Below are 288,358 nucleotides of genomic sequence, written 5' to 3' on the forward strand. Positions count from 1 at the left end.
GGCGAGGCGTGATGCCAGCCTCATACCCCAGGGAACTTTTCCCCTGGGGCAGGTCCTGGCAACAGGTCCTAGGGGAGCAGGGAGGGGCCGGGTGGAGCCGAGCTCCGCGACGGCCGGTGAATCAGCGCCGTCGGGCGCCGGGTCGCCCTCCCCGGCGATGCCAGCGCCGGGGCGGAGAAGCGGGGGCCGCTGACTACCAGCCACTCAGGGATCGCCCGGCGGGGGAAGGGTGACGTCATTGTAGCTGGGAGGTTTCGGGCGCCCGCCAATGGGAGGCAGGCGAAGTGGCTTGCTTTCTGTAGCTCTTGGCCAATACTAACAAAGCGACGGGGGGCCCGGTTGTCGGTGTAGAACCAATGGAGAGCTGGGAAGGAGCACGAGGCGGAGTTGCGAATCCCGTCACCAATTGGAAAGAGGGGGTGGAGCCTGGGCCTTGTCAAGCATGACCAACCAGCGAAAGGAGCGGAGCCTAGGGGGCGTGGTGTTAATACTCTCCCCCAATCGAGCAAAGCCAAAGGCGGGGCAGTCCTTGGGGTGCCCAATGAGGGACGCAGGCGAAGCGGGCCTGTCAAGAGAGGGGACTGGGGGCGGGGGGATGGTGAGTCGGGGATAAACACTCCGCGGCGGGGGCGGCTGCTGCTCTTCTTCGGGTTCTGTCACGGTGTCGGCGGTGCCCAGCTCACCGGCCCCCTCCCCCTTCCGGCCAGCGTGGTCGCCGAAGAGGCTCTCTGAGCCCTGCTCTGCCGGGTCCACAGCGGGTCGCGGGTGTTCGGCGGCGAGCCCGCGGCAGTGGGGGTTGGTCCCGTGGCTCCGGCCCCCGGTGCAGAATGGCGACGGCGGTTCGGATGAACATCCAGATGCTGCTGGAGGCGGCTGACTACCTGGAGCGGCGGGAGAGAGGTGCACGGGGACGGGAAGGGTCGGACCCCAACAGGGGCCGGGGGCTCTGAAGGTCCCCGCTGCGGGTCCGGGCGCCCGGCCGCTCCGGGGGTAGTTGGAGGCGCGGAGAGCGCGGCCGCGAGCGCTCCTAACCCCTCCGGCTCTCCCTACGCGCGGTCGGGAGGGAGGACGCCCGCTGCCCCCCCAGGCAATGAGTGGGGGTAGGAAGGGGGCCGCTGCACCCCGGGGTCCCGAGTGTCGCACCCTCCCCACCCCGTCGCGGGTGGGGTGCCGGGGGGGGCCCCCTCGCCCAGGCCCTTGGTCTACCTCATCGGGTTCTTCCCAGCTGGCCCGTCTCGGCTGGAGGAGCAGCGCCTCCCCTGTCCTCCCACCCCCCGCGCCCGGCGTTTGCCCCGCACCTTCGCCTGCGGCCGGTCCCACTTAACACACCTGCTGGACGTTGCCGGTGGGGAGCCCGGGCTCCATGCGCTTAGCGACTTGATGGGTCTTTCTCAACAATGAGCAGCTGGAATGCTCCGAACTGAGGGCATTCACACAATTTTAAAAACAATCATTGTTCTAAGAATTCCACCTGGCTGCGTTTAATTATTTCCACTATATTCTTTCAGTGAAATATAGGTAACATTTTAAAAGGAAATACTGTGGAGAAGAGAGAGTATTGAATGTTCCAGGCTCATTCATTAACTGGATCCTCCGGTTTTCTAGAAGCTGAACATGGTTATGCCTCCATGTTACCGTACAATAACAAGGACAGAGATGCCTTAAAACGGAGGAACAAATCTAAGAAGAACAACAGCAGTAGCAGGTAATTTGGTAAATATTTCTCTTTCCCTTTTAGGTTATACAGCAGATAACACAACCTGCAGAAGGGAAGTTACCTGTTGTGCTTATAACCCAGTAAATTAAGTGGCGATCATGATTCTGTGATGCACACATGGTCTTAAGCCATTGGAGGAAGCAGCCCTCTGTTTGGGGGGAGGGAACTGAAAAGAGAAATGGACATCATCCACTTCTTTCACTTTTCATGATGAAAAATTTATAAACATGTTAAAGTATCTGACTTGGCATGGGTGGTAGGATTTCATATTTGACATGTAAATTAAATACAGTGGCTTGTCTGATAATCTAGTTTGTCATATCTATTTATAATGGCAAAGAGGAATGAGTGAGGTTAAAATCTGCCTTTTAGTGACGAGGAACATATAACATCAAAATATTAATATGCCACAACCCATTTATATTAATTAGCCTTATTACAGTTCTTAAAATATGTGACTCTCACTAGGAAGCATTTGATTAGTGGTCAGTGAAATCCCATGTTAAAGCCCTGAACATAGTTCCTGGCACATAGGAATACTCTGTTAATGCTGTTGTCCTTTTTCCCCTCCTTGCTCTTAAAATATTTTAGCTAGGAAATCTCTTTTATTAGATCCATTCAACTATACCTTTCATTCCAGTAAATTAAAACCATTGACATTTTCATGGCTGATTTAGAATCCTTATCCCTTTCCCATCCTCATGAATAACTCCCTGAAAGTAGCTGTATTTGGTTAGCCTCTGTGGTATAATACAGACCCCTGAAAACCAGAGGTTCCTACTTAAACCTAACTCATTTGTTCTTGCCGTCTCCTCTGTCCTTGATTCAGCCCATTGTCCTTAGTGTTGGTAGAACCACAGGATGTGAGCAGACACAGGTGCTGAGCTCTCGACTAGGAAGGCACTCTGTGAAGCACAAGCCTGGTAATTGATGACCTGGTGGTCTTTTGTTTTCCCTCCTCCTTTAGCATTACCTGGAAGTGGTAGCTAATAGATCTGTGCATGGGTACTACCTGGGTCTTTAATAAGGATGCTAATACTTACTTGGATTATACAAGGCTATAGAACAATTTAGCTATGTTGCATTTTGTCACAGTGTTCATTTTTAAAGTTTTGTTTGTAAGAACGTGGAAGCCTTTTGGGTTATATTTCTGGAAAAGTGTAGTTCATTTATTCTTGTCTACTCATGAGGTGAGAGGAATTGTCCATATTTATAGTCAAGGCTAGTCCTTAGCAATTAATTTTTTCCCAAGTTTCACAGGAAAGTTGTCAGGGGATGCTCAGGGATGGGGAGAGGAAAAGAAGAGGAAGTTGACGAAGAGACGTGGCTTGGTCCCGGAAGGTGATTAGGAAAGAAAAATAATGATAGTTGAGAATTTCAAGCCAAGAAACAGCCTTTCTCTTCTCTTTAATATGAAGCATTATTCCTGGGCGGGGAAATGGCTGAAGCTCCTGATTTTTTGAAAAGCTCTATTCTCTTCAAGGATGTGGTTTGCTTTCCAAGGTTAGAAATAGGCTCTCACGGTTGTCCATATTCTTGACTAGTCGTGAATTAGTGCAATACCTTCAGTGATGCAAGGATCTCTTGAGAGACCATGATTAAACCTGGAGAAGACGCCAAGCAATCTTATGAAGCAGGAGCAAGTTGTTGTATTTAAATGTAATCATTTCCTTCCTGACCTGAGCAGAGAGCCATCCCCCCCCACCCCCCCAGAGAATGCAGTTTGATCCCTTGATTTGAATTAGACTTATAGCCAAAGCTCTGTATCGTTGGGGTTTTGAACTGAAGGGCTGTGGAGAGATTGCTGCTGGTTTACATAACCATTGGGTAACAGTTTATTCTTGTTAATTCGGGCTGAAACGCTGTGCTCTTTGTTTGTAGAGCTGGGGTGGGGGGAGTACTTCTCCTTGGACAATAAAAAATGAGATTTAGCCACATATCAAATTTCTTGGGAACTGAAAATGCAGATCTGAAGTGTTTCTAATTGCTTGTTTTTTAAAAACAACAAAAAAAAAACAAATAAAATTGTGAATATTGATTGTTTTGGAATCATCCAGAGAACTACTGGAATACAGGGAGATGGAATCTTTTTTAATTTTTTTTCCCTTTCCTTCTGGTTTTTGAAATAAGTTACTAAAAATGTAGAATTGAAATCCAGACTTTTTAAAAGTATGTTAAATTGGTAAAGCAGACTTTGGCACTCATTTGAAAGAGGAAGTCCAGGACTTGCCACCCAGTTCTTTTATGAGGCGGTGGCTATGTAGCTGACCTGACATGGGGAGTCTTTGAACCAAGGACTTTTCTCATTCTCAAATACTATGTAGTTTGGCTTAGTTATCTTTCTATTAGAATATATTTTTAAATGGTGACATTGGGCCTTCAATGATTACAGATTTATCAAATCTTCAGTAATCACATGGAAAATCATTGTGATACAAAGTATCTGTCTCTTATAATGCTGTAATTAAAAATATTAATGTTGACCCATCAACAGAGTTGGAGGCAATCTCTGAACTGATTATTTCTTAAAAGGTCTGCTTTTTATTAAAAACAAACTCAGTTTCAGTAAACCAAATGCACTTCAATAATGCCCGAGCCATTAGGTATAAGTCCCCTTGTAAACATCACTATGTGTCCAACACCCCTAAGAATCAAATAAGATCTTTAGTTTCCAAAATTCTGTTCAAAGTTTGGAAGGAGTTGTGCTTCCTATGGAATCTATTAAAAAGTCTGTCCTGAGGATTCAGAATTTTTAAATATGTATCTTCAAAGAATCCAGAAATGGTTGGTGAGAGTGCCCCGTGTGCTGCTATTTTCTCTGATAGGAGACCATGTTCTTTTCAAATATCCCCCCTCCTCCTCCACCACCTTCCAAGAATGGCACTTGAGGATGGTGCTTGTCTGCGGTTAAACAGGGAAATCTTTGCCAGTTGTGGTCATATACTTCCATCCATTTAAAAAATCTGTCAGACTTTGAACTTGTTATTCCCTGTTAAAACTAAAATGTCACGTGATTTTAAGCCAAAGGTTTGCACTGTAAGCCAGATTCTTGTTAACTGTGATGTCCTGCTGGCCATTGCAGAAATAAACCTTCAGAAAAATGTAACTGAAGAATACAGAGGGATAACCAAGGGACTCAACCTAAAGCTTTTAAGTTAACCAGTCTTAAAGTTCACACATCCTTTATCGAGAAAACAAATTTTCTAAAACTGAACGTGCTATCATTATTTTCTAGTTTTTTCCTCGTGGAAGAGAAGTTTAAGTGCCAGATTAGAAATGTCCCATTTCAAGACTATACACGCACACACACACACACACACACACATACACACACACACACACACACACATACACACCACACGCGCGCACCACACACACATATACACACGCCTCCCCACACCATACACACCACATACACACACATACCACATACACACCACACACACACCTCCCCACACCACACACACCACATACACACACACACACGCCTCCCCACACCACACACACACCCACACACACACCCACACACACACACACACACACACCTCCCCACACCACACACACATACACACCACACGCGCGCACCACACACATACACACACGCCTCCCCACACCATACACACCACATGCACACACATACCACATACACACCACACACACACCTCCCCACACCACACACACCACATACACACACACACGCCTCCCCACACCACACACACACACCACATACACACCACACGTGCGTGCCACACACACCACACACACATACACACGCCTCCCCACACCACACACACACCACATACACATACCTACCACATACACACCACACACACCTCCCCACAACACACACACATACCACACACACACACACATACCACACGCACGCACACACCTCCCCACACCACACACATACCACATACACACCACACACACACACCACCCCTAGTCTCTGGTGTGAACAAATTTGATGCTCACCCCATGTAAATGGGGGGCTGAAAATTCATGGAAGTAGTGGTCCTCCATGATTACTCTGAGAATTTATCTCCTAAGCACAGTAAGGTTCTAATTATGGCCCCACAGAATTTCATGACTTGAACCAGGGCATAATCTCCTGAAGTGGTTAGATTCTAGAGAGCTTCCATAAGAAAGGTCAGGATCCAGTGCCTTTGTAACCCTGGGGAGTTCCTCGGGTTTATTTATAACCAATCAGGGAGGAACTGTGTGAGCAGGACACTGAAGTGACCACTTGACTGACTGCTTGTGACTCTTGTGAAACCTGTCCATAAATTTTTAGACCAGACCTTACGTTCAAGGTCAGCTATAAATACACTAATAATATGATTTCACATCCACCACAGCTTTCACCCAGGGCTCTCTAATCACTTTTACAGTTGCTACCTCATTGATCCATGCTCGTTCAGTAGATAATTAGCAATACTTTTTATTCCCATTTTACGGAGGGGTTAACAAGGACAGAATGGTAAAAAGTCTTATTTCTCCCACAGTGCCAGTCAATGGCAAAGCTTTAACCAGTCTATCGTCTTTATGTTGAGATGAGTTTTGGAAGCCCCTTCCTAAAATCATTTCATAGCTATTCAATACTAGCTCCTTCCAGGAGGTTGTATATGATAAAATAGTTACTTCAGGGATTACAAAGATTGAGGGAAGAGGGGTGATTTTTACCCATTTAAAACTGAATCCTGTAGTCAAACAGCTTAGCATAAAATTTTGGTGAATACTACCTCTAGAAAAACTCCAGGGCCGGAGTGGGGGTGCCACCTCCACTGTTGTGCCCTCAGCCTAAAGTGAGCTTGTGGAAGGATATAAGCCAAATTCACATCACACTGTGCAGCTGTTTTTGTCTTTGTATAAATAGACTTCTTTTCTTTCCTTTCTTAAAATGGATTACCTTCCCACTAGAACAGTGGTCGGCAAACTCATTAGTCAAAAGAGCCAAATATCAACAGTACAACGATTGAAATTTCTTTTGAGAGCCAAATTTTTTAAACTTAAACTTCTTCTAATGCCACTTCTTCAAAATAGACTCTCCCAGGCCATGGTATTTTGTGGAAGAGCCACATTCAAGGGGCCAAAGAGCCACATGTGGCTCACGAGCCGAAGTTTGCCGACCACAGCTCTAGGGAATGCATGCCTCCTGGTTTTTCACTTCTTGAACTCTGCTTTAGATATTTACATTTATCTGACCCCCAAAGGGACTGATTACTTTAGTAGAACCCACTGAGTTATTCTCCCTTTTTCTGTCTTCTATCTACTTTGGAGAGAAATTAAAATATTTGTTGGTGTTGAAGTAGTCCTTTAAGAAAAAAATAATAATCTTACCCTTTTCTTATTGTTCCCTCTTTCAGATCAACTCACAATGAAATGGAGAAGAATCGGTGAGTTGGGGATGTGGGGGGTGGAATGGGGGGAGTTGTGATGCATTTTCTATTCATTAAATTAGGAATTGTTTGCTCTTCTTAACTCCTCCTACAAGTAGGACCTGATTTAAGAGTTCACTCTGGGCCCTCTAAGCAGCACTGCCCAGAAATCACTTAGGTAGATGAAGGGCTTGCTAGTTCTAAAGACCACACCCCACCCTCACCCTGCAGCCTCCTGAGGAATGCTTTTCCGTGTGACTATTCCACAGGCTAGAGCATTTTAGGTCCTGGGCCAGGGGTCCTCAAACTTTTTAAAAGGGGGGCCAGTTCACTGTCCCTCAGACCTTTGGAGGGCTGGACTATAGTTTAAAAAAAAACTATGAACAAATTCCTATGCACACTGCACATATCTTATTTTGAAGTAAAAAAACAAGACGGCAGAAACACCCGCATGTGGCCCGCAGGCTGTAGTTTGAGGACGCCTGTCCTAGGCAGTGTTTCCCAAATGGTGTTTTTTTTAAATTACATGCTACTGAATATAACTGACAGAGCTGTTTTAAATCATGCACACACAGAGAGATATATATAATACTAGTGTATATATATATATACATACACACATGAATGTGTGTCGTTATAATATACTTGTGAACAGAGATTCTCAGAATTCGGGCAGATAGATGCAGAGCAGAAATTGGATTAGTGACGCGTAGAGGAGCTGCCGCCTTCCCTGGGCTCCATCTTGCCACAGGCCTCAGGTCCTCTCACCTGGATTGCCTTGTGCTGCGCATTTACATCTTTATTTTCCACCGCAAGTGTGCCCATCCTTCAAGGACACAGCCTGGTGGCTCTCAACTCTGGTTGCACATTAGAATCACTTGCAGAGCTTTTATATTTTAATGTTTTAGTAATTATTTTTAATGTTAAATACATTATACTTATACATTTGGGAGGAAGAGAACAAATTGTTATCTCTGCTAATTTTATAAAGTAACTTTTTATTACAGAATTTTTCAAATTTACAAAAATAGAGCAAATAATGTAATCAACTCATATGTACCCATCACCCAGCTTCAAGAGTTATCAACATTTTGCCAATCTTGTATAACTAAAACCACCCTCTTCATGGGATATTTTAAAGCAAATCTTCTATCTCTAGTAGACTTTTTACAAAAAAAACACACACACATAACCACTTGCTTTTACTATGCAGAAAAATCATAATTCTTTGTGGAACTTAAAAAAAACAAACCCAGGCCTCACCCCTAGCAATTCTGATTTAATCGGTTTGGGTTGAGACTACACTAGCTGTTGTTTTTAAAGCTCCCAGGTGATTTTCATGTCCATTCGGGGCTAAGATCACCGAACCAGCCTCATTCTAGTTGCAGAGCTCCCTTCAGTTTGAAATACAGGCTCCGATCCAAACTGACTGGCTTTCTGTGCCCTGCATGAACAAGAAGATGACGTACCATGTCATGCATACCCTCTTTGATGAGGGAGCCTGACTGTGAAAGTCAGGAACTGGGTGACATGTTTCGTCAATGAAAGGGCAGACCAGACCCTTACTAGGAAGGCAAATCTTGGAACAGGGCCAACACTTAGTATTATCCCATTATGTAATTGTGTGTGTGTGTGAGAGGGGGGGGGGCGGGGGGTGGAGATGGATAGCGAGTGTGTTGCTGGACACATGTTTCTCCCCATCTCTTCTTCCCTTTTCATTTCTCTCTTGTGACTGGCCATGCTTTAAGTCAGAGCTTTTTGAAGTCTGAGCTTCCTTTATGCTTTAGGGGTTTATATATCATGAACTGGAAACTCAAAAGTGTCTCTTCTGAAGGTGGAAAGGGAGCCTAGCTTTTGTTTTCCATCTTTAGATTCTCTCCCATCTTCCTGCCTTTGGAGTGAACTGGGTAAATTGGGAGTTTTTCTTCTGAAAATTTTTCTAGTGTTCCTTCTCCCCTCTAACATCTTACTTAGACATTTATTTTAATTATTGAAATTTCATCCCTCCACATAAGGGCTCTTAGGCTTACTTACTACAGCTTTGTGCCTTGCACCTCTGCAGGAATGCCACCAGAATGTCACTGTCACCATTTATTATAGTAGTTCAAAGATGTTTGTTTTCTACCTACAGTGGCCTAAGAACTTGTGCTCGGCACTGGTGTTAAATGAGTTCATACTGGGGTATTAAATCAGCATGGTCCCCACCTTAGAGACATGTAGATTGTCCGTGAGAAAGACGCAGAGAGTTCCAGGTAATATGCTGAGTGCTGAAATCAAGGTATGCACAAGTGGCTGTGGAGGCAAAAGTTCTAGAAAACTGGAGTTGAAGTCACCGCTGGGCAGGCTGCTTCTGTATGACTAGTCAACTTCTGTTCGTTGAAGGGTTACTTATCTAGTTTCCTTATTGTCCTTTCATTTTTGGAATTTGGTCTTTTAAGGTCTTGATAATTCTTCCTGTAGCCTAGAGCCTGTGAACAGAAGAGAAGGAAGTAAGGACTCAAATTTACGTAATTTAGCCAGGCATTGGTTGCTGCAGTCCAGGGAGGAGATTAAAGCTGTCGGGCACTTCTCCCTTATTGGTGTGGTTGCTTAAGATTTTAGGGTTTTGAGGTCAGTTGAACAACTGCTCTCATAGCCTCCCTGGTTTTAGTAACTGGATGCCATAAAAGAGCACTGCTTTGCTAAATGCTACTACACGTGAGCCATTTTTTACCTTAACATCACCATTACAAAGACTGGCATAGCTCTCAAAAAAAAAAAAAAAAAAAAAAAAGAGGTAGCAATTTAGAAAAAAACAACTTCTATCTGGGATTTTTCCCCTCTTTGACTCTTTCCTGTGGCACTTTAGAGATTCTGAATAATTGGTGTTCATCAGGACTCCACTCTGAGGAGACTATTCAGTGTACTACTTAAATAACCCTGGCATTGGTGTGGAGAGAAAAGAAAAGACCTAGGATGGTGGAGGCAGTTGGTATTCTCCCTTCAGTGGACTCGGTGCCGTGACCACCAAAGACGCTGTGTGTTAGGTGCTGGGACCCGGAGCCCAGTGCAGACCCACCTGCTCGCGGGGCGGAGGCTCAGTTAGCGTCACTGTGATGCGCGGCCCAGGCTTCTCTGCACTTTAACTAACTTTGTGGGTCTGCCTCCAGGGAAACACCCTGGGTGAGTACATGGTGTGTTTCTTTTTTCAAAAACTAATCCTGTAGAAGTTTCTGAGAAATATGGAAAAATCATACTGAAAATTAAATCATCCATGAATCAAGCAGCCAGAGGAAACCAAGGGACCTTTGAAATGTATCTTTCCAAATGGTTTTGGAAAATAACTTTAAAAATCTAGTTTAGTGTAGCAAATTTGAAAATTCAGAAAAGCACAGAGAATAGTAAAAAAAAAATCGCCTGTAATAGACCTTGCAGCAGTAACAACTGCTAACATTCCTGCTAAGTTATATATTTATCTAGACTTTTGTGCATACTTTTAAAAATTAACATCAGATCATATAGTAAATAATTTGAATCTTCTTTTTAAGTTACAGTATGAACATTTTCCAGTGTTGTTAAATCTCCTTTCCTAACATTACGTTTAGTGAATGCCCAGTATAGCATCATATGAATGTGCCATAATTCATATAACCAATCACCTATTTTAGGTTCTTCCCAGTATTTTGCTAATGTAAGCAATGCTTCCTTAATTTACCTTGTAGATAAATCTCTGTCCAACATCATAATTATTTCCTTAGGGTAAAGTTATAATTGTGGAATTAATGGTATACAAGTTGATATGGGTTTTGATGTTGACTGCTGGATTGCCCACCAACCAGGTTATGGCTAAGTCTTCCCATGCCAGTCTACATTGTTTTAATCACTGAGGTTTTATCGTGCACTTCAGGATCTGGTAAAGCAAATCTCTATTCTCCTCCCCTTCTTTTTTTATTTAACCATGTTCTTAGCTATTTTCATCAGTTTGTTTTTCCTGATGATTTTATAATCAGTCCATCAATTCCTCATCCCCTAAATTCTTCTGGGATTTTCAAAATAAAAACTAAATAATTCCAATATGAATTAACCTTAAAATGTTCTTATTTATATATTAGATGTTTCCATGTAGATCTTGCACATTTTTTGTAAAAGGTATTCCTGGTTTACATATTTTTTTTTATTGCTGTTGGTTTCCCATTGTAATTACTCATTGATTTTTATTGGAAAAAGAAAATATTTTAATCTTTCGTTATTATATTCTCTTTACTGATGGTAATTCTGCTGTTTCCTTCTCTTCACTGGAAATTCTTCTGGTTTGAATACCTTTCAGTAAGCCCTTAGCAAATGGAGACTGAGGGAATGCATAGAAGCTGCAGCCAGTGTCAGGAGTCAGGTGCTAGAATGGACTCTTTTTTTATTTTCAAAAAGAAGGCTCTAGCATCTCCTTTAGTAGCAGACACTGGTTTTTCTGGAATGGTGCATGTGCAGGCCTTGCTGGAATTAGGCAGCTGGTCTAGAGAGATTACCTCTGCCAGAGTTCTGAACCCCATGACGAAGATTTTTGTGTGTGCTCCGCGGGGAGGACTCTGCAGCCTGATGTAAGCTGTTATTTTCGTTTTGTCAAACAGTATTTCAGGGGCATCTGGTCTGGCATGTGAAACATTTCAGTCAGGTCTTTTCTAGCAGGATATTCTAATTCATTGCAGGTCCCTGTAGTTGTTACTTTCCAGTTTTGGCTTTTCAAATAGCTAAGCTCCTTCAATCAAAGGGAGAGAGGACTGACTTTTGCTTGGGGTCTGAGTTGTGGTATGCATTGCACCACTCTTACTGCTCCTGAACTCCCTCAAGTACATTCAGATCTCACTGTAGGGTGTTGTAACACATCCACATTGCTTTGTTGCCACATGAGGCTAAGGGCACGACCTGGTTATTACACAGGAAGTATATAGGTATCAGTGTGCAGTATTGGATGGTGTGGAGGAGCACTCCGATTTGTATCACTAGAATCCATCTTTCCTCTTGGGTCAGTGGTATCTGCCCTTGGAAGAACTTGGAGAAGAGATATATGCTGGTTATTCAATCAACTTCCAATCCCCTACCTGGAACATTGGGGCATTCCCTGACTTTTTGTCATAGGCATTAATAGTCAAAAGTGTGATATAGAGCAAGCAGGTACTAGTTATTTTATATATATATATTAATTGGGCTCTAGAAAGGAAATATTAATGAGGCATACTTATGTATTTCATACTTTTTAAAAAATTTATTGATTTTTTACAGAGAGGAAGGGAGAGGGACAGAGAGCTAGAAACATCGATGAGAAACATTGATCCTGCACACCTCCTACTGGGGATGTGCCCGCAACCAAGGTACATGCCCTTGACCGGAATCAAACCTGGGACCCTTCAGTCCGAAGGCCGACGCTGTATCCACTGAGCCAAACCGGTTAGGGCTGTATTTCATACTTTTAATAGAGAAGTGATTTTATAACTTAAATGTAGCCACCAATTCATTTATGCATTCACTGTTCACTGAGTGCCATGTTCCTGTACAGCTAAGCATATATAACTACCTTTGTAATTTTTTACAAAGATTACTATCACAATTCTGAAAAATCTCCAAGACCTTCCAAAGTTTTAATTAAGATGGTAATAATGAAGCGTTTGGCAATATTTTTATAAAGGGATCATTTTAGAAAAAGGAAGAAAGTCCTTTTTTTCCCTCAAAGCATGACTGGTAGCCTTCATCGGGATTTTTGTTTAACCCAGTAACGTTTTGTTCTAAAACCAAACTCTGGAGAAGGTTAGGCCCTATCATCACTTTTAGGGAGTAATTTTTGACCCCTTAAGATTTGTTTCTTCTTACTTCATACTAAATAACCTCTTTTTCTTACTATATACCTATATCTGAAATTATTTTTATTCCTCTCCAATTATCCTTTATGATTTATAAGGCTATTTAATTGGCTAACTCTGTGTCCACACAAAGGTAGGAGATAAAATGGTGAAACCTTGGCGTTAAGTAGACTTGTTTATATAACTCTTCTTCTTCTTCTTTGGTTAATAATCTTAGGCCCAACTTGAATGAAAACTAGTACTCAGTGTATCATGTTTGTTAAGTAAGGCTTTCTTCAAAGAGAAGGGATATGAATTACCGAAGATATCAGATTCTACTCTTAGGTCAATATCTGCAGACACATTGTCATTTCTATTTAATATAAATTAGAAGACTTGGTCTCTTCCATTATTTGGTAACAAAAGAAACAGAACAGTTGGATACATAGGAGGTCTGTAGCATGTGAATAAAGGAATGTGATCTATTTGGGAAAAAAAAAGCTTACAATAAGCTATAAAAGCTTAAAAACCTTTATGGAGAAGTTAAGTCAAACAAGATATGATTGAGAAAAATGAAGAAATATGTTTGGTAGAGGGCAAGGCGGTCCATTCTGGAACTTTCGGTGGGAGCTGATATTGGTCATGGTCTGAAGGTCGCTCAGATAAATGATCCTGCAATAATGTGTTTACATGTTTGACCACTCCAACTAGATTTTAAGTACCTCCAAGGCAGGGACTTGGTCTTACTCAACATTACACCCTGCGCCTAGGAAGGTAGCAGTGCACAGACTACTGTCCTTTGAGAAATACGAGTGGAATAAATGCATGAAAGAGCTCAGTGTGTGTTTCAAGGTTCCCACCTATAAACCTACTTACTATCTACCCTCTTCACTCACTGGCTTCCATGTTGTTTGCTCTGCCCTGATCTTATAATTCTTGTTTGTATCATTTTCACTGTACTGTGAAAACCTGAGGGAGAGAGCTCAGTCACACCTTCAATAAAGAAGACTAATCCCTGATGACAATGCCTCCCTCACAACAGAGAAGCACGCACATACACACGGAACTGACCTGATACCATTCCCAGTCTCTAGATCCACGTGAAGAGCTTTAGGGTTGACATAGCAAATTCAGGAGCACTCTCTGCAGATTGCACCATCTACCTAGATTCTTACTCCTTTTGTTGAATCTGTCCCCCAGCTTACCAAACCTGCTGGCCTGAGGTACACATGGACAGAGTCAAGGAAGCTAGAGTGTGGAGGCAGAAATAAAAAGAGCAGCATTGCCCTGGCCGGTTTGGCTCAGTGGATAGAGCGTCGGCCTGCGGACTGGGAGGTCCTGGGTTCGATTCCTGTCAAGGGCATGTACCTTGGTTGCGGGCAAATCCCCAGTGGGGGGTGTGCAGGAGGCAGCTGATTGATGTTTCTCTCTCATCGATGTTTCTAGCTCTCCCTTCCTCTCTGTAAAAAATCAATAAAATATATTATTTTTTTAAAAAAAAGCAGCGTTGAGGGTCGTCTAAGAGCACGCTGGTCAGCCTGGTGCCTTCTGCCTGTGCCAGAGCTCTGGGATGACTGCCTCGGCAGCCCAGCCTCCTCATTAGTGACTTTCCACTTGCTTGTTTATTTTCTCAGATTCATGGCTGACAATAGTTAAGGAAAACTAGCAACAGAACTGCATGACATCCAGATGCATTTTATATTTAAATCTTTAATATATTTGAAATCTATTTTTATGTTAATCTCCCCACTTCCCTGCCATTTTCTGACTAATCCATTTCCCCCTCCCCCAAGGATTTGCAGTGCTATTCCCACTAAACGCTAAATTCATATCTATCCTTGGGTCTGTTCCTGGGAATTTTTTGTTCTGTTCACTTGATTTGTCTGTCTAGTCCTGTATTAGTATATACTGTTTTTAATTATTGAAGCTTTATAATACAATTCAGTATCTAGTACAGCACATTTCCTCCTCATTCTTCTTTTTCAAAAGATTTGGCAGTCTCTCACACATTTATTCTTCTAGATGAAGTTTAAACTAATTTCCCAGTTTTATAAAGAATACTGTTGGAATTTTTTTCTTGGAATTATGTTAAATTTGTAGATAAACTTGGTAAGACTGACATTTTTACTTTGAGGATTCATATCTGGGAATTTGATGTGTTTTTTTTTCATTTATTTAAATTTTCTTACGTCTCTCAGCAAAGTTTGGTCGTTTTCTTCCCAGAGATCCTTCCCAGACTGTTTTAAGTTTGTTCTGGAACATGCTTTTGTGCATAGGTGTTTTAGGGTCTCTGGATTTGGAAACACATGTAGAGATGTGCTTGAAGTTCCAGGATCGGCACTTTGCCCGTCTTTACTCTCCTGGGGCCCTCGCAGTGGAGGTGTAAGAGGGAGGCCAGGCATTTGGGAAGGGCCCTCTGCCTGAGTCCCTCTTTCCCCTCCTCTACATGATGTGGGTGGCCTGAAGGAATCTTTTCCTTTTGCATGCGATAGCTTTATAAACTCCTTGCTAATTTTATGATGTAAAACAAAGGTGCTTTTAGCATAAGCAAGATCTGTGTTTCCACAGAAAATGGGTAAGATTTTCCGTCTTTTAATGGCAAAAGAGATCTATTTTCTTTAAGGATGAGTATAGTGGTTGGATTTTATCAGATAGCCTCTATCTACCTAGTGAGACACGGAGTTCCCTACTGATTTTAAAGGAATATTACAGAGTTATAGTTATGTGTTTGCTCCCATAATTACTCTTCTACAGAGGAAGCGAGGATTGAAGGAATAACTGCTACTGTATATGGAGCATATGTCAGACCTGGCCCGGGGACTTCCTACCTTGTCTCAGTTAATACTCACATGGCCCTCAGGTGGGCATTGTCACCCTTCTGCGGAGGAAATGAAGGGTCTATGGAGTAAAGAAACTCGCTCAAGGTCACACAGAGAGGAAGGGGCAAAGTCAGGGTCCCAAAACTTTACTCTTAATCACTATACTAATATTTGGTTGTATAGAGATTGACAGATTCAGTTTTTAAAGTAATTAAAAACAAAATAAATAAAATTTGAGATATTAAAAACTTACTGACAAGAAGCTATAGTTTATATCTAATTTAGTTATAGGCCACACTTTATTCCGAGTGTTACTGATTATAGCTCAGATCAAAGATTGGTGTCTTTATGCTACTATAGACCAAAGGTGTATCCGCCCATTCAGAATAACTAAAGCAGTATTTCTGAAGAGTCGGCAGGTGAAGTTGTCAAAGTTCACGACCTAGGCACAGAGCAGTTGGCTCATCGCAAAAAGAAGAGGCAGTCTGGGGCCGACGGGAGCCCGGGTTTGGCAAAACCCTCTTCTCCTGGGGGTGGGGAGTGGGGAGGCAGCGCTTGGCAGCAGAAGGCGGGACTGTCTGAAGATGTGAGGGGAGGAGATACACGGAGGAGTCACGGCGAGGTGTCTAGTGGCTTCCTGTTGAGGATATGTGGCAAAACCCCTGCCAGTTCCCCAAAGGGGAGTTGGACCTGGTTCAGAATTGGTCACCGGGCCCCTCCTACAAAACCAGAGCCCTGGGCAGGAGGCTAGTCAGGACTGGGGAGAGCGGAGACAAGTGCTTGTTCTGCTGGCTTTGGATCTGGGAGCTCCGTGGGTGCTGCAGTCCAGGTCCCAGGGTGGAGGGTGTCTGTGTGTCTGTCTGTGGCTCAGAGTGGAGGACCCTCAGGGGGAGTTGTTACAGAGATGTCTGTATTTTTTTATCTGGTTGAGGAATTGAATTTCACTGCTCTGTGATGGAACTGAGCCTGCCAGGCACCAACCAGGGGTGTGTCTGCAGGCAGGTGGCAGGTGGGCAGGGCGGCCCTCAGGCTGGAGCAGTGAGGCGCTGGGAAAGTGCCAGAAAGCACTTCTGTCCTGTTTTCATAGAACGAGACCAGAAGACACCCAGTGAACACGTACTACCCTCAGCTCAAATTAGTTAAGTTGCGTATTTCTAGTTTCACAACTGGGAGTGTTCTTTGGAAACCCACATTTGAGTAGTGAAAATAGTTTCTGGGCTAGACTCGCTGTGTAACTGGAATGACGGTGCATGGAAAGATGACTTTATTATATTTTTATCAGTAGACAAACTTCCTAAAAATTTACATACTCATCTGTAGATAAACCTACATCATAAAGACTAATGTGACTCTGTTCTGAATCATGCAGTCTTTGCAAATAACAAGCCAACTGAAAAATGTCCAACTCTTTTTAATTTCTGAGCTCTTTTTCCTTTTCGACAATTAGTCTATAAACTTTGTAGTAAGAAATAAGTTGGGTAACTGTAAGTATACTTTCTTATGGTGTTTCTAGTAACATGATCGATTTTCCCTGCTCTTTTTGAAGATTATTATTATCCACAGTGAACAAGTACATTTTACACACCCCAGTTCCAAGAAGGAACAGACCTCTAATGTGAGTCTTTGCTTGTGACCATCACCAATGGACAAGTTTTCAGAGCAAGTGGAAGTCTTATAATATAGTTAGGCATTTGTCCCATTAAATCTTCCTGGCTCAGGAATGAGAGCTGTTCTCCTCAGGCTTATTAAGGCTCAGCGGGCCCTCGGAGAATGTAGGACAGCTCCTTTAAGATCCGGACGAGGAAGGAGGCTCAGAAGGCTGTCGAGTGCACCCCTGGTTAGATCTGCCTTGGGGTATCACCTGAAGTCTTGGTATGAAGGGTGTGAACTGACTTCCTTGCACATTGACCAATCATAGAGCTTTCTGATGCAGTTTTCTTCTTTTGGTCTGCATTCCCAAGTTTCATTAATACAGTAACATTTTTAAGAAGGAGAAAAAGGGCAAACTAAGCTTTGTTTTCTTCAAGTTCAGCTGAGAGGAGGCTCCCAGGCTCCTAGGAGCTCTGCTCAGATCACTGTGTGTAGGTAACGGCCCTGTGTCTAAAACCCCAGATCCTGAGCACTGCTGAAGGGCAAAGATATAGGAGAAATGGACTCCACTCGAGGAGCTTCAAGTCAAGTTGACTAGATGGCATGATCCATTCAGCAAACCTTTATTGAGCCTGTGGGAGGGGGAGGCACTGTGGCAACACAGCAGTGATGAAGCTGCAGCCCCCACTTCCTACGGAGTTTGCAGTGAATGGTTAAGGAACAAAGCCAGACAGTAAACCCAGTGAACAGAATGAACAAATAAGTACTCAGAAGACGGCATCTCCATGGGCCGGAAGGCCTGTGCAGGCTTTAGGAGGTGGGAGGCTGAAACAAAAACCCTGAATCTTGGCCGTGTTCGTAGACTCTGCCATGTTCTAGAACAGGGCTGGGGAACCTTTTTCCTGCCCAGGGTCATTTGTTTATAACATCATTAAGAATTAGCCTGCTGTATTTGGTCAAACGTTTAATTAACTCACCCCTACTGCCTTGGCAGGGCCAGACCCAATGATTTTGCGAGCTGGCCGTTCCTCACCTCTGTTCTAGAATAACACCCAATCCAAGATTTCAATGAAGTATTAATTTCCAAAAATTCAGGAACTTTTGTGCTTCTGGCCAGTCTCTGACGAAAGGCCCTCTCTTCAGTGTGTTGATGTGGCTTCTGCCTCATCCAGCCTCTCTCCTCTTCCGCTCTGTCCCATGGCTCCATTCCGCCACTCTCCCAGGGGTACCCGTGGTTCTCTCCAGCTGTTCAACATGCTTGTTCATGTAGTAGTCCTAGTGGTACTTTTTCATTGTTTAAAAAAAATATATTTAACTTTTGAATAGCAGTAGTTTACATGGTTGAAAAACCAAAAACTATAACACATTCAGTGAAAATTTATCCCCTTTCCTCGTCCCAGTCTGACTATTCCGACTTCTCTCTGCCCAACTACTGTTACTAGTTTTTTATGTATCATTCTAGATTTTATGTCCATACAAGAAAGCACAAATAGCCAAAACCGGTTTGGCTCAGTGGATAGAGCGTCGGCCTGCGGACTGAAAGGTCCCAGGTTCGATTCCGGTCAAGGGCATGTACCTTGGTTGCGGGCACATCCCCAGTAGGGGGTGTGCAAGAGGCAGCTGATTGATGATTCTCTCTCATTGATGTTTCTAACTCTCTATCCCTCTCTCTTCCTCTGTAAAAAAATCAATAAAATATATTTTTTTAAAAATTTAAAAAAAGCACAAATAGTTTTTCCATTTTTACCAAAGATAGCATGTTATATGCAGTTTACTTTTCTTCACTTAATATACCTGAGAGTTCTTTCCTAATAGCACATACTCTCTTTTCATAGCTGCATAGTACTCCACTACATGGGTGTACCCTAATTAATTTATTCCCTATGGTAATTTGGGTTGTTTCTATCTTTGCTATTTCAGATAAAACTAATGAATAATATGTTGTTCACATGTAGGAATAATGTCTACAGCAGTGCTATAATTATAGTGATTTACTGGTCCTGAATGGGTAAAGATAAGTATGGTTTAAAAGGATTATCTCTTGGCATGTCATTATTTTCTGAATTTGGATATTCTCTATTCAGAAACCTGGAGATAACCTGATAAATAAGCCTGATGAACATTAGATATTAGTCTCTATTTCAACACAGGTATCTTAAATAGATTTAACTGTAGAAAACCCTGGATTTTGTTTCTCCTCGGTGTTTTCACCAGCGTTGTCTGGTTTCAAAAGATGTAAATTGGGCAAGAGGTCATTGGTGGTCTTCGCCATCACTGGGCAACTTCAGACTCTTCCGGAATCTGTCCTTGAGGCGCACCATGGGCCTGCCATGAAATTCTGAAATGCTGCTGTGATCTTGTTTTATAGACGGGCCCATCTTCGCTTGTGCCTAGAGAAGTTGAAGGGGCTGGTGCCACTCGGGCCTGAATCAAATCGACACACTACGTTGAGTTTATTAACAAAAGCCAAATTGCACATAAAGGTAAGTGTATCCTTGAGATGCCTGTTTCTTTGCCTGAGCAGTAAGGGTTTGTTACGAGGACAGCAAATGTACCTCTGCAGGACCTCTGAGCTCTTCCTTCCCGCCTTTTGGATGAATCACAGGCACCCCACACAGGTCCAGACCCATCTGAGTGTTTCTCACCCCTAGGCACCAGAACTTAAGTGGTCCATCCAACTGCCCATCGAATTATACAAGCCAGAAACTCAGGGCCATCCTTGTTAGCTCTTGCTTTTTAGCCATATATCTAAGTTGTCTCCAAGACCTGAATATTTCACAGCCTGTCTCCTTCCCTTTTCACCCATCATCTACTGTAATAAATCCCGCAGAGCCTTCCTCTGAGCTGATCTCTCTGCTTCCCAAGAACAATCCTTCCTGAGCTCATGTTCTGTCACCCTGTTTAGAATTCTTCTGTGGTTCAGGACAACTCTGCCACCAGGCCTGCCCCTCACCTGTGTGCAGCATCACCCTTTGTGCCCCAGCCCTCTTTCAGTCCCTAGCACTTGTCATGTTCTCAGACCACAGGGCCTTTGTACATGCTGTTCCCTCTTTCTTTACCTACTTAACTTCTTGTCATTCTTCCTATCTCAGCACAGATACCACTAGCTCAGGGAAACCTTCCCTGACCTGGTTACCTTCTTCTGTGACAGGTGGTCCTATTACTGGGTGATTCTCTCTCAGCACTTGGTCATAGTTGGCATCCTGCAGTGGTTTGTGTGACTATTTGGTTGTCTCCATCCTTAGAATATAGACTTCTCAGGGAGGGGACCAGGTCTCTGTAGTCACCTTGTGTCCCCAAGACTTCTGAGAGGGCTGGCACAGAGGTAGCCTTAGTACGGGGCTGGGATAGCAAAGGGGGAGTGAGTTCTCTTCAGGCTCTTGAGACCCACAGCCCAAATCACCGTGCAGCATGTTTTTATAGTCCTGACTAGAGGCTCAGTGCATGAATTCGTGCATGGGTGGGGTGTGGCTGGCTCCGCCCCCTGGTTGAACTCCGGTCAAACTACCGGTTGAGGGGACAATTTGCATATTACCCTTTTATTATATAGGATTGGAAAATGTCGCTTTAATTATTGTCAGTAGCCTACATTAATGACAATTTGGGGGGGGTGAGGGGAGAAGAATCTCTGTTTAGAGCAAAACAATCACAATTAAACAATCTTCTTAATTATCTGAAGAATATGAGAAGCTAGAGGACAGATTTGTAAAAACAAGTGGTCTACGGAAATGTGTTTTCAAAGCTCTTATGTTGGACAATTTGAAATCAGGACTTCAAAAGGGACTATTATTTCCTGCCAACAAACAGAAGTTAATTGAGATCTGGCATGATGCAAAAAGCGCTTATGTAATTGGGCCATGCACTTGAATAAACACACATCTAAACAGAAGTCTGTTTGCTAAGCTCCCACCACATGCCCTGCTCTAGTTCGCAGATTAGGTGTTCAGGGTGTCGCCGCAGGCACGGGAGACCAGGTTGGGGGTTCCTGCCTGCAGTCTTTTCAGTATCAAAATTGAGGGGCACCAGGAGGCTAGTCTCAGAGCTCCCCCCGAGAGTCCCCGTGACAGCACTGATACAGCAGTCAGTGCCAAAGGTGTCGGGCAAAGACAGGAGCCCCAAGCCAGTCAACTCCCTGTCTCTGTGCGAAGCTACTCACGCATAAATGAATGAAATCTGCCAATTTTTTCAGAAGCCACTGCTAGAGAGGAAGATGCAGGGTCATTGTCAATTTTGAAATCTGCCTGTGGGCTCTAACTACCCCTTTGACTTGCAGAAACTTGAAGATTGTGACAGGAAAGCCATTCACCAAATAGACCAGCTTCAGCGAGAGCAGCGGCACCTGAAGAGGCAGCTGGAGAAGCTGGGCATCGAGAGGATACGAATGGACAGCATCGGCTCCACGGTCTCCTCCGAGCGCTCCGACTCAGACAGGGGTGAGCCCCGATCCCTGCATCCTCGCCACCCTCCCCCTCTCCCACTGGCCAGAGGCAGGACAGAGAGGGAACTAAGGATCTGCTTGTGATGTCGGGAAGTTGAGCTGACCTTCAGTAACGAGTCCCTCTCTCCTTTTAGCAGTGAGGCCCCAGTGTCCAAAGAAGGGCTTGCCTGGAGTCGCGTGGGTTTTCAGCCCGAGTTCTCTGAAGGGTGCCTTCACCACTGTCTCTCTTGTCCTCCCACAGAAGAAATCGATGTGGATGTTGAAAGCACAGACTATCTCACGGGCGAGTTGGACTGGAGCAGCAGCAGCGTGAGTGATTCTGACGAGCGGGGAAGCATGCAGAGCCTCGGCAGTGACGAGGGCTACTCCAGCGCCAGCATCAAGAGAAGAAAGCTCCAGGACAATCGCAAGACGTGTCTCGGTCTATAAGAGAGGTCGCTGCGGCCGCCCGAGGGTCTCCTGTCGGATCTGATTAGGTAGTGTACCGGGCCTGCCCACGGTTCCCTTGCACGTCAACTTCCGTGTACCACCTTCACCAAATCAGCTCTGTAGACGTTTGCAAGGAGTGCTTGGGATTGTGGGCTTCTGATTTCATCCACTAGCTTCTTTCTCTCCACAAAAATTCGTCTCTGAGAGACTGTACATTCCAATCAGTTTGAAGCACCCAAGAATTCTTAGACCGAATAAGCGATTTTCACATCTCAGCACTTCCCCCCTCATTTACTGTCCCCACGCAGCCTACCAGACCTTGCTTAACGTTTTCTGGCTTACTGTGTTACTTGCCTAGCAGAAATGTCTGACTGTGTCTTGTGCTTAGGAAATTGAAGGAAATAAGCTTCAAAGTTGAGAGCCTGATCTCAGAACTCCAAAGTCAGCTTTGACAGTGGCATTTAAGAGCACTTCCCCACAGACCTCCCCAGGGAGGAGTCGGGAATACCTCCAGGAAACACCCGCACCCCATGCTCAGTCCCAGAACCCCGTGCGGATGGGCGTCTTTCTCTCTGAAATGGACACCTGGAGAGTATGGCTTTGGGGTTGCACAGCTCATCAAAGTTCCAATATTGTTTGTCCTCACAAACAAGATAGTACAGTCTATTTGTGTGATGTTTTTGGGGCTGCGCTGTGTACTGCTATCCCCAATGCGCACTCTTCTCCAAGTTTGTTATGCTACTTGTCTCTGGAACATTTTTTTTTCCTACCTCAGAGATAAATTAGATCTCCATTTCCCACGTAACACAAAGTGATTATGCCTCTTTCCCCCCCGAATAAGTGACATTTGGTCCAATTCTAATCTATTTTCCTATTTAACTTTCAGCAATAACTGAGCTTTGGCACTAGCTGAGCTAGTGCCCACCATCAGTGAAAAGAAAAGTCCACGTGTCTGCTCTGTGTTGCAGGGGAACAGGAGGGGCTGGTACATGTTACTAGAATCCCTCGTTATTTTTGGACTTACCCGGAACTTCTTCATGAAGGCTTTTGGGTTGATAGTTTAAAAGGCTGATTTTTTCTTCTTGGTTATGATTTCTCCCTTACGTGGTCTCCCACTTTGTAGCATTTTTATTTAAGCTAAAACAGAGCACATGTATATGTACATAAGACACATTAAATCTATAAAGACTATTTATTCATTTTATATAAACTAATGTAATGGAAAATAAATTCTTATGACTTTGTGCTTTTATAGATGTTCTAGAAACTTTGTATGTAGGTATCTACAAATTGGTTCATTCCCCTTAATATTTTTGCATTCATATTTTTGAGGTCTTGATATTTTCAGCCTCTGGCGAATCTTTTCCATTGACTTTAAACCATTTGTAAAATCTGTGACGCTGAAACAGAGTGTATGTCACAAAGTGATGAGAACATTCCTAAAATCCACAGACGCACTGCAACCTAAGGGCTCAACGGCTGAACCAGTATGGGTGCCGCCCGCGCCCCGCTGGCCTGCGCTCTCTAGCACGCCACAGCCTCCCCACTCCACCTCCCCACAACCAAACGTCCACACACACTCTGCACAGCAGCTCATTCTAGACACGAGAGCAGTGTAAACAAAGCAAGATTACTTTTGTGTTTTCTCAATTAATGATTAAAAAAAATTTTAATTGGAAGCTGTGGATTGCTAAATGATCCCAAAGTCATGTATAACTCTCCTGTGTTTATTTTGTTCTGGTTTTTCCTTCATTTCAGCTTTGGGTGGGGGTGGGACAGGTGACACACAGGATTTTTTTATCGTTGGAATCTTTTCCAATTACCAGCTGAAGATTTGCACTGAAATACAACTTGTATGCCTTCTGCATTTTTAAAGCCTGCTTCCTGAGTTTAAGCAGAGTGATAGTGTTCAAAGAGCCAGCTCAGCCTGTAACGTGTTTGAAAAGATATGTCTGCACTTTGAGGTCCCTTTCGAATGCCATTCGCTAGACCTCACAAGCATTTTGTTTAATAGCTATGTTCAAGCGCCTCACAAGTCCACGATGCTGGATGGCATCAAAAACTCAAGACTTTGGGAAAAGCTTGTGGGCTTGCATTGGGGGAGGGAAGGGAACAAAATTTGTGTATTTGTTAATTTAGAAATAAGGCATCTCAGAGATGCCATTATTTTCTGTGTTTTAATTGTTGTGCCTTTGAGTTAAACTGCATTTTTTGTCTTTTGGTTGAAATATGAAATGTACTGTCCCGATATAAAACAGTAATTATTTTACCTTTGCACTGTTTGTCTGGTCCTTTTCAATTTGACTGCCTAGAAATGTGGAACTTGCTAGATTGATAAACTGACACCAGGGTTAGATGTTACTTTCTAAACTCGAGGTAGACAGAATCAGCAAGCTAGAGGGGCCTCTCTGACCAAAACTGTAACCTTCAGGACCAGCAAACTCAGCCCATGGCAGCTAATCCCCTCCCCACACGGCTGATGGGCAGCACGATTTGCCAATCTGTCCTCATTCACTGACCCACCAGCCTGACTGTTAAGAGCTACAGTCCTCTTGGTTGTTTTGAGTTTTTTTTAAGCAAAATGAAAAACCTTTCTGTTAGGGTTGTTGGGGGGAGGGGATGAGCAAAGACATAAACCCCAGCCTTTAAGATTTTGACAATTGTACGTAAATAGATATGTGTATAAATATAGGCACATGCATATTTTTATGTGAAAATTGATTTAAAAAAAAAACTAAAAGGAAATCTCAACTACATTCTTATGGAAACCATTGCAATGCAAATGGGAAAATAGGAGTGTGTCGTCCCGTTTCATTTTGTGCAGTGAGGAAACAGGTGTGTGTGTTTCTAACATCCAGGAAACGTAACTGCCCGTGCCTCTTGGCTAAGGAGGCGGCAGAGCACCCAGGCATTCTGTGTGAGTTTCTGTTGCTGAGCAGGGATGCGAAGCCTTCAAGGTGCTCACAGCGGCTGCTGGCACCTTCCTCTAGTTACTGCTTCAAAGAGCATCACGTTTTTTAACAGGACCTTGATTCTTCTCCCTGTCAACCCAAGACTAAAATAATTTCAGTTTCCATTCAGAATTGAGCACTTAAGTCTAAGCAGGCCCTGACCCTGCAATTGGCCGCGTGTTTTTTGTTTTTTGTGGGGTTTTTTTAAGGTGGGCATTTCCTTTAACCTCTGCTTTTTTAAAAAGAAACAAAGGAACCTTACCTGGGTTCCCAATGGGCCTCTCTTCTTCATCCCTCAGGTGGCCAAGAGCAAATCCTAGGGTTTGGGGAGAAAAAACAAGTGCAAACTAGGTAGGATTGTGATGTTCAAAATGACTAGCAATATTTGGGGGCTTGCTAAGGGATTTTTGTGTGTGTTTTTTCTTGCCTCTCCCCATCCTTTAGAGAGAAAATTTATTTTTGCAAAGAATATACATACACATTATCATTTAGGTTTCTATACCATAAGGTATTGGCAAGAATACCGCTTTCATTGTGCTTTATCATCTATTTCCCCAAGTCTCCGTCCTTGCTTGTTTTCCCAAGTGTTTTTTTGTCTTCCCCTTTTACCTGCCCTGTGTGTTGAGCACCAGGAAGCCAAAGGCTGCAAGGTAATTTCCTGCATGGCAATCTATTATTTTTTCTATGTCTAACTCCTGGATGCAGTATGTTTAGGTAGCTGGCTACTCATGATTTTAAAATTTCTTCTGGGAGAAGATGACCCAAAGGCCCTGTTAGATGAGTTGGTATTTCTCATTCTACTTGATCAGATCTCTTTGTTTTTGAAGATACCTGGGGGTTGTGGGGAGGGCTGCAATATGTGATTGATCATGATTTTTCGTTAATATTACATGGGCGATTTTCTTACATTCTTCTGAAAGAAGAGATAATTGCCTGGCACTGCTACTTAGCTATTTGAATGGCTGAAGAAATCAAGTATCTTTGTCTTCTCGCAAAAACCATAAAATGAGAATTAGTAAGACACCCAATTCTAATGTTGATCCAGGGTTTTTTTTTGATTTCTTATTCTCTCTAGAGGGCTGGGGGGAGGAGGGGGCATTCTTGATTTCACCGAACTTGCCTTCCCCCTTGCCCCTAGACGTGGTGCTCTGAAATGTTGCTGTGAACCATCCGTGTTGGGGGCCACCTTCCTCACGATAAACACAGTCTGAACAGGGAGCAGAGGACAGTATGCAATTCTGTTTCCAGATGTTTCTTTATGTAAATACGACGCCAATGTAAATCCTGTGTCAAGACATAGAGAATGGTGCTTTTTACTACAGTTAGCACATGCGTTTTTAGAAGGACTACATGTTTTAGAGAATCTTTGCTGTGTATATGTAAACGTCTGTATTGTTCAACCATTAACAAATAATAAATTATTTCATTATTAAAGAAATCTGGGTCTTCTTGATGTTTTGTACCCCAATTTAACCTCTCATGCCTTTTACTTACAAAACCGAGTTAATCAGATTTCTTTTTTCTCTTCATTTCATGGAAAATCCACTGGAACCTTGGATCCTGTGCTGAGAGTTTCAATTGTGTGGCTTCAGTTGAGCCTGTTTGTTGATCAGAATTAGTAACAGCACCGGCTGCTCCACTTACCCGTGTCCCCTGCTCTTGCACTCCTCCTGGCTCCCTCAGCACTGTGACACCTCCAACACAGGCAGCCGCGGTCTGACGGGAAAGATAACACCAGTATAGTTCCTTGTGGAATAAACTTGTAAGGGACATGCTGTGAGAAATCAGGTGGTGGCGTTCGAGTTGGGCCCCGGGGAAAGAGCGGGCGTTCCCTAGGAAAGGAGACTTGCCGAGAAAGAAGAGGCAGGTGTTCGGGGGTGGCCTGGAGGCTGAGAGCGTGTGGTGAGCGATGGGACACGTGCAGGGAGGACACCACATTGTGAAAGACCTCGTGTGTGGCACACTCATTGGGAGGAGGAGAGGAACCCAGTGGAGCAGGTTGGTTCTTTTACCTATTAACCCCTTCGGTTCATTCATTCATTTAGCACGTAGGGACTGAACACCTGCTCTGTGCTGGGCTCCGTCACAGCTGAAGACACACTGACACCCACACCATGAAACCCTGCTCTCTGGAGCTGGCCTCCAGTGGGACTGCCTGGCACGGAGCTCCTTCCTCGGCCTGGCAAGTCTGCTGACCCGACTCCTCTGGCTCCCCCAGGAGAGCACAAACTTAGAGTCAAGAGGAAGGAAAAGGGTGTCTTTCTCCTCCTTGACCAGTGACTTATTCTAAAAACCACTTAAATACATTTTTATTGATTTCAAGAGAGGAAGGGAGAGGGGAGAGAGAGAGAGAGAAAGAAACATCAAGTGAGAGAGAATCATTGATCGGCTGCCTCCTGCACATACCACACTGGGATCGAGCCCAAAACCCAGGCATGTGTCCTGACCAGGAATCGAACCGTGACTTCCTGATTCATAGGTCGATGCTCAACCACTGAGCCACACCAGCCGGGCCCGCTTAAAACTTGTGGAAGGTTTGTATGGTGCCCTCGGAGTTAACCATGTGGCATGCAGCCTGCGGGTCTTAGGAGAAAGGATCTTTCTGCGACTTCCGCTTGGGGAAAGCGGCCTGGCTCTCCTGCTTTCTCCAAAGATTAGCAGCCACGTGCTGGGCCTGTCTAGGATGCAATTCTAGGATCCCCTCTGGACAGGCTCCAAACTGAACCCACCAAAGAGTGAACTACAAGAGTGAGCATGGAAGAAAACTATCCTCTACCACGGGGCTCAGGGTCCCTGCTCACTGCGGCTGAGGAGAGGAAGCTCCGAACCACAGATAGTTCAGGAGACAGCTCTCACGTACAGAGAGCCGCCCCACAAGATGACAAATCTTACTCCAAGGTTTCCTGGCTTTGTCCACAGTCGCCTGATGAAGAGTGTCCTTCGTTAGACTACACGGCCCATGTCACAATGTTGTCTAACCCACACGTCCCGAGTGCTCGTTGCCTCCATGACCTCTCACACAGCCCTCGGGTGGGGGTGGGGGAGTGCCATCGTGACCCCATTTCACAGACGGCAAAGCCGGGAGAGAGGTGAGGCATTTGCTCAGTCCACAGAGCCAGCGAGCTCTGACTCCAGAGCCCCATTCCTTTGCCTCCATCCCTGCAAGAGCGATGTCCAGCTGTAATCAACTTTCCAAGTAAAGCAACTTGCCTTTTTTCAGCCTCTGGATGCAGCTACTCACGTACCGTAGAGCGGCCTTAGGTTTCAGTTACTGGGGCAGAAATTGTGAATGCACAAGACAATGGTGGATCCTCATTGCTAAGTCATCACGCTTCCCTCTATCCCAACTCCCCTCCCTGCCTATCGTGAGGAATAACCGGGGCTGCTGAACCTCCCGGGGCGTCTTATGCAATCACCCAGCATGCTCCCGGGCGAAGACATCCTGTTCGGGATTGAAGACATTCTTTCTACCCCGCATCTTTTTGGCTGTGGACCCCATGACACCACTTTACTTGTCCAACCCGACTTTACTCAACACAACTTCCCCTGAGGCCCCGGAGTCCCTCTTCGGCCTACCTCTCCGACGTCACTGTGACCTAGAGGAGGAGGGACATCACGGCTCTCTGCCAAGAGTCTCTGGAATAGCAGCTCCTCATTATTGCTTTCTTGGGCCTTCCCACCAACCAGGGACACTCGGCTCCCAATGACCGGGGGGCGGGGAGGGGGGGTGTTCCTGATTAAAATTCCCCCCTGCAGGGGCTGCACAGGAAGCACTGCTCAGGGCTTGGCACTAACTGGGTGGTAAGACACCTGCCCACTCTGTCCTTGTGGAGACCAGTCAAGGTGGGGCTGCCGACTGCTGCCTCGGGGTGAACGTATCGTCCAGAGGGGAATAAAGCTGCATGGTGGGAGAGGACTGGCCTCAGCAGACAGGAGGGCGGGCTCTGCCAGGCTGGAGCTTCCCTCAAGGTGCAGGAAGGCAGGCTCAGGATTTAGTGGGGCAACAGAGGCAAGGGCCAGCACAGAAGCAAAGGGTATGGCCCCAAGGACAAGACAGAGCTGGGGGACCAGGGGCCGAAGAGGTTCGCCGAGGCCCTGGAAGAAGAGGGGGGAGCCTTTTATAGGGTCCTCCTGGCCGCACCTGGGGCAGAGGTGCACAATGTGACTCAAGGTAGAAAGCTCTGGGTCAGAACGTGTCTACCTTTAAGGAATCCCTGGGCCTGGGAGAGAAAACACCCGGGAGGGCCAATGGGCCAGAGGAAAGGGAGAAACATACCAGCTCACCAACCCTATTGGCCACCCGGATGGCCAGGCTGGGTAACACCTAGGGGCCGCCCCCAGCCCCACAGAGTGGCCAGTGGGGATGGAAGACCCAATATCCATCCGTTAAAATGGGTCATTTGGTTAAAATCAGAGTGTTTGACAAACTCTTGCCTTTCAATATGCCCAACCCCAGAAGGTAGAAGAGGCTGTTACCATAAAGCCCTGGAGCTCATTATGATCAAACGTGAGCAAGCTGGCCAAGTAGAATGAGAGACTCCGGGGGGAGGGGTGCCATGGCTGCCACGCCCTGAGGTTACCTGGAAAGGGGTCCTGGGTACTGGTCAAGCACACAGACTAGTCCGATGGATCTAAGGACCAGTGGCAACTCCACCCTTTACACTCGGTGACCTGGGCAGCTGTCCTGGGCTCTGCTTTGCCAGTCTGTAAAGTGAGGATGGTACAGTCGTCCCTTAGTTTCCAAGGGGATTGGTTCCAGGACACCCTCCCCCTCGGATACCAAAATCCAAGAATGCTCCGGCCCCTCGTATAACACGGCGTAGTTGGTATTTGCATAGAACCTGTATTGGCAGGTAGGCTGAGCAGGTGTGCCTACACCTCACTCCATCCATGTGGGCTCAGGGCAGTGCTCAGCACGTGGCAAATTCAAGGGTTGCTTTTTCAGAACTTTCTGGGATTTCTTTTTAAGAGTATTTTCATGTGGGTTGTTAAATTCACGGATGTAAAACCTGTGCGTCCAGAAGCCTAACTGTATTTACTCCCCAGGGCTTTGGGGGAGGGGGTTCGAGAGGGAAGGGATGGAGGAGAGCCTAGCCCCGGGCCTGGCGATCAGGAAGCACCCAGTATATCAGCGCAATCGCAGTGACGATACCGACAAGAAGAGTCGGAGCACAGGAGGACTACGGGTCTCCAGAGGACAAAATTCTGACACTCGAACAAGTAATCAGCCTTAAGGGAAAATGACACCAGATGGTAGGGGAGTGTTCAAATATGTCATTCTGACTGTGCTATTCAGACAACTAATCGTGGGCAGGAAGTGGTTAAACTGAAAGGGGGAGCGAGAAGAGGGTGACTCAGGGACAGACTGAGCCAACGGCGGGTAAGGGGCATTCTTCAGGTGGTACCTCATCTAGGAGCTGTTCAGAAAGTCACAAGCCCTAAAACCCCTCCAGCCCTGCGGGGCAGCTCAGACTCTCAAAGAGGAAGCGCAGGAGTGGCTCAGCGAGAGAGACCCTGGCTAAAATGCCGACATTTTGCAAGCGTTTCATCTGCAATGTGGCAGATGCCTGAAGTCCCAGCATTTGCATGTACCTTTCCAACAGAAGGGAAACTCAGAACAATAGCAGCTAGAGCTCTAGCCAGACAGTCAAGGAAGACACCACACTTCAAGTGTCAACTCCAAGTTACTGCAGAAGTTGTGACAAGTCTCTGCAGCTCTGCAGTCAAAAGCTTTGGTCAAAGCGGCTGCCAGCCAAGCGGAGCCCAGAAGGGCATCCGTGGAAAAGGATGATCAGTAGGATCTGGTGAGGCACTGCTTTCTCTCCATCACCCTGAGGTCCTTTAATGTTGGGCAAAACCACCTTTCAGAACTCAGTCCCGGAATCCCATCGCTTTCCCTTCCTCAGGGAAACAGTGAATCATTAAAGGCACCAGTTTCCTCTTCTTGCTTTGGCTGCCAGGAAGCTCAGAGCCAAATTCACACCTCACCTTCAGTAATGATGTGAGACCCCGTGATTTGTATATTTTTGTCTGAAATTCTCTGACCTTGATTTTTATTTCGTTTTTTTTCCTATGTGAATGCATGGAATTTTGGAAGACATCTCAAATCCACCTTTGTAGAGAACAGGAAGACGTGGTTGTGTAAGAGCTCTGCTGTGTCTGATTAAAAAAAAAATGCTCTGGTCTTTTCTTTTGCAAGCAGAGGGAAGTGAGCTTGACTAAGCAGGAGTGAGGTTATTGGAGTTGAGAGGATGGAGAGGAAAGGAGAGTGTGGGGATTTTTAGTTTAGTTTTGTTCTTTTGTTTTTTAAGTACTGGAAGCAAACTTGCCAGGCTAGACGGGCGCTGCCTCAGGCTGGAGGTATTCCCCACTCCCTGTGGAGGGACCGGGGCTCTAGGAGTCCCACAGAGGCCGGAGGGGAGACAGCGGCAGAGCTGCCCTGGGTCTGAGTCACCTGCCAGAGCGGAAGGAGCACCGCCCTTTCTCCCAGTTCAGGAAAGTGCACGGGACGGCCAATAAACGAGAACAACATTTTCACAGGACTAGCCTGGACTCTGCTCTGTTGCACATTTTAAAAAAGAAAGTGACTTGCAAATTTCAGCATTTTATTAACAAATTACTCATGGCCCCACCAAAATTAAATTAGTGGGCGCTGGCTGACCTGCCACTGTCCCCAGCCCCACCCCGTCCTATGTGACATGAATACAGTAATTTGGAGTCCGATATGGATGGCACATTCCCCACAGCTGGGGTGACCCCAAGGTAGCAAGGTGGCACCCTAGTTGCCTGATTGATGGGAGGGTGCCCCTTGGACAGAGATTAAGTGAGGCCCTTGCACTTGGCCATGAATGGACAAAGGGAAGCTGTTTACAGCCAGAGGGTCAAAGAGAAAAGGGCTCAACGCTGAGTCTCAGAGTGAAGGGACCATCGCAGAGGGAAGACCCTCTGTGACACATGCAGAGGCTGGAGAGCAAATCAGAGTGGAAGAGGGGCCACCGGCCCAGATCGGGGCAGCCCTGGGCCTCAGCATAGCCTGAGCTGGTCTCCCTGCTTCCTCCCAGGTTCTGCCCCGCCCCCCACCCCACCCCCAGGCTCTCCCCAAGGCCTAGATCCTTTGAAAACAGACATCAGGTCCCAGCCCTCCTTGACACAAAACCCTCCTGTGGAGCTCCATCGCTCAGCAGAACATCTGAGTCTCTCTAGTGGCAAGTCCCCTCCTGACCCCCCTCCCCCACACACTCCGCCCCACCAGCCCTGGCCTGTGCGCTGTTCCCAGACACCCAGGGCCTTTGCACGTGTTACTCCTTCCACCTGGAATGCCTTCCCCATGACACCTGGCTGTTCCCTCACTACACTCAGGTCTCTGCGTGATGTCCCCCTTATCCACGAGGCCCTCTAAGTCCCTTTACATATTGTACATCCCTCACCACTTCTACCTGCTATCCCCCTGGCCCCGATTCCATTCTCATTACCACATGACACATTAATGTTTGTGTCTGTTTGATGTAAAAATGGGGCTGAGCCAGAGCAGAGACTGAACTTGCCACTGTGGCTGTCCCAGCACCTAGAACAGTGCCCACACGCGGGGGCGTGGGGCTGGGGGGCGGGCGCGGGTTGTGCTGAGACACACCTGTGGGTGGGTGAGAGACGGAGACAAACTTCAGGCTCAGAGCTAGCAGACCAGTGGTTGCCATTGTCACAGGCCCCAAGGGAAGGTGGTAAAACAGAGTGAGTGAGGTTTTACTGCAAATTAAGGACTTGATCAGCATCAGGGCTGTAGGAAAGCACCACAGTGAGGGCCCAGGAAACCCTAGGCCCGTGGTCGGCAAACTGCGGCTTGCGAGCCACATGCGGCTCTTTGGCCCCTTGAGTGTGGCTCTTCCACAAAATACCACGGCCTGGGCGCGTCTATTTTGAAGAAGTGGCGTTAGAAGAAGTTTAAAAAATTTGGCTCTCAAAAGAAATTTCAATCGTTGTACTGTTGATATTTGGCTCTGTTGAGTAATGAGTTTGCCGACCACTGCCCTAGGCTTTCGCATAATCCAGGTGACTGGTCAAAAGCAAAAGCTACCTGATAGAAAACAATCTGGTTGAGAACAAGAGGCAGGGGTGGGGGTGCGGAGGGGGAGGGAGAGACAATTCACCCCAAAGGACAATTTGGTCTAAAACTATACTCCACGTTATTTTTTTTTATTGGGATTTTTATGTAGCACGGAGGTGGAGTGCATCCTTTTGTGCGTGTTCAAGTGGTTGGCTTAAATCCGTTTTACCCTCTGCTTTAAGTTTCCAGTTAATATGTCAGCCAACGATTTAATCCTGTTCATTTCTTAGAATGTACTGTGCAATGTCATAAAGGTGCCGAGAACGCAAATGTGCCACGTGGTGCGTTATCACACGGAGAACACAGCCCAGGCCAGAAGGAAGACACTGCTGGCCCGGGGCCCCTGCGGGCCCTTCCCACACAGCCTGGCCCCCAGCTTCTGCCGTCATCACGCCCCCTCTTGCCTTTATCGTTTTGCCTCCTGAGCCTGCATTTCTATGCACCGTGGTTCAGTTTGGCCTATTTGTTTTAGAATAGCATACAAACGGACTCCTACTGTGCGTGCCTGTGTCCGGCTGTGAGATGTGTGTTGTACGTGATTGCAGTCCTTTCCTTTCACTACTGTTCTGTGAGGTTTCTAACAGCGAAATGTCCAAAACACGGGGGATAGATTTAATCATATCTGGGTATTTATAAAACAGAGAGTACTACATAATCCTACTTTTGCTAAGAAGGAAAAACAATCAGAGAATGAAAGCAAACGAAAGAAGGAAGAAAAATATATCCGTATGAATGTCTAAAGAGAAAGGTCTGGAAAAATATGCCACGTCTGACCTACGGAGGGAGAGAGGGTGCCACGTTCTCCATGTTTATTTATGTGTGTAATTGGAGTGACCTCATTTTCCGGTTTTCCTATACGTGGGCACTCATTGCTTTTTGTAGAAAGAACAACAAAACAAAACAAAAAAAAAACAAAAAAGAATTTAAATGATGAAAAAATTAACCACACAACAGTAAGTAACAACCCAAGAGAAGGGTCTGAATTTTGTGGAGGTTTCAGGAGTCTTTCCTCCCAGCTTATCTTCACCCAACCATGTCTGCGCTGCTTGGCTGATGATTTTGATGAACTTTTTATTTTCATAAATTGATCAAATAACAATGAATGTGTCCATGTTTGTGAGTTTTATAAATACCTTATACACGGTTTAGTTAAACAAGATCTATTTGTTAGACACTTAAGCCTTTCAAACTCATGTCCCCGACTCTGTCTTGCCCTGCTCTATTTGTGACAGATGAAAACCACCTAACTCCGTTTTGACCGAACCTCTGTCCAGGCTGCTCCAGCAGATGAGCTGAACACTGTAAGTCAGGTCGGGTTCAACTCCAGCCTCGGTTCAGCATTGACCATCTGAGCAATTGGCTGTTGGGCAGACTAACCTCCCCTGGTTTCAGTTTCCCCAGCTGTTCGATGGGGACAGCACCGACATTGCAGGAGTTTTGTGAGACTCAGAAATTGCCAAATCGGCAACCTGCATGTCACGGCAGGCCGGTTTCTCGGCCTCTGCACCATGGACGTTTGGGGCTGGAGAACTCCGTGTTGCCAGCGGGGGAGCTACGGGAGCACCCTGTGCATTGTGGGAGGGTCAGCAGCATCCCTGACCTCTACCCCCTAGATGCCAACAGCATGGCCTCCCAAGTTGTGACAACCAAAACGGTCTCCAGATGTTGCTAAATGTGTCCTGGGGGCAAAGCTGTCCCCAGTGAGGACTGTTGCCTTAGGCTGTCGCTCTCTCACCTCCCATAACGGATGCCCCGGGTCCTGCTGGTTCCTCCTCCTTTTACCTCCAGAATCCCTGCCCTTCCTCACGGAGCCTCCTCAGCCTGCCCCGGGGCCAGGTCAGAATCCTCAACAACCCACTCCCTCCGTCCAGTCTCACTGCGGTCCCCTCCCCCGGCTGGGGGACAGGACAAAACTAATTGTGCTTTTGCTCCCGATTCTTCCATCTCAGTCAGCAGCCTGGCCTTTTGGGGCTCTCTGTGTCACTGAGCCAACCAGTGTTGCCTGTAAGATATGACACTTTTCTTCCCCATCCTTTCTCTCTGCCTAAACCCATGGATGAGAATATGTTCAAGGGCCCTGGTCGGGGCGCTGGGGGGTGGCCTTGGGGTGCGTAAGCGGAGATGAGGAAGACAGTCCGGCTGGACCAAATGGATGGTGGTCAGTCCTAGAGAGAACGGGCCCCCACACATCACCCAGCGGCTCAGCCTACGGAAGTGGCAGGACATCCCAGGGAGGGGCTGCTGGTATCCTGGGAAGGCAGGACCTGGGATGGCGGCTTCTACTCTCCCCCCACCAGAAGCAGCACAGCCGCAAGGCCTGAAGGGATCTCGTGGACAGGAGCTCGGGCGTCTCCGTGGTGAGAGGGCATCTGGGCATCATGACTTGTAGCCCCCCGCCCCCTTCAATGCTGCATAAGACTCTGGGACCTTCCCCAATCCCGAGCAGGGAGGGAGTGCCCCAGGAAGACAGAGTGGCTGTCTCTGCAGGCTGGCTGAGAGTTGGACATAATTAGCTTTAATCCTGGAAAATCATTTAAAAATGACATTTTCTCACACCTCACTGAGTTTGTGAACTGAGGCTCGGAGGAGTTACAAACACAGATGTCAGCATGTCACATCCCTGTCTACAACTCTCCCCGGCTCGCCCTGAGGCTGAAGGCCCTGACCACACAGCAGAGGAACAGGACTCACTCTCCACGCTTGTTCCCAGGGCAGACATCACTAATCAATCATGGCATCTTTCTGGCTGCATCTGAACACAGTCCCAGAATCCTTTTCAGCACCATCCACCAGGTCGCTGCATGGAGCAGACTTGGTACCTGAAGTCAATCATTTTCTGGACGTTAGGACCCACTTCCACCATCACCACTCCCACACACATTTCACTGCTTCTTAACCGAGGGTGCACCTTGGTACATACATTTATGTTACAGGGTTTATTTTTTCTTTCTCCAAAAAATATTAAATTTATAGCCGAAACCGGTTTGGCTCAGTGGATAGAGCGTCAGCCTGCGGACTGAAGGGTCCCGGGTTCGATTCCAGTCAAGGGCATGTACCTTGGTTGCGGGCACGTCCCCAGTGGGGGTTGTGCGGGAGGCAGCTGATCGATGTCTCTCTATCATCAATGTTTCTAACTCTCTATCCCTCTCTCTTCCTCTCTGTAAAAAATCAATAAAATATATTTTTTAAAAAATTTATAATGTACGTTTTAATTGAGTGCATCTTAGAGCTGAAGAAATGCAGCACCTGCTATCCCTGGCCTTCTGCGGTTTCCTTAAAGTCATTCATGATCCTCCACACTGGCCTGTGCCCCTCCCCAGGCCCCCGTTAGCCTGCACCTGCACCAGCCCCGCTCTTCCTTGCTCCCTTTCCTAACTTTCCTCCCTCTCTCCCACCTCCTCTTGGGAAATGTCCACTTGTCTTTCCAGACTCAGCTTCAAGACCTCCCCTGTGGAGCCCTTTCCAACCCCGCCATGTGCCTGTCCCGGAATCCTGCACAGATGGCAGGGGACACAGGGCAGGTCTGGCTGCTCCCTCTTTGGACTGTAAATCCCTAGAGGCCAGGGCCCATCTCACGCACTCCCCAGGCATCGAGAGACTCTAATGGGAACCCAGAGAGGTGGAGCAGGACGAGGTTGGCCCCACGTGCCTTGGAGAACTGGCCCGTCCAGGCTTGGGGAAGGCCTGCCCACTGTATCTGAGCGGTCAGAACTTGAGGACCAATGCACGAACCCACAATGAGGCACGGAACCAGCTGGGCGGAGTCGATGGTCAGAGTGGCCTGACCAGAGTTTGCCCTCCTTGCAGCCCAGCCAGGGAAGCCTCATTTATTACCCTGGGTTGCTTGGCAACAGGGGACTCTGGAGAGGCCGGTGACTGATAGGACTGGAATGTGTGGTGGCGTCAGCTGGCAGCTGCCTCAGTGTGCCCTCAGTGGCTGAGGACCAGGTGGGCAGGCCAGGTCACCTCTCTGGGGCATGGAGACTGGCCACTCCCTCGTCATCGCCACGAGACGAGACGACTTGTGGCCTTTGGTCTCTGACTCCAGCTGGCCTCCTGATGGGCACATTGTGTCCTCAAGATAAAGTAGTCCTTTTAGACTGACACCTAAAGCCATGCACAGCTGTGAGCCTCAGCATTTCTTAAGGTGACCACAGTCTGATTGCATAATTTGTCTTATTTGCTGCCAAGGACCACCCACACCTGGCACTGAGGCGGTGTTTAACAACTGGTTGCTTCTAGGTGTGTTTTTCATTGACATATGGGTTAGTATTCTGAAACTACTTTCCGGAGCCACGTTTCTCATTGTTGGGAAAAGAAGTTACAAACAAGGAAAGGGGGAAGGTTAGAATAGGCCCTATGGTGCTGGGCTGGAATTGTAGGTGTCAGTATGACCTCAGATTTTTAATATAGAGAGTGATAGATATAGAAGCAGATACAGATGTACTACATGTTTTTGTAGCTCTGAGAGACTTAAGAGGTCATGACACTCAGTAGCAATGAGCACACCTAACACGCAGACCCTGTGACCTGCATACCAGGCTCACCCTAGACGGTTTGGCTCAGTGAATAGAGCATCGGCCTGTGGTCCCAGGTTCAATTCCAGTCAAGGGCACATGACCCAGTTGCGGGCTCGATCCTCAATGTGGGGCATGCAGGAGGCAGCCAATCAATGATTCTCTCTCATTTGATGTTTCTATCTCTACCTCTCCTTTCCTCTCTGAAATCAATTAAAAAAAAAAAAAAAAAAGAACCAGGGCTCTTCAGAGAAACAGCTGATTCCAGGGCTGGTGCAAGGAAGGTACAAGATGAACCTGGAACATCTTGTGACAGAAAATAAGGGCTCAGATGATGATGAGGACTCGTCCCAAGAAGACACGAGCCAGTGTGAAAAGGCTCCTGAGGCCAAATCTGAAGCAATTTGAGCATCAAAAATAAACAACGATAGTAACCGAGTACAACTGATGGAATAAAGTAAGTCTGTGAGTCCACAATGGTACACACAGAGAGTAAAGAAATAAACAGGAAGGGAAAGCTTTTCTTCAGAGCTGAGTGCCAGCTAACAAATGCAGAGGGGCAGAACTGAAAGGTCACATTGCAGGCAAGGACCATCAATGGATCCAGTGGGCGACAGTCCGACGAGAAACAGGCTATTTATATATTTTATATATAACACATATTTCAGACTATCAACCCAGAAGAAACTCATTAACTACACAGGAAAAATTACTTTACAATGGAGAAACCAGATAGACACCACTTTGACCAACTGATGAAAGTTAAATCACCAGTAATGAAATGAATAAGCATTTATTCCGTTATTAAATCCCGTGCCTCGTGACATGATGCGCTTCTGGGTATTCCTGCCAAAAATGTACCACCTGAATCTGATCATGAGAAAATGTAGGTTCATATTCTACAAAGTAAGTGACCAAGTCTCTTCATAAATGTCAAGGTCACGAAAGACAAGACAGATTGAGGATCTGTTCAGATTAAAGGAGACTAAAGCGGTGTGATGACTAAATGCATTGTGTGGCTGGATTGGTTCCTTTTGCTATAAAGATCATTAATGGGATAATTGGGGAAATGTGATACGCTTTGCAGATGATAACAGGATTATACCAAGTTAATGTCCTGATTTTGATCATTGTATTGTGGTTACATAAGAGCATTCCTTCCTTCTATAGAAAATAAACACTAACGTGCTGAGGCGTAAATATGTATCATATTTGCAATTTTCAAACAGTTCATATACTTATAGATACAGAGAGAGATAATGATAATGTTAATTGGTAAAATGTTAATATTGGGGGAAATTAGGTTAAACGTATATGAAAATTCTTTGTACTACTCTTGCAAATTTTCTGTAAGTCTGAAATCAAACAAAAGCTTAAAAATAAATGTTTGCTGGATAAAGCATGAAAAATCACCTAGCACTGTTGGGAATTGGGAGGCATTCAGCGTGTGGTGGTCATTGTTAGAAGAGAGGGGTCTTGTGGGGACCGTGAGATGCCCTTTCACTAGTGGGATCAGAATGTTCTAGGCCAGGGCCTTTCAGACATTCGTGTGCATGCGAATCACCTGGAGGTCTGGTGCGATGCAGGTGCCGGCCTGGGTGAGGATGAGATGCTGTGTTTCTCACCAGCTCCCAGCTGGTGCTCAGGCACCTTCCTGCTGTCCCAGGACCAGAGATGGGTACACCTGAGTTTAAGCCGGGCTTCTTGAGCCGGCTGCTCATTGGGCCCATCCGGAGAACCAGCTTTACTAGGAATTGCTCTTCCCAGGCGATTCCAATGCAGCCAGGGTTAGAGCTTCACAGTGATGCCTGCCTGTCTCCTTTCCATCATCTCAAACGCAGGCCCTACGTCTGAATACTGCCAGGGCTTTCAAGCTAGATTCTTTGCTGCTCTTTTACTCCAACCTACACCTAGAAGCCAGATAGATCTTTCTTGTCCTCCACCTTTCAAACACTCCTTGCAAGCTACCTCAAACTCCTCGTCCAGGCATCAGTCCTCGGCGATGTGGCCGACCCACTCCCTGGCTGCTCTCCAGGGCTCTCCCTGATACTCTGCTCCTAGGAGAGCGGCATTCACCACCCACAGCCCAGGTTTCACCTTCACACACGGGGTGGGGAGGGGGGACGCTGGCACTGGTAACCCCCTCACACACACACACACACACTGTACCTGTCTTAAGTCTCACTCCGGGTGAGACATACGGCGCCCTAGTAAGAACCACCACCTAGTTCCTTCCTCCATGGGGCCTCCTCACGCGGGCCCCAGCCGGGCACTCATGCTCCCCCAGGAGAGAACCGGTGGCTCAGAACAGGGAGGAGAGGTCCCTGCAGTTGGGACACAGGTCACCCGCTCTTGTTCACCAGCCTGCTGTGCATGGGGAAGGGCAGGGAGAGGGCGACTCGGGTGCTGCCCTGGAATTCTGGCCTGGCACCCACTCCCTGTGTCCGCACCCCTGCCCGCTTCCCCGCCCACCACTCCACCACCTCCCCGCCTCAGCCCAGCCTGTGGCTAGGAGCTGAGGACCTGGAGGAAATAGGTTACAGGGAGGTGCCACCCGGGTTGTCCCCTCAGGGGAGGGTTTGGCCTAGTAGACAAGCAGCTTCTGTAACAAGCTGAAAACCAAACTGAAGAAGGGAGACCCGGGAGGTGGGGGAGAGGAGAGGACCTCCTTCCCCATTCTCCTACCGCCTTCTCTGGTTCCGTCTCCACTTCAAGGCTTCTCGCTGGGCCCACCCTCCTCCAGGCCTCACTTTCCTGGGAAAAGACTTCCCCGTGAAGCAGACCCGCCCATCACCCGAAGTTCCCTGGGGCTGACGCTGTTTGGCTGCCCAGGGCTGGGCTTCAGTAATCACGAGGCTCCGGGCTGAGCAGGTGCCTCGGTTTACAGAGAATCAGCTGGAATTCAGGGGGAGCAGCGGCTCTCAGCTCAGACTAGCTTCAGCCCAGAGGTCCAGGGGCAAGTCATACTCACCCTCCGGGCAGGCTGCTTGTCTCGGGGTGTCCCAGTGGAAACCTCAGGACAGGCTCATCGAACCCTCAGGAGGGAGGGGAAGAGGCCCTTCCCGCCTCCCAATGAAAGCTCTCAAGGCTTTGTACCGCAGTCCCCCTTTTGGTTGGGATTTTCAGATTCCTGGCCCTGCTCATTCCAGAGAGGGGGGCAGGCATTTGGAAGCAGATTATGAGGTAGACCCTCAAAGAGATGGACACCCCATTCCCAGATCTGGGAGCCCCTCCCCCCACTCCATCCCGACTCTCCAGTTTCAGACTCATTCCAAGTCCTTCCAGGAAGAAGCTGCCCTCCCACCACCCGGGCCACCCTGGTGTCGCCACATCCCCTTCTCCCAGAACTCCCCTGGGTGGCCCATGCAGGCCAACACCTGTCCCTGGCCTTGTGTTCTGCCCCCCATCCTGGCTCCTCGGCGGCTACGGGAACCTACTTGCCAGGCAGATCCTTTCCCATCTGTTAACAAACACTGTAATTTTCCATTCCCCAATCAAGACACCTCACAAATAACTTTAGAGTAACTTTTGGGTATAAGAGGCAATTCTGATGCTATAATATTGTAGTTTGAAATGATTAGAGGATTTATGACTCCATTAGAAATGATGGTAGGAATTATGGAGAAAATAAGTCAAAATATTTGAAATTGAGGCTGTCATAAAAATCCAAGATACATAGTCACCGTCTATGTATTCTCCTATATCCAGGGTAGGCATTCAGTAAATACTGGAATCTTCCTTCTCTTTGACATTTACACCCTGTTTTCCTCACCCTCTCACATCCATCCCATTCATCCCCAATCAACACATGATGTGGTTTTGCCATGAGTCAATCTTTATTGGGTTTGGAAGTAATGAGTTATTGGCACAAGGCTCCATGGGTTTCAAAGTAAATGACAGAAGGAAATATACATCACGCAGGTGGGAAGGCCCGACAGGGAGCTGAGAGGACCCTGCAGCCAGCCCAGCCGACTGAGGCCGCACAGCCCTGAGGAGAAGCAGCCATGTCTCAGGGGTCTAAGAGGTCCTCTAGTCCTCTCTCAAAGACAGTCATTTCTAGCCTTCATGGAACCCTCTTCCAGCCTTTGAGTCTTTGCCACCAACAGCAGCTTGGCAACCGTGAGGACCCTCTCCCCCTCTAAGAAGGCCAGCCTGCTCCCCTCACCCGTGCGGCTCCCAACGAAGCCTCCCCGACCAGGGCAGATTCAGGTCCCTGCAGAGGGAGGAGGGGATGAGGAGAGGAGGGAAGGAGTTGGTTTTAGAGGGTTGGCCGCGCCCAGGGATCCCCTGAGGACCTGCCCTTCCCCTCCACTGTGGTGGGTCTTCCACCAGTATTTGGGGGGTAAGGAAATGGGGGCTTTTCAATAGGAGGGCTGCTGCCCCTCCTCTGAGGGTTCCTCCTCTATGAGCTCCAGGTCAAACTCATCTTCCAGGGACCCTCCGACAGGCAGGAGGCGGAACTTCTTCCCTTTCAGGGTGCAGGTGCGATGCTCGAAGTCCAGGACGGCGTTGTGGTCCTGGAGCACGTCGGTGCCGATGATGGCTTCTTCAGCACTGGCGTTGGCCACCAGGAACTCTGCCTTGAGCTTCAGTTTGCCCAGCGACACCACCGTATCCCAGATGCCCAGGATCTTCATTTCTGCCCCATTGGCCACTTTTACCACATTCTCAAAGGGCCGAAGGGTGTCCAGGTCCCCATCCGTGACCTCCTCCCACAGGTTCGGGTGGACCACAGACACCTGGGCCCCGGAGTCCACCAGGAACCTCACGGGCACTTTGCCGATTTTCCCCTTGAGGTAGTAGCCCTTACCCATGCTGTTGGCGAAGACGATCTCCTTGGGCAGGTGGCTGCGGGTGGCTCCGGGCGCCCCGAAGGTCGTCAGCAGGGCGTCTTTCACAGCCATGTAGTCCCCCTGGTCCTTCGGACTGAGTCCATCGTAGACCTTCAGGGCGTCTCCCCTGAGGGACTCTTTCAGGAACCGTAGCTGGGTGGCATGGTCCCAATTGTTGAGGTCGTTGATGACCTCAAAGCGGTGCAGCCAGAGGTGGGGGGCTATATTGGCTCCATTGAAAGGCTCCGGGATGAAGGCATGCTCCCGGCGGCCTCCCTGGCTCCTGGCTCCGCTCTCGGCCATCCCTCTGCTCTTGTCTGGAACGGCAGCAGCAACCCACGCCAAGCAGAGAAAGCCACAGAGCAGTGTCGGCGCAATCACGGTGGAGAACAAGGCCTCTTTGAACAGTGTTGCTGAGGTGCCCGGCCTGGGGCAGGCAGAAGGGACCAGGTGAGGGTTGTCTGACGAACTGCTGGGTGCAGAGGTGGCTACTGTGGCATGCTCACTCTGCAGAGCCTTTTTGATGCCTAGCCTGGCCCCCAGGGCAGCCCTTCTCCTTTGTTCTAGAAGCTCCGCCCCTACTTGTCCTGCCCTCCTGCCAGCATCCTGCCCAACGAGCAGGATCAGTGCCTCGCCCTTCTACATCCATCCATGAGACTGGCACAGGCCAGCCCACGTTGCCAGCTTCAGTCAGAGGGGGACTACTCAGGTACCCTCCCCAGACTGTGTCCCAGAATAACACATGAGGACGCAGAAGACGTTATGACATCCAGGTGTTTGTCATCAGCTGGAGAAGGAAGGGGGAGGCAGGGATCAGAGGCCCATCAACCTTTAGACCGAGGGAACCCTTTGCCCTCAGCCCCAAGTGACTACTTTGAGTGGTTAAAGGAAGGGAGCTTACATTAACTGCACTCCTACTATGTGTGAGCATGGGGTAGGTGTTTTCTCATACCTTCTGAACCAAATGTGGAATCCCATAAGATTCCCCAGAGAGGGAGATAGAAGAGGGTCCCAGAATCAAGAATGCACAGATACAGTTTTTAAGTGATGGGACACACACACAGCATTTTCCATGAACTCAATTGCTGCAGTAATTTTCCCTCGTTGATCACATCTAATTCAGAGTCAGAACTCTTCCAGGCTGGCCTTAGCCCTTGTGCCCTCACTAAGTCCCTGAAGTGGGCTGGTGCAGACCTTGAACTCTGGGAGTGAACGCCGGAAGCCAGAGCCGGGATCCAGCTCCAGCTCTGGGCGTGACACCTGTGTTGTCTCCTCCCGATGGTCCCTCTCACCCTCCAGGAACCTCAAAAGAGCCCCTTCCCCTACCCACCTTCCCACCCCCCACCCCCCACCCCGGATCATTCACAAAAAGAGCAGCCAGGGAATTTTACTCCCATCTGTTCCCAGAAGGGGGAAGTCTGCCATGTTGGTGGAGCTTTGGCTGGAAGAGGTTGGGCTGCGTAATCTCCTGCTGGGAGGTGGGGGGTGCAGGGTCACCCCATGGATGCCCAGAAGGTAGATCTGTGGGCTCCACAGCTGGAGCCTGACTTGGGCCTGTGCAGGGAGATTGGGGCTACTGGGGGGGACCCACTCTTATGACCCCTTCAAATGACACCTCCTCTATGGAGCCTTCTACCCTGCCCCTTGCACGGGTGCCCACTCCCATTCAGTAGAGTGTGTGTTGCAGTGTGCTGTGCTGGGTTATTCACCAGCCTGTCTCCTTCTATGAACCGGGATGTGAGGCTCACACATGTCAGGCAGGTATGACTGTCTCCAGCCCCCACAGAAACTTATTCTGGGGTCAGCAGGTGCTCTCTGCTGGGCTCCAGGCCTGGCCGAGTACTCTCACCAAACAGGGGAGATTAAGACAAGAGAGGAGCAAGAACCAGTGGCATGCCTGTGGCTCTGGGCTGTTTTCCTATCCCGTGGCCTATTCCTCACTGGCTTCCTGTACCACTCATCACCGAGGAGCTGGCTGAATCCCAGGGGACCCTGGCCCCAATCCTGCCTGGAGACAGTTCCAGGTTCCTGACTGTGAGGAAAGACCCTCAACCCTGCTACTGTCTTCACCCCTTCCACCTGACACAGTGAGCCAGCAGATAGGCAGCTGGGTCAACACCTCTCATCACAGCTGCCAAGCTAAGGTGGGGCCATTCCAGGAGCCCAGAGGAGGGGGAAATGAAGTCACTGGGAAGGTGTCAAGGGCAGGTGGGTCTCTGGAAAGATTGCATAATAAAAAATCCTGCACCAGAGAAATGTCCCAGCCACCCGCAAGACCAGGAAGCCCCTTCCGCAGGTGGACTTCTGTGGACAGACTCCCAGCCCCTGGAATGGGCGTTGTTCTGTGGCCCAGGGACCTGACCTAGTGGCTTCCTGGCTCCCTGGTATTTGTCACCCACACACACCTGGTCCCTTGGCAGTGAGATGAGTGAGGAGGCTGACATGTGACCAAGGGAGGTGAGAGGCAGGGTGGCTAATCAGCTGGCGAATTAGAACTGCTACATGCCCCAAACTGTGGCTCTTCAAACCACACTGAAGCCAGATCTCCCCGGGTGCTCTGGACTAGAAGGAGGCGGCCATGGAACTTGGGTCGTGGCACTTCACTGGATTTGGTGTACATTTTGGCAAAGTCATTTCCTATCCATCGCCTCATTGAGCTTCATAACAACCTGTGAGGCAGACCAGCCCACCCTCCTCTAGGGTCTGAAGCACAGGGAGCTTGAACATCTGGATGGCTCGCTTCAGGCCCCAAGATGCCCAATGCATGGAGAAGGGCTTTCTGTAAATAAAATCTGGGAAGTGGGCATGCTGGGCTCAGGGAGGTGTGCAGCTAGGGCCTGGGGGCTTGTGCTGTTGATGGCCTCTGATGGGGACAAAGATCTAATGAGCAGTAAGTAAGCAAGAGCTGATTGTTGAATCAAGAATTTCATGAGCCAGTTGTTAAATCAACTGGTAGCTTTGTGGAAGTATTTACACTACAGAAATTGGTAAATTCTAAATTAAGACATGTTCCTCCCTCTGGAAATCCAATTTATTATCACACCCCTGCATGGGGAAGAACTTGTTTTTCCTCTCCCACCTGCCCCACCGCCCCCTACTCTCCCTGGCAGGCAAAGCCCCATGGCCAGTGCCTAACAAGTTTGTAGCCATCCCCACTCATGCCCGGCCACTTATTGAAATCCCCTCTCTAGCCTAGCTTGCCCCACGTCACTCACAAACTTTACACTTCTGGGTCCCTTGGCTTGAGAAGGGGGCCTTCCGCAGGGAGGTCCCCAGGCTGGGGGTTCACACAGTCCCATCTGGGATCCCTAAAAGAGAAGCACATGGAGCTGGTGGTTACCAGGGAGCTGGGATGGGCTGAGTTTAGGGACTAGTCTCTGGCTAGGGTCAGAAACAGGATGAAGGAAGTTCTCAAGTTCCCTTAACCCTTGGGAGATGCCCACACGTGGAACACCCCAAAACCACTCAGGGACCTCAAAATTGTCATGCTATTGCTACACTGATGAGCAAAACCAGCTGGGGCAAACCAGGTGTCTCCTCCCAGAACCTCAGAAATCGTGGCTAATTATTGACAAGTATAGGTATTGGGGCAGGAACAGCCTCATTATTACCCATTAGCATCTCCTGAGTATGTTCTGAAGCAGGCACTTAACCCGAGAGGAGGCAAATCAGGACAGTAAACAGGAAGGACTGAGGGAGTCCCCACCTCCACACTCCCTCACTGAGATCTCAAGGCTGCGAACTCTGCCTGCACCATGAGGCCCCAGCTTCCCAGCGCCCCTTTGCCGCTTCTCCCCCTACTCCCACCCCACCCAGGACAGGGCCCCTGAGAACTGAAGCACTTGGTGGGCAGTGAGGACGAAACTGGAAACCATAGGCCGCCATCTCTGTGCTGTCTCTGCTGCCTGACGATTTCTGAGAGCACCGAGGGCACTGGTGCCGGCAGAAGCCCGAGCCTCCAAGTCCTGAGGGTGGAGGCAGGGCCCGGCGGTGCAGGGTGGGCTGGGAGGGGACCTGGACATTCTCAGGACATCTTTTTTAGCAAAGAGCTGAGAGACCTTATGGATTTGGGTGCCCCGGTGAGGCCCAGGCTGGAACAGAGGGAGGGTCGGGAAAGGTGCAGCAAGCCCCTCAGGGCACAGGCGCTGCTGCGGCTCCTCTCCAGGCTCACGAGGAGGATGGGAAGAGAGGGAAGGGGGGTTCAAAGACTTTAAGACAGACAGCAAAGCACGGCTGAAGGGAGACAGCAGGTGCACTGTCTCCATTGGACCTGTGGAGTCACACGGGGCTCTCACTCAGAAAGGTCCAAGCTTGGTCTGGTGCTCTGCTGTTGCTGTCTTGAAATTCCCAATAACTTATTTTTATTTATTTTATTTTTCTGTTAATCCTCACCAGAGGATATTTTTCCATTGATTTTTAGAGAGAGTGGAAGGGAGGGAGAGACACAGAGAGAAAGAAACATCGATGTGAGAGAAACACACCGATTGGTTGCTTCCCGCAGGTGTCTGAACCAAGGCCGGGGATTGAGTCTGCAAGCGAGGCATGTGCCCTTGACCACAATTGAACCCGGGACCCTTCAGTCCACAGGCCGATGCTCTATCCATTAAGCAAAACCCGCTGGGGTGAAATTCCCAATAATTTTGAATAAGGGGCCCACACTTTTGTTTTGCCCCAGACCCTGTAAATTATGTGGCTGGTGTTGTCTCCAACCAACCTAATGGGGACTTCCCTTCACACACACACACACACACACACACACACACACACACACACAATACAAACGCACATACACATACAACACAAACACTCATTACCACACAACACACACACACTGTCTACAAAAGCACTCTCCCCACCACTATACACTATGCACATGTCAAACACACACCATACACACAGTCACTACAGTTCACAGTTCAAAACAGCTGAGAAGTTGTGTAACCTGCATATAGATTCAGCTCCCACATTTCATTTTACATATTTATTTGCACACATTTACATTGAGCATTAAAATCATATTTATTGGAGGCACCTGCTGTTTATTAGCCTCTGGGCACACTTGCTGGCTCAGAAGACCAGGCAGGTCCCCATCACCATGGCTTACAAGCCAATGAAAACAGGATGCCGATGTTTAACCGCCCCGTTTTGAAGAGTTTAAGACCAACGTGTATGTGCAGGTCGACCACTTGAAGCAGCCCCATCACAGCCACGCCGCTTTGGAAGTGGGTCATCCGCCGTCTGCCCGCCCACGTTGTGGGGCCAAGGACAGGATTCCTCCATTGTTGCCACCTCTGGGCACTCGCCGCCACGCGAGAGGTCCCACTTGTCTGCACAGCTCCCGCCCAGCCCTCCGACGCCCCAGCCCCGGGGTTGGTGTGAGTGTGTGGCTGTCCGAGGAGCTGGGCCACAGCGGCTCCCAGCATTCTGTCAGCGGTTACGGCCTCGGGTCCTCAAGCTGAAAGGAGGAGCAAAGGGGTGACTTCTACACAGAAGTCCCAGGATGCATATCAGAGCCCAGTGAAGGCTGGTGGCTCTGACCACGGCAAGGCGTGTGGGAAACCCAACGCAGCAGCAGGTCCCTTATTCCCCAACCACAACCCGGACGACCAGCGCCGCTGTTCCCCAGCAGGAACGACCCCACGGTCACGTCCGTCACGGGCAAACGCACTTGGGCAAGACAGCTTTGTCTTAACTGGTCCCTTTCTTGGTCCCTGCCACAGCCTCTGACACAGGCCGGCCTGCTGGCAGGGCCATTCCGCTTCTCCATTGTTCCAGAGGCTCTTCCTCCCATCTGGGTTGCCACCCATTTCAGAACTCCCACCCAAAGCGGCCCAGCTCAGCCCGTCAAAGGCACCCCTCTGTCAGCAGGCAGCGAGATGCTTGGTGCTGACCGTGGCCCTGGAGGGTCCTGGAGTGTTTAGGCAATAGTGATCCTGGGCCCTCCTGCCACAGCCAGCCCTCCAGGCCCAGGGTCAGGGCCAGGGCCAACCGAGAGTGGGTCAGAGCAAGTTGCTGACTAACTCCCTAGCAGACCAATATGCCAAAACCGGTTCTTTCCCTGTTTTTATCTTTCAATCAAATCTGAAGATTACTTAAGGCGTTCTGAAGGCCGCCCCACTCCTCTCCTCACAGCCCAGCCCTGTAAATTGGGTTTCCGCCTTCTTCCCAATTCCTGATGCCCCCACCCTAGACCAAGCCCTCATCCCTTCCTGCTCTGGTTTCTGCCAGGCTCCCTCCGGGGCCATGGATGCCCAGGGTTCTGCGTGGCCAGAGGAACTATCTCTAAGGGAAGACCCTCTGCAGAGCCCCTCCTCCACTTAAGGTGGGAAGTGGGACTTGTAAGACAGACCAAACAGCTCTGGAGACATTAACCCACTTCCAACAAACACTCCTGAAATTTATGAAATGTTCAGGCAATCAAAGTATACAGACTGGGTATTCTCTAGATACAAGTGGGCTTCTAATGACACTAGGGAACTTGGCTCAGAGCTAGACACATGGAAGACTTTTGTCCAACTTAAAATACCTCAAAGGCAGCTTTGAACTAATCCTGAAATAGTTTAATTGCTGCTAATGATAACTGGTATTGTGAGCAATGCAAACATATAAAATAACCTCGACATGAAGAACTGCTTCTTTTGAATCCATTGCCAACTTAGCTTTGCTCCTAACTTATAGAAGATAGGGGACAAAGCAGGGCCCCTCCCTCTGGCATGTCTCAGTGGTCTTTCTTCTTTACCATCCAGGAGAAGTAGGGAGAGGCAGGAATGGGCAGAAGGAAAAAACAGCTACCATGTATGGAAATCTCCAGGTTATTTGGTAGCAACAGTAATAAACATTTATTGAGTACCTACTATGTGCCAGCCACCATGCTGGAGGCTGTAAATTAGTAGAAGGCACTCAGAGTTTGCAGCACAGATGGGGATGGGCAATGTCAAATAAGTGGGTTGATTCAATTCCATACATATTTCTTAAGGCCAACTCTGCCTCATGTAGAGCGGTGAGTCAGCCCTAAGCTCCACCCTCACAGAGCGCTCAGGTGAGTGGGGAGATAGACTCAGATATAGAGAGATGAGTATGGGACATGGGCAAGATGGTGGCCCAAGGAGCATTGGGCAACTCGTCCCACCAGAAGTCAGCCAATGTTATCTAAGAAAAACCATGAAACCAGTGTTAAAGGGGAGGCCTGCATTAGCACTGAACCTGGGGAGAGAGGGCACCACAAGCCACAAACGTGGCTCCACTGTTGCTCATGAAGCAGACTCTCTGTGGAGGGATTTGGGGGTGAAGGCCATGGCACTGAGCCACTGGTGTGGGCACACTGAAAGGAGGGAGCTGAGGGGTGGAGTTAGTCTCTGGATAAAATAGTCCAGTTAAGAATATGTGTATAAGCCCTGGCTGGTTTGGCTCAGTGGATAGAGTGTCGGCCTGTGGACTGAAGGGTCCCAGGTTTGATTCTGGTCAAGGGCACATGTAGGGAGTGTGCAAGAGGCAGTCGATCAATGATTCTTTCTCATCATTGATGTTTTTATCTCTCTCTCCTTCTCTCTTCCTCTCTGAAATCAATAAAAATATATTTTTAATTAATAATAAACAAATAAATAAAATAAAAATATTTTTTAAAAAATATATGTGTATAAGTATAAGGAAATAAACTGGGAGGAAATACACCAAAACAATAATAGTACTGATTTTTGGATAGTAGAATCATAAATGATCTCAATTTTCTTCTATATACATTTTGAGAATATATTCTTTACTAGTAATAAGAAAACAGCATTTAAAAATATTAAAAAATTGTTCCTGCAATTTTCTGTAAGCTTAAAGTTATTTCCAAATAAAAAAGTTTTTAACCAGAGGTAAATGCATCCGTTCAATTTTGCTCTGAACCTAAAACTAATCTAAAAAATGAAGACTGTTAAAAAATGTTTTTAAGTTCTTAAAAAAGGTAGTTAAAATAGATAAATAAAATAGTAAACAGGTACTTAAAGAGGGTGTCATTAAATAACATTAACAATAGTAATAATCATTGAAGCTAAATGATGGGTATAAGAGGGATGTTCATTTGCATTTCCCACAACTTTTGGGTGTGTTTGAAATTTTTCCACAGTAAAAAGTAAAATAATAAGTAAACAAAACTCTGTGCCAAGACCCTGCCTGGCCTGCCCAGTTCTAGGCCTGCTGCATGTCCCCTCTCCAGGGCCCCAGAACTGCTCTATACGTATACACATACCAGGACAGGCCGCCTCAGCCACGTCTCAGTGTCCCTGCTCGGCGTCCGCTCCCTTGCCCCATCACAGAGACTCTCAGTGAACTCAGCTGCAGCACCGGCCTGCACACTGCCCCAGGCTCCAGGTGGGCACCCAACCCTCAACCATGGCCGCAGCACCAGCCCTGACCCTGTACACAGCGCACCATAGACCGCCCCTCCTGCCTGGGCTCCCACCCAGCTTCCCATTGCAGGTCTCCCTGTCCCGTACCCTCTTTTTCTTCATGGGCTCCCCTCTCTCACCCGAGTCAGCATGCACCAATCTCTCACAGCTTAACAACGAAACCCTTCGCGTGGTCCAGCATCCCCCTCGGTCAAGGACTACTTCGCTCCTTTTCCAGTCAGTTTTCTAGAAGGGCTGGTGTGCATTTGCAGGGCCACGGCACACATGGGTGCTCCACTGTGGGGCCTGTAGGGGCTGAAATCCAGCCTCCACCCCTCTCCCCGAGCCCGAGTGCTGGCAAGAGGGTTTGATCTGCCCTGAGGAAGGCGTGTCCCTTTCTAACTCGCACAAAGGCACCATATGGTCTACATGAGCCCCGCTCGCTCCGTCTCAGTGTGACATCTCCACTCACTGCCAAAGCCCCGGCTCCTGCCACGCACCCTCCCCGCACCCTTGCCCAGGGCACCTGTGTCCTCCCAAGGCCACACCTACGGCCCCTTCAGGAATTTGATTTTCTGAAGCATCTGCATCGCTGGGTTTCCTCCTCGGTCCTTTCTGCCCCCTTGGCTTCTGTGACCCAAGTTTCTGGATCTTGTGAAGGGATTGAGAAGCATAAATCAACATACGAAATAGTCACGGGGATACAAAGTACAGCACAGGGAATATAGTTCATAATGTAACACCTATGTATGGTGCCAGGTGGGTCCTGGAAATATCGGGCGGACGGGGGAGCCACTCTGTAAAGTATGTGACTGTCTAACCACTATGCTGTACACCTGAAACTAACACAAAATAATAATGTATACTATGACTGAAAAATACAATTTTTAAAAATTAAATAATAAAAAGACCACTTCCCTCAGTCTTTCATGGGCTTTCCCTCATGTGTCTCCCTGGCCTAGCCCCGCTCCTCTGTTCCAGCTGCCCACTGCCACGTCCACCTACGAGTGTGGCTTCAGTTGAAAGCGTTATCTTCTCCCTAGTCCCTCTCTGCCTCCTATGTTCTTCATCTGGGCAAAAGGCACCACCATCTAACCGGTTCCCCAGTCAGCACCCCCGGAGTCACCCTGACCTCCCTCCCCTCACTGCCTCATCCGATGAGTAATGGGTGGCCATGTCCTCCTGAGTCTCTCTCTCTCCCACCCTCCCTCTGCATCCCCACTGCCCTGTTCCGGCCCAACGATTACAACAGTCACCCTGCAGGCCTCCCTGCCTCCTGTCCCCTCTGCGTTAACCCACCCCTCAGGGCGGCCAGAGTCCTGGGAAGTAAGTCTCCTCATGCCACTCTGCTCAACATTCCTCTGTGGCTCCTCAGCCCAAAAGCAAATCCTGACTCTCAAGATGGCAGTTGAGGCCTCCTCCCTAGCTCATGGTCCACTGACGCTAAGTGGCCCATATTTCCCCAAACATGACAGGCTTTTTTTTTTTGCCTTTTCACAAGCCACTCACTTGGCCAGGCTAGCCTTCCCCACACCCCTGTTCTCCTGGCAAACCCCAACTCCTCCCTCAGAAGTCAGCTAAGGTGGTACCACCTCTGGGAAGTCTCCCTTGGTTTCTCCAGCAGACGAAGGGTCTCCCTCCTCTAAGCTGCCATCACAGGAACTGCAAGCAAGCTCCCGGACACCAGGTCCAGACCCATTCTGAGCGGGAGCACCAGCACAATCTAGGCGTGCAAGTTGTGGTCTTTATGTCGTTTCCTCCGCTCATCCATAACCTGGCCGTCCTCCAAGCTCAGCTCACTGCACCCTTTTCCGGGGGAACGCTGCCTGCTCTTCCCCAGCAATCGCTCTCTCCTGTGTGGCTTTGAAGGTCAGGCTCGACAGTGCTGTTTCTCTGGTAGACTAGTGGCAATTAAGTTTTTCTTTACTGTGAGTATAGTAAGAAAGATATTTCTCGCCCTAACCAGTTTGGCTCAGTGGATAGAGCATCGGCCTGTGGACTGAAGGGTCCCAGGTTAGATTCCGGTCAAGGGCATGTACATTGGTTGGGGGCACATCCCCAGTAGGGAATGTGCAGGAGGCAGCTGATCGATGTTTTTCTCTCATTGATGTTTCTAACTCTCTATCCCCATTCCTTCCTCTCTGTAAAAAAATCAATAAAATATATTTTAAAAAAAAGAAAGATATTTCTCATTATACTCCAGTATACATATGCATTATAATATATTAGATACATATACCTATCTATAAATATGGGCTCTCAATAATATATTCATATAGTATATATTATTAGTCTGTTATATCATAATTCTATATAATATATTTAACATTAATACATTATCTATTATGTAGTTAATATTTTATATGTACTTATTTTTTACATATAGCTGAAACAAAATGTATTTATTACATGCAATGTACTCTGACATTTTCTGTTTCGCTCCTGTTTATTAAATGCTGGTGATGACACTGAATTAAGCTCCCAGCCCACAAACTGCCCCACCCACCTGAAGCTCTGCTGTAGCCCGTGGGGATCAGTAAGGACTTCCAGCGGGAGCAGCGTGACAGAGGGGGGATTAGAGCGCACATCTCAAATGTTCTAAGGGAAGGCGCCAATTTTGTAAATTTCCAATCTGTCATGTATTTTACTTTTAAAAAACATAATAAAAATGAATTACTAGAAAATAAAAGAATAAAGATATGTTTTAAATGCAAGCCCTGCCTCGTATTACCAGCTGCAGTGGGCCCTGTGGAGTGGCAGCAGGAACAAGCTGGGAGGTGGACACCAGGTAGGGGCCAGAGGCATGAGGCGGCTTTGCCAGTCCTTTTGATGCCCCTGAGTCCTCGACATGTGCCACACCGGCCCTCCCTGTCTCTGTCCTGAAGCAATTCCAGTGTCCACAGTCTAAGGGGCTTTACTGAGGAGAAGGGGCTGCTGTGCAGGCTCCTGCCTTGTCAGGAGGGCCAGCTGCCTGAGTTCGAATCCTGACTCAGCCACTAACTGGCGGTGGCAGTGGATAAAGGACTTAACCTCTCCAAGCCTCAGTTTCCTCCCAGGATTGTCCCAGCAGATTAATAAAGCAAATCCGTACCGCAGGGCTTGGCCCAGGGCCAGAACCGGGTTGGCACCCACCTTCTAGATGTCACGGTTATGATGCTGCTGTCGTCGCCTTGTCCTCACAGGCCCCTTCTCTTTGTGCCTCACCCACCTCAGCTCTTGCTTCTTCTCTGCCCCTCACTCTCAGAAGATGTTTGGCTGGCATCCTACGTGGCAGAGAAAACAGTACATAAATGAGTGTGCAATAAATTTTATTGACATAAAGGATGTTTAGCAATTTACAATTTAAAAATAATAAAATATACAGTACTCTTCACTGTAAATTGCATAGAGCAAATTGAGTCTTACAAATGCTTTCATTGATTATTAGCAACCTGCGGAATCCATACCCAACCTATAATTGACAAATGAGTGTAGTTCCTATGTAAATGCTGGTTGATAGTTTTATTTGTGGCAACTACTAAGAAAAAAGTGACACAATGAAGATAAATGTTGGAACTTCACCTGTTTGTCAGCACATTTTCACTGAATGAAAGCATAGTTTTTGGACACTGGAAGAACTTTGGCTCAATTTTTCTGTGCAATTTACCATGTAGTGGCTACAGGCACAATATACATTTAAGTTTAATGTGCATTATTAACATTTTCTCTATAACTTTCTTAAGTCTAGACAGTCAACAAACAATAAATCAAGCCCTGATGTGTGGGGTTTGCAAACTTCTATGGTGTAAATATTTCCACCTGACCAATTTCAAGCTATTAATATGATGTCACTGAATGCAGAGTTGGGAAGGACAGCATAGTAATACATTATATAGTATTTCCACAGACATAACAGATGTAAATAATCTTACAAGCATAAGTAATAAAATATTGTAAAATTCTTAGGAAGTTTTGAGTACTTATCTTTGTTTCCAATATAATTGATCTAATTGTAATTTTATATAATTTAATTTTTAAATAATAGCTAGGTTTAACTACTGCCTTGCAAAGTTCCTAAAAATGTCACAATCAGCTCCCAGGAGCTGGTGTGATCACACACCTGAATCCATCCCCTTACCCCTAGCTGTGCTTTGAATGGGGCCTTCGAAAAGCTCTCCTTATGGCCTCTTCCAATGTTCTTTTCAGGTCTTATAAGCAAAACTGAACTCATTTTCTTGCTCTCAAACCTGCTTCTCTCCAAGGCTGCCATCTTGGTGAATGAAGGACTTCACCATCCACTCAGCAACCCAAGCCAGACCACATGGCGTCACCATCCTGCCACCTTCACACCTCCTCTGGCATAGGTCACCTCCATCTGAACCCCTCGCAACTCTGCCCCTGCTCTCTGACCCCTGGCCTGCTCAGGATCACACCCCTCCATCTCTTCCCCAGACCCCCCCACAGCCTTCCTCGAGCCATCTAAAGCACTCTCGTCCTACCCTGTTGTATACTGGGGAAAGCCAGTCTCCCCGGAGCCCAACAGTCATTATCCCCTGTCCCCTTTCTCCAGTCATCTGTGGCTCACTCAATCTCTGCCCCAATGGCAGAACTAGCTACAGTTTCCTTAACACATCCCAGTCTCCCAAACTTCCAGCCCTCCATGCCAGTCCCTGTCCTGGAATCCCCTTCTCCATTCAAATTCCTGCTTCACAATTCTCAGTCCTTCTTTTGGACTCACCTCAAATATTAGCACCCTAGTGAGCACCCCAAGTGCAAGCAGAATCCATTCATTTGCTCATTCATGCATTACTTCCTTACTAATATTTTAGTGCCAACTATGTGCCAGGCTCTGTGCTAGATGCTGGGACGCAGAAAGGCACTTGGCTCTCAGAAAGCTCTAACAGGGGAAACAGAGCTCGGGCAACCAGCCCCCTGGTAGACAGAGCTCTGTGGGGTGCTGGAGAAGAGCAGAAGGGGGCACCCTTACTCAGGCTCCTGGGGCTTATGGCCCTTGATCTGATCTTTGATAGATGGGTAGGAGTTAGCCAGGGGAGGGACGGGGAGAGTGCTCCAGGCAGAGGGAAGCAGATGCAAAGGCCCTGAGGCATGAGAGTGCCTGCCATGCTGGGAGCTGCTGGTGATTCTGTCTGCTTGTCCTCAAGGGTCCAGAGGAAGGCAAGACCAGATCCACGGGGTTTTAACTGGCACATGGAAAAAGCTGAAATGGTGATGCTGGCAGTGGTAACGGCAACGGGAGCAACAGAAGTCTTCCTGCGCCAGAGCCATAGGCCTTTTAGAAAGCTCAGTGTGAGAGCTATAATGGAGAGGCACCTGATGAGAATCAAAACGCTGGCTGAGAGGTGAAATGGGACAGTGCAAGTAAGAAACGCTGAAGGCCACCTTCAGCCGCAATGCTGGGGAAAGTTCAGGAGGGAGGGAGGTGGAGAATCAGCAGTGCCTGGTGACCCCCTGGAAGGGAGCACTAAGGGGGCTGCCCCAATTTCTGGCCTGGGTGACTTGGAGAAGGGTGGCATTCTCTGGAGTGGAAATCCCAAGGCGTGGCTTTGCGGGTTACCATGAGTTCATCCCGGACATGCTGGTGGAGGTACAGCCAATGGAAAGGGCCCCTCAGCAGCTGTCTATTGGGATCTGGACTTCAGGAACAATTCCTGATTGAAAGATGGAACTTGGAAGGCATCAGCAAGTCAGCATCTGGGAATCCTCTCCCTCAAGGAGAGGAGATGAGGGTCCCACACAAGCCTGGGAAGCAACAGCATAGAAGGGGCCAGCAGGATGAGGAGACAGAAGTGGCAAAGGAGGAAGGAGCAGAGAGTAGCACAGGGACCCAGGGGACAGGAGAGGAGAGTGGTTCAGGGAGGAGAGGGTGCTGCACACAGACCAAGTGTGGCAAAGATCGAGAAGTACCCGAGGATTTTTAGCAACTTGGGGTTCACTGGTGGCCCTGGGGACATTGGGTGAAGGAAGCGTGGCTGGCGAGGAAAAGTGCAGGGCAGCGAAGGGAAGGAGGAGGTTGGGAACTGGGATGATGGCTACCAGGGCTGTGGGGTCCCTAGGGAGACCAGCAGGGGAATGGACCCCCAGCCCCCCTGAAATATTAGCCTCTGGGAGGTGGAAGAACTGCCTTTATGGAGATGAGCCAGGATGCAAGGCTGGAATGAGGCAGGCAAGTATTCAGACGGACCAGCCAGGAAGGCGGACTCTGGGAAGCAGGTGCCAAATGGAGTTAGAAGTACAAGAGTTCTAGTGGGGCGGCGATACCGGGGAGTGGGGAGCGGGAAGAGGCAGAGAAGGCCTTCAGGTGCAGAGCAGGCAGGAGGACAGGCAGAGCCTCTGACCTGGGGCAGCAGTGGCCACGCCCTCACACCCCTGCCATGCTCACTGGTGGCTGCAGCTGACAGGCACATACCGCCTCCCCCCGCCCCCCCAACCTCTCCGGTTCCCTCTGGCAGGGAGGACTGAGCAGCACTCCCTCCACAGCAGGGTGCTCCCCATCTGGTTACCTCTGATTTCCCAGAGAAGCGGGATTTGGGTTGTTGCCCGAAGTGTAGTGTAGAGATGACATATACAGGTAGATGACAACAGAGGAGGCTTGGAAGAATCCTAGGGAAGCAGAGAGGCTGAGGCTGGCTGGCTGAGGTCTGGCTGTGAGCGGAGGCCTAGAGTGTGTAGCAGCTCCAATCCTCCCACTGGGGAGACGAGGGTGGCAGGAGGTTGATGGGACCCAGAGCTGAGGTGACCAAGCCTAGTCAGGGGCAGTGGCAGGACAGAGGAGAGAGGGGTTGGCAGGTTTGGGGCAGACATGTCTGATGTGAGGGAAAAGGTCTGGGCCTTCAGGAGAGGGAGGTGAGGACAGGCTGGAGGGGAGGGTGCGGGGAAACTCCAGGTGGAGGGCAGGGGTGGTGGGAGTTGTGGAAGAAAACTCTGGAAAGGAGAAGGCTGGGATCAGAAAGCGAGGACTCTGGTAGAACAGTTCTGGGGATTGACAAGGTTAGGTGGTCAGGAGGGCACGGAGCCATGAGGCCAGGCTGTTCCCAGGATATGGGGTCATGGGCTGGTGACACCCCTGCCACATCCCCTGTCAGCTAGCAGCCCTGCACCCCTGTGTCTGAGCCCCCAGAGCTCCTGGGGACAGAGCTGGTCCTCAGGCACATGCCTGGCAGCTCACTCATCCTTTAATGAATTGGTAAATTTGAAAACACCCGAAATCACTTGAGGAAAAGATTGTAGCAGATACATTTGAATTTGCCAAGAGACTTTGCTATCAGATTAGAGATAGAGGCCAAGTCCATGGTTTTCTCCCTGTGATTCCACATTTTCATCGGTAAAATGTAGGCCCTGCTGAGTGATAAGGGGAAAGGAGTGGAGTGAAGGAGACACGAGCCAGAACGCCCCTCATTGTGCAGGCACCGAGTGGTGCCAAAGATTATTTACCGAATGCCGAGTCAGAGGAACATGAAGGAACAGCGAGACTGCCTATTTGATGCCCCCTTCCTTTCCCTATGGTTAAAGCGCTTGCTTTTGGGCTGAGCCTGGGTCCATTTCTAGACGGCCTTGGGCCACAGGCATATGCTGGAGACTGCACACCTCAGGGCACAAGGGCAAATACCTGTCCTTACTCAAAAGCTACAGGAAGTTGCTAAATGGGCCAAAAGAAGAACCAGCTTGCTTGCTGCTCCCTGTTCTCTCCCCACACTCCGCTGTTGCTTCATTAGGGTCAAAGCAGGCAAGATAAAATCTGCCCGACTCACAGCTCAGAGATGCAGAAGTGAGAAATGTGGCCCGACTGCAGCTCTGCCCACCCTGGCCCCCGCTGCCACTGGGTGGCCTGGGGCCCTACCCAGGCGGGGCGTCCCCGGCGGCCTGTGCCCTGCTTGGCCAAGGTCTCTGGGCTTCCCTATTCTGATCTCTCATGAGATCCAAATCTGGTTTTATTTCTGGATGGTGGATCCTGTTGTTTTCATCTTCTCTGACAAGAAGTTGGGTACAAGGCATGGAGGGTGGAAACCCACGATCCCCCCAGCCCTGCTCTCAGCCACTGGCTTCACAGAGGGGCTGCGGGGGCCGTTTTCCTTGGAGGCCAGGCCCAGCCGCACAGCGTCTCACTCACTCCGATCTGATCTTGGATGGGCGGCCTTCACCCCGACCCAGTCCCGGGGGGTCTGGAACCAGTCATGAGTCAAACTCTGAGCCCTGTGGTTTAGTGGAAGCTCTCAGGCAGGCCATGGGACCCCCTGGAGACTCTCCTATTCAGGAGAGACTATAACCAAGACACGTTCCTGCATATGAAACCCTTCCTGGAACCTGACATGGGGCCTTTGCCCAGAGGTGATTCCAATCACTATTGTTGAATGCTCTCCAGAATTATTTGAGTGAATGAATGACATGGACACTGAGTCAGGAGCTTTCAAAACCTGTAAGCTTCTGGGTTAGAAAACCCTTTACCAGCCTCTTTTGTTTCACTAAGAGACCCCCACCTCACCTCACCAGGGGACACCATGGCAGACCCCTTCTCCCTGCAGGTCCAGCGTGAGACACACACACACACACACACACACACACACACACACACACACACTGACGTAGCACGAACTGGACAACAATGTAAGAATTCAATTTCACCTAATCATTTTTTTCATTATGGGATTTTCCAATGTCTCAAAAGAAAATGACAACCCCAGGCAAGCCTATATAAGAAAACAACAGAGACACTGGCAGCAAGCTCACTGTGGGCAGGAAATCACCACAAGGGAAACTCTGCTCCCTCCACGGGTTCTGTAATCGTTTCAGAGGTGTCATTCCTGCTCCTCCGACCACACCGTAAGTTGTGTAAGATGCTATCGAAAGAGCATAGGGCTGAAAGGCAGAAACCTCAAGTTCCAAACCCACAGGGGCCCGCAAGTCACCGTGACCTTGGGTGAACCCCTTAGCATCGCTGGACTGTCCTGCCCATGTGTGAAATGAAGGGTGGCCTTCAGAACTTCTGTCTGAGATTCCCACTGTCCGCAGAGGGCCTGCCCCGGTACTGCCGAGAGAGGGCTTAATGAGTACAAATGGGAAGAAATGGCCTAACAGGATTTTTGTCAGTATAACTCCAAACCTGGCTTAGATTTGGTTAAACAAGCTGCCATTTCCCAATAATTTCATCAGGAAAGTTGTATAAAATGTATCTTGAGAGGTCACAAGTCTTGGAATTTTCTCTTTCTCCAAGTCCATTTTTAGCCCCTGCGGTGAAGGGGAAACGGGTGGAAATTAGAAGCAGGAGTAACGATGGGGCAGCAGGGGACCGATGTGACAGAATCACGGAGGGGAGGCTTGTTGGTGTCACTCTGAGCTGCACCATCCCAGGCTGTCTTGGATCTGTCTCTAGGTGGTGAGCCCCAGATACAGGTCCCTGCCCTTGAGTGATGCATGGCAACAGTGGCATCTGTCTGCCAGAGGTTGGATGCAAACCCAGACACCACTTCCCACCAAGCAGGCAGGCTGACGCACTCCAGGACCTTTGCATGAACATGACTAGCCACATGCCTGTACTGCTTTTGGAGAGAGGACAGCCCTCTGCAGGGCAGGCACGCAGGTAGGGTCCCGGGCCTTAGGCCCTGGCAGCAACTTCAGAACTCTGAGAAATGCTTGCTCTTGCCCCAAGGGGTTCTCATGTTCCTCCCAATACTCCCTTCTCCATCTCTTCAGGACTCAGGGAACCTGGGAGTCTCTACAGGAAGAGTTTTGAAGATGGTCACACACTTGTCATAGAATATTTGTCCTCTGAGTCCCTCTGACCCCCTGAGGGGACACAGTCCAGAGGGCTACGCAGCTCAGCCTCAGAGTCAGGCCAGCTCTGTCCCTCACCTACCTTGTGGCTGCGGGAAAGCTATCTGGCCTGTTTCCTCTTTCATAAAATGAAAACAATAGGGCCAACCCAACCAGCAGTTATGCGGATTAAATGAGATAACGCATGGAGAGCACTTAGCCAAGCCCATAGCTAGCTCATCTTTACCATGATGTTACACAGAGCTACAAAAACACTCTCACAGATTAAACCAACAATAGCCTCAGTAAAAATCTGTCTTCCTGGTCAGGTCACATGACTGAAAAAGGACAGGAACTCCAAAATAAAAGAAGCCTTAGCCTTCTCAGGAAGTGGCCAATTAATTGGAGGGCTGTGAGTGCCCACAGCTACTGTAGAGGTTACAGCACCCACCCCCTCATGGCACAGCTGAGGAAACAGGCTGAGAGACAGTGGGTGACGTGCCTGAGGCCGCAATGCAGGTTTGTGACAGTACCTGGACAAGCGACATATCTTCCTATTTCTCCTCGGTGTGGCCAGATTATTTTCTCAGATATTATTTGTGTTTAGATGGTTGTGTTTTCCTTTCCCTTCCCAAGCCAGGGTCTTGGATCTGTCCTCTTTGAGTATCAGGACCAGACAGAAGCCACCCCAGGCCCTTCTCTCCTTAATCTGTTTCCTGAGCCTGGGCTCCTAGCGGACTCTTAGGGGAGTGTCTTGAAGGTACCCTGGGAAGGAAGAAATGATAGGGAGAGGGACTGGGGAGCAGGAAAAGGATGGAGACCCGGGTTCTGCACCTCCAGGAAAGGACAAGCCTTGGAGGTGGCACAAAGACCTCAAGCATAGCCTGAGGGCAGACCTTGCAGGGCACCTGGGACCATGAGAGTAGACAGCCCACAGAAATGCTCCTTTTCTGGGCAGCCCCATAAGCCTCTTGGATTCTGGGTGACCCTTACCAAGAGGGAGCCTATAATCACCACAATGGAATTTCCTCCCCATCAGGCAAGATGGGATCTCAGGGTTGGAACTGAGTTGATCTCAGAAGCATTTCTTGCCCTCTTGGGATGGTGGATTGATATTCATATGTCCACATAAGGCACTTCTCGGTTCCCTTTGCAACACTGTTCCCTATGATGTGTGGTGCTTTACAAAGTACCTTCACAAATCGTCCATTCGGTCTTTGAGACTCCGCCTGTTAACCGGATGAAAAACTAGAACTCAGAAAATGGACTAACTTGCTGAAGTTCACATAGACAGTAAGAGAACTAGGATGAAACCCTGTCTCCTGACTCCTCGACAGTGCCCTTTACAACACGTCATGCCCACTCTGCACTGAGCCAGCTAGCTGAGCCCACTCTTGTGGAGAGCATCCCTCACTGTCACCAGGTTCCACAGCCCACAGGCCTCAGTCCAGCTCCCTGGGTGCTCGCCTGACACTGACTGTATGTCAGCTTGAATGGGAGCTAAAGGCCTGGACACTGACAGAACCCCTATAGCTGATTGGGAGAAATTTTTTAAAAACGACAACTGGCCAACAAATAGATGAAACAATTGGTAAACCCACTAGCAATTAAGAAATGCCCACTAAACTTGTTATTGTTATTGCTATTATGCCTATTAGGTTGGCAAAGTCTTTTTTCCCCTATAGTATTGGTGGGCATATAAAATAATGTAACTTTTATACACACACATACATCAAAGAGCCTTAAAAGTATTCACAATCTAAATACAACATGGTGTCTTGGAATGGATCCTGGAATGGAAAAGGGACATTAGTAAGGAAACTGGTGAAAGTCAAATAAAGCCTGGAGTTTCATCAGTAGTTGCATACAAATGTTAACTTAGTATTTTTGACAGCTACACTCTGGTTAGGTGAGATACTAGCTAGGTATATGGGAACTCTCTGTACTATCTCTATAAATCTAAAGTTCTTTCAAAACAAAAGGGTCAATTTTTAAAATATTCACATTCTTTTACCCAGAATTTCACTTCTAAGAATTTATCTCAAAACTTATCAGAGATGTAGACAGACATTTACGTACAAGAATATTACACCACTTATGATAAGCATAAAAATGTGGAAATTCTCTATATGTCTAAGAACAATAGGTTGGCTAAATAAGTTACAATGAATCCAATGATGATAGAATGTGGTCAGAAAGGATCACATTTTAATAATATTTATTAACACAAAAAATGTTTACAATAAATGTAATGTGAAAGAACTCTGACACAAAACTATATATATTTTAAGCTCAAAACAATTTTAAAATGATGTACAGAGCAAGAAGGAAATAAGCCAATATATTAAAAGTACTTATTAATGGGTCATATAGAGTGAATTTTATTTTCTTCTGAATATATTTATATATATATATATATATTATAAATTTTCTGCAATGAACATGTTATTTATAATCAGGAAAAAAAGATATCAGAAATCCCCAACCCATGGCAGTTCCTCAAAAATTTAAACTGAAAAAAAAAAAAAAATTTAAACAGAATTACCATATGACCTGGCAATTTCACTACTAGGTATACACCGTATTTTCCGGCGTATAAGACGACTTTTTAAACCAGGAAAATCTTCTATACGCCCAGTCATCTTATACGCTGGAAAATACGGTATATAATCAAGAGAACTGAAAACATATGTCCACACAAAAAACTTGTACATGAATGGTCATGGCAATATTATTTATAACTAGAGGCCCAATGCACAAAATTCATGCAAGAATAGGCCTTCCTTCCCCTGGCTGCTGGCACCAGCTTCCCTCTGGCACCCGGGACCCGGGCTTCCCTCACAGCCCCGGCTTCATCCGGAAGGTCATCCAGAAGAATGTCTGGTCTAATTAGCATATTACGCTTTTATTATTATAGACTAGAGGCCCGGTGCACGAAATTTGTGTGAGGGGGTTGGGGGAGTCCTCAACCCGGCCTGCACTCTCTCCAATCTGGGACCCCTTGGGGGATGTCCCACTGCCTCTCCAGGACAGCTGGCTTCTAACCATTCGCCTGCCTGCCTGATTGCCCCTAACCCCTCTGCCTGCCTGCCTGATCGCCCCTAACCGCCTCTGCCTCGCCCCACACCTGGGACCCAGGATTCCCTTCTCTGGCCGGTAGCAGGCATCCAGGACCCAGGCCGGCTGCAGCCGCAGGGGACTGTGGTTGGGCGGCTTTGCCTGGGCTGCAGCCGCAGGCTCCCAGGACCACGGGGTGGGCAGCTTGTCCTTCTCCCAGGCCACAGCCCCAGCCACTGGCACCCGGGACCATGGAGCAGGTGGCTTGTCCCCCTCCTGGGCTGCAGTCCCAGCCACTAGCACCCGGGACCACGGGGCAGGCAGCTTGTCCCTCTCCCGGGCTGCAGGCACAGGCACAGCCGCTGGTGCCCGGGACCGCAGGGCAGGGAGCTTGTCCCTCTCCCTGCTGCAGCCTGGCTGGTCCCCATTCTTCTCTCATGAGCTCATTTGTGCCTGGCTGGTCCCCATTCCTCTCTCCTCAGTGTTGAGTATCTGAGCCATTACAGCGTGACCAGTGTGAGGGTGTGACAACCATTTGCAAATTAGCTCTTTATTATATAGGATAGCCAAAAAGTGGAAACAACGCACATGTCCATCGGGATACACAGATGTGGTCTACCCATACAATGGAATATTATCTATGTATATAAAAAGGCAGTGATCGTAACTACCGAAGGCTTGACCGAACACTGGAAGTCAGACCTGCAGTCAGTGCTGGGTTGCCGTTGACTGCTGTTGACTGCTGAGGGGGCTGCGGATCAGGCCCAGAGAGAGGCCTGGAAAGAGAAACAGGGTCTGATCTGTAGCCTCCGTGGCAGCTGTTGATCAGCCCTTGCCTCTCTCTTTCTCTCCGGGCCTGGCCAGCAGCGCACCTCTCTTTCTCTCCGGGCCTCTGCGGGGGCTGCTGATCAGCCCCCACCTCTCTGATCAGGCCCAGAGATAGGCCCAGAGACGCTGACTGGCATAGAAACCGACCAATCAGAACCTAATTTGGATGAACTGCGAAGGCAGAATCTAAGGTGGGGGCTGAGGAGGGGTTTTAAGGCAGTTGGGGGCAAGATCAGGCCTGCAGGGGAGGGCAGTTGGGGGCGAGATTAGGCCTGCAGGGAAGGGCAGTTAGGGGTGATCAGGCAGGCAGGCAGAGGCTGTTAGGGGCGTTCAGGCAGGCAGGCAGGTGAATGGTTAGGTGAATGGTTAGGTCCCAGATTGCAAGATCAGGCCCACAGGGATCGGGCCTAAACCGGCAGTCGAACATCCCCCAAGGGGTCCCCGATTGGAGAGGGTGCAGGCTGGGCTGAGGGAACCCCCCCACCCCATGCACGAATCTCGTGCACCGGGCCACTAGTTCAGCAATAAATAGAAATGAAGTACTGACACATGCTTCAACATGGATAAACTCTGAGAACTTTAAGTGAAAGATGCCAGACACAAAGGCCACTTATTATATGATTCTATTCATATGAAATGTCCAGAATGAACAAATACATAGAGACAGGAAGTAGATAGTGGTTGCCAGCGTCTGGGGGGGTAGGGAGTGACTGTGAATGGTCCAGAGCTTCTTTTTGGGATGGTGAAAATGTTCTGGAATTAGACAGTGATGATGGTTGCACAAACTTGTGAATATACTAAAAATCACTGAATTGTACACTTTTTAGTTGTTGTTGTTAATCCTCACCCAATGATATTTTGTTCCATTTTTGAGAGAGAGAAAGAGTGAGAGAGAAAAAAATTGATGTGAGAGACACACATCGATGGTCCAGAGCTTCTTTTTGGGATGATGAAAATGTTCTGGAATTAGACAGTGATGATGGTTGCACAAACTTGTGAATATACTAAAAATCACTGAATTGTACACTTTTTAGTTGTTGTTAACCCTCACCCAATGATATTTTGTTCCATTTTTGAGAGAGAGAAAGAGTGAGAGAGAAAAAAATTGATGTGAGAGACACACATTGATTGGTTGCCTCCAGCACGAGCTCAGACCTGGGCCGTGGATCAAACCTGCAACCTAGGTGTGTGCCCTTAACTGGGAATAGAAACTGTGACCCTAATCACTTAGCAAACCAGCCAGGGCAAAATTATACACTTTAAAGGATGAATTTTGTGGTTTGTGGATTATTATCTCAATTTTAAAGAAAAAGAGAAAGAAAAAAATTCCCCTATCCAAATGCTGCATTTCATTTCTACTCATAATTTTCTTCTTCTTTTTTTAAAATGTTTTCCTTACTTGTAAATGATGCTCAAGCTAGTAGAACCCAGCTGTCCCCCACGTCAGGACCATGTAGGCAGAGCAGGTGGCCATCTGTTTATGTGGTGGTCGGAATCCTGAGAAGGTGACTGTGACTGGAAATCTCTCCCCAATCAGTTCCTTCCTTCCTCACCAGTTAATTCATTTGTTCCTTCCTTCTTCCCTCCCTCCCTCCAATATTAGAGCTACACTGCCTGGGGACCCACAGTGAAGAGCTAATCTTTAGAGTTACCCTTTGAAATAGACACCCTGTCCCATTACATCTCCCCTTTATAAATACAAGTTTCCTGGAATTTTACATTTACCACCTATGTGGGAATTAATTGATGGAGCCTTCTAACACAGAGCTGGCTGAAAGGGAAGGAGACACAGGAGCTAAGTTTTAATAAGAGCAACAGGAAAGGAAAGGTACCTTTCAGAATGGACACTGGCACTGGGAATGGCACTGACCCCTGCGAGTAAGAGACCTGAAACCGTGGCCCTTCTGCCCAATGTTGCTAACACCAATAGAACGAAACTGTGTTCGGTAAAGCAGATCAGAAACTTTATTCTTTGGCCAAGGAATGAAAAATGACAAGCTTATGCTCTAAAGATCCCTTCTGCCCAATTCTGGGGAGTTAGGAAAGTTGGAGTTTGGAGTGAGTTAGGTAGGTTCAGGGGTACAGATTTTCAAGAAAAGGGTGGAGAGTTCTCAGACTTCCAAAGGAGTACGTGCAGTTCCCAAACATGCTTAGAACATACCTAGCCAAACATCTCATGTCTCATTTTAATGTTAAATCTCCACCCCTGGCCGTGATAGAATGTTAAGGAATAAAAGTTCATCAAAAGGTCACTTAGGAAGGGGTTTCAGACGCCTTCTGAGGCAGAACTCCATTTCCCTAAATTCCCAGTGGGACTGTCAGCACTGAATCCAACCCAGCCAATGAGACTCCATCTGGAGATCACACAAGGAGGCTGGCACTACCTCTGCCCAAAGGCAGCCTTCCTGTTACTGAAAACCCAGGCTCAACTTTCCTAGCCTTCCTGAGGTCTCAGAGTCAACCTTTACTTAAGTCCATGGACAGGATTTTTCTAACAATTAGCTTTCTTTTTGGCTTATGTTAGCTACAGCCAAACTGATAAGGTATGCAAAACATGATGCCATTTAATAATTCCCATTATTTACTGAGTGTCTACCATGTGCCAAAAACAATGTGGTACCCATCACATACATTAATCTAATTCTCATCCCACAGATGCAGAAACAGGGACTACTCAGAGAGATTAATACCGTGTCTCTAGTTCTGCAATTAAAGAAGATGGAAAGGGGATTCAGGTCCAGTTTGATCTAGCTTCCAAGTCTAGGCTCTCTCCCTCCCTTCCTCCCTCTTTCCCTTCCTCTCTCTTCCTTTTGGATTTGAACCTCAGGGTAGAGAAATGATTATCCAAACTCTTCAGTTCATGGCACTTGATCACCACTGGTCCATGCAAAGCCCCTCTCTTGGTTTTTTTTTTTACCAAGTTAATATTATTCTTCCCACAGCACTGCCCCACATTCCCACTGCTCAGGATGATGGCTCACGTGTGATAGGGTCTGGCCTCTCACTGGCAGACACCAGGTATTTTGGGAGAGTCAAACCTTGGGTTTGTTTCCTTGAAGATCAAAATCCAGTTTGACCTGGTAAACTTTTCCAGGTGACTCTCCAGCACTCCATCAACTGGCCAACCCATCAGCCCTAGGCTGGGCTGAAATGTGGAATTGGTAAGAAAGACCCAGTCTTCACCCTTAGGAAGTTTAAAATTCATATATCTGTACACTGACTTCATGTGCCAGGTTCAGAGATAAAAAGATACAGTTGGTGTCCTCTGAGAGCTAAAGCCCAGTCCCGGTGAAGACAATTAAGCAATTAGACCTGTGTCACAAGGCTGTGGTAGGGGAGGGGCAGGAAGTCAGGCAGACATGGAACCCAGGCCTGGGCATGGCTCAGAGAGTAACATTAACCCAGGAGCCAAGGAGAAAGAAAACCTATAAGTACAATTGTTTCTGCTCATATGCCTCAGCATCGTACAATCATGATGGTGGGATTTTCATCAGGTTTGGAGGGGGAATGTGGGATGGCTAAACTTAAAATTCGAACTTTATGGCAGGTAATAAATGAACTGTGGGAAGCCCTGGGGCACATGGCAGAGAAGGAAGCAGTCATCCTACATGAGACCTGCAGGGACTGGGGCCAGGGGAGGCCCGACTGTAGGCCTGCCTGACTGTTGAATGGGACACAGAGGTCCTGTATGCAGATACTTTCCCTGGGGAGTACAAACAGGGTGTCTAATATGAATCCCAATCAAAAGATTCCGGCAGCAGGCTCTGCCCTAGCTGGGCTGCTTCCCACATGGGTAACTCCACATGTGGCTGGGATCATTAGAAGTGGGGTGAGAAGGCAGCAGTGGCAACCCTCACACCCTAGGCAGAAACTAGTGTGCCTGGGACAGAACCTGCTTGCTAGAGGCTGTCCAGTGGGGTAAGTGAAGCCCTCCCAATCAGCAAGTCCTATGGGGACACCTAAAAGGTCCTTTAACTCAGGCCCCTATGTCCCCAGCCCAGCTGTGTTGAGGGAGGGAGCCATGTGGGACATCAGAACCCCCTTCTGGGGGCCTCACTGCTGGTCTCATGCTGACTGGGACCACTGATGGGGGCCCGGCCATGTGTGCCTCTCACTGGAAGCCAGGAGAATAGGAGGCAACTGTGAGGTCACTCAGTGGGGAAGACTCGGTCCTGGCCCAGCTGGAGCTGAAGAGGAGCCCCGTCTGTGCAGCACCACAGCTCATGCTGCCTGACACCATTCTTCCCTCCCCGGCCAGCGCAGATGGCACAGGGCTGGGCTTGGCAGGGAAGGCAGTTAGAATGGTGAGGAAAGCCCTGCAGATGTTGTGGGCTCGCCTTTGGGCCTTGAGGAACGGGCTACCTTAGCTTAGGAAGAAAGGGAAAGGAGCAGGAATGGTGTTCCAGGATGAGGAAACAGCCTGAACAAAGGTGCAGAGGTGGGAACAGGCATCTGACCAGAAGTCCAGCCTAAGTGAAGAGAAGGCATCAGGAAAAGGAGCCCAGGAGAATAAGACACTCCAACCCTCCACCCCTACCCCGTCATCCTGCCGGTTCCTCCCAGCCTTCCCTTACAGCACTGGAGGCAGAACATGCCAATGTTCCCCCGGGTGTCTCATCCTCTGGGCATCGCCTATATCTTCTCCAAACAGCCAAGCTCTGGAATCCATAGAAAACAAGGGCAGCCTTTCACGGCCTTCACATTGTCCTTTCCTTCCTATTCCTCTGGGACTCCTGACTCTGATCATGGCTCTGAATGTACTTCTTCCTTTCATGGTAAAACAAAAATCACCGCGCCCCCAACCCCCGCCACACACACACACACGCACACACACACACACACACACACACACACACACACACACACTCCTGCTTAAAACTCCCCAACTGTCCTGGCTGGTGTGGCTCAGAGCTTAGAGCATCGACCATTGCACCAAAGGGTCATAGGTTCGATTCCCAGTCAAGGGCACTTACGTGGATTGCAGGTCCGATCCCCGGCCCTAGTGGGAGTGCCCAAGAGAGGAAACCAATCAAAGTGTCTCTCTCACATCAATGTTTCTCTTTCTTTCTCTCCCCATCCTTCCGTCCCTTCCACTCTCTCTAAAACAATCAATGGGAAAATGTCCTCAGGTGAAGATTTTAAAAACACCCCAAACTCTCCAATGACTCCTCACTGCCTGTGGCAGAAAACCTCAAATCTTTATTCTAGGCTAGCCCCCACCCATTCCCCGGCCCCTCCACAGGCTGGCTCTGCCACTCCAGCCTCCCTCTCCCAGCTGCCACTTGCCTCAGGTCTTCCACCTCCTGACCTTTGCCTGTGCTGTCTCCTCTGCTGAGAAGGCTCTTGCCAGCAAGCTCCAACTTAAACACCATTTCTCCCAGAAGCCTTTCTCCCAGAAGTCTAACCCAGGTACTCCCTTCCACCCTTTCTCACTGGACCCTGTTATTTTCTGTCACCCAACGCACCCCACTTTCTACAACTGTGTGTCTAATTTCCTGCTCTCCACACTGGAGGGATCTGCTTCTCAAGGCGAGGTCTCTGTTTCATTCACCCCAATTCCCCAGAGCCCAGCACACATCCTGACATGTATTTGTTTTCTAATATTTAAACGACACCCCTCTGGCTATAGGGTGAAAATCTAAGCCAAGACCTTTCACAATCTGATCTTCACCTGTTCTCCTGCCTCTTGTCCCTCAAGTTGGCCTCCCCCACTCTGCCTTCCTTAAGAACCCTGGACTCCAGGCAGACCAGGCTCCTTGCTATTTTTTTAAAAAACATAATCTGCTTTCTGATCTCCATACTTTCCTATAAGCTTTTCTTTCAATAGAGAAGGCAAACTCCTATTTATCCTTCAAGACCCATTCCAACATCCTTCCTGGACTCCCCCAGGCAGCGTACCCTGTCCCTCCTCTCCCCACCCTGCCCACAGCAGGCTGTCCTCTTTCTTGTTCACCATTAACTGCTGGAGGCACCCTTTATTCCTCTTTATCTCAATGCCTGTTACAGGTCTTGGCACACAGTAGGGCCTCAAAGCAAAGATCTTACATGCTGATTGGTTTCTACTCAGTTAGTGTGGGCTTCCTTGTAAGGTAGTTAACCCCCTGCCATGGGGAATTCTTTAGGCAGATCTTACACAACAATGTTTTTCAAATGCTTTGTGATTCATTACACATGCACACAAATATCATACAAAAAAAGTTTCACAATATGGTACTTTTCTTTTTTTCTATGTGGTACACACTGGTATTTTTATTGTTTCATTTTTCATAAATGCTAATTTTAACCACTAAAAATTGGTTACACAAGCCACAGATAGGTAGAGACCCGAAGTTTGAAAAACAGTCCCATGCTAGGTAGCACGTGGGTTCCCTGACCTCCACAGTGCACCACTGCCCCTTTAGTGCCACTCCTTACTCTAAGTAACTTACCCCATCCAAAGGGCGGGTCTCTTAGAACTGAGCAGGGACTAGAAAGGGATGAATCTGTTGCCTGGGTGCCAGCTTCAGGTAGGACGGCTCCCTGATACAGCTGCCTAGAGACCAAGGCCTCCCATTCATTCAACCCAACAAATATTTATTGAGTATCTACTATGTGCTGAGTGAGCACTATCCTAGTCTCTAGGGATACAACATGAATAAGAGATTTTAAAAAAAACCTGCCACAATGGTGAGGATGTGTAGATATTGAAACCCTTGTGCAATGCTGGTGGGAATGTAAAATGGTATAGCCTCTGTGGAAAACAGTATGAAGGTTTCTCAAAAAGTTAAACATAGCCCTGGCCAGTGTGGCTTAGTTGGCTGGAGCATCATCCCATATGCCAGAAGGTTGCAGGTTCGATTCCTGGTCAGGGCACATACCCAAGTTGCAGGTTTGATCCCCATTTGGGACACATGTAGAAGGTAACCAATTGATGCTTCTCTCTCACATCAATGTTTCTCTCTCTCTCTCTCTCTCTCTCTCTCTCTCTCTCTCAACTGAATTATATATCTATATTAGACACAGAATTATTATATACCAGCAATTCCAAATTATTATATACCCAAAAGAATTTAAAGCAGAAACTAGAACAGATATTTGTACAGCAATGTTCATAGCAGCATTGAGCAAGTCAATTGTCCAGCAACAGATGAGTGAATAAACAAATGCAAGGCATACATACAATGAAATATTATTCAACCTCAAAAAGGAAGGAAATTCTGACACAGGCTAACACATAGATGAACCTTGAAGACATTATGCTAAGTGAAATAAGCCAGACACAAAAAGACAGGTATTGGTTGATTCCACTTATATGAGGTTCCTGGAATAGACAAATCCATAGAGACAGAGTAGCATGGTGGTTGCCAGGAACTGGGGGGCAGAGGGCAGGGTAGTTACTGTTTAATGGGTGTAGAGATTCAGTTTGGGATGAAAAAGTTCTGGAAATAGATGGTGGTGATGAGTGAAGAACAATCTGAATGTGCTTAAAGCCACTGAATTGTACACTTAAAAATGGTTAAAATAGTAAATTTTATGTTATTATATTTTACCATATTTTTTTTTAAACTTGCTACTTGGACCTTACGTTCTAGCGGTAGAGACCTGGTGAAGAGCTCATTGACAAAGAGTAGGGTTAACTCTCCGCACCTCAGAGCAGGGGTCATAAATTACATCTGGTTCTGCAGAATCTGGGTGGGGCGGTAGGAGGGGGTCAAGAAACAGGTTCCCCCAGCCTCTCTTCACACAGAACACTTCCCCTTGTAACTGTCTTCAATGTTAAGCATATTCAGATAAAAGTTTGGGGGAAAGGGTCACCCCAAAGATCCATCAATCGTAGCAAAGACGCTGATCTGGTAGAAGATATTGATGATGGGGAAGGCTGTGTATGTCTGGGGTCAGGGGGTATATGGGAAATCTCTGTACATTCCTCTTAATTCTGCTGTGAACCTAAAACTGTTCTAAAATAATAGTTTTCAGTGTGTGGGGGGAGGGGTGGGAGGGGGTCACCGCTGCTTAAAAACATTTTTTCTAAACCACTGCCTTCCTTCTCTAAAATGACCACTGGGTGAGAAATGTTTCCATAAAGAGTGAGCAAGCAGGGACCACTTTGCAGGAAAGGTCCCCTGAGTATTGGCAAGCAGTACTGGCTTTGTGAGGAAGGTCTTGTGAGTAGACAGGGGTTTGAGGAGCAGCAGACAGGCCTGGGAGGGTAGGACTCTCAGAGCCCTTCTGGCCCTTCCCCGGGGCTGGGGTGGTCAGATATTAGATCTCTGGCTCCATCTCCTCCTGAGGGCAGGGTTCTCAGCTGAGTCACCTCTGGTCTTGAACAGGGTGGGGTGTGGAAACGGCACCTGATTTTGGCCTTGGAAACCCTGGCTTCAAGTTCCAGCTCTGCTCTTTCGGAGACATTTAACGTCCCAGCCTGTTTACTTAGCTGTAAAATGTGGATGACCTGACACCTCCCAAGATATGATGTGTATGACACCACCGGAGGACGCCCAGCACAGTGCCAGGCATAGAGAGGGTGTGCACAGGAAGGTTTAGGGTTTGGGCCCTAAAGCTAAGGAATGTGGGTCCCAGCTGTGCTTGAGAGGCCCCAAGGCAGGGCCCTGCACCCTCAAACCTGCCCAGCTGGACTGGCCATTCCTAGCATTTTCTTGGGGTACAGAAGAGGCATCTCGTGCACAGCCACCCCCACAGCCAACAGCCAGAGAGCATGGGACCAAGACAGCAGCCCTGAGATGCCTGAAAATGCTGTGGAGCCCAGACACGGTTTCAGGAGCTGGTTTCCAAGGAAGGAGGTCCCAGGCCACCCCCCCCCCCCAGGAACCTTCCCCAGCCCCTTCTCCACATGTGACAGCTCTCCACTTTCCACACTGGGCTGTGACTTCTTGAAGGCAAGGATCCAACCTACTCTTCTCTACTGTCCCAGCACACAGAGCTCAGTAACTGTGTGATAAATCAGGGGTGGTGGTGGTGACAATGACGAGGACAGGGACAATCACAGCAGCTATCCGGTACATGACCCTTACCACAGGCATGGCACCATTTTAAGTGCCTTGCTTTATTTCTTCTAAACCTCACAAAAGCCCCAGCAGGAGTGTGCTACTGCCATGATACTTATTATTTTTTAAATCTTTATTGGTGCTGAAACCGGTTTGGCTCAGTGGATAGAGCATCGGCCTGCGGACTGAAGGGTCCCAGGTTCGATTCCGGTCAAGGGCATGTACCTTGGTTTCGGGCACATCCCCAGTGGAAGGTGTGCAGGAGGCAGCTGATCGATGTATCTCTCTCATCGATGTTTCTAACTCTCTATCCCTCTCCCTTCCTCTCTGTAAAAAATCAATAAAATATATTTTTTAAAAAAATCTTTATTGTTAAAAGTATTACATATGTCCCCTCTTCCCTCCCCCATTGGCCCCTTTTAGCCCACCCTCACCCCCTACCCTAGGCCTTCACCACACTATTGTCTGTCCATGGACTATGAACATATGCATACAAGTTCTTTGGGTTATCGCTTCCCACCCACCCCCACCTTCCCTCTGAAATTCGACTGTCTGTTCCATGCTTATATGTCTTTGGATCTATTTTGTTCAACAGTTTATTTTGTGGAATCTAATGATCCTTATTTCTAATGAAGAGACTAAGGTGTAGAGAATAACTTGCCAAGGTCACATGCAAAGTGACAGAAGCAGGACTTGAACCCTTTTACTGCTGCTACAAAGTGCGGACTCCTTATGAGGCAAAGGGATGTCGAGGGAAGGGACTTTAGCAACCTCAGGCCACTTGCTTAGCAGGCTCTGCAGTGCGCTCTGAGATGTCCCAAGATTGTTCAAACCTTCCATTGACAGGGAAGACCCAGGGCATCTTTCGCAGATGGAATCCAGGCCTGCTCTCAGGTGGCCCGCCCTGTGGAAATACATAATTGGCCCCTCCTTCACCCTCAGGTGGCTCTTCAGGTATCTGGACGCACCTCTCTGCCCCCAGCTGAAGGCCCCTGCCTCATCACCCACTTCTCTGTCTGCAGACCCTCTCCCTCCTGGGGGCCTGCCCTCAATGTTTCCAACTTGGTTAGTCTCCAAGACCCCGTGCCCCACACTGGGCATCCATGTGGACCAAGAAGTGGGGAGTGGAGAAGGGCTGCATCCCCTCCTTTGTCCTGGGTCCACAGTCTGGTCTGTAGAAAACCAGTCTCCTAGGGCTCCTCCAAACCCATCTGTATGTACCTGGACGAGTAATTTTGTTCACTCCAAATATAAAAATGTTACATTTTCCCTTGTAAAATTCCCTCCTTTTCCACCCTAACAAGACTGGTTTGAATCCTGACTTTGTCACCCCAAAGCCATTTCACTTGTCCCTCCCAGGGCTGTGTCATCTGTAGCCTAGAGTTGTTATTTATTTTTTTTAACTGCTAAACAGGACAAGTTTCAGTTTCCTCATCGGTGTTTAAATCTAGAACTAGTAAATGGATGTGTCTCTGGTTAGACCACAACTCTCCCCAGAAATGCTGATTCAGGGGTGCTAGTCAATCTGGATGAATGTGTCAGGTGGGGAATGTGAAAGGTGGACTCTGCCCCAGAAGGGTTGGGGGTTCACTAACATATCCCCTACTCTTGGGAGCTTCATTTCACCCCATATAATCTGTGTTATTTTCTCCCATTTGAGGACTATTCTCAAGGGAGACAGAGTTGGAAACAAATGTGAATTGGGAACTTTTCTTTCTCTCTGGCATTAACACTCCACGCCTTCCCCTAGCAGAGAGCCTGTCCTGCCTAGCTCATCCCCTTGCTCAAAACAGACTTTAATAACGAAGCAAACAAGCAGCCTCTATGCTGGCCGGCCTTCATCTACAATCACTGCTCACTTCTGGACTTCATTCCTTCTGGACGTTCTAACATGAGTGGATTGCACACCAAGTATCATGTAAGCTCACCTGTCTTCTTCTTTTTACACTTTGACCCTTTTTACACTTTAACCCATTAAAATCATTTGTGACCCTATCATCATAATCTAACCTCCACTAGTTAGAATGCTTAAGGTTGGGTGGCTTTTTCTACCCCTCACATTACTTTATTTCTACCAAAGAAAAGAATGCCATTGGTCAGCTTCTTAGAACCACCAATTAACCAAGCCCTGCTCCATTTCTGACCTTGGGGACATACCAAGGAATGGCTTTGCAAACCTCTGAAGTTTTGACACAGACTTTTGATATTATGCCTTAGTTTAATATTGCTCTTCTCCCCCATTAGGAGAAACAGTTTCATCATTTTGTAATCAAAACAGCATTTTCAAGTATCAACAGAAGGATGTGTAATGCTCTATGCATGCATTCTCTATCAGTGATTTTCAACCGGTGTGCTGCAAGAATTTTTAAAACATGCAAAAACTGACTATTTACTTAGGGGCACTGACTTCTTTTCCTTTAGATTGGCAAATAAAAAAGTGACAACAGCTAACACAATAGTCATCCAGTGTGAATGAATCAAAATTATACATTTATTTGTAGGATCAGCAAAAAATAAAATATTTTTTGGTGTGCCGCATAATTTTAGTAATTAGTTTATATGTGCCATGAGATGAAAAAGGTTGAAAATTGCTGTACTATATAATAATCTATTAAGACAGAAACCTCCTAGTGGTGTGACACATCTCCAACCCCACTGCCTTCTACTTAACGCTCGCTTTCTCAGATGGTGTAGAATAAATAATCTCTGTATCAGAAATATCTGACTTTTCTTTAAGGTCCCCTCACTGACTGGAACACCCCCGCGGTCACCTGACATAACTCACAGAAGCAGATCTGGAGATCAGGTGGCCAGGGATCCAGGAAAAGATTGGCTACCAAAGGAAAGGAGACCAGACACTGCCTCAGTGAGGGGGCTGCCCCAGGCAAAGAAGTGAAGAGGGAGAATTCATCCTCCAAGCACACCCCAGCCCAAATACTCAGGGCTTTGTCCTGCCCTCTGGTCATTTAGGCCACCCCAGCCAGGCCTGCCATCCCCAGGGAGTGTCCATCTCAGAGTCCCCTCTCTACACCTATCAGTGCATCAGGGAGCCACTGTCAGCAAGCTTTCAGACTAGAAAGAATTTATTCCCAAGTTCACATTGGTGAACAAAAGACTCCAACAATAATGGATGGGTTTTACCCTGTGAGGCTGACTAGAGCATGAGGGGGAGTGGGGGAGAGATCTTGCTCCATTACATGAGAGCACAGCCTGCCTCATACCCATGAGGGGTATGACTAGCCCTAAGCAGGAGCAGCTCAATAGCATTGAACTTATACCGAATCACTGAAATTCTCACGAATTACTTTTTCTGAAAAGTGAAACTTCAATTGCCAAAACACTGTTTGGCCAATTTAAAGGGAAATCTTGCCACAATGTGGCACACAGTTCTCTAACACCTTTAAAAAAATCCTTCTCCACTGGTGTTGTTATGGGCATTCCCTATGGAACTAGACAATAATGTTACTGTGTTTCCTTCTTATTGTTTCTCTGTCCTCTCCATGGCCTTCACATTCCTGTTATCTACAAGCCCGTCTCTAAAAACTACCTACTGCCACCACCCTTCCAGGCCATTTCTTCTCTTCTGCAGTGTGTTGAGAGCCACTCTTGTTAGATAGTATGCTAATAAATAAAGGCCAACAGAGGGGTAAAACACCTAGTTTAGATGCAGGGGTTTTGATGTAGTTATTTCAGTGGATTCTGTTTCAGTAACTCCCAGTTCAGGACTAAAGTCCAGTGGAAAAGGGGACTCCAAGACTTACTCCCTCCTGGAATGCTCCCTAGATGTATGTGTCCTCCATCCTCTGGCTGGTCAGATGTCTCTACTGTGGTGCTGCAGGCAGGAGCTCCATGTCTTGCTCTTCCTGCTGGTTGTAGCCCCACAGAGGATGCTACTTGGTGAGCCCCCACTAGGCCTGGGAGCTTTGCTTCCATGAGGAACCTCATCAGAGGGCTGAGATACTCAGTCCTGTGGCACAGACCTGACATCTTTCTCTCGGAGATGTCTGGAGTACTTTAGAGACTCCCCACCTCCTGCCACAGCATGAGACAGCATCTGTGACCATGGCCACTTGATGGCACAACTACCTGGGGCCCTGAAAGGAGACTCCAAGGAGAGAGCAGAGAGAGCATCACCAGGTGGACCGCCATCAGGAGCACAAGGCTTCCAGAGCCGTCATCTGCCAGCTCTTCGAGGAGCCTAAGGGTGACGTCTGGAAAAGGTCACTTGGCCTGTGTTTGGAGCTGTTCTGAGCAGCAATGATCTGCATTTTTCGCCCTGTGCATTGCGCTGCATTACTGTGTTGGTAATGGGTCACAACCAGTATTTTTCTTTAAAAGAAAGAAATGGAACAGGATGGAAAGTAGCCAAGTACTGTTTTTACAAAACACTTGCTTTGGTGTTATGTATCGGTATGTATGTCTGTGGTAGTTGGGACATGAGATTTATTTCTCCCAGGGAGTGGAGATGTAGCTGGAGAAGGAAGTCTAAGGGGCAGTGAGCTGACACACATCCACCCTATGGCTACATCTTCCTAAGATCCATCCCTGCCACCTCCACCAGCAACTGGGCAGCCAATGGAATCTGTTCAGGGCCCTAGAACTGGCTCAACCAGAAGGCGCAGGAGTCTGGGAAGCCTTCTTGGAGGAAGTGGGGTTTGCTGTGGCATGAGCAGAATAACAAATAGGGAGAGAGGGTAGCAGGGCATAAGGAAAGGCACAAGCACTTGTCCTTGGAAGGAGTGGGGCAAGCAAAGGTCTGGAGAAGCGGGAGAGGGCAGCTGTAGATACCTGCCTTCTTGGGGAGGCAAAACAAGGGCCAAGGCTAGAGAGGTGAGAGAAGGAAAGCCCATTTGATTTCAAAGACCCATTTTCAAAGGTACCTCTGGGGAGTATTGATAGTGGAGCAGCGAGTGGGGTATCAGACCCAGTGTCCCTATATCTCATTGATCCAGTAAATGCAACCTAATAGAATCTGCTTTTCTTTTGTCCATTTAAATTTAACTTTTAATTACAATAAAAAATCTAACCCTGGCCAGTGTTACTAAGTGGTTAGAGTGTCGGCCTGTTCACAGGTTCAATTCCTGGTCAAGGGCATGTACCTGGGATACAGGTTCAATTCCTGGCATGAGGCAACCAATCGATGTGTCTCTCTCACATTGATGTTTGTCTCTCTCTCTCTCTCTCTCTCTCTCTCTCTCTCTCTCTCTCTCCTCCCTTCCCTCTCCCTCTCCCTAAATCCCTTCCACTGTCTCTTAGAAGGCAATGGAAATCCTGCATTCACTGTATTCCATCCCTGGGGAACTACTTTCAAGGCAGAAGTAAATGAAGTCCAGCAGGATGAGCTTTTCATCTAAAACTAATCTCATAGATATGAGATGATAGGAATAGCAGTGGGGAAATGTTAAGGGCAAAAATAGAATGTTGGGGGCTAGGTATAGTTATAAGAAACTAGAGGCCCGGTGCACAAAATTCGTGCACGGAGGGGGGTTGTCCCTCAGCCCAGCCTGTACCCTCTCCAATATGGGACCCCTCGAGGGCAGTCGGACATCCCTCTCACAATCCAGGACTTCTGGCTCCCAACTGCTTGCCTGCCTGCCTTCCTGATTGCCCCTAACAACTTCTGCCTGCCAGCCTGATCACCCCCTAACCACTCTGCTGACAGCCTGTTTGCCCCAACTTCCCTCCTCTGCTGGCCTGGTCACCCCTAACTGCACTCTCCTGCAGGGTTGATCACCTCCAACTGCCCTCCCTTGCAGGCCGGGTGCCTCCCAACTGCCCTCTCCTGCTGGCCATCTTGTGGTGGCCATCTTGTGTCCACATGGGGGCAGGATCTTTACCACATGGGGGCAGCTATATTGTGTGTTGCAGTGATGATCAATCTGCATATTACTCTTTTATTAGATAGGATAGAGGCCTGGTACAGGGGTGGGGGCCAGCTGGTTTGCCCTGAAGAGTGTCCTGGATCAGGTGGGGGTTCCCTTGGGGTGTAGGGCGGCCTGAGCGAGGGGCCTGTGGTGGTTTGCAGGCCGGCCACGCCCTCGGCAACCCAAGCGGAGGTCCTGGTATCTGGAATTTATTTTCCTTCTATAATTGAAACTTTGTAGCTTGGAGCGGAGCCAAGCCTGGGGCTCACTCCGAGGCCGGCAGCCATTTCTGTTGGGGTTATAATTGAAACTTTGTTGCCTTAAGCGGGTGGGCCCGGCCAGGGTGTGCGGAAAGCTTTGCTTCCCCTGTTGCCGGTGGCAACCCTGGCCTGCTCTCGAATTTGTTTACTTTCTATAATTGAAACTTTGTAGCTTGAGTGGAGGCTTAGGCCTGGCAAGGGCAGGCGGAAAGCTTGGCTTCCTCTGTTACCTAGGAAACCTTGCTCTCTGTGGCTGTAGCCATCTTGGTTTGGGTTAATTTGCATACTCGCTCTGGTTGGATGGTGGGCGTGGCTTGTGGTGTGTTGGAGGTATGGTCAATTTGCATATTTGTCTATTATTAGGTAGGATATTAATCATGCTCTGTTTTTTTTAAATTTCTTTATTGATTAAGGTATCACATATTTGTCCTCATGCCCCCATTCCCATCCCACACCCCTCTCCACACATGCCCCCACCCCCCTGTTGTCCCCAACCGCTGGTTAGGCGCATATGCTTGCACACAAGTCCTTTGGTTGATCTCTCCCCTTTACCCCCACCCTCCCTACCCTCCCTCTGAGGCCCGACAGTCTGATCCGTGCTAATCATGCTCTGTTAACCATGATTGCCTTGCTCTGATTAAAGAAAGGACATTCTAAATTATAATTATAATAATAATAATGCAATGGAAAAATATCCTCAGGTGAGGATTAACAAAAAATAAAATAAAAATAAAAAATATAGTTCCTCAATTACACTATCCACATTTCAAATACTCAATAGCCACTTGTGGCTAGTGGCTATGGTATTATATCGTACAGAAAAACATTTCCAGCAATGCAGAAAGGTTTACTGGACAGGGATGTTCTAGAGTGAGCAAATGAATAATCCATTCCAGGTTCACCTTCCCTCAGGAAGGCAACACCTTCCATTAGTCCTATTACAACTCTTGTTCTAAGTGCGAATGTTTCTGGAAAAGAGTGAAATTCTTACCCAAGAGTAACTGGTTGATCTCAAGAGCCTGAAGAGAGTCATAGTCTAAGAAGCCATCCACCAGATGTTGAGTATGTGTGACAGCTTGGGGGGTAAAGGGATGTCAGAAAATAGGACTCTGCCCCTAACTGAATGCCCCATCTGAGGATACTGATGGATAAGGATTAAGCTCCTCCATCAGAAGCTGTGGAAAACTTTGAGACCTATGAGGAAAGGAAGTGACCCACAGTCAATATTCATCTTCAAGTGAGAAGACTGAGTTCATTCCCCCACAGTCCTCAGCAAGGGGGTTATTACATGAGAAAGAAGCACTTTTCTATTTCTAGAGAAAGAATAAGAAGTGAATGAAGGCTCACAAGTGGGTGCTTGTGAATTTGGCCCTCTTCTGTCCTCTATGTTCACTCAATGACCAGGCCCATGGCTTTATCTATCTCCTTCATACCAGTGATTCCCTGAAAAACACCACAGTGATTCCCTGAAAAACCCTAGAGATTCAAACACTAACTGATTTCCACCAGGAGCCTCCATTCAACAATCCCAAAGGGAATTATAACAATCGCTGGCCCGCTGCTCTTCTCCTTCCTTTATTCCCCATTCTGGCATCCTCCCCCTGCTCGCTCTATTGTTCGGGTCAGCACCCTGTGAGTCACCCCAGACTCTTCTCCCCGCCCCCCCCCCCCCCGCCCCTCTTCCTTGCTCCACCACTCAAAGCCACCATATCTTGGCCACCTCGCCACTCTGACTTGAATCAGCCCTGCTCGATCCCCTCTAGCCCTCACTACCACAGGAGCCACCCACTGGCTGTCCTGCTTCCATTCACAGCCACCTCCAGCCCAGTGGCTCTTAACTATTAATAAGCAACAGAATGACCTGGAGAGGAGTTTAAAATCTAGATTCTGACTCAGTACATCTGGCCAGGTTGAGCTTGTGTATTTTGCGAAAGTGCCCCAGGTGATTCTGATGCATACCCTTCATTAAGAACCACTGCCGCCTCCTCCTCTTGATTAATAACAACAAAAACAACAATTAAAAATTTTTGTGCACTTACATGTACTGTCTCATGTAATCTTCATGACAACCCTGTGAGGTAGGAGCTATCATCTATCTACACCCATTTTACAGTTGTTACAACTGAGGCACAAAAATCCCATGGCTAGTAAAGGGGGAGGATTGGAACATGACCCACTACTCCTAACCATTGTGCTCCCCACACCCCTGTACAAACTTGACATTTGGCTCACTCTTTAACACCCTTTAAAGATAATTCTAGAAAAATATGGCATCCTGGGGGCATGCATACTCATGATTTCCCTCTCCACCCAACCTCCCACCAACAACTTCTTAACTGGAAAAGAAATACCTGGATCAGGGTGGTCGTTATATAGTGTACACATATGGAAAAATTCACTGAGATTGGTGATTGGGATCTGAGAGTTTACTATATGTTTACTACTACTCAATAAAAACATCACTTGAATAAGAAAGAATGTAACAAACGTGAAATAGGGAAAACATGCATGCACAAAAGCAACCAGGAAAAAGCTATCATGATGCTGGCAATTATGAAGAATTCTTTCTGGAATAACACGTTTAAGAACACATTAGGAAAAGATCCCCAGATCTAACCCATAGGAAATCCTTAGAGGAGAACAGGCTTAGAGAAAACACTGGCCGGAGGCAGGGACCTTGCAAGATGGACAGGAAAATCCAGTAAAGCCTGGCAGGGGGGCTATGGCTGGATGCTGTGGTGGCCATAGCAGTATGAACACAGGGGCCCTGGGGGTCCACAGGACTATCTGGGCCAGAGTCTGGGGGCTGCCCCAAGTGGAGGTCAATGGCAGTGAGGGGCTTCTTCCTAAACAGTCTGTACCAAGAAGAAAGTCCAGCCCCACCAAATACAGCTTCTGGAATGTTTGTACTTATGGTTTTTAAAAAGCCCAACTGGGGTCAACTGTTTTCAGCTTCCACTGTGCAGTCCCAGGGAGCAGGACTTGGCATAATGATTCTGAAGTCTATCCTAAAAGAGCAAAGAAAATTCTGAGAGAGGGAGGAAAAAAAAACACCACACAATGAAATATATACCTTACCCAAGCACCTATTGAGATATATTTAAAGAAAATGTGATCAAAACAGATGGAACAAACAATTCACTGGAACAGACCACAGAGACCGAAAGCAGACCCAGATATACATGGAAGCAAACTGTAAGATACAGGTAGTATTTCAGATCAGGAGGGCAAAGATAGGTATTTTAATCATAGATGACTTCAGAAAAAATAAGTTAAAGCCTTAACTGTCACAACTCACCAAAATACCACAAATTCTGTCTAGAGTAGAAGTTAAATGTAAAACAACAAAAACAAAAACATTAAAGTACTATGAGAGAATTTATGTGAATATATAATCCGTAGCAGAAAAAGCCTTTCTGAGCTGACACAAGACAAAAATCAGGCCAGGCTGAGAGATCCCAATACCAAGTTCTCTCCAGCAGGAGCCTCCGTCAACAATCCCAAAGGGAATTATAACAATCTCTGCCCCCTACCCCACTTCCTATATTCCTGATTCTGGCTCACCCTCCACCTGCTCACTCTGTCGTCTAGGTCAGCATCCTGTGAGTCACCCCAGACTCCCCCTCCTTCTTCACTTCCCCACCCAAGTCACATCTTGATCACCTCCCCACTCTGGCTAGAATCTGCCCAGCTGGATCCTTTCCAGCCGGGCCCGGACTGCAAGTCTTGTCCTGCCACCCCTGTGCCCGCGCAGGGGCCGCATGGGCCTCCCGGCTTCCAGTCACAGCCACCTCCAGCTCAGTGGTTTGGACAGCCGGTACAGAGTACCTTGACTACATGGACATCTTAGATTTATGAATGCTTAAATAGTAAACAAAAACTAAATGGCAAACGACAATCCAGGACAAAGTATTTGTAATATAAGAAATACAGCCCTATCCGGTTTGGCTCAATGGATAGAGCCTGCAGACCAAAGGGTCCCAGGTTCGATTCTAGTCAAGGGCATGTACCTTGGTTGCAGGCTCCTCCCCAGCATAGGCCCTGGTTGGGGCTCATGCAGGAGGCAACCAATCAATGTGTTTCTCTCACATCAATGTTTCTCTCTGGTCTTTCCCTCTCTCTTCTACTCTTCCCCCCAAAATAAAATCAATGGAAAAATATCCTCGGGTGAGGATTAACAATCAATCAATCAATCACAGAAAGTAAAAAATAGACAGCCCTGGCCAGTTTTCTCAGTGTTTAGAGTGTCAGCCCTCGGCCTGAAGGATCATGGGTTCGACTCCAGGTCAAGGGCACATACCTTGGTTGCAGGTTCAAGCCCAGCCCTGGTCATATCACTTGAGGGAGGCAACCAGTCGATGTGTCTCTTTCATATTGATGTTTCTCTCTCTGTCTCTCTTTCTCCCTTCCTTACATCAATGGTAAGAGAGAATCATTGATTGGCTGCCTCCTGCACACCCCACACTGGGGATCGAGCCTGAAACCCGGGCATGTGCCCTGACCAGGAATCAAACCGTGACCTCCTGGTTTATAGGTCAACACAACCACTGAGCCATGCCGGCCGGGCAGCAATATACTTTCTGATAGAAAAAGAGATAAAGCACATAATCAAACAATTTGTCAAAAGAGAATCACCAATGACTAATTAGCCTGTAAAAAAAAAAAAGTCTATCTATATATATAAAAGGCTAAGTGACTGACCATCTGGTACATATGACACGCACTGGCAATCTAAAAATAAACGTTGACTTGCACATGCGCGATACATATAAATCTCTTGCTGGCGCCAATCGCATGCGTGTGTTTCTATCTGTCATTGTCAATCATGAATTTGGTTGTTTTTGTTGACATTCTGAAGCTGAAAGTGGCGGCATTGACAGAATATGTCTGAAGACCAACTATTGGCACAACTGTCCCCGTCTGACACTGGCCTCCCATTTAAATTAATCCGAAGGCAGTTTCCCATGATGCCAGCATTTGCAATGACTATTGATAAATCACAAGGACAAACTCTAGACAGAGTAGGAATATTCCTACCTGAACCCGTTTTCAGACATGGTCAGTTATATATTGCTTTCTCTTGAGTTTGAAGAGCATGTGACATTAAAGTTGTAAATACTTCATCACAAGGCAAATTAGTCAAGCACTCTGAAAGTTTTTTTACTCTTAATGTGGTATACAGGGAGATATTAGAATAAGTTTAATCAATTTATCAGTCATTGTTTTTATCAATGTTGTTTTTATATCATGTTTTTGTTGTTGTTATACCATGTTGTTTCTTTATTAATCAATTTATATATTATTTTCATATATATTTTACTAATTTTCTTTCATCTCTGACACTTCTATTATAGAGAAAGGGGTAATAGTGATATTAAAATATTTCTTCTAATTAATTTCCTTTCAATGTGCACAAATCCATGTACCAGGCCACTAGTGTAATAATAATAAAAAAAGAAAAACAAAAGAAAACAGCACAATGAAATACTATTTTTGCTTATCAACTTTGCAATTTAAAAAAAAATAATACCTAGAGTTGGGAAGGATGTAGTGAAAGAGATACTCTCATAGGACAGGTGGTAAGAGCCTAAGTTGATATATCCTTTCTGGAAGGCAAATGGTCAATACATATCAAAGTAGTTCAAAGTGTACATATATTTTGATCTAATAATCCTACTTAAAGACTATGTCCTAGGGATAAAAGTACAGATGTGGGGGGGAAAGGATGTGCACAGAGTATGATATAGTATTATAGAGGCCACAACTGTTAGTAACTTATAGGGGCAATAACAAGGGATTAGTTATAGTAAGTATACAATAAAATACAAAAGATCCTAAGAAATATATTCATTGCTAAGTATAAAAATGTAAGTCACATGAATCCACTTATGTAACAAAATATGTATATGTGTATATATTCGTATGTATGCACGGGGGAAGATACCTAAAAGGAGATAACCAAAATAATAACAATATATATTTGACAAGAGTAGTATTATTTTAATTTTTTTCTTTGTTCTTCTTTGTGTTTCCTACTTCTTTTACAACATGGAGGTATGATGTAGAACGCCCCCACCACCATCCATCCACCTGGGGGAGAATCCCTGTCCAGAACTCCTATTTTCTCTGAGCACCCAAATCCCTTATACATGACATACATGATATTTCACGTGCTGCTCTTTAACTTTTTAAACTTAACCTTATCTCCTCAGTTCTCTAGACTGTGTGTATGGCCTGTGTCTTACATTTCTTTTGTTTTCCTCTCAGTGCCTAGTACATAGCAAGGTCTCAGCAAATGGCCCAAGAAAGAATGTGCCACTTCTGTGCCCATACCCGTGGGCTGCCAGAACATGGGTTGGATGGCCCCACAGGTGTGGCATCTAAGCCCAGTTCCAGGTCAGGTTTGAGACTGTGTTTGTGGGCCACCTGTCAATCTGGTCCTGTGCTAATTACTGTTGAGTGATGGACTGTTTAAAGCACAGGTTATTGCACCCACAACCAGAGGCAAAGCCAATCCTATGGCATCCTATAATTAATGAGCCAGTAAGTATTTCCTCTGGGGTGAAGTTGGCTTTGATCCAACAGATCCCTTCCCACTTCTTTTACCACCCTCGCCCCATTTACAACTTCCCATCTTGACTGTTGGAGACCTCCTTTAGAGATGCACTCCCCTCATCCAAACAGTGGGCAGACAACCTGTGTCTCTGGTCCCAAGCTTGACTCACCAGCTCCTCCTTGTCCTCCTGGATGATAAAGTTTGCTTTCATGTCTAAGCAAAACTAACTACTCAAAAGCATCTGTCTGAAGGCCCCGAGACTGAAAGGGCTCTGAGAAACCACTGTAGGAGTGACAGAATTTTTCATGCAAATTCAACAAGTAAATTGTCATGGTTGTCCATAATCTCTGCAGTCAGTGTTTACTTCAATTAAGCCCTTTGGAGAAAAAAATACAAAAGGTATCAGAAATGGAGTCAGAATCAGGGCAAGAAAACCAACCAACTACTTTTTTCTCTCTCCTTGTATAGACATAAACAATCCCTGGTGCTTCCAAGGTTCTAGAAGAAGCAGAGAGAGGAGAGAAGTCCTGGGGCACTCACCATGAGCACATGTGAGAGGCTATATGGAAGCCAAGCCTAGAGTGCCACCACAGGAACCTGGGACTAGGAACTTTAGAGCTCCAAGCCTCAACTTCCCCATCTGTAAATGGGATGACAATAGTGGAACCTGCCTTAAAGACTCGTGAGGATTACATGAGTTAAAGGATGTAAAGCACTCCAAACAGTGGCAAACTCTAGGTGATTAAGACATAAGTGTTTGCCACTGTTAACAAAAACAGAGGGAGTCACAGTGACAGCCACTTGCAGGGCAGTCTGCCCACTGTAGCCCAGGGTTTCTCAATCTCAGCACTACTGACATTTTGGGCTGGATAACTCTGTTGTGAGCAGCTGTCCTGTACAATATAGGACATTTAGCAGTATCCCTGGCTTCTCTTTACCCACTAGATGCCAGTAGCAAACCCACTTAACCCCATGAAGTTGTGACAACCAAAAATATCTCCAAGCACTGCTAAATGTCCCCAGCGGGTGTGGGGGAAGAGGGACAACACTGCCTCCGTTTCAGAACCACTGATAGAGTCCTATGGAGAAGCCATGTCACACACTCTGAAGTCATGTCGCCCACCTCCAGGTCTGGTGTGGATCTAGGCCTGGAGGTCCCACACTGGGCCCCTTGTGGTTAGATGTAGGAACTGCAGATATGGAAGTAAAGAGCAGCCAATTCTGTTTCTCCAGGTGGCTGCTATTTTCTCTTCTTGCAGATGGAATAGAAAACCGGGGCTAAGGCAGCCCTCTAGTTGGGAGGTACCCTCACCTTGAGAGACCAAGAGAGTACAGCGAGAAAAGGAGGCTAGAGCTGAATTCCCCGGGAGCCTGTGGCTGTGGCCTTAGTTAGAGGACATGACTTCAGGGAGCCCAGTCCAGCCCAGAGGGGAGAAGGCCAGACTGAATTCAGAGATGAAGCCCTGGCCATTGCAGAGAAGAGGCCCTTACTAGTGAGGCCTCTGGACACAGGAGCAGCAGGCCCTCTCTTCTCAGGAAACAAGTGGGCTCTGCATTCGATTCTGAAAAGAAGCATATTGCTCTTCTCATGAAAGAATCTTCTGACCATTTCACATTAAAATTTAACAAACACTTATTTTGACGCAGCAAGTACAGTGCTACAAATGTATTCTATATAGATACAATAGCACAGGTGCACTGGGTGGTATACTAGAGTGCAGGGTTGGAACCTGACTGCCTGGTTCAAATCCCAGATCTACCACCTATCAGATATGTGATTGTGGGAGTTACTGACCTCTTTCTGACTTAATTCCTTCATTTATGAAGCAGAGGCAATAATAAGGTCTATCTCATTGTGCTTTTACACGGGTTATTTGACTGACTATATGCAAAGAAAGATGTCTGTGGTCAATAAATGCTATTATTATGTTCATTGTGCCCTTAATTGATAATAGCTAAAAATCTGGAAACTTATGCCAATCACCTAGTTAAATACACGTGACACATCTATTCTATGGAATACTGAGCATCACGGAAAGAAATGAAGTAGGACTATATCTACTTTAATAAAGAAATTTATTTAATAATAAGGTCAAATTGTTAAAGAAGCAAATAAGTTGCAGGTAAGTATATATAGTTGGAGAGTATTTGTATATAAAAAGAGCTATATAGAATAGATACATGTCTTTATCTGCATAAAAAATTTCTAGAACTCTCAAGAAGCTATTAGCATCTAGAAAGTGGGAATAGACTGAGAACTTCCGCCTTCTCCTTTAGTACTATTAGAATTTCCTACTATGAGCATGTATTTTTAAGAAACTTAAGAATAACATAAATCTGTATCTACAGCTGTGGGAATTTTTAAAATATATCATGAATTGAAAAAATATATACATCATGAATTGTTTTTCAAAAGGGGCAAGCATGAATAGTACAGGGCGCAGTTCACAAATTTAGGTATGCAAGAAACTAAATGTTAGTTTCTATAAGTCAACTCAATGTTTATGTTAAGCTTCCATCCTGCCAAGAGGAAACTTAATTCCAGGTGTGTACAAGTCTTCCAGAACACTGAGAAGTGCCAGGCACTGGACAGAGGAAGTGGCTGTGAAGTTGGCTGAAGCCAGGTCTAGTAGCCTCTGCTGCTTTGTGCCACGTGTGGGCAGCCAGGAATCTTGTACCAGATCACCTGTCTCTCCACAGCTTGCCCAACCACGTGGCCACCATAACCCTGGGATCTTACTCCTGCCTGCCCAGGTAAGCTAATAAAAGTCAGGGTAGAAACCACAGATCTTTCTCCCATGTCTTTCCTGTTCCCAGACAGTCTGGGTAAGGAGGGCTTCAAAGGGTTGGGGGTCTTTCCACTCCAGGTGAACTCCTTCTTCTATCTTGTTTCTAGACATCCAGTCTGTGCAAGAGAATCCTTTTTCTTTGATGAGCTATTCCTCGAATCCCGAAGTTTCCCTTAAGTGAATAAGCTTTGGGCACACAAAGCCAGAGACACCTGAAAGTGAATTCCATTTTCTAATCTGGGGAGCTAGCTCAGGAGGAAATGAGTTCCATAATCCTGAGTGGAAAAGGGGGAAATCTAGAGAGGGGGTGGAAATTAATTTCTCAAATATTATGCCTGCCACACATATGTGTGTAAATGCAGAGCAAAAGTCTGGACATTTCTACCAAATATTTAACAGTGCCTACCAGCAGGGTAAGCTTTAGGATAGGGGGAGGGATGCAAGGGGATTTTTAACTGTTTGGATTTTTAAATGATGAAGCTATAATCAATATTGTTTATATAATCTACTTTTAAAAATAAATACCCATATATCTTTTGCCTCCAGGCTAGAGATGAAGGCTGATGCAGGTCACACCTATCTGGTCCTCTAGTGGGCAGAACCTTGGGAAGTATATTTGCATGAGGGGCTGTTAGGAAAGAACGCTTTCTAAGAGAAGGAGACTCCATGAACTAACCCAGAGACAAAGCTTTGCTCAGTGGAAAGGAGATAATTCTGAGTTAGAGTGGTATTTATGATTTAGACATATCTGTGGGGCCATACCCTATAGCTGTATAAGACAATGATGATATCATCAGCCCCATAGCCTTGCTCTTACAGTGGAATGGCTGACCTCATGCCAACAGGAGTGTCAGTGGTTCCCAGTAGGTGTGGGGTGCCTGATGGGTGTGGCAATGTCCAGCAGAACTGATAGTTCCATGGGGTGTGGCAGGGGCAAAGGGAGGTTACAGAGCAGAGAAGGGAAAAAGATAGCTGGGGGTTTGGGGGTGGTAACTGTGTAGCCTTATCCACCAGCACATGGGAGGCACACACTCTGAGGACGCCCAAAATGCTCGTGGGGTGAGGGTGTGGGAACTAGGCAGGACCTGTGAGAGTGCACAGGAGTCCAAGTGTATACACAGGTGGGGAGTACAGGACAGGGAGCCACAAAGTCTACATGGGAGGGTCAGGGAAGGTCTCCTGAGTCAGCTACCTGGTAATCCAGTGGGTGGGAAGGGTGGAGGAGATGAGGAACCATGTATACAAAGGCCTGGAGCTGTGACGGAGTGAGCGGGGTTTGGGGGAACTGAAAGCAGCTGAGGCTGAATACAGGGGAATGGTAGATGAGGCCACAATGGTAGTATTCCATGGTATGGACCGGGACTTCATCCTACAGGCAGTGGTGAAGCCCAGAAGAGGGCTTTAAGCAGGGAAATGAGATAATCAACTTACCAGGAAAGCTTTTCACATACTCCCACCACTCCTAGCTAACTCCTACCCAGTGAGCAGTTTCAGAGTGTTGCTTCTTCCAGGAAGTGTTCCCTGACCACCCCTCAGGCTCAGCTACTCTTAGCAAGGGTTTCTAGGGGTTCTCAAGCACTCCTGTCACACTGTCTTGATGACTGTGGCCTGTACCTTTTCTCTCCCTTTGTATACTGTGAGTGCTGGAGGCCAGGGACGGGCTCTTTGTTCTATGTTAGATCCCCAGCACCCTGCACGGTGTCTGACATGATAAGCTCTCAATATGTATTTTTAATGTATTTTTATTTCAGAGAGGGAGAGAGAGGTAGAAACACCAATGATGAGAGAGAATCACTGAGCAGCTGCCTCTCACATGCCCCACACTGGGGATCGAGCCCACAACCCAGGCATGTGTCTGACCAAGAATCGAACCGTGACTTCCTGGTTCATAGATCGACGCTCAACCACTGAGCTATGCCTACTGGGCCAATATGTATTTACTTAGTGGGGGGGAAAAACAACTGTGAGAAGATAACTCTTGTAGTTTCTAGCCTGAGCTATAGAGTATAGGTTGGAAAGGGGAAAGGGACCAAGGAGGAGCCTCTTGTAATAGTTTGGGTAAGAAATGATGAGGGCCTGATCTGAGGTAGTGGTGACGGAGCTGGACTGCAGGGAGAGATTGGGAAAATATTTAGGAGGCAAAAATGATAGGCCTAGGTGGTTAGATGAGTGAAGGGACAGAGGGCTCCTGGGCTTTTGGCATAATTAGTTGGGTGGATGATGGATTAACCACAACTGGCTAGTCTGGAGGAGGAGGCAATGTGTGGGGGAAGATGATTAAATCAGTTTAGACATACAGGTAGGGCACACAAGTGGAGAAGTCTGAGGGGCAGGTGGAATCATAGAATTGGATCAGATACCTGGGACAGGTATCTGATCTGAAAGGACAGGTATCTGATCTGAAAGCGAAGATTAGAGAGCTGTCATCCTGTAGGGAATGGCTCAAGACCAAGGAAGGGAAAAGATCACCAAAGGAGTAAAGGAAGAGGTGAAACAACAAGGAGGACGCCCACCTGTAGGAGGTGGGCTGAGAGGAGCTACGAAGGGAAAGGAGACATAAGAGAGGGAGGGAAAAAGAGAGTACTACAGCTGTTAGGGGAGAAGTAGCTTCAAGGAGTAGCAAACATGGTTCTATAGTGTAGACAAACTAAGAGCCCATCAAGGCTCTCCTTAAACTTGAGGAAACTAAGGCCCAGGGAGGTTAACTGAGGTGTTCAAGGCCACGAGCTATTATTACCCATGGTCACAATGATCAGTGTGATTTATGATTGCTGGACTCCTGAGGTCCCCAAGACCATTCCTGGGTGTTCAAGAGATGAAGAACATTTTTATAATAACACCAAGATTTTTTTTTTTTTTTGCAGTACTCACTGTGTTGACATTTGCACTGATAATGCAAAAGCAACAGTGAGTAAAACTGCTGGAGCCTTAACACAAATCAGCGAAGTCATATTATTCACCACCCATGCACTTAAGGCTTAACAAAAAGTCCAGCTTCATATAAGAATGTCTATGATGGAGTAATAATTATTAATTAAAGTATTACCCTTGAGTATAGATCTTATTAACATCTATACATAAAGCACTTCTGCTGCATACTTAAGTAATGGACGCATTTACATGATTGACTGCACCGAGAATTGAACTACCTGCTTTTATTGTGGAACATTATTTTTATTAGAAAGAACAACTGACAAACTGATTATTCAGAGTTGGGTATTTGGAAGACATTTTCTTGAAAATGAATGATGTTTCACATCAAGCAAAACAACTGATAGTAATTTTTGCCAATGATAAAATTTGAGCTGTCAAGTGAAAACTAGAATTTTAGAAAACTTGTATCGCCGGCTGACGTGGCTCAGTGATTGAACACCGACCTATGAACCAGGAAGTCACGGTTCAATTCCTGGTCAAGGCACATGCCTGGATTTCGGGCTTGATCCCTAGTAGGGGGCATACAGGAGTCAGCTGATCAGTGATATTCTCTCATCATTGATGTTTCTATCTCTCTCCCTCTCCCTTCCTCTATGAAATCAATAAAAAATAAATTTATAAAAGATATATATATTAGAAAAAGAAAACATATCCATATCAGGAGCTTGACAGCTTCCCAATACCTAAAGACTTTGCTGATTAAATCAGTGGTGATATTAACAAATCTGAGATGAAAACATAATAACAACGAATGGAAAGAACTTAATAATCAGGAAAAAGAAACCCACACTCAGGGCCAAAACAAAAAAAAAATCTGATATTGTGGAATTGAAATGTGTCCACTTTGAAAGATCTGCGTAACTCACTGAGTCATTGTTTTCCAAATAACCAATGCATGATGTTATAAAATCAGACATGAATAAAAGACCTACTCAAGGTGTAAGACAGACCAAGAGAGTTTAATATAGCTGAGTATGAGGAGTTCATTGATGTAGCTTCAGATTCCACACTGCAAACTAATCTTTCAGAAACTGGCTTTGTCCAATTTTGGTGGCATATCAAAGATAGCTACAATGATCTGAAAAGGCTATTAAAATACTCCTACTTTTTCCAACCACAAATGTGTATGAGGCTGGATTTTGTTCATCTACTCCAACCTAAGAAACATATTGCAATAGACTGAATACAGAAGCCGATATGAGAATCCAGCTATCTTCTCTTAAGCTAGTCATTAAAGAGATTTGCAAAACTGTAAAACAATATGATTCTTTTTTTTATTTTTAGAAAACATATTTTTATAAAAATTACATTAACGTGTAAAGGATTTATTTCTCATTTATTTTTAAATAATAAGTACTTTTAAAACCTCCGTTTCTTTTATTTCCATATTTGTAATATCTATAGCTACAGACCACATATAAACTTAGCTGAAGAAGAGGTAAGACAGCAGGCACAGTGAACTAAAGAGAGAATAACACTCTTTTCTTCCCTTCAAAATAATGTTCCCAATATAAGAGCCAAGGCCCAGTAAGTGGTTCTACCAGGCAAGGCTGGGTTCATCCACAATCCCCTCTACTGCCACCTGTGGGAGAAGAAAGACTAGGGCAGTGATGGCGAACCTATGACACGCGTGTCAGCACTGACACGTGTAGCCATTTTTGATGACACGTGGCCGCTGAGGCGGCCGCATGCCGAGGATGAAACATTTGCTGCTCCTGAGGATGAAACATTTGCGAAATAATGTTTTTTCCTCAAAGTGACACACTACCCGAGTTATGCTCAGTTTTTTGGCGAAGTTTGACACACCAAGCTCAAAAGGTTGCCCATCACTGGACTAGGGGCAGAGGGCTCAATGGACATTCAGGTTTTATCTTCTTCACATTCCATATATAATTTGACACAAAAGCCAATGAAGTAAGGCAGGTGGAGCTATTTTTTATCAGTCACGATTTACTGGGGAGGAAACAGGTTTGTGCCTTGCCTAATACCAGTAAATAAAAATCAGATTGGAATCAGCAGCCTGGGGTTTGAATCCAGGGTTCCCTCCACTGGATGCTCAGCTAAAATGCCTCTCTTCCCTGAGCAAGCCTAGAGGTCCACCATTAAAGATGCATTGTTTTATTTCAAGTAAGGTCTTTTCTTATGTTTATAAGCCACATCAATTTCATTTTTTAATGCTTTGTCCATTCTTTTGGATATCTGGTCTTTTCATAATAGTTTGTATGACAAAGTGACCCTTTGTAGTACTTTTCAGTTACAAAACTAGTTTTAAAATAATTAAAAGTAAATGAAATAGAATACAAAGAAACAATAGAGATGAATACACAAAAGCTGGTTCTTCGAAAGAAAAATTGACTTCTAACAAAAGTAATCATGAAAAAAGACATGAAGCATTAAATAAGCAATACTGGGCATGAAAGAGGGAATAAAAATAAAATACAGTGGAGATATAAAAATAAAAGACTATAATATTTTTACACTAATAATTTTCTGAACTTTTCTTACATTTTAAAATTTTTTAGAAAAATTCAAAATTACTAAAACTGACTATAGAAGAAGTAATAGTTTTAGTAATACTTAGAGTGGTAACAGAAGTAATATTCTGGAGTGTCCTCTTAAAGTGCAAACTGCTCAGGGAAGTAAGTGCTAGTGAGTTCGTTCCTCAGTTGCCTTTTGGGTCTTCGGAGCCTGGGCCTGGCTGGCTGGAAGGAAAGATGATGCTGAGAGTACAGAGAGCCTGGCACTGCCCCCTGTTCAGAACCCTAGTGGCTACGAGTCAGATTACACCCAGGCTGTATCAGGCTGCCAAGACAACCCCTACTTGCTTCCCTAAGATTTGGCTTCAAACCTGAGGTTCTACCTGGCCTGTCAGTCCCAAATGGGAACAGACACCCCCGTCAGTCTGGCTCTGCCCAGCCTCAAGGCTCAGCCTACAATCCCCTTGTCCCTTACCTCTTTTCCTTCCCTCTCTGCCTCACTCCTCCCTCTCTCCTTCCTTCTTTTCTTCCCTCTCCCTGCCTCCTCTCCCCCATCTTCTGTTGGAAGACAAAGAGTAGGTCCAGGTTTGGTTGGAGTCATATCAGATGCCATACTCTCTCTCCCCACATCCCACCCTCTCTGCACTCCCACTGCCTGGTACTTTAGCCAGAGGGTTTACAACAAATAGGTGGAATCTTAAGACCTAACCATTCGGCCCATCTAGGCCCAGTCTCCAAACTCATTTCTGAGTCTGATGTCAAAAGGGGTCAGAGGGATCTGGTGGTGTGTGCAGTAAAGGGAGGTAGTTGTCTAGCTCTGTGCCTTGGTACTGGAGTTCATGCAAGAGATCTATCATTTATACCTTCCACTGTCTGTGGTGCAAATGAATGTTCCACATATATAAGCACTAATATGTCTCAAATTTGTCAATGCAGTTCAATGAATAAAAATTAAACCTGTTTAAATGTGTTATCCTGTCCATACCAGCTTGTGACCACTAGTATTATCTTAAGCAACAGACACTAGAAGCACCATCACTGAAAGATGTGTGTGTGTGTGTGTGTGTGTGTGTGTGTGTGTGTGTGTGCACGCGCGCGCGCGTGGGTGAGTGTGTGTTGGAAGGTTAAAAATCTGTAATTATTTTTAATGATAGAGTGATCTTCAGGAAAAGGATGGGGATGACCAATGTACCCAACATTGCTGTGGTCAAAGTTGTGATGTCTCCTTATGGTCATATCCTTTGTGGGGGGGAGGGATAAGAGTGGGAAGGAAGCCCCAAGAGAGCTGAGTTTAGGTAGAAATAGTTCCTTTGTGGACCTTGCTGCTAATGACTTTAGTCCTGGATTGATTGTAGCCCTAGCATCCCCTCAGATGGGTACTTCTGTGGACTCTATCTTGCCCAAAGCCTCAGGGGGGATGGGATGGCAGATACTCACTGTGACCTCCAAGTTCTGTTGACTACCTGGTCTAAAGTATCCAGCCTGTCCAGAAAACAATAAAACTGATGCTGCAATGACAATGACCACATTCAAGGCCAATAACACTTGTCAATGGTGAGAATGTGGCTAAAAACCCAGCATCAGAGAACTAAAAACTTCCAAGAGTAAGAAAGAGGTTTGATGTCAGGGCACTTCCCAACCTAGGCTGATACGATAATTTAAAGCCCTAAGGAAGGTTCCCAGATTCCCCCTATCTAGTGAAATGACGCCTAAAATCCCAAAATTAGAGCTCTCTTCCTTTCACTGAACTTCCACTAGTTTGGGTAGTGCTGGGTGAAGCAGGATAGAGCTGGGACCAGTATTACTCTGAGCTGCTGTCACTCTTTCACCCCAGTACAGATGAAGGCTGAGAATGAAGTGTGATAGAATAGGTGTGGGAGTGGATGGAAGGAATAGTGAGGAGACAACTTACTAATATTGCCTGCAACTGATTATATTGACGATTTAGGTCTTTCAGGTCTCTCTCCTTAACCCCTCTCAACCCATTTGGGTTCAATCTTTAGAAACAATGAGCTTCTTTGAAGTACTCACCACTCCCCACCACCTGAGACCTTACAAAGTTGGGTGCTTTTAGCATGGGTTCTATGTAGACTCAGGGCTATAAGTGATTAATTCAAATCCTCCCTCGCTGGGAGCCTCTGTATCCAGGAAGGGGAGGGTGACATAGTATGAAGCCTGGTGTATTTTGATGTGATCTGTCAGGCTCTTAGAAATCCTCCTTCCAAGCCCTGGCCAGTGTGGCTCAGTTGGTTGGAGTGTTGTCCTATATACCAAAGGGTGGCAGGTTTGATTCACAGTCAGGGCACATGCCCAGGTCTGGTTTGGTGTGTACAGCACATAGCCAATCAATGTTTCTCTCTCACATCTGTTTCTCTCTCTCTCTCTTTCTCTCCCCCCTCCTCTCTCTCTCTCTCTCCCCCTTTGTCTCTCTCTCTCTCTAAAAATCAATAAAATTTTTTAAAATCCTCCTTCCAAAAATATCACTCCTATTCCAGACCCACCTGACACTCAAAATTTCACCTTTAGAGGGTAACATTACTCAATAGGTCTCTAAAAAAAACACAAAGATCATTTAACTCAGGGTGGGGGTGCAAGATTAGTGAGAAATCACACAAAATCAGGAATCAGCCTGGAATTCCTAGATGAGGAGCTTAGAGGTAACAACCCAGTGGGCAGAGGGCAGGAGTAAGAAAGTGGGAGGGTTGGAAGTATCTATATTAAAGCTGTGTTTTCATAGTGCATACATACGTGGTTTTCAACTATGTTGAACTAGAGGCCCAGTACATAAAATTCATGCACAGCGGATGCTAGATGCCAGCTGCTGGCGGGGTACTCCCTTCCTTCCCCCGGCCAGCCCGGACCCCTGGTCAAACTCTGGGACGACCAGGGGACAATTTGCATACCACACTTATATTATACTAGGAGCCCGTTGCACGAAGTTTCCTGCAATAGACTTTTCCTTCACCTGGCTGCCGGCACCAGTTATCCTCCAGCAGCAGTTTTCCTCTGGCCACCCGCAGATCAGAGCGTCTCCCGCCAGCACTATCGGCCACCCCAAGAGGAACTCCAATCCGGGAGACGCTCTGATCGGGCGGTGGCCAGAGGAAAACTGCTGCTGGCGGAAAACTGGTGCCAGCAGCCACGCAATTGGCCACCCCAAGTTCCGCCACCAGCGTCTTCCGCAGCGCCGGCCTAAGCAGCGCCGGCCGTTTAAGCCGGCGGGAGGGAGGAGCGGGGGTCAGGGACTCACGAGTCCCCGCCCCCTGCTCCTACCGCCAACCAATCGGCCACCCTGAGTCCCACCCCCCACGCCTCCAGCCGGCCCAATCGTGGGCGTAGTGGAGTGATGGTAATTTGCATATTACCATTTTATTAGGTATGATGATAGGATATTTGGGGTGGCTTTGGCAAGGAACTGATAGAGATTTGGGATGCTAAAAACTCGCCCACAAACCACCCTTTGACTCTACTTCTTCAACAAAAGAAACAAGCTGAGCATCAAGACCATGGAAAACAAGACACAAGGGGGGAGTAGGTCAAATTCAATCCCCCCCCCCCCCCGCCTTAGTCATTTTGCTTGTCAGAGGCAGGTAAACACCTCAAGGCTGAGCTGAGGAATATACACAAGGATCTTGAGTCCTCAGAATTCTCCTGAGGGTTCCCTCCCTGGAGGATAGGAATGCAGCCCCTTGGGCCAAGAATGGCAGGAAAAGGGCAGAGTAAATTGTGGGCTGGATTGTCCAGTCACATGATGCAATCTCACTGCTTTTTGTCACGTAATCTTTTTCCCTCCTTCTCTAGTCTCTCCCTCGCCTCTTTTCCCCTCCCTCTGCTCTGTTTTGATTTGGTTAAAATAGATGCAAACTCTGGTGTTTTCTATTTTTAATACCCAGCGATTACATAATCTATACCGTAATTGCTGACTTGAAAAACTACTGGCAACAGCAGAAACTCCCCAGAGTTTTAAACAGGAAAAAGATTATTACAGCACAAAGCCTTTGGCAGTTTTACTGACTGGTAAACCGCCTGTAATCGTCACTTGCCAGTGTAAGTCACATGGGCCCTGGGAAACACTCTCCCCACCTCAAGGAAAGCCGGCTGGGGGAGGGGATGAGCTGCAGCCTCAGCTGGGGTGAAGCTTTGAATGGCAAGGCAGGGAGGGGGTGGGATGGTGCACTGAGAGTTTTCTCTGGACCCAGACTCAGGGTTCCTGGAGTGAGCTTCAGGTTACCACCCTCTCCCAGGAGCTACCTTTTACTGCTTTTATTTCTTGCTTTAGAGTAGTCTCTAGCATCCAGGATCTTTCCCTCATCAACTTCCCAGATCTTCCTATAGCCTCCAATACATTCCTAAACAAGCCTGCGTTTGTTTAGGCAAAGGGCACTACTGCAGCTAAATAGATGATTTTATAAAGACAGAGGAGCAAGGAAGACTGCTTGTTTATCACAGAGACCTGACCCACTCCTCTACAGGGCTTTCCACACATTAGGCCAAATATCCACACTATTTAATTCTTCAATAAAATAGAAGAACCATAGGTTTGGTAAGGGTTTCACAACCAAATCAAAATGATCTCATTAAGACAAAATTTTCTGTATGTGTATTGGAGGTGTGGGTAGTATAGGAGATACAGCGGGGATAGAAACAGCTTTCCCTGACTTTGCCAATTCTGCCACAATCCTACCCCCAATAAATAATCAAGGAGGGTGAGTCCAATTTGGGTAACTATATGTGATGATTCATTCAATAAATGTTTGCTGTATGCCACACACTGGACTCTGCAGGGGAGGGGATATAACAGTGAGCAAAATCACTGCCCTGGTGGAACTGCCAGGTCAATGAGGGAGACAATCGAAATATTACATAAACATATCACTACAAACCATGCTGAAGGGTTACGAGGGGGAAAAACACAGGGCACTAGGGATATGTAGAATAGGGGAGGGGTCTGATAGGGTCTGAGGGTTCTTAGAAGATTACCCTAGGCACTTCAGGGTTCTTTTTTCAGCACCCTCTCTTCTTTCACTTCCCCATTCTCCCTCTTGCCTTGCTCCCTGTAGTTAATATTTACTGTTTTCCCCTCTATGTACAGCGGATAATGCTAGGTTCTTTATATGTACAGTCTCATTTGATTCATATAGCAAATGGACAATTGAGCACTTTAAGACAAAAGGATCTGTTGAAAAAGGCCAGATCACCTTTCCTTTTGCGTCGTTGCTACAGAGAGAGCAAGATGGGTCACCAGCAACTCTACTGGAGCCATCCAAGGAAATTCAGCCAGTCCTCGTTCTTGCCACGTCTGCTCAAACGGCCACAGTCTGACCCAAAATACGGCCTCAACCTGTGCCACCAGTGTTTCCGCCAAATGAAGAACATCGGCTTCATTAAGTTGGACTAAGTGAACTTCCATGAATGGGTCATTCAAGACATCTACCTAATGACAGAATGCTATCTCTTTGTACATAAAGGTTAAAAAAAGAAAATAAAAAATTAAAGGCCAGATCACAATTTATAATGAGAACTATATACAATTCATACCATATGTTAAGACTCTACTGGCTGCCGGTTACAAAAATCTAAATCAAAGTTTCGAAAGAGAGAAAAGAAAAAAAGGAAAGCTGGGGCCCATGTAAAATGCAATGCCAGCATTAGATTAGCTTAAGGCATGGTTAGATCCAGGTGCTCAAAAGATGTCATCTAGTCTCCATCTCTCTCCATCTCACAGCTCAGCTTTCATGTGTAGGTCTCAGCACTCCGCTTGGGGTGGCAACAGTCACCAGCAGCCTCAGAGTTATGTACATACTACAGGCATGGCAACCCAGTTGGAAAAGAAACGAGAATTTACCTGTTAATAGTTCCAACAAAAGTCCAGAGTCCTGACTGGTCTGGATTTGAGACCATGCCCATTCCAACTGCTGCTCTCTGACTGGCATAATCATGTGTCCTCCATCAAGAGCCAAGGGATGAACTTGAATCCAGGCTGAGAATGGGGAAGGAGGTGGTCTCCCAAAGGAAAACTAAGGTACTCAGACCTATAAAGGGAGAATCCATGCTGGACAGTCAAAGCCACTGATCCCCACTGTCTTCAAACTTTGGAATTACAGTGGATGTTAAGACTATCCAATAGATTCTTCCTCCCTAAGGAATGGGCAAGAGTGCTGTACAGTGTGGCACTGTCTGGATTTGCCCTAGTCCCACTCCAGCTGCTTGGGGACGTTGGCTTCTTGCTTTAGAACACTCACCAGAATCTTAATATTTGCTTAAATACTTGCTCAGAACAGTCTTAAGTCCTAAGGATTTGTGGAAGACTTTTCCCACCTCCCTTCACTCCAAAATGATGTGCCCTCCTCAGCACTGGCTAAAAGAAGCTGCAGTTCTTTGGCTCTTTGGCAAGTGTCCACAGGGTCTGTGCAAATTATAGGGAGAGGAGGGAATGACAAGTCCTTTGCTAGAAAGTTTTACTTCACTTCTGGAGTCTGAACTGAAAATGGCTTTTCATTGGGCACATACAGGAATATTAGGATAGTTCATGAAGCACCCAACAAATAGATGTCCATAAGAAGGATCCTGAGAAGGGGAGTGGGGGAAATCACTTAAACATCCTATAAGGTACACAGCACTAGAGCAATGATATATCAATTGCAACCACCTGTCCTTGGGCATGTTCTAGAAGCTGCCTGGATCCGCCATCCCAAATCTACGTGAAGTCCAAATCACTGTCCCACAATTTCTACAAATTCCCAGCAGCTAATACTCTTAACAACCCCTTTTGGCTCTGAAAAGATTCCAGTTCCTTCTGGACTTGGGATCTCATTCACATTTCACCTTCTAAGGCTGATCTCTTACCTCTGCTCGAGCTGTCCCATGCTTTACCAAAAAGGAGAAAAAAATACACATATACAAACTCTTTCAAAACATTGTGTTCATCAGATGATCCTAAAGTTCTGAAGAAACAGAGGGGTTTTAAATTCCATGCTGCTGGGCACCTTCACCCTTCCAGATATTTCTCATATTTAGAAGGGGTCTCTCCTTCCCTCAGGAAATTAAGCTCCCCTTATATTATTCAGAGTAACTTAGCTCTCCATCCCCCTTCCTCTGAACTCCAATGACCATCAGAGCTGGAGTCAGCCCCATTATGAACCATCCACTCCAGGTTCCACCCCTGACTAGACTGAGGAACAAAAAGAGGTTTTGAACTTTCCCTCTCTCACTACCACCATTGTGTAGTGATGATGCAAACGGAATGATTCTTTCCTCTACAAATATGAATTATGCCATTCCTCTTTAGAACAGACTTAGCTACAGTCAGTTTTGGTTTTAAATAAGTTTCTACACGCATACCTCAGAGATATTACAGGTTCAGTTCCAAACCACCACAATAAAATGAATATCACAATAAAGCAAGACACACAAATTTGGGGGCTTTGTAGTATATATAAAAGTTATGTTTACACTAAACTGTAGTCTAAGTGTGCAATAATATTATGTCTAGAAAACAATGTATATAGTCAACAATATTGTAATAACTATGTATAGTGCCAGGTGTATACCTGAAACATTGGGGGGAAATACTTTGTAAATGATGATTGCCTAACCACTATGCTGTACACCTAAAACATACAAAATAATGCTGAGTGCAAACTGTAATCTCTATATATAAAAGCCTAAGCGACCGTTTGACCAGTAGCTATAATGCGCACTGACCACCAGGGGGCAGATGCTTAATGCAGGAGCTGCCAAGCTGCGGTGACTTGGCAGCTGCGGTTCTCAGGTGACGCACCTGGAACCAGAGAGGAGGGAGCCCGATTCCGAGGTGCATCACCTGAGAACCGCCCTCTCAAGTTCCAGGACTCCTCAGGAGATGTCAGAGAGCCGGTTTCGGCCTGAATCCCACAGGCCAGGCCAAGGGACCCCAGAGATTCATGCACCAGGACCTCTGGAATAATATAATAGATATAATGTAATAGATATAATATAATAGATATAAAATATTATTCAGCCATAAAATATTATTCAGTCATTGTGATAACACTGAAGGACCATGAGTGCATTATGTTGAGCCACATAAGTAGGACAGAAAAAGACAAATGCTGCCCAAACAAAAACAACAACAAAAAGAAAAGAAAAACAAACAAACAAAAGACAAAAGAAAAATACCAAAAAAAATGACAAATGCTGTATGACTTCACTTTTATGTGGGATCTGAAAACAAAACAAAAATCAATCTCTTAGATAAAGAAGAACAGATTGGTTACCAAAAATAGGGGTAGGGAGTGGGCAAAATGGATAAAGGTGATTAAAAGATACAAAATTCCAGTTATAAAATAAATAAGTCATGGGGATGTGATGTATAGCATGGTGACTATAGTTAATACTGTATTGCATATTTAAAAGTTAGTATGATTGTAAGTCTTAAAAGTTCTCATTACAAGAGAAAACATTTTTGTAACTACATACAGTGACAAATGTTAACTAGGCTTATTGTGGTGATTGTTTTGCAATATACACAAATATTAAACATTATTTTGTACACCTGAAACTAATATAATGTTATGTCAGTTGTGCCTCAATAAAAAAATAAGCAATGTACATATCTTAATTAAAAAAGACTTTATTGCCCAGCCAGTGTGGCTCATTTGATTGAGCATCATCCCATGCATCAGGAGGTCACCAGTTCAATTCCTGGTAAGAGCACATACCTGGGTTGTGGGTTTGATCTCCAGTAGGGGGTGTGCAGGAGGCAGCCAATAAATGTTTCTCTCTCATCAAAGTTTCTATCTCTCTCTCCCTCTCCCTTCCTCTCTCTGATATCAATTAAAAAAAAAGACTTTAGTGCTAAAAATGCTAAATATCATCTGAGCCTTTAGTGAGTCATAATTTTTGTTGCCTCTATGTTGATGAAAATGAAATTACCTGCAAAGCGCAACAAAGAGAAGTACAATAAAATGAGGTTGTTGTATTACACCCCTCAATATAAACTGTCCAGCTCAGAGAAAAGCCTGTGTTACAAGTCCTAAACAATTCACATATACCCATACTGGGGTCCACTGACACTGAGAACGTGACTAAGGAAAGCAATGCTTCTGTCCCAAAGACATAACCTGTCTTTTCAAAGACAAAGGGGTTTATGTCCTCCTGTTTCCAGGCTAGAGTTCTGAAGCCTCAAACCCCAGTGAAATAGGCAAAACTAAGTTGTTAGCTTCAAGGACTCTTTTCATCTAGATTGGTGGGGGCCTGAGACAAAACTTAAAGCAGCCGAGAGGCTTCTCCAAAGGAAAGGAAAGGATAAATGCAAGGAGCATGTTTCCTTCCAAGGCCTAGGCCAGCTCTAAGCCTTGCCTTCCCGAGCCACTCTAGTAAAATTCCCTTTGGTTTCTAAGGAGAAGGAGCAAGCAGAGGAAGACCCAGTCCCTCCCACTGCATCAGAGGCAGGGGGCAGAGAGGCTCCGCAAAGCTGTAAATAACAATGAAAAGGGGTAAATCCTACGAAAGAAGAATTCTAAGCTTTGAATTCCTTTGTTTGTCACACCAAAAAGTACTACAGCAGGCACAAGGCCCAGTAGTCTGCCTCAGAAGTCCTTTTAATTCCTGGGGAGGGAGGGTGGGATAGTAAAAGGTCCCTAAATTCTTCTCAGAAGTTACAAATTATAATACTGGGTTAAACAAATAAAGAGAGTTAAGAGGGTGAGGAGGGAGAATAAATCTTTTATCTTACTAAACAAAAGACATGTTGACTTTTCATTCATTAATATCATAATTAGAAGAATACAGTCTTAAATATTTTTAACCTAAATGAACCCTCTAATAAAATTTATAACAGAATGAATACATTGCAAATCAAATAAATAGGAATGTGCTTAAAAAATAAATGGGAACAGTCTATTATATTGCTCTGCACTTGCTTTTTTCAATGATACAGAAACCTACTTCAATGTTTTCATGGCCACATAGTATTTCACAATCCCCTACTCAGGGATATTTACCAAAACAATGAACATTCTTGTTCAGAGAACTCTGTGCTCTAGGATAAGCATTTCTTTAGGTGAAATTCCAATTTGCTCTACCTATTTGTGTTGTTTGCTCATTTTCTATTGGGTTTATTGTCTTTTCCTTATTGATTTATAGGAACCCTATAAAAATTATAATATACTAGAGGCCCAGTGCATGAAATTCGTGCACAGGGTTTTGTGTGTGTGTGTGTGTGTGTGTGTGTGTGTGTGTCCCTCAGCTCAGTCTGCACCCTCTCTAATCTGGGACATCCCTCTCACAATCCAGGACTGCTGGCTCCCAACCACTCGCCTGCCTGCCTGCCTGATTGCCCCTAACCACTTCTGCCTGCCAGCCTGATCACCCCCTAACCACTCCCCTACCAGCCTGATCGACGCCTAACTGCTCCCCTGCTGGCCCGATTGCCCCTAACTGCCCTCCCCTGCCGGCCTGGTCACCCCTAACTGCCCTCCCCTGCTGGCCTGGTCACCCCTAACTGTCCTCCCCTGCCAGCCTGGTCACCACTAACTGTCCTCCCCTGCCAGTCTGGTCACCCCCAACTGCCCTCCCCTGCTGACCTGGTATCCCCCAACTGCCCTCCTCTGCCAGCCTGGTCACCACCAACTGCCCTCCTCTCCTGGCCTGGTCACCCCTAACTTCCCACAACTGCCCTCCCCTGCAGGCCATCTTGTGGTGGCCATCTTGTGTCCACATGGGGGCGGCCATCTTATGTCTTGGTGTGATGGTCAATTTGCATATTACTCTTTTATTAGATAGGATGTCTTTTACATATATTGCAAAATTTTTCTCCCAGTGTGTTGGGATGACTTTAGCCAGGTAGAAGTTTCTCATTTTCATGAGGCAAAACCAATCACAACTTAGAAAGTACTGCCATGGGAACAGTGCACCCTGAGCTCTGAACCACACAGCCTCTTCTGCTGGGGGTCACACAACCTTGCTTAGGTTCCTGTGGGGAATGGCTGATTAGGCAATCATTTTCTGAGCTGTTCACATCTGGTTTTAAAGCCAGGGCAATAGTGTAAATAGATCAAGTTAAGAAGGGGCAAAAAGAATTCTGAAGATTTTATTTGTTTGTTTTCAGCTATTTGGAGGCTCCTTTTTAAATGTTTAGAGTCATGTACTAACAATGTCAAAGGAATCCTGAACCATTGCAAATCCAAAAACATCTTTATAAACAATAGTCTGAGTATTTCCAGACTCTTTCAAACGATGTGGGCTTTAGGGGATTATTTGCTGCCACCATGGATGGAGGAAAAAATAAATTCCAGACCCCACAGCAATAGAAAAGCTCAAGAATCCACCAACTCCTAAACTTTTAAGCAAGAAACCTTTACAAAGTTTCCCTCCAGCCTCTCACAGAAGATAGCACTGGCCCAACCTGACACTGAACAATTCAAAAAACCCTAGTGGCCAAGTGAGATTTTGCCTACAAGAGTATTTAGTCCCTGGTTCCTGCAAACTCTGCCAAAGGCCCACAACTTTGTGGCAGTCCTCCCATTTGGTCAGAACTCCCTTTCCTCCCTCCCCCAACTATTAAAAACTCCATGGTCTTTAGGCAGGCAGTGCAGAATGCAGAACTAAAAGATGATTCTGGCCTCCTTCTCCTTGCTAAAACCTGACACTCCTTGAGGAAATTGATTTCTGGGCAATGAAGATTCTGCCATAAAATCATTCATCAGTCAGTACCCAGTGGTACCAAGAGGAGAAACAATCTGTCCCAATGCTGCTGCAAAGCCATTATTCCTACAATCTTAAAAAAAATCCTTCTTTTGCTGAGGTTTGCACCAAATAACTACACTTCTCACTGTTGTCAACTACGGACCTTTTTGGTCATCGGGGGCTTTGGCTTTTGATCAGAGTCTGCCTTTCCATTCTAAGTCAGACCCCTTGCCTGGTCATTAGGTTCTACACTGAGTGGCCAGATTATTATGATCTCTGAACGCATAATAATCTGACCACTCAGTGTATATCCTATATAATAAAAAGGCTAATATACAAATTGTCCCCTTGACTAGGAGTTCGACCAGCAGGCAAGTCTACCATTTGCCCCATAAAACAACTTGATTCTGTTTGAACAGAATGTCCTCTGCTTTAATCCCTAATGTGCTGAGTGCTGCTAAAGCAAGCACTATCAGGGGGGCTGATTCCTCTAGATATTCATTGTCTTCAACATTAGTTGGGTCTGCAGCACTGCTCAGTTATCCTCCTACATACCCTGATTACTACCATTACTACCACTGGCACAACAGTTTTTAAAACCATGCCACTGTCCCCAATACCCCACCTGCTCCTAGCCGATGATCTCAACTTCTGCCTAGAGAAAACAAAACCCACCTGAAGGAAACTCCAACTTTCTTTTTTTTTATATAAATATTTTATTGATTTTTTACAGAGAGGAAGGGAGAGGGACAGAGAACTAGAAACATCGATGAGAGAGAAACATCGATCAGCCGCCTCCTGCACATCCCCCACAGGGGATGTGCCCGCAACCAAGGTACATGCCCTTGACCGGAATCGAACCTGGGACCCTTCAGTCCGCAGGCTGACGGTCTAGCCACTGAGCCAAACCGGTTTCGGCAGAAACTCCAACTTTCTGTCTCCCCAAAATCTTAGCAAATTCCTCTGTCCTATCATTTCCCTCCCCCTATCAAATGAGACTTAAAAGTGTTCAACAGAGTGGCAGCATAAGGTAGAAAAGCAGTAAATAGTGGTAGTGATGGTAGAGTTAACCTCAGTGGTAGCCTAGTCTTTTTTTTTTTTTTTAATATGTTTTATTGATTTTTTTTTTAAGAGAGGAAGGGAGAGGGATAGAGAGTCAGAAACATCGATGAGAGAGAAACATCAATCAGCTGCCTCCTGCACACCTTCCACTGGGGATGTGCCCGCAACCAAGGTACATGCCCTTGACCAGAATCGAACCTGGGACCCTTCAGTCCCCAGGCCAACGCTCTATCCACTGAGCCAAACCAGTTAGGGCTAGCCTAGTCTTTTGTTCAGTTCAACTGTAATCTCTGTACTAGTGCTCAGAATACAGTAACCTTCTGCTCCGCCAGCGCCTTGATCAACAATTTTTCTTTCAATCTCCAACTTCATCTTCTCTACTAGCTTGTTCTCCACAACAAAGGGATATGCTTCTAGATCCCCTTCCCTAACTCTCATTTCACAGAAAAGCTTCTTGAAAAAGTGGCCTTCCTGACTGAGTCCACACCCTCCCTCCATCTACTAGCTGCAGAGGTACCGTCTCATAGGAGAGAGTGGACTGGTCTTATTTATCAAAGGTCTGCTCTTTGGGAAATTGCTTTAGAAATTAACAAGGAAGCATAGTGAAAGGAAATACATTGTGTTGCTATTAATTCAGTTTTAATAATAAGAATAATTTGTAATAACACAAATGATGATAGATTTCCTTTGTGTCAACATTGCCTCTGAATAGGGTATAAGGAAGATTGTTAAAAGTGTTCTTTAAAACAAAGAAAGCTGGCCCGGCTAGCGTGGCCCGGCTAGCGTGGCTCAATGACTGAGTGTCGACCCATGAACCAGAAGGTCACAGTTCGATTCCTGCCCAAGTTGTGGGCTCAATCCCCAGTAGGTGGCATGCAGGAGGCAGCCAATCAATGATTCTCTCTCATCATTGATGCTTCTCTCTCCTCTCTCTCTCTTTTTCTCTCTCTCTCTCTCTGTCTCTCTCTCTCTCTCTCTCTGTCTCTCTCTCTCTCTGTCTCTCTCTCTCTCTCCTCCCCTCCCTTCTTCTCTGAAATCAATAAAAATATATATATTTTTTAGATACAGCCTCCCTGATTCTCTAGACCCAAAAGCTAAAAACAATCTCTCCTCAAGGGGGGAGAGGGAGATGGAGGTGAAACAGGGTATAGGAGGGGATAAACGGTGATGGGGAAAAAAATAAAGAGTCAAAAAAATTAAAATCAAAACAATCTCTCCTCTCTCTGAGTTCCCACAGTTAGTCTATGCTTGTCATACTCTGTTATCATAGAACTGCAATTAATAAATATTTGATAAATGAACTAATGGACTTTACAAGCACCTATTATAGATTATATAATTCTAATTACTAATCAATCTAATTGACTAATTAAATCAGGCCCCCTGAAGAGCCTCCACTAACATTTTGCTAACTTAATATTAGTCTTTTTTTATACATTCAAATTAATAAAGTTGCATTCAGTCAGTTACATCCTGTAATTTAGGGTTTTGCCTATTTACATATGCCTTGCAAAATCTCAAACACGGAGGTATTACCGTGTTGTCTGGGGTTCAGTCTGAAAGGACTAAGATAAGAGTCAGTGAGGCAGCCCTGGATGGTGGCTCCACTGGTTGGAATACCGTCCCATACACCAAAGGATTGTGGGTTCAATTCCCATCAGGGCACATACCTAGGTTGTTGGCTCAATCCCTGGTCAGGGTGTGTGGGGGAGGTGGACAAATGAATGTTTCTCACATCTGACAGGTGTCTGTCTTTCTCTCTCTCTCCCTTCCTCTAAAGGATATATATATGTATGTACTTCCATCCATCCTTAAGTGAAGATTTAAAAAAAAGTCAGTGAGGCAGAATTTACCCAATCGAAGGGATATGCTCCTCCAGGGGCACTGAGACCTCCTCTCATGCAGTCTGCTCCTTCTGCTTCAACTCCTTTCACACCATTTGAGTGTCAGCTCCTCAACACAGGCATGGCTTTGTCCTTGCTGGACGCTTCCAAAGTTTACTCTTTTCTAAAACAAGATGTCTGCCTAGAAAGTCTCAAAAGTTTTTTTTTTTCTGATGTGAATAAATGCACATTACTTACAGCATGAAAATAAAATTTTATCTTGAAAAGCAGGTTCAATGCTTTAAAAAAACTCAGTGGCAAATCCTTTTGTGATATGAAGAATGTCCAAGTCCCCCTATCACTCCCAATATAACTGCTAGATAGCTCTCTGAGACCAATAATTCTCCTCAAGCAGGACATGGAGACTGGCGTCAAGAGCTTCTTCCAAAGCATTGACATTCTTGCTCCCACAGTCCCTCTGCAGAGGCCAGTCCTTAGTCCTTACACAAGTAGAATTATGGGCTTGGAGGACTGTGCTAAGAGTAAAAGAGTGCCAGGGAATGCACGTCAGGAAACATAGGGCAGGGCCAGGGGACAGCCCCAGTCCCTCTAGAGCCAGATACAAAACCTCCCAGCTTGCTTTACCCTCACAGAGGGTTTAATTTCTAGCAGGGTGAAAAATCACCAATGGCACACAGACCAAGGCAGGGCCAGGCTGGGTAAGCAAAAGCTAGCAATGAGCCCAAGAGGCTCCTGATTTAGAGGCTCCTCAGGCAGTGAGGAGGGTGGCTCTTGGAGAGGTCCTCCAGAGGACTTGGAAAGTAGCTGCCCTGTATGGGTAAGATCCAGGTTGCCAATAGGAAATCTCATACCTCTAGAGGCCTCCTCACTTGCTTCAGAGACTTTCTCAGCAGCCTGATCTCATTAGAAGGAAAGATCATGTGACTGGGACTCAACTGACACCAGCTTACTGGTTTGGACAACGTCCCTTCTCTGTGGAATCACCAGCTCACAGAGCAGAAACTTCCCATGGTGCCTCCATTTCTTCTCTTCCCACCACACAATCCAAAGGAAAGACTTGTCCTCAAAACCATCCAGCTAAGTTGCAGTGTGAGACTGTGGGAAGACTGTTCCTCACAGCTCAATATGCCTCAGGCAGAAAGAGTCCTTTGGTCCTTCACTCACTCAACCACGGCTTCCTGACTGCACACTCTGCTCCAAGCACTGGGCTGCAAGGATGTCTTGCAGACTCTCAGAGGATATTAGTCTAGCAATTGCCTAAGAACCTCTTTAAAGTGGCCCCTGTTAATTTAGAACTCCTGACAGGAAATAACTACTTTTTGTGATTATGCTATCAGAATGGGTTAGCAAATAATTTAAACCCATAAATATGATTGTCAGCTGGAAAAATGAAGTGACTTAAGACTTTGGTTATTTTACTCATTAAAGCAGGTCCTCTTAGGAACTCTACCAGCTGGCACATACACAAGTGATTTACTATGTGATCCCAAAAGTAAACAAACCTAATGACTTCGTTAAAAAATTTTTTTCATGTAATTAATTCAGACAAGCCCTTCCCTCCTGGCTCAAAGTAATATGCTTTTACTGTATTACTTTCAAAAGAATGAAGCCAGAATTCAATAAACCACTAAGCCACCACACTAACTCTGCTGTAACCAAACTGGCGACCTTACTTCCAAAATACCTCAAGCTATTTATGGACAGATTCAGACATTTTTCCCCCTTGAATTCAAAAGAAATCCAACATTCTCTAGTTTAGAGGAATGTCAGGGCCTACAAGGGGCAGGGGCAGGGGCAAGGCAGTGACTAGGAGTGATATGGTGTCTTCCCCTCTTCTTCCTCCCACCGCTTACTGTGGATACTCCTAGCTCCAGGCTGCAGCTTTTGCTCTATTCTTCCCCTCCTTGGAAAATTCATCTCTAAGAGATGGAGAGTGAAAAACTGAGAAATAGAATTTGAAGCCTGAATACCTGAGTTTGAGTTTGAATTCTACTCTCTAATTGTGTCTCAGTGTCCATATAAAAGAAGAAAAATAGTAACACACAGCATACAGGACTGTGTAAGCTAAGTTGCTGTATATAATGGCCTTTGTAAATGGTAGAGTGCTTTTTAAATCATGCTGTGGCTATTGTTTTATTATGAGTACTGCCCACTCCTACCTCTCCTCAAGCACTCTACTCAGGTTACAATTGAGACCACTGCCACACACTCCTCTCCAGGATCCGTCAAGACTGCTAACAAGAAAGAGAGAACCAAGATATATGATCACCCCTTCCTTAAGCTTCTAAAGATGTCAAATCTAAAGAGTCCCCACTCCCACCTATTGCCTCTAGTTTAGAAATAATTTTTTCTCCAAATAGAAATCTCCAGTCTACAAAACATTTCCATTTGGATATACATCTGGCCCTTCAAATTCAACTCCAAGAAACAAATTTGTCTCCCCTTCTAGAATAGTGGTTCTCTCTTCCAGTTACCCCCATTTCTGTCATGACAAATAACTTTCCAACTTCAGAGGGTAGACAGACACCATGGTATTAACAGTGACTTGCTACTCTTTCTTCTTTATCTTCCTCCTGACTGAAACTATCAAATCAGTGTTTCCTTCAGAATGATATTTGTCCGTTTCAACCCACTGCCTACTCCAGTTTATGCCTCATTATTTCAGACCTAGACTGCCACTATCTTATTTATCTATTTGCATTTTTCACTTGATTCATGTCATACATTCACACCATAAATCCTTCCATAAACTCTGCTTTTATCATCACTATTCATTACCTAGTCCACCAATCTGGTTTTAACCTACCCACCACCAACCAGTCAAGTCAGAATCTATGTCCTATTTTTTTTAAGTGGCTCTTTCTTTTCTGAATCAGAAAAGATAATTTCTGTTAACAATGTGTTGCATGAATTTTTAAATAAATATTTCAATTGAAACAGCTTCATACGCTATTTTTTTCATGTATATACTGTAGCCATCTTTCTGAGTTAATAATTATAGATCTATTTCATTTATCATTGTATAGACATACCACAATTTATTTGACCCTATCAATGGCCATTTTGATTATTTTAGAAACTCTATAGTAACATATAGTAACAAATATCCTCACACATATATCTCTGTACACTTGCCCTTGGGATAAATACCTAGAAGTCAAATTGCTGGTTTAACAGTGTATGCACTTTAAATTTGAAACGTATTGCCAAACTGAACTTCAGAGAGACTGTATTCATTTATATCCCTAGCAACAAAGTATGAGTTCCTGTTTCCTCAAGCCCTCAGCAGTAATAAATATTTTGTTTAATATGTGTCTAACAGTTGAAACATGATATCTCATTTCTGTTTGCCTTTTCTGGATTATAAGTAAAACAGCTTTTTTCTTTTTTTTTCTTTTTTTTTGTTTATAAGCCCCTTTTATTTTTTTAAATATGTTTTTATTGATTTCAGAGAGAGGAAAGGAGAGGGAGAGAAGGATAGAAACATCAATGATGAAAGAGAATCATCAATTGGCTGCCTTCCACACTCCCCCTACTGGGGATCGAGCCTGAAAACCTGGGCATGAGCCCTGGGAATTGAACCATGATCTCCTGGTTCATGGGTCAATGCTCACCCACTGAGCCACACCAGCTGGGTTAAAACAGCCTTTTTCTATAAGCTTTATTGGTCATTTGTATTTATTCTTCTATGAATTTGGCCTGTTTCCTTTTTGTGTTTTTCCTATTGATTTGTAAGTGGCTTGTGCACCTCAGAGACATGTTGAAAACTTTTTGTGCCCTGGCCAAGGAGCTTAGTTGGTAGAGCGTCCTCCCAATATGCCAAGGTTTCATGTTTGATCCCTGGTCAGGGCCCATACAAGAAGCAACTAATAAAATAATAATAAATAAGAAAGAAAGAAAGAAAGAAAGAAAGAAAGAAAGAAAGAAGAAAGGAAGGAAGGAAGGAAGGAAGGAAGGAAGGAAGGAAGGAAGGAAGGAAGGAAGGAAGGAAGGAAGGAAGGAAGAAAGGGAGAGAGAAAGAAAGAAAGAAAGAAAGAAAGAAGAAGCAACTAATAAATGCATAAGTGGAACAACAAATCAATGGGTTTCTCTCTCTCTCTCTCTCTCTCTCTCTCTCTCTCTCAAATCAATTTTAAAAATAAGTGGCAACAAATAGATGTTTCTCTCTCTCTTTCTCTCTCTCTCTCTCTCAAATCAATTGTAACCAGTTTGTCATCTGCTTATTTTGTTTATGGTGTGTTGCATAAATTTTTTTAGATAATCTATCACACTTTTTCCTTTATAGTTTCTGTTGTTGGTGCCCTACTAAGAAACTATTTGCTAGTATACTTATTACTTTAGTTTTTATGTAAAAATCTTTAATCCATCTAGAATTTATTTTGCTAGAAGGTGACAGAATTTTTTTTTTTAATGGTTAGACATTTGTCCTAAACACTATCCTTTCCCACTGAAACCCAAGTCTGTTTCTGGGCTTTCTAATCTATTCTGAGCTCTGCTCCCCAACAAGAATTCTTTCCAGTTGGACTAGTTTTTTCATTGATCATAATAGTTCTATGTAGGTTGCTGCCTATATTCACATTGTTGCCCTTGCCTGGAACATCATCAGACCTTCCGTCCCCGGATCCTTCAAAGCAAAACCATTCCTGGGGTAAGAAGAAATAAATGCTACCTAAAACAAGAAATGCTTTCAAAAGAGGGAAGATAATGTAAAATAACACATCAGAGGTTCCACACATCCTTTAATACCCTTGTACTTCAGTATTCCTGCTGAGGATCCATAATGATAATCTAAGGAGAGGATCCCTGTAGATTTTTGTGGATATTTTACTAGGTGGGGGATATTTTGTGCTAGATGACTTTCAGTTAATGACTTCCTTAAGATGGTAGATTACTTATCCTCTTTTGTTTTAGGGTTTCTGCCTCATTTAGAATCTTTTTAAAGGAGCCAAATTCCATGAGGCTCTGAGATGACTTACAGAAGCAGCCAGTGGGGAAGGTGACAATTACTCTGCTTGCACAAGAAACAAGCTGAGGATCATATGGCCCATCCCTTCTCCACTCTGAAAGCTTCCAAGGGGTCTTCTGATCCCTAACCCACCTAGGGTGTTCTTGGTCAATATCTCTTCCATGATGCTTATGATGCTTACTCCCAAGGTCTTAGCCCTCAGATGCTTCCTTTCCATAACTTCCATTTTACTTAGAATCTTAACCTCAGTTAACCTTTCATTGTTCTTTGTTTTCTATTATCTGTTCACTTTTCTATTGAATTCAACTATAGATGCCTTGCAGGCAAGAACCACAACCTGAAAAGAAAGAAGAAAGGGAAGGAGGGAGGAAGGGAGGGAGGAGAGAGAGAAGGAGAGAGGGAGGGAGGGAAGAAGGAAGGAAGGAAATCACCCACCCATATTCTAAACATTTTCATTACACTCAGAGCCTATTAAATTTATGGTGGGGGAATAGTATAAGATAGTGGTACAGAAACAAGTTTACAGGCGTGCTCTCCCTCCCTGGAGCATGCCTGCACCTTTCCCTACCCGCTCTTCTTCCTCCACAGGAGTGCATCCCCTAAAGTTTATTTAGAGTTTAAGTTAAACTCTAAACTCATTGCAACCAGGGTTGCAATGGACAGCAGCAGTTCATCCCAAGCTAACTCACTGCACCTGTCTCCAAGATCCCTTTTCTCTAACTTTCCAGTGAGTCAAAGCAGCCCTGCCGAGGCTCTCCACTGTTGCTTCTTCTATTCTAAGCCCTTCTTTGTTTCACTCCCCCCAGCTTTAATAAATGTAGGGGAAAATTTTTTAAACAAAAAGAAACCAATTTACTAAGTCCAGGAACAAACGAGGAGGAGTAAGAATAGGAAGGAATAGGGGAATAGGGAGAAGAGAATGGGTTGATAAAGAATATAATTTGGTTTGGGATGTTGATTTTAAAATGCCTAAGAGCCATCCAGGTTATAACATCAATAGTGTTTGGCCACTGTGATTCAGGAACTCAGAAGAGAAATTTAAGTTGGAGTTATTTAAGAGTTTCTGACTTATCAGTGGTAGCTAAAACCATAAGCATAAATGATATCACCCAGGGATAGTAGAGGGAGGAGAGAAGGGAGCTAAGAACTGAATCTTAAGGAATGTCTTTATGAAGGGAGCCTGTTAGGCAAAGACTAGTCAGAGAAAACAAGCCTTTTGCAGTTATACGCCAACTAATACTTATAAATACCTACAGACTGACCAAATAACTGACTGGCTCTATTTAAGATCTCTAAATGTTCATTTCAAGCCCTCTTTCCACCTTCCTATAAGTTACCTCACTCCCTGATCTTCACAGTTAAAACTTTCAGAAGAAGGGGCAGAAATGGACAAGTGCCATAGGCCAAGGCTGTTAGGAAGGGGCTTATGAGTAGAGAATACTACTTGTTGGATGTTCAAAGAACATCATACCTAAGGGCATACCTAAAAGCTGAGTCTTGCCCAAGCTGGTTTGGCTCAGTGAATAGAGCCTCAGCCTGCAGACTGAAGGGTTCGATTGCAGTCAAGAGCACATGCCCAGGCTCTGGGCTCAATCCCCAGTAGGGGGCGTGCAGGAGGCAGCCGATCAATGATTCTCTCTCATCATTGATGTTTCTATCTCTCTCTCCCTCTCCCTTCCTCTCTAAAATCAATAAAAATATATATTTTTTAAAAGCGGAGTCCAGCCCTAACCGGTTTGGCTCAGTGGATAGAGCGTCGGCCTACGGACTCAAGGGTCCCAGGTTCGATTCCGGTCAAGGGCATGTACCTTGGTTGCAGGCACATACCCAGTAGGGAGTGTGCAGGAGGCAGCTGATCGATGTTTCTCTCTCATTGATGTTTCTAACTCTCTATCCCTCTCCCTTCCTCTCTGTAAAAAATCAATAAAATATGTATTTTTTAAAATAATAAATCTAGAATTTAAAAAAAAAAAAGCTGAGTCCATTTATTTTGTTTTATGATTAGCTCAGCCAACTGAGTCAAGACTGGCTGACCAAAGATCTCACTAATGACAGTAAAGACATATACATCAGGGTCTCAAAGAGACCTAGTAATTTCTTAATCACAAGACTTAAGAGATTTCTATCTGCTTCAAGTAGTTTTCCAGTCAGTCCTGGTTGAGAACCGCACACAAAGGAAGTGACTGGTTTCCTCTTTGGTTACCACCTATGCCAGCTTGAGTTCCTGACACTTGATCACCCTCCCTACCAAATTGATCTCCACCTGCAAGATCATCCTGCCCATAGAACATGGGTTTATCTCATTGAAAGGTTGAAAAAATTATAATCTGGACTTCCCATGAGCTATAAGAGAAAAGGAAAAGTAGAAAATATAGAATGTCACAGTTTTTCCATAAGAATGAGTTCCATCCCACTTGGCACTGATCCCTATATGTAAAGTCAAAATCCTGAACTAGCAGTGAGACTTGAGATTGATACTGAGATAAATAGTCCTGGAGTAGGAGGAGTGCTTGAGAAATCCTGGAAGAGGTCAAACATGGGGAAAGACGCCTGAGAGAAGCCCTCCTTCCTTGGATCCAAAAGCTAGTGATGTCTGTGGCCATAATGGCATCACCCCATTCACCACTTCCTGTTTCAACTGGAGGAAAGGGGAAGTGAATTCAAATGTGGGAGGAAGAATGTAGAATATCTACTTCCTCCCCACCTTAGGTTCCACTCCAGGTTGGAACTGGCCTTATGCAGACACACAGTAAACAGTCAAACACTGGTAGAACTCCAGCAGAGACTGGTAAATAGTAGGTGGTTCAGTGGGCATTTGTTCAATGAAGAGCACAAGGAGAAATTTCCAACCCCAAAGAATTTTTTTCACTGGTAGTCACATTACCTTCACCTGGAATTCCTCCATTTGCCATCCATTCCTTTGGGATAAAGGTTCATACTTTCCAAAACTGTGCCCCACCAAACTCGATATTGTGAGATTTTAATAAATATTCCTTCAGAAACTAAAATGGTTCTCTAATTAAATGTGTGGTTTTTATTCATTTTAGAAAGAGAGTAAGAGGGAGAGAGAGAGAGAGAGAGAGAGAGAGAGAGAGAGAGAGAGAGAGAGAGAGAACATCGCTGCCTTCTACATGCTCCCTACTGGGGATCAAGCCTACAATCCGGGCACATACCCGGACCAGCAATCGAACAGTGACCTCCTGGTTCATAGGTTGATGCTCAAACACCAGCAGGCCTGGTTCTCTAAACAAATAAGTTTGGAAAAATGTTATATTCTCTACCTCCCTATGGAGCTTTATAAATGCATATTAAAAGCTCTTTTTTGAGGCAGAGGCAGCTGGAGAGCTAGCATGAAATTCAGGATAGGGGCCTAAGCTAAGAACCTTGTTCCAGAAGTGAAGCTGGACAGATCAGTATGACATCCAATTAGCTAAAAAGTAGCAAGATGAATTCAGAGTGGTCAACATTGGGAGATTTGTGCATGAGCAGGACTCTATACCTACCAAATCCTAGATGCAAGAAAAGGCTCTAGTATCAGAGAAGAGACCTGGCCTAAGGAGGCTGCTAAGCAAAGGCCACAGCCCCTGGTGAGGAATTGACAAAGGGTGGAGTCCTAACATGGCAAGGGGGTTTGAATAGGGCAATTGGACAGAGCTTGATCCTCTTAGTAAAAAGCCAAAATATAGGTGACATGGAGGGGAGGCAGATTGTCATTCAGGGCATAGTAGACATGACGAGGAGTCCCTCCCTGCTGGAGCTACTGGCTCCAAAATCTTGGTAATCATCAGATCCAGCTACATCATTTGATCCTGTGTATGGGCTACAGTGGTTGGGGGAAAAGGATGGGGTGGGGTACCTCCAGAAACCTCCACAGCATTGTACTGATTCCAGTAAGGATGAGAGTCCAAACCTTGTCAAACTTTAGGAGGTGAGTGATAGAGATCATTTCTAGGACAGCTCTCTAGGAAAATATGCCAGAAGAAATGAGTAAGAACCACAGCGGTCTGAATGAAGCCAAAAGTCTAATCAAAAGAAAATGCTCTTGTCCTAGCTGGTTTGGCTCAGTGGATAGAGCATCGACCTGTGGAATGAAGGGTCCTGGGTTTGATCCCCAGTAGGGGGCATGCAGGAGGCAGCCAATCAATGATTCTCTCTCATCATTGATGTTTCTCTCTCCTCCCTCTCCCTTCCTCTCTGAAATCAATAAAAATTAAAAGGAAAATGCTCTCGACTTAGGGTAGGAAAGTGAACAGAGTGAAGTTGAAGCCTAAGAGTGAAGGACATCCATGAATCCATCTGTGAGGAGCTGGGAAAGGCAGAGATTTGAGTTGCCTCTGGGGGAGGAAAAGATGTGAAAATTCAGATCACGAAGATGAATAGTCAATTAGGAATGCTCTCTCACTTTTGAGTAACTCAGGCCAAAAAATTGTAGATCTGAATCACAGGTGCTATCCTGGCAGCCTCTGGATTAGCTATTTTGGCTCCATAAAGTTAGTGAACAAGGGGACGTGCACGTACACCCAAGTGCTTTGTCATTGCTTTTGACATGGCTTATTTTGCCTTCCCATAAAGCCCTAGCTCAGCACAACTCATTGGGAAATCAAGACCACAGTTGTCTGAGACCAGGGTACTGAGGAAGTACCCTGCCCATGTTGTCATCAGCGGCCTCTTTTGCACCACCACTTTACATCATTTCTGTGAAGCTCCCTCTTGCTTCCTAAGATCTGTGACGGTCTTGTCTGAAGACATAACAGCAAACCACAGACCAAAAGGTCCTGCACTCCTTGTTACATTTTGCCTGTCAGCTGCTCTCCAGACAATAATGTGCCCGCATACCCAGCATGCAGGTGGGAAATCTCTGCCCCACACCCATTCTTGGGGTCAAGAGCCTCCATCCCCACCACCCTCATCTGCTAGTTTCCTCTCAGACAAAATTGTGAAGGACAAAATGTTTCTTTGGGGACCCAACTTTTCTTTGTAGAGCCTTTATATCCAAGTCAGTGGTGTCTCCCTCCTGTCCCTATGACTAGGAGCACAGTGTCCTCTCCTCTCTGTCCCTTGCCTTAATCTAGTTCTCAGAAATTAATCTCATAAGCTGAATCACACTTCCACTTAGATGACCAGGATGCTTCATAATCAAACCCCTTCCTGGAGTCTCTTCATTTTAAGTAGGGTCTCAAAGACTTAAATCTAGGGGGAAAGTTTCACTGTGGAACTCCAAGCAAGAGCAAATCACTGAGGCAAGTCTTTGAGGGGCAGGAGACATTCTAGGTGCCCCTAAGATTACATCAGTTGGTAGACCAGCCCTGTCTCTTCTTATTCCATCACCTGACCTCTCAAGCTGTCTACTCTGCCAGCGCAGAGGCCAGGATCCCCTGGATCTTGGCCAACACCCACTGCCATCTGGTCTCCCTTAGAAAAGCAAGAGAGAGACACCTCTTGTTTACTCAGTAATAATTCACTGCAATAGTCACATAACAGGTGCCACCAGCTCCAGTAAATGCAGTAAGGGCACACCACACCCTCACCTCTGCCCCATGATGACTTACTTACTCCTTGGGATAGACCAACAGATTTTATTTGGATGATAGGACAGGGCCTCTTACGCACTAAACCAGTGTTACTAGTGGTGTTTTGACACTTGTGGTTACACTGCAATGAGACCTAGAGGTAAAGAACAAAGGCTTTTTTTAATCCTCCCCTACAGCCAATTGGTATCTTTCCCACATATGTTGTTGTAGCATCTCTATATATAGAACCTAGTTTTCTATAAACAGGATGCTCTGGCTAAACAGGTCTCAACAAGCAAAACTGTGAGGCAGAGAAAGATGGCATCTCCCCATCTTCTCTTTTTTGCCCACCCTCTTTTGCTAAATCTTGTCAGAGATAGAAGAGCTGTGAAAACAGCATGGGCTTTGGAATTGGACAGACCTGAGGATAAATCAATCCTAGCTCAGCCTTTTATTCACTGTCTGACCTTGGGTAAGTTACATAAGTTCTCTGACTTTCAGCTTGCCCGTGCAAAAATGATAATTTATTGGTTTGCATTATAGTAACTAAGTAAGAAAATAGATGAAAAGCATCTAATTACATGCCTGGCTCTCCAGGGATTGAGTTTGTTCTTCCTCATCTAGCACATCATGTACCTGGTGCCCTCATGTTACTCCCTGGCTGTCCAAGGCCAAGGTATGTGCCCTGTGTAAACCTTTCCTTTCTTTCCTAAACCCTATCAAAGTTCTCATCCCTTAGAGGAGCTGATCTAATCACACTGCTAAAAGGAAAGCAATTCTGATTAAATGAGTTCAAGTAAAATGTGGATAATATTGCTGGGTTCCTATATTGTGTATGTGTATGTGTGTGTGTATGTGTGTGTGGCGGGAGGGGGGGGAGGCTGTATTTAAAGAGCCTGGAAATTCAAATGAAAGGACATCGAATGGTGAGGCTCTCCTAGAGGACAGTATTATTGGCCTCTTTCCCTGCAAACACAGCCCATATCACTCTCTATGCTGAGATGAGAAACCATCAGAGCTCCAGGACATCATCTCAAAATGCTGAATGTCACACCTCAAATCAACAGGTCCAGAATAGAACTTGCGAGCCTTGGCTACCCCTTCTGCTCTGGCCAGCAAACACCACTTCCTTAGCCAAGAAGTTACGGTGGTGATTTTTTTCCTAGGAGGTTTCCAATACTATTTTAAACTCCTTAGAATCAAGCAGCAACTGGATTTGACTATGGTCATAGCCGAACAGCTTGTAGGAAGTCTGGGCTCCACTTCCAGAATCACACCCTACTTTTCTGAATGATCCCAGCAAGGCCCAGATTAATACAGGAGGCAAAGTGAACCTGTGTTTTGACTTCTCTCTCGGTAATCCAGGAAGGAAGACTGTAAGACAATTTCTAAGCTTTCCACATATAGGATCAGGAAGCAGATTATTATGACTACAATGACCTAAGTAGCACAATGTGCTATGCTAACTATAATTCCAAGTCAGCATGGGAGTTCTCCTTAGCTGTGTTCTACTTGATTTTCTGGCAAGCCCCCAGGGAGCCCAGGGCACAAGCCCAGGCTGGGATCTCAGGAGCCAGACACCCCTGTGGGGTGAAAGGGGCTAGCTGGCAGCTTCAGCAGATGGCATAAGGAGGAAAATGAAGTTCAAGGTGAGTGAGGGGCTAGTCCAGGCATGATTATCCAACAGCATGTGCTTAGGGAACTAGCAAAGCAAAGACAATAACAACAAATGTTTTAAATTATTTAATATTTATCCAAGTAGTCACCATGGTAATTTTGCTGGATTTTCTCTATACTTATTTTATTTTAATACTATCCTTAAAATATATATACTGGGGGCTGAAGTATGAGGGACATCATAATTATCCTATTGTGTAGGCCTCTAAAGTTCTTAATCTGATCATTGGCTTTAACAAGAAGCAAGAAAAACTAGGATTCCAAAGCTTCAAGGTCAACTTTCATTTCTTCATTCAATAAACATTTCCTGAGGGATTAGCTAGTAAGTGCCAGGTCTTTGCTCAGTCCTGGGCTACAGCAGCAAACAAAAGATATGGTTCCTGTCTGGCCAGCATGGCTCGGTGGTTGAGTATCAATCTATGAACCAGGAAGTCACAGTTCAATTCCCAGTCAAGGTTTATGCCCAGGATGCGGGCTTAATCCCATGTGAGGCATGCAAAAGGCACCCGGTCAATGATTCTCTCTCATCGTTGATGTTTCTATCTCTCCCTCCCTCCCTCTCCCTTCCTCTCTGAAATCAATAAAAATATATTTTTTTAAAAAAGATGTGGTTCCCGAGTTCCCAAAGTTCAAGCTAGTGAGAGGAGCTGACAATAAGAGCAGGATCCAAAGCAAAAGGTCTATAGTAGAAAACAGACAAGATTCCAGAGGCAGCCACAGGATGCAGGTCTCTCCTGGGATGCCAGCAAAAGAGATATGGGCAAACAAGGAGCTACAGTGAAGAGCTGGGTCAGATTATGTCTTTATCCCCGCCACTCCCAGTGGCAGGGGAGAGAGCCACTGTGGTGATTTGTGTTCATCAAGAACAGGTGACTGGGGCAGCCACAGACAGTGCTACCATGAAGCAGCTCTTTTTCTGCTCACAGCCATGAACTGTGATATGTGCTATATGAGCTATGTGTGAGATCTTAAAAGCTCCAAATAAAAATAAAGACTTGAATTGTCTACTGACAGAAATTCTTGGAAGCATAGCAAGCCAGAAATGAGACGCATAATTCAATTGCCAGGAGCTGGGTGACCCTCCCCTCAAATGTCACCCACACTTCTCTGATAATGCATGGAAGTGAAAAATAAAAGCCTGATTTCCCCTGAAGGGTTGGAGTCAGGAAGAGACCTGGTGAAATGATCAGGCTATAGCCAGAAACCTCATGAAAAGAGTTTCTGCTTCAGGATGTGAAGTGGGCAAGTATGGGGAAAAGGCTGGGCCTGCTGTGAGAGAAAGGAGCCATTCCAGCAGCTCAGCCCCTGCACTACCAGAAGCTGATGGCTGTGGTGAAAGTGTAGAGCTGACAACAGCAACAGCAGGAGCTTCAGAGTAAGTACCCAGCCAGCCGAGCAGTGGCCTTGAGAGATCTCGAAATATTTGACCATTCTGGGCCTCCATTGCCTTACCTGAAAATGAAGACGATAATAAGAGTGTATACTGGTTTCCTAGGGCTGCTGTAACAAAGTCTAGAAACTGGGTGGCTTCAAACAACAGAAATTTATTCTCTCTCAGTTTTGAAGGGTAAAAGTCAAAAATTAACGTGTCAGCAGGGCTGTGCTCCCTCAGAAGGCTGGAGGGAAGAATCCTTCCTTGCTTCTTCCAGCTTCTGATGGTTGTCAGTTATCTTTGCCATTCCTTGGTTTGTAGCAGCATAACTTCAATCTCTGCCTCCATCTTCATCTGGCCATCTTCCCTCTGGTATGTCTCCCTCTTCTCATAAGAACACCAGTCATTTGATTAGGACCCACCCTAACCCAGTATGACTTCATCCTAGCTTGATTCATCTAGAAAGACCCTATTTCCAAATAAAATGACATTCATAAGTTCTGAGTGGACACTATTCAACCCAATACAGAGGATCTACTTCATGAAGAGTGTGTGTGTGTGTGTGTGTGTGTGTGTGTGTGTGTGTATTGCTTTGAACAGTTCCTAGCACATACATGACATGTAAGAGTTAGCTACCCTTCTTTATTATCTCTGGAAGAGAGTAGCTGCCATGGGATATGTGGATGCTCTACAATACAAGAATCATCCTCCCTCTATCTTGAGTCAGAGGCAAGCAACTGGATGGGACTAGAGTTCCAAAAAGAGCTAGTAAGGGCAGAATTATAACACAGTGCGTTTATTACTATTCAATACTTCCTATCAATACCCCAACAATACTCCCAGGCTGCAGTGAGGAAATACCTGCTATAGCCACTTTATTTGTTTCTTGAACAACACAGAACTTATTATTGCAAACTAACAATGCCCCTTCAAAATAGTCCCCAAATTAGGATCCACTTAGGAGGAGCCTCCAGAGCCAGTGGAGAATTGCACCAATGAGCAGAGCAGTCTCATCACTTAGAGTCAAGTTGTTAGTTCTGATCCCAAACTGCTTTACACAGCATATTCATTCCACAGCTTAGCAACAGAATGATTATTGACCATTGACTGAGTTTGAAATGGAGATTTGCTATCTCTAGGATATCCCACTTTCAAATTAAAGGAGGGGAGAACAGATTCTCCTGAAGGAGAGCCCTTCCTCATTCTTGCTCCTACGCTTGACCCTTCTTCTTCAATAAATGGGTTTGGGAAACTACCCAACTTTTTAGAGCCAGCCCTAGCTGGTTTGGCTCAGTGAATAGTGTCGGGCTACAGACTGAAGGGTCCTGGGTTCGATTCCAGTCAAGGGCATGTGCCCGGGTTGCCGGCTTGAGTCCCAGTAGAGGGTGTGCAGGTGGCAGCCAATCAATGATTCTCTCTCATCACTGAGGTTTCTATTTCTCTCTCCTTCTCCCTTCCTTTCTGAAATAAAAGTGTTTTTTTTTAAAGTAAAATACAAAGAAGGAGCCAGATCACAATTGGTGTCTTCATATGAAAATAAATCTCAGGTGGATTAAAGACTTAAAAATACACATATACACAAAGTACTCAAAGAGAATGGGTTACTATTTTTATAATTTTGAGGTAACAAAGCATGCCTTTTCTCTTTATTTATTTATATCTTTTATTCAATTTATTGGGATGACATTGGTTAATAAAATTATGTTTCAATGTACAATTCTATAATACATCATCTGTACATTGTATTATATGTTCACTACCCAAAGTCTAGTCTCATTCCATCATTATTTATCCCACCCCCCCTTTTACCCTCTTCTACCTCTCCCCACTCCCTCTTCCCTCGGGTAATCACCATACTTTTGTCTGTGTCATGAGTTGTTTTTTTGTTTTGGGTTTTGTTGGTTTTGTTTGGTTTTGCTTAATCCCTTCACCTACCTCACCCAGCTCTCCCCCAACCCCCAATACCCCTTCCCTCTGACAGCTGTCAGTCTGTTAAAACATGCCTTTTCTAAAGATTGGTCTAGTAGCCCAGCCGGTGTGGCTCAGTGGTTAAGCATTGACTTATGAACCAGGAGGTCATGGTTTGACTTCCGGTCAGGGTACATGCCCAGGTTGTGTGCTCGGTCCCTAGGAGGGAGGGAGAGGGGGCATGCAGGAGGCAGATGATCAATGATTCTCTCTCATCACTGATGTTTCTATTTCTCTCTCCCTCTCCCTTCCTCTCTGAAATCAATAAAAATATATATATTTTAAAAAGATTGGCCTATCCTTGGAGAAGAAACCTGGGTTCCACAAGATATGTGATCAGTGCTGGGACCCTGCCAGCAGGCGAGGGGATCCCAAGGCAGGTGCTGGGCGTGGAGGCCATGGGGGCATAGGCGACCAAGGAGACAGAACTAAACCTCACATCACCCTGCTTGGCCCCGGAGGATGGCTGGTTAGTCAATGACGGGTAAGATTCCTCAAGGGAGGAACAACCTAAGACAGGCACAGTCGCATAGGGGCTATCAGGAGAGAACTTGGGGGTCAACAGAGGTGGGGCACAGACCTTCACCCCCCCCCCAAGTTTGCAGGGGCCTGAACCCTCACCCCTGCTGAGGGAGATCTCCTGCCCCCATGGCTGCTCAGCTTCACATGCCCAGCTCAAATTGGGACCCAGGTAACAGAGACTTGGCCGACAGCAGATGCCCTCTCACTGCAACAAGACTTGATGGAGATGTCTTGCACCCATGATCTGGGAAACTGGGGTCTATGATATCTAAATCCAGCCTAGCACCAGGAATGCTCAGGGTCTACTCAATAAGGCAAATAATCCTCTCCACTAATATTTACAGGGTAAAACAAGATGGTTGTTAGAGTATTAAATTTGACAGTAAAATAGTAGTCAAGTTTTCAGACTAATTTAAATTGGCCAATCAAAATAAGCAAATACTCTAGAAAAATCAATTGTACTAGACAAAAAAAGCTGTTCCTAAAGTGTTAACTAAAATTTTTATTGGTAGTTCATCTCATGGTAAAATTGCATAACATATAATGAACCTAAAGCAGTCATATTTTAGTGCAAAAAAGTAAAATTTAAAAGCTATGAAGATTACAGCATAAAATTTCCAAAAGCCTCCCAATATTTAAACCAAAAAAGGGGAGATAGTAGAAGAATATCATGTAAGGGAAAATATCCTGTAAATAAATTATATCTAGAAAATTTTTACTTTAGAAAATTAACTTTCATTTGTAATGCTAACAGCAAGACACCCAGGTAAAACATACATGGTGTCAAAACAAGCCAAAGGAAAATCGTTTGGGCAAAAAAATGAAAAAGGATCACAAGTCAAATTTATAGAAAATATTCCTTTATTAACTTTTGGTCAAGAATATGTTTGTATATTTTCAGAAAACAACTCCGAGACCATGTGGATTCCTGCAACAGAGAGGAATTGACAGGAGTGCTCCAGCCATGAAGACAGAAGAGAAACAGTCCAGAGATGGAAGATGCTGACCATGCCTTGCCATACTAGCAGTCAGCAGATGTACGTCACTTCAGATTGCCCAGGACCAAACCAGAGAGGGTCGGACCTGCATTACCACCATTTGTCCACCTTCCAGAACTGAAATATCATTGCTGTTATGAACACATAAACAACTGTTGGACATAGAAATCGGGACTCAAAAGAACTGTTGGCCCAGAAAGAAACTCACTATAGACTGATTCATTTGCCTCTCAGCATAACCATTATTGCTTATCTCATTTTCGGTTCCTATAAGTGTGTTCCCAGTATCACATGAGCTCACTCATCTAGGGGAAATGATGAAGAACATAGACTGAAGAACAAGAACAGCATTGATCAGACTGTCAGACCTCAGAGGGAAGGTAGGGGAGGGTGGGGACAAGGGAGGTAGATCAACCAAAGGACTTGTGTGCTTGCATATGAGCCTAACCAGTGATCACGGACAACAGGGGGATGGGGGCATGAGTGTGGGGGGGTTTGAGATGGGAATGGGGGGGGGGGGGTTTGATGACAAATATGGGATACCTTAATCAATAAAGTAATTTTAAAAAATAATTTAAAAAAATAAAGAAGTAGAGTGTAACAAAAAAAAAAAAAAAAAGATTGGCCTAGTAGCAGAGAAAATTAAAAAGGAAAAGATTATTTTAATTACCTAAAACTATAAAATTTGCAGGCAGGAAAAAAACCTGCATATACAAAGATAAAAAGACATGACAAACTGGGAACAATTCTGCACCATACATAATAGTCAACACTTTACCTCTTACAAATTATTAGAAAAACATGACTGGGAAAATGTGCAAAGGACATGAATAAGTGATCCAAAGAAACAATATAAATGTCCAAAATACATCTGAAAAGATACTTCTGAAAAGATGTTAAATCTTTAATATTCAAAAAAATGTAAATTAAATCATACTTATTGTGTGCTATATCTGTTATTCTTTCAACTAATTTTACTTGAATTAATTGATTTACTCCCCCATGAAATTAATATTATCATTATACCCACTTTACCCAAGACAAAACTGAGGGAAGAGACATTAAATAACTTACCCAAGGACACACAGTAAGTGGCTGAGTCAGAATTCACGCCCCAGAAGGCTGGCTCCAGAGTCACATTCTCAACTACTATGTTACAGTGAGAAGACCATGTCTCACCTGTCAGCTGGGGGATACAAAAAACACACAACCCAGTGTTACACATAATATGGAGAAATTGGCAACCTTATGCACTATTGATGGAAGTTAACATTCTTAAGGGTAGGTAGTCTGGCTCCATGAATTGACAATTTAAATGTGCATAATCCTTTAACTCAGGCATTCCATTTCTTGGAATTTATCCTAAGGAGATAGATAAGTGTGCTAAGGGTATATACCAGGGCATTTATCACAGAATATACATAACAACGAAAATATTGCAAATTAATAACTAAATAGTTACACAAAAAGTCCAACAAATTCATTCATTCAACAAATATTTATTGAGCACCAATAGTGACCAGGAACTATTCTAAGCACTAGGTATACAGTAGTAGAAAAAAGGAGGGGGAAAAATCCCTGACTTCATGAAGCTTACATTCTAATGGATGGAGCATGTTACACAATAAACAAATACATGTTTAAATGTATATCAAGTGGTACTAAATACTATGGAAAAAAAATAAAGGAGATAGGAAAGGAAGGAGGTTTGTTATAATTTTAAGAAAGGGGGTGTGTCAGGAAAGGCCCCATTGGTAATATATGAAATAAATAGATTAAATATTAGAGAACAAAATATATTATGGTATAGCAGCACATTGAAATATAATTCAACCACTTACTCTATACTAGTACTGGTTAACATGAAAAGATGTCCATAACATACAATTAAATGAAAAAAGGTCCTCACCACACACAAAATATAGTTAACTATATGTGGTGATGAATGTGGTAATCGTTTAACAATATATACTGGTATGTATATAAAATCATCACATTATATACCTTGAACTTACACAATGTTATATATCAATTATATTTCAATAAAATAGGGGGGGAGGTAAAAAAGAGAAAAAAGGATTACAAAACAATATTAAAGAAAAAAACCACCCTGACTGGTTTGGCTCAGTGGATGGAGCGTCGGCCTGCGAAGTGAGGGGTCTTGGGTTCGATTCCGTTAAGGGCATGTACCTTGGTTGTGGGTGTAGGAGGCAGCTGATCGATGTTTCTCTCATCGATGTTTCTAACTCTCTATCCCTCTCCCTTCCTCTCTGTAAAAAATCAATAAAATATATTTTTTTAAAAAGAAAAAAAACAGCACTAAGGTATGATTCCATTGGTATGAAATTACATGTGTATATATGCTGATACTTTAAATGGGAGGGAGGAACAACACCGGAGACTGAGAATACCAAGCAAAGGTCCAGGCTGAGGGACAAACAAGTGGTACAAGTAACATATGTTTGTTCTCCCATCCACTCACTCATCCTCCTCCCACCTACACTTTGTTCCAGAAAGCATGTAAGGATAGCAAATCCACATACTATCCACCAGGTATTCAACTCTCCCTATCTTTCCTCATCTTTTTCCCTCCTCTTCCCAGAAGCCAGACCAGTGATAGGATGAAAGGGATAAAAGCTTAAGATCAAGGTAAGCTGAGGTGGCATAAGAAGGATGGAGGGAAACCCTCCCAGATCTGGATGGGATTCCACTAATTTCGGCACAAGGGAAACAGATTCTGAGAGGCACACTTCCACCCGGCAAACTGGTAACACTTAAAGCAAGGCTATCTGATTCAGAGTCCCTGTTTCATCTACTTAACCCCAAATGCCTTGCAGAGCAGCCAGGAGGTGACATTCACGGGAGGTGACAGGCAGCAGGCCAGAGCTATGTGCTTGGCACAAGTGCCTGTATCTCCCTATGAGCAGAAAATGACAGAGCTGAGCCCTTTTCTCTCTCTACCATATCCCTTTCTCCATACCTGCACCTAACAAGCTATCCTGGCTAAGTTAAACTCATGCCCAACCCCATACACCCACCACCTTGCCACAACTACCCTAGAGATGCACACACTTTTCCACTAAGATTCTCAAGGCTAGGTCCCTACTAAGAAAGTTGTCTATATAGACAGGTGCTGGGACCAGCAGGAATGGCTTAGTGTTAAGTGTCAACCTATGAACCAAGAGGTCATGTTTGATTCCCGGTCAGGGCACATGCCCTGGTGGTGGATTCATTCTCATGTGGGGCGTGTGAGAGGCAGCCCTTATCTCCCTCTCTGAAATAATAAAAATATATATATTTTTAAAAGTTGCCTAAAGTGACAAGACAGGCTAGTTTGTTTGGAACATTTTCAGTCTGGGGTGAGGTTCTATGGGAGCAGATTACATTTCTCACCTGAGCATAAAACCACAAACAAGGAACTGGAAGCTTCCCAAAGGTGGAATCCATGTTGCTATCCCCTATCTCTTTAGCCAGAGGGTAGGAGTGGAGGCACAGGAATAGAGGTAGGGGTCCTAGAGAAAGATTTAACTTTGAAAATATTTCTCACATACTCTCTTCTGTCACCTCTTGGGTACCTACTATATGTCAGGCCCTGTGTTAAATGCTTTCATATACTATCACCAAAATGAAAAATCACTTTTATCAAACATTCCTATTATGTGCTACTAAATTTAAGAAGCCTAAGGCACATGCAGATCCAGCTGTCCCGCTGACAGCTGAAAATCCAGGCTGGAGATTAGGAAGAGGACAGAAATCTGAGATTCTCCTGAGGACCGAGACACAGAAGTCTCATGACCACAGCCTTATCATCCACAGCCTTAAAGACTTCATGCCAGCTTCTGCTCTCTTTCCTGGGCTTTCACCAGGAAACCTCTCTCTCTCTCTCTCTCTCTCTCTCTCTCTCTCTCTCTCTCTCTCTCTCTCTCACACACACACACACACACACACTCTCTCTCTCTCTCTCTCTCTCTCTCTCTCTCTCAAACAGACTTAGTCTACAAATGTAAACATTCTTTACTAGTGAAGAGTACAAGATAAGTCAGAGGAAAACCAAAAGCAGTCATCTCTTCAGAAGAGGAACCTTTCTCTCTCTTATCTTCCTTGAATATGTAGTTTTTGAGCAACTTCTATTAAGCTCCTGACTAGAGGATATAACATAAGACATGTCTCCTTCTTTAAAGAATTTATTCTAGCTCTGGCCGGTTTGGCTCAGTGGATAGAGCTTCGGCCTGTGGACTGAAGGTTCCCAGGTTCTATTCCGGTCAAGGGTACATGCCCGGGTTGCGGGCTCGATCCCCAATGCGGGGTGTGCAGGAGACAGCTGATCAATGATTCTCTATCATCACTGATGTTTCTCTCTCTCTCTCTCCTCTCCCTTCCTCTCTAAAATCAATCTATATATATAAAAAGCCAGACACCGGAACGCTGTAACAACTAGAATGACCAGTTGCTATGATGCCCACTGCGGCCAGCGAACCAGCCCTATCAGGGGGTGGGGCCGGCTGGCCAACCCCCCAGGCCGGCCCCAACCCCAATGGGCTCTCACCACCCCAATCGGCCCGCAGCCCCTCCCCCCAGCCAGTTCTGCCCCCAATTGTTCCCCTCCTCCAATCAGGGGCAGGGCCAGCCGGCCAACCACCCATGGCCCCTCCTCCAGGCTGCTGGTCCCCCATCAGCCCCCACCACCCGTATCAGCCTGTGGTCCCTCCCCCCAGCCAGCTCCGTCCCCTATCGCTCCCCCACACACCAATTGGGGATGGGGCTGGCCAGCCAACCTCCCACAACCCCTCCCCTAGCCTCTGACTCCCAATCGGCCCCCAACCCCCATCAGGGGCGGGGCCCACCGGCCAATTGCCCTTGGCCCCTCCCCCCAGCCAGCCCAGGCTCCGATCAGGGGCAGGCTGGCCGGCCAGCGGGCCAATCTCCCACTGTCTCCTCCTCCCGACAGGCCCGGTCCCGATCCGCCCCGATTGGGGCCGGGCTGGCCGGACCCCACCCATCCACGAATTCGTGCACTGGGCCTCTAGTAAAAATATATTTAAAAAATAATAATTTATCCCATTTGGAAAGACAAAATCAACACACAGAAAACATGTTATAAAAAGGGGGTCCTGAAATTTCTAGTGCATGGAACACAGAGAAGCACAGAGATGCTAGTAACACAAAGGGGTGGGTGAAGTAAGACAAATGGTGGTGTATCCTGACATACACAGATAACTTTAATTTCAAACACAATCTCCCCTTTTTTTATTGCATTCCTAATAAAAGATGTGTTTCACTTAAAGAAAAAAATCTCAAATACAAAAATCCAAAACATAAAGTTGAGGATCATTCACTAGACAAAAGGGATCCTTCTCTTTGCTATAAAGTTTAGAGAGATACAATTTAATAACCCCACAACCCCTCTCCCTGTTGCCACACACACACAATGTTTATGATCATATGTAAAGGGTGAAGCAAAGTACTTTTTAAAAGTTTATAAAAGACAATATATTGACAGATGAATAGATAAAATGTAGCATATATCTAAAACTGAGTATTATTTAGCCTTAAAAAGGAAGAAAATCCTGTCATGGTACATGGGTGAACCACCTCAAGGACATTCTGCTAAGTGAAATAAGCTAGTCACAAGAAGACCAATACTGCATGATTCCACTTTTATGAGGTATCTACAGTAGTCAAATTCATAGAAAGAGAAAGTAGAATGGCAGTTACCAGAAGCTAGGGGGAGGGGAAAATGAGGACTTATTTAATGGGTATAAGTGTTTCAGTTTTGCAGGGTGGGAAGAGATTAACCAAAAAACATATATACATAACCCACAGACATAGACAATAATGTGGTAAAGGCCTGGTGTGGGGTGGGGGTTGGATGGAAAGGGGCAAGGGAGAGAGAAATGGGTGATATCTGTAATACTGTCAACAATCCTATGTAATATCCTATATAATAAAAGGCTAATATGCAAATTGACCGAACAGTGGAACGACCGGTCACTATGATACACACTGACCACCAGGGAGCAGATGCTCAAAGCAGGAGCTGCCCCCTGGTGGTCAGTGCGTTCCCACAGGAGGAGCGCCGCTCAGCCAGAAGCCGGGCTCACGGCTGGTGAGCGCAGTAGCAGTGGCGGGAGAGGCACTAAGGATGTGGGAGCACTAAGGATGTCCAACTGGGAAGCAGGCCTAAGCCGTCAGTCAGACATCCCCCAAGGGCTCCCGGACTACAAGAGGGTGCAAGCCAGGCTGAGGGACCCCGTCCCTCCTCCCCCAGTGCATGATTGTCGTGCACCAGGCCTCTAGTAAAAAATAAATAAAAGGAAATAGACACGAGTGCTAAGAACTGAAGAGATAAGAAACAAAGAGTCAAAACAGTTCAATGGATTTATCAAAAAGTAGCTCAGTGGTGACAGTATCAGTTTTATGAGAAGGAATTGCATCAGACTGTGGGAAATGGGACTGAGGAAACAGAAAGTGAATCAAACTTCTTTCAAATGTCTGAATGCCTTTACATTCATTTACCAATAACTGAACTATAACAAGAACAACTGCATACACACAAAGAGAATTCTATACACAAATGATAATTATTATTTGAGATTTAGAATTATACTTCTATGAATGCCCAAAGATAAAGACTTTTTTTTATTCTAAGAAGAAAAAAAAAGAGTTTCAATTCTGGCAATCTGTTGCACAACATGTGCACATATTGTACACTACTGTATGAATGGTACACTTAAAAATGGTTAAGATGGCCCTAACTGGTTTGGCTCAGTGGATAGAGCGTCAGCCTGCGGACTGAAGGGTCCCAGGTTAGATTCCAGTCAAGGGCATGTACCTTGGTTGCAGGCACATCCCCAGTGGGGGGGGGGCAGGAGGCAGCTGATCGATGTTTCTATCTCATCGATGTTTCTAACTCTCTATCCCTCTCCCTTCCTCTCTGTAAGAAATCAGTAAAATATATATTTTTAAAAATGGTAAATTTTGTCATGTTTTTTACTACAGTTTTTTAAAAAGGCAATGCATATATGAGTAAAAAAAAAAAAAAGAAACTTCAGCAACACATAAAGATATTAAAAACAAACTTCTGGAAGTAGTCTGGGTATAATAAGTATATAGAGTCCACCCCTTTTTCATACAAATACTAAAACTAACAGGCCACAAACACTATTCTGCACCTTTAGTTTTCTGTTAATGATAGATCTTAAAGACTACTGTTCTTTTTTTTTTTTTTAATATATTTTTATTGAATTCAGAGAGGTAGGGAGAGAAAGAAACATGAATGATGAGAGATAATCACTGATTGGCTGCTTCCTGCACACCCCACACTGGGGATCGAGCCCACAATCTGGGCATGTGCCCTGACTGGGAATGGAACCATGACCTCCTGGTTCATAAGTCGACGCTCAACCACTGAGCCACAAGACTACTTTGTGTGTGTGTGTGTGTGTGTGTGTGTGTGTGTGTGTGTGTGTGTGTATCTAATTCTTTTTCAAAGAGCATTAATATGATAATATCTATCATAATTTACTCAATTCATATCTTACTGATGTATTTTTAAGCAAAATGTATTAAAGGCTTTGTATACCAATTTTGCATATTTTTCCTCTCAACAAAAATGTTAAAATTTCATTCTTTATCCTCCAAGCAACTATGAATGATGACTGAAATTTGCTTTGGTTTTAATAGTGTTTCACCCTGGCTCATTTCTGGTAGGCTGTATGTTGACTTTCTCATTATCACAAGGAATCCCCAAAGATATGAACTATTTGTTTATTTTAGAGACAGTGCAATAAAGTAGAATGAGTGAGGACTCTACAGATATATCGAGGTTCAAATCTCAGTTCTGCCATTTCCAAGTTAATCCATCTCTCAGAGCCTCTGGCTTGTCATCTGTAAATCAAAGACAATACTACCTATCTCCTACATACATGAAATTACCATACAGGGCAAAAGTCCATTCAAGAGGACCAAAATGTGCCCTAGCCGATTTGTCTCAGTGGATACAGCATCGGCCTGTGGGTCCCAGGTTTGATTCCAGTCAAGGGCACATACCTTGGTTACAGGCTCCTCCCCAGCCTGGGCCCTGGTCAGGGCTTGTGCAGGAGGCAACCAATTGATGTGCATCGCTGTTGCTCTCTGTCTTTATCTCTCTTTTCCACTCTCCCTAAAAATCAATGGAAAAGTATCCTCGGGCAATGATTAACAACAACAAAAAAAGAGGACCAAAATGTTATCTATGTTGAACTAGCACTCCCTGGGGAAGTAAGGAATTGCTTAGAGAAGTGGTAAAGGACAAGAGGGAATCTGAACAGTTGATGAGAGAATAGGGCAGCGATGGCAAACCTATGACACGCGTGTCAGCACTGACACGTGTAGCCATTTCTGATGACACGCGGCCGAGGATGAAACATTTGCTGCTCCTGAGGATGAAACATTTGCGAAATAATGTTTTTTCCTCAAAGTGACACACTACCCGAGTTATGCTCAGTTTTTTGGCGAAGTTTGACACACCAAGCTCAAAAGGTTGCCCATCACTGGAATAGGGACTTCTGGCAGAGGCAACAACATATGCAAAGGGTGAAGGTTGTGCAGAACCACAAAGCACCAACACAGGTACGAACAAGGTGAAAGGCAATTGATTCAACAAGTACCTGAGTATCTCTATGCACTAGGCACTGAAGATACAACCATTCACAAGGTCCCTGCCTTCAAGGAGCTTACCCGATGTATTTTTAGGAGAAAGGAAAGACAAACTAAAAAGTTCTAAGTGAGCTAATGGAAGCAAACAAGGTGCTAAATAACATGTGAGTGTGAGTAATATGGAGTGGCCAGAAAAGACCTCTAAGAGAAGATAATACTTAACTGAAACTTAAAGGCAAGGGAGCCCTGGCTGGTGTGGCTCAGTTGGTTGGGCGCCGTCTGGTGTACCAAAAGGGTGTGGGCTCAATACCTAGTTGGGAGTGTGCAGGAAGCAGCAGATCGATGTTTCTCTCTCACATCGATGTCTCTATCTCTCTAAAAATCAATTTTAAAAAAATAATTTAAAAAGGCAATGGATAGTTAATGAGGTGAAGAGCAGGGTAGAGTTTTCTAGGCAGAGGCTATAGCACTGCAAAGGCCCTAAAGCCAGAGAGCTAAAGAAGAGGTTCAGGCACTTCAAGGGTGCCTGCAGGAGACAGACATAAGGGGGAAGAAGGGCTTGGAATAAGCCCTGAGAAACAGTTTTTGCTGGGCCTTGTAGACCATAATTTGGAGAAAACTGTGCAACAGTTTATTCCAACCTGAGACATTTGGACTTGATTGTACACAGAATAGAAATCCAATAGAGGATTTGAAAAGGAGAGAGACAGGTTGACAGGATGAGTTGTTTTATGGGAGGACAGTGGAAACTTTACAGAGGATGACCACAGTAGGAAGTGAGGACAGTTTGGAGACCAAATGAAGATAACCTATATTAGGGCTGGTCTATGTGCACAGGAAAAAGAGGCACCCCAGAGATAAATCTGAAGTATACCTGGCAGCCTTTAAGGTCTATATTCTAGCCTGCCTTCTGAATCCAAAGTTAATGCCCCTTGTAATCCCAGAGATACTGACCTGCCGTGGGGGAGTCATAAAGACCCGCTACCTCATCTGGGCTCTGCACCTACTATGGCAATGAGAAGACAGGTACTGGTACACAGAGACAGTTATCCATAGTTCCAAATGGATAACTAATGTTCCTAGGACCTTAGGATCCAAGGAAAGGGTTCAAAGCCCATTCCATCCCCTTTATAAGTCGGGGGTCAAGCAGACTTCTGTAAGTCAGAGTTTTTCTGCATATGGTCTGCATATGACTGGTGTGTGAGAGTCACCAGGGAAGCCAATCAAAATGCAGATTCTTGCTTACCAACCCATACCTACTGAATCAGAATAGCTAGGAGGAGACCAATAATCTGCATTTTAAGTAAGTATTCAGCTCCCCTTCCACAACCTTTGTCCCCATGGGTAATTCTAATGCATTAAAGCTTCAAAATCATAGCTCTAGAAAGAGGGCTAATGGAGGAAGGCCCTCACTTGAAGCTACCTGGCAATATCAAAATTAGGGGACTATGGCATTGGCCGGTGTGGTTCAGTTGGTTAGAGCATCGTCCAGTATACTGAAGAGTGGTGGGTTTGATTCCTGGTCAGGGCACATACCCAGGTTGTGGGTTTGATCCTGTCAGGGCACCATCAGGAGGCAACTGATTGATGTTTCTCTCTCTCTCCCTCACACCCCCCTCCCTTCCTCTAAAAATCAATATTTTAAAAAAAAATTTAAATTAGGGGACCATGTAAAGTCAAGAGTCAAGCTGGGCATAAAAAGAAGAGTCAGAATGGATTATGAAATTTGAAGGCCACGACGTAGAAAACAAAAGGCAGGACCTCAGAGCCTGGGGCTTAGAGAACAGAGGAGTCAAAGTTGGGAGCACTCACACTCTTGGGGAAATCACTAACAAAGGCCATGATCTCCAGCTCTCTTAGATTGGTTTTCCTAATGGAGCCCTAGGATAGAAGTACAAATGCCTAGCCTTACATAGGTCTTAGACTGCCCAGTATAATACACAATAATCCATCCAACCTTCAAAAGAGAACACACCCCTCCTCAATAAGTACTGTTTCTATCCCTTAGCACTCACCATTATGCCAGCTATTACTCTGCAGAAGAGCTCTAGGCTACACAGAAAAACTCAGAGGGCTAATGACAAGCACTATTCTACTTGATACATCAGAGGCCCCTAATGCTGACAAACTCAAGAACCATTCCAGGTCAGAAACTTTGAAGTCCACTGCCTACACACCTTCAGATTCTACCATCTATGTACACCCAGCCATTCTTCCACTACTCCTTAATATGCCTCACCTATGAGAGTACCACCCTATATTCTACACTATCATGTCCCTCCCCAAAATGGAGAGAGAAATTCCACAGTCAGGCTAGGCAGAGAGCCCTGAATTCCTAAGCTGCTTCGGCCAGCTCCTATGCCTGGTTTGGTGAGAGGATAGCCTGAAGGATTGCTCACCCTGCCTGACGGGAATACCAGTATTGCTACAGGCTTCTATACAGGAATCTTTTTTCAAAGATGAGTTATTTGCACCTAGTATATTTAAAAAGAGTGAAGGTTGGCTCTTGGGAGCAGAAACTGAAGTAGGGAAAAAGTTAACCTAGAATTTCTGGAGGAAATTAAGGTAGGATTTGATTGTATATAGCACATAAAATACCAAGTAATATGCAATCCAGCTCAAACCCTTGTAGGCCTAACTACCTAATGCTTCTTATAACCCAAAAGTTGTTTCCACACTAAAGAGCTAAGAATGCTAAAGATGATTTGAGCAACCCCCAAGATTATTTATGGTCCTAATCCTGACTTGCTTGTTCTGTCCCTTCTTACACTCCACCCACTATCCTGATTCTTTACGTCTCTGACCTAATGATTCAGCTTCCTGTTTCATCTTTGCCTCACCTTATCCCTAAGGCCTTTTTGCTTCCTTCCTTGCTTAGGATTTTACTCCAGTCTGTTACTCTGCCATAAGCCACTAAGAGTACCCAAATCCTCAACCTCTGTCCTCTTCATTCATGCCCCTTCATGGACAAGTTCCCTGCCAGGCTCTGATTTTATGAATATGTCTCAGACAGATGAGTATAATAGATGGTTCCTCTCAAGAATATTAGATGGTTCAGATAATAAGCCAGGGCCAAATGGCTTGACATTCTAAGATACATTTTGTTGCCCCTTAGGTGATACCCCTGGTATTTCATCCCTCCTACCCACCACCCCCACCTCAAGGGATTCTTCCAGCCCACAGCAGCTAGGACTAAGAGTACATAAATTGATGGTGGGCAAGACATGGGCCTTTACCCGACAGAAACTACAGTCTAGTTAAGAAGACAAGCAAGTAATTACAATATGAATGATAATTAAAGGCAATACTTGAAAAACTGTAAGATTAAGAAGGCTAATAAGGTGAAATTACACCTAAGCTAAAACTTAAAGGATAAATAGGAGATACTCAGGCAGTGGCAAGGCATTTGAGAAAGAGTATTCTAGGGAGAAGGAACAGTATATGCAAAGGTCCTGCAGTAAGAAAGCACATCTGAAGAGATGGGATGGGATGAGGAGTAGGGAGGCCAAAGTAGAGGGTGTACTAAGAGGCAGATGGTGCTGGAAAGACCAAGAAGGGCCTCATAAGACATATGGAGCTGTTCCATCATTCACTTAACAAGTATTCATTGAGTTCCTACAATGTGCCAAGCACTGTCCTCAGAGAATTTATATTCTAACTGGAGGAGACTATAAACAAATGTGTGAATAAACCAGAAAAATATCATATTGCTAAATGCTACACAAAGGACTAAAAGAGGTGATGTTATGAAAAGTATATGGGTAGCTACTTTAGAATCATTGGAAAGTCAGGGTAAGGCCTCTCTGAGATGACATTTAAAAACAAGAATCTCAGCTCTGGCCGGGGTTGCTCAGTTGTTAGAGCACTGGCCCACCCACCCGAAGGGTCTCAGGTTCGATTTCTAGTCAAGGGCACGTACCTGAGTTACAAGTTCTAACCCTAGCCCCGGTTGAGCCATATGTGGTTGGGCATATTTGGGAAGCAACCAATCAATGTCTTTCACATCAATGTTTTTTCTCTCTCTCTCTCTCTCTCTCACTCCCTTCTCCCTCCCACCCTTCCATTCTCTCTAAAAATCAATGGGGAAAATATCCTCAGGTGAAAACAGTAATTCAAAGATCAAGGGAAAAAACATTCTAGGTGGGGGTAATAGTACATGCAAAAGCCCTACAGAAAGATCACTGAAGATTTTTTAAACAGGAGAGTTAGATCACAATTATTCTCTCTCTCTCTCTCTCTCTCTCTCTCTCTCTCTCTCTCTTTTTTTTTTTTTTTTGTTAATCCTCACAAATTGAACCTGTGACCCTTCAGTCCGAGGGCTGATGCTCTATCCACTAACCAAAACAGGCTAGGGCTTACATTTTATTTTATTATATTCTTAAATATGTTTTTATTGATTTCAGAGAGAGGAAAGGAGAGGGAGAGATAGAAACATCAATGATGAGAGAATTACTGCTAGGCTGCCTCCTGCACGCCCCACACTGGGGATCAAGCCTGTGACCTGGGCGTGTGCCCTGACTGAGATTAAAACCGTGATGTCCTGGTTCATAGGTCGACGCTCACCCACTGAGCCATGCCGGCCTGGCTAGAGCTTACATTTTATAAAGCTTAGTCTGGCTGCAGTGAGGAGAATGGAATGGAAGTGGGAGACAATAAAATCAGGACTGGAGACAGAGACTGTGTGGGAGGAGGAGGAAGAGGAAGAGGAATAGAACAACAGTAACAACAACGAAGACAATGACAACTAAAACTAAGACTAAGAAGACAAAGAGGGGGTGGGGAGAGGAGGAAAAAGAGGGAGGGGACGGGAGGAGAATGAGGAGCCAACTATGTTGATGATAACAGCTAACATTCACATAGCACTTACTAGTTGCCAATCCATCCCTAAGCAGATATTCACAGATACTCCATTTTACAAATAAGGAAACTAAGGTACAGAGTAGTAACAATGAAGAAGGAAAGAAAGCATTCCAGAAAAAAGGATTCAAGAAATATTGGGGAGGCCCTAGCCAGTTTGGCTCAGTGGATAGAGCGTCAACCTGTGGACCAAAGGGTCCCAGGTTCGATTCTGGTCAAGGGCACATACCTCGATTGCAAGCTTCTTCCCAGCCCAGGTCCTGGTCAGGACGCGTGCAGGAGGCAACCAATCGATTTGTTTCTCTTACATCGATATTTTTCTCTGTCTTTCCCTCTCTCTTCGACTCTCTCTAAAAATCAATGGGAAAATATCCTGAGGTGAGGATTAAAAATATATATATATATATTTTTTGGGGAGGACAAGTCCTAGTGATAAGCTTGTTGTCAACTGTGGAAAGGGAAGGGAGGACTTAAAAATTACTACTAGGCTTTGGGGCTGTTTACCATGTGACAGGACACTAGATGAGAAGAAGCAAGTGGGGAAGAGCAGGAGACTTCATTTTATCAAGTCGGCAAAACAATCCAGTGGAGTTGTCCATAAAAGTAGTTGGAGAGAGATTTGGGCATCATCCATGTGTAGATGGAAACTGAAGCCATCAGAGAGATTGGGATCACCTAGGGAAGAATATGAGAAAAAGGGGGGAAAAGGCCTAGGAACAGAATGCTGACACTGAAATCACAAGAATCATTCATAACAAAAAAAATTGGAAGAACCTTCATGTCCCTTGATAGTAAAATAGCTAAATAAAATACAGTATATCTATTCTATGAAATATTATACAGTAGCCAAAAAGAATAAGTATCTTTTGTTTTAATCCTTACCTGAGAATATTTTTTCCATTGATTTCTAGAGAGTGTGGGAAAGTAGAAGGGAGGGAGGAAGGGGAGAGAGAAACATCGATTGGTTGCCTCCCGCATGTGCCCCTACCAGAGCTGAGGAATCTGCAACCAAGGTATGTGCCCTTGGCCCAAAACTGAACCCTTGACCCTTTGGTCCATGGGCCGATGCTCTAACCACTGAGCAAACTGGCCAGGGCAGAATAAGTATCTTTATGTACCAACATGGAATTCTATCAAGGCATATTACTGAATCAAAGACAGAAATACCACAACAATACATAAAATGTAACCCTATTTGTATAAATAAATAAAATACAAAAATTATACTTTAAATTTTTTCTGGCTCATACATATATATACAAACATACAGAAAAAGGTACACTCCAAACCAACAGGTTACCTCTGAGAAATAGAAATAATTAAAATGTGGTAGCAGGAGTATTCAAAATATCTACAATGTTCTGATTTTTTAAAGATCTGTTCTTTGTAAAATTAAATAGCAATTTTTCAAAAAATGGGAATTTGTACTGACTTCTCAACTTTGCTGTGAACCAAATTATTCTAAAAAAAAAAAAAAAAAAAACCTTAATTTTTTTTAATGGGCAGAAGAGGGAGCCTACAAAGGACATCCTTTGCTTCAGATACTAAATTTTCTGTCCCTTCCAATCCCACACTGGCCTTGATGTTCTGATCTTCTGGCTTTCCATCTGCCCACATCTGTAACATTAATACCAAGCCCCGTAATTCCATGCTCTATTCTGATTCCTTAAGCCTGGCCACTAATCCCCTAGCATAGCCAGAACCCCAGGAGAGGAGGTCAGACACCAAAATCCTATACAAACATGGGAGAATGAGTATAGATGCCAGCATGAAGGACAGGGATCAACTAGCCTTGCTGGCCAGCAGAAGTGTCAAAGGAGAAAAGGTATTTGAAAGTCTGAAAGCAGCTTTGCAGTGCTGGGGAATGGGGCTAGAGGACAGTCAGGCAAAATCAGGCGGAAGTAGTATGGGGTAAGCTGAAGAAAGAACCAATTGCACTTATAAAAATTCCAAGTGAGCCGAAACCGGTTTGGCTCAGTGGATAGAGTGTCGGCCTGCAGACTCAAGGGTCCCAGGTTCGATTCCGGTCAAGGGCATGTACCTTGGTTGCGGGCACATCCCCAGTAGGGGGTGTGCAAGAGGCAGCTGGTGGATGTTTCTCTCTCATCGATGTTTCTAACTCTCTATCCCTCTCTCTTCCTCTCTGTAAAAAATCAATAAAATATATTTTTAAAAAATTCCAAGTGAAGTACTGTAATATGGTGAAAACCAGGTTTACAGTATAGGGAAGAGAAGCTACATTCTGTGAAGGGGTCAGGAGCAGAGTATGTGGAGATATGTATCTAGGGATATCCAGAAGAGTCACCTCATATCAGAGCAGTAATTTCAGGAGGCACAGTATAAAAGTTTAAAAGCTGGAGCAAAAGAAAGCAGCCAGGAACTTGGCTATCTCCTGAAAAGAAAAGAGGTCCTACAAATGAGGAGAAAAAACACTGAATAAAGCCTTTCCTTCTGTAAACCAAAGACGGAGATCGTGGCAGATTTCTAGAGATTGTGCTCTTAACTTTCAACTTTCTGAGGATGAAAGACAATATATTTGGTCTCCATGTTTTCCTGGTTACCCAACGAAATGATACTGCCTAGATCTTACGCAAGGCTGATTCACCACCAATTAGTCTATATCACAGCCTGCTGAGCCTTATGTCTCACGCATTCACATACCAGACAGCTCTAGAAAGAAAACAACCTGGTGTGAGCTGTCAAAGTCCTCTCAGGTACCCAACCTCACCCTCTGGGGTAAGTTTCATTTCAAAACTGAAAGGGATTGAAGGGCTGGGGAAATCCAAAGATCAACAGAGCCAGGAATAGGTGATTCCCAGTAAAACAGGGTCCCAGGCTGGAACTCAAAACAGAAACCAGATCACTGATAAGACACAGTTTATGATATCTGTCTCCAAGCATTCAGATGCCATTTTTATGTTTTCCAATATATACAAGAGAGCATGGCCATGATTATCCAAATTCTGATAACTAAATATCTAATTCTCCAAGTGTTCAATCAACTTCCTGGCTTTATTAAGTTTTAGAGCTTTGGGGTAGCTCCAATAACTGAGATACTAGGGAACTGGTGAATTTTGCAGTCCTTCAAATGGACCACATTTTAATTATTATGAATTTAATCATTTCTTCTTCCTTCGGCAAAATTCCTCTCTCACTAAAAAATCTCCAAGTTGTTCATGATGGCCCTCTCATTGGAGCAATATCCAATACAATGAAAGTCTAACTCACAAAGGAGTCAGGCTATTTGCTTGAGGTTCATTTTAACTAGTTTAGTGACCTTGGGCTCAGTTTCCTCATCTATAAAATAAGAAGCTGGAAACAGATGGAAGGAAAGCAATAAAGCTTCTTTGAACTAAGAAAAGACTTAATAAGTCTAAAAGGTTCACCAAATGGCAAGCAAGTGTTATTTTAAAAAGACACACACCTAAGGATATCATGGCGAACATAAAGCACAGAGAAAAATTTACAAACTTCCAGAAAGAGAGAACAGGTTATTACTTACAAAGAAAAAAGTATCCTATTGACATAGGACTTTTCATCTGTATCACTAGAAACTGAAGACAGTAAAAAGCTGCATACAGACTTTGTAGAGACTAGTACTATTCAAGAATGCTAAATCCATACAAGGTATCATTTATATACCTAAAGGTTAAAAAAAAATAACTGGACATATAAGGACCTAGAAAGTATCACCCATGTCCCTTTTCTAAGAAAATCGCTCAAAGAAGTATCCTAGTCAAATTAATATTTAAAATTGGAACAAAGCTGGAAAATACAAAGTATACAAAGATGTGTTTCCCCTCCCCTCAAAAAAACCTTTTCATGAGGTTGTACCAGATGACTTCTGTTGGCCTTTGCGAGTACAGGCAAAAACTGCCCTGTACACAACCAGCCCAGGCAGTCCAGGTTTGTGAGTCGTTCGTCACCTAGTGGTTTGATGAAGTAAATGCAGTTTCATCAAGTGCCTGGATAAACCACCAGCCATTTTGTGAGCTCTGACTGTGTACAGGGCAGCAACCTGATATCCTAGAGACTACAAGAGTAGGAGACTACCACCAGTCTCATATACAATTGTATAGATTCAACTCATTATCCATTCATTCCCTCAAAATATGTGAAGGGCCCACACTTTGTGCCTAACTAATCACAAGAAGCATAAATTTGTTGCAAGGCTGTACTTACAAAGTAGTAAGAGATAGAGATTGCTTCTGTGGAGACCAATCTAAATTGAATGCAAGTTTAGATGCTACAAGAAAACTGCAGCCCTGGCCTGTTTTTCTCAGTGGTTAGAGTACTGATTTGGGGACTGAAGGGTCATGGGTTCAATTCCTGGTCAAGGGCACATACTGGATTGCAGGTTCGCTCCCTGGTCGGGTGCTGGAGGGAGGCAACCAATTGATGTGTCTCTCTCATAGATGTTTCTCTCTCTCTGCCCCTCCCTTCCATTCTCTCTCAAAAACAAAACAAAAAACAAACAAACAAAAAAACTTCTCTAAAAAATATCCTAGGGTGAGGATTAAAAAAATTTTTTTAAAGAAAATTATAAATATGCTTTATGAATACGAAGAATGTCCCCAACATTCACAAGATTGGCATTGGTAGACTGTATTTCTTCTGTATGGTTCCAGGGGACAGGCCTAAAACGGATAAGTTATCTAATTATATTACAATTCAAAACAAGAAATAACTTGCTACCAATGAGAGCTATTCAACAATATAATGGGACTCCTCAAGAAGTGATGAGTTCCTCAGCAATGGAAGTATTCAAAAGGAACTTGGATGGTCATCTGCCAGGGAATGACAGAAAGCATTCCTGTCACTAACTGGATGGCAATCTGGAGACAAGGAGCTTGACTGTATTACAGCACAGGCCCTTTCCAACTCCAAGGGTCTATCATTCTAAATAGAACAAAAACAAAACAATCAAACAAAACCCACTAATAGTCCTCCCTCTGCTTTTTTTTTTTTTTCAGCTCCAACCAGTCATTATAATTTAGTGGATTTGATACCACTTTCCACTTGAGTAAATGCAGACAAAGTATTTAACTCTATTTGCTTCACTTTCATTATCTGTAAATATACAAGTACCTATCTCATAATATTACTATGAAGATTAAGTAATATAATGCTTTGTAAAGTACTTAAAACAATGCCTGTCACATAGAAAGTATATAAAACTAGCATCTTGAAAAGGAAAGTGAACTGGGGAGGTAGGGGTAGTTTGGAAAGTGAAACCTAAATGTGCTGCTTGTTTTAGTTATCTATACCCAACCCTCAACCAAAGCATTCCTGACTGTTGCTGGCCAGAGGCAAGGTTCCCTTGGCAACCATCCTCAAAAAAGAGATCAGACCTACCTTCTTCAGGAAGGCAGCTCACTCTCTGCCCAGAACTCTGGCATCTTCCCTGCACAAAGCAGACTCCCTAAAACCTCACAAATACCACTGCTTCAAAATCAAGAAGCTGAGCTACTATTACTCTCCTCATTTCATATGATCAATCACAGAACATCAGAGGTAGGAGGGATCCATCTCAGAGACGGTTCAGAGCGACACATTTGCTTAATGAATGTGGACAATATGGCTGAGAAAAGTGAAGTTCTGGACCAGGCAAGTTGGTGATAGGGTCAAGACAAGATCACCCTGGCCAGTGTGGCTCAGTTGGTTGAGTATCATCTCATGCACCATAAGGTCGCTGGTTCGATTCCAGATCAAGACACATGCCCAGGTTGTGGGCTCGATCCCCAATGGTGGGTGACCAGGAGGCAGCTAATCGATGTTTCTCTCTCTCCCTTCCTCTCTGTAAAATCAATAAAAATAATAATAATGAGGAGGAAGGTCACAGGCCCAACACTCAAAATCTTCCCATTTTTTCAATGGGAAAAACAACTGGTCCTACTAAGCCACCAGGCCCCTAATTTACACAGGTAAGGGAGGAATAGGAGCAGTAGAGTGTAGCGGTTAAAAGCATGGATGCTGGAGCAAGATTGCTTATTCAGATCCGAGCTGTACCACTTACTGTGTAATTTTAAGCCAGTTTCCTAACCTCTCTTTGTTTCTATAAAATAGGGATAAGAGCAACTATTTTAGAGCATTATTTTAAGAATTAGATGAGATAATCCATGTAAAATGTGTGGCACACAGAAAGTGTTCAACGTATACATTGCTCTACTTCTCATCATTACCAGGTGTATTAAGAAGAGAAACAAATCATACTAACAAGAGACCAGACAAGCTTCTACCTCTAAACCAAAGAACACTGGGAAGGGCACAGGTGTTTATTCAGCTGTTTCCTGGCCAGGAAACACCCTATGGGTTAGTTATGGAGAAGACCATCATTAACCCACCACTCATTCATTTTTTTGGATCTAGGTAAGAATCAACTCAAAGAATAACCAAGCACATGCTATGGTGATAAGATGCTTAAGATAACAAATGAAGGTTAGTTAGGTCCAAACCTAACTTTTACATCTATGTTTACCTCAGGTTGGACAAACTGCAATTCTTCTCCAGTCTCTTCCCCTCAACCCATGAAGGTGGTGTAATGTAATGGTTAAGAAAGAGTTCTGAAAAAAAAAAAAAAAAAGAAAGAAAGAAAGAGTTCTGAAGTCTGGCTGCCTCGGAGCAAATCCCATAATTTATTTGCTGTGTCACTTAGGCAAAAAAAAACCTTACCTCTCTCTAAGCTTTGTTTCTCCATCTGTTAAATGAGGATAACAATTATTTTAATTATGATAACAGCTGACATTTGGTGAGCATTTTCTATGTGCCAAGCCCTATGCTAAGCACTTTATATGGCTTACATTATTTTAATCATTAGAACAATTTTATAAAGAAAGTACTATTATTACCCTCACTTTACAGATACAGATGAGGAAAATGAAGTATTTTTCTTTTCTTATTCAAGGCCACATGGCTAGTTGCTGGCAATGCTTGGCTCCGTGGATAAAGCCAAGCATTGGCCTATGGACCAAAGGGTCCCAGGTTCGATTCCAGTCAAGGGCATGTACCTCGGTTGCAGGCTCCTCCCTGGTCTGGGCCCTGGTCAGGACTCGTGCAGGAGGCAACCAATTGATGTGCTTCTCTCAAATCAATATTTCTGTCTTTCCCTCTCTCTTCCACTTTCTCTAAAAATCAATGGAAAAATATCCTTGGGTGAGGATTAAAAAAAAAAAAGCTGAAGAATCAGTGCAACAGGTCTGACCTCAAAGTCTATGTTCCTTACTCCTAACACTGTTCTACCTCTCATAGCACCTGCCTCATATGGTTGTTATGTTGTTAAAATAAGACAATCCACAAAATGTGCTTAGCACATTGCCAGTTTATTCAAGGTTAGCCATTACTATTATTGCTATTATCATAATCACAGACTCCTTTGAACCTCTCTCAAATTCTACGGTCTCCTGAGTTCCAATTTCATCTAAAGGGAAATAGTTGTTTTCCTTTCTAGATAGCAACTCACTGGGCAGCAAGGAGTGGGGTTCTAGCATTTCATCTCTCTCATGCAATATAGGGATAAGCATCTGAGTAGAGAGAAATATTTTCTATAAACAACTATTCTATAAAGCAATATATGAACAAATATGTGATACCTCAATCAATAAAGAAATTTAAAAAATAAATGGCAGGAATATTAAAAAATATATATATACATATATATATTAGTCTTTGTTTTCAAAAAGAAAAGCTTCATTGTTCTCATTAGAAAAGAAACATGCTTATTAAAATTATTCTTTCAAAATAAAGCAGAATATTCAGTACTTGCTAAAAAAGAAAAAAATTATCTGCCCTTTACAATCTTCTCTTTTCATTCTCCTAGTCTCAAACCCATGTTTAGTCATTTAATCCTCACATTATCTCTATTTGACAAGTGCAGAAACTGAGGCGCAAGACCAAACGGCTAATAAGTGGATAGTCAGGAATTCCGGAAAAGAATTTTCAGATATGGAAGAGGTAAAGATAGTAAACTCTTGCACTTATCCTGAGAGGAGGTGGCTATGACAGAAGGTTCTTAGGAGGTACACCTAAAAGTAACTAAGACTGATAATGGGATTTTTAAGAAACTCTTGCTATTAACAAGGAAAGACCAAATACGAACTATAACCCAAAAGCCAGTAATGCTAGATAGCTATCATCAATCCTGTCCTCCAAGAGGCAGTGCAATTACTTTTTTGCATTTATTGTATTTTATTTCAATCAATTTAAAACTTATACGTAATCTTATTTTTTGAAAACTTTTAGCTTAACTTATATATGTAAATGTACTTTTTCTGCTGTAAATTTTATGAAAGCTAAATACAGACCAAATATTTCCAATGAAAATTTAGCACATTTTTTTTCTTTCAGTTTCAGCAAATTATTAAGTCTGACAAAGCAGGACTTTGTCTCTGAAGACATACATACTCTTGCACACCAGTCCTTACCTCCCCAATTCCAAAATGATGTAGCACTTTATCCTGCTAGAGAACACAGTACTGTTTTGGTCATTATAATAATTTTTTAGACTAAGAAACTTGAGGGCAGCCCTGGCCAGTGTGTCTGTTGGTTGAGGGTTGTCCATGCACCAAAAGGTCACTGGTTAAGATTCCCAGTCAGGACGCATGCCCAAGTTTCAGGCTTGATCCCCAGTAGCGGGAAGGAGGGGCTGGAGGCAACCAATTGATGTTTCTCTCACACATGGATGCTTCTCTCTAAAAAAAAACAAAAAAAACAATAAAACATATTTTTTTTTAAAAGAAAGAAACGTGAGGGCAAGGACAACGTCTTATTCATACAGATCTTTCTCTCCTTATCCCTCTATGTGGGCTCAATCCCCTGTGGAGGGCAAGCCGGAGGCAGCCGATCAATGATCTCTCTCTCTCATCGATGTTTCTATCCCGCTCTTCTCCCTTCTTCTCTCTCTAAAAAATCAATTAGAATGTATTTTTAAAAAGAGCAAAGGAGGACGAACATTTAGAAACTATTCTAATAGTAGCAGAGAAAGTAGTGTGAAATGTTCAAATCCCGAATGTATTATTTCAAGGTACAGCTGACAGGATCTGCTGGTGTACTGGATGAAGAAAGTAAGAGAAAAAAACAAGTCAAGGAAGAGGTCTCCATACATTCAATACAACTGAAACTGAGATGGGGATGAATTGCCAGAGATAGAGGTTTGAGAGAAGAAGTTCCAGAGTCAATTTTTTAAATATGTTAAGTTCAAGACGCTATCAGATACCCAAGTGGAGGTATCCAGTAGGCACTAAGATATTCTTGAGATCAGGGGAAGACATTCAAGCTAGTAATATACACTTGAGAATTGTCAGGGTATAAATAGTATTTAAAGTCTTGAAATAGAGGATCTAGGAAATGAGCATAGACAGAGAAAGAATCCAAGGACTGATCTGAGTACTCTATCATTGGAGGCTGAAGAGTGAAGGGTGGGGGGTGGAGAGAGAGGTTGAAAAGGAGGAAGGAGGGATGGTAAGGTAGGAGAACCACGGGAGTGGCATTCTGGAAGCCAAGTGAAACTAGTGTGCAAGGAGGGAGTGTCAAATGCTACTCAGAGGTCAAGAAAGAAGACAACTGAGAAATGATTACTGAATGATCTATGTGTTATTTTCTAAGCATGTTCTTCCCTACTACACAATATCACTTATCTTTTAATCCAAGTAAAATCCTAGTATTGGCCAATGAATACACATAAGGTTTCTGTTTAATGCAGATATATCCGTGTCTCAGAAAAAAACAACACACACACAAAAATCAATGCTCTTAATCTGGACACAACAGATTTTACACAGTGAATAATGTTGAACAAATGCTTTGTCTGGTTCAAGTAACTGTCTCTGAAACAAGGTCCCCAACTACATCTTGCTTATGCTCAGTAGGCGAAATCAGATAAATCAGCTATTTAAAAGTATTTATTTTGTTCTGCCACAAAGTAGTAATAACTCTTCAACTCATTTCCCTGTTCCTTAATTCAAACATCCTAGCCAAGACCCTAAATTTCCACATAACCCTTTAAAAACAAAGCAGAACACAATCAAATTCAAAACTTGGATGAGAAAGAGATATGTTGTACCCTCACCTTCTTCCTTTTACTGCACAGCAGGTTAACAATCATGTGCTAACTCAAAAGCTGTGTTTTATTTACATTTTGTCATTACACTAAGACAGGAAATAAAATTTCTGGTGTCTTCATCTTAAAAAAAGAATTACTGCTATAAAATAAGGATTTGAACTCTGTGCTCTACCAAGTAGTCTCAATAATCTACATTTCTGAAGCAGAACAATAATCACCAATAACTGGATCATGCAAACATCGTTCATACCTTCCTAAAATGCCTATAACTTCTGAAGGAACTGTGCTCTCTCTGCCTTTGGGCCTTTGCTCTCTCTCCTGTAATACCCTTCCCTGCCCTCCACCTTGCAATTTGCCAACTTGGGACTCAGCCTGAATGTCAACTTCTCTAGGCAGCCTAGATCCCTGGGTCCCCTCCAAAATTGAATCAAGGTTCCTCCTCTGAGCCCATAGCACCCTCTGCTTACTCATATCCTAATACTTTAACACACTGTACTGTAAATCTACTCACTAGTCTCTCTCTCTCTCTCCAGACCATAAACATCTTGAAGGCAAGGACAGGATCTTACTCATTTGAATATCCTTAGTGTTTGGGATATATCAAGCAATCAGTGTTTATTGAATGAATAAAATGAAATTTGACCTGGAATACCTTATGTGATTTTGTAGCACATTTTTCCTTAATAAACTAATTGAACTGATGCTGATATTAAAATTACTGGCATCTAATCACATACCCAGCTGATAGCAAAAACAAAAAAAATTTTCCCCACCTGATACTGGAAATAAAAAATTAAAAAAGAGCCAAAGCCGGTTTGGCTCAGTGGGTAGAGCGTCGGCCTGCAGACTCAAGGGTCCCGGGTTCGATTCCGGTCAAGAGCATGTACCTTGGTTGCAGGCACATCCCCAGTAGGGGGTGTGCAAGAGGCAGCTGATCGATGTTTCTCTCTCATCGATGTTTCTAACTCTCTATCCCTCTCTCTTCCTCTCTGTAAAAAATCAATAAAATATATTTTAAAAAAAAATTAAAAAAGATTTGCTGCTCAAGATCAGCTCCAGGAGGAGTTATTATACCAGCTGCTCTTCCTGGGTGCAAGACAGCAGCCTATGCTTCCCACAATACAGGAGGGGCTAATGGACCTCTGGATTGTTCTTGTCACCTCCCTTCCACTAATCTGTATTCTCCTCTTTTCTGCCCTATTATTTTCTCTTTCCTTTTCTTACCTTCCTTTCCTTTCTCATTTTGGATACTTAGCACTTGCTAAGTATCTGTTCTCATTTCCCCTTTAACTTTTTTCTGTACTCCCTTCTCCATCCCTTATTTCAGTGACCCTGGAGAATCCATGGGCACTGCTTTGCCCAACTGGGAGAACTTAGGCCAAGGACGTTGCTGTATCTCCTCATCACTTCTGTAAGGCACACCAACATATTTCTTCTGTTTCTGAGGAAACAAGTACTGACCCCATAACAGCAATGCAGGGTCACCAGCAAATAAGGTCAAATTGTTACTATCCACACAAAGTGGGAATGACATTTCTAGGCTGCACTCTGAAAGTAATGAGAGAAAAGGATTCTTAATTTTCTATAATCCTATATAATAAAAGCCTAATATGCAAATTGCCCAGGAGTTCGACCAGGGTGCGGGCTGGCTGGCCAACTACCCACAGCCTCTCCCCCCGGCTGGCCCTGGCCAACAGTGGCGGCAGCAGGCGGCTAGGGATAGAGAGGCCCCGGCCGGCAGCCACTAGGGTCCCTGCCAGTGCACAAGTTTTGTGCACTGGGCCTCTAGTTTTAAATAAAAGAGAAATGGGAAGCTAGGTGTGAAGGGGGAAGAGAAAAAGAAACCATGGGAATCCAAGAGTCTTACTGAGTAGGAATCATGCCCACCACTCCCCAAATCCATAAATGTAAACATTAGAAAATAAGAAGGATTGGATGTCCTGAAACAGAAAAATAAAGACTGAATGGAAAGCTTTCCGAGTTTAAAATAGAGGTATTCCATGTATCCAAGTCAGTGTCACAAACATGAGAAGACAAGGAAAGGAACAGTCCACAACTAGGAGTCAAGAGGCTCAGCTCAGGTCCTAATAAGCTGTGTAAACTTGAGCAGGTCACTTCATTACTCTGATCCAGAAATGGATCTTCCATAAAATAGGCAGAATAATACCTTTCTGGAAACATTGCCAGTGATGATTAAATAAATAATGTGATATCACTCTGAAAGGTTTTGTTTAAGAATAAGCCAATGTAAAAAAAATAAAAAATAAAATAAAAAAAAGAATAAGCCAATGTGAGGTAAGAGGAAGCAAAAATCCTTCCTCTGAATGGAGTATAAATCCTGTGGTTCAATTTTTAAGAGACTAAGCCTAATTCACCTTCCCAGCCTCATTAAACCCCTTAACCAACCTGCAGTCACTCAAGTGGGAAGAGAAGAGTCATATGTGAGGCTCCAGAGGTAGGGTGGTGACTATTTAGTCAGTTGCTCCATTATCTCAGTGGCTTCATCTGTAAAATGGGTGGTGTCTGAAGGAGGAGTGAAGAATAGTCCAGCGCCCTTTTTGCCAGATCTCAGGGTCACCAAAGGTACCTGTGGCCTGTACAACACATTATCAATACCAAGACATATTACAACTTAATAAACAGCCAAATGTAGGCTATTCTTGGGAGGAGGTATAAGACTCTGGAGGAAGTGGGCAGATTAAGAACTAGGAAAATGAGGAGGTAGATAGAGTCCTAAAGGTATTCAGATAAGAAATTAAGAGAATATTTCAGGCATAAAAGACTTAAAATAGGCAGTCTTGTGAAGAAAGACCCAATGGATAAAATTTTCTTTAGGAAAAATAAATAGGTGGCAGATGCTTTGAATCATGATTAATTATTGATTATATGTATTTTAGTCTTTTTGTTGTCTCTTAAGTTTTTAACATTTACTAATATTTTTAATTCCCTAATCAACTGTCTTCCTACAAGATAAGGCCCTCTATAGAGAACACTTCTTCTTTACAAGTTAAGTATACAGGCTCTGGGCCCAGATTGCCTAGCTTGAAATCCTTGCTTTACTAGCTATGTGACCTTAGACGAAATCCTTTAGCTCTCTGTACCTCTGTGAAAAGGAAATAACATCACTCCCATCTCAGGATGGAACTCTGCTTAGGCACTTATTTGTTGCTTGGCCCACAAGTTATTTATTACGTTGAACTCAGGAGGTTTTGTGAGAATTATATATGTACATTAACCAATTAGTAACAGCTAACAATGGGTTTTTCATCACTTTAGTTTTGATGTGCCCTATTTTTTAATTTTTTAATCCTCACCCGAGGATATCTTTCCACTGATTTTTTAGAGAGAATGGGAGAGGGAAAGACAGAGAGAAATATTGATGTGAGAGAAACACATTGATTGGTTGTCTCCTGCACTCGCCCTGACCAGGGCCCCAGCTGGGGAGGAGCCTGCAAACGAGGTACATGCCCTTGATTGGAAATAGAGCCCGGGACCCTTCAGTCCACCAGCTGACACTCTATCCACTGAGCCAAACTGGGTAGGGCCACTATCATGTACCCCGATTTTTAACGTAAAGGTAAAAATAAAAATAAAAATAAAAATCACCGGAGTAGCCCTGTGCTCAGTGGGTTGGTTCCCTGCCCTGACTGGGTGTGGGAGGCAATCAGTCAATGTGTCTCTCACAAGGATCTCTCTCTCTCTTTTTCCCTCTCCCTCTCTCCCTCCCTCTGAAAATGCAATGGGGAAAATATCCTCTGGTGAGGATTAACAAAACAAAAATCACCAGGCAGTGTGGCTCAGTGGTTAAGTGTCAGCCCATGAACCAAGAGGTGACTGTTCAGATTCCAGTGAGGACACATGCCCGGGTTGAGGGCTTCATCCCAGTATGGGGCATGCAGGAGGCAGCCGATAGATAATGCTTCTCTCTCATCGATGTTTCTCTCTCTCTCCTTTCCTATCTCTCTAAAAATCAATAAAACATATTTTTTTAAAATTACCCAAATATATTGCATGTAGTAAAGGCTAAGTACCATTTTACAAAAATTTTGTTTCTGTTATATATACATGGTACATATATGTCTGTTATTATGTAAAATTTATTCCTTACAGTGGTTTGCTTCTGAAAAGCGGGAACCTCTGAATTAACACAAAATAAAGCTTCAAGCTCTAGCCAGTTTGGCTCAGTGGATAGAGCGTCGGTCTGTGAACTGAAAGGTCCCAGGTTCGATTCTGGTCAAGGGCACATGCCCGGGCTGTGTGCTCGATCCCCAGGGGAGGACTTGCAGGAGGCAGCCGATCCATGATTCTCTCTCATCAGGGATGTTTCTATCTCTCTCTCCTTCTTCCTTCTTCTCTGAAATCAATAAAAATATATTAAAAATAAAAATAAGCCGAAACCGGTTTGGCTCAGTGGATAGAGCGTCGGCCTTCGGACTGAAAGGTCCCAGGTTTGATTCCGGTCAGGGGCATGTACATTGGTTGTGGGCACATCCCCAGTGGGGGGTGTGTAGGAGGCAGCTGGTTGATGTTTCTCTCTCATCGATGTTTCTAAGCTCTCTATCCCTCTCCCTTCCTCTCTGTAAGAAATGAATAAAATATATTTTAAATAAATAAATAAATAAAGCTTCGAACCTTGCCTGGCACACAGTAAGCACTGAGTGCTATTATCGTCATTGCTGCTGTTGTGCACCTGCCTGTGTAAAGGTGTCTGTAGGATTATGCAAGGGGCAATGTGAAAGCACTTTGGAGAGCCTGGTAATGTGATGCGAATGTGAGTTAGAGGAAGCAAAGGCCCTTCTCTCCATGTCTAACACCCACACAAGCAGAACCCTGCTTCGGCACATATGTGTTGCCTGGCCCACAAGTAATTTATTACACTGAACTGAGGAGTCCACAGACTACACTGTATCTACCACTCTGTCATGCTCTGTCAATATTTGCAGAGAAATGGAGACCTGGCGCCAGTGTAAAATTATTTATTTTTACCTGGTTGGGGTGGGGAAGGCGAAGTCATAGCCACTGGTAGCTAAAGGAAGCAAGTGAGTCATAGGGAGCAATTGCTTGCTCCATTGAGCCAGGTAGACTCCAAGGTGCCACAGACAAGGCAGGACTGACAGATACGTGAGCCTTTGTGCAGGGCTGAATCACTTCCCCTCCCTACCCTCACCCAGATACCTCAGAAAAAACAACACTTGAGCCCGTCACAGGTGTAGCTCACACCAGGAACCACGGGGAATCCCCAAATATGTACTAATAGGGGGGAAACTACCCACCAAAAGGTTACCTGAGGGGGACTCCTTTAAACAAGCTCACCTAAACGTTCAAACAGCATTTAAATTGTAAAATTCTAATTGACAGAAAAATTTGGAAATGTGCTCACCCATAAGGAAAAAAGGAGGTCTGGATTCCATCCTTGACACTGTGACCTTGAATTAATCACTTCATCTCCCTGTGCCTAAGGGAATTCATCTGTTAAAAAAAAAGAGAGAGATAACCATAATACCACCTACCTCAGAGGATCATGGTAAAAATTAGATGGTTTGCAGTAAAAAGCCTAGCACGAGACCTCGCACGGGTCAACGCACAGTCAGTGCCTGTCCCTTCCAGACTCAAAGTGAACTCCAGTTGTGGCAAACGGAGGTTCACTGTCCAACTTGCCCGTGAGGCGGGGAAAAAAAAAAATCATAGGCATCTTAGTCGCTTCGTTGAAACTGTCTGTTTTAAAGGTTTATAAGGCCATTTCTTGGTCTTTGCAGCACAGCAGCCCAGCCTGTGCTGGGCTAGGAATGCAGCCATTTCCCATCTCACTCCTTCAGGCAGGGATTCCTCAATGCTCTGTTCCTGGGGGTCCAAGTTACCCATGGGTCCCAGCCTCCACTGTGCTTTCCATTTAAAATGAGCGACAGACTCGGTATTACGCCTACATTTTACAGTTCCAATTCCCGGTTCAAAATCAGGGGAGAACTGCATTAAAATTCGCCCCCCACCCCCCCCCCAGGTTTGGCCCACCCCGTGGGGGTTATCGGAGCGGACAGAGGACTCGCTGGGCAGGGACGGCCCCGACCACAGGCACGGGGGGGAGGGGACGGGGGCGCATTCTAGAGCTTTCACGGTAACCCCAATTTCTCGTTGGCGACGAATCCGGACCACGTGCGGCCATTTTGTGTTGAGGAAAAATGGCGGCCACCCCCGTGGGGAAGGAGGGGGGGGCCGAGAGTCAGCCGTTAGCCGCTTCCCCTGAGGGATCCTGAAGCACTTTGCGCAAACAGCCTTTTCTGTCTGGCTTAGCTGACGGGAAGGGCAAGGGGCAGAAATCACCACTGGCACACCAGCGGCCCCAGCCAGTTCCTTGGCGGAAGGAACGTGCTGCAGCGCCTGCGGCAGGAAAAGCCTTCCAAGATGGCGGCACGGCGAGCGCCGCCCCCGGAAAGCGCGGGGCGCGGCGGCTGCACCAAGCGGGGCCAGGGCGGCCTAGCCGCAGCGGGAGCCTGAACCGTGCGGGGAAAAGCCGCAGGAGCTCCCCCAAAGCACTGCTCGGCACCCCAGGAGTCAACACGGCCCCTAAGAGGCACACCATTGTCTTAAACAGCTGAGGGGGCTGCCACAACTAAAGCGCCACTCGGGCGGGAGGTGGGGTTCCTGCGGGTTGAACCGAAAGAAAACTTGCAAACTGCAAACAAAGCATTATGTAAATGGACGCCATTCTTTCAGGGCCACGTTTCTAGCACTTCCCAGAAACCACGAGCAGAGCCGCAACTTGGGCGGCGGCTGGGGGTGGGTTTCGGTCTTTCTCCTCACCGGCCACAGGGCCGAGGCCCAGGCCGGGGTGGCGGCTGGCGCCCTGCGCCCAGACGCCGGGGACGAAGGAGTCCCACGTGCCCGCCCGCGCGCCCGCCCCGAAGCCTCGCCTCGCCTCCCCTCCCCCCCGGAAGGCCGCGCTGCCCCTCCCGTCCCCCCCACACCCTCGCGCACGCGCAGTGGACGCCTTACGCGCACGTTTTAAATCCGCGGCGTCCCAGCTGCCGCCTGCAGTCGCCGCCGGGTCTGCCCTTGTTCCTCCTGGCCCAAAGTCCTTTCGTAGGGCGGTAAAATAATGTGTCGCCCCCATTCACAACACCGACATGTCCAAACATCTGCCGGTGCCACTAGGGTTAATAAAATAAATACTGGTTTTAAAAATTTGCCGGACTCACAGTTTCTGCCCATCGGAGCTTTATATTCAAGGCTAGGCTGTTAAAGGATTTTTTTGTAAAACTACCATCTGGAGGTTGGCGCAATCTTGTGACCTAAAAAAGACGGGTCCTCATTTTTTTTCAAGGGGTCCTGCGCAGCAAGCACTTCCGGGGTCAGAGGGTACGCGAGGTTGAAAGCGGGCTTCCCGCCCCGCCCAGACCGCCGAGGCTGCCGCCGGAGTCGCCACCGCCGCGCCCTCGCCCACCCGCCTGCCCGCCGCTCCCGGCCCCGCTCGCCCCCTCCGCCGCCGCCGCTCGCCCCTGCGACGACGCCGCGGCCTCCCGCCCGCGCCCGCTCGCTCCCGCGGCCCTCGCTCGCCTCGCGCCGGCAGTTTTGGGCCTACACCTCCCCTCCCCCCCCGCCAGCCGCCAAAGACTTGACCACGTAACGAGCCCAACTCCCCCGAACGCCGCCCGCCGCTCGCCATGGATGCCGGTGTGACTGAAAGTGGACTAAATGTGACTCTCACCATTCGGCTGCTTATGCACGGAAAGGAAGTGGGCAGCATCATCGGGAAGAAAGGGGAGTCGGTTAAGAGGATCCGCGAGGAGAGTGGCGCGCGGATCAACATCTCGGAGGGGAATTGTCCGGAGAGAATCATCACTCTGACCGGCCCCACCAATGCCATCTTTAAGGCCTTCGCTATGATCATCGATAAGCTGGAGGAAGATATCAACAGCTCCATGACCAACAGCACGGCGGCCAGCAGGCCCCCGGTCACCCTGCGGCTGGTGGTGCCGGCCACCCAGTGCGGCTCCCTGATTGGGAAAGGCGGCTGTAAGATCAAAGAGATCCGCGAGAGCACCGGGGCCCAAGTCCAGGTGGCGGGGGATATGCTGCCCAACTCCACCGAGCGGGCCATCACCATTGCTGGCGTGCCGCAGTCTGTCACCGAGTGTGTCAAGCAGATCTGCCTGGTCATGCTGGAGACGCTCTCCCAGTCTCCGCAAGGAAGAGTCATGACCATTCCGTACCAGCCCATGCCAGCCAGCTCTCCGGTCATCTGCGCGGGCGGCCAAGATCGGTGCAGCGACGCTGCGGGCTACCCTCATGCCACCCATGACCTGGAGGGACCACCGCTAGATGCCTACTCGATTCAAGGACAACACACCATTTCTCCGCTCGATCTGGCCAAGCTGAACCAGGTGGCAAGACAACAGTCCCACTTTGCCATGATGCACGGCGGGACCGGATTCGCCGGAATTGACTCCAGCTCTCCGGAGGTGAAAGGCTATTGGGCAAGTTTGGATGCATCTACTCAAACCACCCATGAACTCACCATTCCAAATAACTTAATTGGCTGCATAATCGGGCGCCAGGGCGCCAACATCAATGAGATCCGCCAGATGTCCGGGGCCCAGATCAAAATTGCCAATCCAGTGGAAGGCTCTTCTGGTAGGCAGGTTACTATCACTGGTTCTGCTGCCAGTATTAGTCTGGCCCAATATCTAATCAATGCCAGGCTTTCCTCTGAGAAGGGCATGGGGTGCAGCTAGAACAGTGTAGGTCCACTCATAACCTCTTTCTGCTGTTTTTCCCATGATCCAAATGTGTAATTTCTGGTCAGTGATTCCAGGTTTTAAATAATTTGTAAGTGTTCAGTTTCTACACTTTATCATCTGCTAAGAATTTAAAAATCACCTTCTCTGTTCAGCTGTTAATGCTGGGATCCATATTTAGTTTTATAAGCTTTTCCCTGTTTTTAGTTTTGTTTTGGGTTTTTGGCTCATGGATTTTATTTCTGTTTGTCAAAAAGAAATGTAAGAGTGGAATGTTTAAGAAATTTCAGTTTAGTTCTGTAATGTCAAGAATTTAAAAATTAAAAAGTGGATTGGTTAAAAAAAAATGCTTCATATTTGAAAAAGCTGGGAACTACGATCTTAAACTCTTTGTTGGTGCATTTTTTCCCCTTCCCTTTTAGTGTTAGGCATTTGCAGGGAGAAATGTGGGCCCATCCTTGGTATTCTCTCAAGCCCTTTTCATCTTATTGGTAAGATTCCATTTCCTCTCCGTCCCAACAAAGGAACACTGCAGGTTGGGCCTGCTTTGGGGTATTTGCAGAGACATAGGTCTCGCTGGGAGGGTAACATCCCTTCCTCCCTCCCCTCCACCCAAGTTCCAGAGAGAGGCCTCTGCCCATTTCTCTGATAGAAAACGTGTTTTCTTAGATGGAAAAAGTGTGCCCACACGCTAGGACCGCTGAATGGCCCTGTGTCCTCTGGTCTAACCAGCCCCCTCCCCACCCCCAATCTCACTGGAAAACTCTTAGCCAGGAACAAAAAAATGTTCTGAGGTGGGAGGAGCCCCAGGGGACCCGAAGGGGGGGGGGGCTGGGGAGGAAGGGAGAGGCTGAGGTGGGGGGAAGGGAAAGGGGCAAGGGTGGGTTTGAGGGTTTGGAAGAGGGCGTCTGCTAGAGGGTGGCTGGTGGTAGGGATAGAAGGGTTTTGGTTGGGCTGCAGGACTGAATGAATGGGGGATGGTACCAGCGGGGCACACGTGTCAAGCAGGCACCTGTGGCAAGCAGCCTGTCAGAGGATGTTATTACACCTGCCAAGTGGCGTATCCAGAAACAAAAGAGGCCTGGCTCCTAATTCTTCAGCTGTGTGCAATATTTAGAGAAATCATTATACCAGGAAATAATCCTGCCTAAATGGGGCAGGAATGTAGGCTGAGCCATTGGCTAAGTCCTAAGAATGACCTCGGTGTTAAACATGTGGATTCTTAGTTTCTGCCCCAAATTTAGTCAGGCTGCATTTTTAAAACTCCAAAAGGTTCTTAGGTTTGAGTGCCACTGATTCTCTTCACCAGTGAATTAGGAAAATCCTGCCGTGAAGGCTCATGTCCACATCAGCCAGTGGAACCAGGCTGGCGTGGACAGAGAATAAAAAGGATCATTAGGCAAAGATACACTAGAAACAACAGTACAAGACAATAGACAATTAAGTGCCAAATTGTAGCTCAAACCCCAGGCACTGTGGGAGATCCCTAACGGGAAGAAGAATTCTGATGGGAGGAGAACTTTATCCATGATAAGTATATGTTGAGACTTATTCTCTACAGGGCATCTGCTCCTTTTTTCCTGAGGTACAGACCTGGTTCTGAGAGTCCCTGGAGGTAAGATTGGGGTCTTCCATATACTTTACATCCACTCTGGGGTCAGGCACACAGTCATTGAAGGAAGCCCAGATTCTAGAGTAAAACCTGAGTTCAAATTTTGAGTTCTGCTACTTCGGCCTTGGGCAAATTATTCCACCTCAGTATAAAATGGTGGTAAAAGTACTCATCTCCTGGGCTTGTGGCGGGGAGAAAAATAAGAGCATGTATTGAAAGCAAAAGAGCACTCACAACACAGTAAACTTAAATATGCTTTAGATTGCAAAGAGCCCACTTCTGCCCACAATATATTTGGGCACAGAAGAAAGATTAAAAGGTAGGGAACAAAGCAATGTATACTAAATAAGCTAAGACAGTTGGACTGAGGGGCCAAGACAGGTAAAGGAGGCCCTACTGAAGACGCAGGGATGGGTTAAGTGTCTCCTGAAAATAATAAGCACAAAGTAAGTTTGCATAAGGAAGGAATGGATCATTAGGCTGGCCCCTCAAACACCAAAGCAAGTCATTTATAAGGAATCCCTGAAACTTGCTGGGTCTAACAGATTTGATTGAACATCTATGTACAAAATGAACTAAAGCTTGATGCTTTGGTACAATTGGAAGATATATAGTAGCTCATTGTAGTTAGAGTATGGTATGTGGTAAATGGAGGGAGAGGAGGTAGAGGAAGCCATTAAATCATTTGAGGCTAAATTATAAACAGCCTTGAGTGCCATAATGAAGGGTTTGAGCTTTATTCTAAAACCCAGTGATCTCCAAACATTTTCTTTAAATGTACCCCTTCAGTAACAAGTCTTTAATATACATATATACTTAGTACATGTTTGAGTACTTACAAATTACATATGTATACTAGTCATGCTTATTTATAAACCATATACAAGCATTAAATGAAAATATGTCAAAAAAAGCACAAAAACTTAAGTGTAAATAGTTAAGATAAAAAACAAATTGAAGCCCCGCTAGCATGGCTCAGTGGTTGAGCGTCAACCTATGAACCAAGAGGTTATGGTTTGATTCCTGGTCAGGCCACATGCCCAGGTTTCGGATTCGGTCCCCAGTGGAGGGGGAGGATGCTGGAGGCAGCTGACCAATGATTCTCATCATTGATGTTTCCATCTCTCTCTCCCTCTCCCTTCCTCTTTGAAATCATTAAAAATGTATTTAAAATATACATATATATTTTTAAAAACACAAACAAATTGAAATTAATTTCTAATAGTTCTTTTTACCCCTTCCCTCTGGTCATTTTAGAGATCACTTGAAGAGAGGACTGGGGAAAACAATTCCAATGTCATAGGTATCCTTGGGGAGTAGAATTTCAGAAGAGTGATGGGGAAGCCAAATTGTACCAAGACAGGAGGGACTGGGGTGAGGCAGTGGAGACAGGAGAGTAGCTGGCTCAAAAAACTTGGTGCAAAAAAAAGAAAGAAATAGGACAACTTGAGGGGGAAGAATTGGAGAAATGGGGTTTGGGGGGGGTTGTTTTTTTTTAAAGGAACCTCACTAAAGGTAGATAATAGGGAATCAATAGAAGGCTGAAAAAAGCTGCAGTTAAGAAAGGACTGGATAGAAGAGGGTTTTGGAGCAGTAAATATCAGATGCCAGGCCAGTTTAACTATTAGAATGTAATTCCCTTTGTCCCCACAGGATTCCTCTCCTTTCTCTTTGGAGCAGCTTGAGGTATATCCTGTCCTCTTTAGCATTAAGGACTGGAAATCCTTAATCCAAAGAGTTGCTGTGTTTCTTGTCACAGCCCCATTCCTACCACCAGCTGTTAGGCCACAGCCACTGCCAGTCAGGAGTGTATAATAATTTCTCTAAACATTAGCAAGCACCTGTTGTGCCACGTGTTTAGAAGGCTGGTACCCCCCACCCCAATCCCCAGGCCCCTCGCTTCACTCAACAGATACCACCACCACATGCTCCACCCCAGGCAGCAGTTTGAGCAATGAATCTTAGGTTCGCCCCCTACAATGGCTACTTATTCTCTGTCACCTGGAGAGTAAACTGTTTGCCAAGAGCTTGAGGTCTGTGAGTCGAATCTACCTCATCCCCTGCTACTCTTGGCCACCCCACGTAGTAGTGAGCCACATCCTGTCCAGCATCTCTGGGCCTGTCCCTCCTGCCAATGAGACAGCACTCAGCCAGACATATAAATAGGCAGTCACAACCAGAGAAGGCTCTACTGCCAAGGCTCTGGCCACCTTGCCTGGCCTGGCCACCTGTGGGGCCTTCCTAAAATTCCAATCTGACCACATCACTCCCCCGCTTAAAGGCCATCAAGTCCCACCTCTACCCATGGTCTACAAAAGAAAATCCACACTTCTCAGCACAGCTCACAGATCCTTCAGGATCTGTTCCCAGCAGCCTCTGCAGTGCAAGGCCTCCCATACAGAACGACTTGTCGTTTCCCAAAGTCATTCTGTTGGGTAATTCATGCACTTGGGGAAATAATCGTTTCTTGGTAATTCTGAGACTGGCTGCCCACTTCTTCGTTACCTGCCTGGGGTTCTGGGGCTCCTACTCTTGAGCATCAACATTCAGCAGGAAAAATGACACTCTGCTGAGGAGCAGGAGACTCTGGAATCAACTTCCGGGGTGACCTTGGAGAAGCTGCTCCCCCTATCTGGGTCTTAGTCCTCCATCTGAGAAGAGGGGATAAGATAATACCCACAGTTCTCTGGCTGCCATTGGAAATAATGCTGCCTTTGTGGGTACCCATCCCTGCTTCTGCCTCCTGCCACAGGCTGACTTCTGACACATACATCTTTCATAAGCACTCTAAGAGAGAGAAACGGAAGTTAAAAAACCGGCAGCAACAAGCCCCAGCTTGGCATTTTGGGTAACTACTCACGAGGGCTTGACTGAGGAGGAAGCAAAAAGAAAGGAACTCTCAAAGAATGTTGCTCCGAACATTTTTGAAGGTGCTGTCACCTTTCAACTCCATGGGGAAGAGGAGAGGGCAGTAGAGGGGAAAGCAAAGGAGGCATGCCAGAGAGTTACACGGAAGCAGTTAGCCCCTTAAGCAGAGCCAAGCCTCCTCCCTCTCCTTCCCCTGCTCTCAGGCCCTAATGATGTGACTCTGTGAGAGGGCTCTGACCCCTGAGTGTCCGAGCCCGTGTCTATTAAAGTAGAGAGAGGGTGACTGTAGCTGCCCCACTTCTCCTTCCGGGACTCCAGACATCTGCCGCCAGGCTGAGTCCACCTCGGTAGGGAGCTGAGGCAGCTGTACTTCAGTGACAGCAAGCACTACCCAATTAGTCACTGAAGTGATGGAAGACATCAAATTAGTTATCCCTAAGCAGGTGACCCACTATGAGGAGATATAGACACACCTTCTTAAAACTGCCTCCATGTGAATGAAAACCTGTACTTTCATTTGTTAGTTCGCCTCTACTTCAAAAAGCATTTTCAGGGCTTGCTCAGGAGACCTTCTCCTGCCCTGTTCAGTGCGGCTCAGTGGGTTGACGTGTCATCCTGTACATCAAAAGGTGGTGGTTTGACCCCTGGTTAGGGTACGTAAAGGACCAATATTTCTCTCTCTCTCTCTCTCTCTCTCTCTCTTCTCTCTCTCTCTCTCTCTCTCTCTTCTTCTTCTTCTTCTTCTTCTTCTTCTTCTTCTTCTTCTTCTTCTTCTTCTCTCTAAAAATCAATAATTTTTTAAAAAGATAAATAAAAATATATAATTAAACTCATGCTTTAAAAAATAAAAATAAATAACCTTCTCCCACTGGCTCCTGATAGGGCCTTAGTGAGATTAGTTGCAATTATTTCCCAGCCTGGAACCTGGAACTTGAGCAGCTCCAAAGCAACATCCCCAGGACTGGCTAACACTTATCAAATTCTTACTATGTGCAAGCCATTGTTCCAAGCACTTTAAATGAATTAACTCACTGACTCTGTAGAACCCTATGAGATAGATATTATTTTGATGCCATTTTACAGGTAAGAAAACTGAGGCACACAGCAATGAGGTGACTTGTCCAAGGTTATAGAGCCAGTATTTCAACATAAGCGATATGGTCCCCACACTGTTCCTCTTACTCACTATTCTGGACTGTCTTACTAAGCCAGAGAAACTGCTCCTGGGAGAGTCTAAATGGACAAATAGTCTTCTCTTTATTTTTGTCTTGAATAACTTTTACTGCCCAATTTTTCAAGTAAGATGGTGATGCATATTTTATGAAACATACATGACTATGTAACACATGAAAATCCATATTGCTGTTAACATCCTCCATTATTTATTATATATAAGACTCCTTTAAAGTAGCATATATGTATTATTTTTTTATGGGATCATACTCTACACACTAATTTGTGTGCTATTTTTCTTTTTATTAAATTGAGATTCATTCATATACCATAAAATTCACCATTTTATATTTTTAATATATTTTATTGATTTTTTACAGAGAGGAAGGGAGAGGAATAGAGAGTTAGAAACATCGATGAAAGAGAAACATCTATCAGATGCCTCCTGCACACTCCCTACTGGGTAGGTGCCCACAACCATGGTACATGCCCTTGACCGGAATCGAACCTGGGACCCTTCAGTCCACAGGCTAATGCTCTATCCACTGAGCCAAACCGGTTAGGGCTTATTTTATTTTTTAACTAGAGGTCTGGTGCATGAATTTGTGCACATTGAAAGGAAATTAATTAGAAGAAATATTTTCGAGGCTGGAGAGGGACCACAGGAAGTTGGCTCCAGGGCACGTTCAGGCCCATCTCACCCAGTCCTGATCAGGGCTGATCAGGGCCATCTCGCCCAGTCCCCATTGGGGCCAACTGGGGCCAATCAGGGCAGGCCAGCCGGAGAGGGACCGCAGGAGGGCTCCAGGGCATGTCTGGCTCATCTCACCCAGTCCCAATTGGCTGGACCCCAGCAACAAGCTAACCTACCAGTCGGAGCATCTGCCCCCTGGTGGTCAGTGTGCATCATAGTGACTGGTCGAGCAGTTGACCACTTATATTAGGCTTTTATATATAAAGATATGTTTTTATTGATTCTAGAGAGAGAAGAATAAAGAGGGGGAGAGAGAGAGAAACATCAATAACAGAAATATCGATCCCACTGAGCTCACAACCCAGGCATGTGCCCTGACCAGGAATTGAAATGGCAACCTCTAGGTTCATGAAAGGATGCTCAACCAACTGAGCCACAGCAGCCAGGGTTAAAATTCATCATTTTAGAGTGTACAATTTAGTGGGTTTTAGTATAATCACAACGTTGTGCAATCATCACCACTATCTTGTGCCAGATATTTTCATCACCTCAAAAAGGAATCCACACCCATTACCAGTCACTCCTCACTACTCACCATTACCCCAGTCCCTGGCAACCAATAAACTACTTTCTGACTCTATGATTTGCTTATTCTGGACATTTCATATAAATAGAATTACATAGGATGTGACCTTTTGTGTCTGGTTTCTTTCACTTAGCATAATGTTTTCAAGATTCATCCTTGTTGTAGCATGTATCAGTTCTTCATTCCTTTTCATGGCTGCATATATTTCATCGTATAATTCTACCACCTTTTGTTTATCTATTCACCAGTTGATGGACATCTGGGTTGTTTCCACTTTGGGGAATTATGGATAATGCTGTTTTGAAGTTTTTGTGTGAACTTATGGTTTCTTGGGTATATACCTAGGAGTATATACTGCTGGGTCATATGATTACTCTCTGCTTAACTTTTTGAGGAACTACTAAATTGTTTTCCCAGTGGCTGCACCATTTTACATTCCTACCAGCAGTGTATGAGGATTCCAATTTTTCCACATTCTTGCCCAGGCTTGTCAGTTTCCCTTTTTTTTTTTTTTTCAGTCACCCACGTGGGCATGAAGTGGTACCTCATTGTGATTTTGATTTGCATTTCCCTAATGATCTGAGTTTTCTTTATTGAGTATTTTATTTGGAGGAATGTCTACTCCAATATTTTGCCGATTTTAAAAATTGGGTTGTCTTTTTATTATTTATTTGTAAGAGTTCTTTATATATTAAGGATCTTACCTGATAGATGACTAAATATTTTCTGCTATTCCGTGGGTTGTCTCTTAACTTTCTTAACAGTGCCCTTTGAAGCACAAAAGTTTTTAATTTTGATCAAGTCAAGTTTACGTATTTTTTCTTTTATTGTTGTGCTTTTGGTGTCATATTTAAGAAATTATTGATTAATCTATTACTAATGTTTCCTTTTCTAAGTGTTTTATGGTTCTATGTCTTATTCTATAAAATTCTTAAAACAAAACAAGTATAAATCTTCATGACCTTGGATTTAGGTATTTGAGTTAATTCTTTTTTTTTTTAATCATATATGAGCATTTATTCCAAAACTGCTGGCAGTATGGGAAAGCAAAAGGTCACCCACAAAAATCTGCTCTACACCCCCAAAAGCCAGCTGCTTCTATTGGGTAGAACAAAGATTACATGAAGAAGTAGGGATTACAGGCATGGGGAAGTAAGCAGTGAGGGCTGGGGTGGGACTCCATTGTTTGGGCAACAAGGTTGTTAATCTTTCCATGATATTAGGCAGCTCTTGACTGAGAATGGACCTTATTCCAAGGTTGACTGCCAGGTCCAAGGTTGACTCCCAAGTCCCCAGGACATACAACTCCCAGTCACGTTAGACTGTCCTTTCTCCGTTGCAGGCTCCATCCCAGGCCCTAGTCAGAGTGAGTGCATTAATTCTTGAGTTAATTCTTGTGTATTTGATCTGAGTAGGGCTCCAAATTCATTCTTTTGCATGTAGATATCCAGTTGTCCCATCACCATTTGTTGAAAAAACTATTTTTTCATTATATCCTATGTTTTAACTTAATAAATCGTGAACATATTCACTATAATAAATAATATTTTGCAGTAATATTTTTTATTGGCTGTATGTACTCCATTCCACTGATGTAATTTATTTAACCAATCTCGTATTTACAGACATTTAAGTTGTTTTTATATTTTGCTGTCTTAAATCATACAGTGGTGGAATATTTACAAAAATATCTTGAGATACATTTCTGATTATTTTCTTAGGACAAATTATTCAAAAGGAGAAAGACTGGATTAAAGGCTAGCTCCATCTTTAAGGCTTTAGATACATATTATTACTTAGCTTGCAAGCAGCGGTCTTCAAACTTTCCCTTTACACTCTTAAAAATTATTGAGGTTTTAAAGGGCTTTTGTTTGTGTGGTAATTTCTATTCATTTTAACTATCTTAGAATTAAAGCATAGAAGAATTTTAAACATTTATATATTAATTCATTTAAAATGACCAATGAAACCATTAACTGCTAACATAAGTTATATATATATATATTATTTATTTTTAAGTATATTTTTATTGATGTCAGGGAGAGAGAGATAGAAACATCAATGATCGGCTGCCTCCTGCACACCCCCTAGTGTGGATTGAGCCCTCAATCCGGGCATGTTGAAGCCGGGATCTTTCTATCCACTGAGCCAAACCAGCTAGGGCTAAGTAATATATTTTTATTAAAAACAACAATTTTCGCCCTGGCTCAGTGGGTAGAGCGTCGGCCTGTAGACTGAAGGGTCCCAGGTTCGATTCCGGTCAAGGGCACATGCCTGGGTTTCAGGCTGGGTCCAACGTGCAGGAGGCAGCCAATCAATGATTCCCTCATCATTGGTGTTTCTATCTCTCTCTTCTTCTCCCTTCTTCTCTGAAATCAATAAAAATATATTTGAAAAAATTTTTTTCCAAAACAAAAACTATTTAGTGAGAACACTGGCAGTTTTTTGTTTGTTTGTTTGTTTTTTTTTATTTATTTTGCAAAGCTCTTTAATGTCTGGCTTAATAGAATATGCTGGAGTTTCATCTCTGTTTCTGCATCAGTCTGCTGTGATATTACACATCATCTAGCCTCTGGAAAACTGTGCCCTAAGCTAGTGAGAGAATGAGAATGAAAAGGGCAAACATCTTAGTATAATCATGAAAATAGTTTTGCCCTCTCAGAACAGTCTGAAGAAACCCTAGGGGTGGGTCTCTGACAACTCTTTGAGAAATGCTGCTCAATAGAAAGATTTTACCAAACCACACTATCACCACTGTGCCCTTTCCCTGCATCTTCTTCAACATCGGGCATGATATACTTTTCTTAACGTTTGCTAATTTGTTCAGCAAAAAGCAGGTTCTGTTTGTGATTTTAATTTGCATTCTGTAATTTCTAATACTATGGAACCTTTTTCATGATTTTTGTAATTTATATTTTTCTTTTATGAATTGCCTCTTTGTATCATTTGCACATTTTCTTTTTTTTTTTAATATATTTTCTTGATTTTTCACAGAGGGGAAGAGAGAGGGATAGAGAGTTAGAAACATCGATGAGAGAGAAACATCGATTAGCCGCCTCCTGCACAACCCCCACTGGGGATGTGCCCGCAACCAAGGTACATGCCCTTGACCGGAATCGAACCTGGGACCTTTCAGTCCAAAGGCCGACGCTCTATCCACTGAGCCAAACCGGTTTCAGCCATTTGCACATTTTCTTCCTGGGATGGGCATCTTAATGATTGTAAGAGTATATTTTATATTCAGGGTATTAGTGCTTTGTCATGAATGTTGCATATATTTTTGATGTACAAGAGGAGATTTTTTGTTTTTTTAATTCATTTTTCAGATTTAAAAATTTTCTTAATATTTTTTAATTGATTTTTAGAGAGGAAGGGAGAGAGATAGAGAGATAGGAACACTGATTAGAGAGGAAAATCATCTATCGGCTGCCTCCTGCATGCACCCCCACTGGAGATCAAGCCTGCAACCCGGGCTTGTGTCCTGACTGGGAATCAAACCGGTGACTGCTTGGTTCCTGGGTCGACACTCAATACTTGAGCCACACCGACTAGACTACAAGAGGTTTTTATTATTATTGTTTTTATAAAGGCAAACCTATCAGTGTTTTTAATGGTTTCGTCCTTTCCTTTCCCCTAACCCACAAATATGTAAATTGTCCTCTAATTTAATTTCCCACAAGCAGTGTGTGAATGTTCCTGTTTGGCCTAGGAAGGCATCAGGAGACATCTGATTAGCACTTTCATAGTATTAATAAAATCTTACCCTTTTTTATATTTTTATTGATTTCAGAGAGAAAAGGAGAGGGAGAGAAAGATAGAAACATCAATGATGAGAGAGAATTATTGATCCGCTGCCTCCTGCACACCCCCCTGGTTTGGGGATTGAACCCGAAACCAGGGCATGTGTCCTTGACCGGGAATCAAACCTGGGACACTTCAGTCTGCAGGCTGATGTTCTAGCCACTGAACCAAACTGCCTAGGGCTCCATTGATTTTTAGAGAGAGTGGGAAAGGGAAAGACAGAGAGAAAAATTGATGTGAGAGAAACACATTGATTGGTTGCCTCCTGTAAGCTCCCTGACCAGGGCCTGGACCAGAGAGGAGCCTGCAACTGAGGTACGTGCCCTTGACCAGAATCAAACCTGGGACCCTTCAGTCCACAGGCCAACACTATCCACTGAGCCAAACCGGCTAGGCAAGCATGTCAAATTCAAAGACTAACACTGGCCAAATAAAAGAGGTATGTGGCTCTCAGGCCACGAGTTTGACATGCCTGGGCTAGAGCAAAATCTTACCATTTTTATTCTATTGATTATTTGAGTATTACAAACTGAAAATAAAATCACATCTGAGCCATAATGAAGATGATCTTTACTGTCATCATTCTAGGACACCTCCCAACCAAATGTTGTTGGGAAGAAAACTCCTGCTCACCCAGAACAGGGTGACAAACGTGGGTTTTATTATTTGTGTGGCAGAATAGGTGGGTCTTACCTGCTCAGAAGTCTGGAGACCCATTTGGGTGGGCATGCTGGCCTCCTGCCAACACTGTGGTGCCCAGCAGGGGGCTGTCTGATCAGTACCCTGGGGTGAGGCCAGCTTATACACAAAATTTTAGCAAGGAATTTGGGTATCCAAGAAGTTAAAGCTTTATTAGGGGACAATAGCCTAAGCATTCATGACCCATTTCTTAGGAAGAGAGGTTTTAAATCAAGAAAAGGAAACTAGAACTTAACAGTCTGACAGGATATTCTAGCTAACCACAAATTTACAGAATTACAGCTTAGCTACTGAGATCTCTAAAGGATCTCTAAAGGCAACTTTTGCAGACCTCTCTAGTAAATACTACCTTCTATAACTTGACTTCTCTGAATAAGGTAACTAGAAACCATTACAAAGTGGATTTTGTGTCCAATGTGAGAGCAGGCCCCATTAGCTGGAATTTTCTCAATATTGTTTCCCACATTCTTAACCACACTAGAGGTTTTTCTTTGCCAATCTGGCAGATGAAAAAAAAAATAGCATAGCATTGTGTAAATTTTCATTCCTTAGCCTACTGGTGAGGGGAAAAAAAAAAGTATGTTTTTCAGCTGTTTGCATTTCTCCCTTGGTGAATTACCTATTAACATCTTTTTTACCTTTTTCTATTGGGGTGTTCATATTTTTCTTACTGATTAAGGAGCACATCAGGTAGCAAAATATTAACCCTTGATTATATATACTGAATTTTTTCTTAGTGATCAGTTTCCTTTTAACTTCTGCTCTGCAGAATTTTCTAATGATTAAATAGCTAAATCTATCAATCTTTAACTTTCTGGTTTCTGTCTTTAGTATCATATTTTGGAAGTCCTTCCCTCACCACTACATTTACAAAAAAAAAAAAAAGTCCTCTTTTTTCTTCTAGTATTTTGTTTTCATTTTTTATATTTAAATCTAAGGGATCTGAAATTTATTTTGCTATCTATGATGGGAAAAACTAACAATTTTTCCCCAAAAATTGCTGTCTAGTTGTCCCAATGACATTTATTAAATAATCCAGGAATGACAAGTATGTGGCCTAAGTGTATTCTCCTCGTCCTGGGCCCCTGGAAGACATCTCTAATCAAACGCAGAACTCCTGGCTAATCCTAGACTAGGCCTCAAAGCCCTCCTATAACTTCAGGCAGTCACTGCCTACCTGTGTAGTCTGAATCTAGATGAAACTTTTTGTTTTTTAATATATTTTATTGATTTTTTACAGAGAGGAAGGGAGAAGGATAGAGAGTTAGAAACATCGATCAGCTGCCTCCTGCACAACCCCACTGGGGATGTGCCAGCAACCAAGGTACATGCCCCCGACCGGAATCGAACCTGGGTCCTTTCAGTCCACAGGCCGACACTCCATTCACTGAGCCAAACTGGCTTCGGCCAGATGCAACTTTTTGTCATCCCCTAGACTAGTCCATCATTTTCCCTATCAATGTGAGAGGCCTTTATTAGATAATACATTCTTTTTATTCTAGACTTTCCTTTCTGTTTTATAAATATGCCTGCCTTTTCTTATAGCAGCTCTCTTCCCTGTTTGGTTATTATGATTATGTATGAAATGGTAATATCTGGTAGCACAGCCTTACACCCTTTTCAACACTTTCTTGACTATTTTCTCTCATTTAAACTTCTGACTAAATTTATTGTATTGGAGTACCTCCAAAATTAATTAATTAAAAATTCATATTAGATTTTTCAGTTTAGGTATATAGTATTTCTTTCCATTTTTAAAGATCCCCTTTATGTCTCTGAATAGTTTTATTCTGATAGGTAATTTACATTACTGGTTAAATTTATTCCTAGATATTTTATATTTTTGATGACTATTATAAGTAGAATTTTTCAGTATAACATCTAAATTCCTGTTATTAGAATGAAAGCTTCATGGGAGCAAAGACCAAACATCGTTTGTTCATAACTGTAACCACAGAGCTTAAGAAACAGTGCCTCCACATTTTAGGTTCTCAATAAAGTTTTTATTTTTTTATTGTTTGCCCCTACTCTGTACCCACACATTGAGCCAGCATTTTTTTTAAAATATATTTTTATTGCTTTTTTACAGAGAGGAAGGGAGAGGGATAGAGAGTTAGAAACATCAATGAGAGAGAAACATCCATCAGCTGCCTCCTGCACACCTCCTACTGGGGATGTGCCCACAACCAAGGTACATGCCCTTGACCAGTATTGAACCTGGGACCCTTCAGTCCGCAGGCCGATGCTCTATCCACTGAGCCAAACCGGTTAGGGCTCTCAATAAAGTTTTTAAATGAGTAAAGAAATAAAGACATAAAGCAATGCTATTGTCTTAGTGTGTCATCTATAATAATAAAAGCATAATATGCTAATTAGACCAATGTCCTTCCGGATGAAGCTGGGGCTGCGAGGGAAGCCCGGGTCCCAGGTGCCGGAGGGAAGCTGGTGCCAGCAGCCCCGGGGGGGGGGACGGGGGGGGGCACGGTGTGAAGGAAGGTCTACTCTTGCACGAATTTTGTGCATCAGGCCTCTAGTTGATTTATAACAGGCAACTTTGCTAAATTATTTGATTAGCTTTGTTTTTCGAGTGATTCTCTGGAATTGCTATCTGTAAATAATAACTTTTTCTAGCATGTATTGTTCTTATTCTTCTTATAAGACTTATTGAATTGAACAATGATAACAACATAGGGTAATAAGTTATGTGAATGTGGTTCTCTCAAAATATCTCATTGTATTATACCCACCTTTTCACTTATTTTTTTTTTTTAATATACTTTATTGATTTTTTACAGAGAGGAAGGGAGAGGGATAGAAAGTCAGAGACATCAATCAGCCGCCTCCTGCACACCCCTACTGGGGATGTGCCTGCAACCGAGGTACATGTCCTTGACCGGAATCGAACCCAGGACCTTTCAGTCCGCAGGCCAACGCTGTACCCACCGAGCCAAACCGGTTTCAGCCCACCTTTTCACTTAAATGAAGCACTTTACAGTTTCTCTTTGGCATATCTGAATTGCCAGCATCACTACTCTTATATTTTGGAACCATGATTAAGTAAAATAAGGGTTACTTGAACATAAGCACTGTGATACCATGACAATTGCTCCGATAACTGAAAGGCCACTAATTGACTAACTGGAGAATAGCATATATGTTGGACAAAAGGATAATTCATGTTCCGGGTAGGACGGAGCCGGTGGCATGAGATTTCATCACACTACTCAGAACAGTGCACAATTTAAACCTTATGAATTATTTCTTTCTGGAATTTTCCACTTAATATTTTCGGACAACATTTGACCGCCGGTAACTGAAACCATGGAAAGCCAAACTGCTTCTAAGGGGGGACACTGCTGCAGTGACACAGGATATTTATAAACTGAAAGTGAAAAGACAGCGAAACAGACTAAACGTTTAAGAGGCAGAGGGACCCTGGCTGGGTAGCTCAGATGGTGAGAGTGTCATGCCAATACGCCAAGGTGGTGGGTATAGTTTCCTTCCCCAGTCAGGGCACATGTACGAATCAAATAAGGAATGGGTAAATAAGTGAAACAACACCTCTCTCTCTCTTTCTCTCTCTCTCTCAAAAGAATAAATAAAAACATTAATTAATTAAAGTTTTTAGAAAGACAGAGGGAAAATATAACCCGGCTGCTTTGGTGGGGACCCTGTGAGCCTTGACCGCTGCTTTCCCTGTAGCACAAAGGAAGTATGTAAGATGAGTGAGGATTGGTGCCTCAGGAGAAAATATCTTCCCACCTCCGTCCTTTTTCAACCAGACAGACAGAGGAGGGAGTGTGGGAGCCCAGAGATCAGTGTCGGTGTGGAACCACTGCTCTTGGGCCTGCTGACTGGGGAGGAATTAAGTGCTGCTGGGCAGAGATAGTGTTCCGGCTGAAAAGGGAAATCATAATTCACCTGGTCACAGAGTAAGGCCTCAGGAGATTCTGATTTAATTGGTCTGGTTTTTGGCTGGGCATCAGAAATTTTAAAACATTCCTGGTTACATTAATGTGCAACCATGGGAATTGTTGGGGTCAAAAAGTAAGTTTGTGCATATGGAGTCTGAATCTCCAACTCTAGGCTGAAACAAGGAGTCTTGTGGGGGCTGTGGCCATCCCCCCAGTCACAGAAGGATGACTTGTTCTGCCCTTTCATCGGGATCTGAACTCCTCTCCAACCTTCTGCCTTAAGTTAAACCACAGAGAACTTCCCTGGCAGAGAGACCCAGTGACCCTTGGAATGGCAGTGAAGGGCCAGGTTTGGGTATATCATAGTAATTATGGCAAACAATCTGCTTTCCTGCTTAAGAACCAACCCCTCAGCCTGATTTAGTGTGTGTGTGTGTGTGTGTGTGTGTTTCAAGCTGCCGATTCAACTAAAAAACAAAAGCTGCTCTGAGACTGGAGGGAGGTTTAACAAGTGACCATGATGACTCATGCTGCTTGGCTTAAAAGGGGAGGGGGGCTGCCACCTCCATAGGGCAGGGCCTGGGTGGGAAGAGTTGTAGGTACCTGGGTCCTGTGAACTTCCCACAATGCCTTGGGTGGGCAGGCTGCCTTTTGAGCCAACCAAATATTTCTTTAAAAATTATGGCAGAAAATGTAGCTATCCTCTCATGGCCACAAATTTCCTGGTATAAGCAGGCAAGCTGAAGCAAGAATGAGGCTGACAGATCTTGCAAAGGCATGGGATGTTCACACAAGAATTGGGGTTTATAATATTAGGCTAAAAACTGGCCTCTTTTTTCAAAAAGGGTTCAGGTTGGAACAAGAGAAGGCCTGGGCAGAGCATGAATGTCCTGAAGTAGGGGTTGGGAGATAGAACCCACCCAGAGAAACACATTTAATGTAAACTTACAATGCACAGGTTTGGAGACATGAAGGAAACATTAAACTTGTGCTGTCCAACCCATAGTTACTTGCCTCACGTGGCTGTTGAACATGTGAATGACTGGTCTGAATTAAGATGTAAAATAAACAGCAGATTTCAAAGATAGTACAGGAAAAAAAGTGTAAAATAGCTCATTAATAATCCTATATAATAAAGAGGTAATATGCAAATTGACCCTCACACCCCCACAAGATGGCTGCCCCCATGTGGTCAAAGATGGCCACCACAAGATGGCCAGCAGGGGACGGTAGTTGTGGGTGATCAGGCCAGGAGGGGAGGGCAGTTGGGGGCAACCAGGCCTGCAGGGAAGGGCAGTTGGGGGCAACCAGGCCAGCAGGAGAGGGCAGCTGGGGGCAATCAGGTCGGCAGGGGAGCAGTTAGGTGTCGATCAGGCTGGCAGGGGAGTGATTAGGGGGTGATCAGGTTCGTAGGCAGGTGAGCAGTTGGAAGCCAGCAGTCCCGGATTGTGAGAGGGATGTCCCAGATTGGGGAAGGTGAAGGCTGGGCTGAGGGTCACACCCCCCAGTGCATGAATTTCATGCACCAGGCCTCTAGTGTATTAATACTTCTTTTACACTGACTACATGTTGAAATATGTCCACCTGTTTCATTTTACTTTTTAAAATATGAGTACTAGAAAATGTGAAAGGACATCTGTGGCTTCCATATTTCTGTGGGACAGTGCTGCCCTATGCCCATCAACCAATGAAATGGATACATACTTTGGCCAAGGAAGCATGAAGGAACAAAGCCATCTATACTCATAAAAGGGTATTATGCTAATTAGACTGGGTGACCGGACATCTTCCAGATGTCTGACTTCCTTCCGGACAAAGCCACGGTGGTAGGGGCCAAGGCAGAGGCAGTTGGGGGCCACCAGGCCGGCAAGGGAGCGGTTAGGCAGCGATCAGGCCCACAGGCAGGCAAGCAGTTAGGAGCCAAAAGTCCCAGATTGTGAGAGGGATCCTGGATTGGAGAGGGTGCAGGGGCCGGACTGAGGGAACGCGCCTCTCCAACCCCCCACCCCCACCCTGTGCACAAATTTCGTGCACCGGGCCTCTAGTAAATAATAATAATAATAATAATAATAATAATAATAATAGCAGCTCCAGTTTTTACAAGGTTGACAACTAGCCGGGCTCTTTGCACTGATTTAGTAACTTGCCCTAGGTAAGAAAGTGAGTTGGATTCCAGAACCCCATTATTAACCAATTGGCCAAACTGCCTCCCTGGCAGCAAAGACCTGGAGGTATAATTGAGGTGGATCACCATACGTGCCCTGACACAACAAAGGAGCTGTCACATGGCAGAGAATACCCCAAGTTAAAACCCACCCTCAGGAACACATACACTTTAAATGTTTTCTATGTGATTGAAACACAAGCAATCTATCTACATTCTCTTTCCCAATTTCTTTTTCTTTTTTTAAAAATATTTTTTTTATTGATTTCAAACAAAGGAAGGGAGAGGGAGAGATAGAAACATCAATGATGAGAGAGAAGCATTGACTGGCTGCTTCCTGCACGCCCCCCAATGGGGATCAAGCCCACCACCCCAGTATCGAACCTGGGACCCTTCAGTCCGCAGGCCAATGCTCTATCCACTGAGCCAAACCGGCTAGGGCCCCAATTTCTTTTCCCAAAGATTGCAAATGTTTTTGACATGCTGGTCAGAGTAAAAGGCTCAGCACATGACCCTGGGAAAGAGCAGTGGTTCTCCACCGTGGCTGCCCAGTGTCATTACTAGGAAGCTTTGAAAAATCCCGCTGCCTAGGCCTCCGCCCCCAGAGACTCTGATGTATTTAGTCTGGTTTGGGGCCTGAGCTTTAGGATTTTTAAAAGCTGCCCCAGGTGGTTCTAATGTTCAGCTGTGGATGAGAATCACTGGAGTAAAAAGTTAACTGATCCATATGGAGATTGGATCCCCCGAGACCCAGCTCCGCCTAATGGCTGAGCACTTTGATTCAGGCTCTTTCTGAATTGGTACATTTTTATTTGTTTGTTTGTTTGTTTGTTTGTTTATTTTTAATCCTCACCTGAGGATATATTTCCATTGATGATTAGAGAAAGTGGAAGGGAGGGGAACAGAGAGAGGAAAACAGCAATGTGAGAGACACATCGATTGGTTGCCTCCCGCAGGCACCCTGGTTGGGGATCAGCCTGGAGCCTGCAACCCAACCGAGGTACATGTCCTTGACCAGAATTGAACCTGGGACTCTTCAGTCCATGGGCTGATGCTCTATCCACTGAGCCAAACCTAGGGCTGAACTGGTGGTACATTTTTAAAATACAGCTACTTTAGGGCACATTCTGTTCAATTTTATTCATCTCTCAAATTTTTTTATTATAAACCCATAACCACATGCACACATACTGAATGGATGAAAGCAGGAGATTGCAAAAAGTACACTGGACATTAAGCCAAGAGCACTTACAACAAATAGTAAATAAGGCCTACAGATTTGATTGGTTAATTGAATGATGAATGTATTTATTTTCTTAGCCCTAGAGATTTAATGCACAGTATAGTGAATACAGACAACAATATTGTATTATAATCATCAAACTTACTAAAAGAGTAGACCTTAATAATTCCAACCATGAAAAAGAAAGGATAATTATTTATCATGACAGGGGTGCTAATTACCACTACAATGACAATATTCAGGTATCAAATTAACATTCTGTATACCTTAAATGTACACATTATATCTCAAACATAATTCAATTTTTTTAAAAAGCCCAGAGCACTTGTCTGCCACTTCTGAGATACCATTTCCCCCATCTGTAAAAAGAGCAGGTTAGTCCAGATAGGCCTAAAGGCAGCTTCCAGCATAGACATTTCAGGATTGTAGATCAGCGATTTTCAACCAGTTTGCCGCAAGAATTTTTAAAACATGCAATACCTGACTGTTTAGTCAGGGTTACTGACCTCTCTCCCTCAGATTGTCAAATAAATGACAACAGCCAACACAATAGCCATCCAGTGTAAATGAATCAAAATTATACCTTTTTTTTTTTTTTTTTGGTCAGGTCAGCAAAAAATATATTTTTTGGTTTGCTGCAGAATTTTTATAACTAGCTTATGTGTACCAGAAGATGAAAAGGGTTGAAAATCGCCGTTCTAGATTGAGGTCACTCTGCCCTAGATTTGTGTCTGATCCCACAGCCAGAAAATAGGGCTGGTTCCCTTGTTAGTGATTTAATGCTACAGCCATAATAGAGACTTCTCTCTCTCTCTCTCTCTCTCTCTCTCTCTCTCTCTCTCTCTCTCTCTCTCTCTCTCTCTCCCCCCCCCTCCCCCTTCCCTTTCTCTCTTTCTCTCTCAACGACTTCACCTTTGACACAGAAACTTCCATCTGTATCCTCTCATGCCTATCGAATTCTCCCCACCCCCACTCCTCCTTATGTAAATCAGCCTAGGGAATCAGATCTTGGAGAAACTTTGATCTCTTTATCTGAAGGCACAAAGATAGCATTGCAAAGCCTGCTGCTGGTGTGGAGGTGGCATAGTTAGAAATGCTTCACATTTTTCTAACAAGTTTCATTCCTATAACATTCTTAGGGAAGAAACCTTCCTCCAGCAATGCCTTGGGGAAACTGGCAATGGAATGAGGGAAAGAAGGCAGGCCAGGTGGGAGGGAGGCTTATTTGAAAGGAAACATCAGCAAATTCTGATATGCAAAGTTTTGAAAAATCCTTCATGTCTCAGTCACTTAGAAAGAACCGGAGGCTGGGCTGTGCACTTAGCTTTCTCATGTGTGATTTTTTTTTTTTTTTAAAGACCGTTCATGTTTGCAAGCCCCTAAGTGCAACAGGCCTCTCATTGACCCCCACCCCCAGTCCTGTTTTGTGCCCCTCCCGCCTACATTGCTGCCAGTGCTCACTCTGAAATGCACATCTAACTCCCTGGTGTAAGATCGGACTTCAGTTCCACTCCCACCCCACAGACTCCATTACCTGTAGAAAAATAAAATGTCAGCTCTTCTCTCTGTCGTTTGAAACCCTTCAAAATCTGGTCCCAGGCTACATTTTTTACCTCATCTTCTGCAAATCTGCACCTTTTGCCCTGACTGGTTTGGCTCAGTGGATAGAGCATCGGCCTGAGGACTGAGGGGTCCTGGGTTGGTTGCGGGCATGTCCCCACTGGGGGGTGTGCAGGAGGCTGCTGATAGATGTTTCTAACTCTCTATCCCTCTCCCTTCCTCTCTGTAAAAAATCAATAAAATTTTTTTAAAATATTTTTTTAAAAAATCTGCACCTTTCTCCTGCTCTCCAGCCCACCGAACTCACTGCCCTACCATCCTGTGTCGTGTCCGCCTCTGGATAGCCATGAGTTCCACCAGGAAAGACAGTGGCTTGGCCACTCTGGCTGCATCCATCCTCTAGCACCCACCCTGGTTCCTCTGTAAGGTTTGATGCCTGAATAGAAAAACACGTAAATTAAGGCCCTTGGACAGGACAATTCCTAAATTCCCTTCTCCCAGCCCTAACTTCTGAGAACTGTTCCCAGGAGCAGAGCTCAAAAGTGCTTAGAACTTGACCCAGTTCATACTAATAGTCACGCAGTTCCCAGTCCAGAAGAATAGAGACAAGTGGTCTGGCAAAGGGTTTAAACAATTTTTGTTTATTTTAGTAAACCATTAATAGTTTAGTAAATTTTTAGTAAACCATACAAATTAAATTAAAATGCAATTAAATATTTTAAATCACATTAAAAACAAGAGGATTCTATGGTTGCACAACAATGTGAGTGTACTTCAGGCCACTGAACTGTACACTTAAAAATAGTTAAGCCCTGACCGGTTATGTCCAGTGGTTAGAGCGTCAGCCCAATATGCCAAGGTTCTGGGTTTGATCCCCAGGCAGGGCACATACAAGAAGCAACCAATAAATGCATAAATCAGTAGAACAACAAATCAATCTCTATCTCTCTCTCTCCCTAAAATAAATCAATAAATTTTTAAAAATGGTTAAGATGAAAAAATGGTAAGGTGGTAAATGTTATGTTATGTATATTTCACCACAATTTTTTAAGACTGTTTTGAATGTAGTTACTACCATCTTTGAGTAGGAAAAGTATTAAAACTATTCCTTTTGTTGTTGTTGTTACTCCTCACCCGAGGATAGTTTTCCATTGATTTTTAGAGAGAGTGGAAGGGAGGGGAAGACAGAGAGAGAGAGAAAAAAACACTGATGTGAGAGAGACACATTGATTGGTTGCCTCCTGCATGCTCCTGCACACTCCTGCAAGCGAGGTTCGAGCCCTTGACTGAATCAAACCAGGACCCTTCAGTCCACAGGCCACCACTCTATCCACGGAGCCAAACCAGCTAGGGCTAGAACTATTTTTTAAAATGATACCCTAGCCAGTTTGGCTCAGTGGATAGAGCATCAGCCTGCAGACCAAAGGGTCCTGGGTTTGGTTCTAGTCAAGGGCACATACCTTGGTTGCAGGCTCCTCCCCAGCCCAGGCCATGGTCAGGGCTTGTGCAGGAGGCAACCAGTCGATGTGTTTCTCTCACATCGATGTTTCTCTCTGTCTTTCCCTCTCTCTCTCACTCTCCCTAAAAATCAATGGTAAAATATCCTCGTGCGAGGATTAACAAAAAAATAAATAAAATAAAACCTAAAAAAAGATGGAGAAAGAGAGGGTTCCTGGTTTAATACAATGTTCAATTATAATGATTGATACTTAAAGTGCCTTAATATCACTAATTTCCAGAAGCTTCAGTTATCTGTCATGTAGCCTGGGACTAGGAAATAAGCATAAACAGGCTCTCAGTGACCAAAATAAATGTCGCTTGACTAAATAAAGAACCGATTTTATGACATAGGAGATCTCCATTTCATAATCCAGGAAATTAAAGCTCAGAAAAGGGAACGTGCCTAAATTTATACAGCTGGCCAGATTCAAAACTACCCTAGGTGTGGAGTTAAAAAGTCCATGCTCTCTCTGCTTCAGCATGCTGCTACTTCTTGGACGCTATAATATTTATAAATGGTTTTCTTTCTTGGCTTGGTTTGGTTTTTGGTTTGTTTTATTGTTGTTGTTTTTTAGTTCTTCCAAAGCAATGCTGGGACAATTGCAGGAAGAAAACTGCGGTGGCTCAGAGAGCTGAAGGAAGAGCTAACAAACAGGGCGAGACATGCAGAACCAGGCAGCTTGGGGACCTTCTCTTTATAACGCAGTGGCTCATGTGACCAGGCTCAGAGACTCTCCGTTCAGGTTTCAAATTCTCAGGAGAGAGAATCTGGTTTGCCTGCCTGGATTAGGTGTCCATAGCCCTATCAGTCAGCTCTGCCCAGAGAAAGGGAATCCTGAACCCCAGACATGGCCGCTGGGCCTCAACCTGGGTTGTCAGCTCTTCTCAGAAAAAGGGGGAATCCCTGTGAGCCAGGCAGACCCCCGGGTGTGCCCCAGAAGGAAATTTTCTGGGGGAGAGAAGAAGGGAACAGGAGTGCCCTGTCACCCCGAGAAGCCCCTGTATATATTCTGAGCTATAAATTCAGCCTCAGCTTTGCATACTGTTCCATTCATAGTTTCATCATTATTGGGGGTTGCAAACGTTGGCAACATATCTGCAATTTTAAACTCAGGGGACCCCTTGGTGCAGTTAAATTTCAACTTAACTGCACAAGGGTGACTACTCTGGAGCTTGTCTTCCCAAGTCACCCTTGGGAGTTTAGGAATCACGGGGATGCTCAGGCAAGCAGAGATAAAGACATACAATCTAGAAAGCTCAGAGTTGACTGGGAGGCAGGCAAACCCCCAAGTACTGTCTTTAAAAAAAAAAAAAGAAAAAGAAATTGGCCCAGCTGGCGTGGCTCAGTAGTTGAGTGTCGACCTATGAACCAGGAAGTCACGGTTCAATGCCTGGTCAGGGCACATGCCTGGGTTGTAGGCACAATCCCCGGTGGAGGGCGTGCAGGAGGCAGCTGATCAATGATGATTCTCTCTCATCATTGATGTCTCTATACTCTCTCCCTCTCCTTTCCTCTCTGAAATCAAGAAAAATATATATTTTAAAAAAATTGTTCGCCATGCATTTGACTCCATTTAGCCGTGTATTTAGGCTCACTGTATAGAAACCTGCCTGTGCACAGCCACTCCTAACAAGCAATAACCAGAGGTGCCTGGCCTAAATTCCAAAAGTCATTTAAGGCTATTAGGACCATTAGCTCTAACTGGAGTTCAGCGATGGACACAAATCACTAACCAAACTAAGTGGCCAGTAGTTCAGCCAGCCTTTCAAAGTCAGGAGGCCTATGTGTGAATCAATAGCAACAGTAACCACCATTGCATAGCACCTTACTGCTATTTCAATTGCATTTCTCTATACTCTGCTATTATTATTACCATTTACGGATTAGAAAAATGAGGCACAGAAGAATTTTGACTTCACCTAGAACAGAATACTAGGAAATCTCTAGAGAGAATGAGGACTTGACTTGAGTTCTTCTGACCCAATCCTAAGCGGATATCTCTTACAAGGACTTTCTAGTGGACTCATCCCTTCTTTTTTCCTTTATGTTATCAGCTTTCTTTCAGAGTATGTTACCTAATGATTCTCCTCTGCCTTAAAGGAGAAACTGGCTTCTCCATGCCACTGTAAACATAACTTTAAAGAATGTGTCGGATGAGTTTATCTGCCCCCAAAAATAATGTCACCCTTTTCTTGGACTCTAATTGCAAGAACAGCTGAGCTGGAGCAGATCCCATTGACCATTTGTTGCCAAATCCCAGATTATACAGTAGACAAGAGGAGTTTTATAGGACTACATTAAAGTGAATATACATAGTTTGGGTCAGGATTTCAGGACCATGAAGCTATAATGAATCTTATTCCAAACCTCAGGCTTGAAATCCCAAACCAGAGATTTTGCTTTTGCCTGTTATGTGTCAATCAAAGTTTAGTTCAGCCTTAGTGTTTGTACACCGGTATTCAGTAATCTCTATAAATTGGTGATTTTCTGGCCTCACCATCATCTCCTTGGAGTGAGAGTTGAGTGAAAGTGGCATGGAAGTGGGTAAGATCTGGGGAGAAAATCAATCTCTTCATGGTTCTGATTTGTATTTTTCAAACTCTGAATCTCCATTGATGGGTTATGTCAATTTACCAGGTCAATTCCAACACTTTTTTTTTTTTTTTAATGAAATAGATTAGAGCCCTAGCCAGTTTGGCTCAATGGATAGAGCGTTGGCCTTCGGACTAAAGGGTCCCAGGTTCGATTCCGGCCAAGGGCACATGCCCGGGTTGTGGGCTTGATCCCCAGTAGGGGACGTTCAGGAGGCAGCCGATCAATGATTCCCTCTCATCATTGATGTTTCTATCTCTCTCTCTCTCTCCCTTCCTCTCTGAAATCAATAAAGAAATATATATATTTTTAAAAAGAAATAGGTTAGAATTAGTCAAACTGGAAATATCAGACTATATCACATGCAGTTAGGGTAAGTAATGTTTCGTAAAAGATTTTAAAAGATTTTTTAAATAAATATTTTTGTGGGCAGTGGTTTGCAATGTAAAATATATATTTTACTTAAAGTCACAGTAAAAAACACAAGTTTGAAGTCATGGCTAGGTAGATTGAGACCTGGGAAGTCTAGGTTTATAATCCTCTCCACTTAATACTAGATCTCAGCTGCCAGGGAATACCATGGGCACTGTTTAAAACTTGCCATCTAGCCCTGGCCAAGTGGCTTAGTTGGTTGGAGCATCGCCCCATGAACCTAAAGGCTGCAGGTTCGATTCCTCCTCAGAGCACATACCTAGGTTGCAAGTTCAATTCCCAGTTGGGGTATATACAGGAGGCAACCGATCGATCAATATTTCTCTCTCACATAAATGTTTCTCTCTCTCTCCTCCCTGTTTCTCTAAAATTAATAAAAAAAAAAACAAACATATTATCACATGAAGATTTTAAAAATTAAGAAAAATAAAGCTTGTTGCATAGAATTAAGAAACCATGTCAAAAGCAGCAAAGAAAAAGATTTAGAAGTTTGATTTTGTAAATATTTCTAAATTTTCTATGTTAAAAAGTGTAAAACAGAATTTGATTATAAACTAAGAGAATAGCCCTTGCTGGTTTGGCTCAATGGATAGAGTGTCGGCCCACAGATTTAAGGATCCTGGGTTTGATTCTGGTCAAGGGCATGTACCTCAGTTGCAGGCTCAATCCCTTGCCCTGGTTGAGATGTGTGGGGGAGGCAACCAATCAATGTGTCTCTCTTACATCAATGTTTCTCTCTGTCTCTCCCCCTCCTCTTCCACTCTCTCTAAAAATCAATGGAAAAATAACCTTGGGTGAGAATTAACAAACAAAAAAACCCAAGAGAATAAAAAGTCTAATATCCCAATAGAAGAAAAAAGAGCAGAGGTAAATCATTCAGAAAAAAGGGAAAGAGGTGAAAAGATGTCCCACTTCACCAATAATTAAATTAATACAAGATATTTTTTTACCTCCCAATATTTCTTGAAAACCAGTTTTGTCAAGGATGTAAGAATATAAAAGGAATCACATACAGCTGGTGGGACTAACCTATCTAATAAAGAGGGAATATGCTAATTGATCATCACACCTTCACAAAGATGACGGCCCCCACAGCCAATAAGGAGGGAATATGCTAATTGACTGCCATGCCCTCAAACATGGCGGCGCCCACAGCCACAAGATGGCGGTGCCCAGTCCCCTCAGCCCTGCTGGGGCGGCAGGCGTGCGGCCGCTCCGTGTGCCTGCCTCCAAAGTCCCCCAGCCGCCCAGGGCCGGCCGAGGCACAGGCAAGCCTTAAATGGCGGCTGCCCAGCCTCCCAGGGCCGGCCCGAGGCACAGGCAAGCCTCGGATGGCGGCTGCCCAGCCTCCCAGGGATGCCTGAGGCTCAGGTAACCAGGGCCGGCAAAGGCTTGCACTGCCAGCAGTGGCAGCAGCAGAGGTGTGATGGGGGTGTCGCCTTCCCCTGATCGCCGGGTCGCCTCCCGCCACTGAAGGCTCCCGGACTGTGAGAGGGGGCAGGCTGGGCTGAGGGAACCCCCCCTCCAGTGCATGAATTTTCATGCACCGGGCCTCTAGTAATTAGATAAACTGAAGGAAAAATTGGCACTATACACCAGAAGCCTTGAAAATTGTGTACCCTTTGACTCACTAATTTCTCTTCAAATAAATTATCTGAAGGAAGTAATCATGGGTGTGTCCAAGGTTGCCTACAATAGTCAAAACTTGGAAAACACCCTAATTGTACAACAATAGAAATGTTATATTTTTGTAAAACGTTAAAAATAAATAAACAAATAAATAAGCACATGCATAGTTATAGCAGAGTTCCCTAGCAAATCTGGGCCTGGGCCTAGAGCTTGGCTTATTTATGGGACTGGCAGCCTGGTGACTCCTCTGGAAATTCATTTTCCTGAGCTGACAGGTAGAGGCAGGAGGATAGAAGAGTTTGGGGAGTGCAGGCTTGGGAGCTAGAAAAGGCAGAAAATGGGACTGATGAATGTCAGTGGAGAGAGAGGTTTGAGACAGAAGCAGAAAAAGCTGTTTTCATGAGACTTTAAGGCTGGGGCCTGGGATTAACAAAAAAGATATAAGTGTGGTGATCAAAAGTATCCTGGCAAAAAATAAAGCAGATAAAAAGATATTGGAAGTGTGGGAGATGGGAATCTTTGTAGGTTTATTTAGGGTGGTCAGAGAAGATCCCTCTGATGGGTTGACATCTGTCAGAGACCTAAAGGGAAGGGGAAAACCACCAAAGGAATTTAGGCAGAGAGAACAGCAAGTACAAAGGCCCTGAGGCAGCAACATTCTTGTATTTAAAAAACAGCAAACAGGCAGTGAGGCTGGAGTACAGACAGCAAAGGGGGTAGTATGAGAAGACAAAGCCAGTGAAGTAGCCATGTCAGGTCATGTAGGACATTGTAGCTGTTCTAAGAATTTGCCTTTTACTCTGAGTGGGATGCGGAGCCATAGGGGAGTTTTGAACAGAAGAGAGACCTGACTTACACTTTTCAAGGATCACTCTGGAGAATGCAATATAGAGAACAGACTTGGGGGACAGGTGGGAGCTGAAGATAGAAACTGGAAACTAGTCAGGAGGCTATATCAATAATCCAGGCAGAAGGCAGTGGCTTGGATGACAGCACAGGAGATGGTGAGAAGTGTTCAGATCCTGGATATATTCTGAAGATAGACTGGCAAGGTTTGCTCCTGGATGGGGTGGACATGTGGGTTTATGTGTGTGTTTGTGTGTCTGTGAGTGTGGACATTGGGACCCCATCTCATCCCAAATGAATCAGACTCTCTACAGATAGTTCACGGTATTTCTTAAAAGCTCCCCAGGAGATTCTAATGTGCAACCAGGGTTGGGAATCACTGCTCTAGGTTGGTAATGTTATAGGAGACTTTTATTCTTTTTTGTATAATTACTTTCCACATTTTCTACAATAAAAGTTGCAATTGGGGGGGGGGGGGAGAGGATACTTTAAACAAAACACCTCCCTCCCCCCACCATGAGTATAAAATGTGGGTAAGATAATAAGTATACAGCTTTGCTTTAATGGTCATATCTCCACTTGCCTAATTCCTACCACCCTTCCATGGCCAACATAAATGCCACCTTCTCTCTGGAGTCCATTGAGCTTCCCCAACCACGGGTGATGGCTCATTTTTGCCTACTCCTGTAGCCCAGGGCCCCTCTTTTTGGAGCTTAGTTCTCCAGTGTTTGTACTTGCAATCTGCTTTTTGGCCGGAGGGGGCCTTTCCTGTAAATCCTCTCTGGACACTGTCAAAGCAGGCCGAGAAGTTCTATTTGTCCATTGATAGGGGTTATATTTCTCCCAGTACAGCTAGGAGAAATAGTGCAGAGAGGACTCTGGTATGTCAGGCCAGAGGGACACAGAGGCAGGCCAAAGGCTATCCCTGATCTGGGACAGGGTGTGGCCTCCCCTGAGGCACTAGGCTCCAGGTTCATCTGTTCTGAACCCTTTACTCCTGGGAGGCAAGGAATGAGCTATCTGTGGAGGAATCAGGCTCTGGAATGCAGTCCAGGTTCTTTGGCACTGGCACGGGGGATGGGGGGGCGCTCATTTGGAGGCCTAATAAGAACCTATGAAAGTGGTGGGAGAAGCCTCTTCCCCTCTTACACCCTCTTTCCACATACTCGATCCAGTATGCCTTTTAAACTTTTATGTTATGTTTCCCATGACATTAAATATTCTTCAAAAAATACAATTTTAATGACCACATATTATTCCCATCAACCATAATCTAACTTTTAGATTATTTCTAACTTTTACTTTAGATTATTTCTAACTTTTATATTTAATGCCACCTGGTAATTAATCTAAAAGGGATAACTAGAATGCAGTCCCCACATTTTGAGACTAGACCCTAGAGAAAAAACTCATTTTCCACAGTTTGCCCGCCTTCTTTTTATTTTTTTTATTTATTTATTTATTTATTTTTTTTTTTTTAAATATATTTTATTGATTTTCTACAGAGAGGAAGGGAGAGGGATAGAGAGTTAGAAACATCGATGAGAGAGAAACATCAACCAGCTGCCTCCTGCACACCCGCCACCGGGGATGTGCCCGCAACCAAGGTACATGCCCTTGACCGGAATCGAACCCGGGACCTTTCAGTCCGCAGGCCGACGCTCTATCAACCGAGCCAAACCAGCCAGGGCTTTATTTTTATTTATTTATTTTTTTTCCCCACCTTTTTAAATTCTGTGTTGGAAAGACAATCACTCTTACCAGCATCAGAGTAATATTTATCTATACTATTATTACCTACATCTGTAGCTAGCTTTAAAGTTCACAAAGCACTTTGTCATATATTATCTTACCTAATCAACACAACAGCACCATGAAATAGGTTATTATTCTTATTTTACACTTGGGGAAATTGAGGCTCAAACAGGCTGTATGACATGTTCAAGGTAACACAACTATTTAATGTCAGAGCTGGGAATGGGGGTCCAGGTCTTGGGACTCCCAAAGCCTTATCCTCTGCCAGGTACTATAGAAAGTACTATGCTAGAGAAGGTGGAGGAGAGGTGGATAGTGGAAGGACAGGTATGGAACAACTCTACAAGGCAGAGTGGTCAGTGCCGTTAGTATGATGGAGATAAAGTGCTACGGAGTATGCCCTGCAAGGACAAAGCAGTTCCTCTCATTTGGGGAAACCACAGAAGACTTTTTGAGGAAAACCACAACTAAACATCAGGTCTTCAAGAACGAGTAGGATCGGGCCTCCTCAGAGGCACAGTGAGAGGGAAATGGAAAGTATGGCTGACTGAGGAAAGGGCCAGCACGGGGAGTGGAGTTGGGGGAGCAATGAAACTGTAATTGTAGCCTCCCAGAGGCTAGAGCCAGAAGGCCTGGGAAATCAGCTGGTGAGGAAACCAGAGATGTGGAACCATGTGAGGAAGGCGGTACCAGGCAAGGAGAGGGCAGGTCTGGATTCTACCCTGGCCTCGGCCACCAAGGCCAGTGCTCCTTCCATGCAATAATCTATCAATTCCTAAAAGTTAGGGACCATTTCCTTGGGAGAGTATTTGCTGTGGGGTACTGGATCAATAACCAGGGGCAAACTGAGGCATCAACACCAGATCTTGTGAGGGGACAGCCAGGAGGCTCCTGCAGTGGCTTGGCAAGGTGACAAATGAGGCCCAAAGAAGGTGGAGTGAGGAACAAAGAGGAAGAATTGGAGAAATAAATATTGCAAAAGAGGCACTGTCAGCACTTGATCAGATATGGGAGACGGCCTCAGGGAAGGGAGCAGATCTGAGAGAAAGCAGCTTCAGTGTGTGAGGCAGAGCAGACAAACTTCCAAGAAGTAATGCAACATTACAGAGCTACGTGCACCTTCTGCGACTGTTTGTGACTCAGATATACATTGCTATAATTCTTCTGGGAAAATACAAGGAAAGTGGTATCAGTCTTGGCCTTGGGGGAGGGGAATGGGTGATCAGCAGACAACGACCTGCTATCTCTCCCTTTTATGTTTTACCTTTGGATTATGAGCCATGGCCATACCATCTAACAGCAAAATTATTCCAAGATGATTTTCAAGTTGTGTACGAAATGGAAGGAAAGCAGTAGGACCAAGAAAGAAGGGAGTAGCAGATTCCTTTCTCCTTAGGATGGGGAGATTTGAGCACCTTGAGAAGATGGAATTGAAAATGTGAGGGGGAGCGGTTAGGTGAAAGAGGGTGGGGGTGAAGAGGGGGGTGGGAGGAGAGAGCTCTGAGGCCCCAGGAACTCAGCCTTGCCAGGGAGGAGGAAAAGCTGGTATTCTGTAGTAGCGGGGTGGAAACCGTGAGGAGGAAGCCAGGAGGGAGGCAGCAGCGCCGTGGGTTCCATCTGGGTGGAAAGCAGGCGCCGATCCCTCCATATTTACACCCGTCGGACCCGCAAAAGGCTCATGGGCCTGAGGAGTTCTCTGACCTTCCCGGTGAAAACAGGAATTGCTCCGGGTTTGGGGGCTGTATATTCCTGGCAGCACCGTTAACGGTGGCAAAACACAGGAAACAAAGGGAAAGGCGCAATCGACAGCACTCTTCCATGAGCTGAGATGTCTTCAGGCCGTGGATTAATAGTCAGCCCTCAATAGAGTGGATCCCAACTGGGACTTGGCGTTTCCACGATGTATTAGAAAAGCAAGATGCGGGGTGGCATATGTTATACGATGCCATTTGGGAAAACAAATGGAAACACTGCGCGCGCGCGCGAGCGTGTGTGTGTGTGTGTGTGTGTGTGTGTGTGTGTGTGTGTGTGTAATATCGCGTGGGCACGGGGAAAATTGGGACAGTGGAAGATAAAGAAGAGAAAAAGGGAGAACATCTTTAATACTTACAGAGTAAAAGGACCAAGTGCAAAACAAAACCCCCAAACACCCAGGACCCCAGACTCGGCGATCAAGACCCCGAGACAAGAAGGATCCCGGGGCCTGGCCGGTGGGGCCACCCGGCAGCCACGCCGCTGCCGGTTATTTCCGATCCGTGGGCGCCCGCGCGGGCGTGTGCAGCGCGCCGGGTCGGGCTTCTCCGAGCTCTTTGTTAGAGGAGGACGGCGCGATGGGGGAGGGCGCGATGGGGGAGGGCGGGACGCGCCGCCCGCGCCTCTAAGGGCAGGCGCCGGGCGCGCGGAGCTGAGGGACAGGCAGGAGCGAGCAGGCGGAGGGACTTGGCCCGGATCCCGGGCCCCGCCACCATCCCCGACCCAGTTGTTCCGCGTCGCATTCCGCCCAGACAAAGCCCCTACGCTGGGGCGGAGAGCGCGGGGGCCAAGCACGCTCCTCCAGGAGACCGGCTGCCATTATCTGTCCCTGGTGCTAAAGGGCCCACTCCTCAGGTCTCTAATCCAAGCAACCATTGCTCTCTGCCCTTCCCCCTTTTCTTTATTACCCATCCCCTCAGCCCCGGTAGCCTGCGATCTACTTCCTGTCTACGAATTTGCACATTCTGGTTATCTCCTGTGAGGGGGAATCATATAATATTCGTCCTTTTGTGTCAGGCTTATTTTGCTTGGCATAATGTCTTCAAGGTTCACCTATGTTGCAATATGTCTTATAACTTCACTCCTTTTTTACAAAATTGTTCAATGTACATAAAATGTATCATTTAAACAGTTTTAAGTGGACAGTTAAGTGGCATAAGCACATTCAACCATGGCCACTATCCAGCTCCAGAACTTTTCCATCATTCCAAACTGAAACTTTGTACCCATTAAATAATAACTCCGCCTCGACCCCGGGTAACCATCATTCTGCCCTCTGGCTCAATGAATTTGGGGGCACCACTTTTCTGTGTTATTTGCAATGGCTGTGTTCCCACATTGAGGGATTGAGGGGGACAAGCCATACAATGGAGAATATCCAGATGACGTTAATGACAAGGTGACAAAACCTGGTCATACATGAGAAAGAGTGGAGTGGACTGAGAACATTCAAGAAAGTGAGGTCCTGAGTGTAAGAGGCCATGAATTCCGTTTGGAGATATATTTGAGCTCGCTGAGACCATGAGCAACGTTCACTCTCCCAAGTTAAAAAAATGTATGGACAAGAAGTTATCGTTGAAATTAAATGGTGGCAGACATGTCCAAGGAATACTGTGGGGATTTGGTCCCTTTATGAATCTTGTGATACATCGATAAAGTGTGGAGATAGCAACTGGTGGGCAACAGAATATTAGAATCTATAATAATAAAAGCGTAACATACAAATTGACTGAACAGCCGCACAGCGAACGACCGTCCCGATGACCTTCGGGACAAAGCCGGAGCTGTGAGGGCCGGCCGGCCAGGGCAGCTGGGGCTGAGAAGGCCTACTCTTGCACGAATTTCGTGCATCGGGCCTCTAGTGGTGGTAATAGGAGGAAATGGTATCATCATGTTAGAGGCCTTGGGATGAGTATAAAGAATGGCTGTATTCACCAGAGAAATCAACTACTTCCACATGTCCCCTCTCCATGGCACCTGTTTTACTACAATATAAAAATAGAGTCCTGTCCATTTTCACATTGAACTTTTGTTAAATAAACTTTTGTATTGGTCAAAAAAAAAAAAAAAAAAAAAAAGTGAGGTCCTGGGATGATTTTAATTCACCTAAAAAGTAAAAAAGTAAAAAACGTGGGAGGTTTTAGTTTCATAACAAATTTAGAAGCCAACAGTGTGATGTAACTGGAAAAGACTCAAGGGACCATGAAGACTGTCTTTGCCCAAGTGAAGGATGGTAGTGTGAGAAAGTGGTTAGAACTGTTCTGTCAATAGAAATATAATGTATTTATTTTTAAATCCTCACCTGAGGATATTTTTCCATTGATTTTAGAGATAGTGGAAGAGAGAGGCAAAGACAGAGAGAAATATCAATGTAAGAGAAAAACATCCATTGGTTGCCTCCTGCACGTGCCTGGACCAAGGCCTGGGTCAGAGCCTGCAACCAAGGTACATGCCCTTGATCAGAATCAAACCCAGGACCCTTCAGTCTGCAGGCTGACGCTCTATCCACTGAGCCAAACCAGCTAGGGCTTGACTACTATTTTAAATTTTCTAGTAGCCACATTAAAAAATAAAAAGAAACAGTAAAATATCTTACTTAGGTCAATGTATTCAAAATATTTTAAGTAATTAATTTAAAAATTAATAATGCGATATCTCACATTCTTTTTCATATTTACTGTAGTCTTCCAAATTAAGCTGGCAACACATTTCAAGTGTTTAATGGTCACCTTTCCACTGGACAGCACAGAGTTGGAACCTGGGGCTTGAGTGTCAGACAGATCCGGGATCAAGACCCATATTGCATCCCTTACTAGGTTGGGTGACTAGGCAAATTACCCTTTTATCTGCTTCATCTATAAAACAGAACAACAGTACTCAATCTATAGGGTAATTGTGAGGATTAATGGCACACGAAGCACTTAGAACTTGTTCAGTAAATGTTGATTATTAGTGGTAAATTGTGATTACTAATTGAATTACCATCAGATGATGTGGCTTGGAGACATTCCAGAGGGACGGAGTTAAAAGACAATGGACAAACTGGGAAAACCTGTTTGGAACACATATGACAAACAAAATGTTATTTTCAATCTGTAGGAAGTGCTTGCAAATAAGAAAATGAGAAATATGAATGGGAAATTCAAAACAGGAGACATATCGGAAGTGATTTTTAAAAAATCTAAATGCTTTGAGAGAGGGATAGGAAGGGGGAGGTAGGGAAGGAGGGAAAGAGACGGGGGGGGGGGTGGGGCGGGAGGGAGAGAAACATCAATTTTTATTGTTCCACTTGAGCATTCGTTGGTTGATTCTTTTTTTTTTAATATATATATATATTTATTGATTTCAGAGGAAGGTAGATGGAGAGAGAGAGAAACATCCATGGTGAGAGATTGATTGGCTGCCTCCAGCATGCACCCCACTGGGGATGGAGCTCACAACCCAGGCATGTGCCCTGACCGGGAATTGAACCGTGACCTCCTGGCTCATAGGTTGATACTCAACCACTGAACCATGCCCGCAGGCATTGGTTGATTCTTGTATGTGTCCTGACCTGGCATCGAACTGCAACCTTAGTGTATCAGGAATGCTCTAACAACTGAAGAACTACTCAGTCAGGGCAGAAATGATTTAAAAAAATAAAGTAAGTCCCTTTGAAATGAGTTCCACTCTCCTGGGAACTAATATATATGTACCATTGTTGAGTAACAAATTGGCAACAACCAGAATTTGGTGGCACCTAATATTGAAGGTGTGAGATCAATTCTTCTTTCAAATCAAATTTTTCTGATTTGATAGTTAGATCTGATCCCAGATTATTAGGATAAACAAGTGTACTTGCTTCAAGGAGAAACTAGTCAACCTTTTCTTTCTTTTTTAAATTATCAGACTTGTTTAAATATATATATATTGATCTCACCCCTAATTGGGGATCAAGTCCAAAACCCAGGAATCGAACCGTGACCTTCTGGTTCACAGGTCGCTGCTCAACCACTGAGCCATGCCAGCTGGGCTAGTCAGCCTTTTCTATCCACCTTTTTCCTTCTCCAAATGAAGGTGAACAGCCAACAAACACCTTCTAACAAGTTTGATTCTTTTCCTTTGTCACATGTGTGGTCATTTCACATTTGCTTTGCTAATAGTTCTTTCCCACTAGGGTTGACATTTCACATGGCTTGAAATAGCCCAAAACTGTTCCAAATTTAGGAAGGGCTAACTTACATTCTCATGTAAGCCACACCCCCAAAGGCTCTTTTTTAAATCCTCACCCGAGGATATTTTCCATTGATTTTTAGAGAGTGGAAGGAAGTGGGGAGAGACAGAGAAACATTGATTTAAGAGACACCTCGATGGTTGACTCTCAAATGTGGGGGATTAAGCCTGCAACCAAGGTACCTGCCATTGACCTGAATCGAACCCAGACCCTTCAGCCCATGAGCCAAGCCAACGCTCGATTCACTGAGTCAAACTTGCTAGGGCACCCGTAGAATATTAAGACTTCTGGCTAGCTCCTTCTGGAATGTTCTATCTGCCAGTAGGGTCAGCTACATAATTCGTGTGGCCCAGTGTGAAATGAAAATTTAGGGGTCCTTTTTCATAGAAGAAGGAAAAAAGTTTGTTCTTTTCTGAAGTTGCTCTCTCAACCTGTCGTGGTTGTTTTTATTTGCTATTTGTTTTTGTGCTCTCAGGCATGGCAATACTCATTGGGTAAGTGCAAACCCTCACAAGTGCCCAGGACTATGCCCTGAGACAGCATGCATTTCCTAGTCTGGGAAAATGTGATCTAATGGTGGAGAACAGACGAAATCACATTCAACTAACTCAGTTCTTAGTCTTCTGTTGGCTGCATTCTGCTCTAAAGCAGTGCCTTGAGGCAAAAAATGCCTCAAGGTGCAGCCATCTCTAGGGGAGGGAGGGTTACAGGGTAACAGGAAACTGAGAAGAAAAAAAACATTGGTTAGTAGATCAAAATATTATCCCTGTATGCACATCAGTGTCTGAGAGCTATATTAATGATTGAGCCCCCAGAGAGTTGATCTACTCTTTGTGTGTTAATCAGGTCTTGAGGTAAGGCTAAGTGCCAGGCAGACTAAGCTCTGAGGTGAGTTGATACCATGGGGATTTCTATGGGTGGCTAGTTTGTCTTGCTATGGTGACTCCATTCTGTCTTCCTGCATACAGTTCTAGAAAGTCATGTACCCCTAACCTGTTCAAGGGCTCAAGTGGGAGTGATGGTGTGGTTAGCTAGGGAGGAGAGGAGAGCTTGGGTCTCATCCTTTCCCCTCCCTTCCTTCACACCATTTTATTTCATCACAAAATGCCTTTCATCAGGGTCAATTCCAGGCCCCTGCCTTAGGAGGGAAAACCCCCAGCCTTTTATATATTCAGAAAGGATATTTACCATATTGAAGCCAGCCCTGAGGATGCCTTCATTTAAAGTTCAGGGATCAACCTGCCCCACTCCATATAAGGCCAGATTTTACAAGAGGGTGTTTCCTGCTTCCCCAACTCACTGGCAGTCCAGCACTAAAGAAACCAAAACAGGTCCCTCACTTTAGTCAGACAAAGAATTAGAAATGATTCTTTCCTGACTCAGAGGGAGCGGCCCCGGACCCACCCCCGGACCCATTTGTACATAATACAAAAGAGGAGGGTTGGAGTGGGGCCAGAAAGCACCAGGCCTCGTTTGGTGTCCTCGCCAACAGCAGCTGCCCAGTGTCTTTAGAGCCCACCTCTTCCCTGGGAGAGTTCCCTCCTGCTTGATAGCTGCAGTCACCCTCTGCCTGACCTGGGCCATGTTCCTGTGACCTCTTGAGCTTTGTGAAAAAGAAGAGTGCGAAAGCTAAGGGCCCCTTATTGATCAACAATGCCCTTTTCTTATCAGCAGCATTTATGTTATTAACCACCTTCCTCTGAAAATCATCTTTTCCGTTTTGGATATATTTTCTCTCTTCTGATTCATTCGTTTGTTCACTCAATCAGCAAACATTCATTGAGCGCCTATAGTACAACAGGCACAGTACTGGATGCAGGGAACACGCGGGTAAGACACCTGGTCTCTGCCTTCAGGTTTGTCACTCACAAAGGATCTCCCTTTACCTGGCTACTCCACTTCCACTTCTTTCTCTCAGTTCCCAAAGGTGACATCTCCCTTCATGTCCTTCATGTCTTCACTCCCATAATACCAATATCACCAGTTACAAAAGTCCCTTAAATCCTACCCCCAATCTAAAACTCTCTCCTGACCTTCAGAACTGATTTTCCAACTGACCAGTTATTTCTACCTAGATGTTCCACTAATAACTCAATTCATAAGGTCCAAAAAAGAAATTTTCCAACTTTCCATCACCCCTACCCCAACCTGCCTCACTACTCCTAATCACCTTATCCTTCTGACTTCAATGCTTATGCCCATGAAACACTCCTTTCCCAAGTATCCAGGGTAAGATTTGGGTTTTTTTGAACTCCTTACTCATGCCTCTGCCCTTCCACAGCCTATCAATGGTCAATTTCAATCAATTCTACAGCCACGCTGTGTCCCACAGAAGTGTAATTTCCAGCCCACCACCACCCTGGCTGAGTATCTCCTGAACTGCTAACTAGTTCCTTGTCCGGTTTCCATGATTCTGACTTCCCCTCTTTTTAATCCAAAGCTCCCTGCATGTCTTTTTCTTGGCTGAAAAGTCTTCAGGGGTTCACCATTTTCACCAGAATAAAATGCAGAATCCAAAACCTGACATCCAAGACCTCATTAAAACAGCCCTGCCTTTCTCACATTTTCTAGTTTTCCTAACAGAGGCCCTGAGCTTCAAATTGAACCACTAGTTTCTCCTTCTTTGCTCAGGCTGTTTGCTCTGCCTAACATGACTCTCTAACTCCCATTCTCCCTGATCCAAATCAAAACCCAACCCAAACCTCTCCTACTCCATGAAGCCTTCTCTTCTCCCCAATAATTGGAATTTTTTTTTCCTTCTCTAAAGAACCAGCGCCCTCAACATATACCTCTCTGAGACCCACATATCCTGGTTTGTCTTACCTCTCCTAGTGAATTGTAAACTTGAGGACAAGAGGAGCTGATTTCCAACTGCATCTTCCAGACTCTACCAGAGAATCTTACGTAGAGTAGCAACAAATGGAGTAGAAAGAACAAGCTCGTAAAATGAGAGGCCCTGGTTACTGGAACCTGAAGAAAGTTTGTCATAAGAATAGATGTTATGCCCTAGCTGGTTTGGTTCAGTGGATAGAGTGTCGGCCTGAGGACTGAAAGGTCCCAGGTTCGATTCCAGTCAAGGGCACATGCCGGGGTTGCGGGCTTGATACCCAGTAGGGGCATGGAGGTAGCCGATCGATGATTCTCATCATTAATGTTCCTATCTCTCCCTCTCCCTTCCTCTCTGAAATCAATAAAAATGCATTTTAAAAAAAATAGATGTTATGAGTGGGACTGGGTGGGCATTGAATACCAGGTCCTAAATGACAAAAATTTCCATGAGGTGTTTTTTTTAATTCCTTTTTTTTTTTTTTTTAGATGAAGGCTACTTTTATTAAATGACTGCCAAGGCCACTATGTACAGGTAAGAGAGGTGAAGCTTTATTTCTTGGTCTCTTCCTCCTTGGACAGAGTCTTGATGATCTCCTCCTTCTTGGCCTGGAGCCGCTCTTCACGGCGCTTGCGGGCTTCCTTGGTCTTAGACCTGCGGGCCTTGGCTGGTCAGCCAGAAGCTTCTTGCGAACCTTGTCTGCCTTCAGCTTGTGGATGTGTTCCATGAGAATCTGCTTGTTTTTTTTTTGTGTTTGTTTGTTTTTAAATATATTTTATTGATTTTTTACAGAGAGGAAGAGAGAGGGATAGTTAGAAACATCTATGCGAGAGAAACATCGATCAGCTGCCTCTTGCATACCCCCTACTGGGGATGTGCCCGCAACCAAGGTACATGCCCTTGACCGGAATCAAACCTGGGACCCTTGAGTCCGCAGGCCGACGCTCTATCCACTGAGCCAAACCGGTTTCGGCAATCCGCTTGTTTTTTAACACGTTACCCTGCACTTTCAGGTACAGGCTGTGGTATCTTCTGATTTTTTTTAAAATTGATTTTTAGAGAGGAAGAGAGAAAGAGAGAGAAACATCAATGTGTGAGGGCAACATCAATCAGCCACCTCCTGCATGCCCCTACCAGGCATTGAATCCACAACCCGGGCATATGCCCTGACCAGGAATTGAACCAGCAAAATTTTGATGCCCAACCGAGTCACACCAGCCAGGGCTTCATGAGTTCTTTAAATAATTTATTATCTTATGTGTTTGTGATATGTGGGGTCCTCTAAAGTATAGCTTCCAGAGTAGGTGATTCTCTTGCTTGGGTCTAATTATTAGAAGTAACAAGCTAGTAGGCAAAGCAAAACAAAGCAGGAAAAAGAGATTTCACGGCAATGGTAAGATATGTACACATATAATACCTCAAAAAAAAAAAAGAAGAAAAAAAGAAAAAGAAAAAGAGATTTCACTACTTTTCCTTTTTTGTAGCACTGGTCTAATTTCAAATCTAGAAGCAAAGGCAATTGACAGAAAACATTTTTATGATTAGAAAAATCATAAAATCTTGTTAGAAAAGTTTGCAAACCAGCCCAGCCAGTTTTGCTAAATGGTTGAGCATCAACCTATAAGCCAGGAGGTCATGGTTTGATTCCAGGTCAGGGCACATGCCTGGGTTGCAGGCTTGATCCCCAGTAGGAAATGTACAGGAGGTAGCCAGTTGATAATTCTCTCCCATCATGGATGTTTCTCTCTCTCCCTCTCCCTTCCTCTCTCTGAAACCAACAAAAACATTTTTTTTTTAATTGCAAACCAGTGGGGGGAGGGTGTTAAGGAGTTGGAGGGATTGAGCAAAAAAGAAAAATAAAGAGAAAGAACTCATGGACATGAACAAGAGCGTGGTGATTGGTGGGGTGGGGGGCATGGAAGAGGGCATAGAAGGAATAAACAGTGATGGGGAAAAAGAAGAAAAAAGTTTGCAAACCAATAGCCTGATTATACTTAATGGAGTAATTCTAGAGTTATTCCTTCAAAGTCAAGTCTAGAGCAAGGAATGAATGGGCACTATTTTTAAACATGTTCCAGAAATCCTAGCCACTAAAGTAAGACAAGAAATAGAAATAAGAGCTCTAGATATCTGAAAGACAAAAGTATTATTATTTTTAGGTGATATGCTACTTCACCTAAAAACACAAGAAAATTTTCTGAAAACCACTAGTATAGGCAAATTCATAATTATGCATATCACAATTATAAAATAGTCCTATATAATAAAAGGCTAATATGCAAATAGACCAAACAACCGGTCACTATGACGTGTGCTGAGCACCAGGGGGCGTGTGTGGAACATGGTGGGCGTCGGCAGCAGGCGACAGAGCGCAGAACATGGCGGGCATCGGCTGCTGCAGGATGGTGGAGCAGGTGAGTGGGGGTGCCAGACCAAGGTGGGGCGCCAGTCACTGTCATCACGGCGAGCCTCTGGTGGTTACTGAAAATTCTTTGCTTCCACACGCCACAGTCCGGCCTAGCACTTGCACCTACTGCCGGCACCAGTCCCACTCACACCCGCTGCTGGCGCCAGAGCTGCTGCTCACACCCACTGCCGGAGCCCAGCGCTGGCCCTGATGGCTCAGCACCATCAGTGAGTGCGAGCGGCGGCTGCTGCCCCAATTGCCCTTGAGGGCTTCTCCACATCTTCCTACTCCTGAGGGGCCATCGGGCGGCAGCCACTGCTCGCACCCGCTGCTGGCGCCCAGCGCCAGTCCCAATTGCTCCGCGCTGTCAGCGGGTGTGAGCAGCGGCTGCCAGCCCGATCACCCCTCAGGCTGATGTCGCGGAGCGATTGGGGCTGGCGCCAGCAGTGGGTCCCAGCAGAGCCAGCACCGTCAGCATGGGAGGGGCAGTGGCAGCAGACAGGGGACCAGGCGCCACGGTGGGAGGGGCGCGGAGGATGGGCTGAGACCCGCCCCTGTGCCCACCTCAGCATCTCGTCTCATAGTTCCTTTCAAGGTGCATGAATTCATGCATTGGGCCCATAGTTAGAAAATAAAAAGATAGATTTTCTGTATGTCAAAAATATACAGCTAAAAAATATAATGGTAGCTGTGGTGGGTGTGTCTCAGTTGGTTGGAACATTGTCACTACACCAAAAGGTGATGGGTTCAATTCCTGATCAGGGCATATACCCCCAGGTGGGTTTGATCCCTGGTCAGGCCGTGTGCAGAAGGCAACAGATGGATATTTCTTGCATCAATGTTTCTCTCTCTTTCTAAAATCAATAAAGTAAGCCCTGGCCGGTTGCTCAGTGGTTAGAGTGTCAGCCAGAAGACTGAATGGTTATGGGTTCGATTTCCGCTCAAAGGTACATACCTTGGATACAGGCTCTATCCCTGGGCCTGGTCAGGGCAGGACATATGCAGGAGGCAACTAATAAATATGTCTCTCTCACATCAATGTTTCTCTCTCTCTCCCCCTCACTCTGTCTAAAAAAATCAATGGAAAGTATATATTCAGGTGAGGATTAAAAATAAAAATAAAATCAATAAAGTAAAATTTATTTAAAAATATATATATATATATATATATAATGGTAAAATAAATTTTAAAACTCTTATATGAGAAACATGCAGAGCCTTTGTGAAGAAAACTACCAAACTTTACTTAAAAACCTAAGAGAATAACTAGAAAAACATTCTGATTTGCCTGGAAAAACTAAATATTATTTCAATATGTGTGTGTGCGCGCGTGTGTTTTCTCAACACCACTGAGCAATTCTCTAATTCTCAGTAGACATTGACTGGGTGTCCTACAATTTAACTTAATTCTAACACTATCTACCCTGAAGATCGATGTTTCTCTTATATCGATGTCTCTTTCTCTCCCTAAAAAAACATATCCTCAGGTGAGGATAAAAAACCAAATTGTGATCACTGTATAAAAATAGAGAAGCCAGGCTCTAGCTGGTGTTTCTAAGTGGTTAGAGTATCAGTCCGTGCACTGAAGGTCTTGGGTTCGATTCCCAGTCAAGGGTATATTTCTGGGTTACAGATCAATCACTGGCCCCAGTTGGCATGTGTGCAGGAGGCAACCAACTGATGTGTCTCACACTGATTTCTCTCTCTCCTCCCCCTTTCCTTTCACTCTCTCTAAAAATCAATGGAAAAAATATCCTCAGGTGAGAATTAACAACAAAAAGAATAAAGAAGCCAGTCCACAGAATAAAATTTTAAAATCAAATCTATTTATCCTATGTAATAAAGATGTAATATACAAATGGTTGTTACACTGTGAAGTGTAACCACCAACCGCATAATGACCAGATCACGAATCAGCTATGAGGGTGGGGCAGCAAGCTACAAGCGGGCAGAGGAGAGCTATAGGAAGGGGAAGGGCAGCAAGCTATGAGGGGGAGGGCGGGAGGGGAGTGGGGAGCTACAGGAGGGCGGCAGCGAGCTACTGGTGCATGGATTCGTGCGCAGGGCTACTAGTACATATATAAGGGTTTAGAATATGGTTAATATAAAATTTCTAATTGGTGGGATAAGGACGGTTTATTCAATAATGGATGCTGGACAATTAACCACTTGTAACAAGATTTAGGTTATTTACTTACCACATACCATGTATCAAAATTAATTCCAGAGAGATTAAAAGTTATGTATAAAAATGTCTACCCAGAGAGAACTGTTGATAAATTATTTTATATCTGTAAGATGAAATACTATGAAGTCATTTAAAACAACGAGAAAAATATTTTATGACATGAAGAGATGACCGCAATACACTATTGGCTAAAGAAAGCAAGTTACAAAATACCATGTATAGTACCATTTTACTCAGAATTTTATGTTAAATGCACATTTGTTTAGAGTAATAACTAGAAAAAGACAGATCAAAAGTTAGCAGTAGCTTTTGGGTTTTTTAGTTCTCTCTTTTTTGCTCAATCCCTCTACCCCCAGCAGTAATTTTTTTGAGTGGTAAAAACTATAGGCAATCTATACTTTTTTGCTAATCTAAATATTTAAAAATATTAAACATGTATTTCTTCTTAAAAATTAAAATGTATTTGCCCGGCCTGCATGGCTCATCGACCTAAGAACTAAGAGGTCACAGTTCAATTCCAGGTCAGGGCACATGCCCAGGTTACGGACTCAATCCCCAGGAGGGGCATGCAGGAAGCAGTCAATCAATGATTCTCTCTCATCATTAATGTTTCTATCTCTCTCTCCCTCTCTGAAATCAATTTAAAAAGTTTTTTAATTAACCAATGAATGCATAAATAAGTGGAACAACAAATCAATATTTTTCTCTCCCTTCCTCTATCCCTCTAAAATCAATACATAAAATTTTTTAAAAGATAAATTCTACTATGCCCAGTTCCAAGGTATATTGTTTTCACTGAAACCTTCTATCTCTTAAGTATTTTACATATTACATTATTATAATGTTAACGTAAAAACATTCAAACCTTTAAAGAATTTTTGTGAGTTTATTTGAGCCTAACTGATGACAATTGCTGGACAGCAGTATCTCAATGGATTGGGATAATGCTCCAGAGCAGTGGTCGGCAAACTCATTAGTCAACAGAGCCAAATATCAACAGTACAAAGATTGAAATTTCTTTTGAGAGCCAAATTTTTTAAACTTAAACTTCTTCTAATGCCACTTCTTCAAAATAGACTTGCCCAGGCCGTGATATTTTATGGAAGAGCCACACTCAAGGGGCCAAAGAGCTGCATGTGGCTCTCGAGCCGCAGTTTACCGACCACAGCTACAGGGAATGGTGGTTTTTTCATCTATTTTTATACATTGCAATCAAAGGAGGGGACGTAGGTGGGTTACATGAAATCCATTGGTGATAGATTAGAGAGGTGGGAGAAAGCAAAGCGGGAAAACCTCTGCGATTGGATAAAAAGTAAAATGAGAGACACATACATAGGTGGGGGATAGTTAACAGTCAACAATTAACATGTTAACAATAACAATGAAGAAATTTGTGGTATCTATCCTGGTGCTTAGGCAAATTAGGTTGTGCCCCAAGGGGTCTGGAAAAAGGGAAGTTACAAGTTACCCTGACATTTCTTTTTTTTCTATTTTATATTTTTATTGATTTCAGAAAGGAAGGAAGAGGGAGAGAGAGATAGTGGATCGGCTGCCTCCTGGAAGTCCTCCACTGGGGATCGAGCCCACAACCCGGGCATGTGCCCTTGACCAGAATCAAACCTGGGACCTTCCAGTTCGCAGGCCAACGCTCTATCCACTGAGCCAAACCAGCTAGGGCTACCCTGAGATTTCAAGGATATGTTATCATAGATGCAAAAAGACAGATAGGCTCAGTTAAGGTAAAGGTTGACCTTGTCGGTGAAGTTACTGGCTTAGGACGTAACTACCCACCATAACTGCTTTTAGTTAAAGTGTAATTTCAGACCATCCTTTGTGGTTACTTTAGGTCTCTGAGATTGCAAGACTGCCATGCAGGTCTTCCCTGAGCTTGTCTGGTTAGCATGTGGCCCCTTTCGTCCACATGATCTTTCATAGAAATGTTATGGAACAGGTAATAAAAACATAAAACAATCCCTGTTTTTCTAATGAGGCAAGAAGGCCCAAAGTCAATCATCTAATAAGCATCAGGACTAGGTTTTAAAGACACACCTTTTTTTCTTTTCTTTTTTTTTAATATATTTTTATTGATTTCAGAGGAAGGGAGAGTGGGAGAGATAGAAACATCAACGAGAGAGAATCATCCATCAGCTGCCTCCTGCACCCCCCCCCCCCGGCCCCGATTAGGGACCAAGCCTGCAACCCAGGCATGTGCCCCCGACTGGAATCAAACCCAGGACCTTTCAGTCTGCAAGCCGATGCTCTATCCACTGAGCCAAACCAGCTAGGGCGGCACATCTGTCTTTAAAGTCCATGGCCTTATTTGTAACTAGAGGTCCGGTGCATGAAAATTCATGCACTGGAGGGGGCTCCCTCAGGTCAGCCTGCCCCCTCTCATGGTCTGGGAGCCCTCAGGGGCAGGAGGCGACCCGGCAATCAGGGGAAGGCGACGCTCCATCACACCTCTGCTGCTGCCACTGTCAGTAGCGCAAGCCTCAACCAGGCCTGGTTACCTGAGCCTCGGGCTGCCCTGGGGGGCTGGGCAGCCACCATCCGAGGCTTTCCTGCACCTCGGGCTGGCCCTGGGCAGCTGGGGGCCTGAAGGGACTGGGGGACTCTGGAGGCAGGCACCCTGGCGGGGCTGAGAGGACTGGGTGCCGCCATCTTGTGGCTGTGGGCGCTGCCATCTCTGAGGGCATGACAGTGGGCATCACCATCTTTGAGGGCAGGGCAGTCAATTAGCATATTTCCTCCTTATTGGCTGTGGGTGCTGCCACTTTGCGACGGCATGAGAGTCAATTAGCATATTCCCTCTTTATTAGATAGGCTACTAAAGACCAGAAATAACCTAAATGTCCCTCAGTGGTAACCAGTTCAATTACAGTACATACGTAAAACTCTGCACCTTAAAAATAAAAATGAGAATGCTTTCTGTTTTGTTTCCAAGATAAAGTGTTAAGTGGAAAAAAAACCCAACAAGGTTCAGAAGTTATGTAGAGCATCATACTACTTATGTTAAAATGGAGTAAGGAAGAGTATATATTTGTTTTAGCTTGCATATGCATAAAAACAATATTAGAAGGATAAACCAAAACCTAATAACAGGGTTATCTATTTTGGGGTAGAGGAAATAGGCAGATGAGGCACAGGAAAAGCAGAAAGACTTTTCCCTATATATCTTTTAATATATTTTTTAGTTTTGAGCCATGCAAATGAATTACCTATTCAAATACACATAAACATTTAAAAAGTAAAATAAAACAAAACTCCTGATCTTTCCACTCTTCCAAGACATCTCTGGAGGGTTGTTTGTGTCCCCATTTCCACGAGTCACACAGGGTAGCAGGCCTCTGGACTCCTTGGGCGGTTCTAACTAAGGCAGCACGCAGACCAGGAAGTCTGCTCTGCCAGGGAGCAGCACCAGGCCAAGCACAGCCTCTTCCCTTATCCTTGACATAAAAACAAAGGCAATAGGCAAATCCACTCGTCAGCGTTTCTGAAGCCAGCTGTTAACCTATCCTCTTCCTGCCCCTCTTTCTTTTCTTCCTTTTTCCAGAAAAACCTGGAAAGCTCTGCAAAAGTTTGCAAAATGCCTTACTAGCTCTGGCTGCCTTCTATTTATTTATTTTTCTCTTTTGGCCTGTGTCATCCTCTCAGGCAAGGACCGCAGTCTGACTTCCTGCCAGCTCGCCTGCTGGGTTCATTAGTGTCTTTAAAAAAAAATCTGTATTTTCTTAAGTCTACAAACCTCAAGTTAGAGGTAATTTTTTTTTCAACTTCCTACCCAAAGTAGGACATCCCAGTTGTAAAATTTAGCAGAGTATTTGGTTTTAAAACACAATCCCTTGGTTTCACTTTGTCCATCCAATCAACTTGGGACTGACAGCTCTCATAAAATATCTGCTCTAAGAATTTCACAAAGCAGGTCTATTTGTGTGTGAAGTCTAGCAGCACAGAGAGCCCCAGTAAATTTCCATTTAGTAATTCAGTGACTGTTAATAGACACCTATTATGTATCATGGCCATCTGAGGCCCTGTGCTGGGTACTGAAACAAACATGAGACCCAGATCCTGCTCCCAACCCCTAACAACCCTATTAGGATACCTTCAGCTCATAAATCTCTCTGGACTCATTTTGTTCTTTAAATCCATTTGCAAGGTATCAACTACATCACTCACTAAATTATGGACATTTTCATGATTAGCTGTGTCAGAAATATGATTTATAGGAATAGCTTTCTCCCTTTTTTAAGGTTTCAGGAATAATTTTTATATTGCAAACTTCATAGCCATGGTTCAAACTCTAGATAATGGTAATCCACATAAGATTCACTAACCTTTTAGGGTGTTAATAACAGTGTCATAGTTTTCAGCTCTCATTAGTTAGAACTCCTTGGCTAATGTGCAGGAAATTTAAGATGTATGCCAGGTATGTTCAATGAATGTTTTTGTGCAAATCATATGTGAGTCTAAAAGCAAGTCTCTCTCAGCAGTGATGAGCTTGGCAGGGATTCAGGGGTCTAACACCGTACCATATACCTCCCCCGAGAATGCTGGGCTAAAACACAGCCATCAGGTGTTGTTAAATTTGCTGGGAACACAGAGCAGAAGGCTGCATGGAGACTGCATGTCCATTCTCTATTACATGTGTACAATGTCACCAGGAATAATACTACAGGATTCATTCTGTACTGGCTTATTCTCAGAGGAAAACCCCAACCAGGTTGAGGATAATGAACATCACAGACTGCAAGCAGCAGCAAGAAGCTATTGCACCACTGTGGCGTCCACATATCCACACAAAACACATCAGCAGGAAGAAGGTGTTCTGTTACGTAGGTTTCCTCTCAGGACATCCTGGCTTGAAACACAGTTGTCACTGAGTAATATAAATGACAGATGGGAAACTGCCAGAGCATGTCCTTGAAAATCTCAGGAATCCATCAGCTTGCAAAGGAGAGCTCAAAAGATGGCATAAGAATTACCCATTCCCATTAATGACAGGTCATTTTTTTTCTAGGTGAAGAGAAACATTGGAACCTGTGGATCTGGTGAAGGCTCCATGCACAGATTCTGAGCACACAGGGCCTTGTCTTAAACAGCCTTGGTCCAAATTTGTCATAAGGATGTGACAAACTCAGGGCACAAGCATTACTGCATAAAGTTGCAAGCCCCATTTTGCTTGTGACTCTGAAGACTGCCTGTGAGTTTCCCAATGCCCATGGGCTTTGCCAAATACTGTTGTACAGCATAGACAGTTCAGTTCAGTAAAACTGTATGAGACTATACATTGAACAGTATAAGCTGTCTCCCTGGGGAAACCACAGGATGAACAAGGATCCATTAAAACAAGGGTGTAGCCCAGGGCCCTGTTCTCCAGGCTTATCACGTCAAGCTCAGGATCAGACAGAGCACTCATCCATTCATTAATTTATTCATTTACTCATTCAACAAATAGTTATAGAACACCCCTGAGGTTTCAAGCACAATGCTAGGTGTGGGAAGGCAAAAATGTCCTGTCTTTGAGAAGTTCACAGCCTAATGGTACAGAGCCAAGAAAACCAACAGCTACAGTAAGGCACTTTGATGAGTGTTTGCACATAGTGGAACTGCTCTTACTGTTGTATGTCCTACTTTGTTTCAAGCATGATGGCACACAGAAAGTTTGGGAAGAATAACCAGACACTGTGATGCCTGGGTTGAATACCTGAAGAGTAAGAAGGAATTAGCAAGGGGAAGTGTGAAAGGAAAGAATGTTCAGGCAGTGCGACCAACATGTGTGAAGGTGCAGAGAGAAAACATGGCTCAGGCAGAGCTTCACTTGGCTCAGTGAGGATGGAGAATAAAGGGTGAAAGAGGAAGGGGTGGAAATTAGAACCAGGTGATCAGGGTTCTTATTGTCATGCTTAGGTAAGGGCAGGGCCCTATGTCTGTTTTGTCTTTCATGGGACTTAGTGATGGATACATATTAGTTGAAGACAATGAGGAGCCACTGAAGGGTTTTAAGCAGGGGAGTAAGGTAACCAGGTTTGCAAAGGTGACAGGCATATTGGGGTAAGACTTGAAGAGGGTAAAAAATGGAGGCGGGAAAACCAGGTAGGCACCTGTAATGATCTAGGTGAGAGATGAAGATGGGCTGAACTAAGGTAGTACCAGTGTAGGTGAAGAGAAGTGGGTGAATATAGGATCAGCACATTGTATAAGAGAGAGGGGGCTGCCATTTTTAGATCAAAGTGTATGGTTACTTTTCTGATTTTTCATGTGCACTGCTGACTACATATAGAAAGTATTGGTTGTCTTGGCCAGGTAGCTCAGTTAGTGCATTATCCTAATACACCAAGGTTGCGGGTTTGATCCCTGATAAGGGCACATATAAGAATCAACCATAAATAAGTGGAACAACAAATTGATTATTTTTTTTTCTCTCTCTCTCTCCCTTCCTCTATCTCTCTAAAATCAACCAATTAAAAAAATGTTTTAAAGCACTGATTAACCTGCAGATTCTTCTAAGTCATAGACTCAGACTATAAAGCTGGGCAAGATGCCCCTTCTCAGGTCCCCATATAATTTTTAAAAAAATATATATTTTATTGATTTTTTAGAGAGGAAGGAGAGGGATAGAGAGTTAGAAATCGATGAGAGAGAAACATCAATCAGCTGCCATCTGCACACTCCCTACTGGGGATGTGCCCGCAACTAAAGTACATGCCCCTGACCGGAATCAAACCTGGGACCCTTCAGTCCGCAGGCTGATGCTCTATCCACTGAGCCAAACCGGTCAGGTCTCCATAGAACTTTTCTTGTGCTTATTCCCACTGCCTCTTCTGTGAAGAGGAAGCAAAAAGTAAAACACAATTCAAAGAAGGATGACACCAAACTACTGCAGGTGACCAACTTCCTTCCACACAAACAGGCTGGGTTGGTAAAGGAGCCCCCATCTTTCTTTCTTTGCAGAATGTCTGAGGGACCAACAGAGGTTAATTCAAGTCCTTCTTGTGCAGAAGAAAAAGCCAGAACTCCAAGAGGTACAGAGACTTGCCCAAGGACAGAGCTATAGAGCATCAGAAATAGCCAAGAACATAAGTCCCCTTTTCCCCTTCTATTAGGAATTCCCCAATCTTATTAACAGAGGAGCAGGAAGGTGGCAGGTAAAGCCAGGAATTGTAACTCACCGAGCCAATTTCAGCTACAAGCCCCATTCCCATTTCCCCAGCTTCAAAGAGAATATAGGTGATCATGGACTCACCTTGCAGGTCAGTGCAGACTTCTGCAGATGTTGTACATTTCTCGGCCTTGTTCCAATGGGTATTATCTTTTAACACTAGTATTAATACTGTCCCACATTTGATCTTTCTCTCCTCAACCTCAAACTTCTACTTCCTTATATCATTCTGTCCTATTATACCCATAAGCCATCAAAATGTGTTCAGACTGAAAATATTTTTGTGTCCCAATTTCATCTCTGGCACCAAGAAGGAGTATGATAAACATAGTTCTGAGACTCTTGGTTCAGAAAATAATGCTGTGGAGGATAAGGTGGGCAAGTTGAAATCCCTCCTTCAACTTCACTATCTCCAGTCTCATGTATCTATAAACAGGGAACCTTCAGAGGAAAACATGTGGTCTCCTCGATTCTTTAGGCAGCCCCACTCCTGTCTCAAGGCCTGCCTTCCTACACTATGGTCAGGAAAAGGAGCTGGAAGGTTCTACTTTTTAAAAAAATATATATATATATTTTTATTGATTTCAGAGAGGAAGGGAGAGGGAGAGATAGAAACATCAATGATGAGAGAGAATCATTGATCACCTGCCTCCTACATGCCTACTACTGGGGATCGATCCGCAACTTGGGCATGCACCCTTGACCGGAACCAAACCCAGGACCCTTCAGTCCACAGGCCTATGCTCTATCCACTCAGTCAAACTGGCTAGGGCAGGTTCTACTTTTGCTCTTTCCTCTTTTTTGCTTAGCTCTATCACATCTCACGAGATCAACACTTATAGTCTTAGAACCATAGTGTTTATATTTAGGAGCCTAGGATACAATTCCTTTTTCCTCTATCATCACACCTGGCTTTTCTGGCTTTCAGAAGAAAATGCTCCATTCAGAGATTTCAAGCACAATGAAAGACTCCATGCAAAAGGCTCCATTTTCCCCCAGGCAGTGAGTCATATTCACAGAAAAACTTTTTATCTCCTGGGTCACAACCTGGTCAGCGCTCCAACTCACAGAAAATGATCAAAGACTGTGTATAATTTTACCTTTATATTAACTTGCACATGATTCATTTAAAAATGGGAGAAAAAAACACCTCAGCTATCCTCCCACCCCTCACTTTACTTTATCTCCAGAGCATATCTGACATACTACCTATATAGTTTTTCCTCCCTCACTCCTTCCTTCCTTTCATAGTCTTTCTCTCTCTCCTCACTAAAATGTACACTTTTGAAGACAGGACTTTTGTTTTGTTCATTACTGTATCCTCAGGACCCAGCTCAGTGCCTGGCATATAGTATGTACTCAATATATGTTGAATAAAAACATCGTTGACTCAACAGTTGATTTTTCCTTCCTTTTCTCTGGGGCCTACCACTTCTCTCTTGCTACGTTTTTCCTTTGGCTTAACAGCTAAGAGATCAGATGACCATATATTTTACATCATCGCTAGAGGGGAACTTCACTGTAGTGGCAGGGGGTATTTTTTCTCCACACTGACATCTCTACCTACTAAAATCGTATCTATTTGGCAAATCCTACCCTTCTTCTCTGTGGCACCATCCTTTAGTTTTCCATGGTAATCTCACAGGAAGGTTAACATTAAAACAAGGGTAGTATTTCCTTGGCAAAACTGGCTTCCTCCCTCTGCTCCCCCTCCTTCTACCCCTGTGGATGAAAAACGGATGCTGTAATAAGCCAAGAATTCCTAACTGGGCAGGTCATGGTGGGTAGTTATGCCCCAGCCTATAACTTCTTTAGTGAAAACTTTTTAAGCAAGCCTTGCCCACTGTTCTTATACATCTAGGTTAACACACCTTTGAGATGCCGTAAGTAATACTCAAGACATAACCACCCTTAAGAAAGCACGTAATGTCCTAACCCAATGCATTTTGCTTTCTCCCATGCTCATCTAGTTTTCCTTGCATTCCCTCTTTAATTTTAAATGCATAAAAGAAGTGCAAAACTATTATTCTTTGGAGCATTTGAGATCTTGCTCCCCAGCATATGTCATCAATTTGACTCAAACTCATAAAAACTCTCTGCCGCTTTGGATGTTTCTTATGGAGATAACTTTCCTACAGGCAGTACTTCTTGAGCTTCCAATGCTGCCCTTGATGTGTCACTTAACCTGGTTTTGCCTTGATAACAATGTCAGGAGTGGCCAAAAGCATGGGAACATGAGGGAAGCCTTCACTTACACCCTCTAGGATGGTCTTCAGCATCTAACACTCTTGGGAAGGGCTGATTAGGTACTAACTCGAACTTTACCATGGCCTCCAAGAGCACTACCATATCCTTGCTGTGAGGCCTTTATTTTACCCGCTGAACCACAATTTCCTCCTCTATACAGAGATAATTCCACCTATCTCAGAGGACTAGATGTGGGAATCAAATGAGATAACTGGAGTGAAATACCTAATACTGTTCTTGACACATCTAAATAAGCACTTTGTCATACATACATTAACTTTTTTCCTACCAGGAGATAAGTCTTTTATTGTTTACTCTGTTAGACCAACTTCATGTAGCAGCTGGCGGGCTAGCTTCTCCCCAGGAAATCTGACTTGGCCATAGCAATGTAACATGAGGTGCAAGATTCTGGGAAAAGGGCAGCAAGAGGAGAGAGACAACTGAAGGGTGCCCCAAGGCAGAGTGTACCCTAGACTGGGCTCCCAGCCAGAAATTTACCGTTAGTTTCACAGGTGCTAGGGCCCAGAGAAAAAATTTCAGGAATAACCCCTCCCTAAATGCTGAGCAGGCCCAGGTTCCACTCATCAGGTCATGGACGAGCCATGTGCCACTTTTTCTTCCAAAGCCACTGAGCTGGTTGTGGAAACTTCGGCTAAAAACCACTACCTGGAACCACACACAGTCTTTTGTTTTAAGGATTACTCGGGGGATTCATGCTACTGCACACCGGCTCTAAGGACCTAGTAGGAAAAAGTGGGAAAGTAATTTTTATGTTTTTTTTCAGACCGCCTACCGTGTGCTAAGCCCAGACTAATCAATCCGTGAAGTGGCTGCTACTACTTCTGTTTTAAAGGAGAAACCCGGAGCTCAGACATATTGACTGACTCACTCAAGGAAAACAGAAAAGTAGTGGGCCCAGAGGTCAAAGCCCGGTTTCCTCCCAGCGCCCACGTGCTTCCCTTTTCCCCACCGGGCAGGGACAGGCCGGGCGCGGGCCGCCCGACACCGGGGCGGCGGGGGGATGACGTCACCGCGACGGGGCGGGGCCTGGGCCCGGAGCGCAGCGACGCCGCCCGCGGAGCCGCGCGGTCAGGAAAATGGGGTAGGGTGCGGCCCGGCCCAGCCTCACGTGCTCCGAGTCCACCCCGCGGTCCCGGCGGGCCTGTGAGTTAGATTCCAGGACTGGTCCCACCCGCCTGAGGGCGCGGTCGCCGAGGGCGCCAGAAGTCGGTGCCCGGCCTAAAAGCGAATCTAAAGGCGAGCCTGGGGGCGGGCCGGCCGGCAAACGACCTCGGGAGAGCCTGGCGCCTCGCCGCCGGCGCCCCTCCCCGCCGAGACCCGCCTCGTCAGCACCTTTCCCGCAGCTGGGCCCGGGCTCGGCCCCGGCCCCACAGTGGGTCACGAGGCGGGCCGTGGAGCGGGCGCAGCCTGGCCAGGCCCGGCGGGGTCCTGCGCTCCACACTCCCCTTCCTTCCTCCTCCCCGCGTGCGCCACGTACGCGGCCCCGCCCCGCCAGCCGTGCGGGGAACCCCAGTGTCGTCACCACTCTAGCACTCGCCTTCCCGCGCTCTCCAGAAAAGACGCGAAGGTGGGTACGTGTCGGGGCGGGGGAACCAGTGCGGCTGCGCCGAAGCCTCGACCGCAGAACGTCCAGCGGCGCCGCCTGGTGGAGGAAGAGCGGTCACACTGGCCGGGAGCGGCGGCGCAGGCGAGAGGACGTGACTGACGTCATCTCGCGGAGGCGAGGGGCCGTAGCCGCGTGACCACCTCCCAGCCGCGGCGGTCCCCGTCTTGTTTTCCGCCTTTCAGTAGCGTATGGAAGCTTGATATGTATGCCCCTTCTTTTGTGGTTGTAACCTTGCCATTTTTCGAATTGACCAAAGTAAGTGTTCATTATAGGAAATTTGGGGAGATGAAGAAAATGAATACCAGCACCCCTCCATATATATATATAAAATATTTATATATATTTTTTTTATTCGACCTTGCTGTATAACAGTGTTATTAGGTACAAAAATTCTCAAGGATTGCCCTACCTGGTTTGGCTCAATGGATAGAGCGTTGGCTTGCAGACTGAAGGGTACAATTAAGGGTTGAGACAGCCAATCAATGATTCTTTCTCATCATTGATGTTCCCATCTCCCTCTCCCTTCCTCTTTGAAGTCAATAAAAATATATTTTTAAAAAGAATTCTCAAGGATGGACAAAGCACCATGACAGCCTCACAGCTAAGTTAGAAAAACACAAAAGAGAGGAAGAAGTGCAAATAATAGGCGAAAGTGTAATGGTTACTTATTTAATGAGCGTTTTTCAATCAGTGTCCTATTTACTATGCACATGATCCAGGTGAGAAAACGGGCTCAGAGGGTTAATCAGGTGGCAGAGTGAGGGTTTGAACTCAGGGCTTCAAATCTGAAACTTTAGAATGGTGGGTTCCTGGGGAGGGCAATGGAAAATGTGGTGCTGGGGAGAAGGCAGAAAAACCGCAGGGAAGTTCTGTGGTTATATACCCACTGTCTGCTTCTGGGGCTGTGGAGTTAGAACTAGATTGGAGGAGCAAGACCAGTGCCTCCATCAGTAGGAGCAACTTTGTGGGAGCATGCCATAAAGCAGCTCACACTAATACACTGCTTTGAAACATCTAGCTGTGTGCTAGCTAGTACCTTAGCCACATGCAAGAGCAACTATTTGCTGCCATTGACCTCCAGCCCTGCCCCCATTAGTGGCATGAAAGGTGGTCAGGCATTAAGTCTTTCTACTCAAAGTGCAGTCTGTAGTCTAGCAGCATCTCTACAGTTCAGTACTTTCTGCATCCAGCTTGATGATACAAATAGAGAATCTTGGACCCCACTCTAGAACTTATGAATCAGAGTATGTATTCTCACTAAATTCCTGGGTGATTCCTATGCACATTAAAGCACTGTTGTAAAAACAAGTCATTCTATTCCCTTGATGAGGCAGGTGGGATGGTAGTAAGGTCTGGAGGATGGGAAGGCAGGCAGACAGGGAACAAAGTCTGGAAGGAGATTTAACAAGAATATCAAATTAGGAATATCAGAAAATACCACAAGATGCAAAGGGGGGAAAACTAGGAACTCAGAATCTGGGGGAGAAAAAGAAAAGAAAAATAGGTTGGAGTAGGCAGGTCCGTCTTGGGGAAATTCACCAAACACAAGAGCTGTTCTCTGTGGGTGTGTGTGTGTGTGTGTGTGTGTGTGTGTGTGTGTGTGTTGTCTGTGTCTTATGATTGAGAGGGTCCAGTTCACTCAAAGGACTAGAGGAAGGCAGCCCCTGCGTTTCCTCATTTTTAGCAGGGAGAGTGGTCTTTCCCTGGGTTCTAGTGGAGGAAAGTTCTGGGCTCTTTCTGACACAGAACCTGGCACTGACACAACAGTGCCAGGTTCTATCATATACACAGTTTGCAATCTGTTAAGTAGCTAGGGCTGGCGTGTGTGATGTGTGTGCATGTATATGTATGCACTTGTAGGCTAGAGGAATGGGCAGGTTATTGGCAGACAGACACAGGAATCAGTGAAAGATGGGGTGGACTTATGTGACTGGGAATTTCTGGGCCCAGGCTACAAGGCTAATGACATCTGATACCTTGAGAGAGCCAGGTGGCAGGCCTGGAGTTCTTGGAGTCAGATTTTCTGGAGGTCTCCTGCCTATCACTCCTCTAAATGCTAGCAAGCTGTTGAAATGACAGCAGTTCTGATAAGACACAGGGACATGACAGGTTAGAACCAAAATGTTCTGGGTGGAGTAGCAAGTTGTTCTCATAATGCCCACAATGTTAGGGGCCCAATGTTGCCTGGAGGAGCAGTTAAGGCATCTCTCACAGACCCATTAATACACTCAGTCTGAGTATGATCAGTCTGTGTAATAGACAGGCGGCTATGCAGACATGGAAGATTTTGAGCTATTCACTCCAGAATATAAATGGTGGCTGCAGTGTTGAAAGGCAGCAGATGGGAGCCTGTAGAGACAGCAGATTCCAATGACTATGAAAGAGGTGTGCAAATGGGTAGTACAGATGGGAGTGTGGATGGATGGGAAAGCAGTTGGCTGCAAGGTTTGAAGAGCACTGTTCTGATCGAGTATGGGGCGAGTGTGAAATAAGGTCAATGCTGATAGTGTCCCAGAGGTATCTGGACACAGAGTGGGTACAGAGGTCCGAACCCCATTCCAGATATTGATGGGCTGAGGTGATCTTGGGTGAAGACCTTAGCACTTGAATGGGGCCTCTTTGGGTGGATAATTTGCCTCAGCCATGTATTTTATGGCTCCTGTGGTTCTCCTGAGTCAGACAAGTATTGCTAGACCCAGGCATTTGCCTGTCATTCAAGTCTATCGTGTACACAGTTTGCAATCTTGGGTCAAAAGGCTGTGATCAATGTCCTCAAAGTTGTCATGTTGAAAGAGTTCTCAGAATGGGCCAACCACCGTATTTCTTTGAGTGTTCTTGCTTTTCAGGCATCCTCTCTGCCTAACCTAGTTTTAATTTCTCCTCTTCCCTATATACCTATCCACCTTTCCTCTCCTTAAAGCCCAGTGCAAGTTCTAAGTTCTCTGTGGATTTCCCTGCATTCTTAAGGATTTACCCCATTGTTTGAAACACTTGGGAGCTCTCCACGAGCCTGGTCCTCAATCATACAAGCTAGATAACAGTTAATTTGCCTACCTATCCCCATCTTTTAGAGGCACAGCTACCCCCTTTACCAAAAATTCTCACTTCCCACCCTGGCCAGTGTGGGTCAGTGGTTAGAGTGTTGGCCTGTGCACCGAAGGGTCATGGGTTCAATTCCTGGTCAAGGGCACGTACCTGGGTTACAGGTTTGATCCTGTGTTCCAGAGGCAACCAATTGATGTGCCTCCCTCACATTGATGCTTCTCTCTCTCTTTATCTCTCTCCCCCCCCTCCCACCACCCCTCCCATTCTCTCTAAAAATCAATAGAAAAAAATCAATCCTAGGGTGAGGATTACGAAGAAAAAAAAAAAGCTACCTCCCACCCCCACCTCAAAATCAGGCCAACTCCGTTTCTTGGGAGGTTTTGCCCTTTGGATCAGGGAGAGTAGAGCAGTCGGACCTGCTCTAACATTAAAACCATACTTTCAGGCATGCCAGGAGCCAGAATCCTACCAGAAACTCCAGTAAGGACAAAGATGGGTCAGATGGAGCCTGGCTCAGAGGCCTACCTATACCCCAGGTCTACCCCAGTTGGTTGTCCAGCCCTATTTTAGTATCCATGAACTAGTCAGTCATTCCTCTTTTTGCCTAAACTGCTGAGAGTTGGGTTTTTGTTATTTGAAATAAAAAGAAAACCAAGAGACTACTTCATATGGATTTTTCTTGTCTTCCCAAGGTAAATGAGTTATAAGGAATATATACAAAGGAATGTGATAAATTGTGGAAATAATATGTACTTTGGAGTAAAATGAAACATTATTTTTAATGCCGTTTCAAGCAAGATACTTAACCTCAGAGAGGTTGTTTCCTTTAATTTTATAAAAGAAGGGGTAAATACCTAAAATTCAAAGAATAATGAAGACTAAATGAGAAAAGTAATTAGGCAGGAATGCAAATAAAAGTATCTGGCACATAGTAGTTATATAGGAAATGTTCATTCCCTTTTCTCCTTGAAAACAGGCTTCCACTTCTGTGTCTTTCATATCTCCATTCTGTGGTCAATGAACTCAGAAGTAGGAAATGAATTTTACCAGATGTTATACTTTTTCAAGAAGAAAGAAGGAAATAAATACAAGCATTAGTTTGACTTGTCAATATTCCCTTAATATCTGGACATCTTTTTCCTATTACACTGTAACCTAAATTCATCCCAAAGGTGCATAATTTTAAAATCAGGCCAACATGAGGTATAATTTAGAAAAACTAAGACACTGTGCTTTATTTGATAACAGAATAAAAGGGCATGACTGGAGCTCTGCCAGAATGGTCCTTAACATTCTTCCTAACCAGGATGTTATTAACGTTTCAACATTGTTAGTGTAAGGTGGAGTGTTGCTAACTACAAAGGTTGAGACAAACTATAAAGGTGAATCCTTTAAGAAAGAAAATGAGCTAGTTTTCTTTTTGTTCCTTTAAACACTCCAGCCAAAAATACCACCCCATCTATAATGAGGACTATACACAGCAGCACCAAAAAGGCCATTTACAGAGTTTTTCTTCAACAGAATCCAGTTGGATGTGTTAAGAAATTGCATCTTAGCTAAAAGCAGTTCACGCAAGACCTAACTGGTATTTAAACTTGTCAAGGGATAGGGATGTGCAAATTTAGCAGCAAAAGACTCCATGTTTTGCCTCAAGGGAAAGTGATGGTGGTCAGAGGGGCCAGTTCCAAGGGCTGGTCCAGAGGGGGGCGCTGGTCCTGGTACTCGGCCACATGCCCATTCCGGTGGTGACCATACTCAAACTTGATCCGCAGCTCGCCAATCTTGGACTGGGGAAGGATATCTGGGATCCACTCAATGATGAAAGGGGTTGGCTCCTTTTGATCTGGGGAAGTGTTGCCTAAAGACAAAAAAAAGAACAAGAAAGGAACTAATTAGTACAACTCCAAATTTTGAGTCTGGATAGATCTCACTCTGTTCAGGAATAAAAAGGAAAAGAAAAGTTAGTTTTTAAAAAAGCTATATGAGAAAAAAATAACAAGGAAAAACAACAAGAATCAAGGGAAAGAGGAATTACTGTATCTATGCAAAAGAAAATTTCAGGGAACTGTGTGGCATCCTTGAATAAAATAAGACCGAGACAGAAGAAAAAGGGCCAAAAGAATCATAAGGCGAGCCCAGACTGAGAGGAAAGGACAGCTGGATGAGATTAAAAGGGAGACTAGTAAAAAAAAGTCCTGACAGGGTAGTTTAGTTGGATGGAGCATTGTCCCATACACCAAAAGGTGGTGAGTTCAATTCCTGGTCGGGGGGGCATACAAAAGGCAACTCTCACCCTTACTCTCTCTAAAATCAAATTTTTAAAAAGCCCAACCGGCATAGCTCAGTGACTGAGAGTCAACCTATGAACCAGGAGGTCACGGTTTGATTCCTGGTCAAGGCTCATGCTCAGGTTGTGGGCTCAATCCCCAGTGTGGGTCCTGCAGGAGGCAGCCAATCAATAATTCTCTCTCATCATTGATGTTTCTATCTCTCCCTCTCCCTTCCTCTCTGAAATAAATATATATATAAAGCCATTACACTCTGAACTCCCCATTTTCTCCAATGAACTCATTGTTTCTAACATCTCCTTTAAACAGCCCCCTTTCCTCTATAAAAGAAGAGTTCCTCCCTTTTGTTCTCTGGACTTGCACATGGTTTGCAGGCCCTGAACTGCAATACTTTGCTGTTTCCAAATAAACCCATTTTGCTGGAGAAATATCTGACTTTGTTTAAGGTTGATACCTTGAAATAAATAACATATTTAAAATACTTAATTACATGATTCATTTTAAAGCTAAGTAAGACTTTAAGACTTTATATTAAATCAGTAACATCTCTGCTAGCTCAAATTCATATAATCGATTAGTGATAATTATGGGTTCTTTGTCTATTTTTAAAAATATATTTTTTTATTGATTCAGAGGGGGGGCGAGAGAGAGAGAGAGAGAGAGAGAGAGAGAGAGAAACATCAATGATGAGAGAGAATCATTGATTAGCTGCCTCCTGCATGACCCACACCAGGGATCATGCCCACAACCTGGGCATGTGCCATGACCAGGAATTGAACAGTGACCGCCTGGTTCATAGGTTGATGCTCAACCACTGAACCACACTAGCCAAGCTCTGTCTATTTTTAATAAAATAATTTATTTTTATATTATATTAAATAAAAACATTTTTATAGCCCTAACCGGTTTGGTTCAGTGGATAGAGCGTCAGCCTGTGGACTGAAGGGTCCCGGGTTCAATTCCAGACAAGGGCACATGCCTGGGTTGCGGGCTCAATGTCCACAGCCGATCAATGAGTCTCTCTCACCACTGATGCTTCTATCTCTCTCTCTCTCTCTTCCTCTCTCTCTGAAATCAATAAAAATATATTTTTAAATGTTTTTATAGTACTATATAAATACTAACATATTTGTATAATCTATAATAATAAAAGCGCAATATGCTAATTAGACCAGACATCCTTCTGGACAAAGCCGGGGCTGTGAGGGAAGCCCAGGTCCTGGGTGCCAGAGGGAAGCCAGTGCCAGCAGCCGGGGGAGGAAGGCCTACTCTTGCACGAATTTTGTGCATCAGGCCTCTAGTAATTTAATAATAATGACAACTATAACAAGTAGCACTTAATGAGCACCTACTGTGCCAGGTATTATCTTAAGTGATTTACAATGCATTAATTTAATGCTCAGCAACTCACTAAGAGACAGATTCTGTGATCCCTATTTACAGATGAATAAACTGAGGTGAGGATAGATGAAGTCTTCCTGCTTAGTTACACAACTAGTAGGTGGACCTGACTTTAACTTCAGGCAGTTTTGGACTCCAGAGCCTACACTTCTAGCCATCTAATACCTCTCTTTCTAATGATTAGACTATCATCTTTTCCAGGACAGTAAACTATATCACTTTTGTTCATCACTGTACCCCAGGATTGCATAGTGCCTGGTTCATAATAGGCACTCAATAAAGACTTGTTGAATGAAGAATGAATGAATGAATGCCAGCCATAATTTAAATTACCTTAGTATTACCATCTATCAAGCAGGCCTCATTCACTTACCTAATTGTGTACTTATTCTTTTAGGAGAAATTTAGACATTATAATTATTTTGTCAAATTCTTGTGAGAGTGACATTGGTCAACATGAACAGGTTTCAGTTGTGGGTGTCTATGTTACATTGAATAATCTCTTAATATGAAAAACAGAATTATCTTTGGTGTCTGTAACTCAAGGAATTGGTACAAACATACTTCCCCAACTTGCTTCCCTCTCTTCTCCTCTCTGTTAAAGTGTATACACACTTTAACAGCTGATAGCTCTATGTTTCTTTCTTTTCAGATTTAGCTGATTGGAATTAGTAATTATTCCAAGTGTGTATACATTTTTTGGGGGGACACTGTATTTTTAAGGGAAAAGAGGTATGATCCCATGTTTTAGAAACTCTTCATGTACAGAAGAGAGTCTGGAAAGGTTTTACCAAAATCTTAATGGTGATGTTGTTTTTGGTGGGTGCGATTACAGGTGGTTATTTTTCTTCTTTATAAAATCTATGATTTCTCTATATTGAATACTTATTACTTCTATAATTTTATTTATTTATTTATTTATTTATTTTTCTTTTTTTTTTTTTTAAATTTCTTTATTGATTAAGGTGTCACATATTTGTCCTCATCCCCCCATTCCCATCCCACCCCTCTCCCCACGCATGCCCCAATCCCCTGTTGAACTTAACCGTTGGATAGGCTTATATGCATGCATACAGGTCCTTTGGTTGAACTCTCCCCCTCCCCCCACCCTCCCCCTACCCTCCCCTATCCTCCCTCTGAGGCCCGATAGTCCAATCGATGCCTCCTTGCTTCTGGTTCTGTTCTTGTTCCTCAGTCTATGTTGTTCATCATTTCCCCTAGATGAGCGAGATCATATGTCACTAGATATATACTAATAAGAACTGAATGTGAGATGAGCAATAATAGTTATGCTGACAGGCAAATGAATCAATCTGTAGCAAGCTTCCCCCTGGACCAACAGTTCTTTTGAGACCCAATTTCAATGTCCAGTAGTTCCTTATGTGTACATGTCAGCACTGACCCCTCAGCTCTGGATGGTGGACAAATGGTGGTAATGGAGGTCCGACTCCCTCTGGTTTGGTCTCGGCCGAACCCAGGGGCACGGCGTCACCCAGACTAAGGGGCACGTGGCCTCACCCCTACCCAAGGGGCGCGTGGTCTCACCCGGGCCTGGGACCCAGCCTCACCCGGATGGATCCAGGGGCGCACGGCCTCACCCGGACCCAGGATCTGGCTTCACCCGTACCCAGGGACGCTTGGCCTCTCCCAGACCCAGGGGCATGTGGCCTCACCCGGGCCTAGGTGCACGAGGCCTCATCCGGATCCAGGGACACATGGTCGCACCCGGACCCAGGGACGCTTGGCCTCTCCCAGACCCAGGGCCACTTGGGCTCACCCGGGCCTAGGTGTACGAGGCCTCACCCGGATCCAGGGACACATGGTCTCACCCGGACCCAGGGACGCTTGGCCTCTCCCATACCCAGGGCCACTTGGGCTCACCCGGGCCTAGGTGCACGCGGCCTCACCCGGATCAAGGGACACATGGTCTCACCCGGACCCAGGGATGCTTGGCCTCTCCCAGACCCAGGGCCACTTGGGCTCACCCGGGCCTAGGTGCACGCGGCCTCACCCGGATCCAGGGACACATGGTCTCACCCGGACCGAGGGACGCTTGGCCTCTCCCAGACCCAGGGCCACTTGGGCTCACCCGGGCCTAGGTGCACGCGGCCTCACCCGGATCCAGGGACACATGGTCTCACCCGGACCCAGGGACGCTTGGCCTCTCCCAGACCCAGGGCCACTTGGGCTCACCCGGGCCTAGGTGCACGCGGCCTCACCCGGATCCAGGGACACATGGTCTCACCCGGACCAAGGGATGCTTGGCCTCTCCCAGACCCAGGGCCACTTGGGCTCACCCGGGCCTAGGTGCACGAGGCCTCACCTGGATCCAGGGACACATGGTCTCACCCGGACCGAGGGACGCTTGGCCTCTCCCAGACCCAGGGCCACTTGGGCTCACCCGGGCCTAGGTGCACGAGGCCTCACCCGGATTCTGGGACACATGGTCTCACCCGGACCCAGGGACGCTTGGCCTCTCCCAGACCCAGGGCCACTTGGGCTCACCCGGGCCTAGGTGTACGAGGCCTCACCCGGATCCAGGGACACATGGTCTCACCCGGATCCAGGGACGCTTGGCCTCTCCCAGACCCAGGGCCACTTGGGCTCACCCGGGCCTAGGTGCACGAGGCCTCACCCGGATCCTGGGACACATGGTCTCACCCGGACCCAGGGACGCTTGGCCTCTCCCAGACCCAGGGCCACTTGGGCTCACCCGGGCCTAGGTGCACGAGGCCTCACCCGGATCCAGGGACACATGGTCTCACCCGGACCCAGGGACGCTTGGCCTCTCCCAGACCCAGGGGCACGTGGCCTCACCCGGGCCTAGGTGCACGAGGCCTCACCCGGATCCAGGGACACATGGTCTCACCCGGATCCAGGGACGCTTGGCCTCTTCCAGACCCAGGGCCACTTGGGCTCACCTGGGCCTAGGTGCACGAGGCCTCACCCGGATCCAGGGACACATGGTCTCACCCGGACCCAGGGACGCTTGGCCTCTCCCAGACCCAGGGGCACGTGGCCTCACCCGGGCCTAGGTGCACGAGGCCTCATCCGGCTCCAGGGACACATGGTCGCACCCGGACCCAGGGACGCTTGGCCTCTCCCAGACCCAGGGCCACTTGGGCTCACCCAGGTCTAGGTGCACGCGGCCTCACCCGGATCCAGGGACACATGGTCTCACCCGGACCCAGGGACGCTTGGCCTCTCAGACCCCGGGGCACGTGACCTCACCCATGCCTAGGTGCACGAGGTCTCACCCGGATCCAGGGACACACGGTCTCACCCGGACCCAGGGACGCCTGGCCTCCCCCAGACCCAGGGGCACGTGGCCTCACCCGGGCCTAGGCGCACGAGGCCTCACCCGGATCCAGGGACACACGGTCTCACCCGGACCCAGGGACGCCTGGCCTCCCCCAGACCCGGGGGCACGCGGCCCCACCCGGGCCTAGGTGCACGAGGCCCCACCCGGATCCAGGGACACATGGTCTCGCCCGGACCTAGGGGTGCGTGGCCTCTCTCAGACCCAGGGGCACGTGGCCTCACCTGGACCTAGGTGCACGAAGCCACCCGGACCCAGGGGCCCGTTACCTCTCTCAGACCCCTGGTCGCGTGGTCTCACCCGGATCCAGGGGCTCACGGCCTCACCCGTACTCGGGACCCAGCCTTACCCGGATCCAGGGGCCCACGGCCTCACCCGGACCCAGGGTTCAGATTCGCCCGGACCCAGGGGCACATGGCCTCACCCGAACCCGGAATCCAGCTTCACCTGGACCCAGGGGCGCGTGGCCTCACCCAAACCCAGGGGCGTGAGGCCTCACCTAGACCCAGAGGCGTGTGACCACATCTGAGCCCAGAGGCTCGCAGGCTCGCCTGGACTCGGGTCTCAGCGGGGTTTCGTCTTCTTGATCCCAATTCCTGTTGGTCAATTCCCTCTCAGCAATTCCTTCGGTCATTTTCTCAGAGCTCCAGGGCGGCTGCCGCAGAACTCGTTGGGCGGCGGGCTCGGCAAGGCTCCGGTGTGCCCGGTGCCCGGCGGTGGGCTGGTCCGGTGTCGCTGCGTCGGCCCCTGGGTCTGCAACGGTGGCCAGTCGCTGAGCGTGCGCACCTGGCCACTTCGGGGCATTGAGATTCTTGAAGGACTCGGAGGTCAGCAAGCACGGAGTCTCCCACCCCATGTCTCCCAGGGGCTCGTCTGTCCGTGCTCGGCAGCGAGTGGAGCCGTCCCCTCAGCCGGAGACCGCCGGGGGAACTGCGCCGAGCACGTTCCTGGCCACCATTGTGTCGCCTGAGCCATAGTTCTTAAAGTGTGGACTTTGGGTCACCGGCATCAGCATCATCCTGCGTACCCCTCTCTTTTATTCTAGTTGTAGAGCATCTGCTCAGCCAGCCCCCCGGTCTTTCTGGCTGGTGTCTGCTCTGCTCTCCCGTCGTAGTCTCAATATTGTTGTGGTAGGCAACGATCAGGCTGCCGCCCTATGTCTCCATCTTGGTCCTCCTTTGTACAGTTAAGTCTTGATTGTTGTTGGTGTCACTGGGAGGAATTGTCCTCCAGGCCAATTGGCTGTGAGGACCCTCTTTGTCCATATAGGAAGAGTTGCTGTGCAGGAGACATGTTTGTGGGCCGGGTCTTGATGCAGCAATGCCTTGGCGCTCACTGAGTCTGCCTCTAGAATGCCTCCCTTATGCAAGTGATTGAAATCTGGTGTCATCTCCCACCAACCACTAGATGCCCTCGTTTCTGGGTCTCCAATGCAGTGTGGGTCAGCCACTACCTGAGGCACTCAGCAGGAAAAAGCTTCTGCTCAGCTTGGCTGGGGCGGAGCTACAGGGTGGAGCCTACAACCTTGGCTTCCTGTCAGCCCCGCCCTATGAGGCTCCTGTGTCTGTGTCCCTCTGTATTCCTTGCAAACACCTCTGAGAGAAACGCGCCCTGGAATTTCGCCCACTGCCAAACAGTCCAGTCCCTCCCCTAATGAATCTGGACTCCCAGATTCTCGCCTGGAACTGGGTTTCAGTGCAGTTGGAACTGGGTCTCAGCGCAGTCTGGCGTCCCTGTCTCCTTCCCAGCAGGGCCACCCAGTGGCGCAGGCAAAAGTCCGTCCTCTGCGCACCTTCCAGTGCGCGCGTCTGGAGCCGCCGCTTCTCTGTGCCTCCGCCACCACAGCCCAAATTCATTCCCCCAGCGTGCGCCTGGCTTCCCAGGGTTTCGCCCGGAACTGGGGTTCAGTGCAGTCGGAACTGGGGTTCAGCACGGTCCTGAGCTTATGTCTCCTTCCCGCTAGGGCAGTTCAGTGGCGCAGGCAACAGTCCGTCCTTTGCGCCCCTTCCCGTGCGCGCCTCTGGAGCTCTGCCTTCCCCCGCTCCTCTGTGCCTGCGCCCACAGCCCAGATTCATTCCCCCCGCCTGTGCCTGGCTTCCCAGGGTTTCGCCCGGAACTGGCGCTCAGTGCAGTCGGAGCCGGCGCTTAGCGCACTCCGGAGCCTTTATCTCCTTCCTGCCAGTGAACGCCGGCCAGGCAGTCAGCCGCCCCCTCCTCTCCGGCTCCATCCTCCCCGCAGGCGCGCGTGCTCGTGTCTCCGCCAGTTTCTCCATACCTCAGGCTTTTACGGCTCCCCCGATTGTCCCCGTGGCCTTCTCCTTCCCCCCAGCTGTGGGCATTTCAGTCCACCAGCTCTCCTGTGGTTCTGGACGATGTCCGTTCTGACCTCTAGTTGTGCCTTTGAAATTGTTGTGCCCGGCTGCAGGTTAGGTGTTTCGCCTATGCCGCCATCTTGGTTTCTCCTATAATTTTATTTTTAAAGCCCTGGCTCAAATGAAACAAAATACCCTATCTCATAATTACCTTTACAAGATGAGTTAATGTGCCTTCTTTGTTTAAGGTCAAGATCCAAAGTCTAGGACAATGTATTGCACATAGTTGACCTTCATAGGAAGATGCAATGTTGAAACCACCAATCACTTACCAACTTTGAGAAAAGTTTTTAGTTCCAAGGGTCGCAGCACTGGTTGTTTTTCTATACGACCGTAGGTTTCTGCTATGCTCTCTACTTCCACTTTAGGGCATTTAAACAGCTCATACGTCCCATCCCGGTTCTGGATAAAACTTCGGGTAATTTCCAAGGGCATCTGGACATGGAGACAATACCAAGAAAGGTGAGAAAGAAAAACTTTCAAAATAGACAAATACTTGGATGAGAATAGATTGTTTATGTATTCACTGTTCCTCATTAAGCACAACCAAATTAATTAAAACTTCCCCTTGTATTTTCAACTAAATCCTGTCAACAAATCTGCCTTGTTTTCCTTATACCATTCATATCTTGGCTTTCCTTTTTTCTCTATAACTTTAATTTGAACCCCAACATCTTCATGTCTACAGGACCACTACTGGCATAGACCTGCTCTAAATTTGTTTTTTTCCCTTCCCCTATTTATCTGCTAGAACATTCTCCTAAAAACTCTATTGATAGCACCTACAGCTGACCTCACCATCCTGTGTGCTTCACACCATCCTTGGGACTGAGCCAGACAGAACTTGAACTGAATTTTGTCTTTGCCACTAAACAGCAGGGTGAGCATCTCATAGCCTGTTTCTCATCTGCAAAATACATGAATGAGGTGATACAGGTAAATAACGCCCAACAGATAGAAGCTCAATGATCATTAGCTCTTTTCCCTCACTTGACTTTGCTTTGGGTTGCACATTGCCTCCCTAAACACCACTTATTCCAGGATAGAAGCTGCCTCTGTGATATCTTGCATTTAAAAAGTTCCTCAAATGTCTTTAGTGCTAACATAGGCCTTTTATTCTTCTGAACATAACGGCTACCAAGCAATTTATTCTTCTTCTGAACATAACAATGTCTTGAAAATAAGCTTCTCTTAACACATCAAATCACATTATACTGAATTTTCTACAATATTCCATTATTGTAAGAAGGGAAAACCCTCACATTTTCAGGATCTGCTGGACAGAAATGTTTTAAAATATCTTTCCCTTGTGAAAAAGAACACAAACTGAGGGTCATTTCTCTAATGAGTTTGGGGCGGAGCAATTAATTGTGCTAGGCCCATTAATTTCATAAATGGTGTATCATCTCAAAATATTTACATATTTTTTTAGTTAATTTAGGGTTCACCATAGATAGATCATTATTTAATATATAGGAAAAATCATTCCTGCTTTCTGATCCCAAAGGCAAAGAAAAAGAATACTCCAATTTAAGATACCTTTTCAAGCTCTAGGAAATACCCATTAAAATTAGAGTCAGCACTATAAAGCCATGAATATTTCTGAATAATCTCTTTTTTTAATCTTTTATTTATTAAATTTATTGGAGTGACATTGGTCAACATGAACAGGTTTCAGTTGTGAGTGTCTATGTTACATTGAATCATCTCTTAATATGAAAAACAGAATTATCTTTGGTGTCTGTAACTCAAGGAATTGGTACAAACATACTTCCCAAACTTGCTTCCCTCTCTTCTCCTCTCTGCCCTCCCACTACTGTAGAAATAAACTCTTACCTCAGGGGTATCTAAGATTTGTTTAACTTGCAGGATATTAGTGATATGCCAGGTATACTTGGAAAAGGTTCCCAATGGCAGGGCATCTTTTCGAACAAAAGCTTCAATGTAAAAAGGGAACAAAATTAGCCTACCAAAACATAACATTCTCTTTCCCTATTTGTTATCCAGTTTCTAGAGATTTCAGTGCAGTATTATTCTTTCCTTATAGAATCTCAGCAAATTCCAAAAAGAAATTCTAGAGGCAAATAAATAATAGGGTTTGACATAAATGTGACAAATCCAGTGATAAAAATTTCTACTATATTAAGTCTCTGATGCTTCGAGATGCTACTTATTTCTGTTACCTTAGAAACTTGTTTTTTTGTTTCGTAAAGCTACATGCACAGACTCCATTATAAAACAACTTCTTACACCTCTTACAAATTTAGATATATCATCAGAGGTCAAATTATAGTCCTTAAAAATTTAATTACACGGCCGAAGCCGGTTTGATTCAGTGGATGGAGCGTCAGTCTGCAGACTGTAAGGTCCCAGGTTCGATTCCGGTCAAGGGCATGTACGTTGGTTGTGGGCACATCCCCCGGTGGGGGGGTGTGCAGGAGGCAGCTGGTCGATGTCTCTCTCTCATCGATGTTTCTAGGTCTCTATCTCTCTTCCTTCCTCTCTGTGAAAAATCAATAAAATATATTTTAAAAAAATTTAATTACACGGAGTTTAAGCCTGCTCACATGATTGCCAATCCACTGCCCTACCTGCAGGATTATAAAGGGGTTCCACCGAAAGTCTGCAAAACTAGCTAAGGGGTGAGTTAAAATTAATGTATTAGCCTAAAATTTAAAATGGAAGAAAGAATCAACCTTGCTTGAAAAGTCAGAAAGACAAGCTGTGAAGATAAAGATTTTCATGGCTCTAAACATAGTGATTCACAGCTTGCATTATTCAAATACAGAATTAAACTTCAAACCGTCCCTATTATATCATCAAATAACAATTTTTTTTAAAAATTATTTTTTACTGATTTCAGAGAGGAAAGGAGAGGGAGAGAGAGATAGAAACATCAATGATGAGAGAAAATAATTGATTAGCTGCTTCCTGCACAACCCCTACTAGGGATCAAGCCTACAACCCAGGCATGTGCCCTGACCAGGGAATTGAACCACGACCTCCTGGTTCATAGGTCGACACTAAACCACTGAGCAACATTGGCCGGGTTCATCAAATAAATTTGTTGAAGAAATAGTATTGATTGCTAGCTGTCATTACTGAGTAATTCTTTCTTCCTCCTTTTCTCTCCCTTAATTCCTTTTGCTACCTAATAAGTACGTTGAGATGTCTAGTAGAAAGACGTTATGTAAAAGCAAGAAATAAGTACCAGAATAACGTAATGATAAAGTGTTCCAAGCCTAAGAATAACTCTAAAATCTTCATAAAAAATTAGGAATCACAAAAAAATAAGTTTTAGGTGTTTGTGTATGTGTATGTGTGTGTGTGGGTGTGAGTGTGTTTAAATATATTTTTTATTTCAGAGAACGGAAAGGGAGAGAGAGAGAGAAACATCAATGATGAATCATTGATCAGCTGCCTCCTGCACACCCCCTACTGGGGATTGAGCCTGCAACCTAAGAATGTGCCCATGACCTAGGTCATAGGTCAATGCTCAACCATAGAGCCACACCAGCTGGGCAAGTTTTAGTTTTTGACACATACTATAATATGCCTCCAAGAAGCCAGCCCAATAATGATTGGAGCCTGCAATGCTTTTGTTGAAATTGATTCATATCTAGAAAATATCAGATTTCTTGGTGGGCACATTTATTGCACTTCATTGTTCTTTTACCAAGTCTGTGCTTTCTGAATTGTTCCATTAACTTGCACTGGAGTAAATATAGGGTTGCACTGAAGAATGTGATCATTATTCCAAGAGCTGACTGGCTAAGGCTTCATGCTCTCAGCATTCAGCTAGAAGTCCTAATCCTGAAAATTCCACACGATATTTCCAAACATAATTCCCTAAGGATAAGACATGTGTGGCTATTGCTGAAGAAAAAATCCCATACCTGTAGTGGAGTTGGGAAGCCGTTTTTTTGTACTTCCAATAGATATTCTCTGTTGTAGGGCATCAAAAAAAGACTGAGGAATGTGGAACACCAGTGGCTCTGGTTTGCCTTTAGGAAATAAGAAGAAACTCATTCAGTTAAAACAGACCAAATTTTTATGCCAGAAATTTGAGAGCTCCTAGCTGGAGGCACAGTTACTTCAACTAAAAGTGTAATGTTGAAACTGTGTTCATTTGCACTCTGCAATGGCTACGCTTATGAAAGTATCTGGCAGCTTTGTTCAATGAATTAATGTTATAAGGAATTATCTATGTTGTCATAGTATTAAATCATAATGTCACTTCAAAATTCAGTTCTGTAGGATTTTTTTATAACTATGTTTTTATTGATTTTAGAAAGGAAGGGAGGAGGATAGAGATAGAACCATCGATAAGAGACATCAATTGGCTGCCTCATGCACACCCCTTACTGGGAATTGAGCCTGCAACCCGGGCATGTGCCCTGACCAGGAATCGAACAGGGGACCTTTTGGTTCCTGGGTTGACACTCAATCACTGAGTCACACTGGCCAGGCAGTTCTGTAGGATTTTTTTTTTTTTTTAAATATATTTTTTTTATTGATTTTTTACAGAGAGGAAGAGAGAGGGATAGAGAGTTAGAAACATCGATGAGAGAGAAACATTGATCGGCTGCCTCTTGCACACCCCCTACTGGGGATGTGCCCGCAACCAAGGCACATGCCCTTGACCGGAATCGAACCTGTGACCCTTGAGTCCACAGGCCGACGCTCTATCCACTGAGCCAAACCGGTTTTGGCGGATTTTTTTTTTCTAATGTATATTCTGGGTAGCTTTAATTGGTAAAAAATGAAATTGTGATTTAAATACTACATAGTGTTGTGATTTTTTTTATATGCACAGGCTTTATGAGCCAATAAAACTATTTCAAAGTTTAAAAAAAAGAAGACCACAAAATTAGGACACTATCCAATAAACACCAGTCTTTCGCTCTGAATATGATCTCAAGGCAGGTAAAATGTTTGAAAATACTACTTAACCTTTAAAGAAGCTCACAAGACACTAGGTCAACAAAAGTCAACAGAATGTTCAAGGGAGGTGTTGAAAGAGTTCTGAGTTTTTCTTAAAAAACTGTGTCCAAGGGGCTACCTAGCCCCAGCGGAGAGAAAACATCCAGAATCATGTGGATAAACAAACAATTTAAAGAATATCTCTTACAGAAAGACTCTTTTCATTTTTTAATTTTATTTATTTTTATTTTTTTAATATTTTTATTGATTTTTTACAGAGAGGAAGAGAGAGGGATAGAGAGTTAGAAACATCGATGAGAGAGAAACATCGATCAGCTGCCTCTTGCACACCCCCCACTGGGGATGTGCCCGCAACCAAGGTACATGCCCTTGACCGGAATCGAACCTGGGACCTTTCAGTCCGCAGGCCGACGCTCTATCCACTGAGCCAAACCGGTTTCGGCTTATAGAAAGACTCTTAAGGACAGTTCAGATGCCTTTTTGGAACAAAGGTCAAGCTAACACCACCAAAGATCATACCCTCAAGATCAAAGCTATCTACCGTTACTTATTATTTGCTCTGTTTTTCCTCTTCCATTTCTAAATTCATTTTGCTGATACTGCATTTAAATTATGTGAGTATTTCCTTCTTTCACTTAGATTTCTGCTTTTTGTGGCCCAAAGTATTTGGGAGTCAAGCCCAGTTATTTTTTCTATCAAAACAGAGAACTCACCCTAGCCAGTTTGGCTCAGTGGATAGAGCATCGGCCTGCAGACTGAAGGGTCCCAGGTTCAATTCCAGTCAAGGGCACATGCCCAACAAAAGACAACAACACAGAGAACTCTAGTCCAGCCAGTGTGGCTCAGTGGTTGAGTGATGGCCCTTGAACCATGAGGTCAAGATTTGATTCCGGGTTAGGGCATGTGTCCCGGTTGCAGCCTTGATCCCCAGTAGGGAGCGTACAAGAGGCACCTGATCAATGATTCTCTCTCATCATTGATGTTTCCCTCTCTCCCTCTCCATTCCTCTCTGAAATCAATAAAAATATATTTTAAAAACAAAACAGCCCTAGCTGGTTTGGCTTAATGGATAGAGCGTTGGCCTGTGGACTGAAGGGTCCCAGGTTCGATTCCAGTCAAGGGCACATGTCCATGTTGCAGGCTTGATCACCAGTAGGGGGCATGCAGGGGGCAGCCGATCAATGATTCTCTCTCATCATTGATGTTTCCATCTATATCTTCTCCCTTCCTCTCTAAAATCAATAAAAATATTTAAAAAACAAAACAAACAAACAAAAAAATAACAGAAAACTCTAGCACAATTACTTTAATTTATCCTACTTTCAGCAACAGCCCAGTTGGGTGACCAATACTTACCATCAAATTGATAGTGCATGGTTTGATGGATGCGTTCTGTGACACTGGCCAGCCAGTCTTGGAAGGATAAGGTCACTTGTGCCTCATCTAACAGCTGACTGCAGGCTAGTAAAAACAAAAAAACAATGTTTTAGTAACTGTTATTTTTTCTTACAAAAGAAACAGTTAATTGAAGTTTGAAAAAGTTAAGGTGTTTGCACAGATAAAAAAAAAGAACAAGAAGCGGAAATTCAAAGAAATTAAGTAAAATAGAAGATTCTAGAATTTTTTTTCAAAGAATCCATTTAGGTAAAAAGAAATGAAAAGCTCTGAGATACTAATAGGTCCAAGATTAGTAACCACAGAAAGTTTGCAGCCTTTCAACACTAAACTGCAAAGTGAAGAATGGCCTTGTATAATGGCTTTTAGAGACCTATAAATTAGTCCTATTTCTGGTTAACATGTCCATATGCACAGAAATATTCTATCCTATTCTATTCTATTCTATTCCTTCTCCTGAAATGTTTTCACATTTCTAATGCCATAACTACTATCCATTTGAAATTAAACTTCTCATTGGTAAATGCATATAGTGATAATTTAGATTAAAAGCTATTTTATTTCTTCTTTGTGCCAAAGAAAGTGATGAGAATTTGTAGAAAACCTTCTACCTGATACAGTTGATCTGTTTATTTACTGACTTTCCAAAGACATTTATTCCTGGGATGTGTAAGTTCTTAATTAGATTTGGTCTTGTATTATATTTATGTATTCATCTTCAAAATCAGAGTATGAGGGCAGAGATGATATCTAGTTTTTAATCACCCAGTCATATTACTTGGCCAATAATATCTTAGCAAGTATTCAATCAATACTACCAAAATTGAACTAAACTATTTAAAAATATATATATTTTATTGATTTTTTACAGAGAGGAAGGGAGAGGGAGAGAGAGTTAGAAACATCAATGAGAGAGAAACATCAATCAGCTGCCTCCTGCACACCCGCTACTGGTGATGTGCCCGCAACCAAGGTACATGCCCCTGACCAAAATCGAACCTGGGACCCTTGAGTCCGAAGGCCGACACTCTATCCACTGAGCCAAACCAGTCAGGGCTGAACTAAACTATTTTTACAGAATGTATAAGTAGAGATTTATAAAAGGTTGATTCCCCAAATAGCTAAGCTTAATTATTCTCAGTAGAAAAGATATATATATGTATATGTAAATATATGTTATTTTCAAATTTAGTTATTCTGTCTTCATAAATTCAGAACAATAGCCATGCTATTGTTTTTAGGTATGTTTTCAAACTTCACTAACTGTGGAAAACCGATTATATTATTTGTCTTTCTCAACAAATATTTATCACTGAATAATTATAAATATGTTTCTTCTTCAACTTTGGCTGCCCTAGCTGGTTTGGCTCAGTGGATAGAGCGTCAGCCTGCTGACTGAAGGGCCCCAGGTTCAATTCCGGTCACGGGTCAATGCCCAGGTTGAGGGCTCAGTCCCCAGTGGGGGGCGTACAGGAGGCAGCCGATCAATGATTCTCTCTTATCATTGATGTTTATATCTCTCTCTCCCTCTCCCTTCCTCTCTGAAATCAATAAAAACATATTTTAAAAAACAACAACTTTAAGTCTCCATACCAAGTGCATGTGACTAATAAACAAGAGGGAAAAATCTTACAAAATATCTCTTCCAAAACATGTCATTAATTTTTGTTGGATTTGTTACTTAAACAATACAATTTGTTGTTGTTTTTAATTTATTTTTATTGATTTCAGAGAGGGAGAGAGAGACAGAAACATCAATGATGAGAATCATTGATTGGCTGCCTCCTGCATGCCCCCTATTGGGGATCAAGCCCCCAACCAGGGCATGTGCCCTGACCAACAATCAATTTGTGTCCTAGGTCAATGCTTAACCACTGAGCAGCACTGGCTGGGTTACAATTTGGTTTTGAGCATGATTTGAGACCCGTGGGACAGGACAGACTTCAGCCTCAGTGCCTACTCGTGTTTATCTTAACATTCCTTTGAGGACACCATGCAATGTTTCTTTGGATTTATTGTTTTTACCTTCTTTCAGATGATTTCCCACCTTTTTAGCTTATTCTGGGGCAGGGAAACTTACCCTGCCTTTTTAATGAAGAAGCAACCACAGGCTTTTTCAGGCCACTTTTCCTTAGATTACTGCTCAGTGCATCCTGAGGCAACAGTGAACTGTTCGTCTGTGCACCTAAACCATAAATCATTACAGTGTTTAATAACATGCCTGTAGAATATAAGTAGATTCTATATTCATTTCTAAAGAGTCTAAAACATAAAAAGTCTTTGATAATTTCTAAGTTAGCTTTGATAATTTCTAACTTAGGATTAGCCTTTATATATAACATTTTAAGTTTCTGAAAATCTAGGAAAGTGGGGAAAACCAGAAGTGAAAGAGGGAAAAAAAATGTCACCCATTGTTTCCACCTCTCAGACAATCACTATTAATTTTCTGGTGAACTATCTTCCTTTTTTTCCCTATGAATAGATTATTTTGCTGGTTTTTGTGATTTTTTAAGTAACTGTGATTTTACCAGGACTGCTAGATTTAGCCAAAAAGTAAATAAATAAAATTTCAAATAAATGAATTTTTAACATAAGTATGTTTCAAATATAGCATGGGAAATAATTATATTAAAAATTATTCATTGTTTATCACAAAGTCAAGTTTGAGCATTCTGTACTTTGTCTGGCTACCTGAATGACCTAAAAATTTCTCCAAATTTTCTGTAATCATTTTTAGTGGTTGCCTGATATTCTAGCAAGTGGTTTTATCATGGTTTGTTTAACTATCCACAGTGGTTGGGCTTAATTGTTTCTAATTTTTTAATATTATAAACTAGAGGCCTGCATTGGTGGAGTCCCTTGGCCTGGCAAGCAATTGGGCCAATCGGGGCCATCTCACCCAGTCTGGCCCAGGCCGGCCAGGGGGAGGGACCGCAGGAGTTTGGCCAGCAGTGGGAGGTTGGCTGTGGGAGTGCAATGACCACCAGGGGGCAGCTCCTGCATTGAGCATCTGCCCCCTGGTGGTCAGTGTGCATCATAGCAGCCGGCCAGTCATCAAGTCTTAACAGTCGCTTAGGCTTTTATATAGACTAGAGGCCCGGTGCACGAAATTCGTGCACAGGGGGTGGGGTTGGGTATCCCTCAGCCCAGCCTGCACCCTCTCCAATCTGAGATCCTTCTCACAATCCAGGACTGCTGGCTCCCAACTGCTCACCTGCCTGCCTGCCTGACTGCCCCTAACTGCTTCTGCCTGCCAGCCTGATCACCCCCTAACCACTCCCCTGCCAGCCTGATCGACACCTAACTGCTCCCCTGCCGGCCCGATTGCCCCTAACTGTCCTCCCCTGCAGGCCTGGTTGCCCCCAACTGCCCTCCCCTGCTGGCCTGGTCACCACTAACTGCCCTCCCTTGCCAGCCTGGTCGCCCCTAACTGCCCTCCCCTGCCAGTCTGGTCACCCCTAACTGCCCTCCCCTGCCGACCTGGTCGCCCCCCACTGCCCTCCTCTGCTGGCCCGGTCACCCCTAACTGCCCTCCCCTGCAGGCCTGGTCCCTCCCAAGTGCCCTCCCTTGCTGGCCTGATCGCCCACAACTGCCCTCCCCTGCCAGTCATCTTGTGACGGCCATCTTGTGTCCACAGGGGGGCAGCCATCTTGTGTGTTGGAGTGATGGTCAATTTGCATATTACCTCTTTATTGTATAGGATAATGATAAAATGAGCATTTCTGGATAAAATGCTTTTCCTGTACCGAGCATTATTTCCTTAAAAATGATTATTTAGAAGTGGACTACTGCATCAAAGGGAAAGAACTTTACTATTTGAATTTCAAGATTTCCTGGGAAAGACCAATAAATAAACATTTAACAACAATCTCTGCTACACACTGCTGCTAGAATTACCCCTTACAACATGAAAGTGATCGTGTCACTTTGTTTCTCTACCTTTCTCCAACTTCCCAGCACTAAAACTCCTGTGCATAATCACCTGATCCACCTTTAGCAATTATCCCTATGAATAGTAGTATTTTTCAGGTTCTTAACAGATAATCATGGCAATTTACACTGCACTAGCCATGCCAGAGAGCCTGAACCTCACCTCCTTTACCTGTGGTCTCATAATTTTAAAAATATTTGCTAATTTGGTAGCAAAAAGTATCTTATTTTAATTTTTGTATTTCTAAAATTTTTGCATTTCACCAGTAGTATATGAGGGTTCCTTTTTGGGGGCGACCAGGCCTGCAGAGGAGAACTCTGTTCACTATTGAGTTTGGAGTTGTGTCCACATTTGTGGACCAGGTAAAATTTTCTCTTTATTTAAAGTCTATGTCTTTTGACACTTATCTACTAGGGTACTTCAGCAATTTCATATTGATTTGTAAGGGTCCTTAACTGACAGTGGTATTATTACTTGTTATTTTCAAGTAACAAACTATATTCCTATATTAATGTAGAAAAGATAATGAATTATTGTCACAAGTTTTAAAAACATTCTATGGATGAAAACCTTGTAAAACTGTCTGAAGGCTGGTTAAGGTTTAAGACTAGTCTGAATGTTTAAGGGATGAACAAACATATTCAATAATAAGAGCTGAATTTGGTTTGATCTTATATTTAATCAGTAAAACCAATTCTTAGCTTGACTGGAGAAAGAATTATCACTGGAGGATATAATTTTTTTCAGAAAAAGAAACACATAAAAACTGATTCTTATCATTGCTAAAATCCAGTGAAACACATAAAACAGTCTCTAAAGATAAAACCATAAAAAATAAAACAACCATCATATAAACAAACCAAATAGCTTCTTACCAGATACTTCATCCTTTTTCCTCTTCTTCACCTTAGATGGAGTAGACTCACAAGCTGATACTGTTGATTCTGAATGGCAATCCAACTGGGGCACAATAATCTCTTTAAGACCTAAAATATAACATATTTCTGAATTATTAATACTACCCAGGAGGAAGTATGGGTCTCTACTTAGAGAAAAATTAACTTATAAAAATCCAAATCCCCAAACAATGGAGTGATTGCCTACATTAAAAAAGTTCCTTTGAAGTGCAAATCAAAATGACAATGACATGTCACCTCATACCTGTTGGAATGGCTATTATCAATAAAATAAGAAATAACAAGTATTGGAGAGCATGTGGAGAAAAAGGAACCCTCATACACTACTGGTGAGAATGAAAACTGACAAAGCCACAATGGAAAACAGTATATAGATTCCTCAAGAAATTAATAGAGCTACCATCTGTCCCAGCAATCCTTCTTCTGGGTACCTACCCAAATAATTTGAAAAGTTATTCATAAAGATATATGTACCCCTATGTTCATGGCAGCATTATTCATGGTAGCCCAAGACATGGAAACAACATAAGTATCCTTCAATGGATGACTGGATAAAGATGATATGGTACATATGTACAATGGAATACTACTCAGCCATAAGAAAGATTAAAATACTGACATTTGCAACAACATGGATGGATCTTGAGAATATCATGCTAACAAAATAAGTAAAATGGAAAAGGACAAAAAGCATATGATTTCACTCATATGTGGAATATAAAACTAAAAGCAACAAACAAACAAAACAAATTCATAGACACAGAAACAGTTTGAAGGTTAACAGAGGGTAAAGGGGTAGGAGGAGGAAGAAGAGGGTAAAGGGGGTCAAATATAGGGTGGCCAAAAAAATGTATATACACGTTGAATCATTATTAATTCCAGTAGGTTGAGCTAATAGCCATTAAAGGTGTATACATTTTTGGGGAACACCCTATATTTGGGAGACTACTCTAAGGGTGGTGAGCACACAATGTAAAATACAAATGATGTATTATAAAACTGTATATTTGAAACTTATACAATGTTATTAACCAATGTCACCCCCAATATATTTTAAAAATAGATTGTGGACCTGCAATAAAAAACAAGTACTTTTAAAGGGCAGCCCAAAACATGATTTTGTTCATAGAACATTAACTTGATAGGAGGCTTTACAGAGAAATATAAAACTAAAATGTTAGAAGCTGCTATCAACTAAAGATTATTAAAAAATGAAAAGAGCCCTAGCCAAAACCGGTTTGGCTCAGTGGATAGAGCATCGGCCTGCGGACTCAAGGGTCCCGGGTTCGATTCCGGTCAAGGGCATGTACCTTAGTTGCGGGCGCATCCCCAGTCGGGGGTGTGCAAGAGGCAGCTGATCGATGTTTCTCTCTCATCGATGTTTCTAACTCTCTATCCCTCTCTCTTCCTCTCTGTAAAAAATCAATAAAATATATTTAAAAAAAAAAAAAGAAAAGAGCCCTAATTGGTTTGGCTCAGTGGATAGAGTGTCTGCCTGCGGACTAAAGGGTCCCAGGTTCGATTCCGGTCAAGGGCAGGTATCTTTGGTTGCGGGCACATCCCCAGTTGGGGTGTGCAGGAGGCAGCTGATCGATGTTTCTCTCTCATCGATGTTTCTAACTCTATCCCTCTCCCTTCCTCTCTGTAAAAAAAAAAAAAAAAAAGAAAGAAATGAAAAGAGCCCTGGCCGGGGTGGTTCAGTTGGTTGGAGCGTCCTCCCATGCACAGGAAGGTAGTTGGTTCGATCCCTGGTCAGGGAGCATACAGGAGGCAACCAATAGATGTATCTCTCTCACATTAATGTTTCTCTCTCTCACTTCCTCTCTCTCTTAATAATCAATAAAAATATGTTAACAACAAAAGACTTGATTTAGAAACTTTAAAGGTTTTCTTTTAATCTGGGTACTTGTTTTCTCCATCTTCAAAGACAATAAAAAAGTAAACAAGCCAAAATAAAAGGGAATATTTTTGTTCTATGTTTTTATTAAATGACTGGGATTAAAAGGAGGAATGCTTTTCATTTGAATTATCTAGCAACTGCTTCTGAAGGTCGCTAGGACAATCTCCAAATGCCATTAGTGGAACACTTTCATTGTCATTTTAGTAAAACAGAGTGTGTCACCCATACCACCTACCGCTGGAATCAAAATTTAGGAAGTCTGAGAATTCCTGAGCCAATGTCTCATCACTGGCAAAGGCACAGATGCAAGCAAAGAAATGAATGCATCTCTGTGCTGCCTCATCCTTGGAGGCATTCGACTTGTGCGACTTCAGAGTCTGGCAGGAACAGAAGAAACGGCGTTCAGGCAAGCTTTTGGCATTGATTTTCTGCACAAAGGACGTATGCAAGTACCCCAAACTATGCTTCTGGCTCGCCTTGCATTTCACCACCAAAATGTTTTTAGTAATTCTCTGTACGAGCGGACCCGTGGGTTCTGTGGCCAACTGCCAGATGGTTTGCTTGGTTTCCGAGGAGGCCTGCATTGCATTCAGGACAGAGCTCTTTAGAGTCAGAGGGGTGGCCTCTGCCTGACAGTTTATTGCCAACTTGATGTGCTGACACTGGTTTTCCACAACACCCTGGGTGGCAGCTTTCAGGCAGGAGGGGACATAACACCGTCCAGAGCTCAGCTGAGTGATGATCGTCCCATCGACCGTTTGGATTGTCGTCTCTGAAACACCTAGCTCTACAAAGCATCTGTAGTCGGGGCCCCGGTCTCTTTGCCGCACAGAGTAGACCTGCAGATCAGAGCCTGTTATGATTTTGACAGCTTCAACACTAGGCTGCTTCCGTGCACCATAGCGGAATATAGTTCCACATGTCTTGTTTTTACAGCTCAGTCCCCGGGTTCCATTGTATGTGCCGCATCGGGGACACTTTCTTATTCCCCTCAATGTGGCCTTCCCCAAATCAGATAAGAAAGCTGGGACTTTAGTCCTCAGAGAGTTTGGTTCCATTTTTCATAGGCCCCTAGAAAAAGCAATAAGCCCATCAGCATACATACACACATACAGAGTTAAAATCACTTACGATATTTAATAGAGAAAGTGAAACATAAAGAAGCTATCCAGGTGCTCTCCTTACCTGGAATACACCAGTGCTTTTTTCTTTGTCTTTCCCTCTCCCTTTACCCCACTTCCTCCCTGCCCCAGACAGGTTACCATTAGCTTCCTCACTCCCAAGCTCCAAGGGCCCATCCTTTACCTCTATAACTTGTTTCCTAAGCTCATTTCTTCTAGGAATTACTTCTACTCTGTGATTTACCAAGTAAATGTTCTCTTACCAAAAAAAGCAACTATCCACTATCTTCAAATTGTACCCTCAAACACAACATCAATTTAAACCCTCAAATAGCCCTAGCCGGTTTGGCTCAGTGGATAGCGCGTCGGCCTGCGGACTGAAAGTTCCTGGGTTCAATTCCAGTCAAGGGCACATGTCTGGGTTGCAGGTTCAATACCCAGTAGGGGGCATGCAGGAGGCAGCTGATCAATGATCCTCTCTCATCATTGATGTTTCTATCTCTCTCTCTCCAATCCTCTCTGAAATAAAAATATATTTAAAATAAATAAACCCTCAAACAAAATAAAAGTGAAGATCTCTATAGTTTTAAAAACCAAATGTAACAATTAAAGCATTTCTTTAGGTTCAATCCTGTTTCATAAAACAACCTAGATTAGTTAACCTAATCTTTACATGCACAGATACTTAACTTAAGCAAGGACTGGAGAATGGAAAAGGTTAGCTCTTTCCCTTCCACCCTTCCACACAACACCCAGCCCAATCTTACCCGTTTCAGTTGCCAGAGCATCCGGAAAATGGTGTGACCTAAATTCATAAGACCTAAAAAGGTGTTTCATTAGTTTGTGATAGTCATAGAGGACAAGCGAAGACATAATCATTTACAGAGTAAATGTTACTGCTTAACCCAGACTTCTGAAGTTTGAACTCCATAGTCTAACAATGCAGACATTCGGCATCCTCCTGCCCAGTGTTTCACAAAGAAGATTCCCTCTGCCTTATGTGGAGACCTTGGCAGTCTATAAATAAAACAAGAAAAAATATTAAAGTTTGCAAAGACAGAATGATTCTTTCCTTCAGAATAGGAATCTAAGTCTTTCACAAATATTTGAGAAATATTTGACAGAAATTGTTATGGAAATGATTGCTTTGTACTTCCAATTGCAAGAAAATAGTGTGAATGGCACTACACAGGGAGTTGTCAAGAACACCTAGAGCCATGGTGTATAATTGGTCAAACACTCATCCTTCCCAATAGTAATGCCTCACATTTTTATTTTAGAGCACTTTATGCTTTTCCAAGTGCTGTTACATTCATGATTTCATTTGAACACCACAATATTAGTATCTTATTTAAGCCAAGCATCAACCATTCTTCAGATGAACTTTTAAAATTTAAATAACTTGTTGCCCAGCTAGTGTGGCTCAGTGGTTGAGTCACCCTATGAACCAAGGGGTCTCCAGTTTGATTCCCGGTCAGGGCTCAATCCCCAGTAGGGGGTGTGCAGGAGGCAGCTGATCTATGATTCTCTTTCCTTGATGTTTCTGTCTCTCTCCTCCTCTCCTTTCCTTTCTCTGAAAAAAAAAAAAAAAAAATTTTAATAAAAAAAAAATAAAAGTTAAGTAACTTGTCTGAGGTCCCCCAGCAAAATTAACTATGTGGTTTACAATAATCCTATGTCTGTTAAGAAGAGTATGTTTTTTATTTTCCCCCATTATGAAAATTTTCAAACATATGAAAAAATAGAATTATACAGTGAACCTCCATATACTTACCCACTAGATTATGCAATGAACATTTTACTGTATTTGCCTTATTACATATCTATTTATCCATCCCCTTCGTCATACATCAATTCCTTTTTTACTCTGACTCATTTCAAAGTAAGTTTCAGCCATCAGTTTAGTATGCATATTATTAAGTAAAGTTCAATATTTTAAATGCTTTTTTAAAAAGGTAATTTGCACCCTAGCTGGTTTGGCTCAGTGGATAGAGTGTCGGCCTGCAGTCCAAAGAGTTCCGGGTTTGAGTCAGGTCAAGGACACGTACCTTCGTTATAGGCTCCTCCTGGCCCGGGCCCTTATCAGGACGCAATCAATCGATGTGTCTCTCTCACATCGATATTTCTGTCTCTCCCTCTCTTCCACTCTCTCTAAAAATCAATGAAAAAATATCCTCGGAAAAAAAAAAAAAAAAAAAGAAAAAAAAAGAAAAAATATCCTCGGGTGGAGGATTAAAAAAAAAAAACATAGGTAATTTGCTTGTGATTTTGAAATAGACTGTTAGCATTGCTTTCCCCCCATCTTCTTCTACATCTTCTTAGTCCACTGATTAACAAATTGAAAGGTACAAATAAGAAAAGTCTAAGAATGCCCATCTTTTCACTGGTGCTATAAATTAATCCCCCAACTGTAATATTTGCTTACTGAGTATCCATGAGTGAATAAAACTTTCTGAAATATGGTCTATAGCAGGATTTCTCCACCTTGGCACTACTGACATTTAAGTCTGGGTAATTCTTACTTGTTAGGGGAGTATCCCATGCACTGCAGGATGTTTAGTAGTACCCACTAGATGCTACTAGCAATCAACACCTCCTCCCCAAGTTGTAAAAAAACAAGAATGTCTCCAGATATTGCTAAATGGTCTCTGGTGAGCTAAAATCACTCATAAAAAACTACTGATCTAGAGACATTAGCATGTTTACATAGAACTGCCTTCCCAGGTCAATAAATTTCTTTAGTAGGTATTCTCATTCAGCCAAACATGGGTTCAAAAGTCAAAAGATGGAGGATTTAGTTGGCCCTTTACCACCAATTCTCTCTGTGACTAAGACTTTTAACTTTTGAGCTTCAGGGTGTTTTTCATTTGCAAAACAGAAAAAGAGTTAATATCTATAAAAGAGCTGAAAACTACACTGATATGATTTAAGTGGAAAAACACACAACTTTGCTCATTAAGGCAGAAACTGGTTTGCCATACATGTGAAGCCTTAAGATGCAATGGTTTTTTAGCATCATCATGGGAATTCCATTCTTTTATTTTTCTCTTTTACTTTTTTTATTATGCTCTGTAGAGGGCAATTTGTTAGTATCTTTCAAAATTGCAAATGCACATTTCTTTTTTAAAACCTTTTAATTTTGAAATAAGTTTAGGTTTATAGAAAAGTTATAAAGATAATACAGAGGGTTCCTGTATACTCTTTACCCCACTTTCCCAAATGTTAACATCCTAATTACCATGGGACATTTGTCAAAACTGAAGTTTTAACACTGGTACAATACTATTAATTCTATCTACTACAGACTTTATATGGATTTCAGCAGTTTTTCCACTAATGTCCTTTTTTATTTTTTTAAATATATTTTTATTGATTTCAAAGAGGAAGGGAGAGGGAGAAACATCACTGATGAGAATCATTGATCGGCTGCCTCCTGCACGCCCCCTACTGGAGATCGAGCCCACAACCCTGGTATGTGCCCCTGACCGGAAGCGAACCTGGGTCCCTTCAGTCTGCAGGCCGACACTCTATCCACTGAGCTAAACCGGCTAGGGCACTAAAGACCCTTTTAAAGAATAAACTTATATAGAATAATTTCACATTTTCAGAAAAGTTGCAAAGATAGAGACATTTGTCAAAACTAAGAGGTCAACATTGGTACTTTAAAATTAATTAAACTCTAGACTTTGTCCTTTTTCTGTTCCAGGAAGAGCCAATTCAAGACACCACATTGCATTTAGCCATCATGTCTCCTTAGTCTTCTCAGATCTGTGAGTTTATCTTTTATTTCCACTAGAGGCCCGGTGCATAAAATTCGTGCACAGATAGGGTCCCTAGGCCTGGCCAGTGATCAGGGCTGATCTATGGGGCGACCAACGGGGTGACAGGAGGGCCCCCGCTGGCACCCACCTTGGCTGGCCTGGGGCCTGTGGGCTGGGGGAAGCTCCTGTGTTGACCATCTGCCCCCTGGTGGTCAGTGTGCATCATACCGACTGGCTGTTCCTCCGGTTGTTCTGCTGTTCAGTCGATTTGCATATTAGGCTTTTATTACATAGGACTAGAGGCCCAGTGCATGAAAATTCGTGCACTCGGGGGGTTCCTCAGCCCAGCCTGCACCCTCTTGCAGTCTGGGAGCCCTCAGGGGATGTCCGACTGATGGCTTAGGCCCGCTAAGCCACAGTCTGGCTCCCTCTGCGGGAGGCAAGTGGGTGGGCCGATCAGGGGATGGCACTAGCCAGCAAGTGGCCGGCTCCCCCCCCCCATCGCCTTCCCCTCCCTCTGCCCGCTGGCACGCGCCTTGGCTGGCCTGGAGCCGCCTGCTCACTGGCCCTGCCCCTTGCCGACTGATTGTTCTGCCATTTGGTCAATTTGCATATTACTCTTTTATTAGGTAGGATAATCTTGACAATTTTGAAGAGCCAGGTGTTTTACAGGTATGTCCTTCAATTTTAGTTCATGTTTCCCCTGCATATTCCTTTTGACCCAGTAAGTCCACTAATAAGAATTTATCTTACAGCCCTGCCTGGTGTGTCTAAGTGGTTAGAGCATTGGCCCTCGCACCGAAGGATCATGGGTTCAATTCCTGGTCAAGGGTACATACCAGGGTACATACAATAATCAACCAATGAACCCTAGCCAATTTGGCTCAGTGGATAGAGCATTGGCCTGCAAACTGGAGGGTCCCGGGTTTGATTCTGATCAAGGACACATACCTCATACTGATGTTTCTCTATCTCTCCCTATCCCTTCCACTCTCTCTAAAAATCAATGGAAAAATATCTTCGGGTGAGGATTAACAGAAAAAAAGTTTCTGCCCTGGCCTGTGTGGTTCAGTTGGTTGGAGCCTTGTCCCATGCACCAAAAGGTAGTGGGTTTGATCCCCAGTTGGGGAGTGAGTGATAGGCAATTGATTGATGTTTCTCTCACAGCAATGTCTCTCTCTCTCTTCCCCCATTTCTCTAAAAGGAAAATCAATTTAAAAAAAATTTTTTGAAGGTTAACAGAGGTTTGTGTTTATTAGTTTTCACATTTTGAACCATGTAAATCTATGATCTTTTTAAAAATGTAAATTTTTAAATATTTAGAGATAAAGTCATGTTATAAAATGATAATGTAAAAGCAGACTCCAGCCCTAGCCGGTTTGGCTCAGTGGATAGAGCGTAAGCCTGTGGACTAAAGAGTCCTAGGTTTTTGTTTTTTTAATATATTTTATTGATTTTTTACAGAGAGGAAGAGGGATAGAGAGTTAGAAACATTGATGAGAGAGAAACATTTATCAGCTGCCTCTTGCACACCCCCTACTGGGGATGTGCCAGCAACCAAGGTACATGCCCTTGACCGGAATCGAACCTGGGACCCTTGAGTCCGCAGGCCGACGCTCTATCCCCTGAGCCAAACCGGTTTCGGCAAGGGTCCTAGGTTTGATTCCAGTCAATGGCACATGCCAGGGTTGTGGGCTTGATCTCCAGTAGGGGGCCTGCAGGAGGCAGCCAATCAATAATTCTCATTATTAGTATTATTTTTAAATGTATTTTATTGATTTTTTACAGAGAGGAAGGGAGAGGGATAGAAAGTTAGAAACATCGATGAGAGAGAAACATCGATCAGCCACCTCCTGCACACTCCCCACTGGGCACGTGCCCGCAACCAAGGTACATGCCCTTGACCGGAATCGAATCTGGGACCCTTCAGTCCGCAGGCCGGCGCTCTATCCACTGAGCCAAACGGGTTAGGGCCTCTCTCATTATTGATGTTTCTCTCTCTTCTTCTTCTCCCTTCCTCTCTGAAATCAATACATTTTTTTTTTTTAAAAAAAAGGAAAAGTTATCAACAAAAATTATCATTAAAAATATCATACTCGCCGGAACCGGTTTGGCTCAGTGGATAGAGCGTCGGCCTGCGGACTCAAGGGTCCCGGGTTCGATTCCGGTCAAGGGCATGTGCCTTGGTTGCGGGCGCATCCCCGATAGGGGGTGTGCAAGAGGCAGCTGATCGATGTTTCTCTCTCATCGATGTTTCTAACTCTCTGTCCCTCTTCTTTCCTCTCTGTAATAAATCAATAAAATATATTTTAAAAAAATATATATCATACTCATTCTGTCTCACTTTCTATACTTAAATAAATTCCAGGCAGATAAGTACAAAAGGTAGAACTGTTAAGATAGAATTTAAAACTGGTGAGATTTAAAAATATATTTTTTAAGGATATCAGAATGAGGATAGCCTAAATGACACAAATCCCTTTCTGTGTCCACAAAATAATGATTAAAAGTTTTCCTACTGTATTAGTGTTTTTTAAAAAAAACCTCTTTATTTTTTAAAATATATTTTTATTGATTTCAGAGAGGAAGGGAGAGGGAGAGAGAGATAGAAATATCAATGATGAAGCCCTAACCGGTTTGGCTCAGTGGATAGAGCGTCGGCCTGTGGACTCAAGGGTCCCAGGTTTGATTCCGGTCAAGGGCATGTACCTTGGTTGTGGGCACATCGCCAGAAGGGGGTGTGCAGAAGGCAGCTGATTGATGTTTCTCTCTCATCGATGTTTCTAACTCTCTCTCCCTCTCCCTTCCTCTCTGTAAAAAATCAATAAAATATATATTTTTTAAAAAAGGAAAGAAACATTAATGATGAGAGAGAATCATTGATTGGCTGCCTCCTGCACACCCCACACTGGGGATTGAGCCCGCAACCTGGGCATGTGCCCTTGACTGGAATCGAACCCTTCAGTCTGAAGGCCGACGCTCTATCCACTGAGCCAAACCAGCTAGGGCAAAAACACCTCTTTATTGAGGTATATTTTACATACCATAAAATTCACCCATTTAAGTGTAGAATTCAATGATATTTATTAAATTTATAGATTGGACACCCTTAACTACAATCCAGTCTTAGAACACGCCCCAAAAAGATCCCTCTTGCTGTTTGCAGTAATGATTCCCACCCCCAGGAAATCACTAATCTGCTTTCTGTCTCTATAGATTTACCTTTTCTGAACATTTCATTTAGATGGAATCATATAATATGTGGCTTTTAAAAGTCTGGCTTCTTTCACTCAATATGTTTTCAAGATTCCACCACATTGTAGCATGTATCCATACTTCATTCCTTTTGTTGCTGAATAGTAGTCCATGGTATAGATTATCATTTTGTTTATCCACTCACCAGCTGACAGATATTTGGATTGTTTCCAGTTTTTTACTCTTATGAACACTGCTGCTGAGAAAATAAACATGCAAGTCTCTGTGAAACAAATGGCTTCATTTCTCTTGGGTAGATACCTAGAAGTGGAATTGCTGGATCAGATAAGTTTCTGTTTAACTTTTTAAGAAACTGCCAAACTGGCTGTATCACTTTACATTCACATAGGCAACATATGAGAGTTCCTGTTTCTCCACTTCCTATTTCTCCAATCAATACATGTTACTGTCTTCTCATAGCCATTTGATTATCGTGTGTTGAAGTGGCATCTCACTAATGTTTCACATGCTCATTTAACCATGTGTCTATCTCATTGGGGGGAAATCTATTAAAATATTTTATCTAAGACCTAGCTGGTTTGGCTCAGTGGATAGAGCATCAGCCTGTGGACTGAAGGGTCCCAGGTTCGATTCCAGTCAAGGGCACATGCCTGGGTTGCAGGCTCGGTCCCCAGTGGGAGGAGTGCAGGAGGCAGCTGATCAATGATTCTCTCTCATCATTGATGTTTCTATCTCTCCCTCTCCCTCCCTGTCTGAAATCAATAAAAACATACTAAAAATATTTTATCTAAGAAAGCCCCAAATATTTTATCCATTTTAAAACTAAAACTGATATTTGATTACATAAAAATGAAAATTTTCTGCATGTCAAAAATCACTATAAGCAAAGTGCAAAGATGAAAACAAACTGAGCAACAAAAGCAGACTTGTACACTAAAAACTACAAAACATCGTTGAAGGAAATTAAAGACCTAAAAAAAATGGAGACATCCCATGTTCATGGACCAGAAGACTTAGTATTGTTAAGATGACACTACTCCCCGAATTGATCTACAGATACCATGAAATCCCTATCAAAATTACAGATACTAACTCCCTTCTCCCTCAGAAATTAAAAAGATGATCCTAAAATTTATATAAAAATACAAGGGATCTGGAAGAGCCAGAATAATCTTAAGAAGAATAAAGTAGAAGGACTCACACTTCCTGATTTTAAAACTTACTACAAAGCAAATTAAGACAATGTGGACAGAGAAGGAAAAATACTGTATGATATCACTTCTATATAAAATCTAAAAAAGCCAAACTCATAGAAAGAGAATGGAATGGTGGTTTCCAGGGGCTGGGGAGTGGGAAAATTGGGAAATATCAGTCAAAGGGTAAAAATTTCCAGTTATGATTAAGTTCTGGAGATCTACTATACAGCATGGTGATTACAGTTAATAAGACTGTATTATATACTTGAAAGTTGCCAAGATCTTAAATGTCCGCACCACAAAAAAGAAATGGCAATTATGTGATGTGATGGAGGTGTTAGCTAAGGCTATGATGGCAATCAGATTGCCTGTGCTATTCCCTTTCCCCTCCTCTTCCCCCACAGGTGTGCATCTCCTAAACTCTAAGGGACCCCACAAGATTTGCAACCAAGGGAGCAATGGGCAGCAGCAGCTCAGCTTGCCCGGGCTAACCCCCGGAACCTGTCTCCAAGACCCTTCTTCTCTGACTTCCCAGTGAGCTAAGGCAGCCCAAGCTAGGCTCTCCTGTTACTTCTTTTATGCTAAGCCCTTCCTTATTTCACTGTCCCCAGGACTCGGATTGTGAAATCTTTCCTACGCAAAGTCAAGAATACACACTACTGGCTGGCCTTGGCAGACACGCTCAGGGCCAGGCCCCCTATCTTGGTAACAGAAGGGAGAGTTACATTTCACTGTTTTCTAATATTTGAATTTTAAACATGGACTGGTATCACTTATCAGATTCTATATTGAAAGCATATTCAAACAAGTTAACACAACTTGTAAAGAACCTGTATTTGAATCCTGCCTATAAAAGGGTGTCTCAGCAAGATGGTGTAAAGGGAGTAGTGCTGGAAGAGCGAACCCATAAATGCTCCCTAGAAGGAGGGTTGCCATTCAATTACTATTTGGCTGTAGAGCTATACATCTTGGTGGATGCTATTTAATGTTTGTGAAGCACACTAAGTGAAGAGAACAAATGATCACCATGAATAAAACATAAAACTTACTAATGTTTACTAAGTACAAGTTAGCCCTTCCCATGCATTTTCCTCATGTATTTCTCACCATTGTGGATGAAAAAGGAGCCACACACTACAGCAGACAAGCTCAGAGGAGGCCGAAGGCCTTACAAACTCAGACACCTAAAGAAACCACATAGGCCGAAACCGATTTGGCTCAGTGGGTAGAGCGTCGGTCTTCAGACTGGAAGGTCCCTGGTTCGATTCCGGTCAAGGGCATGTACATTGGTTGCGGGCACATCCCCCAGTGGGGGGTGTGCAGGAGGCAGCTGGTCGATGTTTCTCTCTCATCGATGTTTCTGGCTCTCTATCCCTCTCCCTTCCTCTCTGTGAAAAATCAATAAAATAAAAAAATAAAATAAAAAAACCACATAGGATGGTCTGAAATTTAAAATTCCTAACTAAAAGTGAGTCATGGCTATAGTCATGTCCTAGGCCAGTATCTTCCTTTTAAAAAAAAAAGTGTTTTTTATTGATTTCAGAGAAGAACGGAGAGGGAGGGAGGAACATCAATGATGAGAATCACTGATTGGCTGACTCCTGCATGCCCCCTACTGGGGATCGAACCCACAACCCAGGCATGCACCCTTGACCGGGATCAAACCCAGGATCAGTCTGCAGGCCAATGCTCTATCCATTGAACCAAACCAGCTAGGGCCAATATCTTCCTTGACAAAAGGTCTTTTCCTTAACTGAGCCTATTGTGAGTTTTGTGTGTGGGGGCCGGGGGATGGGGGTGGGGAGGGTTTGTTTTTTGCATCTACCAATAACATACTTTTGAAATGTCAGGTTAATTTCCTTTTTTACAAACCCCTCAGGGCATAATTCTCCCACCAGAGCAGGAGACCACAGATCCTCTCATTGTTACCATTATCATGTTAACTGTTAACTATCCTGTACAAACCTGCGTAAAAGAAGTAGGTTGTCTATTTATTTATCAAATCCCAGAGATTTCCCAGTTTTGCTTTCTACCACCTCCCTAATCTATCAACAATGAATTTCATGCATCCCCCTTACATCTTCCCCATTTGATGCTAATGTATAAAATAAAGTGCAAAACTGCCCTTCTCTGGAGCATTTCCTCAACCCGTTGAGATTTTTGCTTTCTGGAAATGGTTTGGCTCAAAGTCATACAAATTCTTCCAGATTTGGATGTTTCTTTCATGAACACCATCATCCTGCGACGTCTGTACTAATGCACTCATCTTTAGAGAGGAAGACACTGACTCAGAGAAAGCAACGCTGTGATGAATGTCTCACAGTCAGCCACCAGATAGCCTACCTAGTGTGATTTCGGAATCTGATGGATTCCTTGACAAAACACAAATGAGAGGAAGGGGCAGGCCTAGAAGCCAGAACTCCCGACTCATGGTCCAAGGTGCTCCCATTAGCCCTGCGCAGCGTCGCATACCGCAGAAAGGCCAATGGAGAAACGCAGAGTCGTGTCTGGGAAAGGGGCGTCCTAGACTGTATCTCCCTCCCGGATTCCGGGTCCCAGCCCGCCCCCCACTGCACCACCCAGGGCCAGTTTCCCGGCATCCTCCCCGCCGCGAGGGCTCACTTCCGGTTCTAAGGAGGCCCAAGCAGAAGCAACACCTGGCTCGCACCCTGCTCCTTGGACACGCTCTCCGTTGGGATTCTAGGCTCTACACCCGTTCCACCGCCGCCCCCGCCTTCTGTCCACACGGCCCCCTTACCTGCCCTGTGCCCACCCCCCACCCCCACCTCGCGGCCCCAAGGCCCCAAGCTGACGACCGCCCTCACCTCCTCTCTCTTCGCCTGCCGAGGTCTTTTACAAACGCGGCCAAACTGTTCGCTGTAACGACAGTCGTTATTGGTCAGAGCCGCCCATGCGCGGTGAGTGCCCGCCCACCTCAGTTCGCATTGTCTGATGGGAGTTGAAGTTTCCTCCTCCTGCAGGCTGCTGGGCATTGCTGCAGAACACGCCATAGAATCTGCGCTTACCTGGGGAGTTTCTTTTTTTTTTTTTAATTTTTTTTATTGAGGTATTATATGTGTAGATATCTTACCATTGCCCTCCCCACCCCACACCCATACATGCCCTCACCCCCCAGAGTTTTGTGTCCATTGGTTATGCATACAAGTCCTTCGTTTGATCTCTTATCTCCCCCACCTCTCCCTAACTTTCCCCCTGTAATTTGAGTCTGTATGATGCTTTACTGTCTCTGTATCTATCTTTTTGTTCATCACTTTATAATGTTCTTTACTATCCATAAATGAGTGAGATCATGTGGTATTTTTCTTTCATTGACTGGCTTATTTCACTCAGCATAATGTTCTCCAATTCCATCCAGGTTGCTGCAAATGATGAGAATTCCTTCTTTTTTATGGCAGCATAGTATTCCAATGTGTAGATGTACCACAGTTTTCTGATCCAGTCATCTGCTGACGGGCACCTAGGCTGTTTCCAAATCTTAGCTATGGTGAATTATGCTGCTATGAACATAGGGGTGCATATATCCTTTCTGATTGGTGTTTCTAGTTTCTTTGGATATATTCCCAGGAGTGGGATTACTGGGTCAAATGGGAGTTCCATTTTCAGTTTTTTGAGGAAACTCCATACTGTTCTCCACAGTGGCTGCACCAGTCTGCATTCCCACCAGCAGTGCACGAGGGTTCCTTTTTCTCCGCATCTTCGTACCTGGGGAGTTTCACTCAGGTTCTTCACTGCAGGGGCTGCCGTGTTTCTGGCCGACGCTCCTAGATCGGAAGGCACTGACAGTTCTAGGGCTGTTCTGGCCTGTGAGAGTCCTGTTTCTGAGTTCCATTGGTAATGATGGGGAAAAAAATCGTCTTAGATTTTTCTACGTTATTAGCAGATATCGGTTGCGTCTTACCGTTTTATCAAAGGAGGTCTTGTTCAACAGATTATGCGCTCTATCACTTCTATGTTTATATTAAGCTATCTTTTTCTCCCTTAACTATAGTCTGACATATTATTTTAACGTTTTTCCCTTATAATGAGTTTGAAACCGGCGTCCTACGTCCTAGTTCTGGTCCTTGGGATCACAAAGAATAAATATAAATGCTTTTTTGTTCGTGAGTAAAGATCGCTCCTGAGTGCAGTGTGTTAAGGGTGAGGGCTGTCTGTGTTGATTTCCTGAAACTATGGCCCTGGTCTTGCTACTTTCTAGTGCTGGCTCTGTGGGCAGGTTGCTTGGGAAAATGGTCCTTTCCAGGAGGTGATAGGGAGAAAGGCACACTTTCGTCTTGAGATCATATTTTTTAATTATTCTCCCCCGCTAGGATATAATTTATTTTGTTTACATTTTCAAGTATAAGCATATTGTTATTGGTATTCTTAACATTTTTTCTTCGTTTAAATTAATAAACTTTTTTACAGCAGTTGTAGGTTCACATAAAAATTGAGCAGGGTGGGAGGGAGGGAGGTGGAAGAGAGTATGGGGGGAATAAATGGTGATGAAAAAAATAATAAAATAAAATTGAACAGAAAGTACAGACAGTGCCCATCTATTCACTCCTTGTCCCTACACACTATTGACATCCTGCACCGCAGTGGTAAATTTGTTACAATCAATGAACTTCATTGAAACATCATTATCACCTAAAATCCATAATTTACACTAGGGTTCACTCTTGGTGGTGTATAGTCTATAGGTTTTGACAAATGTAAATAACAGATATTGACCATTGTAGTGTACAGAATAGTTTCACTGCCTTAAAAGTCCTCTGTGCTCTGCCTATTCATCCCTCACTTCCTCCTAACCCCCTGAAACCACTGATAGTTTTACTGTGTCCATAGTTTTACCATTTCCAGAAGGTTATATTATTGATATTATAGAGTATGTAGTCTTTCAGATTGGCTTCTTTCATTTAGTAATATGCATTTAAGTTTCCAACTTCTTTTTAAATCTTGGCTGTATCTATAGTGAAAACCCTCTTTTTGTTCCTAATTTTACTTGTGCTTTCTTTTTCCTGATCAGTTTCACCACATGATGTTATATATTTTATTAATCTTTTCAAAAGAACAAAATTTTTGGCTTATTTGAGCTAGTTTATTATATATTTGTTTTCAATTACATTAATATTTGCTCCCATTTCATTATTTCTTTTCTTATTATTCCTTTTCTAACTTCCTAAGCAGGAAACATAGCTCATTAATTTTATCCCTTCTTTTCTATTAGCATTAAGGTTATACATTATTTTCAAAGTGCCATTTTACCACAAATTTTGATATGTATTTTCTTTTTAAAAATATATTTTTATTGATTTTTTACAGAGAGGAAGGGAGAGGGATAGAGAGTTAGAAACATCGATGAGAGAGAAACATTGATCAGCTCCCTCTTGCACACCCCCTACTGGGGATGTGCCTGCAACCAAGGTACATTCCCCTGACCGGAATCGAACCTGGGACCCTTCAGTCCGCAGGCCAGTGCTCTATCCACTGAGCAAAACCGGCCAGGGCTGATATGTATTATTTTCATTCATTAACAATTTTATATTTAAACATTTTTACTGTGGTATTGTCTTTGGCTCATAAGTTTATACATGTGTTTTGGAATTTCTACAAATTTTTGTTACTGATTTTTAAAATTGATTTTAGAAATAGAGAAACATCGATTTGTTGTTCCATTCACTAGTACTCATGCATTCATTGGTTGATTATTATTATTTTTTTTTTAGGAAGAAAAGAAGGGAGGGAGGGAGGGAGGGAGAGAATGAGAAACATTGATGTGAGAGAGAACCATCAATCAGTTGCCTCCTGTATGCACCCTGACCGGGGATCTAACCCACAACCTTTCGGTGTGCGAGATGACACTCCAACCAACTAGCCACCCAGCAAGGTTCCTGAAATATATGCTTTAAAAGTTTATTTAGTATTTGTTTAATCGTTGGTAAATTCTCTTGGCTTTTATTTTTTTTTTACTAGAGCCCCGGTGCACAAATTCATGCATAGGTGGGGTCCCTCTGGGTGGCCTGCAGGGATCAGGCCTGAACCTGCAGTCCAATGCCACCTGCAGCTCCTACCTGCCGCTCCTGCTCATTCCTGCTCCACTGTGCCTGCCACGGGCTCGCACCCAATCAGTCCCCTTTGGGAGAGGCTTGTTCTGCCACAGCAGCACTCACCAGCCATGAGCCCTGCATCTGGTGCCCTCCCAAGGGGAGTGGCCTGCGGGATCGACTGAAACCAGATCTCTGGCATCCCCAGAGGGGTCCCGGATTGCAAAAGGGTGCAGGCCAGGCTGAGGGACCCCACTGGTGCACAATCAGGCCTGGGAAGGACCACAGGAGGGCTCCAGGTCATGTTCGGCCCATCTTGCTCAGTCCTGATCGGCCAGACCTCAGCAGCAAGTTAACCTACCAATCAGAGCATCTGCCCCCTGGTGGTCAGTGCAAGTCATAGTGAGCAGTTGAGCAGCCTTAGCATATCATTAGCATATTACACTTTGATTGGTTGTTTGGTTGTTCTGCTGTTTGGTCTATTTGCATATTACCCTTTTATTATAAGGGATTTTAACCTCTTGTTGTATGATTGTTTTAGGTTGTTTTTTTTCTTTCAATACATTGAAGATATTATCCCTCTGAATTCTGGCTTATCAACTTGCTGTTGACATTTTTTATGTCAATCCAATTGTCATATCATTATAGTATTCTTTTTTTTTCCCCCTCTGCTGCTTTTAAGATCTCTGTTTTTTAAAAATATATTTTTATTGATTTCAGAGAGGAAGGGAGAGGGAGAGAGAGATGGAAACACCAATGTTGAGAGAGAATCATTGATCAGCTGCCTCTTGCACACCCCCCATTGGGGGTCAAGCTCACAACTCTGGCATGTGCCCTTGACCAGAATTGAACCTGGGACCCTTCAGTCTGCAGACCGATGCTCTATCCACTGAGAAAAACCAGCTAGGGCTAAGATCTCTTTGTTTTTGACAATTTGTAATTTGACTATGTATGTGAGTATAGACTTCACTTTATCCTTGGAATTCAGTGTGCATCTTGAATCTGAGAATTCCTACCTTTCAACAATTCTGGAAAATTCTCAATCATTATCTTTTTGAATATTGACCATCTCAAATTGTTTTCTGTCTTTATGGAACTCAAGTTGTTTTTTTAAATTTATTTATTTATTCATTTTTAATATATTTTTATTGATTTCAGAGAGGAAGGGAGATGGAGAAAGAGATAGAAACACCAATGATGAGAGAGAATCTTGATTGGCTGCCTCCTGCATGCCCCCCACTGGGGATCTAGCCCGCAACCTGGGCATGTGCCCTTGGCTGGAATCAAACCTGGGACCCTTTAGTCCGCAGGCCGACGTTCTATCCACTGAGCCAAACCTGCGAGGGCTGGAACTCAAGTTGTAATGCATTTTAGATCTCATTCTGTTCTCTATGCTCTCTTCATATTTTCTACCCCTTTGTACTGTTCCAATTTACAGACTTCTTCAGCTGTATGTAATTTGGTTCAGTCTGTCCATTTAATTTTTAATTTTAGCTTTTTTTTTTTTGGTCTCTGTTACATACTCTTTTATTTTTTAATTTAAATTTTATATTGTTTAAAGTATTACATATATCTCCTTTCCCCCCATTGACCTCTCCTGAGCTGCTCCCACACACCCCCACACACTCACCCCCCCGCATATGTCCTCACTCCCTTATTGTCTTTGTCCATTGGTTATGCTTACATGCATGCATTCAAGTCCTTTGGTTGATCTCTTACAACTCCCCTCCCCTGCCTTCCCTCTGAGGTTGGACAGTCTGTTTGATGCTTCTGTGTCTCTGGACCTATTTTTTTTTCATCAGTTTATGTTGTTCATTATATTCCACAAATGAATGAGATCCTGTGATATTTATCTGTTTTCAGACTGGCTTATTTCGCTTAGCATAATGCTCTCCAGCTCCATCCATGCTGTTGCAAATGGTAAGAGTTCTTTCTTTTTTACAGCAGTGTAGTATTCCATTGTGTAGATGTACCACAGTGTTTTAATCCACTCATCTGCTGATGGACACTTAGGTTGTTTCCAAATCTTAGCTATGGTAAATTGTGCTGCTATAACATAGGGGTGCATATATCCTTTCTGATTGGTGTTTCTGGTTTCTTGGGATATATTCTAGGAGTGGGATTACTGGGTCAAATGGGAGTTCCATTTTCAGTTTTTTGAGGAAACTCCATACTGTTTTCCACAGTGGCTGGACCAGTCTGCATTCCAACCAGCAGTGCACGAGGGTTCTTTTTTCTCCGCATCCTCGCCAACACTTGTCGTTTGTTGATTTGTTGATGATTGCCATTCTGACAGGTGTGAGATGGTACCTCATTGCCATTTTGATTTGCATCTCTCGGATGATTAGTGATTTTGAGCATATTTTCATATGTCTCTGGGACTTCTGTATGTCCTCTTAGAAAAGTGTCTATTTAGGTCCTTTGCCCATTTTTAATTGGATTGTTTATCTTCCTTTTATTAAGTAGTATGAGTTCCCTGTAAATACTGGAGATTAAACCCTTATCAGATATAATATTGGCAAATATGTTCTCCCATGCAGTGGACTTTCTTGTTGTTTTGTTGATGGTTTCTTTTGCTGTGCAGAAGCTTTTTCTTTTGATGTAGTTCCATTTGTTTATTTTCTCCTTAGTTTCCATTGTCCTAGGAACTGTACTGGTAAAGATATTGCTATGACATATGTTTGATACTTTGCTGCCTATGGATTTTTCTAAGATTTTTATGGTTTCTTGTCTTATGTTTAAGTCCTTTATCCATTTTGTTTATTTTTGTGTATAAGTTGGTGGTCTCATTTCATTTTTTTGCATGTTACTGTCCAATTTTCCCAACACCATTTATTGAAGAGACTGAATTGACTCCATTGTATGCTCTTGCCTCCTTTGTCAAATATTAATTGAGCATAATGGCTTGGGTCAATTTCTAGGTTCTCTGTTCTGTTCCATTGGCCTATATGTCTGTTCTTGTGCCAGTTCCAGGCAGTTTTGAGAGCAGTGGCTTTGTAATGTAGCTTGATATCTGGCATTGTGATCCCTCCAACTTTGTTCTTTCTCAGAATTGCTGCGGCTATTTGGGGTCTTTTTTTTAATTCCATATGAATTTTTGGAGAGTTTGTTCTAGGTCTGTGAAATATTCCGTTGGTAGTTAGCTGTTGTTGTTTTTTTTTTAGCTATTGTATTTTTAATTTCTAGAGGTTCTATTAGTTTCTTTTAAAATTCTGCCTAACCATTCAATAGTCACTTCTGTCTTGCTCATATTTTTATTGCATCTTTTTTTTATTTTTTTATTTTTTTGCATCTTTTATTTTTAAAGACGTGAAATTTAGTTATTACATATTCTACATATGATTATTATGTCTAAAATCCTTGGAGTTCAAATTCCACTGTTCTTTGTTTCTGCTGAATCCCTTGTAGTGTCTTGTTTCCTTGTGTTTGATAGTTTTTTATTGTGAGCTCGCAGGTGATTTCAATCTGAGGTAATCCTGAGGGGCCTGTGTGGAGGATACATTCTTCCAGAGAGGATTTGTGAGTACCCAAACTACTAGTTCATAGGGGATTCCTACTAATTGATAAAAATAATCAATTTAACCAAGAAATGGATAGAGGAGCCCTAGCTGGTTTGGTTCAGTGGATAGAAGGTTGGCCTGGGGACCAAAGGATCCTGGGTTCGATTCCAGGTCAAGGGCACATGCCCGGGGTTGCAGGCTCGATCCCCAGTGGGGGGTGTGCAGGAGCAGCCAATCAATGATTCTCATCATTGATGTTTCTATCTCTCTCTCCCTTTCCCTTCCTCTCTGAAATCAATAAAAATATATATTTTTTAAAAAGAAATGGATAGAGGCTAGAGAAATCGACAGACTTGTCACAGAAAAAAAATACAAACAGCCAGTTATCATGGGAAAATTATTAACTTTACTTGCAATCAGGGAACCTATTTGTTTGTCATGTACTGAATATATACAGCATTGAAGAAAACAGTCATCAGCTTTTAGTTTAGTGGGAGAACACAGGGTTTAAAGTTAAAACACAAATATATAATACAGGATACCCAATTAAATTTTAGTTTCAGTTAAAAAGGTAATTTTAGTATAAGTATATTCCATATAACATTTGAGATTGCTTTATTTGTTAAATCTGGGAAACCTAGACCAGCTCTGGCCCACGCCCTCTGGCATGCTTCTTTACCAGGCTCCACATTCCTGTGGTAATCAAGCCCTCTTTGAAAAGGTCAGAATCTGTCAGGGCTCTCCCAACCCATTAGTTCCTTCATTGCCCCACTGTCTCTTAGTAGCTGCTTTTTTAGCATCTGCAACTTGTGGGTCCCTTTTAGTAGTTAACTACCTTAGTTATTATTTTAAAATCATTTACATTAAAATCTCCCTTTTCAAATTTTAGTGTTGGTCTGTCTCCTGACTGGACCCTGGCCTGGCTGGTGTGGCTTGGTTGGGCATCGTCCAGAGCACTGAAGAGTGGCTGCTGGTTCAATTCCTGGTCAGGGCACAGGAAGCATGTTAAGGAACAGATTAGAAATGAGAAAAGAAAACAAAATGAGAATGAAGAACAAATGATAGAAACAGATGATAGACAGGAGATCCACCATAAACAGTAATTGGAGTTTCAAAGAAAACCAAAGCTCTGTGAATAGTACAAATATATTACAAACCAGGAAAATGAAAGTATTATCTTTGTGAATTTACTTGGCTCAGGAAGGGAATGTTTCCTTTCTTATACAGGGTTTTTCCTGACAATTTCCTCTTTTCTTTTGCCTGATTAAAAAATATATATATTTTTTATTGATTTTTTACAAAGAGGAAGGGAGAGGGATAGAGAGTTAGAAACATTGATCAGCTGCCTCTTGCACACTCCCTACTGGGTATTTGCCTGCAACCAAGGTACATGCCCTTGACCAGAATCGAACCTGGGACCCTTGCGTCCGCAGGCCAACGCTCTATCCACTGAGCCAAACCGGTTAGGGGTTGCCTGATTGATTTTCTTCGTGTTTTATCAGTAAGTCTTCTCACGTCCTCCATACTATATAACTATCTGCATAGCCCAACCTGTCTGATAATCAAGTCTAGCCCTCTGAACATCAATCTGGACAAGTGCCAAGTTGCTTCACAGCAGTTACCCTGGGGCTTCCATTTACTTCACTCCTGTTGGATCTCATTTCCAGACACTTCATCTTTTTTTTTTATTCACTTGCTTGTTTTGACTGAGTATATCCATGAGCTGAGAACCAGTGAATTGAAAGAAAATATTTTGAGAACTAAATGTCTAAATATGCTTTTATTCTATTTTCATTGTGACAGAATGATTGGATAATTCATACTTTTAAAGACAGTACCCCATTGATCCCCAGTTTCCAATGTTTCTGTTGAGTGTTAGTCTTTTTGTTAGGATCTTTATTATTTATTGTGCTAATAGTGTGTTTTTTTTGAGAATAATTTCATCAATTCTACCCATTCCCTTATTTTCTGTTCTCTTCCTGGAACTCCTGTTGGTAGTATATTAAACCTTCTGAATTGATCCATATTTATTTTTTCCCTCTACTTTTGACTTCTATTCTAGAAGATTTATCTTTATTTTGTTAATCCTGAGGATATTCTTCCACTGATTTTTAGAGGAGAAAGGTGTGAGAGTGAAAGAGAAACACTGATGTGAGAGTGAGAAACATCCATGTGAGAGAGACACATTGGTTGGTTGCCTCCCGCACGTGCCCTGACCGGGGATGAACCTGCAACCCTTTGGCACTCGGGCTGACGCTCTAACCAAGCTTGGCCAGGAGTGGAACATTTGTCTTTTAATATTGTCAGTGAATTTATTCGTATTTTAATTTCTTGTTCTTACATTTTACTATTATCACTGTTCTAATTTCTTGAATATATCTTCTTTCCTCTCAGGATATTACAGTTCTTGGAAGTTTCCTGATTGATAGTTGCTTTTTGTTTAGATCTACCTTTCACAATCAAAGTTTCCTTCAATTTCTGGTTATCTTTGGCTGTCCAATTTTAAAAGTGAAGAGCTAAAAACCTGTTTGGAAGATTTGTGTACATGGGAAGGGCTTACTGACTGGCATGCTCCCACTCACTATAGGGGGATTGGTGGCCATTGGGCTTTGTTTCCTATCAGGAGTTTAGCATGGTCAGTGTGGCACAGTGGTTGAGTGTCGACCTATGAACCAGGTCACGGTTCAATTCCTGATCAGAGCATATGTCTGGGTTACGGGCTCTATCCCCAGTTTGGGGGGTGCAGGAGGCCGCCAATCAATGTTTCTCTCTCTCTCTCTCCCTTCCTCTCTGAAATCAGTAAAAAAATATATTTTTAAAAGTTTAGTTTTTCCACAGAAGGATCCTCCAAATTCCCCTTTGTGTGTCCCAGTGTGGCGTTCATGTGTCAGAGCTGAACAAGGAGGAGGTAGGGATCTCATTTATCCAGTATGTAAAATTGTACTTAAATCCCTATTTTCTGTAAGATATTTCATCCTAGCCTAGTAACCCTGAGTCAGACGTCTATTTTTTCCTTTTTTAGTTGAATTATTATCAGAATAACTTCAGCCTCCAATTTGAGAGGCTATAATGTAAAATCCTATTCAATTGAGACACACTCACATAAATTTTATTAAGGCCCTTAAATTAAAATTTCTTGTTTTAGAGGTATATTCTTCAAGTTCTAAACACGACAGTAAAATGCAGTGACTGGAAAAAATGTACTAACCTCTTCCAAAAAATGATTTTTAGAAATCACTCTTTCAATGAAAGGGTGTGCTTTTTATTTCCTATAAACACATTTTATTTTTCAAACTGATTATCACCTCAAGAGCACCAATAGCACTTAGTAAACCTAACTCTCTTTGTATATGCAATCTAGTCCTAACAACTGCCTTCTCAAATGTAACAGAACTCTAACACAAAAGGAAGAGAAATACAAAAGGAGAGGAGAAAACACAGGGATAAAACAGGAAAACAGGAGAATAAAACTATAATGTGAATTTCATTTTCAACAGAGAGATAATAACAAGGAAAATGAGATCTTGTTTATAATGAGTTGAATCTAAATAATTTAGATCTTGGTTTATAATGAGTTGAATCTAAACAATTCCAGTTCTTTGTTGTATTAAACAGAAACACAATGCAAACCATGGTTTCTGGAATAAGATTTTTAAAAATCTAACAAATATCTGAATGAATATAACAATATGGCTAGACCAAAAAGAAAAAAAGTCTATCACACAATAATCACTGAAGATCCCACAAGTTATAGAAAACATAAAGGAACTTTAATATCCAAACAGGGCAAAAAATACTGGATTAATGACCCATTAAATGTGAGTCACATCAGGTTCTTTACAGTACCAGATGTATTTAAAAATAAAATTTGAATGCATATTGTAAAGAATAAAACCATTTTTAAAACTTCTAATTTCTTTTCCTGATACTAATGCCAGTAAGTTTAGACTAAAAAAAATCTTTAAGTGATTAACATTCAGAGTAAGATTTAAATCAAAATTAGCAACGTTCCTAAATATGAATTTGTTCAGTAGTAACCTTTTCATCATACCACTTTTTTTTTCTTCCAGAAAGTAGTCAATGTACATTTTAAGATTTGTGCAATAAAAAAATATACTGGCTAATAAAAAGTGTTACTACTTGACATCGTCAAAATAAAAGAAAAACTATACTTTTGCTTATTTATGCCCAAATAATTTACCCTGCACTCCACAGATGTGTAGTAAATATTTCTGAAACAGTGAAAAATAAAGGTCCTAAAATAGAAACATAAGCCAGAATAATTTAAAAATAGCTTCCTGATATTTTATTTTTTGAGTTATTTCACTTACACTCCTTTTGGTTGCATGCCCTGATCTGTAGAAGTTAACAAGGAAATAAAATTTCCAAGTATTTAAAAAATTTACTCATCTTTCATAAAGCAACTTTTAATGTAGCAACACTTAAAAATACACAGTGACTTAATGAAACATTAGTACAACTGCATAGAATTGAGCTCCAGAGAATTGTATACTAATGAGTTGTCTTTCCTGGGCTCTGGTTTACAAGAGTATTGGCTTAGAGACCAGCTTAGAGTCATTTGTTCCCCTTTAGGAGATACAGGCCTTTTCTGTTCCTAAATAACGTACTAGGAGCTATCTGAAGCTCTTAAAAACAACTGACCATCCAAATATGTATACTGGGGACCCTTCCCCTTTGTGAGTCAAGGAAGGGAGTTTGTGACTTTCAATGAAAACGAAACAAAACAAAACTATTCTAAGAGACTCTGAAATGTACTAGAAATTTCAAAACTAGAACAATGCTATCAAAGATTAAATCTCTTAATGCTCGGAGCCACCCCAAAATATAACAAAATTGGGAACTCCAGGAAAACAGGTACCAAAAGAATCAAAATAATGATTGCACTGAGGATTCTCCTCTTTGAAGGCTGTTTAAGGAGGTAGGATTTTAAAGGTTTTTTTTGTTTATCTTTTGGCCTCTGAATATTTAAAAAATGCTTTGCCCGGCTGGTCCTTCAGGCTAATTTTGGAGTTCACAATGAACCCCAAGCCTGACATAAGGATATTCTACAGTTTCACAGCTATTATCTGTACATATTAAAATTAAGTTGATTTACTCTTTTTGAGTAAATACAAACTAGGAAATGGCAAATTAATATATTCCTTTACATACAACTCTAAAAATTCTCGAAAAACAAGAGCAGATGACTTTGTATTCAAAGACTACCAAAGTGTATATTTGATAATCACATGCAAACAACTTAAAACCTTACAAATCTCCTGTCAACTCTGCATGATACCTTTAAGAAGGAAATGACATACAAAGTTTGCTAACTGTGCAAAATATTAAACTGCTAAAACATTTTACATAATGAAATAATACATGTAAATGTAGGAGTTGACACATGAAATTAGCACAGTTCATAAGAACTTATCACATTTCAGAGATTTTCTTTAGTAACAAGGTTTTTGTTTTTATATTTTCTGGTACACAGCAAAATTTATCACAGAAGATAAAAATTCTTTTAAACAAAGTCAACAGGGAGTTCTTGAGGCACCTTCTCATAGAAAACACAAGATGAATGCAATTAACAATCCATCTGAGAAAAGTTTTCAATCTCAGTGAACATTTGTTTTTCCATTTAAGTATATTATACAGAACTTTAATAAGGCAAGACAAATTTGTGAAAAAATGTAGATACAAAAATGATGTAAACTAATAATTTATATTAAAAAACCCCAAAGGGAAAACAGTGGAGATGGGTTAGTTCAAACAAACCTTTGTAAAAAGACTTAAAACAGAATTGTGCACAAGCTGAAGATTATAAAGAACTTCGAAACTCTGCACAGTTTTGGTTTTTCATGTTTTGTTTTGTTTTTATATCTTTATATTACATGTTTTAAATCATATCAGGAATGCAAACTAGAACTGCAACTACTTTAGTGGAAAAAAGTTCAACATTGTGCAATTTTCTGCCTCTTAATTTTTAAAAAGTGGCAGCAATCCCTGCATTTGTGTTTGAAACAAGGATCTGAGAAACTTTATTAAAAAAGGTAATGAAGGCAAAAATTGGCAGACATCCAGCATCTTGTTTCTTTTTAAAACAATATGGATGGTTAAGTAATTTCATGATTAAAAAATGAACATTTTAAATAAATACATTGTATCTGACATTTGCACTGACTGATTTGATTAAATCTTTAAGTAAACAACGGCTTTACTACACTCTCTGTAGCCTCAAGCCACTGGCTTTAGATTCTGGAGTCCTTTTTCACTGGGTTTCATACCCTGCCACGCGATACCCTGCAGGCTGACTAGGCAACATGCTGCCGTTCTGTCCTGGAGGTGGCTGCATTCCATAATTTGGTCCCATCCATGGCGGAGAAGTCTGTGTCTGACTGGGAGAGCATGTGAAAGAAGAAGAGGGGAGGGCAATCCACTGATTAAAATGAAAGGTAACACCAAGAACAAATAACATATAGAGAGGAAATATACTTTTTCTTTAGTTCAAAAAAAGAATTATTATGCCAAGGAAAGCAAAGGTACAAGCATCCTCATAGGTTTAATTTGTACAGCTTAATCTTGTTAGTTTAATTACAGCTAAGAAAATACCCTTAACCTGTAAACATGTATCCCCTTTGACCTCAGGAAAAAACTCATCTTTCATCTCAGGAAGAAATGCTATACAACTGGGCTGGACATATGGTGAACAAACCACTTCCTGAAATAAACCTGACCATTTGATATGATAAGACTAGCACTTATATTACTCAAAGAAAAAAGTAAAACAATTATTAGCATATATAAGCACATAAATTTTTTTCAATATTATAAATACAAGCTTATTTTTAAATAAAAACTGTTAAGTATTTTAATCTTTACTTTCCCAGATTGTTTTTCAGAAATTTAAGTAAAACTGCATAATTCAGGGTGTATAAAGAAGCTTCAATGTAATAATAAACTTTTTTACACAGAAAAAATGAAGAACGAATAAAGCAACTAGCAACAAAATAATTGTATTCAAGAATGGCCAAGGGGACCATTAGTCACATAACTTAAAATGCTGGTTATACCTCAAAGCAACATATTTCTAGGCAAAACTTTAAAGAGATCTACCTAAAACTATAAATTAAAATCTATTCTAAACTAAGTCCTTCAAAGGTTAAAGCTATGCTTTGGAAAGAGGGCCATGCTTCCTACTAATTACTTAAAATCTCTTCCTAAGTTCTTGACATTTTCAAAGACTAATAATAAATAAAAAGAGCTAATATTCTTACTTAAATCCCGGCTGGTTCCATGGCTGGCCATACATTCCATATGCAGGTACTTGCCAACCATTAGGCATATACTGGCCAATTTGTTGAGCATTTCCATACCACTGGCCCCATTGGCCATAAGCTTGTGGATATCCAATTTGATTCTGCTATTACGTAAAATTATAACAGATAATTTAGTATTATTTGAAGTTATATGTCCTAATATACCACAAATAACTAATATACATAGCCATACCAAATAGGGCCATCATTACAATTAAAATGAAAGGATAAACAAGAGTTTAGAAAGTGACTGCTAAAAAAAAAGTGAGGTTATATTACTATAACTTGACACAATACTCTGAATAGCATATTCTTTGTAAGGCAGTGGATAATGTTCTAGTAATAAATATTAAATTCAGTATAATGTTTAGTGCTTTATAAACTATTCACATGACTGTTTCCTTTAGATAAGGAAGATACAAAGATTATTTCTACATTCAGTTTTCTTACTCCTATCTTAATGCTCCATTTACAATTCCCTCATAGAAATCTTTGTGGGATCAAGTTAACCACTAAAGCTGCCTGGAAAAACAAAAGCAGCAAAATGCCAAGGCCCTAAACATAAATATAACTACATTTTTATTTCAATCAAGTCAACAATGCTTGTGAGTTCTCCATATAATATGTGAATAAATCTACCAAGTATTAAGAAAAAATTTAATACCCTGTTAGGTTTGTCGGAGCATTTTAAAATCCACTGTGTATGAGTCAATTGAGGCGGTCACATTCATCATGTCACCACTGCAATCCATGAGCCACCACTCTGGAACTATAATACACGTAGGATGAGCCCTTATATATACTATCATTTTAGTATGAACTAGAAACTTATTAACATGGATTACAAACAATTTCATTCTAAAACAATATTATTAGTATTAGCCCAGTAATTACTTTGCAAAGTCAAGAACGCTCTCACCTGTTGCACAGGATTTATCATATCAAGAGTTTCTTTGCCCCAATAGCATTTCACAACATGACCTTCAATAGTAGTTCCATTAACAGAAACAATTGCATGTGCTGCACTTTCATGGGAGTTGAATCTATTGAAAACAGTATTAAGAATCACCAATATAAATTGTTTAAAAACTTAAAAATAAGGCTAGTTGAAACAAGCGAATATTCTAGAAAAATTAATTGTACTGGACAAAAAAGTGTTAACTAAAATTTTTATTGGTACTTCATCTCATGATAAAATTGTGCACCATATAATGAACCTAAAACAGTAATATTATAGTGCAAAAAATTAAAATTTAAAAGCCATCAAAACTACATTATAAAATTTTCAAAAGCCTCCTAACATTTAAATCAAAAAAGGAGGGGATAGCAGAGGAATATCATGTAAGGAAAAATATCCTGTAAGTAAATTACATCTAGAAAATTAATACTTTAGAAAATTGATTGTAAGGCTAAAAGCTAAAAGCAAGACACCCATGAAAAACACACAAGGTGACAAAACAAGCCAGAGGAAAATCATTTGGGCAAAAAATGAAAAAGGATTCCCAGTCAAATTTATAGAAAACATTCCTTTATTAATTTTTGGTAGAGAATATGTTTGTATATTTTCAGAAAACAACTCCGAGACCGAATCGACAGGACTACTCCAGCCATGAAGACAGAAGAGAAGCAGTCCAGAGACGGAAGACGCTGATGTGGCCCTCCCATACTAGCAGTTAGCAGCTGTGCATCACTGCAGGTTGCCCAGGACCAAACCAGACAGAGTCGGACCTGCATTACCACCATTTGTCCACCATCCAGAACTGAAATGTCAGTGCTGACATGTACACATAAGGAACTGTTGGACATTGAAATTGGGTCTCAAAAGAAGTGTTGGCCCAGAAAGAAACTCACTACAGACTGATTCATTTGCCTGTCACCATAACCATTATTGCCTGTCTCATTTTCGGTTCTTATAAGTGTATTTCTAATAGCACATGATCTCACTCATGTTGTTCATCTAGGGGAAATAATGAACAACATAGACTGATGAACAAGAACAGACCCAGAAACACGGAGGCATGGATCAGACTGTCGGGCCTCAGGGGGAGGGTAGGGAAGGATGGGGGTAAAGGGGGAGATCAACAAAGGACTTGTGTGCAAGCATATGAGCCTAACCAGCGGTTAAGGACAACAGGGGGATGGGGGCATGTGTGGGGAGGGGTGTGGAATGGGAATGGGGGGATGAGGACAAATATGTGATACCTTAATCAATAAAGAAATTTAAAAAAATAAAAAATAAAAAAAATAAAAACTTAAAAATAAAACTTATTTTTTAAAATCAAGTTGAGCCCAGATGGTGTGGCTTAGTGGTTGAGTAGCGACCCATGAACCAAGAGGTCACCGGTTCAATTCCTGGTCAGGCACATGCCAGGTTGCAGGCTTGATCCCCAGTAGGGGATATAGAAGAGGCAGCTGATCAATGTTTCTCTCCACTGATGTTTCTATCTCTCTATCCCTGTCCCTTACTCTCTAAAATTAATAGAAACATATTTTTAAAAAAAATCAAGTTGAGCCAGGCAGTTCACATAAAAGAATCAATAAAATGGCATATTCTCCCCTTTATCCCCCTCAGATCCTGTAATTCTGGAGAAACTTCTTTTAACAGAGGATGTTTTACTGGCTTTGTGTTGAAAGATGAAAACTATTAAAAAACAGTGGCAGATATGCTAAATGCTAGAGAAATTTTTATTTCTTTATAACGGAAGTAAATTTTTAAGAAAAACACTAAGTTAAATATATAAAAATAATTTTGGGGGAATTTTTTTATAAAGCCACACCTACCGAACAAATGAATATCCTTTATCTGGAAAGACTCGAATTTCCATTATTTGTCCAAATGGCGAAAAAGTCTGACGCATTAATTGTTCTGTTAGATAAAAAATACAAACACAAAAACACACCCATTATATTAAAATCCACAAATATTAAGCTTTTCGGTTTAAAAATTAACCTCAAGATGCCATACAGGTAAAGCTCCCATACCTGTTAGCCCAGAAGTGACACCTCCACAGTATACAGTACAGTTGCTTGGACTAGACTGATTTACGACCTCATCATATGACAGCTGTTTGGTGTTCGCTGGGGATGGAAAGTTTTATATTTTTAATTCATTAAATAAAATGTTCAGAAAGAGAAATTCAGTATTACTAGTAACTACACTACTGTAAATAGTAATATCTACCTTGAACAAAATGCTTACATAATACACATATTTGATTGATGATTAAACCTCCCCCAAGAATGTCTTAAAAATTACTCAATATTCTCTATTTAATAGGAGACTTCACATTAGAGATAATATTTACTATTTGTAATTACAAAAATGAAAACTAAGTACATTTTAGAACAGTAGTCTTGATTTGCTTCTCATCTATTTCTGCAATAAGTCTCCAGGAACAGCTCTAACATTTAAAATCTAGTGTATTTTCCTCCAAAATTCCACATTTCCTTTTCTTCTCCAATACACCTACACTCATATGTACTCTTTGGAGCTGGAGGCTTTCGGGTTGCCCAGTTAGTTCTGATTTGTCTTCCTCCAAGCCACTGGCCACCCATCTGTTGAATGGCGTTTTCCGCATCCTGTTCCACACAACATTAGAAATGACAAAGAAGACATTATTAGTTGATGTTAAACTATTAGCAGTAGAGAAAACTCATGTTTGCTTTTCACCAACGTTTTTTGAGTGAAAATGCTTTACGAGATACACAATATGTGATAGCTCACCTAAAATGGAATGAATGGCGCTTTTAAATTATCTTTCTTTTATTTGGGTATCAGACTTTGGTTATGTTAATCACCCGAAAAAGTCCAAAGCCCAAAAGCCCTTCTAACGTAGCTATTATAAAGTTCATGTAACAACTTAAGACTATTATGGATAAAAATCTCACTTTATACAACCCAACAAGTAAATAAATATTGAACAGATATCATGTTCTGGACAGCAGGTTAAATGTTAGGGATATGTTAGTGAATGAGGCAGATGTGGGCTCTACTGCCACGGAGGTGACAAAGTAATTACAAATTGTATATGCTATGACAGAAACAAAATGCAGATATAGAGATTATGGACTTGGGGATCTACTTTAGGCAGCATGATTAGGGAAGGTCTCTTTGAAATGATATTTGAGCTGAAACTGAGAGGAAAAGGAGCTAGCCAAGTCAAAACACCTGGGAAGAAAGTCCTGGAAGAGGGGAAAGCATTGTAAACTCTAAAGGCAGCAAAGAGACTGGTATGCATCTGAAAGAAGAATGTGAAAGATGCCTAATTTCAGTGGAATCTAGTGAACAAAAAGGGTGCCAGAAGAAAAAACTGAAAGATTTTAAGTAAGAGTTGAGCATGATCTGATTTATGTTTTTAATATATCTTATTGATTTGACAGAGAGGAGAGGGACAGAGTTAGAAATATTGATGAGAGAGAAACATCAATCAGCTGCTTCCTGTACGCCCCCTACTGGGGATGGAGCCAGAATCCAACCCGAGACATGCCCAGGTGGTGTGGTTCAGTGGCTGAGTGTTGACCCATGCACCAAGAGGTTGCCAGTTCGATTCCCAGTCAGGGCACATGCCTGGGTTGCGGGCTTGTTCCCCAGTATGCAGGAGGCAGCTGGTCAATATTTCTCTCTCATTTATGTTTTTATCTTTCCCTCCCTCTCCCTCTAAATCAATAAAAATATATTTTAAGAAAAAAATGCCATTCTTAGTACTAGAAGAAGAAAACCATTTTATGAGACTAATATAATATCCAGATTTTATTATTTTTAAAATATTTCTTTATTGATTTTAGAGAAGGAAGGAGAGATAAAATCATCAATCATGAGAGAGAATCACTGATTGGCTGCCTCCTGCACACCCCCTACTGGGGATTGAGCCCGCAACCTGGGCATGCACCCTTGGCTAGAATCGAACCCGGGACCCTTCAGTCTGCAGGCCGACGCTCTAGCCACTGAGCCAAACCAGCTAGGGCTAATATCCAGATTTTAAAAACGTTGGTGGTCAGGACTAGAACAGTAGTAGTGAATGTAGTCTAAAGGAAGTCAATGGAACTGGGATGGGGGTGCACAATAAGGAAAAGGAGAGGAATCAAAGATAACTACTATATTCCTGCTTGGGCAGTAGGAAGGACAGTGTTAGCATTCACTGAAATAAGAAGCCTGGGAGGGAGGAGCAGAACAATCTGAGGAAGAAAAAAAAAGCTCCACTGAAGACACAGTAAGTAAACTTAACTGGAGATATAAAATTAGAGTCAAGAAGAAAGACTAGGGAGAGAAAAAAAAAAAAAAAAAAGCATCCTGGGATAAAGCCTGAAAAAAGAGCAAAATCTGAAAATTGAGTAAAGGAAAAGTTGCCAGCTAAGGTGACAGAGGAGGAGTAGCTAATGATGAAGAAATTTACAAAAGTGTATTGTCACAGAGCCAAGGAAGCAAAAGTCAAAGGTGAACCAGAAAACCAGTGTTGGTGGACAGTGGGAGAGAACGAAAGCCAGCTTAGAATGAACGGAAAAGTAAATGGGTAACCTGGCCAACGTTGCTCAGTGGTTGAGCACCAACCCATGAACCAAGAGATCACTGGTTTGATTCCCAAGCAGAGCACATGCCAGGGTGCAGGCTCAATCCCCAGTAGGAGGCATGCCTGAGGCAGCCAATCGATGATGTTTCTCATCAATGTTTCTCTCTCTAACCCTCTCCCTTTCTCTCTCTAAAAATCAATTTAAGAAAATAAATGGGGTATAGCTTTGGTCTGCCTGTGTCAAATGTGGGCTTAAACTAGAAAAAGAACAGGCAAATTCAAGGCTAAAAGTCATTCTTGAGACACACAAACAGTAAATACATACTGTAGCCTTCCCTTATCTGTGGGGAATATATTTCCAGGACCCCCAGTTTATGCCTAAAAATGCAAATAATACCAAACTCTATATATGCTATTTTTTCCATATATATATATATACTTAAAATACATACATACCTATGATAAGGCTTAATTTATAAATTAGGCATAGTAAGAGACTAATAACCATAATTAATAAAATAGAACCATTATAACAATATACTATAATAAGTTATGTGAATGTGGGGTCTCTCTCAAAAGACCTTACTATACTCACCATTTCACTTCAAGAAAAGCATTTATGGCCCAGATGGCTTAGCTCAGTGGTTGAGTGGTGACCTATAAATTAGGACAGTGGTCGGCAAACTGAGGCTCGCGAGCCACATGCGGCTCTTTGGCCCCTTGAGTGTGGCTCTTCCACAAAATACCATGTGCGGGCGCGCACGTACAGTGCATGTGCGATTGCAACTTCGTGGCCCATGCACAGAAGTCGGTTTTCGGCTCTCAAAAGAAATTTCAATCGTCGTACTGTTGATATTTGGCTCTGTTGACTAATGAGTTTGCCGACCACTGACCTAGGAGGTCACGGCTCGATTCCCGATCAGGGCACATGCCTGCATTGCAGGCTCGATCTCCAGTAGGGGGCATGGAGGAGGCAGCCAATCAATGATTCTCTCAAATCATTGATGTTTCTCTCTCTCTCTCTCTCTCTCTCTCTCTCTCTCTCTCTCCTTCTTTCTGAAATCAATAAAAATATTTATAAAAGAGAAAAAAAAAATAAAAGGAAAAGAAAGCACTTTGTGGCTTCTCTTTGACATAGCTGAATTGCCAGCATCACTACTCTTGTGGGGCCATAACTGAGTAAAATATGGTTACTTGAGCACAAGCACTGTGATACTGCTGTCGTAGATAACTGAGACAGCTAAGTGATTAGTGGGCAGGTTAAGTGTATACAGTGTGGAAACATTGGACAAAGGGATGATTCATGTCCTAGGTGGGACGGAGTGAGATTTCATTATGCTACTCAGAATGGTGTGCAATTTAAAATTAATGAATTGTTTATTTCTGGAATTTTTCCTTTAATATTTTCATGAATTTTCCATTTAATATTTTAGACAGTGGTTGAACATGGGTAATTGAAATCAAAGAAAGTAAAACTACAGATAAAGGGGGGCGGGGGGCACTATTATATTCTCTCACGTCTTCTCTTTCTAAAAATCAATGAAAACTTATTAACAATAAAAAAGTCCCCTCCTGGAGCATTTTATAAGCTACTCTTAAATTATCACAGGAATATAAAACAGGGAGATAATGAAAATATCTGTTAGTGAGGGTGGTTAATTATCAGTGAAATGAACAAATGGCAAATGAAAGAAAAGACTATTAAAACAAAATGATTATTTTAATTCTTTACTCTTCAAGCACTGCATATGCACTTTTTCTTTTTTTTGCACATGCACGTTTTATTGAGCTCACCCATTTGTTGAAAAAGGAGACAAAGCCATAGCCCTTAGACTTTCCTGTTGCCATGTCTTTTACCACCCGGGCATCTCTGAAATTAGAACAATCAGAAGTTTAGGTTTGCAAACTCTTCTGTGTATATCAAGTGAGAATTTCACACACAACTTATTTTCATGTTTCATCTTCATTAAAATGAACCTTTAATGCAAATTCACCTTTTAGTCTATAAAATTTATCATGTATTAGCAAATGAGGCTTAATTTTATAAACATGCAAATCAATAACTTCTTAAAATATGTATATATACATTGTACAAAAACTGCTTCCCATTTCAAAAAGTTTTAAACTTTTAAATATTAAGCATGGTGAAGACAGCTATTCAGAGGAATTATTTAACCACTTACAGGGTTCACAGGCACATTAGATGAATGGCTTTCTTTAACCATGCAATTTATAACTTGCTATTTGATACCATATACTACCTAATCATTAAAATAGAAAACTGGAAACTAAGAGAATAAAAAACTTGTATATTCCCTAAATTAAGTACATTATTTTCTCAGATCAATTCATACCCCCGCCCCCTTTTGGACTATTGGTAAACTTTGAAAACTTGACATTTTCAGAAATGCTAAATAATTGAAGAAAAAAACTAGACACACATTTTAGTTTTAAATTATATATGAAAGGATTTTATACTGAATTTTAAAATAGCAATCATGTAAGATTGATTGGAAACTACAAGATATAAGAGCAAAATCTTAAAAAGTCAGAAAGTAAAAAAGCACGCCAACATTTATCCACTGTGAACCGTAGCTTGTAGTTAGCCAGGGCAATTCTGTCCATTCTTCAGAGATACTCTGCAAAATAACCAGAGCCCTATTATTTGAGATTGAGTAAAAAACCCAGCCATGATAGCTAAAACTCCATACCTCAAAAAATTGGACTCAAATTGTGCTTCACAGGCAAATCTGCTTTTAAGTTAGCCAGGTATGTTACAATGCTTGTTCTCTCAGGACACATGAACAAAACAGGCACTTTCACAACAAAAACCCAAGTCAGAAAGCCATGCAATATAATTTATATTAAAGTATACATAAGCATATTTTGATCACCTTAGAAGTGATTTATGAAATGTTTAAGGTCAAAATGACAAAGAAGTAGTGGTAAAAAAGGAAAACTAATGCAAGTCACTTCTTAATATGTAAAAATACTTATTATCTGTAAGGTACACATGCATTAATTTGGTAGCTGATTCACTTCTATGTCAAAATTTGTTAATTATCCAAAACTTAAGGAATAGAAAGTTTACTATATTAATTAGAGAAAGAAAGTACTATATTTTTTATACTAATATTTTAATAGGTCACCATTTACTGCATGTCTTCTATAACTCACTGTTGTAGGATCTCTACTGAGACTATCATAAGAACCTTTCAATATACTAGTATAGTTATCAACTTATCTCCTTTAACAAAAAAAAACAGAAAATGATGCTATCCTACTGAAAATGGTTCTTTTAAATTTAGGAACACACTGCTTGAGTAACATAAAGTTTAAATATTATTTATATATTACCTCAACTGAAAATTATAAAATTTAAGGGAAGGCCTTACCCAAGAAAAACTAATATATCAATAATCATGGTTGGCCTTAATAAAATCTAGACTATAATAATAATACCAACATATTTAACAAAAATAAATTATTGATCCATGATTAAAAAGTCATAAAATTACTAAAATTTGAATGTCATTTAACTTGAACTCACTGACTGTAAAATAATCTTTATCTAATCCAAAACTAAAATTCCCATTTTCAGAATTTACTTCAATCAAAATTAAAGCATTTAATAAAATAGCTATATAACCTGTTAAAATGTTAGAAAATTTTCTTTCTAGAATTAAGTTTTATGAAATGTTAGCCTTGAAATACATTTAATTCTTACTTATTCTGAAAGGATTTCTAAGGAAGAAGCAGCAAATATCTAGACCATGGTTCTTTAATCTTTCTTTAATCCTTTTATGGTCCTATAACTACTCTGAAAATAGAATAAAACTTAAAAAAGATACTCCACACCAAAAGGAAAACAAACACAACACTTTGCATACAGAGATTTATAGAGCCTTTGAGAGGCTAAGGGTTAATACCTTCCAGTCTAGATACTTGAAAGCAAGTTAACCATCATCAAAACCCTATGACAGATTAAAGGGAACAATAAATTAGAACTTATTTTTCCAATCAGTTCTCATAAAGGAAAATGTCACCTAACAAAAGTCTGTTTGTAAACCATAATTTCGCAATTGCTTCTAAAGATGGTCTCTTACTATGCATGTTCATCATCCTACCAATGAATTACAACTCTTCAAACGAAAACTCCCAAAATTCATCACCAGTTCTATTGGCACTTATCTTTCTTCTCACCTCATCTTTGCTGTTGGTCTGCTCATGAAACCAAACCAAAGCTAGTGTTTCCTTCGTGTTTTAGTTAAGATAATTTACTACTCTTCTAGCTGGAATAATAATAAAGTAACCAGAAACCCTAAAAAAATTCTGTTTTCTAAATTCAGTGATTACATGCAAAAAAGTACTATTATCAAATTATTATTCTTACTCTATTATGGCATGTTTTTTAAAATAGTAAAATTTTTTTATGATGTATTCACACCTTGAGTGAGCCATTTACAAAGGGCTTAAACTGTATATTTAATAACAAATGCAAGCAGGAAAGAGCTTCACAAAAAACTAAAAGGCATTATTACTGTTGTTGTTAGTAACAACAACAAAAGGGTTGGTTGCCTTGAAATTAACACTTAGTAACTATTTTGGGGGTTAAAATGAGGTTTCTTTTTGTTAAAATATATTAACATAAAATGCATGGTATCATAGAAGTGCCCAAAAGGTCTAAATTCCTTAGTCACAGCACAGGTTTACTAAAGACTATGACCAAGCTAGCAAGACACTTATACATGAAGCAATATGTAGAACAGTAAATTTGTCTCTTAAAAGCTAATGCTAATTGAAAAATAAATTTTAAGATAATTGAAGACCAAAGATTTATTTAACGGGAAAACAATCTTTGGCTCTTAACTGCTTAAATAGCTTCTAAACAATGTAATACCTTATATTCAAGTGTTAAAATTAATAAAATTCACAGTATATTTTCAAAGTACTTCTAAATAAGATGGTTTCTAATTAAAAGTATCTTCTATTACTTACGATATTCTTCCAAATGGCGCAAATGCAGCTTTTATATCTTCAGTTGTTATTTCTGGACTGAGATCACCAACAAAGACATGGAAATGATCTTATAAGGGGAAGGTAAGGGGAAGTGAAAAGAAAAATAAAACTTTAGAATTTAAAAATACTGAAATTTATTCAATAAATTATTCTTAAAATAATTTATGGATTATAGTAACATACAAGTAAAACACTACTCTATATCTATACAAAGTCTATCAATTTTAAACATAATGAATCAAGGTGATAATCCCTCCTAAAGACTGATATATCTGACAGTTATATCTCTGCTTACAGCCAATTATTATTCTGGCCTAAGAAAATAAACTAATAATATATAAGTTTTGCATAAAAAATTAATGACTTCATTACTGTTTTAATAGTAATTATTTACATTTAATCAGTTTACCACTATATTAAAGCTTTACAATTTAAAATAAAATAGTGGTATTGTGAGTTATGTAGACTAGATTTGCCTCAGTTAAGACAATTCACTGAAGCTAGACATGATATACTTGGCTTAACCATATTTTGTGAAGAACAAGCAAAGAAATACCTTGCATTGCAACAGTTTGATGTTAAAGTATTTGACAGTTTTCTCAAAAGCCAACAGTTTTGGTTGCCCAGACATTACACCATTCAGTTTATGTGAATCCATGTGCATGTGAACTAAGACTGAAGGCAACAAAATGAAAACAGTAATCCCTTCACTTTATATTAGAGCCATTAAAAAAGCATTGGAGAGAAATAACGATCCCATGTGAAGTTTAAAAAAAAAAAAAAAGACAATGCTCAAGAAAAGAAACACTTAAAAATACAAAATAGTTGTATCAACATTTTAAAATAGACATATATATTAATTTTGACAAAATATATTTGGAAAGAAAAGTTACTCCTACTTGGCAGGCCTTAAGCAACATATTGCGTTGCCATTTGGGAAACAGTTTCAGGAGCAACTCAAGCAATCAGAAGATCTGGATATGGAGCACAGATCGTGACCTCAAGGAAGCAGGGTATCTTGCCCTTTAGTTGGTGAAAGTATTTCTAAGGCATCAGCTGCCTCCAAGAGGGTCAGAGAGCTTGAAATAGCACCAAAGTAGTGGACAAGCCACACTTGGTCAACACTGGGAAGAAGGGGGAAAAATATTGCCAGAGACAAATAGAAATACAACCACCTCCCTCCCCACTCCCCCCAATATCAAACAAAAAAAAAAACTTCAGGTGGTTAGTGAATACCCTTTCAAGAGATTTCATTTTATGTTTAAGAAGATACAATTACCTTGTGAACGCTGTGTGCTGACAACGGTACTACCTGATGACAAAGATTAGATTTGTTCTTAAATTTATTAACACAAACACATTCAATCATATCTTAGGATAAAGATCAAAACATTACTGCAAACACGTATGATGTTTTTATACTTTACAATAAAACTACTGTGTACAATAAAAACAAATGTTCAAAAAGTATAATATATACTTACTGCTTGTATCTTTCTTTTGACTGCTGGGGGTTGTTGCCCAATTCACTTTGACTTCCTAAAAAAATTTTGTTCTACATTTTTATTCAATAAAAATAAAGCTCAAAATCAGATATTACAAGATTTGCATCTGTATACACGTAGGAATGTGTATCTTTAAGATGAAATAGGTATCAGTTCTGGTCAAAGTTTCTTATCATTTAACCTACACTTATGCAATTAATGTTGTCAAATCCTAATCTTACATACTTATCTGTTAATATTGAATCAACCTTTTTTATCTAAAGTACCAATGAACTTTTGCCTTTTAGTCTTCCCCATTAGTATCTAATGTTCCTAGATGTTTCATCCAAGCTTGAGTAATTCAATAAATATTTTAGTACTTATCACGTGCAATAAACATGTCCTCTAAAAGCTTTAGCCCACCTTTTTAATAATGTGATTTTTTTGTGATAAAGTGAATATAATGCTTCTAAAAAGGAAACAAAGCTGTGCAACTGAAATTTCTAGTTTGGCCTGGCTGGTGTAGCTAAGTGGTTAGAACGTCGGCCCACGACCAATCTCAGATTTGATCCCCACCCCAGTTAGGGTGCCGGCATAAGCAACCAATCGATGTGTCTCATATCTATGTGTGTGTGGTGTGTGGCCCTCCCTCCCTCCCTCCCGCTCTCTCTAAAAAAATCAATGGACAAAAATACCCTCAAGTTGAGGATTAACAACAACAAATTTCTAGTTCAAGTCACCTTTAATTATGACAGCTTACCTTACCCATTATCTTCCGCCCATTCATAGCAGCCAGTGCTGCAGCTGCATGACGATGCTCATAAAACTCCACAAAACAATATGGATCATTTCCAGCTGTCTGTTGAAGAAAAAAAACACAATAGCCAATTTTAAGTTGTATACTCCCATTACCTTAAAATTATAACACCTCATTTACCAGGCCAATGGAAAATAGAGGGTTCATTCCACAAGTAAATCTTTTTTTTTTTAAATATATTTTTATTGACTTTAGAGAGGAAAGGAAAGGGAGAGATAGAAACATCAATGATGAGAGAGAATCATTGATCAGCTGCCTCCTGCATGCCCCCTACTGGGGATCAAGCCTGCAACCTGGGCATGTGCCCTTGGCCGGAATCAAACCTGGGACCCTTCAGTCTGCAGGCCAACACTCTATCCACTGAGCCAAACCGACTAGGGCTCCACAAGTAAATCTTTAGATAAGGAAGTAAACACTTAAAAATGAGCTATTTATGCCAGGACAGTGTCGCTCAGTGGTTGAGCACTGACCTATGAACCAAGAGGTCAGGATTCGATTTCTGGTGGTTTGATTCCCGATAGGGGCCCGTGTTGCGGGCTCGATTCCCAGTGTGGGGCGAGCAGAAGGCAGCCAGTTAATGATTCTCTCATCATTGATGTTTCTCTCTCTCTCTCCCTCTCCTTCCTCCCTGCAATCAATAAAAATATATTATTTTTTTAAATGATCTATTTTTATAGAAAGCTATCTTTTTTTTAAAATATATATTTTATTGATTTTTTACAGAGAGGAAGGGAGAGAGATAGAGAGTCAGAAACATCGATGAGAGAGAAACATTGATCAGCCGCCTCCCGCACAACCCCCACTGGGGATGTGCCCACAACCAAGGTACATGCCCTTGCCCGGAATCGAACCTGGGACCCTTCAGTCCGCAGGCCCGACGCTCTATCCACTGAGCCAAACCGGTTTCGGCAAATCTTTTTTAAAAAAAAAAAAATATATATATATATATTTTATTGATTTTTCACAGAGAGGAAGGGAGAGGGATAGAGAGTTAGAAACATCAATGAGAGAGAAATATCCATCAGCTGCCTCCTGCACACCCCCTACTGGGGATGTGCCCACAACCAAGGTACATGCCCTTGACCGGAATCGAACCCGGGACCCTTTAGACAGCAGGCCGACGCTCTATCCACTGAGCCAAACCAGGCAGGGCTAGAAAGCTATCTTGATCAACAAGTTATACTAGTCTACTATATATAATTTAATTGTTTATTAATAATTAAATGTCCTAATTATGGACACATGAATATATAGCTACATTCTCCCCATCATCATACAATACAATCTTTTTTTAAGCTACAGCAGTTAAGTTTGACTAGTATCCTATATTCTCAAGTGTTGGTATTGGTTTTTCTGCCGCTTCCCCATGATATTACTTTTTATGTACATAAATGTATATATAGACTTGCTACATCTTAGTGAGTAGCAGAAAATATCAACCAACTATCTTAAGCTTGTTTATAAAATATAAATAAATAGGCTCTGAAAACTAAAGAGGTCCTTTGCTAAGTAAAGTTTTAGAATAGGTTTTAGAATTTGGACTTTCTGACATCATTTTTCAGCTGCTTAGTATTCTTTTAAAAATTCTCTCCTCTTTTCTGCTGGTGTTCCAAGTAGTTGACATTTGATAATATGTGAAGCCTAGATGTTTTACTGTAAATTAAGGCAGAAAAAATACCCAATATCTTACACCTGTCAGTGAAAAAATATCAAATGACTTCATAGAGTATTTAAAAATTCTTTCTATACTCTCCTAAAATAAGAAAGTAAACGACTAGAATGAGCCCAGCCAGTGTGGCTCAGTGGATTGAGCGTGTCCCATGCACCAAGAGGTGTCTGGTTTGATTCTGTCAAGGCACATGCCTGGGTTGCTGGCTGGATCCTACGCAGGGTGTGCAGGAGGCAGCTGATGACAATGTCTCCCCCTCCCCCTTCCTCTCTCTAAAATCAATAAAAATATATTTTTAAAAAAGACTAGAATGATGCCAAAATAAAGGTACCATTTTGTTTCAAGCACAATAGAAAAAATTCATTGGTAATGATCTTTAAGAAATTTAGAGGCTCTGGCTAGTGCTGCCCCGTGGTTAGAGTGTTGGCCCATGCACAGAAGGGTTATAGGTTTGATTCCCAGCCCCAGTCAGAGCTTGTGTGGGAGGCAACCAATCAATGTCTCTCTTTTCCTCTCCCTCCTTCCCTTCCAGTCTCTCTAAAAATCAATGGAAAAAATATCCTCGGGTGCAGATTGAAAAATAAAAAATAAAAAAAGAATTTTAGAGTAAAGAGGTAATCACAAATTGATATTGACATTACCCATTATTTTATTTTAAAAACATTAGGGAATATAAAAATGTTTAAAAATTGTATAATTCAAATTAACACTACACTTAATGAGAATTCTACTACAAAGATCAATGTTGATAGGCATAGAAAAAATAATATATTTATAAGAGTAGAGCAATAAACTGAAAAAGAATGTCACTTTAGTTAGTTAATTGTACCCCCAAAAAACTATTTTTTAGATAAAAATAATGTAAGCATACACATCATCAGTCTCAATACTCCAGTAAGTGTAAAATTCATAAATATGAACACCAGTCCTACAATATGAATAGACTGAAATTTAGACTTTAATAATAAAAACAAAATGTTAATCCAAATTTATACAAAGTGGCAAAGGCTAATAACACAGCTAGTTATTTCTGAAGGTCAAGCAGTCATTAACATTTTGCCTAGTGATCTTTACCAGACAAATATCAAGAATGACCCAGACAAGGATAGAATGGCAGCCTATAAACCAATGAAGAGGATTTATATTCAGATAGTTCAATCTGGATTTACATGTTTGCTTTGCCTTATTTCTGTTTTTTTGGGGGGGAGGGAGGGGTTGTTGTAAATCCTCACCGAGGATATTTTTTTCATTGATTTTTTTTTGGAGAGAGATTGGAAGGGTGGTGGGAGGAGAGAGAAACATTGATGTGGGAGAGACACATCGATTGGTTGCCTCCCACACGCTCCTCACTGGGGCGGGGGATCAAACCTGCAACCCAAGTACACGCTCTTGAATGGGAATCAAACCTGAGACCCTTCTGTGAACTCTAACCACTGAGCACACCAGCTAGGGCAGCTTTGCCTTAATTCTGCATATATTAAATGGGAATAAATGTGCTTTACAAACTTTCTGTTTAACATTTGTGATAATGCACCAGGGTTAAAATAACAGGTAAGCATTTAAAAAATGCTATTACTGGGACAAGGAAGTAGACCCACATCAAGGAAAAATTGGTTTTAAATTCTCCATCATTTTCCAGTCTCTACTTTATTTTTCTCCTCTTCTTTATCCAAGGGCATACATATATTAAATATAAAGAAAACACTTAAGAAAATAAAGAACAAAAACATTAATTGAAGCCATTTATATTAAATGCAGAAGACCCTGCTACTTAGAAGAAAGGTTTGACATTTTAAAATTTTAGACAACAAAACAAAGCCAATTGGCTACACAATTACTTTAAAAAATATATTTTTATTCATTTTCAGAGAGTGGGAAACATTGATCAGCTGTCTCCCGCTCGCTCCCTACTGGGGATTGAGCCTGCAATCCAGGCATGTGCCCTGACTTGGAATCAAACAGGTAAACTTTATGCACTGGATGATGCCCAACCAACCTGTTTAACCCATCAGGCTAAACAATTACTTTCTAAATACGAAGTAAAAAGAGAGATAAACTGGAAAACAATAGAAAAAAAAGTAGCAGATACACATACTAGTATATGGTTTTTTTTCCTGGGGAAAAGAAAACCAAAAGGAGAGACTGTGGATAAATGGATTCTCATTAGCACTATCTTCTCCATCAAAAAAATTTTAAATGTCTTTTTATGCATGTTATAATTCAGGGTTAACACCAATTAGATGAATTAATTTTTTCTATACATTAAGGTCTGAAGGGTGGTAATTGCCATAATGCAAGAGAAAATTGAATCATGGCCTTTAAAAATAAAGTTACAAACATTTCACAGTATCACATGTCTATTTTTCTTGACCCAATGTCCTAATCTAATTGTAATAACTGAATTTCTTGATTAGGCTATCAACTGATACGACATATAAACAATTCTGATACATCAATGCACCTTAAAAAGGTGTATACTTCTCATCTACTCTAGAAATGATTAGTTCTGCTCTTCCTTTATTTAATAAAACAAATTAAACTCAGGTCCAAAACTGATTCACTACAAATTCACTAAAATCCCTATGCATTCAGACTATATAAACTAATTTGAGAGTTCCTGGAAGTAATGGATTTAAATAATAAACATAAAAAAAGAAGAAAGTTAACTAAAGTAAAATACCCTTACATCCATAATCATTTTGCAGTTTTTACAAGGTCCAATCTGGCTAAAGAGCTGAAGAATTAGAGCTTCTGTCACATCTCTGGAAAGGTTACCGACATATCTGAAACACAAAGAAAAATATTTACCATTTAAATTTGCTTCTTTTTTAAAAAATATATTTTATTTATTTTTTACAGAGAGGGAGAGGGATAGTCAGAAACATCAATGAGAGAGAAACATCAATCAGCTTCCTCCTGCACACCCCCTACTGGGGATGTGCCCGCAACCAAGGTACATGCCCTTGACCGGAATCGAACCTGAGACCTTTCAGTCCGAAGGCCGACGCTCTATCCACTGAGCCAAACCAGTTTCGGCTAAATTTGCTTCTTTTGATCAGTTTCTATAGTTGCTTATTGAAAAATGAGTTTAGGAGTAGGTAGATCTTTACTCTAAACTACACTATTTGGGAATAGCTTATAAAAGTTTGCCGAAACTTTAAAATCTCTTTCAAAACGGATGTATTATGTGCAACCTGCAAGTAGACACTGCTAGTAGAGGGAAAGCTAGTGTGTGTTTTTAATCAAGATGTTGCAAATTAAACCTGTTGTTTATTTCCAAGTTCCTAGGCTTACCTTAGAAAGATATTACTTTAAAAGTCTCTCAAATGAATCATTAGATATACAGAACATTATATACAATCAATTGTGGAAACCTTTGCAATTCTTTCTACTACAGTATTACTAAGAACAATAAAATTTCCTCGATTTTTAATTCACGATTCTCCTAACACTATCCAATTTAGGTTTACTTTGGTTTACACAATAAACAAATTTTTTGAAAAATCACAGGTAAATAATTTATCAGGTGTTGTAAATGCTCACAAAGGGATAAAAAAAAACTTTCAGTAGATATCACTGATCAGTGGATATGCAGAGTAGGAAGATGGCAGGAGAGGTCTTTAACAGATAATATGAATTGGTGACTAGCAAACTTAACTAGTATAATGTATTAGAAGACCACATGACTGAGATAATATTATTTAAAGAGTTTATAAATAAATTTTCAAAATGGGACTTTGAAACCAGATTACCTCTAGACATGTTAGAGTTAGAGGTTTATCACTTCTGAAATAAGAGAATGTAGACTCTCAACAACTGTAGTTTCTTATTCTTCTGCCAAGAATCCTTCAGAAACGGAAAACATGTGTTGAAAGATCCAGACTTGCCCTGACTGGTTTGGCTCGGTGGTTAGAGGGTTTCAGGCTTGATCCGGGAGGCAACCAATAGATGTGTCTCTCTCATGTCAATGTTTCTCTCTCTCTCTTCCCCCTTCCCTCCCTTCCACTCTCTAAATCAATGGAGCCCGGTCAGTGTTGCTCAGTAATTGAGTATCCACCTATGAATCAGGAAATCAGGGTTTGATTCCAGGCCAGGGCACATGCCCTGGTTGTGGGCTCGACCCCCATTACAGGGTGTGCAGGAGGCAGTCAATTGATGATTCTCTCTCATCATTAATGTTTCTATCTCTCTCCCTCTTCTCTCTGCAATCAATAAAGATAAAAATTTTAAAATATACTTTATTGATTTTTTTTACAGAGAGGAAGAGAGAGGGACAGAGTCAGAAACATCAATGAGAAACATCGATCAGCTGCCTCCTGCACACCTCCTACTGGGGATGTGCCCACAACCAATGTACATGCCCTTGACAGGAGTCAAACCTAGGACCCTTCAGTCCACAGGCTGATGCTGTATTCACTGAGCCAAACCAGTTAGGGCAATAAAGTTTTGTTTTTGAAGTGAGAGAGAGAAGTATTAATGTGAGAGAGGCTGCCTCTTTCTTGCACATGCCCTACTGGGGATCAAGCCCGCAGCCTGTGCATGTGCCCTCACTGGGAATAGAACCATGACCTCCTGGTTCATAGGTCAATGCTCAACCACCGAGCAACACTGGCTGGGAATAAAGCTCTCACTTTTAAAATAGGGTTGTTAAGTGATCTATGTGATAACTTTGGCACCCTGAAAATACTCATGGTATAATACCCATAGGACTTACTAGGGCTATTAGATTACACTACACACTGAAGTTTCTAATCAAAAGGCAAGGTAAATGCTTATAGGAGATAATGCTTCTTTCCCTCCAATTACTGAGTTTCAGAACAAGGACTTGGTATAATACTAACCTCTGATCCTGGAAAAACTGTTATTGGGTAGATGTTGGCTTTGCTTTTTTGGATCATTATTCTGATAGATTCAGTACTTCTCCCTTTACCATTTTAACCTATTCCAGAGCCTTCACCACTCAATATATAAATGATTTTCATCCTTGATGTTTACTGAATGGGTAAATGGAAGGAAGGAAATGAATCCGTGTTTTCTGACATGTATAAATGTTTATTTTTCTTGGAAAAGAGTCCGTATCTTTTTTTGTTATTAATCCTCTACCAAGGGTATATTTTCCATTCCTCTCTCTCTCAAGTCAATAAAAACATTAAAAAAACAAACAAACAAGTGAGAGCTTTGGCTGTTTTAACATTTTGACCCAGTGATCAAACTTTTAATCACTTTATAGATGGGCAATGAGACATTGTGTGTTCAATATGAATTATACAACATCATCTGTGAAGTAGTCAACTCAAAAAGGTCTAACTTGCCGAAACCGGTTTGGCTCAGTGGATAGAGCGTCGGTCTGCGGACTGGAACGTCCCAGGTTCGATTCCGGTCGAGGGCATGTACATTGGCTGCGGGCACATCCCCGGTGGGGGGCGTGCAGGAGGCAGCTGGTCGATGTTTCTCACTCATCGATGTTTCTAGCTCTCTGTCCCTCTCCCTTCCTCTCTGTGAAAAACCAATAAAATATATTTAAAAAAAAAAAAAAAAAAAAAAAGGTCTAACTTGAATCTAGTCAAGCTTAAATTTAGACTAAAGCTTACCAAATATTGGACATATAAAACAACTACATATATTTAGGTATGGGATACTATATAAGGCAACTTACTTGATCTCTTCAAAATATTATTATTCTAAAAAAAAGGGAGGCCCAGCCAGTGTGGCTCAAAGGTCGAGCATGGACATATGAACCAGGGGGTCACAGTTAAATTCCCAGTCAGGGCACATACTTGGGTTCTGGGCTCAATCCCTAGTCTGGGGCATGTAGGAGGCAGCTGATAAATGATTTTCATCCTTGATGTTTTTTTCTCTCTCTTTCCCCCTTCCTCTCTGAAATCAATAAAAATATATTTTAAAAAGGTGGGGGGCGGAGGGAAGTGGACTGTTCTTGATTTAAAAGGACTTAAAAGACACTGACAACTAAATATAATAAATAATACTTGGCTGAATCCTGGATGGGGGAGGAGAGATAGCTTTTTCTTGCAGAACTATATTATGTAGAAGGAATGAGGAAAATGATCATTAAAATACCACAGTAGTAACTGCAAATGGCAAAATCCATCCATGGATATTTTACAGTTCATGTAACTTTAAGAAGAAATAGGGTGTGTAGAGCCTTAAAGTATCTCCCAAAAAATACTTATTACTGGTTTCAACCAATGAAATGATTGTTTTAATGTATATTCACAAATTCTTTGATATGCCTTCCTCTATGAAGTGGAGCTTATTTTCTCTTTCCTTCAGTCTGGGTTAGTCTTAGTGATTCAATTCTAATTAATAGAGTTATGTTGAGAAAAGTAGTCACTGTACAGTGAAGAAACAGTACCCTTCAAAAGTGCCATGATCATTAAAGTTATCTTCTCATATTAAAGGAGAATAAAGAGACAAAACTAAACACGGTGAATCTTGGAATGGATCCTGGAATAGAAAAAAGACATTAGTGGAAAAACTGGAGTAGGGGAAAACTGGGATAAACCTTGTATTGTACCATGCTAATTTCTTAGTTTTGATAAGTATACCATGGTCATGTAAGTTGTTAACATTAAGGGAGGATGGGTGAAGGTTATATGAGAACGGTACTTTCTCTGAAACTCTTCTGTGTCTCACTTGACTCTTGTACCCATAAGAAATTCTCAGGATTGCAATGTCTAAATGAAAAAAAAAAAAAAAAGGCTCTTCCAAGGTGTGGTAGAAGATAGGTGGAGGTGGGTAAAGTGTGTGTGGGGATGGGGAACATCTGTAATGCTGTCAACAATAAAAATATACGTGTTTTTTTTTTAAATGGCTCTTCTGGCCCTGACCGGTTTGGTTCAGTGGATAGGGTGTCGGCCTTCGGACTCAAGGGTCCCAGGTTCGATTCCGGTCAAGGGCATGTACCTTGGTTGCAGGCACATCCCCAGTGGGGAGTATGCAGGAGGCAGCTGATTGATGTTTTGCTCCCATCGATATTTCTAACTCTATCCCTCTCCCTTCCTCTCTGTAAAAGATCAATAAAATATACTTTTAAAAAAATAAATAAAAGAAAAAATAAATGGCTCTTCTGAAAATTTAATTCTAACATCTATGTATTTTGAAAAAGCTAGATAACCTAGTGACAACTGCATAGTATTTAGGGAACCTGGATTTTACCATCTGAGAAACATTTTCTGAGTGACATTAACTAATTTGAAGACGTGAAGAAAAAAAAAAAAGATTAAGCTACTCTAAAAAGCACTATGGGCCTTGGCTGGGTATATCAGTTGGTTAGAGGGTCGTCCCAATATGCCAAGGTTTCTGGTTCGAACCCCAGTCAGGACACATACAAAAGTCAACCAATAAATAAGTGGAATAACAAACTGATGTTTCTCTCTCAAAATAAATAAACAAATAATCAATCAATCAATGTGGCTCGTATTGCTTTTCATTTGTTTATTTGATGTAAGCTCAAGGAGACTCTATCAATTAATTCTACACACAGCTGTTTGTAGAGAAATGCTCTTCAGAGGAAGTTACAGAAACAACTTGCTCTCAGCCTTAGGCACCATTACAATAAACTACAAGTAACATATATAACATTTTCATATTAAAGAAATCAAAGGACAAAATCTCTTTCTTTCTTGTACTAATAAAAATCTCATTACTTTTTTTCTTTTTACAAATAAGTTAATCACTAATACCTATCTCAAAATTTTAAAAACTGAATGTTATAACTTTCCAAGTCTATTTGCTACGTAGGAGTTTGAGACAGAAAGACCAAATTTGAAATCTGCAGATCCTTTTTATAGACAAAACTAGAGGCCCAGTGCATGAAACTCATGCACTCGGGGTTGGAGGGGTCCCTCAGCCAGGCCTGAGCCCTCTCACAGTCCAGGAGCCCTCAGGGATGTCCGACTGATGGCTTAGGCCCACTCCCGGCCGTCAGTCAGACATCCTTAGTGCTGCTGTGGAGGCGGGAGAGGCTCCTGCCACCGCTGCTGCACTCGCCAGCCATGAACCCAGCTTCTGCTGTGGGAGTGCACTGACCACCAGGTCATTCTGCCGTTCGGTCGATTTGCATATTAGCCTTTTATTAATAGGATACTTTCAACAGAAAATACACAAGTTTCAGCCCTAACCGGTTTGGCTCAGAGGATAGAGCGTTGGCCTGCGGACTCAAGGGTCCCAGGTTCGATTCTGGTCAAGGGCATGTACCTTGGTTGCGGGCACACAGCCAGTAGGAAGTGTGCAGGAGGCAGCTGGTCGATGTTTCTCTCTCATTGATGTTTCTAACTTTCTATCCCTCTCCCTTCCTCTCTGTAAAAAAATCAACAAAATACATTAAAAAAAGAAAATACACAAGTTTTTTAGTTTGTAGAATGCTCCATACTTTACAAAGTTAATTCTCAATTTTATTTATTTTTAAATATATTTTTATTGATTTTAGAGAAAAAGGGAGAGATAGAAACATCAATGAGAGAGAATCATTGCTCTACTGCCTCCTGCATCCCCCTTTACTGGGGATCAAGCCCACAACTCGGGCATGTGCCCTGTCTGGGAATCAAACCCTGACTTCCTGGTATATAGGTTGGTTGATGCTCAACCACTGAGGCACTCTGGCCCAGCAATTCTCAATTTTATATATAAATGTTATTTAGTTGTTTCATACTAAACAACTGACCAAAAGATTTCCCATTAACAGTATGAATTTAAGTTAACATGTTTAGAGAATTATTTTTTTGACCACCAAACATCTTCCTATTTTCAGAAAAATCCTCATCCTAAGGCAGAGCCTGACTTCTCTATAGAAGCTGAAAAACCTAGATATGGTTTTATAATCTTTTTTTGTATTTGATCTAGGCTAAATCAATTAGAGATACCAGTCCTTAACCTATAGGGCTTAAAGAAGCAGAACATGACGAGACTCCATTTTGGTGGCAAATAGCAATGGAGTCCCATGTCAGTGAATTTGATCCTCAGTGGATTCAGTACTAGTATCTTTTCTGGGATGGCCTGTGGCTTGATTAGGAATATGGCCTGACAGTTTTCTTTCCTGAACATTTTCCAAGACAGGATCCATAACCTTCCTACAAATTTTGGTAGCGTCCTTTATCTTTGTTTTGTTAATCCTCACCCAAGGATATTTTTTCCATTGAATTTTAGAGAGTGGAAGGGAGGTAGGGTGGGGGAGGTAGTGGGGAGAGACAGAGAAAGAGAAACATCAATGTGAGAGAGACACATTCACTGGTTGCCCCTTGCACACTGGGACTGGGGATTGGACATGCAACCCAAGTATGTGCCCTTGACCGGGAACTGGTCTTCAGGCTGACACTCAAACTACTGAGAAACACCAGCCAGGACGTGTCCTTTATCTTTTTAATAAATTCCTTTTATGGTTAAAATTTTTTGCTGCTTGCATTTAAGAAAATCCTGACTGATACAAATATTGATACTCAGAGCAGTTGCAAGACAAGGTTCCCTATTATGTCTACTGGACTACTAAACAAAATTATAATTTTCTTACGTTTATTAGTTTTTATTTTTCAAAGTATTTTTTGGGAAATAACATTAAAATATCCCTTTTTAGCTGTTCCATGGATTTCTTGTTAGCAGCATGGACTGAAGTATCCCATGTTATATCACCTCTGAGATCATATACTAACCTTGCGCAGAATGGAAAGTAAAGACAAGAAGAGAATTAACTTTAAGGCATATAGACTTCAATGAACTAAGAAATGCCTTCCTCCCTGGCTGGGTAACTAAGTTGGTTAGAGCATCATCCCAGAAAGATAAAGGTTTCGGGTTAGATCCCTGGTCAGAGCACATACAGGAATCAACCAATGAATGCGTGAATGAGTGGAGTGACAAATTGATGTTTCTTTTTCTTCTTCTCTCTAAAATCAATAAATAAAAAAATTGAAAGATAAAAAATGTCTTCCTTGGACAACTGGATAAATGAATATGAACTATATATCAGTTAAAAATATTGTATCCCCGTGGCCCCTGTGGCTCAGTGATTGGAACATCGGCACCAAAGTGCCTCAAGTTCGATTCCAGTTTCAAGGAAACATACTTGGGTTGCAGGTTCAATCCTCAGCCCCAGGGCTAGGTGCTTGCAGGAGGCAACCAGTAGATGTGTCTCTCTCACATCAATGCTTCCCTTTCTCTCCCTCCCTTCTACTCTCTCTAAAAAAACACCAACAAAAAACAAAAAAACCCAAAAAACTCAATGGAAAAAATATCCTCAGGTAAGGATTAACAACAACAAAATTTGTATCAATGTAGTTTCCTTAATTTGAAAATTATATTATGGCTATGTAAGAGAATGCCCTTGTTCTTAGAAAATATATGGTAAAATAGGCCTAAAGTGTAATGATGTTTT

General features: G+C 43.6%; 5 protein-coding genes, 1 long non-coding RNA gene and 1 pseudogene across 15 annotated transcripts in view; 3 read left to right on the forward strand and 4 right to left on the reverse strand.

Annotated features, from left to right (window-relative positions):
- The first annotated feature begins 614 nt into the window (after positions 1–614).
- MXD1 (MAX dimerization protein 1) lies at positions 615–26,564 on the forward strand. Of its 3 annotated transcripts, none has more exons than XM_054727850.1 (7): positions 615–900; positions 1,606–1,705; positions 7,084–7,113; positions 19,683–19,797; positions 21,588–21,747; positions 21,994–22,228; positions 26,271–26,564. In XM_054727850.1, exons 1-6 carry the CDS (start codon positions 828–830, stop codon positions 22,179–22,181), a joined length of 666 nt encoding a protein of 221 aa, XP_054583825.1. In that variant the 5' UTR covers positions 615–827; the 3' UTR covers positions 22,182–22,228; positions 26,271–26,564. The 3 variants fall into 3 exon arrangements, with proteins under 3 accessions (XP_054583825.1, XP_054583824.1, XP_054583823.1); XM_054727849.1 differs by lacking the exon at positions 26,271–26,564 and adding an exon at positions 23,068–24,456; XM_054727848.1 differs by lacking the exon at positions 26,271–26,564 and having other exon boundaries at positions 21,994–24,456.
- A 220-nt stretch (positions 26,565–26,784) lies between these two features.
- On the reverse strand, positions 26,785–156,490 carry LOC114233694 (uncharacterized). Its single transcript, XR_008558466.1, has 10 exons — positions 156,386–156,490; positions 154,968–155,056; positions 151,994–152,181; positions 146,203–146,227; positions 146,009–146,093; positions 140,035–140,205; positions 127,111–127,222; positions 54,087–54,217; positions 45,798–45,890; positions 26,785–26,848 (listed from the first exon to the last, which is right to left on the reverse strand). It is a non-coding gene; the product is annotated as an uncharacterized LOC114233694 (long non-coding RNA).
- ASPRV1 (aspartic peptidase retroviral like 1) lies at positions 41,565–43,121 on the reverse strand. Its single transcript, XM_028154550.2, has one exon. The coding sequence runs from the start codon at positions 42,883–42,885 to the stop codon at positions 42,112–42,114; it is 774 nt and encodes a 257-aa protein (XP_028010351.2). The 5' UTR covers positions 42,886–43,121; the 3' UTR covers positions 41,565–42,111.
- Positions 99,684–99,887, forward strand: LOC103291455 (40S ribosomal protein S29-like; annotated as a pseudogene).
- A 483-nt stretch (positions 156,491–156,973) lies between the features above and the next one.
- On the forward strand, positions 156,974–158,666 carry PCBP1 (poly(rC) binding protein 1). Its single transcript, XM_008147499.2, has one exon. It carries the CDS (start codon positions 157,246–157,248, stop codon positions 158,314–158,316), a length of 1,071 nt encoding a protein of 356 aa, XP_008145721.1. The 5' UTR covers positions 156,974–157,245; the 3' UTR covers positions 158,317–158,666.
- Positions 158,667–216,059: 57,393 nt separating this feature from the next.
- On the reverse strand, positions 216,060–249,471 carry C16H2orf42 (chromosome 16 C2orf42 homolog). 2 transcript variants are annotated; one of them, XM_008147498.3, is made up of 10 exons: positions 249,441–249,471; positions 239,210–239,459; positions 237,557–238,392; positions 235,380–235,490; positions 232,653–232,757; positions 230,534–230,638; positions 228,130–228,237; positions 226,070–226,170; positions 224,506–224,668; positions 216,060–216,711 (listed from the first exon to the last, which is right to left on the reverse strand). In XM_008147498.3, the coding sequence occupies exons 3-10, from the start codon at positions 238,377–238,379 to the stop codon at positions 216,503–216,505; spliced, it is 1,725 nt and encodes a 574-aa protein (XP_008145720.1). In that variant the 5' UTR covers positions 238,380–238,392; positions 239,210–239,459; positions 249,441–249,471; the 3' UTR covers positions 216,060–216,502. The 2 variants fall into 2 exon arrangements, with proteins under 2 accessions (XP_008145720.1, XP_054584095.1); XM_054728120.1 differs by lacking the exon at positions 249,441–249,471 and adding an exon at positions 245,426–245,485.
- A 10,253-nt stretch (positions 249,472–259,724) lies between these two features.
- Positions 259,725–288,358, reverse strand: part of TIA1 (TIA1 cytotoxic granule associated RNA binding protein) — a 34,022-nt gene continuing 5,388 nt past the window's right edge. The window contains exons 2-13 of one of the 7 annotated variants that reach the window (XM_054728102.1): positions 280,661–280,757; positions 276,249–276,347; positions 275,489–275,543; positions 275,284–275,316; positions 273,984–274,071; positions 270,780–270,855; positions 266,961–267,057; positions 266,461–266,556; positions 266,260–266,344; positions 264,398–264,521; positions 263,437–263,582; positions 259,725–262,557 (exon numbers count right to left, since the gene is read on the reverse strand). In XM_054728102.1, the coding sequence (XP_054584077.1) occupies positions 262,431–262,557; positions 263,437–263,582; positions 264,398–264,521; positions 266,260–266,344; positions 266,461–266,556; positions 266,961–267,057; positions 270,780–270,855; positions 273,984–274,071; positions 275,284–275,316; positions 275,489–275,543; positions 276,249–276,347; positions 280,661–280,757 (1,123 nt within the window). In that variant the 3' untranslated portion in view covers positions 259,725–262,430. Of the gene's footprint in view, positions 262,558–263,436; positions 263,583–264,142; positions 264,248–264,397; positions 264,522–266,259; positions 266,345–266,460; positions 266,557–266,948; positions 267,058–270,779; positions 270,856–271,558; positions 271,625–273,983; positions 274,072–275,283; positions 275,317–275,488; positions 275,544–276,248; positions 276,348–280,660; positions 280,758–288,358 lie in introns of those variants that run through there. The other 6 variants (XM_028154440.2, XM_008147573.3, XR_008558527.1 and 3 more) reach the window with 6 other exon arrangements.

This window comes from Eptesicus fuscus, chromosome 16 (assembly GCF_027574615.1).
Source record: "Eptesicus fuscus isolate TK198812 chromosome 16, DD_ASM_mEF_20220401, whole genome shotgun sequence".
In the NCBI taxonomy this organism is placed as follows: Eukaryota; Metazoa; Chordata; class Mammalia; order Chiroptera; family Vespertilionidae; genus Eptesicus; species Eptesicus fuscus.

Excerpts from the sequence above, each read along its gene's own strand:
- ASPRV1 (XM_028154550.2), bottom strand. The coding sequence starts at position 42,885 with ATGGCCGAGAGCGGAGCCAGGAGCCAGGGAGGCCGCCGGGAGCATGCC.
- PCBP1 (XM_008147499.2), top strand. The coding sequence starts at position 157,246 with ATGGATGCCGGTGTGACTGAAAGTGGACTAAATGTGACTCTCACCATT.
- MXD1 (XM_054727850.1), top strand. The coding sequence starts at position 828 with ATGGCGACGGCGGTTCGGATGAACATCCAGATGCTGCTGGAGGCGGCT. Across the intron at positions 1,706-7,083 it reads AAGAACAACAGCAGTAGCAG|ATCAACTCACAATGAAATGG; the intron begins GTAATTTGGTAA and ends TCCCTCTTTCAG. Across the intron at positions 7,114-19,682 it reads AATGAAATGGAGAAGAATCG|ACGGGCCCATCTTCGCTTGT; the intron begins GTGAGTTGGGGA and ends CTTGTTTTATAG.
- C16H2orf42 (XM_008147498.3), bottom strand. The coding sequence starts at position 238,379 with ATGGAACCAAACTCTCTGAGGACTAAAGTCCCAGCTTTCTTATCTGAT. Across the intron at positions 235,491-237,556 it reads CCTAAATTTTGATTCCAGCG|GTCTTAAAGAGATTATTGTG; the intron begins GTAGGTGGTATG and ends GTTATATTTTAG. Across the intron at positions 228,238-230,533 it reads CATGCACTATCAATTTGATG|GCAAACCAGAGCCACTGGTG; the intron begins GTAAGTATTGGT and ends TATTTCCTAAAG.